General features: G+C 36.8%; 1 protein-coding gene across 6 annotated transcripts; it reads left to right on the forward strand.

The window, feature by feature from the left end:
• Positions 1-47,414: 47,414 nt before the first annotated feature.
• On the forward strand, positions 47,415-214,808 carry LOC131044252 (uncharacterized protein At4g10930). 6 transcript variants are annotated; one of them, XM_057977545.2, is made up of 15 exons: positions 47,501-47,630; positions 48,579-48,632; positions 86,617-86,719; positions 87,370-87,452; positions 117,735-117,825; positions 118,006-118,067; positions 131,775-131,844; positions 132,013-132,119; positions 132,357-132,422; positions 161,510-162,561; positions 162,686-162,785; positions 163,212-164,493; positions 164,645-164,719; positions 165,611-166,867; positions 214,249-214,808. In XM_057977545.2, exons 3-15 carry the CDS (start codon positions 86,657-86,659, stop codon positions 214,462-214,464), a joined length of 4,524 nt encoding a protein of 1,507 aa, XP_057833528.1. In that variant the 5' UTR covers positions 47,501-47,630; positions 48,579-48,632; positions 86,617-86,656; the 3' UTR covers positions 214,465-214,808. The 6 variants fall into 6 exon arrangements, with proteins under 6 accessions (XP_057833530.1, XP_057833526.1, XP_057833532.1 ...); XM_057977547.2 differs by lacking the exons at positions 48,579-48,632; positions 86,617-86,719 and adding an exon at positions 205,572-205,635 and having other exon boundaries at positions 47,415-47,630; positions 214,249-214,373; XM_057977549.2 differs by lacking the exons at positions 48,579-48,632; positions 86,617-86,719 and having other exon boundaries at positions 47,419-47,630; positions 161,510-161,853; positions 162,079-162,561.
• Positions 214,809-288,358: the final 73,550 nt, after the last annotated feature.

The raw sequence follows: 288,358 nt of genomic DNA on the forward strand, positions 1-288,358 counted from the left end.
ACTCGCACCTGAAAATTTAGCTAAAATTGTGAGATTGGGGTTCTAGTCATCCTGGTCCTAAAGTGCTCATATGTAGACAAAAATCAAGTTGTGGAATCAAAATATTGTTAGGAATATTTTCAAAAAAAGTTAGACAAAATTTCCTTGGACAAATGTGGTGGTGTCGCCACTATCCTTTAGTTTTTGCTTCTACAAAAGCCAAATTTGTTCGTTGGTGTCTCCTTAATCTAGATCTTTGTCTATAGTTTTTGAATCCATTGTTTGCACACAGAATGAGGGAAAGATATTATGGATAAGGATTTTCCTAGATCAAACCTTAGGTTTGGAATTAATCATAATTGAAATTGTAATTGAAATATTGAAGTAAATGTTGTATGATATACCTCAAATTTGCTACAATTGATAATGGTTGGTGATGCAATGCTCCTTGAATGTAATCACAAGTGTTGATCCAATAACATCATTAAATATAGAAGACTCAAATACACACACATGTGTGTGCATGAAGACTGATGTAATTTGATGCTCCATGATGTTGATATGCTTGAAGGAATGAGATTTTGCCTTGAATGCTTAATGATGCTTGATGTGGATGCACAAATTATGAATGAAATTCTATATGATTTATGGATGATGAAATAAATTTAAATAATTCTCTTGTATAGGGTTCCCAAGGTAATTTACCAATTAGGTTGACCTCCAATGATCAAATTATGGCATTGAGAACCGAAATCACCTAGTGAGAAGAGTACACTAACATATTAAAATTAGGTCATGTTTAAGGGGGACTAGGGCAACCCAATCACTCATGTCCCTATAATAGGGTGATCCAATCGCCCTTGTCTAATAGAAACACGACAAACATCAAGAAATAGATAGCATACTTCCTGAGGCCTAGATTTAGTTCTCTGTGTACAAGGATGACATCAATTTTAAGGTAAAAAGCTCAAAAAATAAAGTTGGGAGAGAGATAAAATGGGACTCAATAAAGTAGGAGCACAAAAACCGGTGTAAATTATGCAGGGTTACAATTTATGATGCTACATCTAGACCACAATTTAGCAGGAGTATGAGACTATGAACATTCTCGTGATAAAGTAACAAAAAGAGAGAGATAAATGAGTGGTTAAGAGAAAGATCACAAGGAGATAAGACATCACTAAATTCTAGGTAACAAGCTCCCAATCTTAGGATCTTAACTCACACAATTATATGAAAGGACACACAAAGCAAGACAAAGAAAAATGAAAGTTGTAGCATCCTAAATTGTACTCACCTACAATTTTATCATCACCTATGCCTCACTTTGGCATTTTGATTTTCAAGGCTTGATTGAAATGTCGATTTTTCTCACAACACTTACCTATTCTTCATTCTCATCAATTTCCTAGTTTCAACCCATTTTTGGAGTCCTAATTTCTAGGACTAGGATGTACCACACTTTGGTCCCAAATTAGGACCAGGGCACACCACGCCCTGAGCCTCTTAATTAAGCTCCAAATTGCACCCTCCTAATGGTCATCATGGATGAGCGATAAATTGGATCCTGTGTCAGCTTGTTATGAAAATTTAATTTGATTTTCGATGATCAAGTATTTTTGGGTTAAAAAAATTGTAAAATCAGCGAGGTTTACAAAATGTGGGTTTCACTACAGTATATGAGACGGTGTCTCTCAGAAGGAAAGATACGGTCCCTCCTATTTATAAGGGAAGGCTCCCCCTTTCTACTACAAACTATATTTAATACTAATCTATCTACTAACTTTACACAAATTCATGATGATATGATTACTTCACTCTATTTTTTTAGAGTAAGTTTTTCCCAATTCTCTATCCAGAATGGATTTCCTTCCTTAAAACTGAAAACAATTCTCACTTTCAGTACTACTTAAATCTATGTTAATTGAGAAGCAAAATTTCTATAAGAGTACAAAGCCTCTTGTTGCTTCTCTTTTCTGAAAATAGCTAATGGGATGGGAAAGTAACAATGAAACTCAAAGCCTTCTTTTAATGATTGTCCTATCAACCTTTTACAAATGACTCGTTTTCTAATTTTTTTTCCAAAATAACAACTAAAGCACAAAGTCTTCAGGTTGCTATTCATATACAACTTATCAATAAATAGTGTAGATAATAAATAAAATCTCAAAGTCTTCAAACTATTACCCACACCAAGTTTCTACTTTCGAATTCTCAAAGCAACACAAAGTCTACTTATACGAACTCAAACTACTCTTCAATATTTTGCACAAATAACAATGTTCAACTTAAATTTTCCAAGAATTTATAACATAAATGACATAAGAACATCTATATCATGCACAAAATTGATTCCAATACAAATTTTGGAAGCCAAACTTGTCTTCTCTTTGATTAAGTTTGTAAATTCACAATATGAACACAAAGTCTCACTTTGCTTTTCACTTTGGTAGAGTTTTCTTGCATAAAAATCTCGATACTAATTACAATGAGTATCCTCATATATATAGATGAGGTGCAATGAGAAAAAATGGGAAAGTTACAACTAATTAAGACTAAGTCAAAGAAAGAGTTTAATTTGAATTAGGACATATACACTCCTAAATGCAAAACTATTATCTAAAATGACACTTGAAGATGTCAATTGAAACTACAAAATGACACTATCTTATGAATGCATAAAATGACTAAGTAATTGCAGCTCTACTTTGTGTCTCATCATCTTTGTCTTTCTTCAAAAATTCTTCATACTTCTGTAGAGAAACTTGAATTTCAGCATCATCTGGTCCATCTTCATAGCCAAAGATAACCTATATTATGGTGAGTGAATTTTCCAATAGGGTGTATTCCTTCTTAGATCTCTTTAAAATAGAATCCAAATCATCCAAAACAATTTGAATTGTTATCAACTTGTCAAGTGAGACTATTGAGAAATATTCTTGCTCAACTTCAACTTGATGAACAAACTAAAAGCCTAAATGCATGAATTCGGGGTTAATAGATTTTTCTCTTCATCAAATATTTTACAAGGAAATTTTGTGACCTTGGCTACGATTTCTTTGATAGTTGTCCTTCTTGATATCTTCAACCAATTCCTCTAAAACCTCCATTCTATGCTTTAGAAGTTCTTTATGTAGCACATAGAATTTCCTTGAAGGAACGATATTATTATTAGCAAGAACATCCAAAGGGAAATCTCTAAATTTGAGCCAAGCTTTAAAATTATTCTCATGTGTGTCTATTCCCTGTGTTAATGTTTCCAATGTTGCATCAAATTTAGATTCAACACTCTGAATACTATAAATCAACTTGGTTGTGGAATTTAGAACATGTGCTCCTTGAGTTTGCATCCTATCCATCCATTCCCCCACTACAATACCCCTTGAGGTGAGTCTTTCAGCTTGCCTGATGGTTGTTTCACCAATTGACGAAGTCAATGACGCAACTATCTCGAATGACTTAGTAGTTTTGAATAAAATATTGATAAGCAACTCCACTTTGAAATTTGAGTTTATATTTCTTAATATTTTCCTCATCATATCTTGACAATGAGGGACTAGAAAGCCTCTTGCAGTGCATCCTGTTTGGTACCATCATGAGTTTGTTTACCAAGATCTATTATTTTCACAATACAATATTCAACTTGAAGTTCATTCATATTCTTATCCAAGGGAGGTTCTGCAATCTCAACATACTTATTCCTATCCTGGTCAATTATTACCCTTGAGATGGTTTTGGCCTTCTTGGTAATCTTTGGGTTCATAGGAACTAATTGGTGAAAATCAAATTTATCAAGAGAAAGTGCTTGTTTCTTTCTTTTGAGGGTATTTGAAAGTAACAAAGGAAGTACAGAAAAATTCTTGGAACCAGGAAAAAATGTTTAAGAAGCAACTTGTTGACTTTGAGAAACAGTAGACACTATGGGTGAAGTAGAGGTAGTAACAACCACAACTAGAGGGTTTTCAATAGATGGCTCATTAGGGTTAGAAATGGTTTCTACTAGGAATTTGTCAAAATCATCTAACATATTGGATGTCACTTCTCGTAGAGATGAGAAAACATTAACAATATTATCTTCAGGAGTTTCTAATGCAAACTCATTGGCAGGTACATGAATGACATTTCCAGGAGTGACTCCAGTAGCTATTGACTCAAAAATAGAAGTTGTGGGTGTTATAAATACTTGATTGGCTATCATTGATATCAATCTTGGTGATCAAGATTGGTTCGGATATTGCAATGTATGTCGAGTATGCAGAGTGTTGGCATTGTTAAAAAGTGGAAGATAGGTATGTATGTATGAAAGGTAGTCAATAGTGGTTGTAAGTATGTAGTTGGTATACTCTTATGGTAGTCTATTGTTTCAAATTTGTGTAGTGTCAGTTTGTACATATTTTTCTTAGTGTCTAAGTTTTGGTGTTGTTTGTGGCAATCGGTTTTATTCTCTAGATGTATATGCTTTAATGATAATATAGTTTGGAGGTATTCAGTTGACAATTCTCAAGATTGTAGTGCTTCATTTTTTTGTCTCGTTGTAGATATGATAGCACATTTTTGGTATGTTGTTGGTAATTACTTGAGATTATTGTATTCTAGTTTTGGTTCTTTGGAAGTCATGCTTTGGATGTTGTGCTCCATAGATATTCGGTTGTGCAGTGTTTGATAGTTATATGAGCTTCGGTTTCCTCTAGTTTTTGATATCTAATGATAACCCTTTGATGATCAATTATTCATGTCTTTATGCTAAGTTGGATTGTTCTTGTTATGCTTCGGAAGCGTTTCTTGTGGAGATTCGAGAATATGTTCATTTTGGGTTAGGCCGACCTTGAATGTTTTTATTGTTGTTTTTCTCTGGTGCTTGTAGCTTGTGATCTAACCATTGGAGTATCTTCTGGGAAAGTGTCTTTGAGGCCAACTTGATTTATATTCTTATATGTACATGCATACACACACACACACACATTATGTTTGCACATATAGTGAAGTATGAGTGAAAAAGAAGGTGATGAGTGATAGAGTGAGAGAGTTGATATCTGTGGGTGAAGAAGAGGAATAGATTTAGTGCGACAATGGTTAAGTTTAAATGGAGCAGGTAGATAGCGAATGAGTTGCATATTTTTTTAATTAGATCTAATGCAAGCAATTGATGTGATGTCTGAGCTTAACAGGAACTAATCCTATGCCTATGTAGATACAATATTCTCAGTTCATTCATATTTTCCTTGGAAATGGCCCTTTTGGAGTAAGCCTTTGTAATCTGGGCACTGAGCCCTCCGATAGTGAACCTTTATAATCCTATATAACTAGTTATATTATCTTGAGAGTTAACCCTCTCCATGGTTTTTCCCATTTTGGTTTTTCACGTATAAAATTTTTGGTGTCTCTCTTGTGGATGTGTATGTTTTGCATTTCATTTCTATTGCATATATCATTTTATGCTAAGGTTAATTGAAGTTTTAAAATTTGATTGTGATTTTTTTAGGGAATCCTAATTCACCCCCCCTCTCAGTATTCCGTTATGTTCAACAGTGGGTAAATATGAAACTATTGATCCAAAAGGTACAGAAGTAGGAATAGAAACTTGTGAAGATGAAATGACCATTACCAAATTAGGTGCCTAAGAAACTTGTTCTGAAATCTTCTCTGGTGCTCCATCCTTTTAAGTCTCTGGAAAAGTTTCTTCGTCAAATTTTTCTTCCAATTCTTCAATATGCTCTTCTTCTGTAGGTTGATTTTCAATTTGATCTTCAACATCTAAATCTGGATGTTCATAGTCTAGGTGCTCACCTAAAACTTATAATTCCTTTTCTTCTTGTCTACTAAGAGCATATGTTTCATCTTTCTCCTTACCTTTACCTTTACCCCCTATTAATTTGAATCTAGGAGCAACAGTTGGGGCATTGGGATCTTGTTTGTTCTTTGCTCTCAATTTTGACTTCTTCCCAATTGGTTCCGCAATATCTTCTTCTAAACCTGTATTAAAAACTTTAAGATGAATTTCCTTTGACACAAGCCACATATTTGTGTTTGAAAGGATCTTTTTTAAATGATCTTTTATAGGCACAACTTTCTTTTGTGACCATTGGATCAAAGGAAGAGGAGAATTTTTAGTTTTCTTAACTTCGTATACAGGCTCAAGGACATTACCATCATCTTCAATGTATTTTGGTATATCATACAAATTGAAATTGATTATTTGATCTTTGGTAAGATGACAATAATCAAGTTTCCTAATCTCTTTTTTTGTTCTATGATCTACACATTCATCTTCAATTTTATGGACATGAGTATAAGACCTTTTCAATTTCTTCTTCATACTCCTATAATCAAAATCTTTTCAAGCTCTAAAGAACCTCATTGTAACTCTTATCATTTCCTCATTCATGGCTCTAGCCTTAAAAACTAAATTGATTGAATATCTTCTAGTGGATAAAGAGAATTTGAAACCTGGCCTATGTGAACTTGACTGCCTCTCATGAACATAAACCATTTGTTGTACCAATTCCATCAAGACAATTTTATCGGATGGGTACCTGGGAAGCATGAATGGTTGGTCCATAAAACAACCAACTCTTAGGTAAGTGAAGGTAGGAAATTGGAAGAACATGCATCCATACTTATTCACCATTTCCCAAGCTTTATCTAAAACTCTTTTATATTCAAGACTCTTATCAAACAAATAAAAGAAATGGCCAAAGAATGCATCATTGATTCTTCTAAAATGATATTGACTTTGCTTCAAAGTCAATTGTGGATAGTTTTTCCAAATAGGGAAAAATCTTCTATCACCTTTTGTAGATAAACCTAGAAAGTTCCTCATAGTTTTTGTTGCATATACCAAATATGAAGTCATATAAAACTTCAAGGTAGTAAGAACCTTGGTGAGTTGATCATAGAGTGCATCGCTAATTTTCCTACCCCAATATTTTTTTTTATTGTTCTATCTTATGACTTGAATGTACAAATACATCCATACATAATATGTATCTAAAGTGGGTTAAATTTTAATCCTTCTTAGGATAGTGATTAGATCATTCACCTCCTCTATGAAACCACTCCTATTAATTGTATTGGGCCACTTGCAATGGTAGGCCTAGGAGTTTTCAACCTGTTGTCATCAATATTATTTCTATGCCTATCTAAATTCTTCTCATAATATACTTCAGCTGATTCCATATCCAGGTTGGCAAAAGAATCAATGTCTGGACACTTGAACAATGATCAAAGAGATCTTCATCCAAGACCAACACTTTATTTCCATCAACATCCTTAACACTTTTTCTCATAGGATCAAACCAATTCGCCACTGCAAGGACGAACTCAAGATTATGCATAGGAAAAGTTGCAACTTGATGTATACCACTATTTATAGTAGAACCATCAAATAGTAATTTGGAGGATTCTCCACTCTTTTGAGAAACTCTTCTAAGTCAACATGACCTATCTCTGTATCTCAAATATGTTTAATATTAGGGGTCACTGAAGATTGTGGAAAGGTAGGATGTGGGTCTTGCTAATTAAATTTTATCTTCTTCTGACTTGGAGAAGGTGAAGTCATCTGATATTTGTGACTACAATATGTTTGAGAAAATGTCTTCAAATTAGCCCAAACATTCTCAAGAAAATACTAAGAAAATATTGTCTTTAAAGGTCCTTCATAGATGAAACTTTCACATTCATACTTAGAAAATTCTAAGTAATCCATTTATGTCACATATTTACACTTAGAAAAATTTCTAAGTGTTGGTGTCAATCAGGCCTATAGACCCGATTTACAACTAGGGTAGAACATGGCTTTGGTGTGAATTAGGTCTATAGACCCGATTAGCACCCAAAAAGGGTAAACCAACATGTGTGTGTATTGGGTTTATAGACCCAACATACACTAGGACATATAACAAATGAGAGGTGATGTTCAGCTTCACAAGCCCGAGAAACACCATCTCTTGGTGTTGTCCACATCTATGGACCCGCATGAGACCAACCTGAAACAATAAAGCAGCCATATCATTCAGGCACAAGGGCCCGAATAATACCAATTCCTTAGTGTTGCTCAGGTCTTTGGTCCCACATGGCACCAAGAAACAATGTAAAGAATAGGCAAAGGTTTCAAACACTGTTGATGGTATTCAGGTTGCTTGGTCCGTGTAGTGTCCTAAATTGTACTCCCTTACAATTTGGTCCACATTTGGGCCCTCATCTCAATGTTCATGTCCCAAAGCCAGACTGGGACCTAATTCTACTCATACCATTCGAATCCAGCCTCCTATTCTCTTTGCACATCACATGGCCTCTTTGTTATGACCCTTAAATGGGATAAGACTAGAGCATGGTGTCACGGTCCTCTTAATTGGGACCTTAATTTGGCCCCTCTTAACAGTCACAATAAGCTAGCAGGAATGTGATCTCCATGTCGACCTATGTCAGAAAATTAAGATGTTTTTTGACAGGCAAGTATAAAAGGAGGTCCATCCCTGGGTGAACTCACAATAATGGTTCCCACGTTTTTGCCACTTTTGACACTGAGATGAACATTTATAAAATAATCTTCAACTTCCGACAACTATAAATTTTAAACTATTAAGAATTTGAAGATGATGTAAATTAATGATTTGTAGCATTTTGTTTGTAGATTCTATATATATTTTTCAAATTTTTTTAAAGATTGTTTTTAAAAAATTTCCATCTCCCTCAAAAAGTAGTTTTTTACAACAAACTACATTTTTTAAGAGTGATGTGCCTCCTGAAATGCATAACTTTTTTTCTATAAATGATAAAAACTCAGTTCTTTTGAATTTTAGTTTGTAACATCAATATCCAAGGCTTGCAGTTGGTTTAATAGTGATATGTTGAATATTGTTCATTTTATTAAGTTTTGAAGTCTGACTAATTATATTTTAGAGATAGGTGTACGTTTGAACACATAACTTGTTCTATATATATTTAAATTCAATTTATTTATTTTTGTTAGAAAGAAGACATCAATAGCTAGGGTATAGATATTTTTCAGAATTTTTTTGAATTAGTTTACTATTTTTCCCAATGTGTTGAACAGAGAAATTCATGTTCGATGAAAAACATATGTTTGGTAAAAAAAAATTTAAAAAAAGGTTCATAATAAACTCAATATGTAATAAAATTATAATCATTGGAAATCTTTCATCGAGGACTACCATACTAAATTTTGGGTTGTCAAGATCGTTCCATTTGAGCCTTCAACTTGATGTTTGAAAGCCAAAAATCTACAAAAAATTATAGAAAGTCTCAGAGAAGTGTAAAAAAGGGGTTCGAACGAAGGGGGGTTCAAGTGAACCTCCCCTTTTTAGGGGGGTTTGAATGAAAGGGGATTCGAGTGAACCCCCCCAATATAATTAAAAAGTGACATAAATAAGCGTTAAAGGCGGTTCACTTGAAAGAGGGGGTTCGAGCGAAGTGGGGCGTTCGAGCGAACCCCAAAGGGTAGTTCATTCGAACACCCCCACTTTGCTGGAACCCCCTCCAAAAAAATTTCCTACCATCACGTTTTTCCTTCGTGGGTGAAAGTAGGAACCATTATTGTGAACTCACCCACCTCCCATTTCATGATCATAGGAGAATCAAAAGATGTCCAATCAATCCATATTCAAGCAATCTATCATTCAAGCATTGAAGCATTCATCATCAAGCATTTATAGAGATCTTCAAGGATGCATATTCTTCATTTATCCACTGTGGAGCAACATTACATAATTCATATACAAGCATTAGGCTTTTGTCATGTTCATGCCATTTCATATAACATATGTGGTTCATTCAAGAAGCAAAGTATCATTATCAGTCATTGCAGATCAGAGGTATATCTTTCCATTATTTATTTTAGTATTTACAAAATTTCATTCAAGGTTAATTCCTAAACCGGGGTTTTCCTAACCTATTTCCCCTTCTTTTTGTGTGTAGGGTACAGGTACAGAGCTGTGATCTTTAGAATAAGAATTATTTACAGTGACAAATCGCTCCCTCATTGGAGTGCAAAATTTTTGGAGGACTAGGGCGACCAGCAACATGGTCCCGACATTTTGGGAACTCTTTTGGGGAGCGGGTCTAAATCTTCTTACATTGCTCAGATCTAGGTTCATGGCTCAATCCCACAACTGTAGCTTACTATTACCGCATTTTCACCTTCATTTTAGCATATTTGCCCTAATTCCAACAATTCAATTTACAAAAGAGGTTAAATCATCAAAACCCCCAATCCAATCAGAATTCACAGTCCTAATCCTTGTTGGTTTGTGACTATATCTATTGGATTGGAACCCTCTTTTGAATGTATTGGTCCCCAAGTCATAAAATTAGTGGTTTTCATACATCTAATGGTGGAAACCCTAATTTTTCACCATTACATTTTAGTGAACCCAACATCTTAAACCTTTATTTCTAATATATGTTCTTAGATCTGAGTGTTTATGCAGTTTAAAATTCAAATTTACATTTACAAGTTTAATTTCCAATTGAATTTAAAAAATTTAGAGGTTAATTTCACAAAAACCCTAATTTTTAATTCTAAAATTGAGCTTGTGGATTGTTTCAATTGGATTAATTGTCTCAAATCTGACTTAGAAACATCTCAAAATCCAAATTCAAATTCATGGATCTCATTTTAATCAAGTTACATAAATTTAGAGGTTTAATTAATAAAAACCCTAATTTATTTTGGTTAATTTGATTTGAGAGTTGCTTCATTCTTCACATCAATTTTTCAGATCTAATTTTAAACATTCATAATGAGACAAATAATAGATCTGATTTATTTTCTATTTCACATATGATTACCTTTCTTTTCACTTATATTTATCAAAATCATGTTGTGGATAATGGCTTCTTTCATTTCACATTGCTTCTTTTCATTCATAGCACTTTGGCATATTGTGTTTTTAGAGTTTCAAAAATCCTTCCTTTCAATCAATTTGATCTCAAAGCTTTCATTTATAGTTAATTTTGTTTTATGAACATGTTTTGGGGAAAATTCATTTCATATGTAGATCACCTCAAAGCTTTTGTAGATCCCAATTCTAGAGATGCTAATGAAAAACCTAATACTTGTACCTCTCCTAGGATATCTAATGTGAATAAAGAAAGAGCTAATACTCCTATCAATGATCTCTCTAATGGAGATAAATCATTGAAGAGAAACATGATTTCATCTTCTTCTCATACACATACCCTAGCGCAGGGGGGGCAAGATCAAAATATTGGTGTTTTCATCTCTCTAGATCCTCCTTATTCTCCTAGACCCTATCTTAGTTATCAAAACTGATGAATAATGATGAACAATAACTATACAATAGGTATTGAGAGGGAAGGCTGAATCAGTACAGACAAAAACTTTCTCCTCAACTCAAACAACAGAGACTGCACTAACTGGTAAACAACATTACCGATCTAAGTCAGGGTACTATCGGTAAAGCATAGTGAGACTGTGTAAAACTCAAACTAGTAACACCTAGATCAATTCAAGACCTAATACCTTATCACAACTTCACCCAAAAGCTTAAGCAAGTAATACATCAGAAATACTTATGATCATTGAATCAACTTGCATTACCACTTAACATAAAACACTAAACCATCACATGAAAAGCATCACACATGACACACTGATTTTTCACATGGAAACCCAACTGGGAAAAACCACGGTGGGGATGAATACCCACAAGCTATTATTTGAACTCTTCTGAAGTCTGCTCTAATAGGAGCCTAGTTTGGTTAAAGACTTTTACAATAGGTTCTGCTAGGAACCAATCCTGCTAGGGATTACCAGGTTAAGGGATGGCTAAATACACGGTTAAAGTTTAGAACCCTGTTAAAGGTTACCTCATTGAAGAACTCATTGAATTGAGTCATCTTGTTAAAGTATTTACACAAAAGCTTGTTAAAGCTACCTGGTTAAGGGATTTTCCAACTGCTGGAATGATTAGAAGTCAACAGGTAATACATTGATCTGATAACAGCACACAATGCCAAGGCAGATCCACTTTAGCTCCTTTACTTCTACAATAACACTTTGTAGGTAACAACACACTTCTCCGGTCTGGCAAGAATCAAGTATCTCTTTACTGGGATACACACATAACATTTGCCTACAACTTCACAATGCAAATCATCATCGACCTTATAGGAAACAGATAGGTCAGTAGCATAAACCCTAAACCCTAAACATTTAGGTTATCAATACAATCGGTCCAATCCTGACCGTTCAAGCACTTTGCATAGTGTAAAATAATCTTGAACACATCTCAAGATGTTCTCCATCATTCATTCTTTGTCTCTTCAGGAAGTTGATAACCCATCATGCGCTCTCCACCGTTTACAGAGACTTCGCACATTCCTGAGGTAGATAGGATCAATCTCCATGCAATATCGTCAAGGAAATCCTTCGCGTGCACAAGGCTGATGTGGCAACATGATCTGATTTTCATCTTAATGCTAACCCATCATAGGATGTCATCGGTCGAATCACACAGACTTGAAATGCATCAACCGGAAACCCTAAGGCTGAGACTACCAACCGGTATTCATACCAAATGAAACACCGATACAAAACTTCCACATACCGGTTCTCATTCCAACATACCACTTCACTTGAACAAACATATACCGATTCACAACATCATACTAGTTCTCTTGCCAGTTTGCTTACTTCAATATTCTAGTTCACTCTTCAGCATATTGACATCAATGACAACATACAATATCATCATGTCATCAAGCTCTGCACAAATGCCAAAAAAAACATTTGTAGAGAAAATGATGTTATGCATTCTATTCATGATCTATCTCCCAACATAACATTAATCAAAGATGAGGCCTTAGATGCTAAGGATCTTCCTTCTCAATCTACCAAAGAGGATATGCATGATGAAAGAAAGGAAAACCCTCCTCCACAAGATATTCCTTCTTCATCTACTAATCCCTTTGTTCCTTATAAACACACTTACACTACAAACTTCAAAGAAAATTATTGTAATTTTCCTCCCCCTTTTCAATTAAAAGATTATTATACGAGTGGCTTTAACATAATATCAAAACAAGGTTTTTGAGGATGAGGACTCAAAAATTTTGAACAAGGAATTTGAGTCACTATAAACTCTCCTACACAAGCTAGCATAGAAGGCCTAGGAAATGACAACAAATCTCCTATGGATGACCTCCTTAGGATTCAATATTTCAAAGACCATCTTGCAAGACAACAAGATTATCATTTAGCTAAAAGTGCTTCTTCTTCAAAACCTCTTTTTTGTTCATATCACCAAACTAATGATCACACTACCAATGATTGTCCTCATTTTTATATTGGAATGAAAGAACTTATTGATAGAGGCATAGTTAAAATTATAGATGACAATCCTTCTTCTTCTAGCAACCCTTGTCCTACGTCACAAGAGATAAGGTCTAACTATATTGATGATTAAGAAAGGTTAGCAACTAGAATCTTTTGGAAAATTAAAGTATGACAAGAATGTTGTTTTTCCTTTTGTAAAATATACCAAGAAGCATAAAGAAGGTGATGAGAATTTCTTTTTTTATCGTAGTTATTTTCATTCTCTTGGAAAATGTAAAGCATTTAAATAATTTGTTCAAGAAGAATTCGATAAAGCTCAAATAAATCTCTCCACTCATATTGCTCTCTTTCTTGGTGAGAAACTAGTGCCTTAACACTCTTCTCACCATCCATGTTACTGCTCACCCTATGACACAAGTAGTTAACTTAATTGGGGGCTCTTTGTCATTAGAGGTGATGCTTTTTCCAATTTCAAACATCTTGGGACAGCAACATGGTCCATTCTTGCCTCTATACTTTGGGGGCAAGAACCTTATTCTTTTCTTTGTCTATCTAAAGTATCAGTATTCCCTTTAGGGGTGCATTTTTCATACTTTGATATCATTTCTTGCATGAAATTATATTTCTCTTATGGCTGATTCCTCCTTAGGAGAATCTGTGATCTTTCCTTCTTTTCTCTTTTTTTTTCTCTCTCTTTAAAGATTACCTCTTCTTTAGAGTTGCATTTTACATATCTTAATGTCTTTTCTTGAATTGGATATTTATTCATGTGGGTACAATGTGCATTTTCTTATGTTTAATCTACCCTTATAAATTGTATAATTCCTCTCATTGTTCTTACACTTGGGGGGAAATGATATCTTCCTCATATCCTCTCTAAGGATCCACTTTACTTTTGTCGAGTGGTGTTTGTTTATGATTTGATGTTATTACTTGTGTGAAGTTGTTGTTTACACAAGGATTATCTCTTATGCAAGAGGTGTAAGTCCTTGTCTACAAACTCTTCTTCACTTGGAAATATATATCTATTATAAACTTACCCCTTCACATTGGGTCAAAAGTGTGTCATCCTTCATCAAGAATCTCTTTCACCTAGCAATAGGAGGAAGGTATGTAATCTTTTTCTCCTTCCTTTCTTTTGGTAGAAGATGTTATATTTATTCAAGAACTCCTCTTGGAGGTAGATATCTTTCGAGAAAATATCTTTTCACCTCCAAGGATCCTCTTTACACTTGTTGCAAGATATCTCTTTTTCAACTATCTTATCCTTGCTTGAAGAGTTTTACCTCTTTAGCTTGAATTTACGACATTGTTGCCTAAAGAATATCTCCTTGGTGTTGAAGTTTGGTATCCTTGTTATTAGCTTCCTTTAGACATTAACATAGGGCTATGTTGACATCTTAAGGATGAGGGGGGGATACCTATATTTCCCTCTTTGTACTATATTGTACCATTATTTTGCATGTCTTAAATGAGGCATTCATTCTTGAAACTAGAGGAAACAAACTCTTATACAAAATGCTTCATGCTCGAAACCAAATACAACATTTGATATATGTCTTAGATGGGGTATACATTCTCAAAACCAAATAAAACAAACTCTTACACAAGATGTCCTTGAAACCAAGCATGTATCTGTTATTTGTGAGGAACCAGTTTATTACTGAGAGGGGGGTGAATCATTTATAACAATAAACTTATAAACTTTAACAACCACCACAAACTTCTTTTAAAACAACTCGTAAACAATACCGGTAATAACTAAAATTATACTGCTAATCTAATTCATTAAATTGTTTATCCAAGTGTTCATCAGCATGCATGCAATAGAAAGATATCAACTCAACACATAAGAAATCAAGGAACACATGAACACTAATATTTTCACATGGAAACCTAAATGGGAAAAACCATGGTGGGAATTGATACCCACAAGATTTTTGCACTTTTTCGGAATGCGCCCTGTTAGGAGCCTAGCCCGGTTAGGAGATTACAAATATGCTTAGTTAGGAGCAAACCCTGTTAGGAGTCCCCTAGTTAAGGGATTTACCTTAGCCCTGTTAGGAGCTTTACTATGTTAGGAGTAACCTTGTGAAAGTATTTACAACCCAAGCTAACGAGTCACTTGGTTAAGGGATTTATACAATCAGTCCTGTCAAGACCTACCCAGTTAAGGGATTTTGAGTCTGTTGCAACTGTTAGGGAATAATAGATGAATGATTTGAAAATATCACTCTTTCTTGTACAGATCCTTTTCTATTCCAATATGCTTCTCTCCTGCAGACACACACTAGTTCGGCCACACACTCTTCTTTTGATCACCGACACAGTAAATCATCACAAACTTACCCTAAATAGACTTTACAACTTAGTCGGTTACAAAACCCTAAGATTTACATCATAGATTATCACAGATCTTTACAACTCATTACAGATCATCATATGGATCATTACAATCAATTACAAATCAATTACAATCATTGAATGATCACCGTACCTCAATTTGATACACTTTCAAACCCTTAGCTCATTCTACTAAGCACTTCGCTCATAATACCAGTTCTTAAACCCTACTAAAACCCTATAGAAAATACATCAGTCAATCACAAACATGACATGGTTCCGGTCATAACCTTATTGCAATGTTAGCAACACAAATTCCAAACCGCAACACCAAATTTTTCATCAATCTCAAGATCCAATTACTTAAGCATAACACAGTTTCACATTTACCGATTAAAATCCTATTTGTCAGTTAACTATCAAATCCATTCCATAGCTTTCCGGTCAATCATAGACGACTTAGATAACATGATAAAACAATGTAACCATAGTTACCATCAACGACAACACAAACTGATCATCAAGTCATCAAACAACATCTCAACTAAATCATCACCAACAGTCCTTGTACCGGTTCATCAATATCATCACATTATTAGTTATGCCAATATGTCAATAAACTCCCCCTTTGGCATTGATGCAAACACTAAAAAACCTCATCATGTTGAACTGAACTGATATGTTATGTACTTGCTCATCCTTCTCAACATCTCCTTTGTATTTCTTCTGTCAGTTATCTAGTTCTTCTTCTCATGGCTGATCTTCAACTAATTCTTCTCCCCCTTTGACAACAATGCCAAATGTGCAAATACCTCTGATGTCTTCATCTTTGTTGCTGCCATATCTGTTTATCTCATCGTAGCTACTCTCCCTGAGGAGTATCCCACTTTACATCAATCCAAAACTCAAAAATATTCAATGGATTCACCGGATTAATGCATCACCAGCATCTTAGTTGATCTTGTGCTGGGGTACAACCCCTAATCTACCTCTGAGATTTTCAAAGGTTGTCTTAGGCAAAGGTTTACTGAATATATTGGCTAACTGATCCTTGCTAGACACATACTCCATTTTTACTTTCTTCTCCTATACTCTTTCCCTCAGAAAGTGATACTTCAACTCAATGTGATTTGTTCTTGTGTGTAACACAATATTTTTTGAAATATTAATAGCACTAGTGTTATCACAATGAATAGTCACCGATTCAGATATGTATTCCTTAAAACCTTCTAAAATATGTCTCATCCATATAGCCTAAGTACAATTCATTGATGTTGCCACATATTCTGCTTCAGTTGTAGATTGTGAAATACAAGACTATTTCTTTATTATCCAGGACACCAATCTTTCTCCTAAAAATAAATCTCTATTGGTTGTGCTTTTCCGGTCATCAACATTTCCAGCCTAGTTTGCATCTGTGAAAACTTTTAAAGAAAAATTATCATTGTATGGATACCACAAACCATAATCAATTGTTCCTTTCAAATACTTGAATATCCTTTTTACCGCTATCATGTGTGTCTCCTTAGGATCTTTCTAAAATCTTGCAACCAATCTAACAACATGTGCAATATTTGGTCTACTGTGAACAACATAATGCAACTTTCCAATCATAGACTTGTATTCTTTCTCATCCATAGACTGTGAATCATCTTGTTTTGACAATTTACAACCTGTCACCATCAGAGTACCAACCAGTTTACAATCTTCCATGCCAAAAGTCTTCAAGACTTATTTTACATACTTAGTCTGACAAATAAATATTCCATTCTCTAGTTGTTGAATCTGTAAACCAATAAATAATTTTATCTCACAGAGACATCTCAAATTCTTTCTTCATTTCATCTGCAAAAGACATGTACACATGTCATCATTTTCACCAAATATTATATCATCAACAAAAACTTCAGCAAGTTACATTTTATCTCCATCAGTCTTCAAATATATGTTATTGTCTTCACTGGTTCTCCGGAATCCTATCTTGATCAAATGTGGATGCAATCTTTCAAACCATTATCTAGGAGCTTGTTTCAATCCATATAGTGCCTTGTGTAGTTTGCAAACCATATTTTCATCTTCACTCAATGCAAAACCATCGGGTTTTTTTTATATATGCTTCTTCTTCCAAGATACCATTCAGAAAAGTTGATCTAAGGTTCATCTGATATACCTTAAATCCTTTAAAATCAAGAAAGACAAGCAAAATTCTAGCACCTTCAAGTCTTGTCACTAGTGCAAAGTTTTCACCATAGTCTTCACCTTCTTCTTGTGCATACCCTTTGCAAACCAACCTCGCCTTGTTTCTTACAACTTCTCCATCCTCATTAAGTTTGTTTCTAAATACCCATTTTGTCCCAATAACATTTTTGTCTTCTGGTCTAGGAACAAGAGACCATGTATTATTCTTCTCAATCTGGTCAAGTTCTTCATTCATTGCATTCAACCAGTCTTCATCTTTCAAGGCTTCTCTAACATTCTTCGGCTCAATAGTTGAAATCAGACATGAATTCTCTCTGATTTTTCTTCTTGTCTGCACACCAGCATTCTTTTCACCTATAATCTAGTCTTCTAAATGATTTAGCCTTACATGTCTTGGGATTACCATTTCCAATGAAATTCTTTCTGCTTTATTTTCATCATCTTCTTCATCACTTACTGGTTGAGCTCCTATTTATGCATTGTTCTAAACATCTTCCTTCTGCACTTCCGGTTCAATATACACAAGTTTTTCTTTATCATCAACAGGCTCAGATCTGCTGGACTCATCAAGTTTGTTAAAAAATTCGTCAATTTTAACATTAACACTCTCAACAATTTTCTGTTTTATTTTATTATAACACTTGAATGCTTTACTCTTGGTAGAATATCCAAGAAATATCCCTTCATCACTCTTCGCATCAAACTTTCCAGTAAAATCAACTCTCTTAATAAAACATCTACTACCAAAAACTTTAAAGTAGCTAACAGTAGGAATCTTACCATGCCAAAGTTCATAAGGTGTTTTATCATTACCTTTCTTCAGAAGAACCCAGTTCAAAGTATAAACAAAAGTGCTAACTTCTTCTCTCCAAAACATTTTTGGAACATCTCCTTATATCAACATTGTTCTAGCAGCTTCCACTATTATTTGTTTCTTCTCTCTGCAATGCCATTCTGTTGTGGAGTCCTAGGTGCTGACATCTATCTCTTTATTCCATGTTCTTCACAATACCTAGTAAACTCATCAGAAGTAAATTCTCCACCCCAGTCAAATATTAAGCACTTCAGATTCTTGTCGGTTTCCTTTTCAACTAGGGCTTTAAAGATCATGAATTTTCTGAAAGCCTCTAATTTCTCCTTCAAGAAAGTTACCCACATCATCCTTGAAAAATCATCAGTGAAAATCATAAAATACCTATCACCATAATAACTTCTAGTCCTCATAGGACCACATAGATCAGTATGCACTAAATCAAGAATATGTTCTGAAGAAAAAGATTTACTTTTAAAATATATCGAAGTCATCCTACCCATCTAACAATATTTGCATAACACATTATCTGGTTTGACAAGTTGGGGCATGCTATTCACCATACTTGATTTGCTGACCTTTATCAAATTGTCAAAGTTGACATGACATAACCTTTTGTGCCACAACCAACTATCTTCAATTTTAGCCACCAAACAACTATTCACATTAGCATTCAAATGAAAAAGATTACCTCTAGTCTGTTTACCAATAGCAATCAAATCTCCATTGCATCCCATGATCCTACACACTCCTTTTTTAAACTCAAGGTGATATCCTTTATCATTTAGTTGTCCAACACTCAAGAAGTTATGTTTTAAGCCTTCAACCAAATAAACATCATCTTCTTTACTCTTACCATTCAGTGAAATAGATCCTTTACTTTTTACCATGTAGGGTGAGTTGTTACCAAATCTTACCACATCGCCATCAAACTCTTCAAGGGATGAATTTGTTCTTATCACCGGTCATGTGAAGTGAAAAACCACTATCTATTATCCACTTATCACTAGAGTCAAACTGAGATACCAAATCCTTTTCATCAATCAGATCTTCCTTCACAGCAACAAAGACAATCTCCTCATTGTCATTTTCTTCAAATTCCTCATCTGTCACACCTTCATCAACTGCAAGATAGTATTGTTTCTTCCATTTTCCTTTATATTTCCTAAACTTCTCCTTACTATCACTATTGGGGCAATTTGCAGCACTATGTCCAATCTTATTGCAAGAGAAACACTTAAGAGGTAGTTTACCTTTATATTTACCAGTGCCTCTTGGAAGTCTCTTAGTCAGAAGAGCTTCAAACTCCATCACATAGTCTTCATCGTCATTGTCTCCTTTGCTACCGTCACGACTAGATCTGCAATCATAATTGTGACATACATCTTTCCCTTTTCTCATGGGTGTACCAGTTATAGATGCATTAAAAGTTGATTTAGATGTCCTAGAAATGTTGTTATCAAAACTATTTAATTCAGATGTAGTCAGTTTACCAATAAGATAATCAATCGTGACTTTATCACTACTTACTGACCTTAACTCTTGAATATCAGAAACCCTTATAGAATAGGTAGGTAAAAGAGTTCTTAACATCTTACTTACAACAGTGTCATCTTCAATCTTTTCTCCAACACTATTAATACCACTGACAACCTCTTTGATCCTTTATCCATATTGAGCTATATTCTCACCTTCTACCATTCTCATGTCATCAAATTTGCCTCTAAGACTCTCTTCCTTATCTTTTTGAACATGTTTGTCAACGCCATAGATTAGTTCTAATTTCTCCCAAACTTCAAATGTAGTTTCTAATCCATGTACATCAATGTATTCAGTATTAGACAATGCACTTACAATGGCTTCCAGTGCTTTATTAGTTTCCTGTTGCTCCTTAATCTAATTAGGAGTTAGAGGACCAGTAGGGGGTACATATTCAGTAGTAACATGTTGCCAAAACTGAGAACCCATACCTTTGATATAAATCTTCATTCTATCTTTCCATATTGTGTAGTTGTCCTTAGTAAACTTTGGACCCTCCTTCTTCATCATTTTCCTCTAGATCTTTTCCTCAAGCGGTTAAGCTTCTGCACACAGAGGACCAATGCTCTGATACCAATTGTTATTTGTGAGGAAGCAGTTTATTACTGAGAGGGGGGATGAATCAGTAATAATAGTAAACTTAAAAACTTTAACAACCACCACAAACTTCTTTCAAAACAACTCTTAAATAGTACCGATAATAACTGAAATCATACTCCTAATCTGATTCATCAAACTGTTTATCTAAGTGTTCATCAATATGCATGCAATAAAAAGATATCAACTGAACACATAAGAAATCAAGCAACACGTGAACACCAAGATTTTCACATGGAAACCCAAATGGGAAAAACCACGGTGGGAAATGGTACCCACAAGATTTTCGCACTCTTTTGGAATGTGCCCTGTTAGGAGCCTAGCCCGGTTAGGAGCTTACAAATATGCCCGGTTAGGAGCAAACCATGTTAGGAGTCCCCCGGCTAAGGGATTTACCTCAACCCTGTTAGGAGCTTTACTCTGTTAGGAGTAACCCTATGAAAGGATTTAGAACTTAAGCTAATGAGTCACCCGGTTAAGGATTTATACAATCGGGCCTGTCAGGACCTAACTGGTTAAGGGATTTTGAGTCTGTTGCAACTGTTAGGGAACAATAGATGAATGGTTTGAAATTAGCACTCTTGCTTGTACAAATCCTTTTCTATTCCAATCTGCTTCTCTATTGCACACACAGTGGTTCGGCCACACACTCTTCTTTTGATCATTGACACAGTAAATCATCATAGACTTACCCTACATAGACTTTACAGCTTAGTTAGTTACAAAACCCTAAGTTTACATCATAGATGATCACAAATCTTTACAACTCATTACAAATCATCATATGGATCATTACAATCAATTAAAAATCAATTATAGTCGTTGAATGATCACCACACCTCGATCTGATACACTTTCAAACCCTTAGCTCATTCTACTAAGCACTTCGCTCATTCCCAAGAAATTTGCTCTTTGATCGTACCAAAACATTATTCAAACACTTCACACAATTTCAACCACATCATCACCAACTTACAAACATAATGTAATACACTGTCAAACTCAAAATCATTATCAGTTATAAGATTTGAATACCGGTTCTTAAACCCTACTAAAACCATATAGAAAATACATTTGTCAATCACAAACATGACTTCTAATAGCCAAAACATGATGTGGTTCCAATCATAACCTCATTACAATGTTACCAACAGAAGTTCCAAACCGCAACACCAAATTCTTCATCAATCTCAAGATCCAATTACTTAAGCGTAACACAGTTTCACATTTACCAGTTAAAGTCTTATTTTTTAGTTAACTGTCAAATCCATTCCATAGCTTTTGGGTCAATCATAGACGACTTAGATAACATGATAAAACAATGTAACCATAGTTTCCATCAATGACAACACAAACTTATCATCAAGTCATAAAACAACATCTCAACTAAATCATCACCAACAGTCCTTGTACCGGTTCATCAATATCATCACATTATCAGTTATGCCAATATGCCAATGGTATCTATCTTAAACGAGGTTACACATTCTCGAAACTAGAGAAAATAAACTCTTACACAAAATGTTCCCAAAATCAGGCATTTGGCCCTTGGCATTTGTATTTGCATTATATGTCTTAAACAAGTTGAAGCATGCTCGAAACCAGAGGAAACAAACTCTTATATAGGGTGCTTTACACTTGATACCAGACATCACTTGCGCACACACATGAGGATGAGTGGAACTAGCAGAACATGGCTAGACTATTCCTACTCTCCTCCCCAACATGGATCGCCTAGAAAAGCATATCTAGGGGCTAGTATCCATGTCTTTTCTCATCATTCTTCTCATGGATCACCTAGAAAACACATATGTCATGTATTTATGTTCTCTCTTTCCTTCTTTACATGAAATCATATCTTTTCTATTGATGGTTCATGGATGATTCATAATTTATTAATTAATGTGATCTCTCATGTTCTTGAGATGACAATTTTCAAGAATGATACTAGTGATTGAGACATTTTGATATTGAGGTCTCTTCGCCTAGTTGGCTTGAGATCTTGTCTTTGGTCTTTAGCTTTTCTAGTTGTGTGTCTTTTTCCTTTTTGTCTTTGTTTGTCTTTGTTGACCTTTTTGTTTACCTTTTTATTTTTGTCTTGTTTTGTGTGCCCTTGCATATGTTTGAGTGAGTTAAGATCCTAAGATTGGGGGCTTGGACCCTCAAAATTAGTGATGTCTTATACTCCTTGTGATTATGCTCCTCATTGATCCTCTTCTTCATCTCTCTTTCATCTACTTTATCATGAGTATTTGCATAGGCTCATACTCCCACTAAAGTGGGGGCTAAATGTAGCATACTAAATTGTAATCCCTTACAATTTGGTCCATATTTGGACCCTCATCTCAACATTCATGTCCCAAAGCTAGACTAGGACCTAATTCTACTCATACCATTCAAATCCAACCTCTTTTTATCTTTGAACATCACATGGCCTCTTTGTTCCAGCCCTTAAATGGGGTAGAACCAGGGCGTGGTTCCATGTTCCTCAATGGGAGTAGGGCATGGCGCCTTGGTCCTCTCAATTGGGACCTTAATTTGGCCCCTCTTAACAGTCACAATAAGCTAGGTATAATGTGATCTCCATATTGGCCTATGTTAGAAAATTAAGTTATTTTTCGACAGGCAAGTATAAAAGGAGGTCCATCCCTCTCTTTTCGTGATCATAGAAGAATCATAAGGCATACAATAAATCCATATTCAAGCAATCTATCATTCAAGAATTTATCATCGAGCATTTCTAGAGATATTCAAGGCTACATATTCTTCATTTATCCATTATGGAGCAACATTACATTATTCATATACAAGAATTAGGGTTTTGACATGTTCATGCCATTTCATATAACATATGTGGTTACATTCAAGAAGCAAAGCATCATTATCAGTTATTGCAGATTTGAGGTGTATCTTTCAATTATTTATTTCAGTATTTGAAATATTTCGTTCAAGGTTAATTCCTAAACCGAGGTTTGATTTAGGCAAACCCTTATTCCCAACCTATTTCCCCTTCTTTTTGTGTGTAGGAAATAGGTACAAAGTTGCGATCGTAATAAGGATTATTTATATTGATGAATTGATCCCCCATTAGAGTGTGAAAATTTCAGAGGACTAGGGCGACTGACACCACGGTCCCAACATTTTGGGAGCTCTTTCAGGGAGTAGATTCGAATTTTCTTACATTGCTCAGATCCAGGTTTGTGGCTCAATCCCACAATTGTAGCTTACTGTTTCCATATTTTCACCTTCATTTCAACACATTTACCGTAATTTCAACAATTTAATTTATAAAAGAGGTTAAATCATCAAAACCCCCAATCCAATCATAATTCATAGTCCTAATCATTATTGGTTTGTGACTAGATCTATTGGATTGGAACCCTCTTTTGAATGTAATGGTCTTTAAGTCATAAATTAGTGGTTTCTCCCTTCTATGGTGGAAATCCTAATTTTTCATCATTACAACCCAAACACACTAGATACTACAAACACAATGATGTTCGGGTCAATCAACCTGAACAACACCAATGGAAAAGGCTAAGCACTAAACACAAACATTAACAATGGTTTTTGATGTTGCTAGGACCAAGAGACATGGATGACACCAACAGACACTCTTAATATTATATCAAAACTAAAAATGAAAGGAAAGAAAAAAAAATATCATACCTAAAACCAGTGACAAAGAAGTCACCAAGATGAAAGATCACTTCTTGGCTAATGCACACCAGTAAAAGACAAAAAGAAATGAGGGTAAAAACAAACAAAAAGGTAGAAATTTATTTTGAAGAGTTTGATTTTAAAAAGAGCTCTAACTCAATTAATGAGGGTCATGAGAAATAAATTATGTAAATTGAGTCCATAGACCCCATTTGCATCAAATAGGTGTTTTTGGCTCTATGGACCCGATTTACACCATACACGAAAGGGAAAGACAAAATCGGGCCTAGAACCCGATTTGACACTAAGAGAAAAAAATAAAATCAAAGCAAAAAAGAGACACAAACGACATAAATGGAACCAAAAAAAACAAAAAATTAATAGGAAATTTTGGACAAAAATTACTCATATTAATGAAACTTAAAGTGCAAAATCCACAATTGGCTAAAAATTGTGGGGTTATCATAATTTTTTAGATTTGATGGCCAAATCTAAAAAGCATGATAATAAGTAAAAAAGGAGGTATACCCCTCTAATTTTAAACCTAATGAATTGAAATCAAGATGTACACTCTATCAAATTCAAGTGTGTAAGCAATCAATCATTCATCAAGCATTGGAGCAAAAGTGAAGTCAAGTTCAAGCATTGAAGATGGCATTCATGATCAATGTTTTATGAAGACATCCTACATGAAACCCTAAAATCTTTGTGTGAAGACAACCAAAACTTTATCAAGGAAAACATTGTGGTTTCAAGCATTACATTTTAGATTCAATCTTATTCTCAAAAGGAAAGTACTTTATTTCAATCTTTCATTACATTTGTCAATTCAATTTCATGGTTAATTCCTAACCATTGTTTGACCTAAGGCAAACTCCTATTCCCAAAACATTTCTCTTTCTTTCTATGTGTAGGAAACAAGTGTGGATTTGTACTCAAAAAATCCAGCAAAGTCGACAATGACAAATTGGTTCACCTTACGACGATAGAAAATTCAGAGGACCGGGGCAGATCTATGCTACTTAGTCCTAAAAATTTAGGTCAAACTTTTGGGAATAGGTTCGAGACATTTTATTTTGCCCAGATCCGGGTTTGTGGCTCAGTGAGATATATGTAGCTTACTGTTTATGTTAGATTGCTTCAATAATTCATTGTTTTGACCTAATTTTTCAATCAATCAAATTCAACTTATGGAAGAGGCTAAATCATAATTTCCCATGAGGATTGAGATGATTGAGTTTTGACCTATTTTAATGTATGTAGGTTAATTAGGATAGTTAGTAGTTTTATTATCTTAAACCCTAATTCTCAACTTTCACAACATTACAAAATTCAAAGACAAAAGACACAAAAGGGGTTAAAATAAAAAATAAAAGCTCCAAGTCAACTAGTTGAAGGGACCTTGTTAGTCAAAATGTCTCAACCACTAATATCATTCTTGAAATGCTATAATAAGAACATGAGTGGTCACATGGAAAGAGCAATATCATGCATCGAATGATGTACTATGATCCAGAAACTAACAAAGCTATGGGCTCGTGGGGAGGAGAAGAAGAAAGCATGGATTCCATAGGCTAGCAAGTTGTGTTATGCTAGGTGATTCATGAGAGGAAAAAGTAAGAGGGAACACAGATTCCACAAGTTATCAAGTTGTGTTATGCTAGTTGATCCATGAAAACACAGATTCTCACAGGACAATAGGTTGTGTTGTGTTGTGTCATGTGGTCCATGTAGGAAAGTAGAGTCAAAGTAACAAGCTATGTTATGCTAGTTCTACTCATCCTAAAAATGTAGCACAATGAGGGTTGAAATGTCTAGAAAGTTGTCTTATTCTAGTAAACCTACTTTAAAGAAGTGTAAAAATAATAATTGAAAGGTCTAGCGAGTTGTGTTATGCTAGTCAACTCATCCTGCTAAAATGTTGTTTGGTTTCAGGATTTAAGAATCTTGTTTAAGAATTTGGCTTGGTTTCAAGCATGCAACAACTTGTATAAGATATATAATATGGATAACCAAATAAAATATGATGTTCATAAGAAAATCCATAAAATTAAATTGAAAAAGAATAACCAAGAAAGGCATCACATAAGGAAATCTACAACTTGAGTTGAACATATACTACAAGAAGGTCGTGATGTATGCTCCCCCTTAAGATGCCAACATAGCCCTATGTTGGTGTCTTAAGGAAAAGATAGAAACAATGATACACACCTTCATCACCAAGGAGATATCCTCTAGGCAACAATACACATAACTCCAAGATAAAGAGGCATAACTCTTATGAGTAAAGAAAGGGTAGCTATAAAATAGATATCTTGCAACAAGTGTAAATGGATCCTTTTGAGGGATGCATAGAGGAAGAGATATTTACATAAAAATATCTACATTAAAAAACAGAGGAGATATTTAATAAGGATAACATCTTTGGAAGGAGAAGGAGACTAAGAATTCTCACCTTCTCCATTACTAGGAAAAAGTAGATTCTTAGTAAAAGATTGCACACATTCACTAAGGAGAGATTATTTATAAGAATATTTACCATATCAAAAAAAGAACAATTCCAACCAAGGGACATAAAAATATCTGCTTAGAGGACAAATCTATGCAAGAAAGGACATCCAATTATAAAAGATACAAGTCAACAAAGGAAAAAGTGAATCCTTAGATAGAAAATAATTCTTGCCCCCAAGAATGAAGACACGAATAAATATGCTATTATGTTTCTCACCAAGTATGATTGAACCTAAAATTGTACCACCATGAATGGCAATGAATCGGGGGCCCAATAAACAAGCTAGCAATGTCACATGGCAAGGTGCAACATGATAGGAACTTAGTTATTTAGAATGACGATGACAAAGATGCCACTCATTGTCACCTTTTACTTGAATGATGCCAAAATTGATGAATTGTTTAATTTTATTAATTGAAAATTTGGTATTCATGAGTGGAATGGATAATAAATTGATAATACACATAAAAAGTAGGATTTTCAAGGTCTTGTCTACCTTTTCTCCTTCATTTGGACCAAATAAGGGTAATCATTTTGGCTTGAAGAAGACTGGACAAAACGTTACCTTGTTGTAATGAAATATAAGAAGACATGGATGCACTAAACGATGGGGGAGAGGATATTGACAAAGGAAGAGGTTGTAAACCTAAATATTCATTGAAAAAGTGTGATTTATTATGATCTTAATATAAACATTGTTACACACGTCCTAAAACATGTCCATTGTATCCATGTGTGGAATTAGATCTAGGTGTTGAAATGTCTAGAGAAGAGGGTTCATTATTAGTTAAAGAGTTTAAAGAGCCCCAATCATGATCAAGACATGTGTTGGAAGAAGAGGTTTGAATAGAAGAATATTGGATAATTGGAACACAAGGCTCATTTAAGGTGTCACATTTAGATTGAGGGACTTTATATCCCCCTTATTTTTTAATGAAGCATCATTGATTGGAGATTGTTTTGTTGAAGAAATCATAGTATTAAAGGGAGCTATTCATCCTACTTCATCTTGAACCATATCACAAGGAGTAGGATCAACATTAACTGTGTGGATTTTATTGTTATAAATGAATTTAATTGTGTGGTGAAGAGTAGAAAAGATTGAATTCATATCATGAATCTACGGTCTTCCTAGAAGAAGGTTATAACTAAGATTGTTGGGAATGACACTAACAAGAGTGGGTAACTTCACAAGTCCTACTTTGATAGGTAAGATGACTATACCAAGTAATTCTCTAAGAATATTATCAAAGACACAAACACAAGACAATTAGGTTGAATAGAAGAATAATCCCAATTTATCTTATCTAATAAGTCAACACAAAAAATGTTAAGTGTCAACCCTTTATCAATTAAGGTACCTCTTATTATTTGCTCGTAAATTAAAGGAGTGATCATAAGGTGATCATATATATTTTTAACCTCTATAGAAGCCAACTCATCTTATGAGAATGCAATATCATTTGGTTTAGAAGAAGGAGTGGAAACAACCTTTTTTAGTGCTTCTTGGATCAATTCAAGGTATGAAGGTTAAGTTTAAATCATCCCAAAGGGAGATCTTAGCTAGGTTTCATGAAGCTTCTCCATAAGGTTAGGTTCCCCATGATCATTTTGCTTAAGATGGTGGGGGAGGAAGGAAAGTAAGAAGAATGTTGGGATCTTGTTTATTGTTTCTATTGTCATATGGGATATTAAAATATAGCCAGGAGGTCTCTTTGGTTTGTTAGCATTAATCATGGGTTGGTTTTGAGGTTGAGTGGCATGTTGATGAAATATAGGCTTCTCATAACTAGAAACACAAATAGTATTGACCTAATTAAGCTCCTTGTTCTGTAAGGATTCATATCTAGTAGGGAGAGTATCAAGGAAAGCACTAATGATTTCATCCTCTTGCTCCAAGGTATCTTTATGGGTAGAATGAAGTTTGGGAGAATGATAAACAATATTCATCAATGCTTCATCTCTAGGAGGAATTCCATATTGCATGGAAGGTAAAGTGACATTAAGAAAGGTGTTTATGATATCATCCTCCTCATCTAGGATATCCTTATGAGAGAGACATATTTTAGGAGAAATATTAACAACATTCTTCCAAACTTCCTCCTTAGGAGGGAGAGTTTTAAAGGGAGTGTTAATAATCTTTTCTTGTGCCAAAGTGTACCCATGGGTGGGATCAAACTTGGGAGACGATAAATAATAGCTATGGATGAAAGTAATAGTTAGGTTGTCATCATATGCATGAGAGGAAACATCATGAATATCTTGAATATAACTTTAACTTGAACTTGCAAAAGAAGACACCAAATCCATTTAATCAAATGATCAAGCAAGATGCTCATATGCTATAATAATCAATAAAGATGTAGCCAAAGAAATATTTACTCAATTCATGCAATGAAATTATGTAAAATCAAACTTATAATTAGAAGATATGCAAGTGTCAGAAGAGTTGGGTTCACCAAAATGTATTGGATAAAAAATTAGGGTTTCACAAGTTAAGCCTTGTAAACTAGGAAAATGGCCTAACTTTCCAAATAAAATATTAAAACAAGGAATAATATAAATGATCCAATGCAAAAGGATTGAATGTAGATCAAGTTCCTTTTCCTTTACTTAGTTGAAATTGATTAAAATGTATTAGAATGCTAGGTGATGGAAAATGAATGTAAATTAGAATAAATAGTATATTGCAAATGCGATACAAAGACAAAGCTAGATCTAAGCAGAGTAAACAAAGGAGGATTCACACCTAAAAATCCAGCTCAGAAATGAAAGACTGGGGTAATGGTCACCTTGGTCCCAAAGTTCTTAGATGCAAATAGAAATTAGGTTGCAGAATTAGAATGTCATTAAGAATATTTTTCCAAAAGTTCAACAAAATTTCCTAGGACTGATGCAGTGTTGTCACCCCTATCCTTCAATTTTCACTTCTACAAAAGCTAGATCTATTTGTCATTGTCTCCTTAATCTTTATCTCTATCTATAGCTTATAATTTTGTTGTCTATACACAAAAAGAGGGAAAGATGGATAGGGGTTTGCCTAGGTCAAACCCTAGGTTTGGAAATAACCCTAATTCAATTGAAATTGTAATTGGAATATTACAGTAAATGTTGTATGAAATAACTCAGATTTGCTGCAAGTATTAATGGTTGATAATGCAATTATCTTTGAATGTAATCACAAGTGTTGATGCAGTAACATGAAAAATATAGAAGACTCAAATACAAACACACATGCTTGCATGAAGATTGATTTAATTTGATGCCCCATGATGTTTAGATGCTCGAAGGTTATGGTGGGATGAAATTCTCCCTTGAATGCTTGAAGATGTTTGATGTTGCTTAATGTGGATGCACAAATTATGAATGAAATTCTACATGATTGATGAATGATGAAATGAATTAAAAGGATGCTCTTATATAGGGTTACTAAGGTAATTTACCAATTAGGCCAACCTCCAATGGTCAAATTGTAATGTCAAGATTTGAAATCATTGGATTGGAAGAGTGCACCAACATATTGAAATTATGTCTAGTCTAAGAGGGACTAGAGCAACCCAATTGCCCTTGTCTCTGGACCAGGGTGAACCAATCACCCTTGTCCTTCAAAAATAGGGAAAAATACTAGGAAATTGATAGTACACTGCACGAGGCCTGGGTTTAGTTCTTCGTGTAGAAGGATAACATCAATTTTGAGGTAAAAAGCTCAGAAATGAACCTAGGAGAGAGCTCGAATGGGACTCACTAAAGTAGGAGCACAAAAAGTGGTGTAAATTATGCAAGGTTACAATTTACAATACTACACAAATGCATCAAGTTATCCTAAATAAATAACTAATACACGTGTCTTTGGTATCCTTGTTGTGTGACATAGAGCTCTAACCACTAATACTCTCGAAGACACCTATATTGCAATATTATAAAAATGTCAGTATTAAAGAAAGAATGCTGACTAAAATTAATTGAATATTGAAAGTAACATGAAGTCCTAATGAACCTAGGAGAACCCTAATGAAAATAGAACAACCCTAATGAACCATATAGATTTTATTATTAATGACACATTGTACCTTCCATTCCTTAAAGTCTATAACCAAAAGCACAACTTCACTTCTTTGATTTGGTAGTTGAATCAAAATTTCCCATGATTTTCCTAACTTTTATATTCCCAAGCCATAACAAAAACTTAGTTTCTTAACCAAAAATCATTAAATTGCATTAAATTAATATAATCTTCTTAAGCTTTACAATTCACAAAAATGAAAATCTCTACACAAACATAATGGACCTAATGAACCTAGGACAACCATTGTAACCTCATGTCCTACTCCAAGCTTGTATAGAGCAGTGTCTGCATATAAATCATGACCCACATTTGTTAAGAGATGGAATGTAAGATAATAAATCAAGAGTTGGGAGTCTATCAAGAAGATCCCTTTGTATGAATTACATCAAAGGTACTCGCAATGTTCAAGCAAAATGTTGACGAAATAGTATTATCCATCAAAAAGACCTACATTTGTTAAGAATTGTTAAGAAACACAAACAATGTGAAAAACAAAGTTTTATGATCATTCTTTGAAATGAAATGCACAATAATAAATCAAGAGTTAGAAGTATAGCACAAAGATACCTCCTTATGAACAACATCGAATGTACCCACAAAGTTCAAGAAAAATGTTGACGCAATAGTGTTGTCCACCAAAAAGACCTACATTTGTTAAGAATTATTAATGGAAATATAAAATCTTACATATGTTTTACTCAACAATGGTTAAAATTAAACATCAATATGAATAATACATAAATATTATCATAGTTGCCCCATTTTGTATGAGCTAGATATGCTAGTCAAGTGTGCATGAAGGGTAATCTCTTAGCTTTAGAGTGTCTAGTATTTCTTCATGATTGACACAACTAACTGCCCATAGTTCTTTTTTCCTTGGTTTGGTTTGATGCTTCAATAACTTAACATTTTATGATAATGATTTTTTGTTTCTCATAGTCATCAAATATGTTTGCAACCAAGTTCCAACAACAACAACTAAACATGTAGGATACATGAAATCCATCATCATCTATCATCCATTACATTAGCTTTTTCTTTCTCTATACACATCATGACATCTGGTAGTTTGTTCTCTCTTCATTCCCCTATGGTGCAACAACTCCATAAACATGTCCTAATTATAGAAGATTCAAAAGATGGTCATAGTTAAGAGAACTTTCCATGTTATCATGTAAAGAGGATAATTTTTGGAATAAAGAATTTAGATACTATGGAATTCATGTATCTACCCACTCACTTGACTCGCATTGATCCTAGTTACTTTGGATACAATTTTGACAAAAATAAGCCAACTCTCATGTCCAAATGGCCCATGTCCTTGCATCTAAGCTTAAAAATGAATGCATATTTGATTTTTTTTCTTGTCTAACAATTCAATCTATCTCCTACTGCACCTTCATCAACCAACCAAAAGAACACGTACACTTCTAAAGCAAGTGTCCCTACTTGTGACAATATTGAACTACACCAATCAACAATTAAATGTGCATCACTAAATTTAGCACCTGGCACCTGAAATCCTCAATTTTTCCTTAAGTAGATCTCTCTTCACACATGCACCTGCTCCATCATGCTCCCCTTTACCTTGCTTGACTTCAAAAAAACTCCAAATATGAGGTACACTCCTCTTCACATGCATTTTACTCAACTAATAAAACATACGAGCATTCTTGAATTGACCTATGTAGTTATCTAACCAAATGAGATGTTGACCCAATGCTATATCTTTTTCCTACAATAACTCAAAAAAAATCTCAAAATAATGTTGCACATACCGTGACGAGTGAGATCTATCATCACTCATATAAAAATGACACTCCCAGATTATCTTCTTGTCCTCTTTTGTACTATTAGGGGCATGTCTATATGTGATATAGACAACACTAGCAATTTGAATGAAATTGTAATATTGAGATTGTACCTCATTTTGTGGTTGCAATATGTAGTTTTATGCAAAATCAACCACTAATATAATAGTGTCAATTGGTAAAGAGTTCTTACACATCCTAAATTTTTGATCCAACTACTAAGACCTATGACTATGCTTTGCATACTTGTAGAAAATATTTTCCTTCAAGTCTGAAATAAAATCAACAACACTGACTTCTCTTGTAACCAACTTGCATCTATAACCTTCACCTTCATTCTTTAAACTATATTTCACCATCTCATATCTCTTTTTCTCAACAATTTTTATTCTAAATTCATGCCCGCTACCCTCATGAAAACGTGAAACAAACTTAGACAAGAAACCACATTGTGAACACTTCTCATGTAAACAATCATTTCTATACAAAAAGCAACCATCGTCACTAACACATAAAAATATATCTAACAAGTCCCTAGATGAATTTGGAAGTTGCATTGCATCACACTCTGCAACATTTTGTTAGTATATAAATTAGAATGAATATAACATAATCATTCATGATACATTGAAAACTCCACATAATATTTACAATAACAAGTATTACAAATTTTAAGACTTGCACACAATAAAATGGCTTACAAGATTAAAAAGCCCTTTGTGAGATTTGCAAAGTAGGATGTGTTTCACAATTTTTTTTGTACAACATTGTTTGGCTTGATTCCAAGAAATGTTTAGGATGTGGTATGTGGTTTTGATTGTCGATTCTTAACTTTAAAGCATCCTTTACATTGGATGATACTATAAAGTTAGAGTGCCAAAATTATTTAATTTCATCCCTTATGTTGTTGATTAGCTTTTTATCAACATGTGGAAACCTCCCAAAAAAAGCTCATGTATCATTTGAAGAGGATTATTGAGTCTTTCTCTTCTTGCAAGTGCTCTATACAATATTTTATAATTTATGTTGAATTCATTACAATTTTGTCTCATTAAATGAGCCTTTCTCAAGTGATGGCTTGCTAATGAGGTTATGATCACTCTACACGTAGCTCTCTTATCTTTTTCCTTGTTAGTCTTATCAATAAAATTGAGAGCATTATAAAGATTTTTGACAATAATAAATTTTTCTTTTGTCTTTTTTTTTCACATGAATCTTCAATTTGGCTAGCAAAGGTCTCATTTTGTGTATCTTTAGCAATTGTACAAAAGTTGGCATTTCTTGGTTAATGTCTTATTGCTAAAATATTCATTAAAATTTTATATAGCTCACAATTGAATGGTTTGTGTTGACCTCTTTCCTTCAAAATTTTCTATAATGCTCTTATTAATTTCAAGTAACCTTTTTGGGGTTCTTGAGGGTCTTGGATTTGGAATTTGTCTTTCTTTCACACAAATGTCTTAATTTCTCATGTAATTTGGTGACACATAACATTTAATTGTTTCATATTTTTCAATGTTACTAATGTTATCAACATTTTAATTTTCAATATCAATTCCAGCATTTTCATTTTCAATGTCAACATTTTCATATTCAATTTGATGTTCAAAATTTTCAATATCGATTTCAACATTTTCATTTTCAATTTCAATATCATGTTCAACATTTTAATATTTAATTTCATCTTCACTTGAAATAAAATTTATAGGTGGAGAAGAGGCCTCACCTTGACCAATATTCAACATACCTTGTCTTCTCTTCCTATGACTTTCTCTATCATTTTCTCTATTGTGAGTTTTCTCTTTCCTTTTTGTTTACAATGATTGCTCCTCCCCATTATACCTACAAAAAAATGCACAGAAATGATTGATAAAGTGAAGTTTGCATGAAAGAGTGCACAAAAAGCTGAAATTTGTTTGTGTCAGGCAGTAAACCCATGCTTTCCGTCTACAAAAGGAATGTGTGAACCATTGAAATGCTCAAAATATCCCACTGTCCTTTTCTATATGGCTTACTAAATATATATCAGAACTATAATTGGATATCTAATCCTATTTCTGATATCCATCCAATTTTACAAAAAGATTGCCAAAGGAATATCTTTAGAGCTCTTTTTATTTTTTACATGACAAAGGTAACTAATATCCCATCTAAGAATAGATATTAGTTACCATCTGATATATGTTCAATGTCTTAATATATATTTATATGTAATATATAGTATATATATAGTGAGGAGAAAGAGAGAGAGGGGGGGGGGGGAAGCATGAGAGACAAGGATGGAGAAGTAGATAGTTGGAGAGGGAGGGAATAGGAGAATATAGGTATACATGGGGGAGAGAGTGTAATTATCAGGGAGGGGTAGAGAGCATGGTAGGGAGAGGGAGAAGAGAGAATGGGAATGAGAAGAAGGATAATTAAGGGGAAGGAGAAAAGGTGGGAGAGGGAAGAACATCAACAAAGGGAGAGGAGGAGAGAATTGTGTGTGTGAGAGAGAGGGGGAGGGGGGAAAAAGTGTGAGAGACAAGGATGGAGAGGTGCGAAGGTCGAGAGGGAGGGAGTGAGACTGGTATAGATGGGAGAGAGAGTGTAATTAGTGGGGAGAAGGAGAAAGCAAGGTAGGGAGAGGTGGAAAAGAGAATGAGAATGAGATAACAAGTAATTAGTAGTGAGGGGAGAGAGGTGTGAGATAGAAAGGGTAATTATGGGGGAAGAGATGGAGAGAGAGATAGAGGGAGAAATGGAGAGGTTTCTCAAAATCACATTCTAGACACCATCAATGTAGTAGAGGAGGTTTTTTAGTAGTTCCACCTCTATGGTGACCTAACTTGCCTAGCTGATGTCCCAAACCTTTTCCTCCTTTATCCTTGATGTCTTCTTGGTTGATATTGCCTAAAAGAGTCTTTAATTGGAATAAATTGAAAGGAAACTCTCATATTCTTTAAAAATTAGGATTTTTTATGTTGGATATATCATTGAATACATTAGTATCAAATACTAAGATGCATCCAAGCTTTAACGTTCACATAAACCTGCAACAAGATTTGGATGTTCTAATAATATACAACTACAAAGAGTTTAGTGACTTCATAAGCTAGAGACTCCAAAAGAGCTCTCACAATTTAATGCCTTCTATCTGTTGACAATACGAAGGATGGCTATGTAAGATATCCAATGAAAACTATATACAATCCTTTCTTGAACAGACCCTCTTATGCTCGAAGCTTGTGTAAATAGTTGTCACTTGAAATATACAACTCCTTTTTCTTTTCTCCTTCTGATAGTTTTCGAGCTCTAAGAGACTCATACATTAAGAACAACAAGTCCAACGGTATTCTAGGATCTGAAGGGTTAGGATGCCAAGAAAAAATGACTTTTGTAGAAGCTTTTTTGAATAACTCTTTCAATGAAAGGTCATTAGAAATAAAGGTTTCATTAGGCAAACATAATTGTATACTTCCACTATTTGTGTGAGTTAGAAAATTTAGACCTTGGATACCTTTTTGAGATCTTCAACATTTGTCTTATCAATCCACTTTGGAACTATAAACCCAATTTTGATCCCTATGGCTTCAATGGAGAGAGAGAGAGCAGGGGGTACACAGGGGAGAGAGTGTAATTAGTAGGGAGGGGGAGAGAGCATGGTAGGGAGAGGGGGAAGAGAGAATGAGAATGAGAGAAAGGATAATTAGGGGGAGAGGAAAGTACATCAACTAAGGGAGAGGGAAAGATAGGTGTGTGTGTGTGTGTGTGTGTGTGTGTGTGTGTGTGTGTGTGTGTGTGTGAGAGAGAGAGAGAGAGAGAGAGAGAGAGAGAGAGAGAGAGAGAGAGAGAGAGAGAGGAGAGCTGGATACAAACAGGTGTAAGGTGGGAGGGATAGCAAGAGAGGTAGACCTATATACAGAGGGAGAGTGTCCAATATGAAGAGTATAAGAGGGATAGAGTGAAACATAAATTATTTAATATAAAATGTTATATCAAGCATATGTATAATATTTTAATATATTATAGATCAATATAATTAATTATATCAAATTATATATATATTTAATATATTTATATAAGAGTATAATATATTATACATTAGAGACTAACAATTTAATTATCAAAATATATAGTTCAAATAACAAACTATTTATAATAAATAAACTAACCAACAATTTAAAAAACACATAAAAGTAATGGTTGTCAATTAGCATCGAATATCCAATTCTAACTGATATCCATTATTAATCAATATTCGTTGGTAACAAATATCAGTTTTAGAAGTCAATATTCATTTCCTCTAACAAAAACTTGTAGCCTTGGGATTTGTCTTGGATATGCCAAACCTAGAAAGTCAACACAAAAACATGTTTAGAAGTTTTCTTTGATTTTTCAGACTTCGTCCATGTGTCCAACAACCTTCATTTACCTGAAATTGATAAAACAAAAAGGGTTTATTAAGAAAATTATCAAATTTCCACCAATATAAATAATACTTCATTTTGATAAATTAATAAATAATTATTATTGATTTTTTATATGCATTAAGACTAAAACCTTGGTTGACATGTATAACTTTCAAACAATTTCACATTTTTTGAATTTGAAAGATGCACCGCATTCTATGCTTTATATACTATAGGATAAAAAAAATGAATTTCATAAAGTTTTGACCAAGTTATGGTGGTTAGACATACAAGTTTTTTTATTTTTAAAAAGTTCTATTAAAAAAAAACACAATTAATTATTTACTTGGGAAAAAATTCAAAAAAAATGTGGCACATCCAAATATGTGTCCTCTACTTATATTTAAAATTTCATAAAAAAATATTATGTTTTGCTTGTACTTAGGTTTGTTAGACATACACTTATTTTTTACCCCTTTTTTGAAAATTTAGTACTAATGCATTGAAATTTCAATTTTTCACCAAATAGATTTATTTTTTTCAAAAAATAACTAGTATCTTAGAAACTAATTTCAATTCGCTACGAATTCTATTTTTACACATTTTAAAATTATTTGATAAGCCTATTCGAAATTTTATTTCAAGGTGTCTAACTCTATTTTTTTTGAGTTTTCATTACCACTTAAGAACCTAGTTTGGCTCAACATCATCCTGCACATACTCTAAATAAAAATAAAAGTAAATTAATTCTAATGTAAATAAAATAAATTTTTTAATGTTATTGCCAACTTCAATACCTACAAAAGAATGAAAATTCACGATCTAAAATCTTTTGTTGGAACAAATATGTTCTCCCGAAGGTGGGAGCTTTCACATGACAATGTTACACAAGGGGATCTTGATAGGAAATCATTTGCCCACTATTAAAATTTTGGCCCAAGTAGATGTCCTATGTACAAACATAATGAAGAAACAACAAATCACTTACTACTAAATTACCAATTTACCTTGAGTTTAATGAAGAAAAACTTAACTAGGGGAAAGGACCCAGTAGTTGTGCACCCTAATTTCATGCTTCTCAAAATCCTACTTGGAAATTTCAAATCACTCTGATTTTTTTATAGCAGCTTACTTGGCAAGTCCCCTGCTTATAACTAAGGTTTCAGGGCCACATCATCAAATATGATGCCACATCAGCATGCTTTTTGCCAAGGTGTCCAAAACAACCCCCCCAAAAAGTGAGGCCAATAGACGTGCAAAAGAGACCCCAATAGTTGTGTAGCTGACATGGCATCACCTGATTGGTTACGTTTTACAATATTAGTACATTTATTAATGACTATTGGTACATTTCCTAACAACTGTTGGTACATTTCCTAACAAACATTGATATTTTTTGTTTCAAACAATAGGTTTTATTTATTCAATTTTTGGAACAAAAGGTATCAACAACCCTTACAACAATCGGTACATGCTCAACTATTGGGTCCTTTCCCCTAGATGGGCTCGATACGAGAAGACATCACAGTGTATATAATATGCTAGTCCTATTTGAACATAAATGCTTTATAGATAAGTGTGTGGAAAATATGCCCATCAATTATTTTGTGGTAGATATGGAAGGAGTATAATAGGCATAGTTTCAATGAGATCGAAAGTACAATCAACGAGGTTATTCAAAGAGTAGAAAAATGAATCAATGAAGTACTAAATACCAAAGTCAAAGAGGGGAAAGATGTTGGATTCGCAAATTAGGACAATGAGGTAATGAAGAAATAGGGAGACCTCAAACTTCCCTCGCTATCAAATCAAAAAATGATTAGTGCCTCCAAGAGAAGAATGATGAAATGAATTATCCCACCCTAGGGAAGGATTAATTTAAATTTTTATGGTGCCTCAAAGGGAAACTCGACCTTGGTTGTGGTGGGGTGTATAATAAGAGATGAAGATGACAAGTTGATACGGCCTCTATCTAAAAATATAGGGATCATAACAAACAATAAAGCTAAGATGGAGACATAAGCATGTGAGCTTTAGATATGAATGAGGAAAGATCAATTATGCAAATATATATAGAAGGGTATTCTTTGGTTATTGTGTTACATAGTTAGGTGGAGACCCCCCCACCTAACCCTTTGTGGATAAAATATGAGAGAATTTGGAAAAGCTAGAAGGCTTCTTAATTAAACATGTGTATAGAGAAGCCAACAAGGTGACAAATTTACTTATTTACTTTCTTTTAATGTAGTTGTGGTGAATAATAACCCGACCTTGTGGGACAAATTAAAGCAAATATTTATAAGTAATGGGGTCATGAGTAGATAATAACAAATGTATGTGTATAAGCATGGCATATATAATGGCTATGGAAGCCTTGCAAAATTGTGCTCTCTTTTAACTATTGCATCTTTATTTTAGAAGTTAATATATTGGGAGTTGCCCCGTGAATGCTTACAAAATAATATTTTTATTTATTTTAAAAATTACTTTGTTTAATTCAATTTCTATTTTTAAATGTAAAAAAAATTAAATATATATTTTTTAAGTATATAAATATCAAATAAAATAACAAGTAAATTTGAGATTTAAGTTGAAATGATATCTAAAATTTTAAATTTTATTTTGTTTATGTCAAAATAATTTAATAATGTTATTTTTTTTATCGACTATAAGATTTTTTGAACACCTTAACCACTAACATGAAGACCACAACGGTTTATACTCAATGCAACAAAAATTTGGGGGATCCCACATACAGGTTGACAACAAATTGGACTTAGCTGATTTCATCAATGGTCAAGGTCTAGTTGACTTGGATTTATCTGGAGCTTCTTTCACTTGGTCCAATCGTCATGTTGGTACTAACCTGATTCAAGTTAGGCTTGATAGGACCTTGATTTCTATTGAGTGGATCCAACATTATATATGTTCTCTGAATTCTATAGTTAGAATTGGATATGACCACTTTCGTATATGTCTAATGGCTGAGCCTAAAAATGGTCCGCGAAGGAGGTTTCCATTTAGATTTGAGAAAATGTGGCTATCCCATCCAGTAGCGTGAAGGATTGGTGGAATGTTCAAGTGGATGGTTTTTCTATGTTCCGGGTTGCTAAAAAGTTAAGGCATGTCAAGGAGAGGGTTAAAAAGTGGAATAGAGAAGTCTTTAGGGACATCTTTGTTAAGAAATTTTCTATTTAGGAGGAGTTGGTCCTGATCTAGGATAGAGTCCAAAATGAAGGATATGTGAATGATAATTTTGCTAAGGAAAGTGAGGTTCTGTCCAAATACCACAATATTATAGCTTAGGAAGAGACCTTTGGAGGCAGAGATCTCGAGCCTTATGGCTCAAGGATGGTGATAAAAACACCAGATTCTTCCACATCTCTACCCTTAAAAATAGGGTTGCAAATAGAATCGGCCACCCGATGAAGAATGGGAGAAGAATTGATAATGAGGATGAAATAAGTGGAGTTGTTGTTGATTTTTTTGTTGATCCTCTGAAGAAAGATACGTTGTTGGAACCGAAGGATTAGAATATGTTGGTTGATACTATACCTAAAATCCTTTCTAAGAGACAAAGCCATAATCTTGCTGCCATTCCTTCTAAGGAGGAGATTAGGAGTGTTGTCTTTTCTTTTGATGACAGTAAAGCTCTAGGCCCCGATGGCTTTCCTATGTTTTTCTTTCAACACTTTTGGGATGTGGTAGGGGAAGATGTGTCCAATGCTGTTAAAGAATTTTTTGGAGCTAGATCTCTGCTAAAGGAATTGAATGCTACCTTCATTGTCCTCATTCCTAAGAAGCAAGGGGTTGATTCTTTGGATGCTTTTAGGCCTATTAGCTTGTGCAACTCCTTCTACAAAATTATTTCCAAGGTCCTTACATCGAGGTTGCTGGGTGTTCTTCCTCTTTTGATCTCCCCTCAACAAAATGACTTTGTGCCAAGAAGACATATTCTTGACTCCATCATCATAGTTCATGAAAAGATTCATTCACTTTTGGAGGCGAAGTCTCAAGGCTTTCTTTTGAAATTGGACATTGCTAAAGTTTATGATAGGGTGGATTGGGGCTTCTTAAAAAAAGTTCTTTAGGCTTTTGGTTTCTCTGGCAAGGTTATTAGTTCGATTTGGCAGCTCATTTCCACCGCCTCTTCTGTTGTTATTGTCAATGGATCCTCCTCCCACTTCTTTAGAACCTCGAGGGGTCTTAGGCAAGGTGATCCCATATCGCCTATTCTTTTCACTATAATGATGGAAAGTTTGGGAAGATACATTCATAAAACAATTGTGGAAGGATCCCTAAAAGGTCTCAAGCCGTCCTCTGCCAATTTGATTTGCTTTCATCAACAATTTGTTGATGACACCATTTTAATGGGTAGCTCTTTTTTTGGAGAAGCCAGAGTCATCAAATCGATTCTCAACATCAATGAAAAAGCCTTTGGACAGATGGTTAATAGAACTAAAAGTTTTATCTATTTTATCAACACCCCTAAGCAACGCCAAATGAAGATTGCTAACATTCTCGGTTGCCTCGTTGGTAAGCTCCCCTCTACTTACTTGGGCCTCCCTCTGGGATCTAAACCTTCTGAGTCCTTCTAGCAATCTTTAATTGATCAATTTAATAGGAAGTTGGTTGTGTGGAAAGGTACCCTTTTGAGTCAGGCTGGTAAAATTTAGCTGTTGAAAGCTACTCTTCAAAACCTCCCAATGTATGCTCTCAGTTTGTTCAAAATTCCCTCTAAATTTGCTGAAATTATTGACAAAATTCAAAAAAGATTCCTTTGGTCAGGGGTTGAGGAAAAGAGAAGAATCCCTCTGGTTTCCTGGGAGAATGTCTGCAAGCCAAGGACATTTGGTGGATTGAGAATTATAAGCATCAAAACCTTTAATAATGCTCTTATGGCTAAACAGGTCTGAAGGTCTTATGACTGTAGAAGGGAATGGAACACCTTATGGCATAATAAATATCTCTCTAATGTTCATTCTTTGTAGGATTTTTTGAGTTATTCTCATATCCTCGCTGGATCTCATCTTTGGAACAATATCCTCAAGGCTAGGGATGTGGCTAGCTGGGGAGCCTATTGGAAGCTGGGGCATGGAAGAAAAATCCGGTTTTGGGATGATTGTTGGATCGGGAATCACTCACTTGCTTCTGATCCTACTTTGGGATCTTTAAGCGATCTTTGTGTGGCTTCTCTTGGTACTATGGTGGCTGACTATTGGAAGGAGGGTAAGTGGGTTAATCTTCTTGTTATTAATCCTTCTTTCACCAAGTTGCAAATTTCCCTAAATTCTTTTGGTTTGGAGGAAAGTGTGGAAGATGAACTAATTTAGAAATTCAATCCCAATGGGAAGTTTTCTGTGGCTTTTGTGGATGTCTGTAATGAACCCCATGTGTCCTAGTGTTCTAAAGTTTGGATTAAGGAGCTTTCTCCTAAGGTCAATATGTTTTTTTGGCTCCTCTTTCTTAATAAAATCTTAACTACTGACAATCTTGTTAAGAGGGGCTTTTCTATCCCGAATAGATGCTACTTGTGCTTGAAGGTGGCTGAATCTATGGACCATCTATTTTTATATTGCTCTTACACCTCTGAGATTTGGAGTCTGGTGCTTCAGAAATGGGATCTTTGCTGAACTTTACTGAGAGTTGTTAAGGAGTTTGTCCACCAATGGAACCTGCACTCAAGAAGTCCCTTCATAAAGAAGCTTTGGTTTTTTGTGTTTCCTCACATGGCATGGGGTTTATGGAAAGAACATAATAATCGTATCTTCAGGGATATCCATCTCCCTTCTGATATTGTCTTCAAGAAAATTTCTAGAGCCATCTCTGATAACCTTTCGGTTGTTAGCCCCAATGTCCTCTCTCACAGTGGTATCCTTAAGGAGTATGAAGCCAATATTGTCAAGGACTGGGATTTTGGTCATCATATGGTTACACCTAAGGTCAGCCCCAGGGACAACATTAGTTGGAACTTCCGACCCCAAGGTTGGGTTAAAATCAATTTCGATGGCGCGACTAGAAGGAACCATGGTCAAGCTGGTTGTGGTGGGGTGATATGGGATCACTACGACAACTTCATTTCTGCTATTGCTCTCCCTCTTGGTAAATAGACTAATAATGTTGTTGAAGCCATAGGAGCTTATACAATTTAAAACTTGCAAAACAAAACAATTGTAAGCTTGTTTGGGTCGAGGGGGACTCAAAGAACATTATCAACTACCTAAAGAGCAATTCAACTCCGGCTTGGAATGTTGATATTTGGATTAAAAAAGCTAAAGATATTATTAAAACCTTTGATAAATGCATGTTCGTCCATGTTTATAGATAAGCCAATGTGATTGCTGACTTCCTTGCCAACAGGGGAGTGACGTGTAAAGCCCAACTTTGTTGGACTCATGGTGACACGTTGGACTTGGAACTTGCGATGCATCTGCTCCATGAGCGAAGTCAGGGGAGTAAATTTAATGATTACTAGTGCTATAATGACTTTGAGTGTTTCTAGAACTGCTAATACCTTTCATTCTGAGATAGGTAGCCAGAGAGGACATAAGAATCGATGCGAATTTAGTTCGCATGCTTTGTGGGCAATTTCATACATTTTCTAGAGTTTTGCTTTAACTCTAGAAATTCATCACAAAGAGCTCGATAAAATGGGTGGTGTGAGAAAAAGAATTGAGTCGCCTAGCTGTGTGCAACTTAAGAATGAAAAGAAGCTATGGCACATTTTGAAGAAAGGTGGGTTCACTACATACATTGAGAGGCTTCAAGGGCAAAATCAAGATGTTACAAGATATTTTGCTAAAAACTAGAAGGATGGAATGATTGTTCTTCATGGTCAGAGGGTCCTGGTTGATGAAGCCCTTATTGCATAGGTCACTGGGTTATCTATGGATGGCATGAAGTATTATAGAGATAGGGTGCACATGGAGCAAGCTGTGCAGAATTTCCCCAAGGAGGAGGAGGAGCGGGCTAAAATTGTTAAGAAGATGACCAACTACTATGATATTGTGGTCATCAAGTCTTTCAGGCAGAAGCTTCTCAAGGTAATTATGAATTACCTTACTTTGGATGGTCGGTATACTAGGGTGCATGGCCACCACTTTGTTATTCTAAATCATTTTCGCCATGGTGTGAAAATGTCTTTCCCTTTCTACCTCATGTCTGCTCTTAGGGCTAATTTCAATGACTGCCGTAAGAACCCTGCTAAGTTTCCCATTGTGCATGAAGGCTTGTTGGTCCTTATTGATGCCCATTTTCATGCTCTTCCTCCCCCTGACGATTTTATCCATATTTCTTCTGAGAATGATGAGACTAGTGCAGGAGAGTCTGATAATGATGCCTCTGGGTTTGGGTTTGATGAGACTCCCCCTCCCCTAAAAAAAACTAAAATGGAAATTCCTTCGAGCTCTAAACCCAAGATGAGGAAGGGTTCCAAAGGTCATAAGAACATTGTTATGTCCTACTCCTCTACTTCGGCCGAGATTGGCTCCCCCTCTTCTAGTGAGAAGGCAAATGATGTTAAGAACCCTGATAACCCTAATGTCTTGGCCTCTCCTCTATTCTATAAGGAGACTGGTAATGTGGGTGTGGCTGGTATTGTAGACCTTCATCCTAAAAGTGATGAGCTAAATGATAAGAGGGATGATTATGAAAATGCGCTGGGGATGGCTCGTGATCATGCAATTGACACCTTTAGTTTGTTTAAGTGGTTGTTTCATGAACTTAAAGAGATCCAGATTAACCAAAGAGCTTTGGGAAGCAAAATGGATTCTCTCCCTGCTGGTTCTTCTCTTGGTAATCTGAATAATAAAGGGAATTAGACTGAGGCTGAGAAGAATTTGGCCATGGACTGTATTAAGAAAACAGGGGAAGGGGTTGATTAGCTGAAGAAAAGGTTGGAGGAACGCATCACTCGGGTTGAGGAAGGCTACAAAAAGATCCAAGACATCCTCAAGACCATTATGGTTAGCAGTCACAAAATTGTTAAATCATTTGCAATGGTTATGAATACCATGGTGAATAGTCTGGAACAACCAGATAAGGTTGTTGTTATTATTGGCGATGAAGCTGAGGCGGATCAAAGTGGTGAAGGACCCTGCAAAAGAACTCGAGGGAACATGAAGAAAAAGGCGACCTTTCAGAATTTGGATCATAAAGCTATGTAGGCTGCTGCTGATACCATGAATGCCCTTGAGGCTGAGGTCGCTGAGACCCTTAGAAGCCTAATGTAATTGGGTTGTTTTTTGTTGCTGGTTCTTTCTATGTTTGGGTTTGGTCTTTCTGCTATCTTTTTGTGCCCGACCGGGCTTTTTCTATCTCTTTGACTGTTGCTTTTTATGCCTATCCTTGCCACCCGTTTTGTTTTGGATGTCGCTTTCTAATTCTATACCTCTTAGAATCATTTTGTAAAGGGTTTCGGGGCCCCTTCAAAACCTGTTTTTGCCTTAATCCAAAACAATACTACAACTTAACCATCACGCTCCATAATGAATGCAATAATGTTATTTCTTTATAAGATTGATATGATTCTAATTATAATATATCATTGTAAAATACTTCTTAAAAATTCTTTACAAATTGAAAACAAATACCAACCATTATATAACACCTATTTTATTTTAAAATACTATTTAATATTTGATTTCATATACTTCAATTTCATTAATGCCGATAGGTATTCTACAATGGGAGCTAGGGGTGGATGGAGTGTAATGATGCTTTTACCTTGTACCTTAAATTTGACAATCATTCACATGTCAAAAATCTTAAAAATAATTATAAAATTAATATTTTTAAACTAAAAACCATATAAAACAAAATATACCATCATCAAAATTATAAGTTTTAGATAGATATATAAATATAAAATAAAAATAAAAATTATACCTGTTTTGATAAGCATAAGTATGGACGTCGGATGGCTCTCCATTTTCAAACTGTTGAGGACGGCCAGGTTGCGAAATTATAAGCCTACGTGCAATATTAACTATCCCAGGTATCAGGGGTTGGTCTCTTTGTTTATTTCCACCGGTTCAACTGAACCGGTAGTAGGGACATTTTGTTATCCAGCTGGGTTGAACCGGTAATGGAGGCTCCTTTTGAACCAGTTAATACGACAAGCATTCCGGTATTAAAGTTCTGGTATGATACATCCGACAACCGGTTGTGGCAGCTTTACTTGATCTCTTCCTTTATTTCCACCAGTACAACAAAACCGATAGTAGAGACATTTTGTTAACCAACTGGGTAGTACCGGTAATGGAGGCTCTTTAAACCAGTTAATACGAAAAGAATACCAGTATTAAAAAGTTCTGAAAAAAATCGGCAACCGGTTGTGGTAGCTTTACTATGTTCTGGTAATCGGAATCCTGCTCCCCAAGTTTTCATGATATCCGGTTGTGGGGGTAGTTTTTAAGGTTTCTTCTAGATTTGTCTTGTCCCGGTACTCTCAACTTTGGCCTCTATGGTACTATGGGCAGGCCCTTTTCCCTTTGAATCTTTGGGGGGTCCCTTCTTATAGCCTCGATATCTCTTTTCATTGTATCTGAGCAAGGACATAGGGTTTTCTTTCTGATTCTTTCCCTATTGAGCTCTTGAATCAGTTATCTTATATATATCAGTGGCTTGCCACTCTTGCAAAAAAAAAAAAAAAAAAAAAAAAAAACCTACAATTTCATCATTACAATATTTTTAAATTTTTTATTTTTAATTATGTTTTTGAATACTGATAAGAAATTTAAAACTTAAATATAAAATATTATATGTCAACGATGGAATAAAAAAATTGCATTAGAAAAAAAATAAACAATATATATACAATGCAATTTAAATGTTTTTATATGTAATAAATATAATTTAAAGTAAAATAAAATAATTTTAAAGTAAATAAAATAGTTACAAGTGATATGTATGAACATTTATAGATGTATTTAAGATATTTATGCTAATTTATTACTTTATATATCTAAAATTTCATTTAAAATTTATTAACCAATGTAAATGTGAGGTTTTAAAATTGAGGCCATAAGACTTAAATAGACAAATAACAAAATAGAATTGCATAAATTGGCTCAAATTTACTTAATTAAAAAGACATAGTCTTTGGGACGGTGTACATGCATTCCAAGCTCTCTGGAATGAATCTGCAAGTTACAGATTTGTTGTTCTTATTAAGCGAAGGCCTATTTTTCTTTTCCCAAAAAATATTACGCGGAATAGACCCGAACTGAAAAAATTAAAAAGGGCAAGGAGTCGTTCGCGCGACTAATTTTTTAGGGGTCTGTGTCGAGTATTTGTATCGTACACTGAATATATATGGAGAGAAGCATCCTCAACTTCATTGCCGGACAACGAAGAACAAATTTAAGACAGAGGAGATTAATAGGGATGTTGAGTAATCCAAAGGTATGAAATTTGATTCTTGCAATACTTAACACCAACGCAATGAATGCACCAACTGCTAAACTATAAGTATTGGTATGTTGAATGGATTGAACAATCTATTTAGGGCAGGCTGTTGGCCCAATACGTTTACGTACCTAAAATTTCCTCCAAATGAGATAATTCTCATGATTCATTTTTTAAAAAATTGGAAAAAATTGGCGAGTTGCCCTTGAAGCTTCTACCTCTGCCTTAGATGCCACAATTGAAGGGTATTTCTTTCTTCCATCTTTGACTTGCACTCTGTCATTCACTATAAAGATCAACACAAAATGATTAAACAGATTTTATAGGATCTAGGTAGATGAGGACTAAGGGGTATATGGCATATGCACATTTTTGGTCCTTTTTTCAACATTAGATTAGTCTGTCTGTTCCTGGTTCGAATTTGAACTTTAGCCTTCATTGTGGTAATTGCTCTGCCTTGCTATTCAGTTAAACCCTTTAGATAATTGAACTGTGCTATGTTTGATTATATTTGTTCTGCGTCACAACTCAGTTGCGCTCGCCTACCAGATTCAATTATGTGTGCTTCATGTTACCACTTAGTCACACCCACCAGGCAATTAATCAATATCATACTCAACTATATTTTGGTTTTAAACAAAAGGCAATTGCCAATCAACGATATCCCACAGTATACATTCATTAGATGTAAAACCGGCATTTCCTCAACTGGCTAATAAATCAGTAACATAATGATCACTTCTCTTCTTCTCTTGTAATGGCTAATTACCATGAACAGTTTATACTGTTCAATAGGCATAGTCAGCGTCTTATTGTAAAAAATATCTGGGAAAATAAGTAGGATCCGTATTGGATGCTAGTTCATTATCATCTGTTATTGCGCCCCTTGGGATGCACTGCATCTGTGGTATATTTCTGAATTTGAATGCTTTATCGTATCCCCAGGAAATAGAAGCTGGAGTTCCAGATATGAAAACCACAATGCTTTTACCATTTGAGGTGATCCTTGTCGACAAATAGTTCTCAATGTTTAATTTCACGCGTCTTGTATATTCTTTAATTCTGCTGAAGCTTTCTAATTCACTGACCAGCCTCATCTTTATGGGACACGTTTCCTCTTCTTTATGGGACATGTTTTAGGCCCTTCATTAGCAAACTATTTGGAATTCTCAAATTCTAAGATACTTAATTCTTAGTATCATGTCGGTAACAATGCCATTGTTCTTGTTTTTCCCTCATGCACATCTTTAGCTTTGATGATTTAAATTTTGGAATACCAAATTAACATCTATGCATAGGCTTGTTGCGTTGCCTTTTGAGGTTATAATAATATTGTAATCTCTTCCACTATTGCTTTCCAGTTTCCCATTGTTGTGAAGTTGCCTGATATATGCTGATGGGGTTTTAGAGGAAACTGCTACTTTTCAATTTGGTTGTAACTTTCTGGCATTGTGCTAAATTTGAAATTCGATAGAAGCTACATAGCCTTAAAGAGTTGAATTGCTGTTCTCTTTTTTCTTTTAACTGTGCATACCAATTTTCATAATCAAATAGGGCTACATGAAATCATTCTGGGTGAAAAATAGAAACTCATTAGACCATTTAATCTGTTCACATATGGTGATTGAATTTCCACTTGGGAATTATATTGTGTCTCTTAAGACTGTTGCATTATTTAGTCTTGGAATCCTTGGTTTCACAATAAAGGTAATTATTTGCTTTAAAAGCATTCAACATTCTTCCCAAAAATTATTCAAGGTTAATGCTAACCATATTGTACAGGGTTTCTATTGGAAAATAACAATGCCAAAACATTCATATTGGAAATCTAATTCAGATCACAATGAAAGATACAATTTACTTATCAATTCTTATCAATACCAAGGTCTAAATGAATGGAAGCAAAGCAAACAACAAGTGATTACCTACTACTCTACATCTATCGTAACCATAGTTACAAGAATCAGACTTGGCATGCTGATTTTTTGATTTGGCACCCAGACTCAGCAAATTGTGCTTGTATTTTGAAGTTCGCATGGTTGGCTCAAGACATGAATTTCAATCCTCTGAAGATTTGACACATTAACACCAGACCTTTCCAATCATGCATCTAAAATGAGGGAAAAAAGTTAAAACTCAATTTGTCCAACTTTGAGTTTCAAGCTCAACATTAATGTAAAAAAAGATATATTTTTTTTGTTTTAATTTTTAAACTTAAATTATGCTCTCAATAGATTTAGTTAGCTGCAATCTTGTTTGACTTGTTTTGCATGTGTCTCGTGCAAAGAGGACTCCTTGTGTAAGTCTATAGATCTCAATCTTAGATATTATCTTTACTCTAAGTTGAGGATCAGGTACCATCCTATCTATGGTTGTGTGGAGCCCACATAGAACCTCCTCATTAGCCTTGAAATCTGGACAAAATTGGAATGCCAGATTTGGGAAATAGGTAGCTACGTGGAAGGGCTTATGAAGTTGAAGGTGCCATCGTCGATTGATGATGTCTCATATGGAATGATACTTATCCTCAACCTCAACATAAATGGATCTAATGGTCTCCTTGGCCCTATCCATAGTTTCACATATATAGTCTATTTTGGGCTTCTCCCTATCAGCAACTCAAAGGTGAACAACTAAATGCTCTGTGAACTGCAATCATTATTAAACGATAATATAAATAAATATGAACAAAAAAACAAATAGAATGGTAATACTAACAAAAAAAAAAAACAGAAATATCAAATATAAACTAGCCTCTACAATCTCCTTCATCAAAAGGCAAAAGCTATGCCCATAAAAAATCCAATCAGCCATGTCAACCTTTAGATTGGTTCTAGCATATCATGATTTAATGTCCCCTTAAGTTGTGACTTATGAAATAGGAACATTTAACTTATAAGAATCAATTGCAAGTGACTTCTTTCCTTAATTTCACTATTAATACTTATAAATAATGATAATTCATGCGAAAATGATTTGATACACATTGATTTCCACTTGTAATCTGATGCTATGAAGTTAATATCACTACTATCTCTGATTTGACAGTTAGGTGTATGCAAAATGATTTTGATATATATATATATATATATATATATATATGTATGTATATATATATATATATATATATATATATATATATATGTATGTATATATATATATATATATATATATATATATATATGTATGTATATATCTATATCTATATACAGACGCACAGAGAGAGAGAGATATATATATACACTAGGTGCAATGCAATCGATGTTGTGTGTGGATGGATTATCTCTGGCTTTTCCTGATATATTTGGTGATGTTTATACAAGGATGATCTCTGATCTGCAACTCCGCTATATCTGATGTAACAGCGAGAATATGCTGTAAGTTAGATGTTTCAATCTGCAAAATTGAATAGAGAATGCTGCTCTTTCCAATGTGTTACTGTGTAATGTATGCTTCAGATCTCCTTCCTTAGTTTATAGTGATAATGCTATGCAAGCTGTGTTTGCGTTGGGCAATGATCTTATGCAATGTCTTGGTGCTAGCTGATTGTTATCTTTTGCAATTCCCTCTTCCACGTCTTGTTTCCTTTCAAGGATTTATAGTGCAAGTTTCGATCAGATTGTGTTTTATATTATTTCCTTTATATTTTCTTATTACCTCCTGCCTTTCCTTGACCAATGAGGGCTGGCATAATATACCTTTGCCCCTCGATGGAATGGCTGCATGAGAGGGGTCATATCTCTTCCGATATCAATCGCACCTCCTTGACAAATATTTCCTTTGCAAGTAAAATAAACTTTACCTATAAACAAATTGCTGTTCTATCAAGTCGCTGTGATTCTTATTATCAAATCGTTGCTTATATATGGATCTAATGCTAAGTCCACCATATTATATGGATTTGAACTTTGTCTTGGGGTTATTGCTTCAATCTGCAATCTGTATCATTCCACATTGCTACGATTCTGCAAGGTCCCCATACGTGGGCTCATCCTGTATCATCGTAGAAATCGACTTTTGTTTTCCTTTGATGACGACTCTCCCATCATACACTTAACCTCTCACAATTATTTCATCATTCTTATCGATCAGTTGGTATGATAATTTTTTTGTTTATAGATTTAAGCCTGAACATAAATGTACGATTGTAATAGATCATTCACCTCTTTGCCTACTTCCTTTAATGACCCTTTTTGATTCACTTTGCAATTTTGTCTCTTTTAGAGACTTCGCAAAATTGAAGAACTTGGTGGCCATGGTGTAAAGGATGGGGACATCACAGATACTTATCCTCAACCTCAACATAAATCGATCTAATGGCCTCCTTGGTCCTATCCATAGCTTCATATATATAGTCTATTTTGGGCTTCTCCCTATCAACAACTCAAAGGTGAACAACTAAATGCTCTGTGAACTGCAATCATTATTAAACAATAATATATTAATTATGAACAAAAAACAAATAGAATGGTAACACTAACAAAAAAAATAACAAAATTATCAAATATAAATTAGCCTCTACAATCTCCTTCATCAAAAGGCAAAAGCTATGCCCATAAAAAATCCAATCAGCCATGTCAACCTTTAGATTGGTTTTAGCATATCATGATGTATGCTTCTCTTCACTAACTAACATGTGCTTCAAGGCAACCTTTCATGGAAGTAAATATTGCAATGTGATAAAGTTTTTTGCAAAGTGGGTAATTCTAGGATGAGCCAACTCTTTCTTGTTTGTATATTTTCTCTTTATATTGAGGATCCAAGCATGGTTGTATATGTATTTACAAATAATTTTACCATGCTCCATAAATGATTTGATTCACAGGATTTTGTCAAGATTATATAATATGAGGTAAAGGCAACGAGCAACATGAAAGGATGAGCAAGATTTGAGGTCTAAGAAAAAATGGCTATGGCTGTGAAAGGATATGTCTAAGAGCTTAAGCAAGGGAAAAACAATGGGGATGACAATGGAGAACGGAATGGAGGCTATAAACTATAAGGACTCTCTGCTTTCAATGTCATTGGTGGCCTCTAATGCTTTAGATCTTTTTCTCTCGCTTGCCGCCTTTGTCCTAATGCCTTCCTTGCATGTTACCTGTGTTGGAGTAGTGGAGTGTTTACCAAGTTTTCTCAATGATGCCTTATTACCTAATGAGTGTAATGGAGGGAAAAATAACTTTTATATGGGCAACACCAGGAAAAACAACCTATATATGGGCAATACTACATTTTAGGGTATTTTGTGAGTAAGCACATAAAAAGAATTAGGGCATATTGACAATTAGACTAAAATTCAACTCACTAGGAGATAAGGACTCTAATGTTACTTGGTTTGGTTGCTCCCATGAGGGTGCTATATTGAATATTCTAAAATAGATATAGTTCCCCAAATTTTAGAGGTGGTTTGGGGATAGTTTCATAAGGCTTAGGGTGCTCATAATATCCTTTTGTGATCAAGGGAAAATGATAGAAACATGATGAAATGGTCCTACAACATACAACAGGAAATGAACATTAAAATGGTTGTAGGAGGAAGTTGCAAAGAAGACCTCACTGACCAAAGTAGACATAATGTTAGCCTTTGTCATGCGAATCTATAATAAATCTTCGAATGGCTTTCCAATTCGAGAAGAATCTCCAAAAGTCATTGTGGGCATTTGTGTGGCATGGATAAGGGACTTTGTCTTCGATTGGGGGTTACCACCAATTGATCCACTTGAGGTCGTTCTAGTATCATGTGGCACTTGTTCCTTAGGAATGCTCTTTAGGATATGTGTAGAGGTCGCAGCTGGGTCCTTAAAAGGTTGTGCAAGTCTTTGTGGTGTGGTAGGCGGCGTGGGTTTAAGTTGCACAACTGTTGTGTGTGTTGTTGTTGGTGTAGTTGCAGCTGAAGTTGTCCTTTGTGCCTGCACTTGTCATGAGGAATCTTGGTGACAACACCTTCTGCAATCTTTCTATCATGGATAGGCACAAAGTGGTCCATTTTTCCAATCTGGAATGTACCTTGGTAACCATAGTCTTCTATTACAGAAGCCTTGCTTGAAACATGTATGAGTTTATGGAGTTTGTACATCTATTATCAACTACAAGGACTTTGGGTGCTCTTCTTGTTGGCGAATATCATCTTGGATAGGATCAACATTCTTGTCACTTCCATGCTCTACACTTCATGTTGCCTAGTGGGGTGCCATGTGAATTATATGCTTCCTCTGCTAAGGTGCCTATGATAGCCAAGAATATAAGCGTTTTGGAGCTAAATTTTGACAAAATCCATCTTGCAAATAGATTGAACATAAGTTTGATGATCAAAATGACAATGTTATGTAGGCCACCCATGCATTTACTTGCCATTTTAAATGCAAATCTGCTCCATAACCATGACATCTCTTGAAAAGCCACATCAAATTCTCTTGATCAAATGGTAAGTTCATTTTGCATGCTTGAAAAATCATCAATTGACCTCTTTTTGTTTACGAGTTGTCAACTCATCATATCAAACACCAATCACTTTTACAGGTACATCTTTTGACATGCTAGTTTGCCTCAATCTGCTAGTGACAGCAAAGTTTAACCCTCCTAAACTGTTTAAGAGTTACAATTTCTTTCTGTGCGATTACTGTACTAAAACAAATCAGATTTTGCTTTAATTTTAGAAAACGTAAAACATTTCAGATTTGATCTAATATGGTAAAACATAGAGCTGGGAATGAAAATTATAATGATTTATGCTACAAAAACAGTCTGCAAAAAGGAGGAGAAAGACATGTTGAAGCAGTGAACAACCATGAGAACTGGACTCAGGAAGGCTGCAGGGTCATCTTCGGTGATTTTCAGCAAATTCTAACAACTTTGAATTTTTAGGTGCCTATGTTTTAGAGTCTGGCACTCATGTCCCTGCATCTAGCGCTCTTGTTTGGGTATTGGGAGCTCTCCTTAGGCACTCGTGTCCTTAGCTTAGAATTTGCTACAAATTTAGGAATTGTTTGTCTCAAAGATGAAAAAATATTAATCAGCAATAAATCTTTTGGCCGAAATTTTAAAAAAAATCGGGAATTGGCAAAAAATTGGGAAAAAATCGGGCAATAAATCAGCTAATTTATTGAACATTTGATAGACTAAATTTATAGAGCACAATAACATATTTTTGGTTTCCATCATATATAAATCATATATGAAATTATTGGGGTGGGCAGCAATATGTAGTTCTACTGGTTATATAAAATGTTATAATTTAGCACTACTGGTGTATGAGATTTTTGTTTTTCAGAATCATGTTATAAAAATGTGCTCTTAAAATTTATTTCATGTAATTTATATATAATTATAAAAAAATGTAGCACCCATATTGTATGTAATATATATAATTATATATATTGAAAAAATTAATGAGCAAGCATTCGAATGAGAGGAGGAAGAAAAAACCCTGTTAAAAATTGTTGAATGGCGTCGGATGTATGAAATTAAAATCGCACGGAGGAATCCTAAATCGCTAGCGTCGAGCATTGGGCGTCGGGGAGCACAGTTGCGCAATGAAAAAATCGCTTTGTTTTTTCGGTCTGCGTTTTGGTTATTTGTTTTTAGTTTTTAGTATTTTACTTTTTACTTTTTAGTTTTTTAGAAATTAGAGTTTCGTTTTTTAAGACGCAATATTTCAAATTTTAATTGCAATTTTATCCCGATTTTTTCTGCTGGAAACTCGCGATTTTCCTGGAAAAATCGGTCACAATTTTATGGCTGATTAAATCGGCTGGCTATTTGCCTCGCGATAAATCGTGATTTAGCCGATTTTCCAGTGATATTTTCATCTATGGTTTGTCTTATTTTTTTGATCCTTTTTGCTTTTGCAAATTCTTTACATGAGTCTCCAATAATGAGATATTTGCAGCTAGATATTTGGGGAGAGGAAAATTGATTTGTGCTATTGGGAAACTCCTTTAGTTAGTCCCATATTAGGTTTGTTTTAGCTTCCATGGTATCACATTAAAATTGGGATGTATGATACCTAAGTTTGGGTGTATGTGGTGTGTGCAAGGTTTTGTAGCTACCAAATCACCTAGGAGGATGTCTAGCTATAGTGGTGCATGCAACTTGATGGAGGAAAGGCAGGAGATGGATATGGCCCAAGATGCGCAAAGGGGAATGTTAGGGATAAGACTAAAAGCTTTAGATTTGAAATGAGGGGATGGAGAAAGGATTTTGAAACAAGAAGAGCTAGAGTGTCAATGGAAGATAAAACAAATGGAGGAATACAATGTAAATGATGAGGAGAGAGTAAGCTATGGAGGACGAAAGGGGAGAATTCCAAAGGTAATGTGGTGTGGATATGAGGCCAAGGAAAGCTTCAAAATCTGATCTGCAATGGTGAAGCTTGCTATCCTACAACATTGGAGTAAATTGGAAAACTTAGTAAGATTGCGTGTCAAGAGTGTAAGTGCAAAAAGATAGGGCAAATGAGATTCACAACTAGGTTTAAAGGTGGGCCTTAACCAAAGATCTATTTGAAAATGTAGCATGGATTAGGGTTCCAATAGCCATTGGAACCCAAATTTGGAACCCAAATTTGAATTTTGAAGATGGACATGAGGGGCATTGGTGTCTTGAGAATCAAGTTTCTAGTTTACAAGGTTTGGCAGAGGATAAGATCCTAAGGTTTTTTGTCCTATTTTGGCATATTTGTGTGAATTATTTTTTGGCTAGGAAATGGGTTGAATGATGCCAAAACATGAGTTAAGGAATGGTTGCCAAAATGAGTGTAGAATGTAAGATGATATTTCTAAAGTAGACAATTTTTCAATCATACAACTAGTCACATTATTCCCTTTTCCAACTATCACTACAATGAGTGTCCCCGTGCACTAAACAATTGACACAATGAAATGTTGTATACATGACATCACTTACCAATTTTACTTACAAATATTATTCATGTATATATGTGTGTTCAATTGCCATGTGCATCTTTACATGCATATTGCCTCCTTTTACTCTGTATTTTGACAAACCCTAGTATTACAATTGTGGTCTTGACCAATGTGCAATATTTTTATTTTACACTCATATCTCCAATATAGAATAAAGAGGGGTATCACCATAGACAAGTTAATCAATGCCTAATGGACATATGCAACATAACAAACATGCACTCCTATCATATCATTATCGGAATGGGTGCATGACCATAAACATATCTTGGTCCTCATTTTGCAACCTCAACCTTCATTGTACACTTTCTTCATTCATTCCATTGTCATGCACACACATTTCTATCTTGTGTATGTCTACCAAATTCCACACAACACTTATCCATTCACTTGCTGGGACTAGCATACCCTATCTCTTTATTAAGGGCATTAAACTTTGATTGAATTACATTGTTTTGGAATTGTATATTTGTACAAGAAGATATGATGAATCTTGTGCAACTACAAGCTCAACAAATTACTAACAAACTAAACAAATATGCTATGTTTACAAACAAATAATAAGAACCATAAAACAAACAACAAATAGGGCAAATCATATAGGTAATGATGGAATATCCAACATTGCCCCTTATTACATCATTTTTTTAACGTATTGATTAGAGAATCATGAAAAGTCTCAAACTTCACATGTCAAGAGGCTTGGTGAAGACATTAGCACATTATTCTTGAGTAGAGAAGAAGCGAAGCTGAATATTTTTTTGTTGAACTTGTTCTCATATGAAGTTGCAATCTACTTCAATATTCTTGGTTTGTTCATGAAACATTGGATTAAGAACAAGCTCGAGAACACTTTGATAGTCACAATAAAGGATTGCTGGTTGATTTTGAGGCTCTCCCAATCCTTCTAATATGCGATGTAGCCAAACTGCTTCACAAATTGTTGCACTTGTTGCACGATATTCAGCTTTTGTTGAGGAATGAGCAACTATGGCTTGCTTCTTACTTCCCCAAGAAATATGACTTGAACCTAAGAAGAAAATAAATCTAGATGTATATTTCCTATCATCAATAGAACCTACATAATCTACATCTTTGTATCCGGTCAAGAAGAATATGATCATTCCTTTTATATTCTAAATCATGATTCATTGTACGATGTATAGACCTTAGGACTCGTTTTGCTTCTTTCCAATGACACATCTTTGGTTCTTGCATTAATTGCGAAGGATAATTAACGATAAAATTGATATCTGGTCTAGTGTAAGTTAGATAAATCAAATCTTGAATCATCTGTCAATAGAGAGTTGCATTTACCTTAGGAGATGGATCAATAACATATAATTTCAATTTTGATTCCATAGGTGTAGGCATGGGTTTGGAATCCATCATTTTGAATTTCTCAAGCGCTGGCTTGGCATATTTTGTTTGCGATACAAAAATGTGGTGATTAGTTTGCCATACCTCTAAGCCAATACAATAGTGTAGTAGGTCGAGATTTGTCATATCAAATGCTTTCTTGAGATCATTTTTGGTTGTCTCAACCATTGTCTCTGAGCCGCCTGTGATAACTAGGTTATCAACATATACATTAGTAATCACAATATCTCCCCTTTGTTCCTTAAGGTAGAGATTTGGATCATATTGATTATTGAGACATGGACCAGCTAGGACTCGAACCTAGGACCTTCCATACGCTGTTGGAGTGCTCTACCACTGAGCTACTGGCCCCTCTTGGACCATTCCATCGTCGGTCCGGGTGTGGCTTATTTCCAACACCAACACCCCCCCTTAAGCCACACCTCTCGTGTGCTTGGGGCTCCTAGCCTGGACCTGGCTCTGATACCATTTAGAGACATGGACCAGCTAGGACTCGAACCTAGGACCTTCCATATGATGCTGGAGTGCTCTACCATTGAGCTACTGGCCCCTCTTGGACCAGTCCATTGTCGGTCGGGGTGTTGCTTATTTCCAACACCAACATTGATGCCTACTAAATCCATGTTTTAGCAAATGTTAATCAATTTTAATATACCAAGCTCTAGGAGCTTGTTTGAGATCGTAGAAAGACTTAATAAGTTTGTATACCTTTTCTTCTTTACCAGGTGAAATGTATCCCTTTGGTTGGGTCATATAGATCTCCTTCATAAGGTCTCCATTGAGAGTGCACTTTTTACATCCATTTGATATGATTTCCATCGAAATTGTGCAACTAAAGCAAAAATCATTCAATTGTTTTGATATGAAAATGTTTCTTCATAATCAATCCCTACTTTTTGGGTATATCCCTTAGCTGCTTGTCTAGCCTCATATTTATCTATACTACCATCTGCCTTATACTTAGTCTTGAATATCCATTTACATCCAATTGCTTTCTTACTAGGTGGTAGATCAACAAGATCCTAAGGCTTGTTTTTCATTAGAGATTGATACTTTGTGTCCATAGCCTTTTTCCAAGGTTGTAATTCTAGTACTTCCTAAACATTAGATGGCTCAAGGTTATCAACAAGTGAACTCATTAGTGCTAGATTTACCTCATTGCGAGCCATATTGTGAGTCCTTGGTCTTGAAGTTGAAGCATCTGGGACTCCATCTAGCTTTGCATCACAAATGGTACTAGTATACCACTTGGGCATAGGTCTCGTGACATTTGTTGGTGTTGAATTTGTTTGACCATCAACATCCCCATTACTTTTCCCATCCATGTTGAATATAGGAGCATTATCTTGACCAAATGATGATGTGGGAGAAGAACTTAACTCACTCTTCTCATAAAAAATGACATTTTTGCTAATATATATCTTCTTGGTGGTAGGACCCATAAGATGATAGGCCTTAGAGTCACTACTAACCAAGAAGAATACATCGAATGGATTTTTCATCAAGCTTCTTTCTTTGTTGCTTATGAATGTGCATGTATGTTCTGCAACCAAATACACAAAGATGAGAGATAGATGGCTCTACCCTTGTCCAGGCTTCTTTTGGTGTGATGCCATTAAGTGCTTTGGTAGGTGCACGATTCAGAACATAAACTATTTTATGCACAACTTCAATCCAATATGCATGTCCCAAGTGATAATCCTTCAACATGCTATGTACCATTTCCAGGATGATGCGGTTATGCCATTCAACAATTCCATTTTGCTGAGGTGTGTCAGCTGTAGTTAGTTGATGCTGAATGACATGTTCCTTCAAATAGGTGGAGAATTCTATGTTGGTGTATTCCATCCCCCGTTTTGAGTGAAGGACATGAACACGATGATTCCTATCTTTCTCCACAAGAGTGCAAAATTTTTTGAAGTAGGAAAAGGCTTCATCTTTACTTTGCAAGCAATATGCACACATTTTCCTTGTGTGGTCATAAAAAAAAGATGAAATTACCTGAATCCATTGTGATTAAGTGCCATGGGTGTGTACATATTGGTATGCACTAGCTGCAAAGGTTGGCTTGCATGATGCTCCCCAAGATAGAAGGGTGCTCAATGTTGTTTTGTAGCAATACAACTAGAACAAACAACACTTGACTTGTCAAGTGAGGGAAGCCCATTGGCCATTCCTTTCTTGACCATCCTTAGTCACTAAGACTTGATCAATTGTATCAAGCGTAAACATTTTACTATTTTCAAAGGCTCTTGCAAGTTGCAACAATTTTTGAATGTTTAGACTTATCATGAATTATGCATACCTTTTTATCATCATTTTTATCAAATTCAACCCTTAAGTTGTGGTCAAGGAATTGATTGACAGAAAGAAGATTCTTGGTAAGTCCAAGCACATAGAAGACTTCAGTGAGCCTACACCTATGTATGCCAAACTGCAAAGAGATTTTGTCAATACCTTCAATGCTGTAGGTGGTGTCATCTCCAAGAGAAACTTTACCATGATTGAGTTTCAATGTGTGAAACCACTCCTTCTGTCCAGTCATTTGCTTGGTAGCACTTGAGTCCACATACCAAATAGAATTCAATCGTGAATTATCTTCACAAGTGTGGGCAGAAAACACATATTTTTCTTCTAGAGAGTCTTCTTCAACAACATTTCCATGTTGTTTCTGTTTGTTCTTTTGCTCTCATCATGTATTGCCACTTGAAATGAGTTATTTGGATGTGATTTGTTGTACGATCCATGGGCCAATAAGTTGTAGAAACAATTTTTCACATCATGTCCAATCCTTTCACATATTGGACACTTCTTCTAAGATCTGGATGAATTACTAGTTTTGGGAGGTTCACTAAACTACTTTTTTAGGCTTCTTGCCCTTATGGTGTATGGTCATTGCATGATCCCCCTCACCATTTTCTTGGCTTAGAGACTCTTCTTTCTATTCTGTTTTGTGACATTCAAAGTTTTCACAAACACTTTGTATTTGGAAGGCAATGCTTGCAAGACAATGGGCACTAGGATAGCATCTTCAATTGTTTCTCCCAATGCTTGTAGCAAAGCTCTCAACTAAGCAATCCTTCTGAGAAAGGATTCTGTCTGTTCTGCATTCTTCATCTTTGGGATATTTAGCCGACTCTAAAAAATTGTTACTGATTTTGATTCTTTGCCTCATACACTGTCTTGAGCTTGTCCCATGCATCTTTGGTTGTGGACGTGTCTTGGATAAAAAGCTGAACTTCATTAGACATGTTGAACATGATTGATTTGGCCTTTTTGTCGGCTTGATCAACTTTCTTTTGCTCATCAACAATAGTCTTATGTTGTGTAGTGGTAACATTGACCACATGCCAAACTTCTTCATACTCGAGTTGAGTTTTAAGGTTGGTCTCCCATGCAGAATAATTAATCCCACACAATACTTGGGAATTAGGAAGAAGAAATTTTGGAGAACTTCCTACTATTGTGTTAGCCAAATATAGATGCTATTTTGTCCTATTTCTTGTCACTCATATTAACGATTTGCTGTAGAGGAGAGGATAATATAGGAAGAAAAATAACATCTTCAAAAAATATAAAATAAATTGAGAGCCATATACATTGTCTTCAATAAACAAGAGTTCGTTTTTGAATTTTCCTCATGCCAAAATCATACAATATTTCAAAGAAGAGATGCAATTATACTAGTTTGGTAGCATGCACACATGGTACAATGAAAAAACCCCAAATCATACTTTTGACATGATTCTGTTCATCTCTGAGCCAATAATTATGACAAGATACTTCAGCAATCCAGAAGCTAATGGTTTTGTTGTGGACAAAAATGGCTGGCTATGTACTCAAACTAAAATTTGTATCGAGAATCAGGGTCATTGAATTTGTACTAGTGGTTCACTCCTTTGGTTTATAGATGCTCAGTCCTTATCGGCTAGATTGTGTACTTCTCTAAGAATTCGTGTTTGAAAGCCTTTAAATCTTCACAAGATGTACAAACTACAAACTATCTAATTTGATTGAAATATTCTGTTCATGGCAATTATGCTAATAAACTGTGCTATGCTTATATTATTGACTAAAATATTCAAAACCACAATATACAAATTATAAATTGCTTCAAATTCAAATGTTGAACCTTCTATTTTTGCTCAGCCTCCACTATGTCACTCCTTGAGAGCAACTTCTTTGAAGGCTCTGCTAACTTCATCACTCATTCGATGATCAAAAATTAAAATTAGTGAAGCCACTAGTGCCTCGTTTGGAATGACACTCGAATATTGCAAGCAATATTGATATCTGTGGCCTAAGAAATGGATTGCGGCCCAGCCTATGACATGAATCAAATGTGTTTTAAAGGTAGGAAGGCAACTGTCCTTTAATGGGGCTTCATCAATGTAAGTCAGATTGCCTTCTTTGTATCTGCTTTGCATGAATGGCAAGACATCACTTTCAACAAACATCTCTCAGTTTGAGAGTTTCAAATATCACAGCCTACAAGCAATGAGACGTCCATGTCATCATCCACAAATTTTTGATTGGAGTGAACAGAGGTTTCTTTAAAGATTCAATCAAATTGGACTTTGCAAAATACTCCTTAAGCAGGGATGATGTCTAGACAAAGGCTCATGACCAGCTGACCAAAAGAAAGCAAGGTTGCATGAGCTTTGTCCAAGCTTCACACATTGCAGTTGTGTTCATGTCTTGCCATAAATATCAGAGATAACCTAAGACTATCAGTAAAAATAAGGCCCAATCTGTAATTTGGATCTCCACACAACTGGCTTGATGCCTCCTCGTCATGTCTGTTCAAAGCTGCCTTAGTAGTACAACAACAAAAATATCGTCACCACCTATACACTGAGACTCAATGGATCGTTTTTGATAGCAGCGACCTTTTCAAGAATCTTGCCCCATTTTGGATGATTTTACACAATCTTCAAGGATCCTACGATCTCTTCAATAGTTCCTGCTCTGATATTATATTAAGTGCATCAAACTCTGATTGAATTACATTGCATTGGATCATATATTTATACAAGATATGATGAATCTTGTGCAACCACAGGTTCAACAAATTACTAACAAACTAACCAAATATGCCAAGTTTACAAACAAATAATGATAGCCATAAAACAAACAACAAATAGGGCAAACCATATGGGTAATGATGGAATATTCAACACCCTTTGTTTGATATCCTTGCAATCTGCTATCACTGTCCATGTGCACCCTGATAACTCAAGCTTCTTTGTCTGTTTTGCACCATACTTTAATTTGTGGTGCACTAGCATGAATTGAAAACATTGCTAAATCTAACTTACTACTGAAACTTCATTACCGACACTTGACTCAAAGCAACACAAGACCCAAAATCATGGTAGGGAAGTGAAGCTTGATCTTGCATATAATTGGCTGCAAGGTGTATGATGCTAGATCTAAAACAAAATGCAAAATAGATTTAAACAATATTAAATCTTCATTCTAAATCAAGTAAAATACCTTCAAATTGAGCATAAAGAAGACCAAACCAAATAATTCTTACCTTCGCTTGCCAAGCAAGAGATTTCCTTTGTTGAATGGATTTTCTTATGGATGTGATAGATGTAATTGCTTTTGGAGTCTTCAAGATCTTATTAGCATGGGCCTTGCCAATAGATGTGTCATTGAGAGTTCATTTTTGTCTCTTTGTATATGGAGGATGAGGGCTCGATATACAAGTGTTTGATTAGGGATGTGAATAGTTGAAATTTAACGATGGATGGATGGTGGAGATGCACTTAGAGTGTTGGATCATGTGAAAGGGAAGCTTTAATTTAAATTTTGGAGGGATAACTTCATTTAAATTTTATTTATTTATTTTAAGTGGGTGAAAAGAGATTAATTTTTTTTAATTTAGTAATGGGGTGTAAATGAATTAAGTTAATTTATTTTAATAATGAGATGGAAATAGATATATATATATTAATAATTAGTGATTATTTAGTGAGGTGAATAGAGGGGTTTGTGGAAGATAATTAATTATGTGATGTTTAGACATTATTTTAGATGTGGTCAATTTGAGTGTCTACATTTGTCCTTGTGGAATAGTGTTGTGACAAGAAGCAATAACTTATAAAAAAAAAATGTCCCAAGTGCTAATATTAGACTAGGAGTGGATTAGAGATGCTCCTATCAAGAGAGCTCTTGAAATGTGAACATGTGATTTGGAATATCGCTTGTGACGCTTTGTATGTTTTTGATGATGGGTATATGCTAGTAATCTTGTAGGAGTAACAAATGATTGAACAACTTGGTGTTTGCTTTAGCATAGGACAAGATGCACCATGATATGGAAAAACCATGATGATGTTGTACCATATGTGCGAACAATTGACTTTTAAATATAAATAGTAAGATGCCCTAGGACACATCATGATATGATAGACCATGATAACCATGGTGGAATATGTTGTAGGATGAAAAACTTGTATGTTTAATAGCAATACACAATCAAACAAATAAGCAAATGAATGAGAAAGACACGAGGATTTACTTCTTGCCAAAGTGAAAACCAAGTTGTTGAGTGCTGTGATAGTGATAGTGATGCTTGTGGTAACAATATATTTCTACAAAATGGTCTTAGATTGGGAACAATGTATCCCAATGGATGATATAATGATCAGTTATCTCTAAACAAGACCCTTGCCTTAGCTAAGGGCAAAACCTATGTGAGGTGATTGGTTATGTTTGTAATGCTTGATTGTTTGTCCAAGTTTGAGACGCATTTGTGTGTAAAATTTGGATGCAATGATGTTTCCAAGTTGTTTTCTTGTTTGCATATTATTGAAGGGTAGTGCTTGTAATAGTACGTGTTTTTGAATTCTAGGAATTATGCTGTAGAAGAGTGTACATCGCGAGGCCAATAGTGTGCAATAGAGAGACTCAAGGTGTTTTCAAAAGCATGAATCAATATTTTGTCCAAGTCCTTAGCAAGGTCAAAAAAGAGATGTTGGTGGATGAATGCAATATGATTATGATAGGCTATGGGAAGGAAACAATATGTATCGAATGGAATAGATGGATCAAACTTATTCCTAAGTGTAGAGGGTACTTGTAGACTTTGGATAATTGGTGCTACACATGATGCTTGCAAGTAAGTTCTCATCACGGTACTTGCCTGTTGCACCATAGAAGTGGTTTTCACTAGAGAGTGATTTTTCTTTTTACTATTTTGATTTTTTTCCTTTTATTTTATTGATGTTTTTTCAAGTATGAAAATTTGAGGCTCATGGTGTTCAATGGTTCTTCCAGTTCTTGAATACTTGGTGTAACCAACTTGTATGCATTTGAGCCAAATTTAGCAATGATGATGTAGGGGCCTAGCCAATTAGGCTCAAATTTTCGTTTCGTTTCTTTTTCTTGATTGGTGCTTTTTTGATTCTCCTTTAGAATGAGATTGCCAATTTTAAACTCTTTAGATCTTGTAAATTTAGTGTATTTGCGATGCAGTCGGTTGTGGTATGCTTCGAGTGATTAAGTGTATAGAGCTGTCGTTCCTCAAGGAGTTCTAATTCATGGAAATGTGCAACCACATATTCTTCATCATCATTTATGTCTTGCAAAGAATTGTGCAATGATGGTAACTCAATCATAATTGGTAAAGTTGCTTCAGCTCGAAAAATTGGAGAATAGACGGTTGCTTTAGTAGGGGTCTAGATACTAGTGTGGTAAGTCCACAAGTGGGGTAGGTTTGAAGGTGCTAATCACAACCAACCCACAATTTGATGATGCCAATCATGACCATCATCATTGATGATCGTTTTAGAGTATCTTGATAAGAGTCTTGTTGGATGCTTCAACTTGGCCATTAACTTGGGCATAGTATAGTGTGGACCATTTGTGCTTGACATGGAACTTGTTGCAAAAGGTTCAGATTTCATGGCTCTTGAAGGACTCACCATTATTCTTAATGATTGAAGTAGGGATATCATGCCGATAGATGATGTGGCTGCGAATAAATTTAGAAATTTGCTTGCTGGTCACATAGGTGAGAGGAATTGATTTTGCCCACTTAGTGAAGTATTTTGTTGTGGTAGTGATATGCTTATGGTCATTAGAGAAAGAAGGGTTGATTTTGCCAATGAGACCAAGGCCCCATGTGGAAAAAGGCCATGGAGGCATGATTGGTTGCAAGATTTGAGATGGTGCATAAATTATGCCCCCATGTTTTTGACATGCCACACACTTTTTGACATATTGATAGGTGTCGTGTTCTGTGGTGGGCCAATAGTATCCTACTCTTAAGAGCTTTTTTACAAGGACTATGCTGCTTGTGTGTATTTTGCAAATACCATTATGAACTTCTTTGATTGCTAGGTTTGTTTCATCTGAATTTAAACATCTTAACAAAATGCCATTATAATTCCTATGGTAGAGTGTGCTGCAAAGGAGGGTGAAACAAGATGTGTATTGGATAAAAGATTTGTGTTGGTTGGGTGAGAGGTTGGTGGAAGGATTTGGTCATGGAGGTAGTTGTAAATGTCATTATATCCACGGGAATTAGGACCAACAAGTTCACATGCCATTTTTGTTTCTAGGATGTTGTATGTAAGAAGTGGAAGTTAAACCAAAATTTGATATTGTTCAGTATCTTTCTATATCATGAGGAGAGAACCAACTATTGCCATGGAATCAACAATTTTGTTGTTCATTTGAGAGATTTTCTTGAATTGGATGTGTATAATCTAATGCTTAAAATTGTTAACCATCCTTTTATATGGAATGAACTTCATCCTTTGTATGGTATTAATCATTGACTTGCTTGATAACTAATCAAGAATCATCAAAGATTGATAAATGTTGTATGTTCCATTGAATTATTAGTTTCAAACCTGAAGTTAGTGGTTCATATTTAGCAGTGTTATTTATACAAGGAAAACCAATCTTGAATGCTTTAGGTGTAAAATCTCTTTGTAGTGTAAGGAATAAGATGCCTGCCCCCAAGCCACAAGTGGTGAAAGATCCATTGAAATGAAGTTTCCATTTAGGTGATTCTTCAAGAGTTAAGATAGATTCATTTGGAAAGTCAAATGGTGTTTTTGTCAATTGATTTGCTTCTACCTATCCTTCGATTTCCTCTTGATCTACAAATGTATTTGAAAATTCGTTGTGTATGTTAGTGAAAGTTCCTTTTCTTTAGGATTCAAAGTTGCTACAATTTGAATGATCTTATGATTCTCTTGCTTTCCAAGATTAACATTCAAGGCCTCTTCAACCATTGATGTAGAACTATATTTTGTAGTTGAATTGGTTCCAAGAGAAGGTTGACTTTCTAATCCATGGGTGCCCTCAAGGGGTTTTCAGCAATGGACACATCTTTATTTTCTTAATTTTTTTTCTTCGTCTGATAGCACCTCAGACAGGTTTTCACTAGTGGACCCTGATTTTTAACTTTTTGATTCTTTCAAATTTTTTGGTTTCTTTTTGAGTAAAAAACTATTCCCTTTCCCCAAAGTATCCGAATGTATCAAGGCAAACTTCTATTTTTTTGTGATTTTATGGAATTCAATCTCGAAGTCCCATAAATTTGGCAAGCGCTTCATCGTTTTGAAATGTATCTAATGATATATGATCTTGTTGGTCTCAACTATTAAGCTCATGGTATTTAAGGTCAATGTCAATGGTGCAGATTGTGGTTTCATAGAAAAGTTTATTTGTGGCAAGATCTTTGTAAGGGCCATGAATGGGCTCTATCTTAATGTTTTCAATATTGAAAGAAGCATTCCAAGTGATCTTGGAAATATATATCTTAATCAAAAGACCTATATCTTAATCCCCAAGTTGCTACATTCTCATATATATGTATAGGTTCAATGATTCCTTGTTCATTAAGGTACAGGCCTTTTCCTTTATATTTCATGCTATTACATATTTTGTTGGCTATGGGATACTCATTGTTTTTGAAGCAAGGTGCTAGCTTTTAATTGTCATAGAGCCAAGAATATTAATCACCTTTGATCTTTTCATTGATGAGGAAACCATGTTGAATGAAATTAGTTTATCGATACTGTACTGAGGCTTTTGCTTTCTGTTGATGTATGTTGGGCTTACCATGAGATCAAGGAGAAAGAGGAAACTCACCTATGTGAAAGGCATCTTGGATTTTGTACTCCCCACAACCTTTGCCAATGATCTTGATGTGAGTTTTAGGTTGTGGATGCAAGGTCATTAGGATCTATGTAGGATTATGATTTTTTTGCTTCAAGTATTGAAGATGCTTCAATGATGGGCCAATGATTGATGACTTTTTGGAGGTGAACCTCCAACATTTTACAATATTGAAGAGGATGGGGATCAGCAAGAACGATTATTTCTATTCTTGAATGAGGGAATTGGATGCATTGATAGAAAGTGGAATGAATGAATTGCATTGCATAGATCCAAGGGTTGCTGAGGACACAATTATACTAAGAGGGGGTGGGGGTGGATCAGTATAATGCAACTTTTACCTTTAAAACTTTATCAGTCACAATAACATCATTTACTCAACATTGATAGTCATGCACTTGAGAAGAACACAATAACACACAATATTTACATGGAAACCCTTATGGCCTTATAGGAGAAAATTATGACACAGTAATGCTTTAATTAATCTTCTTTTTACAAATTTTGTAGGCACCAACCTACTAGAGGCATGAACCATTAATTTGATTTGTGAGCACCAACACACTAGAAGCACCAACTCCCACTTTTGAATTCGTAGGCACTAACCTACTAGAGGCACCAACCCCTCATTCAATTTGTGAGCACCAACTTCCACTTCTGAATTTGTAGGCACCAACCTACTAAAGAGACACCAATATCTCTTTTAGGAAGCACCAACGTTTAAAGGAAAGTACCACCTATGTTTCTCCTTCAACGGATGATGGACAACTTGATCTCTTTTATATATCTCACATAAATCTCATTCATAGTCTGCTCTTAGATCTTCAGCACATTGATTTCTTTAAATGTCTATGTACTTTTCTTCACAAAAAATATGCTTCAAAACTCTTTTCAATTCTGCCTTGAAATCTCTCATTTATTCTCTCCACCATGCATCATTTCTGTATATACTCTTCTAATAATTTTCTCTTCATTTGCTGGTCTATTTGGTATGCCTTTTTGTTCTCCTCACACCTATTTCATCACTTATCAAATGCCTTTTATACATGATCTCATGAATGGAGATGTCTTTTGCCAAGAGAGAAAACTCCTACTAAATAACACACCACTTCATACTCATTTCGTACACCCTTTTATATCGTCGTATTCAACGCTTTTTACTCCACACATTACTCATATGCCTTATATAACTGCTTCTTTTTAATCCTCTAATCTGCTGTGTATATATTATAAGCTCATTTGTTCTACACACTTCTCAAACTCTCGCACAATGATTATTTTATATCTACATATCTTAATTGAAAGGTTGTGTCTTCTCTTAAGAGAGATACCATTTCTTAATAGACAAACCGTTTCACAAAAGACAAATGTTTGAGTTATTGTCCTTTTAAATAATCATAATATGTCTATTAATTTCTGACTTAAACAGATCGCACCCTTTGTAAATAAGAATACTTTTTGCCTTTACTAAACGTTGCTCTTTTCTCTAGTATTAATTGTTGCCAATGAAAATAAAGTCATCAAACTATAATAGCTGCCTTATGATTTTTTGTCTTGTTCACTATTTTGTCTTTATGTACTATTTTGTCCTTTTGTGCTATTTTGTCTTTTCTGGATTTTGTCTTGTATATTTTTTTAAAATTTTTTTTGTGCTGAATGATTTCTGTGTATTACTTGAGAAATTTGATCAGATTGCTGCTGTGTACATGTATCGCTGTCTATATTAGCATAGACCCCATATGCACTGCTGTGTGTTTTCCTGTAATAGTTCGCTGTATTTGATACTAATCATAGCCTTCACTAATGAAATTGCTGCACATAAATCTCTCCTTTGATATTAATTTAATTGCTGTTATTTGTCTTCACTGTTAGCCAACATTTTTTTCTCTTATTGATTCAAAGTGTTCCCATCCCGAGCTTTTATTATTGGGACAAGCAATTCATATAAAAGTTCAAAGCAATCCTTTGTTGGGGTGGCCACATCCATAATGCATTAAAGACACCTCAACTTAGTGTATGAGTTTGATAATCCACAACTCTATTAGTAACCATTTTCATGTTCCATGCAAACTGAAAATACTAAGTCATATGCTAAGGTTTCTTTAACAGGACTACACTTTCATATGCTCCTTGTAACAAGTGAATTTCCTCGCTATTCTTTGCTTCAATCAGGAAAGCATGCTGGTATGTGCACATCTTATGATCTCTATTTCAACTTGTTCAATGTCCTTATCCTTTATGATCTTTATCCTTCATAAGAGTATTCTACTAGCAACACCTTCCAAAATTTCTTTAGTGAAAGAGGTGGGGGCTGGATCCATGACACAAGCCTCATTCGGTGCTCAGTTTACAACACATTTCTTGATCTTGCCATCCTTGTTGATGAGGATCACCATGAGGCTTACCCATTTAGATTTGTCTATTGGAAAAATCACCATTGCCTCCAACATCTTATCAATCTCTTCCTTTACTTTGATGTGTAGATTGGGATTAGCTTGTATATGCACTTTTTCATTGCTAGATATCATCTAGGGAATAGATCCTCATATTCATGCAATAATTCAATTATCTTCCCATATGGTTGCCATCTCAAGTGCGTCTTTTGCCCCATTGTTGTCTTGGATTATTTACAACAGCTCATATGATAGGCATAATTTGCTTCTTTACTCTCTTCCACTTGACAGTCTGCTTATATGGTTTGAACTTGAATGTTTTATAGCACATCCATTTTTGCATCTCTCTCCTATTGTGCATTGTTCTCTTTTAGAGTTCCCTTTCGCATGCTCACGCTATCATCTCTCCAGGTGCAATTATTGGACTTGTCCTTGAAGTCATGCTCATCAAACATGCACCAAAGCACAACAACAATCTTGGGTTGATTCTTCAAACATGCACCAAGCCACAACAAGAATCTTGGGTCGATCAATGAATAGAGCTGTTTTGAGGGCCCAATCGATTGTTGGCATTGTGTGTCATAGAACTTGAACATGTGTTAGAAATTTGAAGAGTCAATTTCCAATTAGAGATATTTATGCGTGCCTCTTTTTGTATATACCAGACTTGCATGAAATCCATCAAGGTCTATGCAAACTTGTGTACTGAAAGTGTAGGATCACAATTCTCCATAAGAGGTTTCAATATTCCTTGGCATTTAAGAACATGCTGGTGCAGGAGCACCTAGCACAAGATGGCCGCCATGAGGCCAAATTGATGTCAAGTTGAAGTTTTTGAGTTTTTGTGGTGAATAAGGTCCTGGAAGACCATATTTGATGTAATAAGGGTCATTATGGCCATTAGGTTGTGTGTTGAGTCTTTGAGGAGTCATGTTGACAAATATTGTCAAAATTGTCATTATGTGGAAAATGTGTATCAATGGGTCCAATATGGTGATAAAGGATGTGTCAAGGTCTTATAGACCTATTTGAACCTATTTGTATCATTTTTGAGTCATATTGGTCTTAGGTTGAGTTAATGACCTATTTTAGGCAAAATTGTCAATATTGTCAAAAATTGCTAAAGCAACTTTTTGCATTATATGAGTAATTAGGTGTTAGTTGGTAATGCAAGTTCAAATGTTGGTTATAACCGTTGGAGAGGGCTCAAAGAACATTTAAAATAAGCCTGTCCTCGGTCAGTGTGAAGGTTGATATGCTTTTGAAATGAAATTCAATAAAAATCTTGAAGTTCCCTGCACATTTCTTGTAATTTTCAGACGTAACAGTCTGTACTTTGGTTTTTTTCTCTATGATATCTCATTCATCTGCTTTGCAAACTCACTGGGAATGAAGAGGAATTGAATCTACTTTAATTTGATCTTTGTTTCATTCATTTTTTATTACGTTTTGACTGAGATATCAAAGTTTTTGTGTAAACTGTCAAAACCCTCCCTAGGGTTAACAGTGAGCATGTAATAATGTAAATCTCCATTTCTAGCCATTGGAAACCCACAAAATGGGTGGGAACTTGTATAATTTCATGCTCTTCCATATTTTTGTGTTTGCAGGGTCTCATGAGCATTTTGGCATGTGCTAATGTATTGGAAAGCACCGATTTCTGTGTCTCAGTCTGAGAACACAGTGGTTTCATGAAGTTTTGGGTGGTGAAGGTGTATCATTGGTCCTTGGGAGATCTTGTGAAGGGAGAGAGGGATGTGTGAGGGACCCCTTGGTGTGATCCAAAGGTTATTAAGTTGAAGAACCACAGCAAACAAACAAATTTTTGACTGTCCACACAAAAGCCTTAAGACTGTCACAGTTTGACAGTGAGTTGTATCACTGCTCTTTGCAAACTTAGAAGTGAGTTTGATGATTGGGTTGGATGTCAGGGGTGAAGTGGAAGAGTCCTCCAACATAATTACTCGTGTTTGAAGTTCCATGGGTAAGGAATGGTCCAAGTTCATTGACTGTCCAATACAAATTAAGACTGTCACAGTAGGACAGTGCTGCAAGAGTGGGTTTCTTTATGTCTATTAGGGTGGAAGGGGGGTTGTAGGTTGGTGTGTGGACTAAGAAGAGAAGAGTCCTCAAGGGTGTTATGAAGTTCTTAGGGATGGTTATCAAAAGAGTGTTGGTGGTGAGTGAGTGTTGGAAAGTTTGGATTGGGGTTTGATCATGTTGTTTTGCCCTAGTTGAGTGTATGTCAAGGGTTGGAGATGTGTCGAGAAGCATGGGTGTGTTGTTGGGGTATGGAAGCCTTGTAAGCGCTCAATAACCTTGTGAGGGGTTTTGTGAGTAAGTGAAGAGTTATCACCTAATTGGATAGGTGAGTTGGGAGAAAGATCTCCCTTAGTTGGTTGAGTGTGTGGATGCTCTGTATCACTTTCATGTGTGCAAAAGCCTCACCCGAGTACTGTAATGCTTTGGGTGTATTAGGTTCTACAAATCTATGTAGAAAGATCTACTTGAATGCATTCCAATCTATTAAAGTTATTGATGGGCCATCCATCACTACATTTTAGCTCTTTCAAGTGCATAACTAATGAAATTCATGTGTTCCTTCTCAACTAGAAATGCTGCCTCTATAATTGCACAATGTCTTTGAGGACTAGAGTCCCCTCCAAAAATAAGGTGTTGCTTTAAAATCTTGAAAAAGTGGCACACCTTTGATGTCTGGGGGATTGGAGCCCACTTTTGGACAATTCTATTGAGTTTGCTCAGGAAAAAACCTTAGGAAAAATCGTGCAAAACTTGAGAAGAATTGTGCAAAACCTCAGAGCTGTTGTGGAAAACCCTCCAGATCGCACAAAAAATTGACAAAAACTAGGATTTGCAAATGAATCCCGTCGCGAGTAGAAACACACGCAAAAAAACTTAGTAAAAGAACCTTTTGTCACATGGGAAAAGGATCTGAAACCCTCACGCGAAAGATAACAAAGCTAGAAACCCTCAATTTTTGATATTTTGGCAGAATTGCTATTTTTCAAGAATTAATATTCGTGAATTTGAGAGAAAAAACCGACACAATTTTCTACAATAGATTACCCTTGATTTAAAAAAAAAAATCAAGCCTATGATTTTTAGTAGACGAAACCTTCAAATTCTAGGAACCCTTGATTTTATTTGAAAAATTGATCAAAAAATTTTGTTAATCAAAAAGCCTCAATTATACAGACAAAACCCATGATTTTGTTTTTTAAAAAATTAGGCAAAAAACTTCTAGAAATTTCCTTGAAATTTTCAGGTAAAGACCACAATTTTTTATTTTAAATTCGCCAAAAAAGAGTCTATGCTTTGACACCATGAATTAATAATTGATTGTTATATTGACAGATGAGATGAATACTCCTTATATAAGCAACTGCAGAAGACTTTTCCATAACGGAAACGATTGAGAACTAAAGATAGAATAGGAAGATTCTAAATACTAACCGACTTACAAAAAAGAAAGTTACTAACTAAATGACTTAAATGCCCATTATAAGTTAAATATCACGATATTACTTTAATAAGAAACTTATGCACAACCTCATCCATAGGATTACATGTCAAGGCAACAAATTGTATGATATGGATGTTGATGGTGTGCTTGATAAAGGTGTCGATGGTACACATCCACTCCGTGTTAGGTTGTCAAAATCATGCAACATTCTTTTCTATCTACTCGACTATCCTTGGTGTTCAAATCTATGTTGCTTCATCCACACTTCCAAGCAAACCAATAAATGTTCTAATAGCTACACCTAGAACTCTTAGTATATTGAATTGAATAGCTCAACTAGACACCACTTTCTTAGGTGTGCGCTATGTTGTGACGTTTGCACACATCACCCCATTGCAAATGGGACCCCCTTTGTCTTCGCTTTCTTGAGTCGCTTTACTTTAGGGTTTTAGGGTTTTTCTTAGGGTTTGGTATGTTTGGCAAGAGTATGAGCATCAAGGCTATGATTTAAAGGTGAAATGCACAATATTGACAATTTTGTAAAATGTCGTCAATAGTGTCGAAAGGTTGTCAGGTGCAGCAATAAAGTTGTTGAAATGCAAAATGTTGTCAAGAAGTGAGAAAGTTGCAAAAGTTTTTAATGCAAAGTTTATGTGAAGGCTTAAGTGAGGAAGTATGATTGTTATATGCAGCTACATCTAATTTTTGACCTTGTATTAGTCATTTTATGCATGCACTATGAGAATTTCCGCTTTGAACCCTTGGTTGATGCGTGCAAAAGATGAATTTCTTATTTCTGCCATGCATTGCTTAATTTACCTCTAAATTCTGCCTTGCTTCACTTGGTTTATGCATGCATAAGGTGAATTTCTGCCATGTATAAGCCCTTTTATGCATGCACAATGTGAATCTCCGCTTTGGTTTATACATGAGAACCCCATATCTCCGCCAAGTATTACATGATGACCCTTAAACTCTGCCTTGCATTACATGGCTGGATCTAATCTCCGCCAACGTATACATATACACTTGAAAACTCTGCCATGTATTGCATGCATTGGGTGCATCTCTGCAAGGTTGTGCAAGACAAGCCTCAAGTTCTGTTAGGCACTACATAAGCTCATTAAATCTCCCATCTCTAATACATGAATGCATGAGAAGTCCGATTTGTAATGCACATGCCATGAGGTTCGCTTCAGCTTGAAATTCTAAGGATATGGTTGGATTTCACTTGAAAATACAGACTAGGGATCAAAGTCCTCTTAAAAAAAAGACAATGTCAAGATCCTTGTGATATCCAATTGAAAATATTGCAATCCTTGTAAACTCTGCCCAAAGGATGCAATAATAGGACCAAGTTTGCTTGACAATGCAAGGCAAGAGGTGATTTCTACTCATCAATGCATGCAAAAGATGGATTTCCGCCATGCATTGGACAAGATCCCCTAACTTCCGCTAGGCATTGCATATGCACTCCTAATCTCCGCCTTGTTTAATGCATGTACTAGGTGAAAACCTGCCACCTCTTGCATTGAATCAAATGTGTAATTACCTCAACTAGGCCAACTTTGATGAAGGTTATCAAAACGTGTAGGTGAAGAGCTTAAGTGGTGGAGGTCGACTTAAGGGATGAGCCATGAATTAAAAAAACAATAGTAAGGCGGCTCTATAAGGGTAAAAGAAAACAATTCAAATTTCAATTAGGCCAACCTCATTAGGAATCCAGGTGACGCCTATATATGAGGGTCAAGGAATTCCATTTCAAACATCAATTCATTCAAAACATTCCTAACAAACTATAAGCAGACCTGGAGGAAGCAATTTACAGCAGACTTGAAGTGAATTTCATCAGATTTTCAAGCAATCATCTTGCAACATAAGGTGGATTTCTGAATTGGACATTAGAGCGAAGTTGTGACGCCTGAATCGATCGAACTTGGGAGACATTTTTACTAGTTTTAAGTGCGAATTCTGCAGACCTCATTCAACATTTAAAATCAGACCTAATCAGAGGTTAATTTCCAGCCAAGAGGAGGGCGAATTTCCCAGCAAGTTGCAGCAAACCTGAGGCGAATTTTCAAGTAATCACCTTGCACATTGAAGCGAATTTGTAGATCAGACTTAGAGTGTGAATTGTAGCAGGCATTGGAAGCGATTTTTTCCCAGCATTCATGTGTGAGTTGCAGCAGGAGTTGGACAATTTTCACCATCAGAAATCAGAGTTGCAAAACAAATTCCAGACTTGACCTAATTGAAGCAAATTTTCCAGCCAAGGGAAAAGAGAGACATACTAATTCTGATCAGATTTATGACCTACATTATTTTCAAGGGAAATCTGAATTTTGGAATAGGAAAAGGTGCCCATTTGAGAAGAGTAAAAGCGCATTGAGCCTTATTCAAGTCCAGATTTTAAAGAAAATCAGAATTTAAACCAAGACTTTCATACATTTCAGGCTTCAAATAAGGGAATTGGAGTGAATTCAATTGATAGACATTATGTGAAAATTCTTCTTCATAAAACTTCCATTATGTTATCATAGCTACTTCTTGCATTTTATTTGAAATGTCTTGAAACCGATTTTGCATTCCTTCGCTTTCCTTCGCTTTGTAACTTAAGGTGTTTTGTTTTTATAAATATATGTCAGCTGCTAGGACCGGAGAAATGTCAAGGGAAACTCAAATCAAGAACGATGCTAAGGGAGTACTTCTAGAGTCAAGGATCATCTCATGATGGAAGAAAGTTGGAGATACCAACTTAGGACACAAGAACATGGAGAAGTTCAAAGGGTGATGTATAGGTGTGACCCATCGAAGATTGCTAAAAGGATGATATGTAATGGAATTGTGCAAGTTGCTAGTTTCCCTCTTGCAATATAGTGTAACGAGTTGATAGTGGAATGTGCCAAGCATTATTATCCCAAGGAAAGGCGCATGGTAGCTCCTGATGGCAAAGTATTAGCTTACCTTATGGAGGAGGCTATTTTAGAGACATTCGATATTCCCATATATAATTCCACAATTGACATGACAAAGGAGGAGGCTTTGAAGATATATGAGGATGGATCTGATTCTTGTGCAAAAATCATCAATAACTCTTGGTTGTTGAAACCAAGACCTCATCATTCTAAGATGCCCAAGAAGCTTCATAGGTCATATTTTAATGAGTATAGAGATCTTGTCACATTGTTGAATAGAGTCATGGGATGCCTTGAAGCTTTTAATTTTGAACCATGGATGTTTTATTTCATTGAGGAAATTTTATCAAGAGTAAAGATGATCAATTGGGCCTAGATTAGTAGTAAAAATTTAGATGATCAACTGAGGAAGTTGGAGCGCTCCCAATATTTCTATATGAGTTCATACCTTGTCTAGCTCTTGGCAAGAACATATAGGTATAAAGGATTAACATATAGAGGAACAGTTGGGGACGATGAAGGACACATCAAAGTATATGATTGTTACTCTTAGTTGCACTTGCATAATATTGTTCATTTTAGAACAGTGAATGATGCCTTTTCAATGTATATTGTGAGAATTGCACTCATATGAGATTGTCACAAGAGGTTAGGGATTTGGTGAAGAAGAATGGTTCGTGGTTCATTCAGTCTCCTAAGTTCACTTACATCCAATTGCAGGGATTCTCATCCTCTCCTTACAAGCTACCGAGGTTCCCAACAAATAAGATGGAATTGTTGGAGGTTACAAGAGAACTATCCATGTATGATAAGATTCAAGAAAATAAATACAAGGTTGGGGTAACATTTCCAATTATTATAGGAAATTCAATTGATGTATGTCCTTCAATCCAAGCAGTCGAGAAGTCCGAGGAGGAGTTACAATTCTACCCTCTTGTAGCTTACCTATACGGAGTGAATTTTGATCCTTATAATAGTAAAGGGAGAGCTTATGGAAGGAAATACCCGCACAAAATGCATCTTGAGGATTATTGGGCAAATGTAGTGGATGATTTTGGGATCCGAAAGAGAATGAATTCTCGGCTACCGGTACAAATGATTAGAATTTGATAGTTATTTTGTGTTGGATCAAGTGAAAGATGATGGAAATTATGTCCAACATCAGTTTGAGCAAGAAAGGAATGAACCTCTTCCTCCTCTAAGTTGGTCAAAAGTTGAAATAGTGGGGACTTAGATGAGTTGATGAGACCAGTTATGGCATAAACAAGAAAATGGATGGATCAATAGATTGCAAAGTTGAAAGCACAAGCTATCCCTTTAATGTATGCTTTGATGGGAGATATGGAGTCACATTCTTCTAATGATGAAATGATGGAAAGTCAACAAGAAATCAGTATTGAGCATGAAAGTAGGCAAGAGGATGAATCTCACAAGAAAAAGAAAGATGTAGCTGAAACTTAACAATCCAAGAATGCGAAAAGGAAGGAGGTTCCTAGTGAGGAGCCAAAGCAGAAAAGGCAAAAGACATGTATGATTCGCTCATCAAATAGTAATTCTTCAGTACATGAGGTTGTTGTTTCCGTAGACAAGAATGGGACATCTATTGTTGAGAACGAGCCATCAAAGGAAAATGAATCAAAGCCAAGAGTTTGAGATGATCAAGGTATAAATGAGTCTATGGACTTTACTTTGCAAAAAAAATAAAGAAGAAAATCCTTTTCATGTCATGGAAATTGATGATGATCAATCAATGGAACGGATTCCACTTGAGGAAGTCTTAAAGGAAAACTTGAGCTTTTGGGATGAGGAGCTCAATGAGGGGATGATATCGACATTGCAAGAAGTTCAAGAACAAGAAGAGCTAGATGAGGATGAGGAATAGTTGACAATTCCTGAATGGTTGAGGGAGCGAATGAAGAGGAAATCTGTGATAGAATATAATCCAGTTAATAACTTGGAATATTTTCTAAAAAGGATTGGTAACACTGTGGAGAAGAAGAGAGCTAAGAAGTACTCCAAGATTACACATGAGAGTTTAGGATCTCACACCTTGCATGTTGTAGTTCCAAAGGTAGACAAAGAAAAGGAAGACATCATTCTAGAAGAGTATGAGATCACAAGAATTGATTTGGGACCAACAACAAAGGAACAATTAATTGAGGATTTTGACGAGTCCGCAAAAATGTTTAAGGAAAGATGGAGGAAAGTAGAAGAAAGGAAGAATCAACTTAAAGCTGAGAACCAACAATTGAAAGACTGCATAAGGCGCTTGATGAATCCCGTTCGACAAGAAGATGAGACATTTGTACCACTTGTAGTTCTTCAAGGGAATTAGTTGAGAATTTGAAGAAATGAAAAGGACGGCTCAAGAGTCAAAGGAATGGATTGAGAATACTTTCAATAAAGTAAATGAATTCATGGAAGATCTGGTACAAGTATATGGGAATTTTGCAGCTATCTTGGATAGAATTCAAATCATAGTTGAATTATGGGAGGAATTTTATGATCATCAAGATAAAACTATTCCATGTTTCCATTTGCTAAAGGATATTCTTAAGCAAACTTTGGTAGAAGGAAAGGTGATGGAAGTGAATCAAGCATATGATTTTCATAGTTGGTATTGTGTATTGATCTTTAAAAAGGAAGTCCTTGAGAAAGCAAATTATGATTGCATTCGATTGAGGAAAACGGTCAAGGAAATTTAGGATAGAACCCTCGTTTCAATGGAGGCAATACTTTCGAAGGAGGTGAATGATAATGAAGATGTGAATGTAAATAACTCGAAGGATAAAATGAAAAGTGTCTTCTTCAAAGCTACAGGTTCTATTTTGGGGAGTCATTTGGATGATGCTGCTTCATTCCTAAGTTTTATGTATGCAATTCAAAAGCAAAGGACAAAATGGGAAAAGATTTTTGTTAAGTGTAATGAGGACTTGGCAGCCATTGAATTCAAGAGAGAGGCTACGCCAAGTGTATCAATGAATGAGATCGAACTTGTCATGTCCAGGTTCATTGAATTTGCAAACAAGGAAAGAGATAAGGGGCACATAGTTCTAGAGGATGAGTTGTTATGCTTCTTGGTGGCATGGAATTTTCCTATTTGCTTCAACTCACATTTTGTGCCTAGGAGGGTACTCTATTTTTCATTGGTCATTATGTAATAAAGTTAGTGGGTTAGTAATTGTAGCTAACCCTAATTAGGGTTTTGTTGTCTTAATCTTGGCTATTGATTTTAAATCAATCTGAGCCCTTGGTTGTAATTGGGAGCTCTTTATAAAGCTTGCCCATTTCATTTGTAAAGAGAGACTTTTGTGGAATTGTTGCTAAGATATTGCCAAAATAAATAGAAACTCATTGAAGCTTGGTGAGCCTATGTGTTGTTTTGTATGTTAGCATGGTTTTCTATTTCTCAAGTTAATTTTAAGATTAGTTTTAATGGAGTTCTTTTGTTGAATGGAAGACATTTGTTGATTTATGGCGAAACCTCTTATATTCATACCATCTATGGTTTGTTGATTACAAATTGCAGTGCTTGGTTAGTCAGAACTTATTTCAAAGCTCAACTTCGATTGCTTTATGCTCATTGTTCATATTGTTGATGTGTAAAAGTGTTTTGAAAATCATTGATATACCTTAGAAGATTGCATCATCTTTGTGTAGTTGTTATCTCATGGCAAAGCAAAGTATGGTTTAGTTTCACTAAGTCAATAGTAATTGCTTGCATTGTTAGGAATAGAATAGATTTTTAAACCCTCATCCTTTTGCCTTTTATTTCAAAGCATTCATTAGGATTGATTTCAAGAGTGTTATTGCAAAATCATAAGTCATTCAAGTTTTAGAGCTTGGAATTGCTAGAGTTTTCCTTTTGAAAAAATTAATCAAGCATAGAACAATTGTGTAAGTCCCTTTGTGATTCCAGCATATCACATCATTTCAACTGAGACTATCTGATTGCACTGTCAAGACCTGACTAAAGAAACCTTGGGGTGGCCTTGTTTGATCACATAATTTATCATATAAGGTTTCCTTGTTCTAGAGAGGATAGAATACTTAAGTATTTTCTTTTGTGTTCAACGTGTCATAAAAAACACATCAACACGTTGCAGGGTGCTTCCTAGTGAATAAAATCCTCAACCTTTATTGCAAACCACTTATAAATATCCATGCATGCAACCTACCAAGACATCTTGGCATCATAGAGTGCAAGTTCTAAGAGGATCTTGACAATGGAATTGATAAATTAGTCATCTTCATACATGCATGCAATGGCCCATGGTTAACACTTCTTTAACTCCTACATACTAGCATCTGGATCTCTAGTCTCACCCAAAGTATGCTTGGGTCCTTTACCCTTGATGGGACCAATATAATGTGGCAAGATGCAAGCATAACCATGAAAGGTATTGACACAAATGTATTGAAAACACAAATTGATGTTACTTTGTTGTTGCTTCTATTCATTCATTGAACAAATTATGTTGATATTACATCTTTGATTGATCGCTATTACATGATGGGGGTTTATATGGAATTCCTCAAATACAAAATATAGTAAGTTTTTCTATTAAGTTTTCAATTTCGTTGCAATCATTAATGCCTTTACATTTCCTAGGGGAAACAAATAAATGATTTCGAATTTTCTCCTAGGTAATTGCTCCAAGTTCCTATCTATGTGCATGTGATGTGCTTGGACAAATACAATATTTAATGATACAAAATATGGTGCCAACAACCAACCATTAAAATAAACAAAAAACAAACATAAAAATGCAAATATTAATATGTCAAATATTGCTTAGAAAGGACAAAAAGGATGTGTTATTAGAGATAGAGACTATTCGGTGTTAATAAAATGGACGGAGGTAGAGCTGGTAACTTCATATATAAGATATCTCTGCTAGTTTTAGATGCACCTTATCCATAACAAGTGAGCAAAGCATGCCATTTGTTAATGAATTATTAATACATTACTTTCAAACTTTTTAGCATGGTGGCTATTAAGAAAATTCTAGTAATAAGGCTTTTAGAATTTTGCATTGTTGAACAAGTTATCTGGGATGACAAAATATTCTATAGGATTTGAAATTTCTTTCATGAGAGCTATTACTTATACTTCATTCTAGCATTTGTATAAGATGGAATGGTTGTTCAATTGGAATTTATTGTTGGAATTGATAGTGTACCCAACAGCTCCCAAAAATCACTTGCAATCAAAACACTTATCACATTTGAAGAGAAAATGCCATGATTGAGCTATGCAACCTTGAGAGAGATAAATCCAAGAAAGCATGATTAATATGCTTGTATTGATTGATTGAATAACCTTGGATTACATTGGATTATATTGGATGATTACAATGATTACAAATGACTATTTACAAAGCATAAAGATAAAAGTCTAGATGAAACCCTAGGTGAGGATTAAATTAGATCATGACAAGTGTCCTCATCTTATAACTTGAGACAACATGACCTATAATTAGCTCAATTTAAATATAGAAACACTCTTGAGTTTAGCTTTGGTGTAATAAAGTAATAGGAGACCAAAGTAATTAATGATTGATCAATTAATTACTAAGGTGATTGCCTAATTACGCCAACACTCCCCTTAAGATCAACTTAGGGAGAAGCTAAAAAATTAATGATGAATGCAATGAGAAATACATGGATGGGTCCCAACTACAAGGCTTGATGAGGGGCCCATGTATAAACAAATGAAATCCCTCATAACTGGAGAAAAGGAGAAAACCATGTGGGAAAAACTTCTTTCCAAAAGAGAGAAAATGAAATAAATGCACTAGTGAAAGAAGGATAGGAGAACTCGATTTGATCTCCCAAGGGTTGCTTCTATAACACAAGTACAATAGATGCCCCCCCATAGGAGAAAAAAAATGAGGATAGGAACCCCATCCATATAGAAGTAGTTCCTGTGCCAATCATGAAAGCTTGAAGGTAGAACACTATCCACTATTTGCAAACAACATTTCTCCTCTTAGGAAGAAATAAATCCATTGGTGATTGGAGAAGCCATTGCCATAAACTGGATGAATTAGGAATTCCAAATTCAGATGATGTGTGCCTTTGAAAACTACTCAAATGTCCTTATATCGGATGAGATGATGTCAATCTAGAAACCTGTGAAGACTGATGTAGAACACGCTACAAAGATGATGAAGATGGTGAGCTAACAATGTTGACGTGGCTGTCAACAAAGAGGAGATGAATGTCCTCAAGATAATCCTCCAAATCTATAATATGAGGCTCCACAAACAAGGATGATATGTCTACAAGATACGAATCCCAAGTAGTTATGTATGGAAGATGATGGCTTATTTGCTGCATTAAATCAATGGGGGCCAAAGATGTGGCAATACCAAGCTGATTAAGAACAACAAAAGATGGAGATTGGATCTCAATGTGAGGAGAAGGAATTGGGAGACAAGTCTCTGATCTATTGTAACATGCAAGACTTGTAATATACTCAAGCTCCTTTAAAGTATCATCATTAAAGGTTATGCAATCTGCATTTGCAAAGGGAATGCGGCAATGTGCAGTAGGATCCTTTGGGATGGAGAGATATGAGGGTCTCCATGGATCTCTAAAGGCGACTCCAAAGTGTGTGGGAATAGTCAATGTTTGATACAACACACATAGTGTCGAGATCAACCTTAGAATACATCACTCCTACAATGTGGTCAATGATGTTACCCCAAGCTAATCTACCCCCTGGTGTGGCTGGTTCAGGTACAAGTCTATTCGAATAAGGCAAAAGAGATCAAGCCACCTGAGATGTGTTAGGATGCCATTTTGCCGAGACTCATAATTACTCTTTGCTAGGATGACAATAGAAGGATGAATAGAAAAAATCAAGATGTGAAATAAGATTGAATAGTATTTACTGCCAAGTTAAAAACTAAATAAGGACAAGAGGATGTAGATAAACGTTGCTTTTAAAAATGATGGAAAAAAGTCAATGTATTATGTTGACCTCAATGGTTGTAATTTTTACACTCTTGCAAGGAAGAAGAGGATAGTTGAGAAACCAATCCACTACCATATGGCTCCATATAATGCCCCCTTTTTTGGTCCATTCCAACATTCTTGGAGAGTGCCAGCTTTCTCATAAAGGTTTTTTGATAGCAGCAGAGAATTCTTGGAATCAAGGTGGGTATAATTATCCAATTTCCATGCGATTCCAACCTTCTTGGAGCACTCCAAACTTCTTGGAGAAATCCACCATCTTTGGAGAACGCCAACTTTTTTACGAAGGGAAGAGCTATGCACTTAATGTGCGGGTGGAGTTAATTGGGGAAGCATAATTGGCCCACTTTAATATTTTCCGGAGATTTTAATTGATGCATGTAAAAGAATTGAATAATTAAGCTATCAAAAATTCGTTTTATAAGATAACTTATGTCTATTTATTTTAAAATGTTGGCCAACGTATAAAGTGCTTTAAAAAAAGAATGCCAAAATGTGTTATATAATTAAGAGATTTTAAATGTCACTTTTAGAGGGGATAATAATATTTTATTATTTCTGAAAATTGTGTAAAAGGGAGATTTGAGGAGAGAAAACTCATTTTGTACATTTTTGTGAGGTCCTAGCTTGTGAAGATTGAAATTTGTTCATTTATTCTGCCCTAGTATCGAAACCCTTTGGCAAAGAATGCTTTTGAGGACGAAAACCCTCCTAGCCATTTCAGTGAATTCGTTCAAGGTTCACCAATGCGTTGAATGTTTGTAGGAGATTTTATTGTGTTGGAATAATTCAGTTTGGGTGTCATTTGCTTGCAAATCATATTGGGATTCAAAGAGAAGATTGAGTACTGGCGTCATTGGTATAGAGTTTTTTTAATTAGTTTTTGTAGGCCGTACCACTTCATAGTTTTAAATCAAATCTTTATTGTTACTCATAAGATTGTCATATAGCAAAGAGAGGGTGCATGAGGTTTATGAAGGGAGGCAGAACACTTAAGAATCTGATTTTGGATTTCATATACATTTCTAGCCACATCACTCCCATAGGCCACCATATTCTAGTAAAATTCTAGTGATAAAGGCAGCCATTAACAACGTTGTACTAGTCCAAGTTTTGCTATATCAGAATGAGAATGACTTCAAACTTCATCTAGAGTAGTAGTGCACCAGTTTCAGATCAATACATCAGTCATTCTACAACATTGGGCAGCGTCGATATCATCCTTTTGCTGCAGCTCCAGGTATCATTTTATCTTGTACTCAGTTTACATGACAACTGTTTGATGGAATGTTTCTTTCTCAATTCTTGGCCAGAGGTTAAATGTAATAGTAATTGTTGTATTGGACTTGTAAATCGTTTACGGAATACATATATGAAAGTAAATCAACAATTAATGTATTAGATGTCAGCAATGGTGTATGCTTGCAAATTATTTGTTAAAATGCCTTTGTATTGTTCACTGCATGCCAATTGTTTGCAAGTTTTTCTATGATTATGAAAGATAGTTGCTGCTGTTCCTAAGAATAAAACTCAGGAATCTGAATGGTTTAACGTTTGCCAACTATTTGACAAATTGTCTGTGAGTGTGAAATCAGTAATTTTGCCAGTTGGTTGAAATATTTTCGTAGGGACAGTACATTCCAGCTCAAATAACTCTATCAGTAAAGAACTTGTGAAATGAATACTTGAAGGCTGAAGCACTCTCAAGTGAATTAACACCATTCCACATCTGGATTACAAAATCTGAAACAATAGAGGGACAAAATCTGAAACACTAGAGGGAGGACATTTTGAAAAATTAAGAGGATATCGGGCATTTATAAATCAAAAAATTTCAGAAAGAACCATGGAACATTTTCTTAATGAAAATATTTTGCAAAGAAGTACTATAATAATCCATTGAGAAAATAAAATCGTAATTTGCATGTCTAAAGATCAAGAAGTCTCATGACACCTGTCAAATTTTTCTCGTAATTGCTTGCTATAAATTATGAAAGTTCATTGTTGCTTGTTCCATTTTATGCTGAAATGTACATTAAGAGATGGTGATTTGTCTCTCCTAGCATTTTTTTAACATTCAACGTTAGAAAGTGTTCTAAAATCATTGAAACTGAGCTACTCCACTCTCTTTAGATCATAGCAATCAGGTTCGAAATGTTCAGTTTGTCTTTGGAGAGGGGAAAAAATATATGGAACTAAAAGTCATTTAAAATTTTATGCATCCTCGAAATATGCAGAATGCATTATATCAAATGCATAAACAGATTCACAAGCACATGTAAAAATATGCACGAGTCTCAACTAAATTTTTGTTTTTATTTTTATGCTTTCTTTCTTACATGTTTTTAGTTTAACTCAAGGTATTGTTAGTTTTGCTATATTTCTTTGATAGATGTTTTTAGAAAAAATAGGCCTAGGTTGAATTGAACTGGTATGACAGTTGGGTCCAGGTTTGACTGAGTCTAGTAAATATGCATTTATAACAAAAAGTTGACTCGTACTTGAATGCCATATTTCACTTTTGTGGTGTGTTCGGTTGTTGGAATCATAAAGATCTGTAAGGGACCGGTATACTGATTTTCTGTGTACAATAAGTTTTCTATCTCACCATGCTCTGCAATTACATAGATTTTTCATGTTCAAGGGCACTAAGCAATAGGGGATTTAGAGGGCATGCCTTGGTAAAACTAATTTCAGCTTAAGTCGATTTTTTTCTTTTTGGTGATTTTCTCTAAGATTGGTTTTCTTTTCTTTTGATTACAGGGACAAGCATTATAGTTTGCATGATTCTGGTAGAAGCATTATGGATGAAATATTTGTTGCAGGCTCACCTGTGCAGACTGAGTGCGATAGTTTCGAGGATTCTGTAATTCCAAATCTAAACTTTCATAGCTAATCAAATTTTTTAAAATTAACTTTTGTGTTATGTCTGTAACGATCAAGTTTTTATTTGATGGTGTTGATTCATTGTTTATATATTTGGGTGTGATGTACAAAGACTTATTTCCTTCATGTGCAGTACTATTTGCTGTCAGTTATGGCCTTATCCTTTTTGTCCAAGTCATGGTAAAGAATTTTTTAGATTTTGAGGTTTTGTATAATGAAACAGCCATTGTGAATGTTATGCTTTTGCAGTCCAATGAGTGTAGGATTAGGACAGTATATTTGAGGTCATTTGTTTAAAGGATCCTGGACAGTTTAAAGTGAAGATTTTGTTAGTATGGACAAATCTTTATTTTTTGGTTTGTATTTTCATCCTGATGTTGCTATAGAGGTGCTTTCTCGCTTAAATGGATATATTAGTGAAATGAAGTAATGCATACATGAGAAAATGATGAAATTTCATTTTAACTGAAACCAATTTTATTTATTGCTTGTCAAGAATCCAAAATACTTGTTAAGTATTTGAAGTCTGCTTGTAAAGTGCTTAGTGAGAATATTTAACAAAAACTCATTGGAAATAAAAAATAACCTTCTCCTGTTGTTTAACCGTTCTTATGGGTTGTTTCATTGGAGGCGGTTGGCACTGAAACTGGAAGATGTGGTATTTGTATGGAAGAGGTCATTGACCGCGGGCTCCTGGACTGCTGCAATCATTGGTAAAATGTTCAAAACATTGAATTGATTTTATTAGATTGAATTGTTTATAATGTTTTTTGCAATAGCACTGACATGGAGTTGAGGTCAAGGATCAGTTAATTTGTAAATGATTCCAAGTTGAAGGTATGAATTCTGAATATTGTATATCACAGGACTAAATTTTGTTATCTTAGCTTTTAGGTGATTGTCTAATATAAAATTTTGTTATAGTCAAGTGTATAGAAATTGTATGCATGGCAGTACAAGACAGTACAAGCAATTATGAGTGCTTGTAGAAGCATCCGTTTCCTTTCCCAAACATAATTTGAAACATCATACCTGCGTTAAGGGGAGGGTGAGCATTCACAGATATGCTAGCTACACTTACAAATCATTCAAGTGACAAAATTAAGGATGGCAAATGTGATATAAATAAATAAAGAAGTGACCTGAATATTGCAAATGACCGTAGTAGGTCAGTGGAACTTGAATGTACAGCCAACAATGATAGTAAATGAATGGAATACCTAAATCATCTCCCACTATCAAAAGCTTTAAATTTAATCAATATCCAAATACTCTTCCCACACACAAAACACTATCAAGTAGTCTTCAGTAAAGGTAGGTAATAACAACCATATGAGCGAGGATATGATTATAACCTTGCTTCTGGAAAATATTTTTTAAGAGTATATTAGAATGCAAGTAGATTCTACAAAAAGGTGATTGAAATGGCAAGTGAACTAAAAAATAATGAGATCCAAAGGATAATTGGAATTAGCCAATATGAGATCTGAGGGCCATGTATTGCTCAAAACAATTGTTGATTTCATTTTTAATACTTACAATTGGAAATTGCAAAAGTACTTGAAAAAAGACTTTTCCTAGCTTTGCCAACTCTTTGAAGCATTTGTTATGATTCAAAGAAATAAACTGTAAAATGGAGGCATCTAGGCCTTTCAAACTTTGTAGAGATTGTATGAAAAATTGGTGCTCAAGATGAAGTATATCTCTATGATTGTACTTTTCAAGTCACATTGACGACCATATATCCGCCTGTGGATATTAATACCATTTCTTTCTTTCTTGCCTTTTTTTCATTGTTCAACGGGGAGGTGTCCCCCTAAAAAAAATCCACATCCCCTGTATGGGGACGTTTTTGAGACTTGGTGACTTGGGGGAAATGTCTCCTAACAACCACCACCTCCGCGAACTGTGTTGGGTCGCTTGCTATATGGCATTGTGATTTCCCTTCTCGCCTAGCTTAGCAATAAATGAAAATAAATAATTATGCTAGCCTATTTTATCCCCATAGGCTAAAGCATATAATAAATAATGTGATAAAGCAATAAATGATCATGGTGGGACATCGAGCTTCTCGAAGTTGCAAGGAAATAAGGAGAAAATTGAATAAATGGAGCAAAAAGCTAAAGTAACAATTCATTTATATTTAATCATTAAAAGGGGGCCAATTCAAGTGAAGACGTAATTATTTCCTAGGACGATTTATCATGGTAGACAAATTAATTATCTATGAGCCTAAGTCCAAGAACAATACTTAGGACGATTTGTGATTATGGATCGGCCAGCATTCATGAATGAAATAATATTAATGAGAGAGGGAAATTGATGGCTTTTTGGTGAAGGATATTTATATAAGGCATCAATTGGGTTTGAGGATTCATTCTTGACCATTATTGTTTATTGATTCTTCTTGAAAAGAAATTTTCTTTGTGCATCTGTTCAAGATGAAAGCCCTGAAAGTGATATCCCTTCTGGATGAAACCCCAGAGGGCCTGCGATGAATTCAGCTCAGCATATATCATGAAGGTGCTTCTTTAATATATTGGGAATCGAGTAATAGCTGTGCAAACCCGTGAAGAAAGGCAGTGCTGCCCATATTCATCCCTGCAGTACGCATTCATTCAGCCCTGCAGTTCGTAATCATCAGCCATTCAAATTGCAGCCTTGAGACTTAATATTGCAGCCTGTTAGAGGGGTCTATCTGGATATAAGGAGATTGCAAATATTGAAGGATTTACATCAGCTTTTCAGAGGTTTACATCAGTTGGGTGATCATAACAGCAGCCTCTTCTCTTACCCCACCATCTCATGCAATTATTGAGCACTTCTCATCATAGATTGAGTCTTTGCATTTCGGATATTTTGTATAAGCTTTTGATCATCATAATATACATTTGTAAGGAGTTTACAAGGGCTGTTACAGTTTGAATATTTCATATAAGACCTATTCAATTTGTACGTCAGTAATCTTTACTTTGGAAATAAGTGTATTTGGAGTTGTCTTTTGGGCATTTATGTTTGCAACTTTATTGCCTACATTTCTATGCATTCTGTTGATGTTTATACATTGAAAATTTAATCAAACAACAATCAAAACCAAGTGCCACATTCAGAAATCAGAATACAGAGACATTGCATGACAAGTGTTTGACGAAATGTCAATACACTAAACTGAAAAATCAGGACAGCAGTTATCAGGGATACTTCAGGCACATGCCATTACATACTGATTGCAACCTTCAACTTTGTGAAAACTAGTTTGCCTTTCATCATTCTGTGCACTCTCAGATCTTGCCCACTCTGTTTGATCCGGCGGTCATTTCCTTTTTGCTTTTTGAGCAGGTGATTAGTAATATTGGTCTGGCTTACATCAAGTCCTACGCATTGAGGTGAGATCTTATTGGTCTGAGCAAATATCAATCTAGGGCTACAGCGATATATCCTTGCACTGATTGGAAGCCTTTATAATCAGTGGCATAAATCCTTGCATTGATCCATGTCCATCTTCTTTAGCCGGCTGCAGTGATTGATTTCATATCTATCACATTTTCATTAGGAGGGTTTTTCAAAGTATTGTGGCCAGCCAATATTCCTCCAGCATTTTTTTGGCTTGGGTTGTGTTGACGTGTATTTTGTACACAATCATACACAGAATAAAATACTGACAGGCATCTTATCCTCTCTTGAGAAAATAGTCTCTAACTGCTGAAGATCTGCAAAAAGGATCAGTTAGATGGACTCCAAGGTTCTTTTAGTGGGGTCTCCACGTGTGGACAAGCTTTTTAGTGGTATGATGTGATTTGCTGTTTCCTTCAAGGCGTCTTACGGATTCAAAGCTCGAAGATTTTACTAAACTAAAAGGAACTTTCAAAAAAATGGAAAAAGGACAGGGTTTAAGGAAGTCTAATCTAGCCTAACCCTATGAACGACTTAGCATGAATGAGATTTGGCAAGACTCAACCAACTTCAATTTTGCCATAAGATAACAACTCAATTGAAATTAGTGCGATCTTCTAAGGTAATAATGGTACTCAATGCATCAAAGACCAAGGACACTACTACGAAGGTACATATCCTAGATACGAAAATGCTTGAAGGTTAAGGACTCAAAATGTTTTCCAGTCGACCACGCAAGGCGTTCCTACAATCAGCAAGAAGCTAGTGGTTTGGATAGCGAATCCTACCAAATATCAAACCTCACACTTAGTCTTTCAAATTAACAAACTACCTTGATTGAGCGTGATTCAAGTACATCCAACAACCATGAAGATAACTTAAGAAATTTGCAACAAAACACCATAACTTCAATATTTTATTGATTTCCAAGTCATCATATACAACAATTGCTTGAATTTCTCTCTTCAAGACTCAATCTTGCTACAAAATAAAAATTGCTTCTAACTCTAATCTCTCTATTACATCAACTATTATCTCTCACACTATTCACTATTTTTCTATTCTTAAATGAAATGGAAAATGGGGGTATAAATAGCATCCCCAGTTACAATGAAAGGTCCAGATTGAAAGTAAATCAATGGACAAGATCATGACACCTAAACCCTAATTAGGGTTTGTTACAAATGACCTCCTTTTTACTGAACAACATTAAATACATAGCCAAATATTAAATTTGGCACAAAAATCTAGGAGGTATCAACCAATGAGAAATAAGATGTCATGTCATCTGTAACAACCTTTCATCTAGAATCTTATTCCCTTTCCAATTCTCTTTCTTAGCATATGCAATGAATTTTGTCACGATTCCTTCGATTTCTGTGCTTGGAATCTCGGGAAGATTCTTGATACTCTCTTCTAAGTGGATGACCTGATCGAATGCATCTAGAAGAGCTGCGTCCCAAGTAGGTTCAAGTTCCTTCGTTCTATCAATCAGGAGCATGGTGGCATACATCTGATCATACTGCTCATCTGTAACATCTGCGTCCTTGCGAAAGATGATCTTGATTCTATCCTCAAATTCTTGTAAATCCACATCTGTCTCGACCTCGATCCTTCTGCCAAGAATGGTACGAAGTACCTCAAATACTCTGTCCTAGATCGGATTGATCACCTCCTCAACTTGACCACATCTAACACTGATGTCCTCAAAGAGAACACTCTTTATATGGAGTAAGGTTGACCACTGAAACAAACTGTGAGAATCACCTTCTAAGATCTTCTCTTGTGCTAAAATTCTTCTGGATGTGTGTCTTATAACTTTCAAGACAGGGATGACAACGTCCTTGGTATGGGCAAATGCAGCTACTGTTGCCATCAATCTGTGAATAATCTCAAGAACTTGGATAGCCTGATGGGTGATCTTAGACATCCTTGTAACAAACTCAATGGCCACCGTGTGAGATCTATCCATCCAACCACATGTACGCTGGACCAGGTTCCTGAATCTTTCTGCTTCATTGATTGATTGAAGGGGCAATGCCTGCACTGGTGATCTAACTGGATCCTGACGTCCCAAAGGTTCATTGATGTGACTGAAATACGTCCTCCATGCACCGACCTCTCTCTCAAGCTTTCTATTCTTTTCCACTTCTTCTCTAAGCTTGTCCTTCAATGCCTCAAATGTGTCGGTGGCATCATCTAAAGTCTGCTCTGCTGTGGAAGGTCCTAACTCAATAGTCTGTATATGGTAGTCTTCTGCTAGGATCTCACCCTCATATTTGTCTGCTGCCGGTGTAGCTATCTGCAGTTTTCTAGATCCAGTCTCATCTCGAATCATCTTGGACATCTTTGTAGCCTTCTTCTTCTCTGTTGTCATATGTGAACGTCCAACGAGGCTCTCTAAATCAATTGCACTGTCCTCGTCCTCAATTACGATCACCTTAGTCAATCTTTCCTTCAACCAATCTGGGATATTTGATCTTGTCTCTTGAACTTGAATTTCTTTGTGTACTATTTCTTCTTGTCTGGGAGGAGATGTTACTTCATTATCATTATCCAAATCATAGTCTTGGAGAGATCCATCGGATGAAACATGCTGTGCCTGTCCTTCTTCCTGTCTATCATTTTGTACCATCGACTCCATGGACTCTTCCACTCGAACTGTTCTATTTTCCGGTCTGGAAGAAGTACTTGGTGTTTGATCTTTGTTAGCACCTTGCTTTTTCTTGGAAGACTCTTTCTTTTCTGATCTTTCCTTTCTCTTTGAACCTCTCGAATGGAGATTGCCCTCACTGGCACATCGAAGGTTACCTTCACCTGAATTCCTAGGATTAGGATTGCCTTCACTAACACTGGCTCCACCTTCGGCTGGCTTTTCTTCCAAAGTAAAAGACATGGCTATGCCCTGTTCTCTCAATTTCTGATGCTGAACGTCTACCCATCTGCGAGTACAAGACAAGACTGGTGCCATCAAATCATCTAAATCCACGGCCTCGGGCTCATTCCAATTCAAACTTATTGTCTTGCTTTCTCTATCATATGAAGATTGGATGTGCCTGCCGTTGTCCTGAGCTTGGTCGGCTACTCTGTAAATCTTACATTTCCTGATGAAATCCAAAGGCAATCTAGAATGTATCTTTCGTTTCACTTCGAGATCATCTAGGAGATTCATCATAAAATCTTCAATTTGGTACTCATGTCTAAATCTTCTACCGACCGTCTCCTCTAAATGTCCATGGGGATCAAAACTATTCCTCCAAGCAAAAGATGAAAAAGGATACAAGGCTAACTCCTTCTCTGCGTCATCCATGGCTAAGACACTAGGACATACCTCAACTGAATTACCCAAAATAATAGGTACCTGAACTCCATTCTGATGTCTGTGTCTGAATGCCTTCACATATGCTGCCAACTGCCTTGTTACTTCAAGTAACACAATTCTATCTGTCGGGTACCTCGGCAACATGTATGGAGGTAAAGGACATCCATACACTCTAATGTAAGTGAACTTGGGAAACTGAATGAACCAAGCACCATACCTCTTGATGAACTCCTGGGCATCCTGAGATAATCTGTTGTGAATCCCTCCTTGCAACGTCCTTGTGATGTTCATCGTGAAAGTATCATTGACTAACTTGTAGTTCTTCCCTGGCGGATGATGCAAGTAGGTATAGGATTCACAAGCTCTGACCTCGCCGGGTCCTCTTCCAATCACTCCTCTGTGAGGTAGTCCTGCGTACTCAACGCTCTTGATTAAGGCATAGATGACGTATGAACTCATGTGGAAGGACTTAGTAGCCCTGAGTCTTCTCAACTGTACGTCTAAGCAATGGCTAATTATCCTAGCCCAATGTATTGTACCCTTTCCTTGAACAATCACCTGGATGAAGTAAAACATCCACTTCTCAAAATAGAAGGCATGAGGTGCTCCTGTAACTCTGTTGAGCATGGTAATCAAATCTCTGTACTCCTCCTGGAAATCAATCCTGTGTGGTGTGTTCGGTACTTTGCTAAGACGGGGACGACTCTTGAGTAGCCAGTTCTTGTTGATTATGCTTAGGCAAGCATCTGGATCATCATTGTACACTGATCTGGCTCCTTCAATGCTCTTGTATATCATGTCCCTGTGCTCTGGAAGATGGAAGGCTTCACTTATGGCTTCCTCTGAAAGGTACGCCAAAGTGTTTCCCTCATTGGACACAATTGTCCTGGACTGTGGATTGTAGTGACGGGCACACTCGATCATCAACTCGTGGCACTGAATGGCTGGAGGAAAACCGGCCGCCTTAATGATGCCACTCTCTATTATTCTCCGGGCGACAGGTGATGGCTTGCCGATGTAAGGGACCTCTCGGAACTTCTTCGTGCTAAAGTTCCCCAAGTTTGTATCTCCAATGTTGCTCCACTTGGACACGATCTTGGTCTCCACTTCTTCGGTCTTCTGATCTTCTTTCGTGAGAGCCAAGCGACTGGTGGATGCTCCCGCCTTTGGGGTCGCCATACCTACACAACATTTCATTATAAGAAATAGATTTTGCAATAAATAACGTAAATAAGAGAGATAAATTTTAGGAAACCTCATGATAAGTCTCTAGAGTTATCATTTCCTAAAATACAACGATTGAGCCAAGAGATTTAAAATTCAAAATTTCAAAATTTGAAATATGACGATGAATGAATAAAACAATAACAATTAAATCGCCATACCTCGATAGAGAGCTAACTCTAGAATGCAAAAACAAAATTTGCCTAGGCAAAATTGAGGTATAAGATAATCTTCAATGTGATCTCCTCAAAATTGACTTCGCCACCTCTGGAGAGAATGTGATCTTCAATTATCGCCTTGGATGTGGTTTCAAATGGATCTTCAAATTCGCCTTGGTGTGGTCTTCAAATTCGCACCACCCTTGGTCTTCAACGTAATTCGCACTCTATATTAGCGCCACCTTTGGTTTGAAATCGCACCACCTTTAGATAACTTAGCGCGCCACCCTTGGTTGAATGAAACTCGCACCACCTTGGATAATATTCGCACTATCTTTGAACACACTTAACACTTTCCTTCGTCTTCCTTAATTCGCATGTAGAGAGGTAAAATAATGATGTAGAAATGATAGTTTTTACCCCCCTTATATAGCGCTTGCAATCGATTTATCCCTTAGGCCGACTTGATAAAATAAAACCATTTTTTAAATGATTTGCAATGAAATGACAAGGCCGACCTCCTTAAATGAGCGCTTGAAATCGATTTTTTTTTTATTAATTAAATAATTAACTATTAATGCCTTGCGTTTTTTTTAATTTGCAAATTTCGATTAAAGGCAAAATAATTAATAAATGTTTAACGCCATATTAAATGCCAATTTAAATAGGATTTTCAATTTTTAAATCGATTTAGCATTTAAGGAAATTTGAATTGTTCAATTTGGCGCCAAAAATATGAAAATAAAGGGACGTACTTCATCGCTCTGGTCCCTTGGAGAGGGACAGGAGCGATTCACCATCTTTGGCATGATTCTTGCGTTTTCAACGTTCAACTCTTTCATTTCCACGTCCCAAATCGATCATCTGGTGGTCCTTCGAATTTGAATTTCTTTCTTGTGCGCATAAGTGTATCTTATGACCATTATCGCCCTGGTCCCTTGGAGAGGGACAAGAGCGATCCTAAGTTTTTTGCTTGAAATTCTCCATTTTGGTACGATCCTCTCCTTGTATCATCTTCCAAATGCCATTTAAAACCTTGTGCGTCCTTGTCTTAACGTGATTTTCAAAGAATATCATGTGTTTTGCCTAACATCGCCCTTGTCCCTTGGAGAGGGACAGGAGCGATCTCCATGTCTTCGCGTTCATCTTGTATCTTTTGACCCTCGAACCTTCATTGTAAGGCGAACAACGCCTATGCTCATTCCTTTCGCGCTTATTCCATTTGCTTTTGCAAGGTACCTTTGATATTATAAGGATCATTGCCCTTGTCCCTTGGAGAGGGACAGGAGCGATCTATTATTTCTCCTTGATCTTGGCGACTTTTAAACTTCGATCTCCTTTGCAATGTCCTTCAAATGTCGTCCTTCGCACTTCCTAACCTTGCTTCGCCTTGATCTTTGAAGGAACGTGAGTGTTTTGATAGTATCGCCTTGGTCCTTGTCCAAAGGACAGGAGCGATATGGGGCTTTTACACTATTTGGCGATGTTTGGACGTTCAACACTCTTGCAAATTATCTTCAAACGATGTCTTGGAGCATATGTTATCTTAGGGCGTCTTGACTTAGCTTGATCCTGAAGCAAAACAAGGAATCCAAAGCAAATCGCCCTGGTCCCTTGGAGAGGGACAGGAGCGATCTAGTCTCCATGCTCAAAATGATGATCATTTCACGTTCAAAACTCTTGTTTATCATCTTGTTGTCATACCATGGACCCTCCAGAACATTGCAACATATTGTCCTTACGTAAATTTTGCATGAATTGATCAATACATCTAATATCGCTCTGGTCCCTTGGAGAGGGACAGGAGCGAAGTTCATCATTGCGAGCTTGTTCTTGTTTTTACCAACTTGCAATTATCTTCATTGCGTGAAATGACGTCCTTTAAGTCCTCTTGGTAACTTAATATTTGCTTGTCCTTTGAAATCGATGCCTTAATGGAAATATCGCTCTGGTCCCTTGGAGAGGGACAGGAGCGATATGGGTCTTAGAGTGCACATTCCTTCCATGTGATGACCTTTACAACCTTGCGCTTGATGGAAATGCCCTAAAATGTCTTCGCCACCCTTCGTCTTGACTTGGATCGGTTTAAACATGAACAAGAAGCAATACAATCATTGTATCGCCCTGGTCCCTTGGAGAGGGACAGGAGCGATCTTCCCTTTGTGGCCTTCATCTCACTTTGCCAGGTTCCAAGTTTATATTCAACGGACTCGTCCTTCTTCACTCTATCCGTCCCTGCCTCGACATCATTTGTAACTTTGCAAGAAAAGCAATTATATCAAAAATCGCTCTGGTCCCTTCCTGAGGGACAGGAGCGAACTAGGCATTTAACACTGTTATGGACGTCCCAAAAATCTTCAATTTATATTCAACGCGTTCATCTCATGTTCTCCTTTGTTTTTGAACGTAAACTTGCCTTGACCCTTGTCTGGATTTTGCAAAATGAAGGAAATCGCTCTGGTCCCTGGGAGAGGGACGAGAGCTACAAGGTACCTCGCCTTGGTCCCTTGGAGAGGGACAGGAGCGATTTAGTCAATATAGGTCATTTTCCTTCGTTTTTGCATATCAAATTATATTCATTTGGCAAAGGATCCTCCCTTGGACGTCCTCAAATCATTAAGCTCTCGAAATCTTGCAAGGACAAGGCGAAACTTGAATTGTAGCTCCGGTCCTTCACTGAGGGACAGGAGCGATTTTCCTCCTGGAGGCATTTCTGTGCTCGTAAAAATCTTCAATTTATATTCAATGGGAAGATCTCGTCGTTCTCCATCACTTCAAACGTAAAATTTGTCTGGACTCTGCAGGGATGATGAGATATTTGAAAATGAGCTCCCGTCCTTCGCTGAGGGACAGGAGCGATTTTGCTCCTACAGGCCAAAATAACAAGATTTTTCACATTTTAACACTTCACGAGGCGAAAACAAATCAATTCCAATGCCCAGGATCAAAATTCAAAAAAGTCAAAATTTGGTCAAAAATATTCAATTGGACAAAAATTCACATTTCATCTTCAACACTTAGACAAATTTAAGCTCTGCATGAACATTCCAATTGAAAATTAGACCATTTTGGCGAAATCATTGCATTCAAAATTTGCATTCCAGAAAAGGAAGCTCAAAAGCTCTCAAAAAACGACTGGATTTTGGCTTGAAAAGGCAAAATTTAAAACCCTAAGGCTTGGCCCTAAATCCAGACAACCAACTGACTAACAAAACCCTAAAAACGAAAGCGAAAACAAGCGAAAAACAAGCAAAAAGAGGGGGTCCCCATTTGCGATGGGGCGATGTGTGAAATGGTCACAACAGGTTGTTGAAACTATTTGTGGCACGATCTCATCAACCTTGGCTGCAGATCGGCATCACATATTTCAGAGGTTCGATTTATAATTTGTAGTGCAACCTGTATTAGCCGCACATCAGGCATTTTTACTTGCTGTGTTCATTTTGCAGTGCTGTGATTCTCCTATTTGGCTTTGCACTTCCTTAGTGCATTCGGTGTTGCAACACGCATGACATTGTGCGATTGACATCGTGGTGCCATGCATCTATCTCAGTGCATTTTGGCAATTTGAAGCATTGTATCATTGAAGTGTTTTTTTTGCAAAGGAGTTTACAAAGTTTCATGCAAATATTTTTCTAGGTTTCAACCTATTTGCCATGAAGAGCGTTGGTTGGCCTGATCATAGTTGGCGTTGAGGAAAGCTTTGGACATTTAATCCCATATGCCTTGTGTTTGTGGTGTTTTGGTGTAATGACCCCTAATTGGGTAATGCCCTAAGTTTGCCCTAATTGTTGATTTCCAAATGAATAAGTGGATTTTGAGAATACCTTATACCTGACTGAAGCTCTGCAAGCATATTAGAAAATCTCTTACAACAATAATCCCAGTAAACAGATTAGTGAGTTCATATCAGAACAGTAGTCAGATTAGTGAATCCATATCATAATCAGTAGCAGAAATATCGATTCAATTATTGAACATTCTAAATGTCTTGGAGGGATCAACCATAGAGCATGGGAGAATGCAACTTCAATGTGGTGTCTTAGACCCTCTACCCTAGGCCCAAGAGTGGATATACCATCCCTCTTGGCCTCATGTGGCCCATGCCATCCAGATGAGGTGATTACCCAGTGAGTTGTCCCCTTTCCGTTATCCCTTCATCTTGCCAACCTTCTCCTTCTCTCTATGATTGGTTTCCTTGTATTTATGCATTGTGAGTGATAGGAGAAAGAGGTTGCAACAAGGTGACCTGGAAACCATCTCCTTTAGGCCCAAGGGCAGTACCCTTTGTACCCCCTTGGCCTCATGGAGCTATCTAGTCCCCTTATAGAGGTGGTGTACCATAGAGGAGTGTTCCATCACCGTTCCCCTCTTGCAATCCTTATTTCCCTGGTTACAATGATCAGTCAGAGTATTTATATATGAAGCATCCTATATTATGTCACATATCCTATATCAAACAGCCTTAAGCAATAACATAATATGAATCGGGAATGAACAGATTAGAAACAACATGTGTTATTCTATATTAAATAATCATGACAGCAATATGTTATCAGTCAGTAGTATGCAGAATCGTAGATTTCAATAGTATTCTTTTATGCCATATATGGGAACTCATATCACAACCAAAGTATAGATTTGAACTTTTGTATGTTAAATCTCCTATAATTGCCAAATCTGATCTTACCCCTTCCTCTCTTCTTGGATGTTGGAATGATCTTTTATATTCCTCCAAGGGTGAGAGGTCTTGATCTTGCCCCATGGGTGTGATAATTGTAGGAGAGGAACCTCTTTGTTGCTACCTCTTCGCACTGGTTTTTTGTCTTGGGATGCCTTTTTTCTCCTTAATGAACCATTCTATCTCTAATAATAATTTCCAAATATAACTAAATACCAGTTATGAATTAAATCACATCGCTGACATTGAATGAGGGTGGAGCGATTCATAAGAGTATTATATTCTTCAACCACGAGCTTTGTTGTCCTTTATAGTAAGTCAATCCTTCTCATTGTTAAGGTTTGAATTGTGAGAAAATCGTGAAGTCTCATAAATGAGATGATTTTCTGGTTGTATTTTTGTTCCCTTTCTCCTTGTTTGAAGACAATTAAGGGTAATTAATAGGCGGGACATGACATTTGGCCTTTAAATAGACTATTGATCACTTGTTACATCGTGAGCATAGCTCACAAGCTTGTCTTGGCTTCTCTTTCAATGCGCTTGTGCTTGGTTGTTGACTTCAAGACTTGACATTGTCGCGACTTGCTTGGTGCGCTTGTGAAGTTGATTTGGCTCTTGGTGTGTTGGCTTCTTGGTGCGGGCACCTGCCAATATATCGACTTTTGTCATGTTGGCCCCACCATTTTGTTGCAATCAGGTTTTTTAGCCTTATAAGTTATTCCTTTTTTGGAGGTTTCTTTATTAGTGATGACGTTATCTTTGTGTATTTGAAGAATTTTCATAGTCAATTATGGATTTTTCTTTGGAGAGGGGGAATTATAGGCTTGTGGAACGATTTTATAATCACTTATCTTAGTGAGCTTTAGTTATTGCCGTATTTGTATAATGATGTTCCTATTCCTGGCACACCTTGGGAGAATTGTATTTGGAAAGGTTGTAGGGCTCGAGTATTTTAGAGTTATTTCTGAAAATGTAGATGATGACATCTGAAGTCACTTATTCACTTTGAGTGACCTCAAGCTCTTTGGACTGACATTCAGGAGTTATATGGCGATCATGATACCCTACCATCTCTCGATGATCTTCTTTTTGATTCTGGTGTGCCTCTTCATTCTTTAGAGCAGATAACCCATGTTTGTGATCCTTTGGAGGTTTTTGAGACTTCAGATGAGGTTGTAGTTGCTTTAGAGGTTCTTGATTCTTTGTTAGAGGTAGTTGATCTGCCTTCACTAGAGACTTCCATCAGTCTTGATTGATAGGATTATCATTGCGTTCCTAATTGGGATTTCTATTTGCCTGACATTGGTTGATTGTTTGTGGAGTCTCACATTTCAAATTTGGGAGACACAATTGAGGGTTTATCTCTCCTATTTGGTGATAGTTGTGATGTGCCTATTGTCACATCTTTGTCTTTGAAGCTTGTTCAAAACCAGTTTCCATTGGTTCCTTGTTTGTCACCTTCTCTTATGATTGGGCATGCACCTGATTGGTTTGTGGCATCTTCATCCAAGGTCTCGGTGACCATAAGCAAATTTTAGAGACATCATCATCTTTGATTCCTTCCTTGCCTTAGAAATTTTATCTTCAATTCATCCTTGGGGGTGATTTCTTCCTTGCTTGGAATTCCGTCTTGAAGGAAGGAATTTCCAACACTTTGTCAATTTTTCACCTTTCTTGGAATTCTGTCTTGAAGGAAGGAATTTCCAACACTTGCCGAATTTTCACCTTTTCCAAGAATTCTGTCACGGAGGAAGGAATTTCCAACACTTAGCCAATTTTTCACCTTTTCCAAGAATTTCTTCTTCTTGGGAGCAATCCTTCCCCAAGGAAGGAATTTTTTGAATTTTGAACCTTTCTTCTTGAACCTTGATTTTTACGTCCTGCTTCCAAACTTAGGCACATTTCGGAATTGGAGAAGAAATTTTGGAAATTTATTCCTTGAGGAAGGAATTTTTGTGTTTTTTGAGTTCATCTTGTTCCAAGGAAGCTTTTCCATCAATTTTCCACAATTCCTATTTTTAAGAAATTTTCCTAAAATTTAGGACCTGGGTCCAGGAGAGAGAGAATTCTCTCACGAGTCCAAATCTGCAAAACATATGCAATTCTGATGAGATTTGGTGTCTAAAAATGGATTTTCTAAAAATTTCCCAAGGGGATTTTTTGCTTTTTCATTCTATTCCCTACCCTTTGATTTTCATGTCTTAGACAAATTTCCTTAGTTTTCCGGCTTGAGCATGGAATTCATTTTGCATGGTGGAATTCATCATTTCATCCTTGGTCTCCGATATTTTTTGAGCGTGGAATCATCTTGGAGTAGAAATTTCATCATCATTTAAACCTTCCTTTCCTGTCTTTGAACTTGGGCGCTGAATTGGCTTGATGAAGGAATTCTTCCTTTACACATTTTCCAAAGCCTAGGCATTTTGGCACCCTTTCATGTAGATGGGCAGGATTTCACACTGAAGGAGGAATTCATGCTTTGTTTGAGTTGTCCATCATCCCTTGGATTTGGCACCCTATGACCTTCTTGGGCGGATTTTTGATCTTGTCATGGAATTCTCTATTTGTCCTTCTTTCCATGACCTCTCCTATTTAGCGCTCTCCTGAGGAGTTGGGCGGAGTTAGACTAAGGTCAAGGAATTCACAAATTTTTTCCATTCTCCTTGTTGACCATGCTTTGGCGCCCTTTAACTTTCCTGGGTGGGATTTTGAGTTGTCCAAGGAATTCATACATTTTACTATCTTCCATGACTTCTTTACTTTGGCCCCTCCTGAGGAGTAGGGCAGCATTTTGCTAGGAGGAAGGAACTTTGACGTTTTTATGAATTCCATGACAGAGTAGTTTTGGCGCCCTTGTCCAATCTTAGGTGTTGAATTGACCTGGGAAAGGATTTTCATGATTTTTTCCTCATACCTTCATCAGAATGTATACATGAAATATAACATTTCAGTATAAGTGTACTTTAAGTTATATTTCATGTATATATTGGCAAGATGTTTGAGAGTGCTTTCAGATCTCTAGGAATTCTAATGCAAATTCTAGGTTTTAGAAGATCTTTAAAATTTTTCAGACTTTTGTCAAATTTCAGGCCATTTCCGGATTAGGATGACATTTGTGGATTGATGTGAATTTCCAGACTTAGATGATTTTGTATGCTTTCCACTTTTGGAATAAGAGTTCCATACTTAATCATTTTTTTTTTGATCCAACTTGTTTGCCTTCCGATTCTTCCGGATTTAGAAATGATCTTCGAGAACATTTAGTCTTCAGTGTCTTTAGGGATGAACCTGCCAAAATAGATTTTCCCAAATAGTAAGTGTTTCAAAATGTTAGGGTTTGGACAAAAAAGGTCAGGAAAGCACTTACTAAAAATAGAAACTTACTAAAAATAGAAATTACTAAAAATAGTAAGTTTGATTTTTGGCAAAATTAGACCAATCCAGGAGGCAGTGAAACTTACTAAAAAAATAGTAAGTTCTCAGAATTCGCTCAAATTTCATTGGGAAGCTCTTTGAAGGGTCCCGACTCCAGTTCTACGTTCAGTTTTTCCAAAACCCTAAAAGAAATCCCTAAAATCTAGGACTGAAGGCAAAAACCCCAAAATTAACAAAACGAGTCCTAGACTTAACCAAATTCGCTCAAACAAAAAGGCTTGATCAAAATGACCCCCAAACACTTGCAAAGCAGAGGGATTGGAGAGATTGCTGTGAAAAGACCCAGGACAAAGCCAAAAGACCAAGAGGGCCTAAAAAGTAGGGGGTCCCCATTTGCAATGGGGCGATGTCTGTAAACGTCACAACACTCCGCTTGTGAGAGATTGCATTGCATTGCATTTGCTTGGTACATGGGCACCTAAAATGGTTTTGTAGCTAGGGCCCATCTTGCATATTGCATCTGGCTTTCATATTACATAATAATCTTCTCTCTAATTTGCACTTAAAGGGGGGGCGGGGGGGGAGTTGGAGTAAATATAATTTACTCACAAGCTTATGCTTACTTAGACATATCATATTCCTAGGTTGTAGGTAAATTTTATTAATATTCTATTGTTTACTTACATTGTTACTTGTAGTAGGGTAGTTGGTTATACCCACTCTTTAACTACTCGCACACCTCATTGGTGCTTTCATAACTGCTCTTGCCTTTATAAGCAAGGCATTTGTACATTATTATTCATCTCATAATATATCATCTCATTTGATGAAATTTTTGTTTGTCTTTGTCTCTTTGTGAAAGTTATTGCAGGTTGGGATTCTAGCTTGAGAGCTCCTCTCTAACAATTGCAAGATGCTTGATTCTAGGTGATGGTAAGAAAAGTAGATGTTGTTTTGGTATTCAAGATTTTGTGATTTAATGTGGTATGGTGCTTTGGGTTCTAAAGAAGTTGGAGGTCTCATGTGGGATGAGACACAATAAATTTCTTAGGTAAGGCAATTGTACATCATTTTGGATGAACAAGAGATATGCAAAAACTTCTATATCATGGGTCTTGAAGGGATCATAAAATCATCGAGCTCGCATTGGATGCATTCTATGGGAGAATTCACTATCAAGTTGGAATCCAAGGGATAGGAGGTAGAACTTTAAGGGATTGAAGGAAATCCAAGAGTTGCAATGGTTATGTGCTAACTTATGTGAATGGAAGACCATTGGGTGACCATCACATCTTTTTCAAAGATGAGATGTTTTATCAAAATGGTGTCTGATCTAGTTTGGATGTGTTCAACATTACACTCCTAAGAAGGCCACCAAAAGGAATAATTGTAAAATGGAACTTTCTTGTTGAGAATCACCAACTTGAGATAATGGGGATGATCATTGGCTACAATAGACACGAGCCAAGGGTAATTTTGAGTATGGTTCCTGTTGTGAGGTATTCACACATCGCCCCATCGCAAATGGGGACCCCCACTTTTTTTGCTTTCTAGGATAGTGTTAGAGTCCTTAGCTATTAGCCTTTGCATTAGAGGCGTATAGGTGGTCAAAAAACCAGGAGTCAGGTGGATAGCCTTGTGTGAGGTGTGAAATGAGTAAGTTAGAACCTTCACCTCATGTGCATACACTCAGGAGCATACTTCATGAGCATCACCCTTGGAGCGAATTCCCTTAAAAAGCCTTATTTGAGTGTGAATTAGAGCATTTGAATGAAGATAGTGAGCATGGTTTTGATTTGAGATCACCCCTTCTTTGGAGCAAAGTTTACTTCATGAGCTCCTTGATAGGAACGAATTTTGCATTTTAGGCCTTCATAGGGAAAGTTTGAAATGGTATTGTGAATGAAAGCTTGAGAAACCTAAGGTAATGAAGAAAGGGTTCATTTTGGTTTTCACTTCACCTTCAAGCCTATATGAGCAAAATTCACCTTCATGAACTGCGGTACAAGAGCGAACTTCGTGTTTGGAGGGAGAAGAGCGAACTTCACGAATTGGAGGAGAAGAGCAAACTTCATGAATTGGAGGAGATGAGCGAACTTCACAAGTTGGAGGAGATGAGAAAAATTCACAACTTGAGGAAGATGAGTGAATTTCACCTTGAGCAACATAGAAGCGAGCTTCACAAATTGATGAAAGAGTGGTTTTAAGAGCAAGATCAAAAGCGAAGTTCAAGAGTTGCTTCATGTGATGGATGATAGGATCTAACTTCATGTGCTTGGTGAGAGAAGCGAACCTCACAAATGAAGCTACATGAGCGAACTTCATGTTTGGAGCTACATGAGTGTACTTCAAGATTCAAGGCATATGAACGAACTTCAAGAATGAAGGTAGATGAGCAAACTTCATGTTTTCAACAAGATGAGCGAATTTCATGAACTTAAGAGGATGAGCGAACTTCAAGAATTAAACCACGAGCGAAATCATAAATTGGAGTGTAAGAGTGAACTTCGAAAATGAAGACACATGAGCGAATTTCATATTTTGAGGATAAGTGAACTTCATGTTTGAAGGTATATGAGCGAACTTCAAGGATTAAGCCCCATGAGCGAACTTCAAGATTCAAGGGAGATGAGCGAACTTCAAGATTCAAGGGAGATGAGCGAACTTCAAGATTCAAGGGAGATGAGCAAACTTCATAAATTGAGCTACATGAGCGAACTTCAAGAATTAAGGGAGGTGAGCGAATCTCAAGGATCAAGCTATATGAGCGAACTTTACAAATTAGCCTACGTGAGCGAACTTCACAAATCAGCCTACATGAGCGAACTTCAGGAATTAGCCTACATGAGGGACCTTCAGGAATCAAGGTACATGAGCGAACCTCAAGAATGAAGGCACATGAGTGAACTTCAAGAATCAGCCTATATGAGCGAACTTCACAAATTAGCCTACATGAGCGAACTTCAGGAATCAAGGTACATGAGTGAACTTCACAAATTGAAGTACATGAGCGAACTTCTTGTTTGGAGGTATATGAGCGAATTTCATACCTTGTAGATGTGATAGCGAACTTCATGATAACGAGTTTGAGAGAGAATTTCATGTGATGATCTCCAAGAGTTTACTTCACATGCAAAGAAATAGTGATTTTGAGTTGAAAGCGAACTTTATAAACTAAGGTAGAGGAGTGAACTTCATAAATCCAAGGAGGGGAGCGAACTTAATGTCTGGAGGTAAGAGGAGCGAATTTCTTCTAGTAGCCTTCCTTGACGAGAGTTCGTCATGTTTACATCAATAAATGGTGGAAAGGCTCAATGTTGGAACCCATAAAATGAAGATAAATGATTGAAAGTGAGTTCAAAGGCAAGCTAAGGGTAACTTCATGAACATCAATGTTGGAGCGAATTTCAAGTGTTCCTCTCTAGGATCGAAAAACAACTTCAAGTGCTCCTTCATGAAGGCGAATTCTCTCTTAATCATCTTATCAAACCTGCAAAACACATAAAATCAAGGGATATATCAAGTTAGAAGAACTATCAAGGTTATATATTATGTATTTGATATCATGTTTGTTTTTTATTGTAGATGAGAGAGGATGGTAATCGCAAAGTAAAAGGAGAAAGATTGTAAGATCTACATCACCATGCAAGAAAGGAAACTTCATTTACAAGCAGAGAATGCCCAAGAGGAATCTCAACTCTCACAACACCAAGGAGTCACAGAGAAGAAATTCCAAAGAAAAGAGGCAATGGTGACATCAAGAGTTCGTTCTAAGGCACATTAATACTTCAAAACCAAGATCTATAACTTGCACCTTCATGATTGAACATTCAAGTGGATAGTTTCAGAAGAGTTAATCAAAGTTAGAAGATCATCATCATCACCGTTGAAGCTGGATAATGTTGGGTATCAAGAAATATTCCTTCATGATGATCTACCAAGTACAAGTACAAGTTGAGGTTGAATCCTAGTCGTCATCCCAGTCATTAGTCGCCAATCAGAGAGGTTCCACAACATCATGTTTAGATTCAATGTACTTTACTCATTCATGATGGCACAAACTTCGAGGCACCTACCCTTATTATCTATTGGTCATGCCAAAGTGTTATAATTATTTCATTGGCCCAAATTGAGTTTGTTGTAACAAACCCTGATTAGGGTTTTCATTGTAAAATCTTGGCCGTTGATGGAGAATCAATCCTGGCCATTCATTGTAATGAGCTCTCAATATAAAAAGCTCAAGCTCCTCATTTTGTAAAGGTTAATAGTAATAGCACTAGTGATAGAACAATAGTTAGTGAATAAAATAGTGGATTAGAATAGAAGTTAGATTAGATGAAGGCAAAGATTGTGCCAAACCTTGTTGTAAAGAACAATTGTTTTATTTCAAGTTATGGTGAATTCGATTTGTTACTTCAACAACTTGCATGGTCTTTATTTCTCAATTTACTTTCAACGTTGATTAGATTAAATGGAAGGATTTGTTGAATGCATTTGTGTGGAATCCGTTTCGTCCATACCACTAGCCTCTTGCTGATTGTAAGTGCGCCTTGTGTGGTCAACTGGAATGATATGAGCTTAACTTCAAATTGTTATGCGTCCATTGTTTATGCATTAACTTGAATGGTGAGCAATGTTTGATGGTAATGATTTGAACATCTTTGAAATGTCCGTAGAAGATTGCATTGAGCTTGTGTCAAATTGTTCAAGTTGATGGTGAGACCTCGCCTAGTAGGATTCCATCTAATCATTCATCTATCTTCTTACATTCTAGGTCTTAGAATAGACTCTCTCAACCCTTAATCTTTTGCCATTTTTTCAAACTCAAGTTAGTTTAGGATAGAAAAGCATCAGAAGATTGCAACATCAGATGATCAAGTTCCAGCAATTCAAGCATTCTACACTTTAACGTAAGTCCCTTTGTGATACCAGCAATCACATCAACCAACTGTGCTTATCCACAAGAACCATGGAGTTGTCTCAAGTGATCCTTAAGCCAATCTTCAGCATTTGAGAAGCTTTGTTCAAGAGAGGATAAGATACTTTTGGGTATTTTATTCTGTGTTCGCATGTGCGTAAAAAACACATCAACAGTTCCCACTTCCAGATCTGCTGCCTTTAATATTCCTAGTCCTTCCCACACTATCCTTGCAGCTAAAGAAGAGTTTCCAGTCACATTGTGGAGGAGTTTCAAGCCCACTATCATTATTAAGTTATTTGCAATTGGTACATGGTGGGGTTCCCACCATGACATTTCTGATTCTGAGCAAATGAATGCAGTGTTACAGCCATGAAATGATGTTTCTATTTATCACTTTGATAATTTCATGCTTTAAAATGATGTTATCTTCATGAGAAAGTATAGACATGCGTATTTTGGGAATATCTCCATGCTTCATGTGGTGTGGAGGTCTCAGCTATTGGGGTTACTAAGTGATATATGATTGTTGCAGGCACAGCCACTTTACGATACACATACAATCTGATCCATGCCATCATCTGAAAGGTACAACTGGTGGTGTCATGGTAAGATCCATTGTAACACAAGGAAATTATTGTGTCATGCATTGGTCACTTTTATTTGGGAAGCTTATTATAGAGATGAAATCTAAGGGGAAGGAGGTAGTGTTTCAAGGCATCATGGATGGGGTTCCAAAAATTGTCAAGACTAAGTGGCATGCACATCTCAAGATTTCATCTTTAGGGGAGTCATCAATTAAGGAGTTATCTTTCATATGAGGGAAGCTACTGGCACAATACAAAGGTAAATAAAGGATGTCTGTAAGATTAGTGGAAGAAGCCCAAATTCCAATTTGATTGTACAAAACTACAAACCAGGTATAATGGGAGGAAGCGATGTGCACCTCAATGAAGTTGCGAAGGAAATATGGTAAAAACTGAAGTCCACATGATTTTCAGTTTTGGTATTGCTATTATCATCATTTCCAGCTGTTTCACGGCAATATTTGCTGCCATATGGGCATTATCAGTTGTAGGATTGAGTGATTTTCAGTTTGGTGTGGTTATTGGACTGTTACCAATATTTGTATGGGTGCTTCAAGCCTCAATATTTATGGTTTTTATGGGGTATGGTAACTGTTGTACGATTCTTCTATTTGGTATAGTATGGAGTTGTTCACATGAAAGCTAAGGTAGCACCACATGAGTATTGGGATTTTTGTGCAAATATCACCATCAGGGCTGGATAGGAATGAGTGGTGATAAAGGGTTATCTTCATATGATAGTGGAAGCATTTGCAGGACAACCATGGATCTACTTTCCTGCTCTAACACTGTTGTCATCTTTGTTATCAACCACTCCATTAAGCACACAAGTTTTGCAAGGATTCCCAGCCATGGGAAGGAGTACTTGGTGCAGGAGCACCTAATAGGTCCTCATGGTACAATGAGGTCAAGTTGATACAAGGTCAAGTCTTTTGAGTTCTTTTCATGTAATAAGGTCAAAAATGCCCATTTATGATGTAATAAGTGTCTACGAGTCCCTTTGTTAAGGTTTTGAGTCCTAAAGTTGTAATGTTGACAAAATTGTCTTAAGTTGTCAATATGGTGCAAATATGTGAAAATGAGTCATGCAAGAGAATTTGCGATGTAAAAGGGTTTATTTGATGTATTTGGACCTATTTGAATCTTTATTTGGTCATGGAAGTCATAGATAGGGTCTATGTTCAATTTGGAGCAAAAATTGTCAAAGTTGACAAAAGTGGTGAAGCAACTTTTGAGTTTGTAAGGGATAATTAGACATGGTTGTCCAAAATAGGTTATGAGGGTGGTTGTAACCGTATAAAAGATTGAAAGGCATTATAAAAGCCTTGTACGCGTTTGGAGGTGGTTGTTGTTCCATGTATTGAAGGAGAATATCGATAAATTTGTGATTTCCTGCACTTTCTTGTGTTTTTCAGACGTAGCAGTCTGATATCAGTAGTTTTTATTATTGAAAACTTATTCTTTTGCATCAAGAAGCAATTGGGAATGATAGAGGGGTGAACCCCCAACAGTTTGGTCTTTATTTCATTCTTTTTCATTAAGTTTGGAGGGAGATCTACTAATTTTTGTAAAACAGTGTCAAAACCCTACTAGGGTAAACAGTGAAGTTGTAAAATGTATTACACCTGCATTCCACGTTGATCAAGGGTCAAATCTTGGTGGAATGGAGGGTACATGTATATATTTTGTTTTTACTTTCCTTGCAGGGATCCATGAATGGTTGGCACGTGCAAACAAGTTGTAGAGTGACTGAAATTGTGTCTCAGTCAGAGTATAACAGCAAGAGAAGGGTGTAGATGATGAACCACATGAAAAAGGGATCATTGGGTGAGTGAGGGAAGGAAGTAAGGAGTGTGTGAAGAGGTTATTGAAGTGTGTCAAGTGGTTGCAAGCCAAGGAAACAACCCAAAAGTAAAAACACGTTGACTGTTCCAGAATAACAGTGAGTACATTAGTTTGTCAATGCAACAAGAACTCAAGTGTTTGCATGAATGAATGTTGTTTGGGTTTGTGGTCAGGGTTTGGAGGAGTGTAGGAAGGCCCTATTGAGTACCTAATAACCTTTGAAGGCATTGAGAAGTGAGATGGAAGACAAAGTCTATGACTGTCCCTGCACTTAGTTGACTGTCTTAATTTGACAGTGATAAAACATCTCCATTTTTTGTATAAGATTGAGTGAGTGTTGATGAGAGTTAGAGAGGGGAGTACTCTTGAAGGTCTAGGAGGTTCTTTGAAGCCCTGTGTAGTGTTTGGAAGCCCTTGAGTGAGGAATGATTTATGTCAACATGACTGTCCTAAAAAGAGTTGTGGCTGTCCTAAAACAGTGATTATAACAGCAGGGTATATTGTGTGTTCTTGGGAGGTTGGGAGGGTAAAGAAAGGCCTTTGTGACATGTTTGAGAGCCTTGAAGGATTGACAAAGGTTGTGTGTGTGTTTGAGAGAAGTCGTACACATTGTGAGTTGTTGTTTGAGGAAGAAAAGGAGTCTTACTTGAGGGTTGTCCTAATTTGAGTAACCCTAAGAGGTTAGTGAGTGTTGAGTATTTGAGTGTCATGAAGCATGGTTATGAGTTCAAGATGATTGGACAGGTGTGGGAGAATGTGTGTGAGAGGGTGATTGAGGGTTTGAGAGGGTCGGATATGACTTGGGCTATTGGAGCCTACTAAGTAGCATTGTGGAGTTATTGAAGGATTTCACCTATTGGATAGGTGACTTGGGAGAAATATCCCTAATTGGTTGAAGTCATTGGATGCTCTCCATCAGTACTTTCTATTTGGTGATGGCTTATGGTGAGTTTTAAATCCTTGTATTGCTACCCATTGCTTTGACACTGATCACATTGCTGAATTTTGCATGGGTTTGTCATAATTGTAGCTGTTACATCATTTCTATATTGCTGGTCTTAGTGTTCTCAGTCAGGGACAGCTGTATATTTGTGCAACTTGAGAGGGTTTCCTTGCATGGTAATGTTAGTGGATGGCTTCCATTATAGAAGAGAACCTTCCCAACAATTCAAGTGCTGATTTGGATGGAATTCTTAGTGACTTGTGGCCATTATGAATTATTTCCAGCTTATGTGCAAGGTGATTTGTGTCACACTTTGGAGGGACCAGCCCATAGTGACATAATGGGACTCATTGGAGCCCAAGGATATAATCATGGAGCAAGTATTTGAGATACTTCACTGCATGAGATGATCCCATGGGTAGAACAGGGACAATGTGATGAGTTCTTAGGGTAGTCCTTGGCCTTAAAGAATTATATTTGCATGCTTTGGGTAGGAGGCTTCATCTAGGGGGAGTTTGTAGGTGTGAGAGTTGGATGGGGTAGACTCAATGCTGATTCATGGTAGGGTTTGTTCCACTTGAGGAATGTTGGGTTTGGATGTTATGAGCAATGTGGCATGATTCCTCTTAGTGATTCAATAGTATTGATGCATCTGTGCATGCATGACTTCTTTGGTGGAAGTTGTTTTAGGATTCATGTATAAAGAAGCTATGAGGCTCATATGTTGACATGAAGCAGATGGAGCTCCTTGATTTATCATTGCTTAAGGGCAAGCAATTTGGGAAAGGGAGGACTATCATGTCCCCTTTTTCCAGCGGCCTCTAATATTATTGTTACTAGTTAAAAGTGTTTTTTAACATTGACCTAAATAATAAATAATATAATAACTAAAAATAAAATAAAAGATAAAAATAAATTTCAAATTTTAAATTTGGGCACCCCCCCACATTGCAGGTAAGCTCTGGGAAAGGATTCATTTGAGGTTATGCATGAAATTTCTTTTTCTTTGTTGGAAATGGAGCTTACAGCTAAAGTTTCATCAAGGATGGAATCCCTTGGTTGCAACCTGGGATTTAGGATGATGAAACCTCTCTTAAATTGCCTGATCAAGAGGTTGAGATGACATCTCTTACCTCTTCATTGACAATTCTTGACCAAAATTGCAAGTGGGACTAATTGGCATTTTGCATCCAATTTTCAAGTTTTCTAGGCATCGGATCCAGTCTATATAATCTACCCTCTTGAAGCTACATACATCCATTTGCCACTCTTTTGAATAGCTCATTGGATGAGTTGTTTGCACTGGAATCGGGCCTAGATAGCTATTGTGCGTGGCACTTCACACCCCTTCTGTTAGACAGGGAATCCCCCTTTGTCTCTGTCCCCGTGTGACAGAGGAATCCAATGTGCAAAATGTAAACCCTACCCAAACTTTGCGGATAATGAAATGCGGATTAAGTTCAGGCATTCTTTTTATCAATGCAAATGAAGTCATGTTTTATGGCATCGCAATATCCTCATTTCGCCTTGCAATTGCCGAAGAAACCCCGAAAAGATCACGTGTATCACATAGAGAGGAGGGAGCGAAGTCTGGGTTTCATCTTGAGCTCCTGCATAAGCCGAAAATAGCCCCACGACTCCTCTCAAACCCTCTGCATTCGTCGAAGATATCCCAAACAGAATGCCTTCCAATTGCCAATAAAAGACCCTTCAAAATATTAGCAAAATACCAAAAGTTGCCAGGCAGTATGGGTGAATCAAAATGGTCAAAAGAAAATTGCACCTTCATACCTCGAAAATGTGTTGAAGTCTCCAAATCGCAAACTAAGTGATATAAACAATGGACACAAAAATGAAGTCGCCACGACTCTTCATTTTGCCGAAAAATCCCCCTAAAAGTGTTGGCAAAAATATCGGCTATTTGAGTTTTTTTTAAAAAGGTCGATAAAATTAAACTTGACTTTGAATGATATTGTGGCCAATAAAAGACCCTTCAAATTGCCTAACTTTTCCCTTGATTTGGCGAAATAATAAGTTAAGGGGCGACAAAGGAGAGATAGGTTCTATGAATAGCATTATAAGGCTTTATTTTACACTTAAGCTTTACAAAAGCTGAAGTTTCCCCTTAAAAAGAACCAATCAACATAATAAAAGGGGTAAGGAGGATCACTTTAGTGCATTTTGCACTTTTTCCTTGCAATACCGAGTTTTTCCCTTACAAGCGTTAAGTAAAGTTTTAAAAAGGAAAAGAAGGGGGAGAACTTAGGTAAAATGGCATCAAAGCGTTAGGGGACTTTTTGGCACTTTTGTTTCTAAATGCCTAAGTTATCCCTAAAAAGGAAAACATTAAGTGAAAATATAAAGGGAACTTTTTGGCACTTTTACTTCTAAATGCCTAAGTTTTCCCTTTAAAGTGGCGCAATCTTAAGTCCAAAATAGAATGAAGTAAGGGAGGTTCGAATTGTTTTAAAAGTGAACATCTTCCATTTTCTCCTCTTATGTGCCGAAACGAAGCCCAACGTTGCCTTGATAACATTTAATATTTGTTAAAATTACTTTAAATTTTCAAGGTAATTGATTCCGGTTGAACTCGTTTTCTTTTGCAGATTGACGCCACTGGAAGGAGCACAAGATCAAAGCAGTTATCACGGAGTGCTGCCAATGAAGAGCGCATTGCAGAGATGGAGACAAAGCATGGAGATACGCACCATCAACGGACAGCAAGGTGAAGTCCATCAGCAAGGTTGAAGACAAAAGAACACTCAGAATGCTACCCAGGAAGTATGCAGACTCAGAAAATGCAAAGCAAGAAATTCCAGGAAGTCAGTTTTTAAAAACTAAATTGTTTTATTGTAAAATAGCTACTTGTGGGTCCACATTAATGTATTTAAAACAAGGGGACACAGGTCAGTTATTCCTCAACTACTTGATCGACCAAATTGATGTAGAACAGTGGCCAGTAGTTGAGGAAGTGGTTGAAGGTGGCAACTAAGAAGTTACAAAGAGTTACTAGGCATGGGCTAAAGCTACCAGGCTTTTAGAAGGCAGATTGCAGCCCTTGGATGCAATCAATCTTGGCCCTTGATCTGAAATGTAAAATTTATAAAAGCAAGGCCTCTCTCATTGTAAAGGGTTAGACTTTAGTAGTTAGATTCTAGATTTTTAGAAGTTAGCAGTTAGTAGTTAGCAGATTAGAAATAGCTGTAGGTAGAATAGGACTACTATAAGAAATTGTTGTAATGGTAGTTGAAATCAATATATGAACATTGAAGTATGGTGTTTGTTATTTTTGTTTTCTTCTGTTTGCATGGTTTCCCATCAATTGGTTAAGTAGAGTTCAGTGGTTTTAATGGTGAAATGGGAAGGTATTTGATGAGGTTTCCGGTTCATACAATTGGGTACTTGTTGATTGTAGGTCACCGTGTATGGTTAGTCTTAACCTTACTATTGTGCTTAGTTCAACTGCACTTGTTTGTCTTAGGTTGCGCCAAAATTGGGTGCCTAAATGAGTTCCTCCAGTATGAAAATCCTTTTATCCCTTGGAGCTTGCACTATCCTTGTGAAGTTGTGAGTATATCTCTGGCGAAGCAGGGGTTAGTTTATGGAAATCTGTCTACCTGCAACACCAACCATTTCTATCATTGTACTTAGGATCTATAAACCCTTCTCTTTTGCATTTATTTTCTATAGTTTGAGAATCGTAGCATTGTTGGATGCAGGCCAGCTTGTTGTAAATGTAAGCCTCCTTGTGTTACCAGCAAAACACATCATCGCTGAGTTATCCCTTAGTCAAGACCTGACATTGGAACCTTGAGGTTGTCCCCTTTGATCATCTAGAACAACATTAGGGATTTCCTTATTCAAGAGAGGATAGGATACTCAACATTCTATTTTGTGTTGACTGGAGAGAGTCAAAGCACAACTTTCGCCATATCAACAATAGCTTTATTAGAGAGGCAAAGATAATTTTGGATGCCAAATACACTACTCACAGTGGTAGGGTTTTATGGTTACTGTCTTTCCAATAGCCAATAGAGAAGATTTATGCACTATGGATAGAGAAAATATAATGAATAGTACATATTTGCATTTTAATTGGTTATCAGGCTTCAAGGTAGGCATCCCACTTAGCAGATGACAATGTGATGCAATACCGGGAGGGAGAATTGTTGAAACGTGGCTAAAACCCTAGTTACCCCTGGCTAACCTGGTCACCGTATGAAAGATTGCTAAACTCCTTCACAACGAATTCGAAACTCAAATCACCGGCGACTGGAAGGTAATTCAATGGTTAACCATACATATAACTGACCAATCAATTTGAAGTCATACACTGACATGTAAGTATAGGAAAACAAATTAATTATAGAAAAAGTGAAATGAACTACTAATACGATGCCAATGATTTCAGAATTTTGAAACTATGTTACAGAATCAGATTTCAGAAATTCAAATTTTTAAAATTCATCTTCTAGCCTCTATTTCCATCCGTTGCTATACAATTTATACCAAATTTTGAACTTTCCCACGGTGACCTTTGGACTGCATGACTGTTTCGATTCCAAATTTGATAGGTCACTGTTGGACACAGATATTGGAATAGCAACTCCGATCATGCCTTCTTGATTACTCATCGGGATTACTCCTTAAGGCGGAGTAACCACTTTATGCAAACCTGATAGAGAAAACTATCCTGGTGACACTTTATCGGAATAGTTATCCCGATGACACTTTATCGGAATAACTATCCGGATGACAAACTTTATCGGAATAACTATCCCGATGACAAACTTTGACACTTGTTACAACAAAGACACCTTATTGGGATAACTATCCCGATGACAACATGGACAACTTTTTACAGCAATAGCACTTCATCGGGATAACTATCTTGATGACAACAGAATGACAATTTTGAACAACTTTACAAACTTGCAAAATATAACCCCAAATTTGACATACACACCTAAAACATGAAATAACATTACAAATGGTCTCAACAGACCTTATTACACACAAAATCGACTCAAATGCCTAAACTAGACCCCCTTAACTGCAAAAGGTGACCTTGGTGTTCCCGCACCATAGTGCAAGTGACAAATTTTAGAATCATCAATGATTTTGCAGCAGTGTAGCTTTTTTTGGGTCAACTTTTAGCCTATATTCAAGCTACATACATCCATCTGCTACATTGAAGAATAGGTTGGCACTGGTCAATATTGATTCCTATGCAAGGAGAGGAACCTTATTGCGTGGTTTGGGCTAAGTATCCATCATCAAACTCATTCCAGGTCAGCATGGAAAGATTATAGCGAGACACCTAAGCTGGGAAAGTCCTTGTGTAAATTCTGCTCAGAATAATTCTATCCGTACAAGTGGTTGCAATCCCTAGCAAGGAGTAGGCGCACATCATTTCACAATGCAGGAGGGAGGTCACAGATCTGGCTGGGTGCACCTGTGGATGGTTACTGAGTAATAAGATCACTTTTTAGGCCTCATGGATTGGAGTCACTCACCTAGTCACTAAGGAGGTGAAATCTGGAACTGCAGATGCAAAGAAAGTGATCCTCCCACCCTCCATATTACCTAGAGAGACACTGATCTTTGTGTTAGCTGATCACTTAACCCCAAATCTGGTTCGCTTTGGTGCAATGGAACAATCTGCTATGTTAACAAGTAAAATTAGACTGTTTATTTCATCATTTCTGTGTACTGGAGCTGACATTATAAGTAATTTTCATTAAATTCCTCATTGTAATCCGATTTCAGTGCAATGTGGGATCGTAAACCATCATATTTCTGTTTTTGTTCAAGTGTTGTTAGAAGTGAATTTATTGCAGCTTAGGGCATCCAGCAAATAAAAAAATCACACATATATCAGATCCCTTACTTGGGGCATCTTGAAATCTAGGGCAATCAAGAGATAAATAATTCACACATATTCCAGGCTCCTTATAGATAATGCCCTGGATTAACTGGCAAAGGCTTGCATATGCTGGGAGTGAGCAGGGTACTTCCTAGGACCTCTCCCAACACCCAAGACTGACGAATTTAGAAAGAGAGAAACTGGTCATACATGCATGTTCCCCTGCTCTGTGTTGGTCATTTTCTAAACTCTAAAACCTTAAGCCATGTCTATAAGCTTATTGGTGCTTCATTTGAATCTAGTAATGACACGAGGTGAAAATGACAGAAGTAAATAAATGTATTTATTATGAACAGTTAATTTTTTCTTGCATTCAGATAACTGAAGTTGAAGTATTTGATTCTTCTAATATTTGCCTCTGGTATAATCCTATGTATAATAATCATACTTTTAAGCTTTAATGTATCCTTAAGTAGCAGGTAAATCTTTTCTAGATGCATTATATATTTGCTCCTATTTTCTATAGCCATTTAATTGATTAAATAGAAAGCTATTTTTTCTTGTTTATTAAAAGGAGTAAAATTTTCTGCATCTTTATTTGAAGAAGAAAGATGTCTATTAAACACTTCACTAGGTTCATCTGGCAGAGATCTAACAAATTTGTTATAATTTGGAAATTTCAGGTTTTGTTTTAAATGCATAGACAACTGGGCAGTTATCACCAATCTATGTCCCCTCTGTAAGGCCCAGTTTGAGATCATCACATGTGTTCCTGTAAGTGTTTGTTAATCTTTTCATACTTTTAAGATACTAATTCAGGGTTACCGATGAACTGCCATGTGTTTTTTGAATGTCGTATTTCATGAAACTGATATTATTGGTATTAATATCTGATTTCGTTGGTGGCATTCCCTTGGCAGTTTGGTACTATTTTACTGATTTTGACATATGCAGGTCCATGACACAATTGGTGGCAGTAGTGAGTGGAACAATTCTACTCCAGAAGGAACAGAGAGGTACTGCCATTTTATACTTTGTCTTCTTTCCTTAATTGCACTAGAATTCTTTGCCAGTAATCTTAGAATCCTGGTTGTTGATCATGGTGCCTTGGTTTTCTGTTGGGTACTTTCTTAATAAATGGATTATAATGATCTAATACAACATCATTTGATCACAAAAAATCCATATGTTTATATTGAATTTATGATAAACGTGAACTTAACAATTGGGACTGTTTAGAAGGAATTTTAGGCCATAGTTTTTCAAGACATAGTAATGAACTTGGAAAGGCATTCTTTTTTGTCATGGCTACACATACAGAGAATATTCTGCTGTTATGACAACTATTTTTTATGGATCTAGGGGCACACAGCATCAATGTGAGACATTATTTTAAATTGTTGCAGGTGTATGATTTACATAGTGTTTAAGCATCTAAAATTCTTACTGATCTTACAAGCATTGTTTTTCATCTCTGCAATCCATGTCATGGAACCTGAAATAACGAGTAATGCAAAATCAACTGACAACTAAGGGAAGTTTGGTGCCCATATGTTGAAAAATGTAAACATAGAGTAAGGCCTGGGTAAATTTGTTTGAGATTTTCTATGTTATTCTCTTGTAGTTTTACTTTATAGGTGCACAATATTTTTTGTTTAAGGACATCTAAGGCAACATGGAGGCATTTCTGATGGAAAACATCTATGTCAACACCCCCTGACCTCATGGAGAAAAAAAATCAAAGGACTCCTAGTATTTTAGATTAGGTTATAAATCCTGATTTTCAGTTCTCCCAATATATGATCACGACAAGTATCATTAGTTATAAGTTAAGCTGGGAATCTCACTTCTCAATTAACTTGCTCCAAAACAGGATTGACACAGACTAGAATCTACAGCATCATTTCCAGATTTGAGCATTATAGAGACCATTTGAGAAAAAGGACTTTTTTGAAGAAACTGATGCATGTAAAGAAAAATTTGAGCCAACTCATGTTGTACAAGAAGCAGCTTCTTCAAACAGTTATTATTGAAGATTATGAGAATAGAGAAGCAGATTATTTGGATGAATTAGTGGATGATTTAGAGGAAGATTTACCAGCTATGATGATTCACAGAACATGGAAAGACAGAGGAAGAGCAAGGGGAAGATATTTAGATAGAGGAAGAGGTAGATTCAAATCTCCCTTTTCTTACCATTTTTCTAATCCTCAGTTTTCTCCATATATTTCTTAGTTTAATCAGACTCCACTGCTGTTTTCTCACTGCAGTTTACCTGTGTGACCTCTCGATATTGTGTGTTACTAGAGGTTGGAAGTCATAAGCTATTGTAAGAAGACTAGGCCTCTGTTAATCTTGACTTAGGGAATTGCTGAGAACCATTGGTTCTGTGGGGAGTCTCATGACAAGCCCATAGTCTGGAATGGCTGAATTGTAGAGGTCAAGAGCTACAAATGGTGTTAAAATTGTATAATGCCACTAATTCTACACTTAAAGAAATTTGATAACTATCTATATTAAGATAAAATGATCTGAGCATTTCAAAATAAAACATAACTATTTCAGCTGAAAATGAAAACCAACTATCTGCTCTTCAGCATAATAAGATTCTAACTGATTCAACTGAATGTAAGATAATCTTCTAAGGAGCTTAAACAAGGAACATAATCTTTAAGAGTAAGTAATTAACATGATCATTTCATTTTTCAAAAGAAAGAGAATAAAGTTCAGAGTTTACAAAACATTAAGCTTCCCAACTAGAGTTTTTTGTAACAAGCCTTGGCATAGTCTGAAAGTGGGAGAGCATCATCGAAGGTTTATCCACCCAACCAGAGACCTGATGATTCCCCGCTCATCTTCCAAATGGAAGAGGCCCCACCCTTTACGAGGGTGCAGACTAAGGGCTAGATCTAGTTGTCATCTTGCAATCTGAGCCTAGTGTTTAGAACCTACACGAACCTAGTCGGTCACACAGTATGGGTACCCCTTACCATCTGAGTAGTAGGTGTATTTGGTTCATGTGAACTGACGGTCGCATGCATAGAGCAGCACCACCTTGGCCAAGGTTTTAACATTGCAAGCACGTTTAACTTGCTGTCAGTATTCACCACCCTTGCTCGGCTTGTACATACTAGAGTTCAACTGACTCACTGGATACATAACATTTAGGTATAGCTGATCCCCTGGTTCTTTAATCATTTAGTTACAAAATTTGTCTCATGTCTACTGACATTAATGGTCTACAACGATCCTTCATGGAATTCTGACATATTCAGACCAGCCAACTGCTGTAGCTACTAAATTTAACAGACTCAATTTTCAACATGGGTTTCCATATATCTATTACTCCAGTTCTCTTGTTCAGCTGAACAAAATATCAAATTGAGATTCAACAGATAAATATAGCTCAGACATATTTCTATGGCTTGATTGCAAATTCAGTTCTATTATAACTCAATAAACATTTATTAGATGCATGCCGGATGAAAGATAATTAATAGATATGGTTGATTCTTCTATCTGGTCATTCTATACCCAGAGTATAATGATAAGCATTGATTAAGTGGGATCCATGACTCGGATCAGTATTGTAAATGAAATACTCAGGCTGATAGCCTTTACAAGTTTATTTTTCTTTTTCAGCTTATTGATGAACCAACTTTTGTCCCACTCTGAGATTTCTTCTCACAAACATTAAATCGGATTCATAATATGTATATGCACTCAAGTGAGATGACCCATATTGTGGGTTCTTAATGCCCAATATTTATTGATCACAAAAGGATTGAAATCTTTATGTCATCATAATGACTACTACAATGAAATAGTTTCTTACTGGTAAATATTCAATTTCTTAACATATAATAGCAAGCAATCCATTGCATGATGCTAAGGAATATATTATGACAGTATTGGCATTGGTATAAACATATACAGAAGAAAATAAACATGCACAGACAGAGAACCATCTTTCTGGTTTAAATTTCATTTTATTTAGTCATTAATGATCAATTCTTGCAGACAAATTCCAAGTTCGTAATATGAATAAGTACTCAAGCAAAATGACTCATAATTGGATAATTATGCACATTTTAATTGCTTATTATTGAACTGGTAACATTGCCTCATATCATTAATTTTAATGCAACTGATGCATGCTATCTTTCAATTCTTTTCTTAGCAACTACAACGATGTATTTATTTACGCAATGCTATTGAACATGATATGGCTTTATAGCCTCACCTATTAACAGTTAACAGAATGAAAATTGTGCTTGAAAGACAGCGAAGCCGATGTTGGCAACCTTCACTTAATGCACAAGCACTCCTTCACACCTCGCAGACTATCCGGCAAGCAATACAAGCAGACTACTTTAATAATGCAGACCGAAAACAAACATATTCCTGTGATTATTGACTGAATGCAAATGATAAATTTTTTGCAGAGTGAGTATTGCATTTAGAGAGTAATGTCTCTCAATCCGAGCAAGCAAGAATGTTTTCTCGAAAGAGAAGACTCCAAATAACATTACGATGGAACAAGAAAGGCGATTTGAAACCATGATGCATGCAAAGAAACAACTCGAGGTGGTAGAGGAAAGAGTAACACCCTATTAATGCAAGGTTTTGGCTTCTCTAGCCATGACTTAATTTAAGGCATTAAATGCTTACAATATATATATATATATATATATATATACATATATACATATATATGTATACATATATGTATATATGTATACATATATGTACACCGTTCATTAATAATTCTGAATGCACATATACATATACGTATGTGTAGATATATATATGCCATATACCTCATATATGAGTATATATATTCATATAATTTAAATGAGATTAACTGATAGAAGATTGAATTAATTATGATCCAATTTTTTTATTAAAATTATTACATCAAGGAAAAAAACATACACAACTCCAAAAGACGATTGAAGGAATAGACCAAGGATGAGACAACCACCCAAGGTACCAAGGTGACGACCAATTTCTAAGACAATTTATCTGAAGACTCAAGGCTTGATGGCAAGTTTGATCTCTTCCGAAGTCTGCATTCCTCTCCTTGATGATACTCTCCCTGCCTTTGGAGGTGTTGTTAATCCTACACCCACTTGGTTACTTGAAAATGGTTAGACTAATCTTATCTTCTCTTTATTCAAAAACATATGAAATAAACATTGTCAATATTAATCATTCATGTCCATATATTGGCTCATTAAAGATTACATATCCACATATGCAAATAATTAATCATTGATGATATACAAATCACAATTGCATTAACCATTTAAAAACCTTTATAGGAAAGAGGGATGTAACAAAAATGATCAATGAAGCTGCCGTCGAAGGATTTCTCGAGATCCCTTAAGTGAAACCTAGGGAGAACAAGATTACAGGTTGAAAGGCACAAGATATTCAAGTAATTGATGAAGCAATTACAAGTGCAATCTATACAGATCGTCCTTCTAATCTGAAAGCTCAAATTTTTTATAAGAAGTTTTCTTTAAAATCCAGTGCAATCTATACAGATCGTCCTTCTAATCTGAAAGCTCAAATTTTTTATAAGAAGTTTTCTTTAAAATCCAATTTAGTTAAGAGTATAATTTCTCACTCTACTTTCAAGCAGTTTGTAAAGCTTAGAATAAAGGTTGAAGAGTTAATTCTGCTAAAACTTTTCAGACGAAGTTATTACCTGTTTTCCCAAAATTTGAGATTGATTACATTAGGAGTCATAAGGAAGTAAATTTTGTACATTTTAGAGCTATTTTAGTCTATATTAGCACTTGTGCACCTAAAAATATTAAACTTGTCTTTATGTCTGTGTGGGATGGAAGGAAAATACAATATGAACATGCTTGTCAGTTATCATCCTTGTCTAGGTTAAATGAAAATATAGTTTGTTTTAAGTTATATCCAAATTCGATTGTCTATGCCAGAGGGTGTGATGAAGTTAAACATGGATCTTTAGATTGTTGGGGTTTATATTCTTCAGTATATTGATTAGAAATGTCTGGGAGATTCAAATATGTAGGTGTTTAAATCCAATTCCTCTATAGTATGACCGACACGAATCATCCTATAATTTTGGAAAATCTTGTTCCAAGAGATTAAATGGGAGTGTTTAGTTGCAAAAAGGACGTATTTACACTGTAGAGCTTCCAACAACATGGAAGCTTGACTGGATGAAGAATGTTGCTCCCAAATTGTTTGAAGCAAAACATCCAGTTCATAAAGTAAAAGGCAATTCTATCCATGTTTTACTCAGAAGTCTTAGTTACTCCAATTGTGCCTCACCAAGTCCTAGTTTTGTGTCGGCAAGATCTTTTACAAGACCAAAAATCAGTGAAAATAGTCGATCTAGAAAAACCCAACTATTTGTGAAAGTAGAAGAGGAATCGTTTAATCAAGATTTTGAACCAGACTAGAAAAAAAGGCAAGTGTCACAGAAGAAAACATGCCTATCACAAATATGAGTATAAGAACAAAAATTACCTAGCCAGATTTTCAAGTCATGTTCAGGAAAATTTGGATGATTTGTGTAAGGATAATTTGTATATAAGAAGTGTTGTAGATAGAATTAATTCTAAATGTGATAAGAATCTCCAGTTTTCCTATGAAAATAGTACCTATGTGCAGCAGATTAGAAAAGATTGTTCTGATAATAAAATTTTCTCTAAACAATCTTTGAATAATCTATCTTTATGAGATGGTACATAGAAAATTGATGAAAGGTTTGATAAGGTAGATCATAAGCTAAAAGAATTAGAAGATAGCCTAGAATGGCTTGAGAGAGAAGAAAAGGAGCCAGGAAAGAAAAAAGAAAAAGAGGTATTCCCTGTTACCACATCATCAGACATGTTTGCAAGAGTGAGGCGATAGCCTTTTTCGCAATCTTTGAATAATCTATCTTTATGAGATGGTACATAGAAAATTGATGAAAGGTTTGATAAGGTAGATCATAAGCTAAAAGAATTAGAAGATAGCCTAGAATGGCTTGAGAGAGAAGAAAAGGAGCCAGGAAAGAAAAAAGATAAAGAGGTATTCCCTGTTACCACATCATCAGACATGTTTGCAAGAGTGAGGCGATAGCCTTTTTCGCAATCTTTGAATAATCTATCTTTATGAGATGGTACATAGAAAATTGATGAAAGGTTTGATAAGGTAGATCATAAGCTAAAAGAATTAGAAGATAGCCTAGAATGGCTTGAGAGAGAAGAAAAGGAGCCAGGAAAGAAAAAAGAAAAAGAGGTATTCCCTGTTACCACATCATCAGACATGTTTGCAAGAGTGAGGCGATAGCCTTTTTCTTGCAAAAAATAGATTAAGAAAAGCAACTCAGATCATCCTCTGACAATGATGATGGGATCCTATATTCCAGTCATTCCATGTTACTTAAATATTAACCATGATTTAATTCCTATTGAGATAATTAAAGCACGTTTTAGCACTTTTGGAACAATCCAAGCTATGACTCAAATATCTGGTGATGTTGCTGCCACATCATCTGCTTAGTATCTATGGGGAATTACTGGAAAATGGTGGGGTACAAAGGATCTTAACATAAAATATATTAGGTTTTTAGCCAGATCTTATCTACGCTCTCACCCACTTGCTTATCCAAGAGTTTAGCCCTCCTTTTGTCACTAAATTTGAGACTAAGTTCAAGCCATGTATAATATGAAGCTATGTGATCTTAGCGATTTGAAGGATTATTTTATACAATTCAGAGAGCTTGCTTATGAAACAAATTCTTTTGATAAAGCTCTACTATATAGAAGGTTTCCCATATGGGGTATATGATAAAGTCAAGTGGTACCTAGAGTCCAAAGGTCTATTTGTTGCCAATGCTTCTACAGCAGACTTGATAGAATTATCCAGGGAACAATATATCTAGTTTATTAATGATTTCTAATACCAAGAAAAATTGAGCAAGCACCAAGCTCAATGCCTTGCACTTGAATTCCTCAAAACTTTGCCATATGGCTATAACCCATTCACTAAGTCTGCGTGAAAACATTCCAAGCATAAGAACAAGCCTCATAAAGTTTGTTTTTGTTGCTACTCTTTCCGTCAGTATTGTCGTTATTCATCCAAACATTCTGACCATATTGCCCCAAAATGCTCTTGCAAAAATAAAGCAGTCAAAGCAGTCTATTCTACCAGCGTAGCTGCATAGTGGGATGTTTTTGAGAAAGACGGAGACTTATATATGCAAGATGATATTTATGAGCCAGTTTTAGAATAATCTCACATTGTAGAAATCAAGGAAGAATTCTTGCAGAACAAGTTTCAAACCCAACAAGATGCAAATTAGTAATGTCAAGCCTTCCACCACCTTAACCAAAGGCCTTAACCAAAGGCCAAACTAGAATACATAATTGCTCACTTTTATGGAAGGTATGTATAGTTTGTTTCTGTTGAAGTAAATGGAAAAATGTATGATGCATAGATTGATATTGGAGCATCACTTTCATTCTGCAAGTTTCCTATTTAAAAAAATTGGGAACTGCTGCCAGAAAATAGCAAGTATAAAAGTAAGGATGTGCAAGGAGGTACTTTTAATTGTGGCAAATACAAGCACCGAGAAACCATAAGGATTGAAGGTTGAAAATTTAAGTGCGACTTCTTTGAACTTAACAAGAGGCTTGTAGACATTCTTATAGGAGGCAATTTCATAGATACCTACTCTTCATATGGAAGCACAAATAAGCATGTGTTATTTGCATTAAATGGAGAAAGGATAAAAGCCCCTAGACTGATTTATACATACGAAAACATCCCCTCTACTATGATTATCCAATCAAACAATGAAATTCCAATTTTGGAGCTTAAGCAACAAATAGAAGAAGAAATATCTTTAGAAGATCCATAGAAATTTTGGAATAAGAGAATGCCAACCGTGGAAACAATATTGCAAAAGGATAAGTGAATTAAGGTAGGAAAGAAAATTTCTAAATTTGCAGACGATTACCTAGAGATGGAGAAAGAAATTAGAGAGCTTGAGGAAGGAAAATTTATCAAGCCATCAAAGTCTCTATTTTGTTTTTATGTTTTCACGGTTAACAAACATTCTGAATAGAAAAGAGGAAAGCAAAGAATTGTGATATATTATATGCCATTAAATGCAATCATTGAACTATTTCCTTATCCCATTCTTGATAAATCATATTTATTACAAAAAGTTGTTAATGCTCTTTATTATTCTCAGTTTGATTGTAAATCAGGTTTCTAACAAATAATAGAAAAAGAAAAAGAACTAATACTAGACCTCAATAATAGAAAAAGAAAAAGAACTAATACTAGACCTCTTAGCTGCTCATTTGGACATTTTGAGTGGACCATTACACCTTTTGTCCTAATGATTGTGCCTGCCTATTTTCAAGAACACATGGACAGAATTTTTATGTATTTATGTTGATGACATTCTTATTTTGTGTCAAGCATTAGATGATCATTATAGTCATCTCTAAGATTTGTATTCAAAAGCAAAAGACTCAGGTATTCTGTTATTTGTTAATAAATTTCAGTGGTGTAGTAATAGTTATATGTTTTTATCAATAATAATATCCTTGAGGTCAAACCTCACATAAAGGATGAGGTCTTAGGGTTTAATTGTCCGTTTGATAAGAAGCTACAAGCTTTTCTGGGTATGTTAAACCAAAGTTTGAAAACTTGGACTTGCCGCAGACTCGGCAGCCCAAAATAGGCCTTGGACTCGGGACTAGGCAAAAAACATGGCTAGGACTTGGCAAAAAGGAAAACCGTAGTTTGACAAAAAAACAAAAACAAATTAATGCATTTAGAGAACATAAGAGGCATAATTCAAACATTACACATGTCATATGATTTTCGAACACTCAAAATTTGAAATTTCATCATTTATGAATCATAATCAATGATCATACTCATAGTTTCAAGTTTCAAGTTTCAAAATTTGAAATGTATAATATAATAACAGCATCATAACTATAAGTTTATAAATTTTTACATAAATAAATGTCAAAATAAATGTTTACATCCTTCTCTTTCCTCTCCTAATGTAACTTCACAATTCAGACCTGTTTTGCACACCAAGGAGCAGAAAGAAATGAAAAAAGTCATTAACTTTATGTTTTTTAATCTTGCTGGGCATTTTTACTCTGCCGTGAGAGTCCTGGCTCAGGAGTCACGAGTCCCGACCTAGGACTCACGCGAGTCACACACTAAAACTTGGGAGTCCTGGGAGGAGACTCGCTGGGACACGGTTCGTGAGTCTGTGGCGAGTCGACTTGATGTGCCGTCGGATTTGTGAGTCTCAGCCGAGTTTTCCATCTTTGTGTTAAACTATGTCATTAGTTTCTATGGTTAGTATATGATCAAGAGCTGGTTCAACAACTATTAAGAAGAACAATTTTTTACTGTCGTCGTCAATAAGATCAAAGAATGGATAAGTAAACTGCTAGTTCATGTGTATATCACTTCAAAATATGTTTTGTACAGTGGCATATATAACTATGCTTAGGGTGGTGTTGCATGTTTTGTGAAGAATAACCAATAATAACCAATAACTAAAACTAGTGGAGTCTTTGCTTATGATGCTCCAAAAATGGAGCTCATCAGACAGAGATTTATGGTGTAAAGAAATGCCTTGAAAAGTTTGCTTTAAAACTAATCTGTTTAAACTTCAAGTATTTCTCAATTCGAATTGACTGCACAAGATTCTTGACTTTCAGAGAAAACGACCATGGTAGAAAGGATGACAGATGGAAATATGTAAGTTGGAAAGATTACTTCAACTAGTTCAAATATACTATTGAACATATCGTAGGAATAGATAATATTGTTGTTGATTGGCTAAGTCGAGATTTTCCATGCACCATGATGAATGCTCCTAGGTCTTCAAGGTTGAATCAAGGATTTAAGTGCCAAAGGATAATTGATATAAATTTTGGTTCAATCAATGTCTTCATTCAAAGGAAAATTGCTGCAAGGTATATCTCCCAGAAATATCTAAAACTTGAAGTCAGCAGCAAAATCCTTAGAACATCTTAGATGTATCACACCTCCAAATTATTTTGAAGATAACGGGAGAATTCACTATTTTGAGAATATAGGCTCAAATGTCTTATCTTTGGATGATAGACTTAGTTCGTAGACCTCATTTTGAATGAAGAATTAGTGTCCGTGCAAATACCACTCGTGAACTTCAAGACTTTATTAAGCATGTTGGACCAACTTGCGTAAATCTTGATTTTCAGTTCTCCCAAGGTACGATCACAGACTGGAATCTACAACATCATTTCCAGATTTGGGTATTATGAAGGCCTTTGAAGAAAATGACATTTTTGAAGAAATTGATGCATGTAAAGAAATATTTGAGCTAATGTTGTACAATAGGCATCTTCTTTAGATAGTTGTTAGAGGATTGTTGTGGATCCTTGTTTGCTACTTTGAATAAAGTTGTTTGTCTTTAATAAAAGCAAGGATTGACACTGTCGATAATTTTGGCTCAATATTCCTCCTTAGCTTTAGATAAAGTAGAACAGGTGTCACTTTGGTATGGTTGAATTTCAAAGCTTGATCTATAGCTTTGAGGTTAAAGCACACATCCAGGGCTATATAATCCTGCATATGCCTCATTGTAAGACTTTGGGTTTTAGAGTCCACACATTAGTATGCTTTTCTCTTGTGCTTTGCGTGATCTTCAGAATCAGAAAACTGCTTGTTGTATGTAAAGAAGCCCTGGAATCTATTTTGTTAATTAATATCAAAAGTCATATCTATTCGATTATCAGCTTTCACTGTTGTTTGCTCACTGGTATTTAGCTGCGTGACCGCTAGATATTGTGTGGTTATCTTGCACTAATATCAACAAGTTTCATGGCCCTAGTGGAAGGATTTTTAGGAAATCTTTCAAAGTTTCAAGCATAGTCTGATTTGGAGGGAAATTTGGCCTTTAACAGGAAACATAAAATGTCAACCTAAAGTCAATTTCTGTATCACCATGGAAGGTTTTTTTTGCTACTATGCAAGTGCCTTGATGAAGTTCAAAGTTCTTTTGACTGCTTCTGATATTTTCAAAATGGTATTATTTTTTGGTATGATATCCTTCTCTTGCATGGCCATACATCTAGAACATTCATCCTCTATTTATTCATTAATCTATTTACAGCTATATATTCTGTGAGCATTTATTGTCATTTATGCATATAATCAAAATATTCAACATCTTGTCATGTTACTTTATCTTATTACCATGTCTGGAGTTTAGTCTGAGGTTAAGATTTCATGTTTGCGTTGCACTTGTATGAGGAATAATTATAGACTTTATCACCATTCAAGCCATGCATCTATATTGTCGGGCAAATAATCTCCATACCATAAAAACTATGGTACAACTGATAGTTGTTTCTCTCAAGGTTTAACATCTAAAGGTTAATTCTCATACTATATCAATGACAAGTGATATATTTATTTGTATTTGGAAAAGCATAATTAAGAAAGCTGCAATTTTATCTTTTACTTACTGGTCTAGCTTCTCTTCTTTATTGTAACAATTCTTGATCTATTCGCTATATGACTTGGCATATTTGGATCTGTAACCATTCTTATCTGCCAATCTGTAATCTGCTAATTAATCTAGGCCCTGGTAATGACTTTTGAGGAGGTGCAGCCAACATCGAGTCATGCCAAAGAAAAATGTTTAAATTGTCATTAGTCCTAAGCATATTCAAATTTGATGAAATCCTTGGTGGGCTGGGGGAATCCCCTATACTTCATTGAAGACTGTTGGAACAAATTTGTGAGGTTTTTTGTCCCCCATTATGCTTCATCAAATCTGTAGCAATGACAGCTGGAGAGGAAAGAGGCCCTTTATATTTGACTGCAAATGGACCCTGGAAATGAAAAGAAAGATAGTAGAAGGATGACCTAAACTTACACTTGCATTCAAGACTAGATCTAGGGATTACTATGGATGGCCTTTTGATCATTTTACCCATCTCAGAGGATTTCGTTTGACAGTGTTTATTCTCAATAAAATGAACACTTTAAAAAAGAGCACAAATGGAGGGAATTTACTCTCTGAACACTATCCAAATATAGTCTATGAATGGATCCCTATGTTCTGATAAACTAGTAGAACTTACAAAATTAAATGTGGTGGTGATCGCCCTCCCCCATGAGACTTCACATGATCTGAAACTGCTTCTGCCTGGAAGATTGTAGAAGAGGTCATAAAATCAGGAATGACAAGCTGTTTGGAATTATTTCATTTTGTGCAACTTTTTTATTTCATGTTAAATGCCAAAAACTCTTGCATTTTGTTCAACTTGGATGAGGAGGTCTGAAGATGGTCCTTATATATAATCTTTTGATATCTTTTTAACTCTTCATTGCAAAGCTCTCATAATAGATAAGTATTTTAACTAAAGCGCTATCTTCTATTTTATGTTACTAATTTCTCAGAAAGGCCCCAGGATTTGGGTTCGCTTCATTCCTGGTCCAGATTTGTGGTTCAGTATGCAGTGGGTCAGTGCAGTGACAGAGAGAACCCTCTATGAACTGCTGCAGCACTTTTTTAGTTTTTCTTTTTTTCTTTTTCGTTTGCTGCATTGACTCTGTGGGGCTAGCACAGCCCTTGGAGGGTTGACATAGGGCCTTTAGTTTTATTTTAAAATTCATAAAAAAATTAAATTATGTATTAAAATTTATTTCTACTGTTTTAGCTTTAGGCTTTAAATCAACAAAGTTATAAAATATATAATATTTATAAACTATTATTAATTATATTACGGTTAAATTTAAATTTTAATATCTGCAAACTTATTTAATTTTAAATATTTTAAATTAAATTAATTTTAATATTTTAAATTGGTTTAATTTTAATTTTTAAATTGATTTAATTTTAATATTATAAATTTATTTAACTCTTAGTATTTTAGGATTCATTTATATTTATATTCTAAATTTATTTAAATTTAAATTTTAGTATAATATATTAAAATTAAAATAATTTACAGTTTCATATTATCTGAATTTAATTGACTTTTTTTCTGCATTTTATCAGTCAATCAATTTGTTCTGTTTTTTTTACCTCGCCAAACTTGAACATGAACACAAACCTTGTGACTTGTGAGATAGGCTTTAAGTGCCCATCACATTTGTATTGTGGGTTTCATTTTTTCTGCTTTTGCAGTTCTCTAGATTTTATTCTAGATGCTCCCATGGCTCAACCAAGAGCGAGATGAAACAAAGGTCTTGGTAAGGTCCAGAGAAAAAGAGGTTATAGGTTTTAATATTCAGGTACATATGATCCTATAAGTTTTTTATGGTAATTTGTTTATTACGATCTTATGTATTATTTGAACTTAAACTCCCGTTTTTAGGCTAAAATGCACCCAACCCCGATTGTTTTGGTCATAGCAGTGTATCTGAACTCAAAACTGAACTGGTAATTTAGTCTATTTAATATGAATGTAAATTGCATTTGTTAATGTTGCACTAATGAGTATGTTCTCTTTGTATTCTATTCATATTTTTTAGTTATTGTCAATGTACAAAAATCACATGTTAATTGACACAATATCATAAATAGGAGAAGCTTAATTTGAGGATTATGCTACCAAAAGAATTTTCATCATTGAATTATTCAACACAGGCCTAATGGATAGAAGCTGCTATGTTCTATTGTCCTCACTCTCTTGTTTCATATTTTGTGCCAGGGATGAAGGCTGGTGTATCTATGGGGATAACAGGGCACTCTCCTTTCCGTCCTATTATATTGATGAAGATGTACACATGTCCTTTGACCTATCTCCAAATTCTTTCCGCTTCTATAATTTCCTTAATGATTTGATGCTGTATGGCACTGAAATAACTATGTTCATTTCTTTCCATGCAAGTATTATACAGAATTCAAGCATATAATTCAGTGGGTACTTATCTAGTATTTAACTGTAGGCAATTGTTTGTTTGGACGGGGATGGCTGCAAAATACGATCTGGAGTTACAACAGAGGAGTCATCATCGCTTGATACTTCTGTTGCATGTGACTCCTGTGATATCTGGTTTTGAACTAATTCTTGTTCCTTAGTTCACAATTTTGAAAGTTACTTCTATAGAGTAGATTGTGAATACTATGTTTTAGCTCTTCCTTAGCCAATCTGTATTGGTTTGCCAACATCTAAAATATGATATGTGTTTAGGGAAATCAGACAATTTTTGATCTTTTAGTTTCTTATGTGATTACTAACTAAAGTATTTGAAATAAATAATAATCCTTAACAGTGTATTGATTTGTGCAGGTATCATGCTCTATGTGTTGGATTTGACCCGGAATTTACAATTGAAGGTACCTGGCTTTGCCCAAGGTAAAATAAGTAGAAGAAAATATTGGTGCACTTTTCTAAATTTTTGTTTTTTTTGGTGTCTGAACTTTTTTTTATGGAATCTAACTGATATTTGTTGAATGAGTTGCACATAAAGAATGATTGTCAGCTGTTTGACATTTTTACATAATTTTTCCCGCAACACAGTTATTTTGAAGTAATTTTTATTTTATGAATGAGATTTTAAACATCAACTTTATAATCAAAGTCAAGTGACTCATTTGGGATTGACTTGGCAAAGATAAAGAGTAAAAGTAGAGCTCATAGATGACAAATACTTGGGAGAAACTTGATAGCTATTCAACAAAGAAAAATATAGAGAAAATATAAAAAAAAGAATATCTTTTGAAAGATGCCAGCAGAACACTTTCCATTGGAAATAAGTGTTGTAATTTGTACTAGTTGGTGATTTCCCATGTTTACTGGTAAGTTTTAACTATCGTGGTCAAGTATGTGTCCGGTCTTGGTTTCGCTAATGAGTAAAATTTTCAGATTATATTGTTACGTTGTACATTTGTCATCAACCCAAATCAAGTACAATGGACTTACATACATGTTTTAAACTTATTTCAAAACCCAACTTGTTGCCTCTGAATATTTTAGCCTTTCAAAACCCATTTCCTTCACTTTTGCTATTGTTCCTTCTTAATTTTCTTCCCTATGGCTGAGTTGAGGTCAAAAGAGACTAAATAGGAGACTGACTGAGGTAGTCTTCCATATAGCTAAACCCTTCTTGTCTTCTAGCTTGAAGCTTGCACATTAGGAGAGGGAACATCCATCAGAAGTTTTGAAAGCCCAAGAGACAGGACTTTGGCACCCAACTGTATTTTGTCCTGACAATTTGTAGATTGCAGAAAGTCTTGACTGTAACAATCTGTTCTGGCACGAGAGCCTACAAAACTTCTTAGAGGGTCTCTAATGCTCTGTTTTGGCACCCAAGTTTGCTTTGTTGCCCTCCTCTAGCGCTAAAGTCCTGCCAAGCAGGTTTCCTGTGGGGCCCTAGTGCCTAACTCCATCAGCATAGCAGAGAGAACATCCATCAGAAGTTTCGAAAGCTCAAGAGACAGGACTTTGGCACCCAACTGTATTTTGTCCTGACAATTTGTAGATTGCAAAAAGGCTTGACTGTAACAATCTGTGCTAGCACTAGAGCCTACAAAACTTCTTAGAGGGTCTCTAATGCTCTGTTTTGGCACCCAATTTTGCTTTGGTGCCCTCCTCTAGTGCTAAAGTCCTGCCAAGCAGTTTTTCTGTGGGGCCCTAGTGCCCAACTCCAACTCTAGAGTCTACTCCAGTGCCCTATTGCAGTCCAGTCTACTCTAGTGCCTAGGGTCCTATAATTTGTCTTGTGTTGATCACATTAAGATGAAATTTTGCAGATCTGCTTCGCTTCTTATAATCTTCTAACCCAGCTAGTCATCATCTGTTTTCCGCATTTCCAAGGACTCCAATTCTTCTCCCCGTCCTTTGTCTCTACACTTAATCTATTCCCAGCTCAGTGTCAAATCTGATTTAATTGATAATCTGAAAGTAAAGTATTGTATATTAGTTAAATCAAGTTGAAATATTGAAAGAAAGGAATCTAGGTTAGCATAAACACACTAAATATCCAACATTTAAACCTGGTGCTTCTAATTTTCTATATTTTATTTGGTGAGCCTTACTCTGTGAGCTTTCCTTGGTCTTATCCAATTTGATCCAGCATTCAAGCACTCCAGGGAAGCATATTTTTAATCCCTTGCTACTTCCCTTACACATTTACATTTCCCATCTCATGCACTTAATCTATTTGGATGTAAATGTGATATTTAGTAGATCTCTGTTATATTTATTGTCGTAGATCAGTTTGTAATCAGATTTCAAGTTGTTTTTGATATTAAAAGCAGCCAAAACTAGGGGGTTGACCCAGATACAGTCACATTAACAGCAGAAGAACAACTGTTAGCAGAAAAACGGCAAAGTCACAGCCTCCTAAAACTTTCCTCTATCAAAAACCTTAAACATACTAACCATATTAACAGAGTTTAACAAAGTCATAGTAAACAATAATATATGCCACGCAGGGCTAAAGATAACCAAGTCCGAGATTAACCAACAAAGATTATAATCATAACTAAAAATACTAAGGCCACCGAGGCCATCCAAAAACTCAAAAAACCACCAAGTAGCAAACATCCCTATTTCTTTTTGCCATGACTAATCTTGGGTAGGAGCCTCCTAGCCCATTCTTTGGTGAGAAATTTAAAGAGGTCTTTATAGTCCTCTTCCTCCTTCCGTTTTCCTTTTTGGGTATTCTCCTGCAAAAGACAAAGGGTGGTTGCAGAGAGTTGTGCATGAATTTCAGTGCGAACTTGGTGACCTCATGGAGCCTTTTTTCAGTGAAATCCGCTTTGCTGAAAATTCCCTACATTTTCTCATTCAGGGTGTCCACTTTCTTTTCCAATTCCAGTAGCTTGCCGTTCGCTTCCGCCTTGATACTGCTAGCTTCCTCCACAATAACCATTTTCTCGATCCTAAGGGTAGGGGACAAAGAATTGGCTCGGGACTTGGGGTCAATAGTCGGGTTCACAAAGTTGTTAGGGATTTCAGAGACATGGGTGGAGCTTTCAGGATGAGGGGCTGAGGTGGAGTGTGACAGGGCCACTTGGCCAAAGGGGTTGGTATCATCACCCGCATTCTCAAAATCACGCGTGTCATGGGATGATGAGGGGTCCTTTAAGGGTTTATCTTTTTCACGGGGTTTGGATGCCAGTCTCACAGAGCGACGGGGAGTGTTAGCTTCATCAGTGATCTCCACATCAGAGTCAATTTGCTGAATTTTCACCTTCTTGGGCTCAAAGGGTTTTGAGCAAAGAAATGGGACTCAGGCTTGGCTCGGACTCGGCAAGGCCAACTCGGACTCGGACTCGGGACTCGGTGTTAGACTCGGCTGGACTCGGGAAAGTGAAAAACTCAAGAAATTTAGAGATTTTTAAAGATTTAAAACTTGTTTCAAACAACCTTTATTGAATACACCTTAAAGACACAAAAACATCATCAAACTCGGCTCATTTGATTACATACACAAGTATACATCAATCACATAAGCATAAACGCAAATTGTAGCTGAAGAAAATAACAAACATAGATATATAAATATTGTCAAATGTATACAATATTACAAAACTCATGGAATAAAAAATCCATGTCATCATATGATCATCATCAAATGTTTCAGCAGCCATAGTCGCTCCCCGTGACACCATGCCATGCTCACCAACATCAGGAACAGCTGTGTCATGCTCACCAACATCAGGAACAACTGTGTCACTTTGAGTCTTAGTATTTCCTGTCTTTGCTCGTGCTCTCTGCTCCACCTCTGCCATGGCTACAGCCTCAGCCTCTATATCTACTTGGTCGATCCAGTCAATGTCATCATCACTAAAGACAGCTATAGGAGTCCCAGGAGCTGTCTGATTCTCATTGGCCCACTCTGCTTCAAGATCAACCTCATCTAGAATGATAGGAGAGATGTCAACTAATGCATTCTTTCTCATTCTCAAGCGGAGGTTGTAGTGAACAAAGACGAAATCATTCATCTTCTCCATAGATAATCTATTGCGCCTCTTGGAGTGTATGTGCTCAAACATACTCCAATTGCGCTCACAACCTGATGCGTTGCATGGTTGGCTCAAGATGCGAATGGCCAACTTTTGAATATTTAGTGTCTCTGGGCCAAAAAAGCTCCACCAATGATCTGAGTTTGAAATGAGAAAAATAAATAAAATTAGTCTCACTCATGAACTCATTTAACAAGTTACAATATAGTATTGAATAAAACTAAAATTAAGCCTTACAATTTATTTTTACCTGGCATCATAGTTGTCCTACCGTCTTTGGCGACAGGACGAGAGAAGGTCTCCCCTTGTGCACCTGAGAACAACTGTAGCTCTCGAAAAAGGTCTATCTGAGAAGTACCAGTAGGTCCCATCTTCTCCATGATTGCGTATAGCCCATTAAGGACCTCCACATCAGCCTTGAAAGAAGGGATAAAACGAAATGCCGGATTCAGATAATAGGCTGCCGCATGGATGGGCCTATGAAGCTGATGATGCCATCTCCTATCAATGATCTCCCAAATGGGACCATACTTGCTCTCATCTCCTCGATAGACGAATCTGATGGTCTCCTTTGCCCTATCCATGCCCTTATATATATAGCCCATTGCGGGCTTATCTCCATCCGTAACTCGCAACAAAACCACCAAGGGCTTAACAAACTGCAAAATTTAAAATATTGTGTAATTTAGAAAAATGAGCAAATAAGAGAATACATATAATAAGTTATAAAACATGAAGTTAAATTGTAGAATTTATAAAAAATTACCTTCACTATCTCATCACAAGGGACCCAAAAGCCTTGCTCATAAAAAATGCAGAGCGCCATATCTTTCCCTACAGGGGTGGTAGCATAGGATGAGGAAGACCACTCCTCACCAACAATCATATGTTTCAAGGCAGACTTAGACCTAAGCATGGACTGCAATGTGAGGAAGTTTGTGGCAAATCTTGTGATTCCTGGACGAGCTAACTCCTTCTGCTCTGTGTATTCTCTCATAAGAGCCAACACCCATGAATGATTATATACAAATTTGCAAACATTTCTCGCCCTTTCTACGCATCTCTTGACCCATGGTATTTTTCCAATATCCTCCAACATGAGGTCAATGCAATGAGCAGGACATGGAGTCCAAACTATAGATGGGTGCCTCTCCATCAATAGTCTACCTGCAGCAACATAATTTGTTGCATTGTAAATTGTAATTAATGGAGGTACAAACTACAAGATAGTAATTAATTTGCAAACAAAATTAGTTTGTAATCAAAAGTTTACCCACAACAACATAATTTGCTGCATTGTTGGTCACCACCTATACCACGTTCTCCTCACCCACATCTTCAATCACCTCCTCTATCTGCTCACATAGGTAGGTGGCATTCTTGCAATGGGCGGAGGCATCAATGGACTTGATGAAAACGGTGCCCCTTGAAATAAAAAAATAAAGCTAGGTCAATGATCATTCAATAAACCATTAAATAAAAAATAAAAAATTAAAGAGTATATGAAACTAAAATTAATCAATCACCTGCGAAAGAAACAAGAAAATTAAGGAGAGTTCTATTTCTCCTATCCGTCCAACCATCAGTCATGATGGTGCAACCTTTAGTGCTCCATATCTGGCGTTGTTCCTCTAAATCCTTCTTCACATCATCCACTGTTTGAGACAAAATGGGTCCCCTCAAATCACTCTCACTAGGGGCTTTGAACCCCGCCCCGCATATGGTAATGGCATCAACCATTTCTTGCCAATAAGGAGACCTGTCGCAAAGAAACTCAATGAGATAAGTTAAGTATAAAAATTAAAACAATCAAAGTTATCAAACATAAAAGTTAGTAAAACATTCACCTGGCTACAAAGAATGGAATACAGTTGTAGCTCCAAAACCTACCAACTGCCATTTTAGCAGCATCATGGACCTCCTTGTTCCAACCCATGCCCTCAAGCGACGGTTGGGACCCAGGAGTAGTGCGAGACACAAAGAAGGAATCCAACCTAGATTTACGAATCCTAGGTCCAATGCTAACACTCCCACTACAACTACTAGTGCTAGGAGCATGAGAAGTGGCGGTGGCACTGCCACTTATAGAAGCAGAGGCACCAGCAGTAGCAAACTGAGTGGGATGATATGGAGGTAAGGAAGAAGGGCCTCCAACACAACCTAACTGTGTCCCTCTTCCTAAAAATGTCTCTCCCAATGGCCGCTCGATCCTCCTTTTGTTTCTTTTTCCTTTCAATTTCCTCAACCATTACATAACATTCATGTACGGCCTCAGGGACTGCTTTTAGGCATGGTTCGACATCATGTCCACGCACACCAGCAATATGGTATTCCAGCCTATATATACCTCCATGGAATATTGTTTTGCAAAACATACATTTTATTTGCCCCTTTCCTTGCCCTGGAAAATCCTCATGATATTTCCAAGCAGGGTCCTTTCTAATGGGGGGTCTAGAAGCTGAAGTAGACATTTTAGGATAGTTTTGTGAAACTTGAAGTTGAGGCAAATAATAAAGTGAAGTTTGCTGCAATAAAACATTACAAATACAAAATAAGATTTATACATATTACATACATTCAAAAAAATTAAAGTAGGGTTTGTCAAACCCTACTTTAAAAAAAAAGAAATTTACAAACCCTACATAGTACAACACTACAACTACATACTACATGCTACATACAAACATACAAAAGATTTTGAAAGAAAATGTAAAACTTTCAAAATAAATGAATAGAAAATGGAATTTTTGCATACAAGAAACAAACTAATCTTAAAAAAAACAATCTTACCTCTTACAACAAGCTTGAAATGAGCTGCAAAGTCTTCCTATCCAACTCTTGATGCACCAAATCCAAACACAATGCAGCTCCAATGTGACAAATTGAAAAAAACTTGAGCTTTCTTCTATGCACCCTTGTTTTTCTTCCCAACTCACTTTACTCCTCCTTTTTTTGCAAGTGAATGAAATGAAAGTCACTTTTAGGGATAGAAGATAATTAACCCAAAAAAATGGAATTAAAAAAACATTGCAAAGTAATTTTTTTTTTTGTGTTTTACTTTTGGCCCATGCCGGCCAAGTCTGGGGCTCGGGACTCGCCGAGTTTGGCGAGTTTGAGCCAAACTCGCCAACTCGGACGAGTTCGAGTCCGAGTCCCTAGGACTCGCTGGGCATGACTCGTACTCGGACTCGCCGAGTCCGGGCAAGTCTCGTTTCTATGGTTTTGAGTCCTGCGAGTGGCAGACACGTTTTTTGCTTTTCATGTTAGAGGAGTCAGGTGCGAGAAAAAGAGTAAAAGAGTAGGGTTTTTTTCAGGATTTGCAGTGGCCATGGGCAGGGACTGGCTTTCAGGCATATTTTGGACAATAATCGTGCGGGGAGGGCAAAGAGCCAGGTGGAAATTATGCAGGCGAAGGATAAGGCCTTGATGGAGAATAGTATAATCCTTGTTTTTCTTCTTTGCTTCAGCAACATCTTTCACATTAGCAACCATAGAATGCAATATAAAAAACAGAATAGAAATAAGATCCCTATTCTTGAGACGATTGAGAAAAGGGAGATGGTAGTAATAGAAAACCCCATACTGCCCTTCGAGGGTAAAATATTTCATAGTGATGTAGCACACCTCGTCCCACAGCGGCAGAAGCTCCTCACGATTGAACCCACCAGCTCGCTTCACAGGGTTCTCACCATCACGGAAGTATTGATTCAGACTAGTGGTGTCTGAGATACAGCTTTGCTTTTTCCATTTTTGACCCTCCATGGAAAGGCCTGTCGCTTGAGCTATAACCTCCTCATTCACTTCAAATGAAATGCCACCCATAGTGACCCTTCTATCCTCCCAGGAAGCCACAAACTGTTTAGACAGTCTCTCGTCATTGCCTTTCATACTCTCCATGAACTTACCTATCCCTCCTTTCGTGCACACAAACCAAACCGCGGGCCTGGATTTGAAATCATCTGTTTTATCCGGTTCAAGTCTCAGTTTGTCACCCCCCACATCCACTTCCTCCAGCTTAACGGTAGTAGTGAGACGCAGGGAAACGAAAATACAGAGTTGCTCAAGAGCCAAAGAAGAGTCCAGAAACAGACCCAACAAATTCCGAAAGAAGGCAGTGCAATAATTGCAAGTCGTGTTTAAACAAATCTCCCAAGCCCGAGATCTATTCCACTCGTGTGAACCATCAATCTGCCCAATGTTACTTAGACGAAACAGGTTGTTGCCTTCATCACCACCAATGTCATTTATCCGGTTGTTTAAAAAAATACCGCCTTTCTCGATATCGGTACTCCGCAAGGAAATAAAATCATTATCCAACCCCCTTAATTTATTTTAGGAATGATGACTAGGCCATATGTCGCCACGTGGCATATCCACCCCGCAATTGGCGGGCTCCGACTTCAAATTCAAAATTTGATAATTTATAATCCTCATCAGATTACAAATGATTAAGAGGTAAAGCAGAGGGGGCAAAAACATTTTTAGCGCTTAATCTTTCTCTCTCAAGGATCTCCTTGGTGGTCACTAGCAGCGGATCAACATTCCTCCAACACCGTAAGTCTTCTTGCAGCATGCCGACAGCAGCCATGGAGTCAGCAGCCGCATTTCCTTCTCTGTAAATATGGCGGATAGTGAAATTGTCAAGGTTAGCTAAGAGCATTCTGACATCCCTCAATATTGCTTCCGCTTTCAAACCCGCCACACTTCTTCCACTGACAGCCTCCACAATTATTTTTGAATCACCTTCAATTTCAAGTTATTTGATACCTATATCAATGGCGAACTTCATTCCCCATAAAAGGGCCATTCCCTCGGCTTGGTTGACAGTATGGTTCCTCAAGCTTCTAGCGAAGGCGGTGATAAGACCACCCTGATGATCTCTTATAACACCACCTCCGACTTGCCAATTATTGTGGGCTGTCCCATCAAAGTTTAATTTGTGCCATGAGAGACTTGGGGCTTCCCATTTGTTCATTTTTTTGTTGATCTTTTTAGTGTTGTTGAACAACTTGAACTCTGGGGGGAGTTTCCAATGTTCAACAATCCTCCAGTCAGTCGGGTTAGGGGGGTTGGAGGGGGTTTTCCATCCAGTCACCGAGATATTGTCCATGATCATCTTGAAGCAGCTATTAAAAACATTGTCTGGGGAGTTTTCAGCATCTTTGAAGATTCTGTTATTTCTTTCTTTCCAAACACTCCAGCATATATGAGGAGGGATCTGCTTCCACAGCTGTATAACCAGGGGGTGGTGAGAAGGTGATGACCATCCATTCACAAACTGGTGTATGTCACCATGGAAAACCCATTGGAGGCCACATTTTTCAAGGATAATGGTCCACAAGTGTCTAACAAAGGGGCAGTGGATAAAAAGATGGTTGATAGATTCCTCGTCAGATTTACAGAGGATACACCTGTTAGGTAATTGGAAGCCCCTTCTTAAGTTATCTTGAGTCAACGCTTTTCCATGCATGCGAGTCCACCAGAAAAAATTAATCTTTGGTATAAGTTGCGGGTTCCAAATCTTTTTCCAGCATTCCATATCCCCATTGAATCTCAAAAGTTGTCTGTAAGCAGACCTGACCGAGAAATCCCCAGACTGAGTCCCCTTCCAGATGAATTTATCCTCATTGAAAGACAGAGGTATCTGCGACATGTGCATGAGGGCCTGAAGTTCCAGAGCGGTAAGAGGTCAGGCCAATCAATGAAGATTAGAGAAATGTTTTTCCACTTTCCTCTTCTCGGCACAATGTAGTTAGCAATATAATCACCAAATTGGTCCTTTAGGATGTACATTAATTGGCAGAAATGGGTTTCAGCCAAAGGTTTATCTTCCAGCCACGTATCCTCCCAAAATCTGATCTTTCTTCCATTTCCAATCTGCTACTTCAGTCCCTCTCTGATAATAGGTCTAAGCTTGAGTATGTTGTTCCATAATGTAGGCCCAGGAGGTAAGCCAATGGAATCCAAGTTGAAACAGAACTGCTCCCTTTCCAAGTACTTAGCCCTAATAATGTTACACCAATCTGCCTCCCCTTTAGCTAAATTCCAGCCCACTTTGGCAATTAAGGCCTTGTTCAAGATATTTATCTTTCTGATACCTAGACCACCCATAGTTTTAGGCAAGCAAACAATATCCCAATTAACCAATGAGAGGCGTTTCTTTTTTTCCATACCAGCCTAGAGGAAGGTTCCTTGAATCTTCTCAAGCTTCTCCCCCATAGAGTCCGAAATTTTGAATAGGGAAAGGAAATAAACAGGGATACCCTGGAGGGAGGTAGCAAGAAGCTGGAGCTTGCCCGCACTACTAAGGAATTTACCCTTCCAACTCGCGAGTTTCTTCTCTATTCTTTCAATTATAGTATTCCAGAATGCCGGAGCCATCTCTTTGACAGTAAGAGGGAGACCTAGGTAAGTCCCAGGTAAATTGGCAGAATGACACCCAAGAATATTAAGAATTTTAGTCCGCAAGTCAATAGGGGTGTTGAAAAAGTAAAGATTACTTTTATTGTAGTTAATACATTGACATGAAGCAGAGGCATATTCAGAAAGCAGGTTCTTCCAGTGTTTAGCTTCTATCACAGAGGATTTACCAAATAGGAAGGTGTCATCCACAAATTGCTGGATTACAGAAGGGGGGATAGTAGAAGCAGCTTTGATTCCGTGTATTCTCCCATTGATCACCATATTCAGGAAATTTTTGCCCAAAACCTCTGCAATCATAATAAAAAGATAGGGGGACAGGGGGTCCCCTTGTCTGATACCTTTTTCAGCTTTGAAGCAACCCCTAGAAATCCCATTGACCAAAACAGAGAATTGAACCGTAGACACACTCCTAGATCATATCAACAATTTTTGGATTAAAGCCAAGTTTTGAGAGAGTTTTAAATAGGAAACACCAGTTGACTTTATCATAGGCTTTTGAGATGTCCAGTTTAAAGGCTATACCTGGGGATCTGCTCTTGTCCATGGAATGAATAATTTCGTGAGTAGCAATGGCCACATCCAAAATTTGACGACTTGGGACGAAGCCTTTTTGAGAAGGGCTGATAAACTTGGGAAGAAGCTGTTTGATTCTGTTCACTAAGACCTTAGAGATGATCTTATAAATAGTGTTGCAAAGACTTATAGGCCAAAAATCCATCATGCATTTAGGGTCCTGAGACTTGAGAACCAGAACAATGTAGGTGCTGTTCAACTTTTTCAACAATTTACCAATCCTAAAGAAATCCTTCAAAGCTCTAGTGACATCAAAGTTGACAATGTCCTAGAATTCTTGGAAAAAGGCGGGGGGGAAGCCATCCGGACCCGAGGTCTTGTAGGCACCCATAGCAAAGACTGCAATACGAACCTCCTCCAAAGGCCAGTAGGTAGTTTACTCAAAAGCCTGTCCTGAAGAGCATCACTTCCTCCCCCAATCTCAGTATACATACGGATGAAGAAGTCAGTAGCAGTTTGACCAATTTGGACTTCAGTCGTGATCTCCTGTCCATTGTTATCCTTTATACTTTTGATTGTGTTTCTCTTTTTGTGAATACTAGCTGAGCAATGGAAGAAGGCAGAGTTCCTGTCTCCCTCCTTCAACCATTGGATTCTAGATCTTTGCTTCCAATAGATCTCCTCCTTAGATAGAATGTCATTCCATTTCTTTTTGCAATCCTCTTCTTTGTGAAGGAGGGAGTAGGGAAGATCACCAGAAGCCATAATGCTTTGAATCTGCTCCAGTCTGGAGCACAAATCCTTCTTCTTCTTGAATATGTCACCAAAATTTGCTTTATTCTGGCCTTTCACTTCCCACTGGATGAGGTTGAGCTTCTTAGATATCCTGAACATAGCTGTCCCTTAGACAATGGAGGCCCACCACATCCTAACCAGTTCTCTAAAATTCGGGTGGGAGGCCCACATAATCTCGTATCGGAAAGGAGGGGGTCCCAAGGGGGGTCTGTCAGCCTAGTGGAGGAGGAGAGGGCTATGATCAGAGGCAATCCTTGGGAGGGTCCTTAGAGAGGAGTTGTGACCAATATCCCATTTAGTAGAGACTAAAAATTTGTCCAGTTTGACTTGGATTAGGTGGTTCCTATTGTCGTTTTATGACACCCTTGGTCCATCAGTGAGAACTGAATAGAGATATGTTCCATGGACTAGAGCGGCCCCAGTTGATCAAGGAGAGAAGAATCATGAAGTGTGAAGTGTCTCCTTGTCCGGAGGAAGTTCCTCCCTTGGCCTTTTCTTTTTCCCCTGAACTCCGGAACCCCGAGGTTTCGAAGTTCTTTGCCTTAGCCGCTTTTCTTCCTTCTTCGGAACTTCGGAACCCCGAGGTTCCGAAGTTCCTTGTCCCTTTTCTCCTTCCCTCTTCGGAACTCCGGAACCCCGAGGTTTCGAAGTTCGTAGCCTTCCTTTACTTCACGTCTTCTCTTAAGCATCTCCTTTGCTCGGAACTCCGAGGTTTCGAAGTTCCCTTCTCTCTTTAGCCCTTTCCCTTTTCCAAACTCAGGGACCTCGGAACCCCGAGGTTTCGAAGTTCCTTTGTGTAGTTCCCCGGAACCTCGGAACCTTGGAACCTCGAGGTTCCGAAGTTCCCTTCCCTTGCCTTTCCCGGAACCCCAGAACCTTGAGGTTCCGAGGTTCCCTCCTCCCCCTTCTTCTTTCTTCTCCCCGGAACTCCAGAACCCTAAGGTTCCGAAGTTCCTTCCCCTTTTGCCTTCTCTCTCTAGTTCCTCCGGAACTCTGGAACCCCAAGGTTCCGAAGGCTTTTTTTTTCTCTTCTTCTCTCTATCTTGGAATTCCAGAACCCCAAGGTTCCGAAGTTCTTCCTTTGTCTTCCTCACTTCAGGAATCCGAGCTTTCGAAGTCTCCTGTCTTCCTTTCGATTGGCGACACTTCCGGATGGCGTGATCGACACTCAAGGCTTTTAATGCTCTGACAACTTGGTGACTTGTACACTTTCTTTTGTGGAGCCACAAGGGTGCATTAAGTGTTTTTGGTAGGATTTCCATCAAGGAAGGTACGGGGCCATGCTTGGTGACTTATGTCATGACTGACTTTGGAAGGTTAGTCAATCCACCTTCCTTAGAATTGCCTTTTGAGGTATGGCTAGGTTGCTTGAATGTACAAGCCAAGTGCATGCACTTCCCTGCACTTCCAGACTGACATGTAGGGGTCATGATCACCATTGTAACCCATTTCTCTATATAACGATGTTAAGGCTCATTGTAAAGGGTTCCCTCCCTGCTAGCTTGAGCTTTCTTATGCTTTTCTCTTCTCTTGAAGATTTGTAATTATTTTTTGCATTTCTGCAATTGTAAGATTGGCTTTTGGCCTTATGATTAATTGAAAATCTCCATTCTTGCCTTCCTTCAACTTATGTATGATGTGTATGTGTTCTTACCTCCATTATAAGTGTATGTTTGTGGTTTCCTTTCACATGTATGCTGTGTTAACTTGTTTTTTGAGTGTGACTTTGTGGGAATCCTTCTCCGCTCTTGACACTTAGAAAATTCTAACCTCCACGCATGCATTTGGGTCACTCATGCAATTGAAGTTTGTGCATCTCTTGGGCTTTTCATTTGTTTCCTTGTGCCATTTAGGGTGGGGAGAGGATTGAGTTGGTTCAACACCTTCACCTATTTGAAGAAGGAAGGCGACCTTCTCTGGAGATTCAACCCCTTGCGCAAGGTCCCACACTTCGGGGTTGTTTCCATGTTTCACAAGGTTGTTGAGTTGATAGCTTAGCAAGGGTGCAAGCTTTTGTGATAACAATTTTTGGCATGCCTTGTGGGACTTATTCAATTCACACGCTAAGGATTTAGTTCTATTCTTAGTGTTTTGGCCTTTAGAGGCAATCATCTCTCAAGCACTTGGCGACTCTGCTTAAGGACCAATTCGCGCTCACACAAAGTTCATAACTCTGGGACCCTGGAACCCCCAGGTTCCCAAGTCATCGTAACCACTTCACCCCGAAACCCCCAAGTTTTGAGGTGCTTAGGCCCGGAAACCCCGAACCTAACTCCCGAACATCCTTACTCCGGACTTCCGAGCTCTCGAGGTGCCGCAGTGATCATACTCCGCAACTCCAGACCTCCGAACTTCCGAGGGCGGTTGCAGATTTCATGCCCAAAATTCATTCAAGGGCGTCTTCTAGGGGCAGTTTTCAATTCATGGAACTCCCATCTGCAGGCTCTAGAAGGCGGAGAGGTAGACCGTCATTGTCACCAGTCAGGGGTGTTGAGGTTGTAAACACTCTGTCTCCTAGGTCTCGTTCTACTCATTTATTTGCAAGGCCATTGCTATCAAGGGCTCCCACCACTCATATCAATAGACCATTGTTTCACATGGCAAGAAATCAAGTCTTTGTTACCTTCAATGGGGGAAGTCCCCCTATTTTGACTCAATGGAATGACATACCAGTAGCTGCGTTGAAGAGTATACCATACTTCACTAGTGAAACAGCTACTACACCCATTGAGCACATTCAAGACATTGCAAACATCTGCTCCATCCATAACATCACTCAGGACGATGTTGCTGTCAGACTCTTAGCCACATCTTTGAAAGGCAAAGCTTTGCAGTGGTATAGAGGGTTGCCGTCTAGCTCCATTCACAATTGGGATGAATTGGGGGAGAGGTTGTGCAACCATTTCAAAGACAAAAGTGATCACCTATCACTTGTGGAGCAGTTGACTATGATCAAGAGGGCACCTCACAAATTCATGGGAGATTTCAATTTCAGATTCCATTAGACATGGAATAGGATTCCTTCTCTAGTGAAGCCATCTCCAAATCATGCATTCTTGTATTATCTTAGAGCTCTCAACAGCGATATAGCTGTCATGATCCAATCAATGGGTGGAGCCTCTCTATCGGGTGCATATGACATAGCCATAAGAGCAAAAAATTGTTTGATTCAGGCTGGGAAGATAGCTCCAAGGCCTCCAATGCCTCTCTTCCTAGAGGCTCCTACTCAACAATCCACCTTGGCTCCTATCCCCATGGCTCCTGCAGGACAATCATCCACGCCCTCTACATACTCCAATGAGCTCCATGAGGTCAAGGCTCTGTTACAATACTTTGGCAATGAATTGGTGGCACTAAAAAGACAGCAAACTCAGTATAGCAGACCTTACCAAGTACAAGGTCAGAATTACCAGCAGAATAGGCCACCCTTTCAAGGGCAAAACCAATGGAGTAATGCCAGGCCTCTGAATAGTGTGAACCCCACAACCACAAGCAGCTCAAAGGCGATAGTTTCAATGCAAAATAAGCTCACCCAAGAGCAAGATTGGTGCCAACCATGTAATCAGCCACACAACCAAGGTGTATGCCAAAATGGAGAGTTTGTCCAAACTTTAGTAGTGCAAGATGAGCCGACCACCTTTGGCCAACAATATGACCCAAATCAGCCTAGTGTTGGTCCCCAGGCTCACTTACAAGGGGATTCTACCTTTGTCAATTGGCAGGAGGCAAAATTCTGTGGTTTGAACCAAACAAATGGTGAGTCCATGCTGCAGTATACAAGGTCAATGAAGAGAGCCATGGAGGTTGCCTCACCTTCAACATCAACCCAAGCTCCAATACCCAATGTAGCTGTCCATGATACAAGCCAAAGTACCATGCAAGGGAGCAAGAGGCAAGAGGAGGCCCAAGTCGTCCAAAGAACAAAGGCAGACCTTGTAGCTTCAAAGTGGCCTCTAAAATCAGCTGGTGTCCCTTTCAACATAGTTGACCAAATGAAGAAGGCCAACCTCAATGTCACTATGTGGGAGGCCCTTTCAATCCCATCTCAAAGGGATTTGCTTAAGGAGGCACTGAAGGATGTAAATCAGTTAGGTGATGAGGCAATAGTCAGAGAAAGGGCAGCTTCCACTAGTTTGGTGCAACCCAAGGAGGAGTAAGATTCAAGCAAGATTAGCAAGCCTCCCCCTTCCTATTTCTCCTTAATCATAGGAGACAACTTGGTTCACAACTGCATGATAGATTCAGGAGCTAGTAGCTCAGTCATGCCTAAGAAGGTAGCTGATCTTCTTGGCATAGAATACGAACCTGTGACCAAAGGGGTGGTCCAGTTAGATGGCACTTCTATTAAGACGGCAGGGGTGGTCCAGTTAGATGGCACTTCTATTAAGACGGCAAGGGTGGTAAAAAAATTGAAGTTAACCTTGCATGCATGCCCTGGTTGCATTGTCTTGCAAGACATATCAATCATCGACCTCCCTGCATTCTTTGCCATCTGCCTGTCTAGAGACTTCACAACCAAGATAGGTGGGTACCTGTCTTCTGACTGGTCCCATATTCTATTTCGAACAAGGTATGGTACTGTTGTGACGTTTTCACACATCGCCCCATTGCAAATGGGGGCCCCCTCTTTTTGCTCGTTTTGCCTGTTCTTTTTCTCTGCTTTTTAGGGTTTTGGTAGTTTGTCAGTTGTCTGGATTTAGGGTCAAGCCTTAGGGTTTCTGTTTTGTCGTTTTCAGGCCAAAGTCCAGTCAATCTTGAGAAGTTTTTCGAGCTTCCTTTCGTAGGATGCAATTTTGAATAAAGTGAATTCGCCAGAGGCTAAGTGAGTTGGTCTATTTTCAATTGGAATTTTGAATGAAGAGTCTAAATTTGTCTAAGTGTGAATGATGAAATTGCGAATTTTGTCCAATTGAGTGATTTTGACCAAATTTTGGAAATTTTGATATTTGATCTCGGGCATTGGAAAGGTCTTGTTTTTGCCTTGTGAAGTGATTGTAATCTCGAAATCATGATATTTTGGCCTGTAGGAGCAAAAACGCTCCTGTCCCTTAGTGAAGGACCGGAGCTCGTTTCTCAAAATCTTACTGTCTCTGCAGGATCAAGACAAATTTTGAAGTGGAAGTGATAAAGGGAGGGATGATCTTTCCGTTGAATATAATTTGAAGAATTTCACAAGCATGGAAATGTGCCAGGAGTGAAAATCGCTCCTGTCCCTCAGTGGAGGACCGGAGCTCAAAATCAAACATTGCCTTGTCCTTGCAGGATTTGAACAATTTGACGATTTAAGGAGAACCAAGGAGATATGTTTCATCAGTTAAATGTAATTTAGAAGTGCCTTCGTGAAGGAAAATGAACCAAAATGAAAAATCGCTCCTGTCCCTCAGTCAGGGACCAGGGCGAAATTCAGTGTAGCTCCCGTCCCTCTCCCAGGGACCAGAGCGAAATTCCTCATAGGGCAAAATTTGGGTGAAGATTGAGCAAGTTTTGAGTTTGAAGCAAGAAAGGAGGGTGAAATGAACCCGTTGAAGACAAATTGAAGATTGCAAGATGCCTAATGAGACCCATATTGGCCTAGGCGCTCCTGTCCCTCAGTCAGGGACCAGAGCGATTTTTGCCTTGGGTCAATTTCTTGCCAAGTTAGAACGAATTTCATGCCAAAGGCAAGTGAAGGGGTACACAACGAGTCCGTTGAAGATAAATTTTGAAGTTAGCAAAGTGTGATGGAGCCTACAATTGCAAATTCGCTCCTGTCCCTCAGCCACGGACCAGGGCGAAATGTTAGTTAATTTGCCTTTCTTCAAAGTTTAAGATCACTCCAAGTCAAGAAGTAAGGTGGCAAGGACGTTTGGAGGTGTCTCGACAAAGAACAAAGTTACAAAGACCGCCAAAGTTGAACAATTTGCACCAAATGCCCAAATTCGCTCCTGTCCCTCAGTCAGGGACCAGAGCGAAATTTCTATGAAGGCTTGGGTTTTGAAGGTTTATCAAGTTTCAAGTGTCCAAGAGGGATCAAAGGACCTCTTTCTACATGGTGAAAGCGATTGCAAGTTGATACAAACAAGGTTGAGCCCAAGATGCCCAAATTCGCTCCTGTCCCTCAGTTAGGGACCAGGGCGATATTTACCATATTGGCCAGTTCATCCAAAAATCACACTAAGTCAAGGTTGTGCGAGGTTACAAGGTATCAAAGGTATCTTAAGAAGATGATATGCGAGAAAATCAAACGTCAAAAGATGATCAAATTCAACCAAGGAGACAAAATCGCTCCTGTCCTTCAGGCAAGGACCAGGGCGATTTTCATTAAATCACTCGTTTTCCTTCAAAATCATGACAAAGCCAGGTTACACAAGGTCGAAGATATCATTTGGAAGGCAATGAACAAGAAGCAAAGGTTGAAAGATAGCAAATGTTGGCTAGAGCATAAAGATCGCTCCTGTCCCTCACCAAGGGACCAGGGCGATAATCCTTCAAGCATCAAAATGCCTTGTTAAAGACAAGTAGAACAAGCATGGAACGAAAGGATAACGTTGTTTCTTCCTCATGATGAAATTTGGTGATCATAGAAGCTAAGATCAAGGAGAAAACACCAAGATCGCTCCTGTCCCTCACCAAGGGACCAGGGCGATGATGGTCACAAGAGGCATTCATTTACAAAATTAAGTCAATCAAGCTCAAGATCCTTGTCGAAAATGCCAGTTTCAACGTGAAGATGGAGGTTTTGAACGTAAAAAGCAAAAGAATCAAGACTAAAATGATAGTTCGCTCCTGTCCCTCTCCCAGGGACCAGAGCGATGTGGTTTGTACCCCTTACATCTTCCATGTTTGGCGCCAACATCATTTTCAAATTACATTAAATGCTAAAATCGATAAAGTTTGAAATATTCAATTAAAATTAGCATTTAAAAATAGCGCATGAAACATTTATTAATTAATTTTGCCTTTTTCAAAAAAAAAATAATCACGAAGGCATTTTAATTAATTATTAATTTTAATAAAATTGGTGCGCTTGGATTATATTTTATAAAAGTCGGCCTTGATTTTTATTAGAAATTTGTTTTAATTGCCTTATTTTTACAAAGTCGGCCTAGAGGTAAATGAGAGGGTGAGCGCCTATAAAGGAGGGGTGAGTTATTTCATTTTCAAATCATCATTCAAACTTCCTTTGCATGCGATTTGGAGAAGACAAGGAGGAAGTGCGAATTTCATTGAGGAAAAGTGCGAAATTTCCATTCAAGGGGAGTGCGAACTTAGTTTGAAGTGGAGCGAATTTGCCATCAAGACGTTGAAGACCCTCCCCCAAAGGTGGCGAAGTTGCTAGCTTGAGAGAGATCACGTTGAAGTCACCAAATTTCGATTTTTACCTAAGCGAATTCCTTTGTTTTGCATTTTTTGAGTTAGCTCTCAAGTAAGGTATGGCAAGATCCCTTGTTTTAATTTTGAATTTTGATCGTCATAGCCTTAAAGTTTGAATTTTGAAATTTTGAATTGTGATAGCTCAATCGTTTTTTAGGAAATGATAACTCAAGGACTTATCATGAAGTTTCCTAAATTTAATCTCTAATCTAGTTATTCATTGCAAAATCATGTTACTAATTTTGAAATGTTGTGTAGGCATCAAGTGGAGATCTCATCAAGGAAAATCAAGCCAGATCAAGGGCGGTCTCCACCGGGACGATCAAGCAAAGACAGGGGCGACCTCATCCAGTCTAGCATTGGCAAGGACGACCTTCTTTGGACTAACGTCATCAAGGGCGACCTCTTCCAATCCAGCGTTCGAAGGCGAGGTACATCATCATTCTGCACATCAAGGACAAAAGGAGTTAGAACAAGAGTTAATTAAAGATAGCCTCTCAACGACATCAAATTGAATATCTAGCAAGCTACAAGTGTCAGATGAGGTGGCATCCCAGTCATCACTCCTCCAGTCAGTGTGGTCCACCTCAGCATGTCCAAGATTCAATGTACCTAACTCATGGAAGGTGGCACAAACTTCGATGTACCTACCCCGGCTATTCATTGGTGGAATTTTCCAGAGAGGACATGTGTCCAAGCAATACAATTATTTCATTGGTCAAGCATTAAATGCTATGTAATGGTTGTAACAAACCCTAATTATGGGTTTCATTGTAAAATCTTGGCCATTGATCTCGAATTGATCTAAGCCATCGAATTGTATTGTGGGCACTATATAAGCCCTGGCCTTTCATTTGTAAAGGCTAATTAACAATAAGTTAGAGATAGTATGTAAATAGTTGGAAGAGTTAGAATATAGTTGATAGAATAGCTATTAGAGTAGAGTAGAGAGAGAAGGCAAAGATTGTTGCCAAGAGGTTGTTGTAAAAGACTTGTAACTTCATTGAAGAAATGGTGAAATTTATGGGTTGATTCGACAATTTGCATGGTCTTTATACTTCTCGTATTTGATTTCATGTTATTAGATGAGTGGAAGAAATGTGCTTGATTGATGGTGAAATTCGTATATCCATACTACTAGCAGTTTGTTGATTGCATACTTGCCTTGCGTAGTCAACTGGAATCATTCAGCTTAAGCTCTTCAATTGTCGCTTCTTCATCGATATGCATCAACCTGATGGTGTCTATGCCTGCAGTGATGATTTGAACATCATAAAGCTTTCCTTCGAAGATCGCACTAACCTTGTGGAGATGTTCCTATGATGTCAAAACAAGACTTAGTTAGAATTTCATCAAAGATCATTCATTGCTCTTACATTCTTAGTGTTAGGATTAGATCCTTTCCTTGCCCTCATCTTTTTTCCTTTTTTCAAATCTAAGCTAGTGAAAATCCTGTGTTCCAGCAAAGCAGATCAGAAGTTCAATCATCAAGTGTAAGTCCCCTTGTGATTCCAGCAAATCACATCATACCACTGGAGCTTATCCACACGTAGAGACCCTACTAAAAAGAACATTGGAGTCATCCTAACTGATCCTCCTTGCGAAATCTTCAGCAGTTACCGACTTTATTCAAGAGAGGATAAGATGCCTTTGGGTATTTTATTCTGTGTATGATTGTGTACAAAATACACGTCAACAGGTACCAAGGTCACCATAAAGGCAGAACCCATTGCCCAAAACCACATTGAGCCCTACACCCCTAGCCCTATAAACATGAATTGCACTTTGCATGAAGAGGGGGAATAGTGTGTTGTCTGTGAGCCTGCTAGTCTCTTGCAAGAAGTTCCTGATTGCTTGCTGGATGAATGGGCCAATGCTTTTCAGTTTGATCCATTAGCTGAGACCGAAAAGCTTGGGCTTGGCACCTATTGTATCCATGAAGAGGATACTCCTATCCCTAACCTCATCAAGACGACAAAGAGATTCAGAGGGGTTATGGAACATGTTTTTTAATGGTTCAAGAAACAAGAATGGTGCAGGTGTCGGGGTATTGCTTGTTTCTCCTGAGCAAGAGAAATATTTCTTCTCCTTTAGGCTTCAATTTGGTTGCACTTACAATGTCGCTGAGTATGAAGCCTTGATCCAAGGTCTCCAACTTGCACAAAGTAGAAGGATCAGATCTTTGCAAGTATTTGGAGACAATGAGTTGGTTGTTAATCACATCCGAGGCCAGAGCGTAGCAAAAAACAACCTACTTAAATCATACAAACACAAGGTTTGGGATTTGATTGAAGGATTCGAGGCCTTCAATATCGAGAGCATTCCTAGAAGTCAGAACAAACATGCTGATAGGCTTGTAGCGGTTGGTGCTCAATTCGACATACCAGCGCATGTTGCAAGAGAAAAGGAGCAACACATTAGGCTTGTTGTGAGGCCTGCTGTCCTAGACAATCAAGCGAATTGACAAGTGTTTGAAAGCGATCAGCAAATCATCATTTTCTTGCAAAATGAAGCAGAATTTTCTGCTAAAAATCAGTCTAGGCTGCAAGACCAGTATGGAGATCAAATCATGCAGCTCAACTCCAACAAACTGCCTAAAGGTCTAGTTACCTTGGAAGGCATTTTCAACTCCGATGATCCAGGTTGAAGAAGAAAATGAACTTGGCTGCGAAGAGGGGTGATTACAAGCCAGTTGTCGTTGCTAAGGGTAGGTCCTTGAACTTGGGCAAGGTGTGTTCCTCAACCGAGCAAGAGGCCTATGTTGAGCTTTGCCAACAATATGATGTCATAATTGCTTGGACCTATGAAGACTTGAAGGGTTTTGACCCTAGCTTAGCCCAACATACCATAGAGCTAAACCCGGATGCAAAGCTAGTTAGACAAAAGCAAAGGCCAATAAACCCCAAAATTGAGCCACTAATGAGGAAGGAGTTGACCAAGCTCATAGAAGCCAATATCATCTATCAAGCACTCTTCTACGGGTGGCCAACCTTGTCCCTGTAAGGAAGAAGAATGGGGAAATCAGGCTATGTAGACTTTAGGAATAGACTTTAGGGATCTCAATAGAGCCTCCCTCAAGGATCACTATCGCCTTCCCTCTATGGAGAAGATTCTCCAAAAGGTCAGTGGCTCGGAAAGATTTTCATTCTTGGATGGGTATTCAGGGTACAATCAGATCTTGGTCCAAGAATTAGACCAATACAAGACTACACTTACTACTAAGTGGGGTACCTATGCTTATTGTAAAATGACCTTTGAGCTAACCAATGCAGGTGCCACCTTCCAAAGAGCAATGGACATGGCCTTCAAGGGTGTATTAGCAAAGTTTGTGCTTGTATAGCTTGATGACATAATCGTTTATTCGAAGCATGCAGCTGACCATCTTGGTCATCTTGAGCAGGTGTTCATGAAATGCAGGGAGTATGGTGTGTCTTTGAAACCTAGCAAGTGCGTATTTGCTACCGATCAAGGAAGATTGCTAGGACACATCGTATCCAAGGAGGGTTTGACTATTGATCCAGAGCGAGTGGAGGCTATTCTTTCTCTTCCACTCCCCAGTCACAAGAAAGGATTGCAAAGTTTCCTTGGTAGGATCAACTTTGTGAGGAGGTTCATTCCCAACCTTGCCACCATGGTAAAATCCCTCACTTCCATGCTGAAGAAAAGCTTGGCTTTCAGTTGGACCAAGGAGGGAAGGGCCGGTTTCGAAGTGATCAAACAAGCAATTGTTAGGCCCCTACCCTTGTCAATCCTAATTATGAAAGGGATTTTATCCTCTATACCTTCGGAGGAGAATCCAGTATCTTAGCTGTCCTAACACAGCTGAATGATGACAATTTGGAGCAACCTATTGCTTTCTTTAGTGAAGGGCTAAAGGACTATGAGCTTAAGTATAGCTATGTAGAAAAGCAAGTCCTCACTGTTGTAAGGGCATTAAAAAAGTTTAGGCACATGTTGTCGAACAACATGATCCAACTCTTAGTTCCACATGCAAGTGTCAAGGATTTCCTCCTAAACAAGGACATTAGTGAGAAGAGGGCTGGGTGGATAACCAAGGTCATGGAGTATGACATCAACATCAAGATCACCAAGCTTGTAAGAGGCAGGGGCCTATGTGAACAGCTTGTCTGATCTTCTGAGACTACTTCAGAGGTTGCCCTTGTGTTACAAGAAGATCAACCAACTGACAACAACAATCAATTCGGTTGGGTGAGTGACATGACCACCTTCTTAATGGAAGGTAGATACCCCCAAGGTCTAGACCGAACCAAAAGAAGGCATTTCAGGTTGCAGTCCATTCCCTATGTCTTAGTGAATGGCACTCTTTTCTGAAAAGACTCCAATGGAGTCTTACTAAGATGCAATGAACTAAACCAAGTCAGCAGATTGTTAGGGGAATTTCATGATGGCTCTTTAGGGGGCCACTTCTCTGCAAGGACTACGGCTATCAAAATAATGAGGGTTGGTTATTACTGGCCATCCTTATTTAGTGACTCACATAGATGGGTGAAGAATTGCAAGAAATGTGCTCTCTTCTCTGGGAAGCAAAGGTTAGCTGCCCTACCTCTTCATCCCATCCAAGCAGATCAACCGTTCGCCCAATGGGGTTTAGACTTCATTGGCATGATAAATCCACCTTCCAGTGCTGGCCATAAGTGGATCTTGGTCGCAACGGATTACTTCACTAGGTGGACAGAGGCAGTTGCATTGAGGGATGCTACTGAGGCCTCAGTGTTGGAATTCCTTGAGGGAATTGTGACAAGATTTGGTGTTCCCTCCACCATCATATCAGACAATGCCATGGCATTTGTTGGAACCCAAATCAGTTCTTGGGCAGTTAAGCATGGCGTATATTTGAAGACATCATCCAACTATTACCCTCAGGGTAACGGCTTAGCTGAATCTTCCAACAAGAACCTTATCAGGATAGTTAAAAGAACAATTGAAGACAATCAGAGGGCATGGCATATTAAGTTGAAGACAACCTTATGGGTTGACAGGATCACACCCAAGAGGGCGATCGGTAACTCCCCTTTCATGCTAGTATATGGGAAGGAAGCAAGACTCCCAACTTCCCTAGAGTTACCCTCTCTTGAACTAGCACATCAGCTGGAATTGATAGAAAATGATGCCATGACAGTAAGGCTAGCAGAGTCGATGGAGCTAGGGGAGGTTAGAAGTAAGGCTATGCATACACTTGAGACTCATCATGGGCAGGTAAAGAAAGTTTTTGACAAAAAGGCGACTAATATGGTCTTCAAAGAGGGAGATCTAGTTCTCAAGTGGGATGCAGATAGAGCCAAAGCTGGGTGACACTCCAAGTTTGATGCTATTTGGAGTGGCCCATATGTCATCACTAGTTGCAAGGAGGCCAATGCATTTCATCTCTCCAAGCTTGATGGCGAAGTTTTTCCAATCCCAGTGAATGGGATTCATCTCAAGCCCTGCTTCTGAAGAGGGTGTTGATAACCTTGTAAATATTAGACTAAAGGTTGTTTTGCTTTCATAAGTGCTTATGCACATGCCGCATTCTCCTTAAGAGGGTGTGTGCTCTAGTTTCTAAGTTTCCCTCCAAGTGATGGCACACACATGTTTTGGGTCTTTTCAATGACTCAGTGCCCAATGAATGCTTAAGGCTTCTGGACTTCATGCTTAGCAGGCAAGCATCCTGCAGAAATCGCCAAAAATCTTGTCATTTTATGACACCCTTGGTCCATCAGTGAGAACCGATCAAAGATATGTTCCATGGACCAATGTGGCCTCAGTTGATCAAGGAGAGAAGAATCATGATGTGTGAAGTTCCGAAGTTCTTTGCCTTCGCCGCTTTTCTTCCTTCTCTAGAACTTCAGAACCCCGACGTTCCGAAGTTCCCTTCCTTCCCTTAGCTTTTCTCCAGTTTCTCCGAAACTCCGGAACTCCAAGGTTTCGAAGTTCTTTCCCTAGCTTAGCTTAGCCCCTCCTCTCCTTAGCCTTTCTCTCATTTTTCCCTGGAACTTCAGAACCCTGAGGTTTCGAAGTTCCTTGTCCCTTTTCTCCTTCCCTCTTCGGAACACCGGAACCTTGAGGTTCCGAAGTTCCTAGCCTTCCTTTCCTTCGCCTCTTCTCTTAAGCATCTCCTTTGCCCAGAACTCCAGAACCTCGAGGTTCCGAAGTTCCCCTTCTCTCTTTAGCCCTTTCCCTTTTTGGAACTCCGGAACCCCGAGGTTCCGAAGTTCCTTTGTGCAGTTCCCCGGAACCTCGGAACCTTGAGGTTCCAAAGTTCCCTTCCCTTGCCTTTCCCGGAACCCCGGAACCCTGAGGTTTTGAGGTTCCCTCCTCCCCCTTCTTCCTTCTTCTCCCCTGAACTCCGGAACCCCGAGGTTCCGAAGTTCCTTCCCCTTTTGCCTTCTCTCTCTAGTTCCTCTGGAACTTCGGAACCTTGGGGTTCCGAAGGCTTTTTTGTTCTCTTCTTCTCTCTATCCCGGAACTTCGGAATCCCGAGGTTCCGAAGTTCTTCCTTTGTCTTCCTCACTTTGGGAACCCGATCTTCTGAAGTCTTCGGGCTTCCTTCTGATTGGCAACACTTCCAGATGGCGTGATCAACACTCAAGGCTTTTAATGCTCCGACAGCTTGGTGACTTGTACACTTTCTTTTGTGGAGCCACAAGGGTGCATTAAGTGTTTTTGGTAGGATTTCCATCAAGGAAGGTACGGGGCCATGCTTGGTGACTTATGCCATGACTGACTTTGGAAGGTTAGTCAATCCACCTTCCTTAGAATTGCCTTTTGAGGTATGGCTAGGTTGTTTGAATGTACAAGCCAAGTGCATGCACTTCCCTGCACTTCCAGACTGACATGTAGGGGTCATGATCACCATTGTAACCCATTTCTCTATATAAGGCTGTTAAGCCTCATTGTAAAGGGTTCTCTCCCTGTTGGCTTGAGCTTTCTTATGCTCTTCTTTTGTCTTGAAGACTTGTAATTATTTTTTGCATTTCTGCAACTGTAAGATTGGCTTTTGGCCTTATGATTAATTGAAAATCTCCATTCTTGCCTTCCTTCAACTTATGTATGATGTGTATGTGTTCTTACCTCCATTATAAGTGTATGTTTGTGGTTTCCTTTCACATGTATGCTGTGCTAACTTGTTTTTTGAGTGTGACTTTGTGGGAATCCTTTTCCCCTCTTGACACTTAGAATATTCTAACCTCCACACATGTGTTTGGGTCACTCATGCAATTGAAGTTTGTGCATCTCTTAGGCTTTTTAGTTGTTTCCTTGTGCCATTTAGGGTGGGGAGAGGAACAATCTCTTCTTGGTGCATCACCTCCTTTTATTTCAAGCATTTCTTTCTTCCCTTTACCTTTGCAATTTGTTAGGATAGACTTAGGAGCTAGGTTGAAGTGTTGAGTTGGTTCAACACCTGCACCTATTTGAAGAAGGAAGCCGACCTTCTCCGGAGATTCAACCCCTTGCGCAATGTCCCACACTTCGGGGTTGTTTCCATGTTTCACAAGGTTGTTGAGTTGATAGCTTAGCAAGGGTGCAAGCTTTTGTGATAACAATTCCCTTTTTTATTATTAGACCAGGTGAAAGGGACACCTTGAAGATCTAAATTAAAAAGACTAGTAATATTTATAAGATTGGGCAGATCCCCCATACTATTAGAATAATCCATAAGATCACCACATTTCTCAGAAGGGTAGAGAGGGGTGTTGAAGTCGCCAACCAACATGTAGTGAGCATTCTGATCCTCAAGGATGCGATGCAATCAGCAATTTCCTCCCAAACCAGATGCCTTCCCATCTTAGAATTGGGGGCATATATATTGAACAAGTGCCAACAGAGTTCACCAAGTTGGAAGGTCACCGCTAGATAGTTCTGTGAGCTCACATGTAAAGTACCTTGAAGCGTGCAAGGGTTCCAAAGGGTAGCAATTCCACCAGACGCCCCCAAAGCCTCGACATATAGAAACGCAACACCCGGGCAAAGTTTGCCAATAGTCATTGCAAAAGTTTGGTAGGACATTTTGACTTCTTGCAGTAAACAGATATCAATCTTCATATCTAAGATATATTGCTTTATAGCAAATTGCTTTTGGGGGCTGTTGAGTCCCTTTATGTTCTAGGAGAGGAACTTCATTTCTTAGTTTTGTTATTTCCATCAAGGGTCATCTGTCGCCCCCTTGCAATATCCCTCGCCATAGCTTTCTGCCTAAGCACTCTCTCAGTTGGTCTTTCAACTTTGCTGTCAATGCCCACATCCGCCTTCTTAGTTCTGGTTTTTTTCTTCTGTATCAGCCATTCCTCATTTTCCGCAGAAGAAATACAGGGGGGGGGGGGAGGTCTTCACATTAGAGGTCAACAGGATCGACTTGGGCAAGTCCTCCAAGGTCACCGAATTGCTAGGGGACTGGGGTGGAGATGTGAAACTTGGCTGATTTAGTCTCCCCAGAGTAGATTTCTCATCACAGGTTTTCTGTGGGTTTTGGTGAAACATGGGGCTGGCTTCACCATTGGGACGAGGGGTATGGTGAGCATCATCCTTATCCATTGAGGGGGAGGTAGAAGGATTAGGGGATAAACGCAGGCTAATCACTGGGGGGATTTCCCCATCTTCAAGAGTAAAATTCATCCTTGGGTCATTTGTCTATGGCTAGCATACATATATGCCATTGTACTTATTGAAGTCATTGATACACCAACGCCAACCTTTGCAAATTTTGAATTTAATCTGATTTTGTATTACGGGCTTGGGATTCAGATTTGGCAGTTTGCCAATTTGTTCTCAATTCTGTATTCAATTTGAACACAGCTGATAATTGATAATGCAATGTCATTTCTCAAATCCTAAATGTTAAAGATAAATCAAAATAATTTATATCATAGTAGTATTACTTAAAATTGAGATTGACTCAGAAAACCAAAATAACAGATGGAATTCAATTAATTAGATTGTATCTAGAAAAATCTTCCATCCAATGCAGCCCAAAACATTTTTTTTAAAAACGTTTTGGATTTTTAAAACTGGAATGGGGGTCTCGGTGCAGCAGCTCCCAGTGGGGATAAGGGATAGCTGGGACCTTCATGGCACGTGCCCTTTTTTTCATAATTTTACTGTTTTTAAACAAGCGCTAAATTCTTCAAAAACTCCACTTTTATGGATTTTTTTTTTATAATTTAGTTTTTTAATAAAAAAATTATGGGTTATCCCAGGACTCACTCTGTTAGCAGCATTGGGTCTGGTTGTTCAACTAAGGTGAGATCTACCTTGGCCAACTGGCAAGGCTTGAGGCTGGACGTGAGCCAGATCTAGAAGGGTATTAAAATCTGACCTAGACAGGTTTGGGTGTGGTAAGGGTTCCTTAGACATGCCCAGGCTGAATGGCTAGGCTTGGGGTTGGAGCCAAGGCAGATCCAAATTGGTATCAGAATCTCATTGGGTTTGGCCGTTGGGTAGTGGTTCCTAGCAAACCGGGTATCATAGTTCTGATTACATTTTAATTTTTTAACCTCTAGTGTTGACACTGACAGCATATAAAGGTTTACATATCATTGCATTGCACATCTGAAGAACTTGCAAGTGATTTATCACGATCCTCTTATTGTCTAGATGAGGTCACCTAGAATAACGTAGTAAGTGTCATCATCAAAGAATATAAAGAGAATATCAGGTTTGGAATTGGATTGCAAATGAATTTGAAAATAAAAGAGCAAAACTTAATTCTCATTAACTTCAAAATATGTTCCAAGGTACATTTTATCAAACATTAATTGGCTGTTGTATGCATTACCTTGGTGAGAATGAAAGGTGCATTGGTGTATCTAAGGATTAGTGGTTACAAGAACATATTTGGATGTATCCAATTGTCATCTGGGGCTTCAGTTATAACTTATATTGAAGATTCACTTCTTGGTGCTTGACTTATCAATATGTTTAGGATTTCTAGAGTATGATAACTCTATGCTTGTTAATTAAGTTCAACTATGGGTCAAAATTAGAGGAAACACTTATTAGCTAGATGTAGCTTTAGTTAGATTTTGAAAATTGTTATTATGCACGAGTCTTTTCTTGCAAACATTCTAAATATCGAAATGATCAGAAAGTGATAACTAGACTCTAGACATCGGTATTAGCTTAGCAGTTAACAGCAACATTGATATTAGAAAAAAGATAATTGGATATCAATTTTATGATTTTGTTTTTGTGTGAAGCGTGAAACTCAAAAAGATTACAACAATTATATTTCTACTTTTGTGGGGGACCGGGGGGATTTCCAAAATTACATAAGATATTTAATGAAAGTTTTTCCTGCTTGAGTTTTCTATGTTCAATATGTTAAAGGAAAGTTTGAAAATACTTATTAAAGATAAGCTAATTAACTATATTTTGTCCTTTTCTATTTAGGTGCAAAATGAGTGGGCTGCTTGAAAATTTGAACTCCACTTTCTGTCAATCCTCACCTGACAAAGATCAGAGTCGTAAGTTCTGTGATGACATGCTATTGAACAGTAAAATGTCAGTTCATGTTGCAGATGCAGGGGAGACAGCTGTTGTTGTTTCAATGTTTGAAGGAGAAAACTGTGGTCCAGCTACAGAGGAAGAGCCTGGCAAGGTTGCATCCTTCGAAGATAAACATAATGCTAATAAAATTTCTTCGGCATTATGCACCGGTCAAAATACTGTAAATTCAAAGAAACATGGAGGAGATGAGCTACTTTCCAATTTTAAAGAGAATTTTGTCTCTAAAGGTTGTACAGCTCCATCCATTAATGATTTATCATCAGGTTCAGTTGAAGATTGTATTCAAATACCTTCTGTTGCAGTTATTAATAAAGAAATCAAACATAATTCCTTAAATATTTCAATGCTTGAAGGTGAAAAGGATGCTTCAGCTACTCAGCCAAATTCTGGAGATGTTGCACTTATGGTTGAAGAAGAGGTTACTAATAAAGTCTTTGTGCCATTATGTACAGATGTAAACATGAATTCAATAGGAAGAGAACAGCAAGATTTGCTATTCCCAGAAAATATACTCAGTGCTGATGACTGTAAAAGTTTCACAGTATTTCCACCCATGAATGATTCAAAAGAAGTGTTGGATGAAGATTGCAGTCCAATACCTACCACTATAGCACCTAGTAAGGAAATCAACCATGTAAATACAGTATCTAGAAGTGAAGTGTCTGATTCTGCTACAGAATCAAGGGATAGAGCCAGGCCTACTTCTTTGGTTGAGAATTCTCAAGCTTGTGTATGGATAACTGATAGTCAGAATATAGTAAAGCCTTCAACAGACAAAAGTAGAAAGGAGAAAAATGATGTGGTTGGAGAATTTCTTCCTCAAATTGCTAAAAGTTTCGACAAATCACATGCTAAAATAGGGGAGAAGCATTCTGGCAGTTATCTTGTTGGGATGTCTCTCAGTCAGGTTCCAACTAATGGTTCAAAATTATCAGGTACATGTTTTGATTTAACAGACTAATCCATTTCATCAAACAAGATGTGCCTAGCTTGAAGAAAGTTGGTGAAGATCATTTTATTTTATCATTATAGTTCATCTGATTTTAGATCATCTTTTAGCTGATAAGGACACAGCAAAGAGGATCAATGCAGAAGGAAGTATTCTGGATAGAGAACCACCTCAAAGCAGCACAGGGAAAAATCTGGATTCAAAATGCCGGTTAGTTCAATACTTGAGATTCTTGGAGGTGCAAGTTGACAGTAACCTTTGCTAGCTCTTCTTGTTGGACTTTTCTTTATATTAGCACATTATGCAACCTATAGTAGTAGCTCATACATGTTAAACATAAACTCTAGCTCATACATGTTAAATATAAACTTTATTGAAGTCTAGAATGTGAAGATGACATCTCAGTGACAACAGTGTCATGTGAGGGTCATAATTTATTAGCCATTTCATGAGATTCTTATTTGTGATGTGATTTTTTGCTATATGTTTCTTGTTAGTGGGTAATTACCGAAAGCTCATTTGATCAATGCAAGTGTCAATGGCTACCATTCAATTTGATAATTTCATGATACATATATGATCTGGAAGTTTTGCCATATCAAGGTTTGTTCTAAATCCAATGATATTTGTGATCAGAGATGCAGTTGATACAAGGGATTCCATGTTGGTTGACCAAGGGTGTGGAAAGATTGCAAAGCAAAAGGAAATTACTACTAAAAGAGCAAGACTGAGTGGACAGAATGAGCATATTCATCTCCTATTGCCAAAAACTCAATGTAATGCTAATCAGATGATTGCTCCTAAGGATGCTTTTGGACTTAAGAAGAAACTGAGGGCTGAAAAGTTGGAAAATCACTCTAAATGTGAAATAATCCCATCTGACCTTATGGAGATTGTAAAGGGGCAAGAGTTCAATTTTTCTGCAAAGACACAGGAGCATTGTTCTCCAAGAAAGACTGGGAGTGAAAACAATCGAGGAGGCAGTGTGAGATTAAAGAAGATAATGCCAAGACGAATGGATGAAAGTGAGGCATCACGTTTAGTCCAGGAGATGACAAAGGAACTAAGAGCAGCAGTGGGTAATGGTACCATGGAGGACCTTGGTAAGATTGATGCTTATGATGAGAGACTCTTAGAGGCATTCAAAGCTGCAATGAAAAAAACATTTAAAAGTGACAATAAAAGTAACCTGTGTCATGTAAAAGTGAACAAGCAACCTCAAAAGAGAGGGAAGATACGTGAGAACCTGACCAGAAAGATATATAGTACAGGAAGTGGAAAACGGCGCCGTGCATGGGATAGGGATTGTGAGATTGAATTTTGGAAATCTAGGTGCAACAGGGAAAAAAAAATCAGACAGATAGAGACACCTGATTTAATTAAGAATCTTTTGAAAAAGAGCCTTGATGCATGCTCTAAATCTCCTGAAATTGAAAACAAGTCCAAAATAAATGAAGTTGATCCAATATTTTCAAGGTTATATGTAGCAGACAACTCTTTATTCCCAAGGAATGATGATATTAAGCCACTTTCTGCTCTTTCAGAATCAGGAGATCTACAGGCAGGAAAATGTAATATAGGGGTCAAGGGAGAAGTAACAAGTAACAAGCTTGATATTTTGGGGTCTAATCTAAATAATATTGCTGGGAATATCCATTCAACCAAGAGGTGCTTGGATGCTGAGAACTCGAGTTCCAGTCTTAACATTGGATCCCTACAAAATACTGCGTCAAAAGAGAAAGCTGCTGATTCTGGAGATACGAATCTTGATGAAGTGGTAGAACCAAAATCTGGGAAGTCTGATGATGTGAAGCTTGACAAAAGGAAGTGGGCCCTTGAGGTACTTGCAAGGAAGACAGGTGGCAGTCAAAAGACAAATGAATTGAGCACAGGGGAAAAAGTTAGCTTCCCATTATTGGTAATTTTTCTTCAGTTATGCTTTGTAGTGTAATTTATTTTACTAATTTAGTAATTTTGTATACTTTGTTGATATTGCTTTTTGATTTCCACCTTTGAATATCATATGTGCAAGCTAATGCAAATTTTAAATTGTTTGTGGATTGAAGCAGATTCAGTTACCTATAGATATGAGGCCAACCTTGCCACATGATCGTCGCAGTAAAGTCCCAACTTCAATCAGGCAGGTATGTCATCAACCTAAAGGAAGAAAGCATGACTTGATTTGCAACTACTATTTGCACAAAGTTTGCTGCTGCCATAAATTGCACGATCTAAAAATCATTATCCAATTATATTAATATCTGATAAAACATCATCTGTTAGCTAAAATTTAGACTCATCTATTTGTTAAATTGAGTAGTATAGTCATGCCATACATCTCTAAAGATGGTTTACAGTTGAAGAAGAGATACAAACAACCATTTCATATGATATATTACCATTATAAAATTTTATATTAATGTGCAATTCTTAAGCGAAAACTGGTTCTTGTTTGAAGAGTCAAAGAAAGATGTGTTTTATCTTCCTTTTTGCATTTCTGCTATTAGGTAGGGTCATTTCAAGACTTTTCTTTCCTTTTCCATGGTTTTGGAGAGTTCTTGAGCATCTTTTTTTTCAACTGTTTGTCAAGGTCATTCTGACTTTCACCCTTTTTTTCTTGAATACATTAGTTTAGGAACTGCTTATGATGGCTTTTCTCAAGTATCTGATGCGTTATCTGTCTAGGAGATTCAAATGGTGGATATACTGAAATGTTCACCATTTTAAATTTATCCCAGTTGATTCCTTAGTATTCTATCTTCCTATGGGTGTTTTCGTTACTAGATGGGTAATTTTAAGACCTTTTTTTGGCATTTGTTAGTTTACGAACTGTTAAGGATGGTTTGTCTCAGGTAGCTGGAGAACTGGTGGATGCATAATTTAATGAACCATTTTGTTTCATTGCCTAAACATACTAAAATGTTTTTTTTGATGGTCTATCAACATATCATATGTGTCTACTATACATAACCAGGAGCTCATGTATGGTATCTGAATGCTCAAAAAATTACTGACAATCATCTTGGTTCATGCAGATGCAACTAAATCGTTTTGTGGAACTTTACTTGAAAAATGCAAACATGGAAACAATTAGGAGAACTGCAGAATCTGAGTTTGCTGTAGCGGATGCAGTTAACATGGAGAAGGAAATCTATGAAAGATCTAATAGTAAAAGTGTTTATATTAACCTTTGTGCCCAAGCTTTGTCTCAGCAATCATGTAGCTATAAAGCTGTAGAAAATGATGATGCTTACCATGAGTTAGAAACTGAGTTAGGGGATGATGTTACTGCAGCTCTTAAGGATGCAGGCCTTATATCTGACTCTCCTATTGGAAGCCCATATCGTGTAACTGAAGACAGTGGGGTTGAATCTGACACTGTAGCTGAAAACAAAGACGATGCAACTGGTTGCATAGAGAATGTCCTGGAACTGGACTGTCAACCAGATCTGGATATATATGGAGACTTTGAGTATGATTTGGAAGATGTGGAAGATCCTGCAACTTCAAGCATATTAAATAGTATAAGAATCCCAGCAATCCAGTCAAAAGATACAGCCTCAAAAGTGAAGGTGGTACTGTCAAGTGGACAATGGAGTAAGCAGTCTGCGAATGAACAAGTTGATGGAGGACATAAAAAACAAACTGTTGAGAACTCAGCTACTGGAGAACCTAAACCATTGGTAAGCACGGGAGAATTCAAATCTGAGGAAAACAATGATACATTTTTGTCTTTGGATGATACGCATGCCAGAAGTGCCACAGAAGGTTCAGAAAAATTGGCTTCAACTATGGATGAAAATCATTCTGCCATATCTTGCCCAGACGCTGGTAGAGACATAAAATTCCAAGTGCCAAATATTTCTCTGAGTGAAGATGGTCGCTCTGAGCACACAAATCTTAAAGGTCTTTCTGCCAAATCGATTGGAAATCAGGATCAATTGTCTTTCAGAAAAAATGATTTAAACCAAGTGGACTTGCAAATCAACTCGTTTCCATGTCCAGTGAAAGATAGTGTCAGTGATTCTCAGTTGGTAAGTGATCAGCTTAGTGATACTGGTGATGGTTTAGGTTTAGTAAAGTTGCCCCCTGGAGCCATCAGGGGCAATACAAAGAGAGGGAGTCCAGATTGTGAGAAGGACGTTGCACTTTTAGAGACAAATAAACAGAATGCTGAAATGAACCAAAATTTCTCTGCTTCCATCCAGCCTGGAGGTAATTGCGCAAAGAAGAATCGTGAGATAGGCCGTACTAAGCCACGAGTCGATGTTAGTCAGTCAATCTGGAAGAAGGTACGATTCTGTTCACTGCCTAGTATATATGTAATATATCTGCTGGTGTGATTCATCTGTCAGTAAAGCTAGCTTGTTTTTTGCTATTTGACATTGATATCAAAATTTATAAAAATTGAAGATTGCAAGAACTAATTGCTTTTTATCCTGAGTTGCTTTCTTTTTCATATTTATTAACTTGCGGATACTCCACCCATTGAACTGAACACACTGGAAAATAAGCTTAGTTGGTATATCCTCTTCATTTCATCTTTGAGAACAGATGAAATAAAATGTTTTCTGCACAGACATATCATCATATATTGAAATTAAGCAGTCATAGAATGCATTGAATATGAAAGTGAAACTATTTGCATTAACTGTAGTGGCCCAAGATGATAGATGCAGAGTGGCCCCTGACATGGCCATTTTCATCTGCAAACTCATAAGAAAGTATTAATCGATTACCTATCATGGTGAAAGAATATTATGTTAATTAGAAGAAACAGGAAAGTGAAACAAATGGTCATAACCTGTGGGACTGCAAGTTTTATGACCAAAGTGCCTACTCTCATGTGGAGTACAGACTCCAGAATAGCTAATCAAAATATTGATACATTTATTTATAAAATCTTATGTTCATTCCCTTACAATTAGTGTCACAGAGTTTACCCATTCTTATAGAAGAAATAATGAAATTCAGAACTCCAAGAATTTTATTTCAATGTAAAAGATTTGTTTAAAATCATCCATTAAATTTGTTGACACTGGAGACTGCTAAAGGCACTTAATCTTTTATAAACAGCAACTGCAAATTTTGTAGGTTTTTTTTTCTGTTTTCTATTTGTTTCATGGTTCATCACCCATCTTCTCATACCATGCTGCCCTTCTGTAGTGCTGCTGTTTTGTAAAAATTAAGATCGTGCCATTCTTATCCAGTTTAATTGCGTAATGTCTCTCTCATTCTGCTTGATCTGAAATATGTGCTTGACCTGGACTTTTGCAAATTTATTCTTTCTATTGATCAGTAATGGGAAGAGCCAAACAGGCACAACTAGAGGAAGTTGCTGGGGAGGAAGTGATGGACAATCTGGAATATCTGAAAGAGCACAATTTGACATTTTTTATATTTTAAAAAAAAAATAAATAAAATACATAATAATATTCTTTGAACTAAATCATGCATGTTTCCCAATTTTTATCAGCTGACAAACTTGTTCTGATTTTTTTCCTTGCCAAGCACAAATGCGAACACAAACACAAACCTTCTGGTTTAGCTTACATTGATTGATAAGTCTTTGTTGGTAACATTCTCTTTATTTGGTAGAGATAAGGTGGGGATTGTAGCTACAAGGTGAATTGTCTATCTAAACTCTCTTCTCTCTTCGAAAGGAACATTGGTACTTGTTGTGACTATTTCACACATCGCCCCATCACAAATGGGGACCCCTCTTTTGCTTTTGGTTTAGGTTTTAGATTAGATTGCTGGGTGTGTTCCTTTTGAATAAGTGAGTGTAAGGCGAGGCTTGTACTTGCATTTTGAGAGTCAATAATGCACCTTTTGATTGCTTAATTGAAATGAAGTGAAAATTCGACCAAGGCAAGGAATTTCAAGGAGCTCAATTGATAGTAGCCAAGGAAGAAAATCGGTTGCTTCCAATCAAGAGATAAATCAGCGATTTGACTTTTTTTCACTTTGATTGCATTGGAAATCCTTCCTTGTCCAAGGATATTATATCCCTGGGCCAAGGATATCATTGACTTAAGCAAATACATGCCTTCCTTGTCTAAGGATATTACATCCTTGAGCTAAGGATATCAGTGACTTAAGCAATTACAAGCCTTCCTTGTCTAAGGATATTACATCCTTGAGCTAAGGATATCAGCAACTTAAGAATTTCAAGCATCCTTGAGCTAAGGATATTAGTGACTTAAGAATTTAAAGACATCCCTAGGCTAAGGATATTAGCAACTTAAGGAATTTCATACATCCTTAGACTAAGGATATTGGCGACATAAGGTTTTGCATCCTCCTTGGGCAATGACAAAGTGAAACATAGGGATTTGAGACCTCCCTTAGCAGAGACATGGTGCATCCAAGATATTACCCCCCTCCCATGCCACTCAAGTGCGATTTGATGAAAGAAAAGGATGTGTTTGAAGCACCCCTTTAATTGGACTCCTCCACGATGCAAGTTACACGTTTTTATTTAAATTTTGAATTTAATGATTCAAGTCTGCCTTATAAGTTTTTTTGTATTAAGTATCATAGAATCACAAAGCTCAATTTTTGCTCATTCGAGCATCCACGTTACAAACTTATTACAAATACCAGCTCCTTTCGAGCAAACTTATTACAAATACTAGCTCCTTTCGAGCACCAAACTAGAAACAACAATTGGAAGACCAAGGGTCACAACTTAGAAATCCACTTTAAACAATAAGACAGATACAACCAATGGAAGACCAAGAGTCACAACTTAGAATTCTACACAAAGGCGTCCCTCATGGGAGTTGAACTTGGGTCTCCACATTAAGAACTCAATGCTTTAACCAACTAAGCTCAACCCCTTGGACTGCCTTATAAGTTTTGTTTCCAAAACATTTAATATTCGTTGCTAGTTGGCTTTATTAAAGGATGCGATTCTTCATCCAGGCAACTATAAATCATGTTTGATCATTTCATTTGATCAAACATAGAATCGATAGCAGGTATGCTTGTGTGGACAGTGATTTCAATCAGGTTTCTTTGAGGTTTTGTTATTACTTGAAGGCAAAATCATTCTCTATATATGGCGATCTTCATCGAAGCAAGAATAAGGTCAGTGGAGACATCCAATTCAATCACCATTCACAGCTAACTGATCTCTGTACAGCGAATTCCCTCCCTTGAGTGGAAGACGATTTTGATTGGAAGCAAGGGCAAGGTCATTGAAGGAGGTGAAGTTGATAATCGTATGCAGCAAATCGGTCCTTTTCACAGTGCAATCTATTCTCGGGTGCAGCGATCCAAATTTGTCATTGCAGATCATAGCAAATTCCCATACTGTGAAAAGCGATTCTGACTTAGAGACACAGCGAATTCATTAATCCTACAGCGAATTGGAGAGGACTATCGAATCTATGCCACAGTTTGACAAAATCCAGTGATTGATCAAGGGCATATTCATTTAAGAGAAGACGATTTTGTCAAAGGAGCAATCAGATTAATATAACCAGTCTGTTTTGAAACATTTACAGGCCTGAAATGGGCTTATTTGATCATTTTTACATAGAATCAGACCTTATTTTAAGACTGATCCAGCTTCTTATTTATTATCTCCATGAGGCTTTTATTTGGGAGGCTTTAATTTAACACATTTTGATCATCTTAGAGCATGTGCATAGTGCAATTCACTTGCTTAGATAGTCATATTTGTTGAAAATAATAGCTAGCTCGGATACCTGATTATTGCATTATAAATACAAATGTATTATCTCTTATGTAAATCGAATTATCTTGGGCTGGATCCAATCATGTAACGTGGAGGCAATCAATTGTAACTTTGGGCTGGACCCAAACTTGTAACGTGGAGACACTTAATTGTAGCTTTGGTTTGGACCCAAATTTGTAACGTGAAAGGCAATAAATGAAAATAAATCATAAATTAGATGCAAGCCGACTTAAGGGTTGGTGCCAAAGATGGGATATAAATATAACAGAAAACAAAGTCATTTCACAATCACATTATCTCATGCAAATGTTATCTGCTCTCCAAGCAGCGATCTCTCCTTCACTCAAGCGAATTCATACAAGTCTATTGTGCGAAATCTTCAAGGTTGATTGTGGTGAAGTAGTCAAAGACCCTCATACGAACTTGAGAAGGACTTCTATTGTGCGAATCTGACCTTATATTTGCTGCTGATCCTCCTATCCATCCACTGCTGATCTATTGAACAGCAATCTGAGATAAGTGTATTGCCTTGTAATTGCCTACATTTGAGATAATACATATTGTATTTGACATTGGGTTTTTCACCTCCAAGAGGGAGGTTTTCCCAGGGTATTGTTGTCTTTTGTCTTGTGTTTTATTGCTGTTACTGTTCATTCACAGTCTGATTATAGTCTAATTGCTTAAATCAACAACTGATTGCTTAAAATAAACAATATTCAATTAAGGATCAGATTTGCACTTGGGTTTCGACCTAGACACATAGGGTTTTAGGCGATATTGAAAGATTTTGATAGATTATCATTCTAGTGTTGGGATTCTTAGCCTAGGCGATTGATTTTCTTCTTGCAAGCATTGATATCATATCATAATACTAACTGAAACAACTCTGATAGGTAGAACATGGCAGGAGCATGACTGACCCTCATCAAGGAGGACTCAAGAGGCGATATGATGGAGTCCAAGATTACATTATTTTGGGGTAATGTAGGAGATATCAACCTTGGCCAAATCAACATGAATAAGTTTCAAGGGCCATTATACACCACCGAGCCTTTCAGATTCTCGAAGATGATGATCGAGAGTGGCATAGTGAAAGCGGCAGGCTCCCCTCTAGCAGTGCAGTGCAATGAATTGATCTTTGAATGTGCCAAACACTATGATGCAAACAAGAGGATGATAGTGGCACATGATGGCAGATAGCTTACCTACCTTTTCGAGGAAGCTATTAGTGAAGCCTTCCATATACTTGAATTCAATAACACGATCTACAAGAGCAAGGAAGCAACATAGGCTGTCTATGATGATGATCTCGAAAAATGCGTGGGCATAATCAACAAATACTGGTTATTGAAGAGCAGACCTAGCTTGTCCAAGATGCCCATTAAGCTCCACAGGATTGACTCCAAGGAGGAATTCGGGGATTTGATCACACTACTCAACCGAGTTATGGGGACTCCTCATGCCTTCTAGTTCGAGAGTTGGATGTTCTCCTTCATGGAGATCATACCAAAGGAGAAGATCAACTAGGCAAGGATTATTAGCAACAACATTGATATACAACTCAAGAGACTTATGCGAACTAGGACCTTCTACATGAGCTCATATGTTATATATTCACTTGCTAGAGCTCATGAATATGCAGGATTAACCTATAGAGGTCCAATTGGTATAGGAGCTGGAGAATATGTGAATCATACACACAACTACATTACCCTAGGAAGACACATTACAAAAGAGTGAACAATGCTTTCACCATGCACGTCACAAGAACATTGCAAGGTGGCATTCATCAAAGACTATCCCCACAGGTGAAAGAGCTAGGAGAGAAGTTTGGTGCTTGGTTCATCTAGTTTTCCAAGTTCACCTACATAAGAGTGCAAGGATGCTCTTGTCGCCTTACATGCTACCGAGATATCCTATTGATAGGCTAGTATTGCTTGAGTTGGTGAGGCAGTTGATGGCATACAACGAAGTACAAAAGAACAAACACAAGTCAATGATTCCATTTCCCATCTTAGTTGGACGATCATTGGAAGTATGCCCATCCTCGCAAGTGGCAGAGAAGGTGGATGAAGAGAAGAAGTCTCTCCTTCTAATTCCATACTTTTCTAGAGACAGTTCGATCCATACAACAACATCAAGAGATCAAGTGGAAGAAGACACAAGCATACGTTACAATTAGAGGATGATTTCATGAATGCCAAGGATGATCTGGACGTAAGGAAGAGAATGTGTTTGAGGTTATCGATTGATATTGTTAGAGTGAGCAAGGTCTTCAGCATTCCCAATCAAGCATAGGACAGCGGAAGGCATCTCCTACAAGTATATGAGCAAGAGAAAGACAAAGAAGTGAAAGTCAATGGGATTGAGGTAGAGAGCATTGACTTGAAGGATTTAATGAAGCCAGTCCTAACATACACAAGGTGATGGGTAGATGCACAAACACATGTATTGAAATTCGAAGGCACTCAGCTGACATTTGAGTTGATGGGAGAGGTAGTCTTCTGATGATGAAATGGAGAGCGAAAGCCAAAGCGGAAGTGCCACCTAGTCAGCTCATTCCAAAGGATCCAAGCGGAAGGAAATCAATAAAGAAGAGCCTCCAAAGAAGAAACATAAGTCAAGTTCAGGACACCGCCCTTCTAGGAGTACTTCATCCGTACACGAAATGGAAACAAATCAGGCAGTGGTCTTGGATGATCACCTATCCCGAGAAGGCATTGATCAGGCTATGAATGAGTCCATGGAATCTACAATTTAGAATAGCAAGACGAGCAACAGAAAACAACTAGTAGGTCAAGACAAGGCAGTCCCACCTAAGCCAATCAATGACAAGGCAGGTAGAGATGCATTTGTGAATGTTGAAGATGAAGATCAAGAAGTCACATCTCCACCCCAAGAAGATCAGCAATTGAATGAAGTGCAAGTCGGAGAGGAGAAATTGGCTATCCCTTCATGGACTAGAGAGAGGTTAACAAAAGAAGTGATGATAGAAGAAGAGGATCTTGTTGATCTAGGCAACTACTTGGATAGAAATTAGGAAACCAAAAAGAAGAAAGCAACCAAGAGGTCAAAGATGACAAGAGATGGTGAAGGATCTAGAATAATACAGATTGCCACTCCAAGAGTAGATGAGCCCAAAGATGAGATCACACCAGAAGAATATGAATTGGAGACTATTCATTTAGGTCCTCCCACCATCGATTAGGCATTGGAAGATATGGATGAAACAATAAAGATAGTTCACAATATGCTTAAGCTGGAAGTGGAGAAGAATAAGAAGTTGGAGAAGGAAAATAGTATATTGAGAAGTCATCTCCAGTAGCTCAAGATGCCGTTGAGGTAGCATGATCCCTTGGCTACGCCTCCACCATTGCCTCCTCCAGACGCAGTTGATGATTTTGAAAAGATGAAAGCCTCGGCACAGCTGATGGATGCTTGGATCAATAAGACGTATAAAAGGGCAAAGGCTTTCATAAAAGAGTTAGTGAAGATATTTGATAGAGCTATGGGTGTTCTTGAAAGAACTCAAGCACTCATGACAGTATATGACACTTTTGTCTACACCAAAGAATTCACCATACCCATATTGCAAGTAATGAAGAGCACATCAAGGCAAACACTAGTAAGCGAAGGGATATTGAAAGATGGACAATCACCCGATTTCTAGAAATGGTGTAATTTACTTTGCATGAGGAGGCTCATATTTGAAGCTATCAATGGTTGATGCACTCAAGTTGATTAGGCGATTAATTTGATACATTACAAGATCTTGGAAGTGGCTGAGATCATTCTTAAGAAGAAGAATGAAGGGATTGATATTGTACGAAGAACTAGCTGAGAGAGTGAAGACTATCTTCTTTGGAACAGATGGAGCACCTTCCAAGAAATAGTTGGATGATATCCATTCATTCACCATACATGCCAGCAAGACGAGATTTTGGGCCAGATTGGCAGACAACCTTTGTATCAAGCTTGGACGAGGTCAGTTACTTGGAAGAGCAATTGAAGAACCTGCTTGCAGTTCCAATAACTAAGATTGAGTCAATGACGTCTAGATTTGTTGAATTTGCAAAAAGAGAAAAGGATAAGGGCAACAAGGTTCTAGAAGATAGTTTGCTATGATCCTATGTGGCATCAATTTTTCCTATTGGAGGATTTTTCCTCGTATTTTGTGCCAAATGGATGTCACATTCCCATTGGCTGATATTTAATATTTTGCAATAATTAGGTATTTTGGTTGTAAACTTGTAACAAACGCTAATTAGGGTTTATGTAGCAAAATATGGGCCCTCTATTCTAATTCAATCTTGGCCTTTCATTGTAATTGAGAGCTCTATTTAATCTCAACTCATTTCATTTGTACTTAATAAGAGGATCCATTAGAAGAGTTTTGAAGAATTGTTGCTCAATGTTGCAGAAATTAATAAAATCATTGAAGTATTGATGACTTACTGAGTTTTGAAGTATTTGCTTGTTTCTTCAGCCTTTTATGAGTTCAATAATTGATAAGACAAAAAATCCAGAATAGAATTTGCTTTAAGTATTTTAGATGAGTGAAAGATGTATGTGCATGATTGAAAGTGAAGCTCATTGTTCATACTACTAGTACTCCATCAATGGTGAAGTATCTTCCGTAGTCATCTGAACCCATTTTAGCCAAAGCTTAACTTCAATTACTATTCCATCATGGATATGCTTCATCTTGAAGGTGTCTATGTTTGTGATAGTGATTTGAAAATCACCAAGCTGTCCCTAGAAGATTGCACTAGTGTTGTGGAGGTGTTTGCAACATGTCAAAGCAAAGCTTAGTTGAGCTCACTTGAAGGTGTCCATTGTCTTGCATTCCTAGTATTAGTGTAGCATCCCTAAACCTTACTCGCTTTTTTATTTTTTTATCCAAGATCAGTAGTAGTAGAAGAGAGCGATATTGCAACATCATTCGAAGAAAGTCATTCCATTGAGCTTGAAAGACCAACTACGTAAGTCCCTTCGCAGGTACAACAAAGTACATCACACCATTGAAGCAATCCAACACGTCAAGACCTGACATCGAGAACCTTGGAGTCATCTCAAGTGATCCTTTTTGCTAATCTTCAGCATTTGAGAAGTCTTTGTTCCAGAGAGGATAGAGTATGAAATACTTTATTTTGTGTTCGATTGTGCATAAAAACACCATCAACAGTACTGACCCCATGCTTTTGTTTATGTGAATGGTCTATCATCTATGCAATATACAGTGTATACTACTCATAACCATCATACTGTGTAGCATTGCAATACTTTGGAAAATTACAAACAAAAATAGTAGAAATCAGCAACTTGGGTTCTTTGTATACATCAGCTATCCATTTTACTTTCATTGTTTCACATGATTACAATTTGTCTTATTTCTTCTCATCATTGGCAGCCTTCATGTTATGCTAAGTCACCAAGTTCGGTCAAATTTCAAGTGTTATCGCATCATAGACATACTCCTCCGAGATGAACAAGTTGCGGAGTTGAGCGTCAAGTGTTTCCTCACAATTCATACATCCAATGTTGCCGAAATATGCCATAGGCGAAGACAGAATCACACTCGCTCCCACCCAGAGGTTTATGACGAACACTCAATTTTCTAGACCATGAGACCAAGCTTTGGAGAAAGCCAATTAATAGGCTCTGAGATATCTAGAAGAACCCAAATGTATCTTCACATGCCCAAAATTCCAAGATCTCGCAGATTGCACAAATCTACTATCACTTTTTTGTCGATCACAAGCAGCATGGGCCGCCGACACTGCAGGTTTTGAGAAGCCAGTCTGCTATGATTGTGCAAGTCCTCTGCCACCTACCTTATATTTGCAGGCCTAGAAGAAGGAGACATCACCCAACCCCTTCACGTTTCCTTTCCAATAAGTCTTTTTTGTTCAGTTCCGTAATCTCCATGCTCATTGATTTAGGATCCACTGACACCTCTGCCAAATCCAAATTGACATCAAGATTAGCAAAAAGATCTGCCAATCGATTACCCTCTCGATGGATATGAGATATTTCGTATGGTCTGATTGCTTGAAGTAGAGTGTGTATGCGTGGAAGCCATTTATCCAATTTCCAATTTAGAAATCTGGAGTTAGTGACACCATTTATAATTATCTGAGAGTCACCCTCAATCTGCACATTATATAAACCCTTCTGTTTGCAAAGCAGCAGACCAGCCTCAAGGGCTCTTAATTCTGCTTCATTATTTGTAGCACATCCAATATGTCCGAAGGTACCTGACAAAATACTCCCATCCTCATCCCAAATGACTGCACCATAACGGGCTTGCCTAGGATTACCTCGGCAGGCACCATCAAAGTTAAGTTTTACCCAGTTGCTATGGGGCTTAGCCCACTTGACATCTTTCCTGTTAATTTTCTTTCTTGGATAATGGAAGATAGCATTCTTAAAAGACCAATTCCTCTCCATTTCTAAGTCCCAATCATTGAATCTGAATTTCCTGACATTTCTTGACTTACCACAGATAGCTTCTTCAATAGCTCCCTTCAAGTTAGCAATGACTGCGTCAACTGATTTAGATGTTTCTTTGAATATTCGCTTGTTTCTTTCTTTCCAAATAAGCCAAACAATCATTGCAAGACCCACCAGCCACAAGGCTCCCCACTTAGATTGGCTAAACATTGGCCAGGAGACAAGGAATTCTTTTAGAGACGAGTTCCTAACTATGTGCAGGTTCACCATATTTAGAAACCACTCCCAACACCTTTGGGCAAACGTGCAGTTGAAAAGTAGATGATCCACCGATTCCTCCCCAGCGTTGCATAACACACACCAGCTTGGTCCGTGAATGCCAATGGTCTTGAGTCTGTTGCCAGTGAGGATTCGTTCATTCAGAACTATCCATAAAAAAGCCCCTGCTTTAGGCAACACCCAACTATTCCAACATAACTTGCTAGGACAATTCGGATTGATAACTCTATGCCTCTGAACTTCATAACCCAACTTAACATTGTACTCCCCTGACTTAGCAGCGCACCAAAAAATGCAATCTTCATCATTTGAGGCTAAAATCCCTTACTATTTCTCAGGATACCTTCCAGCCTTTTACACAACTCCGGGTTACCTATTGTTATCTTTTTCCAAGTTCTTATGCCATGATGGTCAACATCCTCAAAATAGTTGGCAACCTGCACACCTAAAGCAGATTCAATAGTGTTTATCCAATCCTGGTCCTCGAAGATGTCTGACAGGGGCAGTTCTCCATCCCAAGAGTCCTGCCTGAACTTTGCCCTGCACCCGTTACCAATTTTCCAGGAGATATGGTTTGTAATGATATCCCTTCTTTTCCAAAGAAAGTTCCAAGTGGGAGAGCCCTTATCTGTATCAGCGATTGTGAAAATACGATCCGGATCATCCGAGTCCAGATACTTTTTCTGAAAAATTCAGCACCAAAGCTTATTGGGATTTCTATACATTTTCCAAGACAATTTTGTGCCAAGGGCCGTGTTTTGGATATTCATTTTCCTCAACCCTGCTCCCCCATCTTCTTTCAACATGCACATGGTGTCCCAGTTTATCAATGGTATCCTTCTATGGTCCTTATCCCCATCCCAAACAAATTTCTTTAAAAGGCCATCTAATTTTGCTCCAACCAAATTTGACATTTGAAAGCATTGCATGCTATAGATTGGAACAACTGCTAACACGGATCTTATCATTAAAAGTCGACCAGCCTGGGTAAGCCATCTATTTTTCCATTGCTCTGATTTAGCCTTACATGAATTTAAAACATCTTCCCAAATTTGAGATTGTCTACTGCCCATATTAATTCTGATCCCAAGGTATTTAAGAGGAGGATCAGCAATGCTGAAGCCCAGTAGATGAGCAATGCGATTTTGAGTCAATCTGCCTGTGTTGAAGAAGTAAATGTTCGATTTGTCCTTATTCATTTCCTGACCCGACAACTGTGAGTATTCTTCAAGTACTTCCACAACACCTCTAGCTTCCCTCACCGACGCTTCTCCAAACAGAATTGTGTCGACCGCGAACTGCGAATGAGTAATGGGCTCTAACACTCTGTGCACTCGAATGCCATTCCATTGCCTGGTAGCTTGTTTTGCTTTAATTAAATTCCCAAGAACCTCTGCCATGAGGACAAAGAGAGCAGGGGATAGAGGGTCCCCTTGCCCCAGTCCATTAGTCGCCGTGAAGAAGCCACAGACTGCACCATTCACCAACAGAGAGAAAATGACTGTGGAAATACAGAAAGCTACACAATCTATCCATTCTTTTGGAAAACTGTAGCGCTTTAAAACCTCAACCAAGAATTGCCACACCACCTTGTCATATGCTTTTGCAACATCAAGTTTTATGATCATACCCTTCATTTTCTCTTTTTGTATGGAATGCATGACTTCAGACACAAGAATTATGTTGTCCACTAATTCCCTCCCAGGCGTAAAACCATTCTGATTTTTTGAGATGAGGTGAGGCAAAATCTTCTTTAGTCTGATGGCCATAGTCTTTGATATAATTTTGTATATGGTATTGCATAATGATATGGGTCTGAAATCATTCAAAGAAGTGCAATCCTGTTTTTTGGGAATTAAGGCAATGAGTGTGTTGTTCAATTCTTTTACAAACTTCCCTTTTTTCCTGAATTCTTCCACAACCAACCAGATGTCATGTCCCAAAAAATCCCAACATCTCTGGTAAAAATCAGCTGTCATTCCATCCGGAGTCGGGGCCTTATGTGGGTGCAACTCGAAAGTAGATATTCTAATTTCTTCCAAGGTATAAGGTTCACATAGCATTAACGCCTCATCCTCAGAGACCAACTTATGTAGAATTTCAGATAGCCTCCCATCTGAAGCAGTCCAAGACTGATTGCTGCTCCCAAAAATTCTCTCGAAGTGTTCAAGTGTAGCATGCTCAATATCAGCTTCTATAACTCGCAACGCCCCATTGTCATCCAAAACTGAAGTGTTTTTATTTATATTTCTCCTACCCTTTGAAGAGGCATGAAAAAATTGTGTGTTTCGATCGCCCTCTGCAATCCACAACGCCCTTGATTTATCCCTCCAATAGACATCTTCTTTGGATAGCAGCTCCGCATATTGTTCCTTAAGTAATTTTTCTTTTAGATAATCTAAAATTGTGTCTTAAGCTTTTCAACTCCACTCCCTTTGAGAGAAAATTGTTTATAGGGCTGCAACCTTAAAAACACTATATCTCCTACCTCAAAAGTCTTTTCTAAACGTTGATGATATACATACGTCTTTTGCTGATTTTGGGTTTGTTGAAGATTCTCCTGAAGTGTATTCAAAATGTCTTGACTTTGCTAAACCAAATCCTTTGCTACATGTACGCTACTATCTAAAATGATCTAATCCTCAAAAGATAATGCATCATGCCCATACGATGCTTTGAAAAGAGTCATAACAATGGACATGTGATGTGAAGAGTTGTAGCAATACTTTCAACACTAAGCCACTTAATCCATGCTATTTTCTACCTTGTAACATAGTTTCTCAAATATCCCTCAATTCATTTGTTTACAAACTTTGTTTGTCCATCTGTTTGAGGGTGATGATACCATGAGTCAACTCTCAACTTTGTGCTTGTCAACTGAAAGAGATCTTCCCAAGACAAACTCAGGAACCTGTCGTCCCTATCACTCACAATGTTTCTAAGAAAATCATGGAAGAATGGCGATAAAAGCCATGAAAATACTTTATTTCTCATTTGGAATGGGTAAGGGCTATAATAATCCTGCTAGAAATACCTATTGTATTTTGTTTTGTTGGCATGCCATATCTCCCTAATGTGATTAAGAACATCTCCCTTGAGTCCCTTTCAAGAAAATCTCTTATTTTCTTGTAGGTTTTGTAGTACCTTGGATGGTTTGCCAAAGGTGAATCATGAACAAACTCAATATCTTCTCCTTAACCTTTGACTTGAGAACAATATATATCTTATTCTTGTAAAGAGTGAGTTCATTAACCGTGTTGTATTTATCATCCTATAACTGATCCTCCAAAGTATCAGTAGAAGAAGAATTCTTGACATACTCAACAATTATATTAACTTCTAAGCTGTAAAAATATTTGGTATAGAACACACCATGGGCTTTCTAGATAATCCATCAGCCATAACATTATTCTTTCCCTTAACATTCTCATTGTCCAAATCATAAGCTTGTAACTTATCCATTTTTGCTGCCTCTCTGTGATGTCCCTTTTTCTTGGCCAATGCTGTAAATGAATAATTAATTAATTAATGTTGTCTTAAATTATTTTAAGACAATTAATATTTAATCAATTATTTAATATTAAGTGACTTTTGAAATTAATAACACTATTAAAGTCAATGGGCAAATATTAAACTACAATAATTTAATTGGGAGTGATTACCGAATAAACTAAGCTAGGTGGTGGTGGAAGGCAGGTGATTAAATACGGGAAATTGATTTGAGAAGGATACGAAGAGCTTTTGCTTTCAGAACTTGAGGATGGAAACCCTCAAGTTTCAGAGGTTGGTTGGACAAAAACCCAATCAACTGTGGGTGGATTCATTTCAGGATCTACACTTGGGCTTAATGGTGAAATTTGTAACAACTTCAATGAAGATGAATTTCAAAAAATAAATGGTGCAGCATTCAGAGGCATTTCTTATTGATGTTTAGAATATTGTGTGTAAACAGGAATCTGAATTTATTATTTAGAAAATATTATTCAATGATGGTTTGTGGAGAATAAGAGGTTTATGGGAGGTGCGTGTATGTTGGTTGAAGTCTGATAATTTAATCTGGAAAGTGATTTATTAATCTTGGTGATTTTATTATTTGTTTTGGACAGATATATCTGAACGGTAATATTAATGTTGGTTTCAATTTAAATCTTGGAAAAATATAAATAATAAATAAAGTCAAGAAAAACTATTACTGAGGTCGTAGGTTCCATTGATGTTATCATTCCATTCCAGATCGATTGTAGTTTGGTTGAGTATCATAATGGCGAGTCATAGCAGTTATGAATGACATTAATATGCTCTGGGATGAAACTTTTGATAGATTCATTTAAGGGAAAAGACTATTGATATGATCGATTCATCTCCCCCTCAGGGTATATACAGCCAAAAATAAAGATTTGGCTTATCTTGCATGATTTCTAGGCATGTTGTCAATAGCTAAGTGGGTCTCTTCATAAGCATGCCATCTACTACTTCATGATACGGTGTGAATGAGCTGGACAAGAGTATTCCATTTACTATAAAAAACGTGGAGCCTCGTTGGTGTCGTGAGCAAGGTGGTACCCTTCCCGTGCGTGATTCCATCCTTTATATTTGCATATCGAACTTTATTGAAATTGTGGTTTTCTAAAAATCCGAGAAATCATTATTCTCTGTCATTGAGGACTCCATTACAGTTGTGGATTTATGACTGATTTGTGTAACAACATTATTTAACCCACTTTGAAAGTGATGCTTCCGAGGCATGGATGATATCTCAATGTTATATCAATGGCCCCGTTCTTGCCTTGACTTATGCTGGAGTGTTCTCAGTAGAATGGAGGTCAATGGAGTGAGAAGTTACTGCTGTGGCATTGTGGGACTCTTCTTTTCATAAGTCAACAACTTTGACTTGTGCTTGTAATGGACAGCAACCTAATATATTTAAGTGCCCTTCAAAAATCATGGAAACATATTCAAAGGGCCCTTTCCATTAAAAATAACCTCTTCTCTAGTATGTTACACCTAGGGGTGAAAGGGAAAGAAATTTGGGAGTAAGTAGGGTGTGGGATTGTCATGTTTGATTGACAGATTTTAGGGGCAGCTGCACAAGGGTAAAATCTCCTTTTTTTGGGTGTTCCAGGCCATGGGTTCTAAGCTTGTCCAGAACTAAAAGATGAGGAGAGGATAGAGTGTCATATAGATTGCATATGGAGGCAGAAATGGGGAAACAAGGTGGGGCAATGATGACACCTTCTATTGCATGTTCACAAACATCTATGCCTATGACATCCACTATTGGTAGTAATAGTCAAGTTGAGACAAGAGGAAAGAGGAAGATGGGTAGTGAGAACGGAGGGTCAGTAGAAACTTTGTTTAATGCAGAAGGATGTGAAGCTACAAAGACATCCATAGGTAGATTCTTTTTTGCTAATGCTATCCCATTTCATGTGGCACGTTCCTCTTACTTCAAAGTTTCAAACAAATGGTCAAAGACATAGCCACTGTCGGCCCCACATTCACACCCCTTGGAGATCATAAGCTATGGACTACTTACCTAGACAAAGAGTATTCCAAGGTTTGGTTGCTCTATTGTGATGGATGGGTGGATTGATGTTAGACATCAACCACTCATCAATATCATTGTCACATGCCTTGCTGGTTATTATTTTGTCAAAATCGTGGATTGTTTATGGAAGCGTAAGGATGCAGAGTTCCAGTTTGGCATTTTGAGAGATGCCATGGAGGAGGTTGGGGCTGCTAATGTTGTATAGGTGATCACTGATTTAGCATGTGTGTGCAAATCAGTAGGTTTGATGGTGGAGGGTGCTTACAGGCACATCTTTTGGACCCCATGTTGTGTTCATGCATTGGAAGACATAAGTAAAATAGATTTGGTGAAGCAAGTGGTAGCAAAAGCAAGAGATTCAAATGGTCATTTGCAACCACCACTTCTCACTTGCTCCCTTCAGGTCATTTTGAAAGGAGGAGTTCCTCAAACTCGTTGACACAAGGTATGCCACTAAATTTTGTATCAAACTTCCATTTTTTTTAGTTTAATGAACATTGAATATAGGCATGCCACTTAAATTTTTTATTATTTTAATAAATATAGGTATGCCACTTCATCTTGTTGGAGAGAATTCTTGAGGTGCATGATCCTCTATAGTCGATGGTGATGAATCCTGAGTGGGCTAGATGGTGGGAATCAAACTCTATTGAAGGAAAATCTGCCAAACAAAAGATCAGCGATGACAATTGGTGGTCCATTGTGAGTTAAGACATTATTGATCTTTAAATTTTATTATTAAACTGCTGATTGTTTGAAAAATTAAATATTAGATTGCTGATTTTCATATTCTGATCTCAATATTTTGAACTTTGCACTTGCAGATATGTTTTCTCTATCATTTTACCTATTGTAGATGTCATTAGATGGTGCTAGAAGGAGGGCAATGATAAGAAATATCATTCAAGTCATATAGTTTTGGTAGAAGAAGAATTACCCTTGGGTGAACAACAAGATATCATTTCGCAGTTCAGCACTCTCGGTTGGAGAAATCAAAGCAATGCGGCCAAATTTAGACAAGCGAGGAGTGTCATTGACAAGGAAGAAGAACTAGGACAATAACCTCCAGTTGTCATTAGGAGAGCAGCTCCTCCCGCACGTCAACAGTAAAGAAATTGAAATATTAAGAATTAAAGATTACTTTCAAGATGATTTATCATGAATCACAATGGAGCTACCGCATAGAGGCCTATTTCCAGTATTACAACCAAATTTGGGATTGGACAACAATCAGGAGGATATTCTTTCAGGATTGAACGATCTTGCTTGGAAGGAAAGGATAAGTGACGACGAATATATAGTAGTGCATTTTGTCCTCGACGAAGAAGAGAAAGTTATAGAGATTGGCGTTGCCATTGAAAGAGCAGTCCTTGATCAAAGGTTCCCACTTCTTCCTGCATATCCTTGAAGAGATTCAAGACTACACATTGGAGCACATTAACTCTTTCTCACCATAGAGGTTTCAAAGAATTCTAAGGTCTACTCCAGGGGGAAGAGATTATTAGAATAATTAATTCTTATAGTCAAATATCTTTTTTAATAGTTCTATTAATAGTCATTTAGTTAGTCATTTATCTTTTTAGTTCATCATCTTAGTTGTTGACTTATTTAGCTTTTTGCTTTTTAGTTCGTTAAGTGAAACTATTGCTTCTTTTATAAGAACGCATAGTTTGCTTTTTAGATTTTAGCTTTTAGCTTTATTTTGCACTTTACGCGTTTTAGCTTCGCGTTTTAGCTTTAGATTAACGGGTCGTTCTTTTTAGAACACCGTCTTGTAATTCCTTTATATATGCTTGTATATTCGTTATTAATTCATTCAATATCATTCTATTATTGATTCAATTGTTTTTCATGGTATCAGAGCATGCATAAATTTTTTGGAGAATTTATAATTGTAGAAAAAGTTCATAGCAATTTCTTTTTTAGTGAAATTTTTCCAAAGTTTTTTCTAGGTAAATTTTTAGGGTTCGTGGTCAAGAATTTTTTACCTTGCAGGTTTGAATCACAGTTTTGGAAGCCATTTGTGTTTGGGCGCACTCGTTTGAAATTTTTTTTGTAGATCGCGATTTTTTTATTTTGGGCACCGTTTTTGGGTGCAGAAACCCGTGATTTTTTTTGGGCGATTTTTTGAGTTTGAAAAAATCGCGGTTTTTATTCGGGTTGCTAATTCTGTGATTCGCACCACTCCTGTGGTTTTTCGCGGCCACGTTTTGAAGATATCTGTGTGTGATTTTTGTTTAGTTCCCACTAAAAAATTCAGTGTGTTTTTTTGGGTCTTTTGCGATTTGCGGCACCCTTCCTTTGGTAACCCACAATTTTTTTTTTGCGATTTCTGCGATGGTCTTCTATTTTTTTTCCGACGCAGCAGCAATGTTTTTCTATGTTGTTTCGTTGCGATTTTCGTGCCTTTTCTTGGCGTCGATGGATTTTGTTCTTTTCTTGCAGATTTGTGCAGACTTTCCAGTGCACGATTTTTTTGAAATCGTGATTTTCTTTTAGCGAATTTTGCGGGTTTTAGTACCCGCGTTTTTGGTTTGCAGGGTTTTTTGTTTTTTCTGCTAGCACCTAGGGTTTTGGCAATGCCTAGGGTTTTCACTACCAGTGCCCTATTTTTTAATTTTTTTTTACAAAAATTATTTGGATTTTTTTACTTTTTTTTGAAATAAAAACATTATTTTTTGTAGTTTATTATTTTTTCTGTTTTTTTTCAGAAAAATTACAAGAAATTTTAATTTTTTGGTTTTTCAGCAAACCTCAAAATTCGTGCTTTGGGATTTGTTCCTCGAATTCTGTTCCAGGGGTTCAACTTCTTTGTATAGCCGTTTCTATTCTAATTTTTTAATCAGATTCTTCTGTCCCATTTTTCGTGCCTTCACAAGGTTGACCTTAATCAACCCTGGTTTACGTGATGGCCTCTTTGACCAACATCATGTTGGAGCACAATCAGAAGTTCAACGATCGCAACTACAACACTTGGAAACAACACATGTTGACGATATTTGAATATTGTTGCTTCGATTAGATTGTTCTAGGCAAGCTCACTCGTCCTACAATTGTAGGTAAAGATCAAGAAAAATTTGTTGAGCAAAACCGAGAGGCTGTCATGCTTATCAAATTCTCAGTCACAGATGATCAACTCCATCAGGTGTCCTCACGTAAAATAGTTAAAGAGATTTGGGATCTCTTGAAGGATCTTCATGAAACGTCCGACAAGAGCCGAGCATTCTTTTTAAAGAATATGCTATTTTCTATCATGATGGATGAGAAGTCATCTATCTAGGCACATCTTATGAAGATCAAGGACATCCATGACTAGTTTCAAGCTATTGGCCGCACCATAGCTGAAGAGGATATGGTAGTGATCATGCTGAAAAGCCTTCCCAGATCCTACGAGCATTTCATTGATACGCTCAATATCACTTCTACTAGTGTTGATTTGAAGTTTCTTGATCTCTGCAACAAGCTTCTACAATAGGATTGATGGAAGCAACAATTTGGAAGCAATGCTAGTTCGTCCACTGAACAGGCCTACACAAATGAAGTTTCAAATAAAAACAAGGGTAAAGCTCAGTCCTTCCAGCAGAATGGACAAGGTCAATCTCAACAGTCTTTGAAGAAGAAAAGCGTACAGTGTAACTATTGTCACTAGTTTGGCCATATGAAAAAAAATTGCGAAAAATTGTTGGCATCTATGCAATCTAAACTGGGAGGGTCTCAGGAATAGGAGCAGGCTCATGTTGTAGAGCGTTCTGAAGAGGAATCGACCTTCTATACTTTATGATAAGCAAATTTCCTGTTTGTGAGGGTTTTCATGATTTTTTTCTGAAAAATTGTTTGAGGGTTTTCATAGTTTTTTCCTAAAAACTTTTTTGAGGGTTTTGACGATTTTTTCCTAAAAAATTGTTCGTAGGTTTTCACCTTAGTTTCCTCAAAAATTGTTTGTTGGTTTTTTCGATTTTTTCCTCAAAAATCATCTGTAATTCGTGAACTTCGCATGGGATTTTGTGATTTGCGAAGTTTTCAGGGTTTGATGTTTTTTCCCTAAAAAATTGTGCTTTGCTGTAGTCTATTTGGGTCGCACCTAGATTTGCTAGGGTGAACATCTACAACCGTAGTATCTTGCAGTTTGTTTTGGAGTTGGTGGAGGTTGGAGCACACAGTGCTCAATACTCTTCTGCAAAAGTTTTTGTGGTTTTTATCAAATCGTGTTTGTTTCTCTTTGGAGGGTCTGCTGATTTTTCGTCAAAATCATGGTTTCAGGTTCAATAATTTGCATGTGACAATTCTCTAATTCGCGTGTGAGGGGTACATCAGTCATTTGGAATCAACTATTCTCGGTCATTACCACTTTGCAGATCCTGGGAGGGTCTCTGCGCAACAGAGTGTTCTTGTGTTTGTGATTAAAATACTTGCAGTGTCTTCTGTCGGGTACTTAGTTGATACAATGACCATTAAGGGAGGGTATTAGAATAATTAATTCTTTTAGTCAGATAGCTTTTTAATGGTCATTTAGTTAGTCATTTAGCTTTTTAGTTCATCATCTTAGTTGGTGACCTATTTAGCTTTTTGCTTTTTAGTTCGTTAAGTGAAACTATTGCTTCTTTTATAAGAACACAGTTTTCTTTTCAGATTTTACCTTTTAGCTTTATTTTGCACTTTATGCGTTTTAGCCTCATGTTGAAGCTTTAGAGTAATGGTTCGTTCTTTTCAGAACATCATCTTGTAATTCCTTTATATACGCTTGTATATGCGTTATTAATTCATTCAATATCATTTGATTATTGATTCAATTATTTTTCAGAGATTATCAGGAATTGAGATGCACTCCCAAGCCTAGGCATGGAAAGAAAACTACTTCATCCAATCGGGACACACCTAGCGGCGAAGACATCCTTGGCCTATTTACAACTCCACCCCATCAATACCAAGATCAAGACTAAGGATTAGATCAAGGTCCAAGATCAAGACTAAGGATTAGATCAAGGTCAAGGAGCTAGCCAACCTAACTTAGTTCGACTGATTGTGCAAACTGCTAGTTAGTCAAGAACCCTATCAAGTTCTCTACCAAGTGGAAGCACAATGGCTCACAACAACCCTCCTCCAAATGGTGCGACCTAGATGGTCACCAATCCATATCCGCTGCAATTTGCTAATTACAATGATATGTTGAAGAATCCAAAGAGCTTCTGCTGAAAGTACCATATCAATGATCCAAACCACATAGTGGAGGATCATATCAAACTATTTGAAGATCACTTGAGAAATAGACCAATCCGATATGGAGAAGTAGCGTGTAGACTCTTTCCCTATTCTTTCGGAGATGAGGCACTTTCTTGGTTCATCCATCTACCTATAGGCTCAATCACCTCATGGGAACTACTAAAGGACACATTTCTTGGCAAATATGGCCTCCTAGTCATGCGTGCAAAGTTGTATAGATAGTTTATTGAATGCAGGAGGGTGGAACGTGAACCAATCAACTCATTTAATAATAGGTACCATAAGGCATATGCAAAGTTGAAGACTCCTTACCTTGTGGCAGATGCAAAGGAAATATACTTTCTTGCTCTAGATCCTCTCACAACAATGTTTGTGAAATCTCACCCATCCCCGACAGACTTAAATGCAACATACACCAAGGTTGTGGAAGTGAGCAAAGGCTTAGGCTAGAACATAGTAGGACCTTTACTTCATATGGGATCACCAGCCGCGACAAACCAGATCCAAGGAATAAACCAAGCTTTGATCCATTAGATGCCAGTATTAAATCTAGTTCCAATATTTGCATATCTAGCTACACAGCCGTCCGACCAATTGGTGTTACAAACAGGAGATCTAGCTCCACAAGCTTCCCAAATGCACCCAGTATACCTACAAGACGCATCGGCATCCACAATGACGCCTTGAAGAAAAGGAGAAAATCAAAGAATTGATCGAACAAGTAAAGAAGTTGTCATCCGATGTCACACATCTACGGAACCAGAATAACCAATTACAAAGCATGCAAAGGAACTTCCAAAACTATCGAGGCAATTATCAGAATGATTTTCATATCATAATTGACAATGAAACTATATGGCAGCAGTGTAGCCTTTGGGCATTTTGTATATTATTTCTTTAATATCACATGCATGTTGACAATGAATTTTGAATTTTGAATGCATATTGAGTATTAACAATGAATTTTGAATTTTGAATGCATATTGAGTATTAACAATGAATTTTGAAAACAAATGTTCTATGTTCTAACTTTATGTTCTAAAATGTTTTCATAGTATCATATGCATGCTATATCCATGTTTTCATATGAACGTAATGTATATATGCATGCTTTATCCATGTTTTCATATGAACATTTGAAATTTCCTTATTAATTTTAAATTTTGTCTATATTTTATATAGCCGTCACCCCCCTCATCCCCAAATTTGGCAAAAAAATTCGCTGTCCCGGAAACTTGTCCTGCCGTCCCCATCCCATAAACTCGGGATAACATAGGTACTATTATTCCAGGTCAGAAATAAATCTCTCATTTTGCATTTCCTGTGATTAACAATGACCCAGATTAATTGTAGTACACTGGATCATGTCTGTTATGCATCATACTGAAATACGTCCATCAGTAGTTTTAATCATACTCAGACCTGAAACTTGTAACCAAACTGTTTGACAAAATACTCAATGATGAGTTAGAGCAGATTTTGTCAATGCTTATTGATTTGTACACTATTATTGTATCAGAGTAATGGTTTGGTTTGGTGTAGAGTTAATGAGATAAGCTCTACTTTTGGGATATAATCTGATTCCTGTACATATCTGTTATCTGAAACTAAGTTCAGAATATCAGTTTGAATTTAAGTTCTCAATAGCATACAACTGTTTGTTGAATTTCTTTGAGAGTATTCTTGCATTTTGCTTGAGAAATAATCAGGGTTCTTACACCCTCGTAGGATCCTTTTTGTGGAAGAAGAATCTCAAGCTATTATGATCCATCTTCACCACAATTTTTTCACAAACCAAATATTGTTTGAACTTCACCAAGGCATGCATGAATAGCCGACATCTCCTTGTCATAAATAGAAAATCCATTTTCTGATTCCTTGAGCTTCGTACTCTCAAATGCTATGGAATCCTTGTTTTGCATCAGCACAACTCCAGTCCCTTCCTTTGAAGGCTAAACCATCGCACTCTAAAAAAAGGGAACTGAAAAATGAGGAATAGCAAAAATAGGACATGAGCTCATTACCTTGTTGAGCTTATCAAAAATTGCTGTGCTAAATCTGACCAAGCAAAGTTTCCGTTGTTTGTCAAATTTGTCAATGGTGCAGCCAACTATGAGAAGCCCTTGACGAAGCTCCTATAACAGATACAAAGCCTTAAGAACCCTTTCAACTGTGTTATAGTCTTAGGACGTGGTCAATGTCGTATTTCTTTAATCTTTTCTTGATCTACTTGGATTCCTTGGGCACTAATGATATGCCCCAAATACAAAATCCCTATCATCCCAAAATCACACTTACATGCCTTTGAAAAGAATGATTGTTGCTCTTAAATACCAAATGCCTTATCTATATATCTCAAGTGATCCTCCCATGTTTTTCTATAAATAAGTATATTATAAAAAAGAATGAGTACAAGCTTCGTCCTTAGCTTAATGAATACCTAATTTATGTTAACTTGGAAAGTGGACAGTGCATTAGTCAAATTAAATGTCATGGCATGAAACTCATAATCCCCATAATGACATTTGAAAGCTGTCTTATGCACATTCTCATCTCTCACCCTTATTTGATGATACTTCGATCAAAGATCAATCCTAGAGAAGTACACTGCTTGATGAAGCTCATCAATCAACACATCAATCTTGAGAATAGGGTAAAGGTTCATGATGTCTTCTTGTGAAGAGTCCTATAACCAATGCATTTTTAAATTTTGTATGCATTATTTATTGCAGTAAAATGTATTTTTTATTTTATGTTATGAATGTCAAGGCTGACCTTAGCATATACAAGAAATGAAAGCTAATATCCTAAAGGAAAGGATGTTTCTTGGAGGCATGGTGTACTAAGATTGACATAGGATTGCTTTTTACAACTATTGCAAATTGCAGATAATGGAGGTATCAATTGCCTCAAGCACCACCTAACATGTATTGTTGGTTGCAATATAAATTGTTTCTCAATATTGAGGCAAAGGGAGAATGAGATGAGAGTGACCCTTGCATTAATAGACCAAAATAAATTAAAGATGAAAACAAATGCAGCCATAGAAACAACCATGAGTCTAACTTGGTGTAGGAAACAAAGTTTGATATAATAGAGATTGTAGGCGCTACTTAGGGTCCACAGATTCACGACACTTCCACTTGATGTAGCTCAAATAGAGTCCAGTCCCATGGCTTTCTTGTTCCTTGAAACACGCCTGAATCATAATCTTCACTTGAAGTACACCATGGAACAAGGACAAACAGAAGAAAACAAACATGACTTGCACTAATTTTGGGTTCTAAAACAACTTTCATTTTAATGTGGTGAAAGGCCTATATTGGGAGAATTTGTTCACAAAATTGATAGTAATGAAAAAAGGATACAAGGCACTCACATGATATGATATAAGTTGGTCGTTGTTCCAAAAGGTAGTCACAAATGTAAAAATTAAATTAAAGGAGCAATAGAGGCAATGGTGCAACTATAGATGCTCCATACTTTTGGATGGCTAGATAGATGGAAGGAACCACATTCTCATCAACTTTCTAGCAGCTTTGAATGGCGAGATGGTTTTTTGAGGTCTATAGATGTCTCGACCAAGGTAAGGAATGTAGAGAACTTGACTATATTGTTGGAGGAGATTGTGTTAGAGGCAGACATTAAAAATATGTAGGTCTTAACTAATAATTCAACGACATATGTGATAGTAGGGAGACTACTTCAGGAGAGGCACCCCACACTTTTTGGACCCCATATGTTGTTCATTGCTTTGACCTCATCTTAGAGGATATACACTAAATTGATTGGACGAGATTAGTAGTGAAAGAAACCAAGAACATCATCATATATATCAAGGATCATCCATGGGTTCCCAGCTTGATGTGAGATCACACCAAGGGGAAAGACCTTGTGTGAGAAAGTGTGACATGGTTTGCAACCAACTTCCTCCTTTTGCAAAGCATGTTTTTTTTTGTTGAAATATTATGGTCTCATATTAAGATGAACCTGCCAAACTTTTTCCTAACATTTTCCACCACTTCTAGATCTAAGAAGATTCTTCAAAATGCCAACTTGTACACATTAGCAACTTCTTACTATCTCTATATAGTGCAATTCTCTCTAACAAAGAAAGTATCTTTGTGCTATAATATTTGGAAGATAGTGCATATGCAAGGAGATGCAATGGTGTTTTCATCTTGTTCTAGTAGTGATGGATGATTTTTTCCACACTTCAATAATATGTTATGTTTCTTTGGGGTCATTCTCTTTTTGTGCTACTATGACCTTTATTTTTTCTATCATGGAGTCAATGCCATCATAGATTTCCATCAAACATGGCCGATCTATATCAACAAATTTGATCATAGTCATGATAGGCTCGATGAAACTCAAGACAATGTCCATGCAAGGCCATCAATAATCATCTATGATAAATGGCTTAACCTTTTGGGCCCTCTTTGAATTTCATTGCTTCCAAATATTCCATCAGTGGCTAGTGACCATGGCACCCAATGCCTCTCACACCTTTACAAGTCGTCTCTAAACGACCATGTGTGATGTGAATCGGGTCTAAGAAACCTAATGTTGTATAAAAAATAAGTTAATAACATGTTAAAATGTAAGAAAACATGGCATAGATTAAATTCAAGAACTAAAATAAATTAACTTTACCTTCAGCAATTCTGAATTCAAAAAAGTCCTCAAAATGCCTTGTGACATATGATGGTTTGTCACAAACATTTGGATTTCCTCATCCTCAATGTATATAGCTTTCACCCACTCTATTTGAGTGCCAATTGCATACATTACCAAGTTAAGGGAGTGTATAGTACATGGTGTCCAAAAATGTGCCCATACCTTTCCTCAACCAAAGAACTTGCTGCTATGCAATTTTTTGCATTGTCCATAATTACTTGGGCAACATTCTCAAGACCCGGCTATCTGTATGGACTCAATGAGGATTTTGGAAATGAATTCTGCATCCTCGACTTGCTCCTCATTATCAACTGCCTTAAGAAACATTGCCTATTTGGGGGGCACTATAATATTTGTTAAAGGTTGGCTTTTGCAATTTTCTCACCCATTCGGAATAATAGACACTCTCATACTAATTGAAGAATCCCTAATTGGTTTGATTGATGTATCTACATTTTTTTTTTCTTTCTTTTCTAGTAAGGTGGTGCACACATTTTCATACCCAAGACTTGTGTAACAAGAAGTGCATTACTGATTGCTGTCACCATTTTCCACCAATATTGTGATCTCGCCAAGTTGAAAGGAAGACCATTGGCATAATTGTAATATGCGGCCTGTTTGCTATAAATTTTTACCTTTTCCACTCAAATGTTATTTTGTCAAACAAACTGCTGATCTGATCTAAATAATATTTTCAATGATTTAATACTTGGTCTCAACTTTCTCCTTTACAATTTCACTATAACTAACCTTTCTTACCATTCAATAGATAGGAGTTTTGGGCATTGTTGTGTTTTGTTTCTTATTTGCAGGTTTGGTTTTTTCAAAGATATGAATAGTGTAATTTGCTAAATTTCAAGTTCATTAATGAAATGATAATTCGATGTTGTAATTAATTAAGGAGAGGAATACTCCTTATATAGAAAATTACAAGACAATCTTTCCATAACGGAAACGATTGAGAATAGAAACACGAAAGATAGAAAGGAAACTTCCTAAAACTAACTAAAGACGAAAGACATAAACAAAAATTTCTTTTTAAATACTATTAAATGACTAAGATGACCATTGTATGAATATTACAATATTATTTTAATAGCCTTCCTTAATGGTCATTCTACTAACTACACTACAAAAGATGTGACATAATTTGTAGGTCATTTGGCCACAAATGCATAGAAGGCTGTCCCCTTCTCCTCAGAACGTTCTGCGACATGAGCCTGCTGCTAAGACCCTCCCTAGTTCTGCAAAACTTCTAGATATGACCAAGTTTACCATAATCTTTCTACCACAATCCCTTCCAACATGATGCTGGGTAACAAAGCCATCTCTCCCTTTATCTAGAGACATCGAGATCAGCTTCTCAAAACCCACGATTTTTTCATAAAAAACTCATCATTATTTTTTTTTGGAAAAAACTCAAAAAACCCCCAAAAAGAACACCTTTCATGTTTTTTTGTGGAAAAAATCAGAAAACCCTCTAGTAGAGAAAGAACCCACAATTTGTGTGAAAAAATCGTGCAAAAACTGAATGGAGAAACCACAATTTTTGAAGAGAAAATCGTGCAAAACCCTCCATGATTTTTTGTGCAGAAAAATTAGAAAGCCCATCCACGATTTTTGAGGAGAAAACCATACAAAATTCCCTATTTTATTCAAAAACTTTACTTGTGGCCATCACGTGTAGTAAACAAAAACAAAACTCCATGATTTTTGTGGAAAAAATCGAGCAAAACTTTTCCATTGATTTTGTGGAAAAAAAATCTAGGAAAACCCATGGAATTGTTTAGAAAAAAAAATTCGCCAAAAAAGAACCTAATGTCTTGGCCATTCATCCAAAAATGGATGAATGGCCAAGATTTAATGAAGAAGGAGACCTTGCGCTGGGCTCTGGCAATTAACCATTCTTGAGGTACTGTCTGGGTTGATGATATGGTTAAGTTTGCATTCTGTTCTTTGATGTTTTCAGTTGACTCATCGCAAATTCACAGCTGTTCCGTTACTGGAGGGGTGGAGGAGGTGCCGAGTTCCTTGCTTGCAGCTGAATTTTCTCCCACTTCATTGAACAATTGTTTGGTGCCTTCACGTGATGGTTGCTCTTCAGTCTTTTCGAGCTCGCGGGTCTCCTCTGTCCTTTGCTCTCCTTCAACGGTAGAGTCATCTTTGGTTGTATTGTGGAGCAGCAATTCATGGTGGCTCTGTTGCGTGGGTTCATGCACTTCGATTCCTTGAATGGATGGAATTTCTCCTTCCTCAACTTGGTTACCCGGCTCGGCTAATTCAGTAGCTCTCAGCTCGGTGTCTAGCGTGTCGGGTGCGGGAGGATCATCAACTCCAAATGCATCAATGTCACTCTGGGAAGGCGGAGCGGGTATATAGTCTAGTTCTACTACATCGTCGGACGAACTGGGGTCCTTTGACGATGAAGTGACCTCTGGTCTCCTTATAGGAATCTTTTCCCTTCTTGTTCTCTTGGACGTCCGAGTTCCTCTACAAGCCTTAGCTTTCTTCCTCTTCTCAGGTTTCTCAATTTCTTCTCTGGGTGCACTGGAAGTTCCCTCATCTTCGGAAGACTGAGAATCGAGGCTACCCATTAGGTGGTAGGTGAACTGGACTCCTTCATGAATTAGTCGCTCAATTTGCTGATGCAACCATTGGTCTGTGGGCTGCCATGACTGCCTCAAAATCAGTGATAGGGTCCTGTGACCAATCGACACTTGGCAAAAGATGCCTTACTGCCTCAAATTCCCGAACTTGCAGACAATTCCCTGAATCTATGAGTTGATCTGGGACCCGATGATATTCATAGAGTCTCATCTACTGCACACTCAGCCTTGAATATTCATGCCTCCGGACCTCATAGTCATTAGAGCAGTTCTTCCAATAATTCTCAATTGACTCCTTTTCTCTATATCGCCTGCCATAGGCCCTCTTTGCTAGATTGTCATGATCGAAGCATTTCCTTGGAGAATGCTCCTGTAGGCCATAGGAGGCCAGCTCTTCTAAGGATTCCTTCGCCTGGGATGGGTTCTTTAGATGGACATCCTGGTTGCCTATAATCATGGAGAATGCGAATCCAGCCTGCTTGCTGTCTTTGAGTAAGATGCCAGCTGGACGTGATTGCCTTGCGACCTCCATAAGAACTATCTTGTCGGTTGGGTACCGTGGAAGTCGGAGAGGGGCACCCTCAAAGCCAGCTATCCGGATATAGGAGAACCTTGGGAATTGGACGAACCAGGCCCCGTATCTCTGTACTAGAATAGTAGCTTGCTCCGAGAGCCTTATGTGTAATCCTCCCTGCATTAGCCTGACCAGGCGCATTGTGAAGGCGTCATTGACGCACTCATACTGGCCAACTGCATAAGCCGGGCTGTTCTTCTCCCTCTAAGCTATATCCTGATAGTGAAGCTATGGGTAACAATTGTATACCTTTACTTGATCGGGCCCATTCCCAATTTCACCTTTCATTATCAAACCTGGCAGTGGCTGGTTCTTGGCGAACATGTAGACCAAGTAGGAGGTCATAGTGAAGTACTTTTTGCCCTCGAGTTCAATTAGCTGAGTGTGGATGTTGTCGCTTATAATCTGGGCTAAGTCAAACTTAGACTTCCCAGCGAAGACTTGCTCTGTGAAATAAAACATCCACTCTTCAAAGTAGTTGGATTTAGGAAGTCCCATAACCCTGTTGAGCAATGTGACCATATCCCCATGCTCATTGTGAAAGTCACTTCTTGGGGTCTTTTTCCCAATTCTGATGTTTGGAGGTCTTCTCTTCTTGTACCACTCTTCGTTGATCAGTGTTTTGCATCTGGCAGGATTCATATCATACGCCCCTCGTGCTTCGTCTATAGTTGTGGCCGTGGGATTGTTTGGGAAGGGAATGTCGAATGCGTCGCCAATGGCCTCAGGAGTGAAGTTAGCGAGGGTCATGTTCTCAAGGAGCACCAATCTGGAACTTGGTTGGTAATGTCAGGCAGCCTCTACCACTAACTCATAGTTTTGCACTGCTGGAGGAAATCCCGCCGCTTGGGCGATGCCACTTTCCATCATCTGCCTAGGCCTGCCGTAGGCATTAGGGGAGAAGACTCGGCTCTTGAAATCTTGGATATCGATATGGCCTAGGTCAGTATCATCAACATTGTCTCAGACACTCTGAACTTTTGACTCCCTCAATCCCCCTCTTTGATATTGATATTTCATCTTGTCAACTTTGCGTGGGATATCTGATTTGGATGCTCGTGATGTCTCGGCTATAGTGGGCGTCTTTGATGATTCTACCACCGATTTAGGCATTTATCTTGCACAACCGGACGTGGATTACGAGGCGATAAAAGGGAAGCAAAGTGGGTTAGATAAAGAATATGCCAGCATTCAAGGATTAATTCAAAATTTGGATTGGAAACAACGTGATATTGCTAGCTGAGAGATTGATTGATTTAAAGCAAAATATTTATGAAGCTTTGATCGCGAATTTGTACTTAAGCATTTTTGGGATTAATTTTCAAAATGGACAGAGCTAGAGAAACTTCCCTAAGTTTTGAAAATACATTTTCTAGCTGATCCTTGGGAGTAAGTTCTGATTTCAACTGCTTCGCATGATGCCTTACAAGCGGAAAAAGATGCGAATTTCGAAGATTTAAGTATTTTAATCAATTTTCGCACAGACATCCATCCAATTTGTAAATGTTTTAGATGACCGAAAGAGAGACAAAGCATACTTACCTGGTGAAAATGGACGGCGAGAAACTGCCCGATTTGCTGTGCAAGAATGAATGGATAGTTCTGCAAATTTTGAATTGGGGGGGGGGGGTCTGCAATTTTGAATTCCAACGGTTATCTCTCTAATTCAAATTTTCCTGGCTGCGATTAGAAAGGAATTTGTCATTTTGAGTTTTAGACTAAACGATTTTTTTTTTTTTTTTACCTTGGGCGAAATGGCAATTTGAACTTGGATTCTTGGAAGGGTTTATGTCAGCGTTTTACTTTGGATGCAAATTATGCTTTCTAGATCCTCTCTCATGCGAACTTCGGTGGTATGGGGGGGGTTTTGCAGACTTTTAAACTTCACATCTCTCTCCTAAATCACGAACTTCGCGTGCTTTCACGTTTTATCGCCTATTCCACTTTCTGTGTTGTGATTTTCGGAGAAATGGGAGACTTTGCCAATTTTGAATCCCTTATACTTGCCCTATGCGTTGCGATTTTGCCCTAGATGGCGAATTTTGGACCTTTAGAAGCTTTTGCGAGCAATGCGAACTTCGGATGCCTGGATCTTTTTCGGACTTTTGAACGCTTTGGCAATTTTAAACAAACTTCGGACCATTTGGCACTTTTGCCAATTTCGAATTTCGGACTTTTGAACGCTTTTGTCAACTTAAGGCATTTTCGGACCTTCGAACGTTTTTGTCAACTTTAGCAAATTTCAGACCTTTGAACGTTTTTGTCAACTTAAGGCATTTTCGGACCTTTGAACGTTTTTGTCAACTTAAGGCATTTTCGGACCTTTGAATGTTTTTGTCAACTTTTCACTAAATTCTCTCATTTTGCCCTTAAGGTCCGAAATTCGGCCCATAAGGCATTTTTGGCGACTTTTTAAATTTTTTGAAATTTCGGCCCCAGGGTCCGAAATTCGGCCCTCTGGGCTATTTTGCCAATTTTTTAACCTTTTGAAATTTTAATGCCAGGGTCCGAAATTTGGCCCTCTGGGCGATTTTGGCAACTTTTGCGAATTTTTCGAACTTTTCTTAAAGAGTTTTTTGCGAATTTTAAGTGAATTTCGGACCTCTGGCTCTTTTTGCCAACTTTTGCAATTTTCGGATCTTTAGCCGATTTTGCCAACATTTGCAATTTTCGGACCTTTAGCCGATTTTGCCAACTTTTGCAATTTTCGGACCTTTAGCCGATTTTGCCAACTTTAGCAAATTTCGGACCTTTAGAAGCTTTTGTCAATGTTTAACTTTTCTCTCATTTTGGCTTGAAAGTCCGAAATTCGCCCTTCCTGGGCATTTTGGCGATTTTTAACTTTTTCCTCAAGAAGTGCGAGCTTGGGCACTTGGGCGAGTTTGTCAACCTTGGCATTTTGCAAAGAAATTCACTCCTTTTTCTCCAGCTGGCGAAAATCGTCATTCGTTCAAATCTTGTAAACTCCGTAAAAACAAAACCCTATGTAATCTATCTCATCGCTGTCACGCGAAAAACGGGAACTTTGGGTCCTCATGCGACTTCAGGACGCACTATCCTTTGCTTGGCGGGCCTCAGATGCTTCACCATCACACGCCTATTAAAGGCGACTTCACAAGTTTGAACAATCCTTTGGAATTCGTGCCTGAGGGCTAGACTAGCCTAATGGAATCACTGGCCTCTTTTGCTAACAATGCTGTCTCACGGATTGAATGCGGGCCCACTCGAAAGGACGTGAGAGGCTTTGTGCGAAACTCAATAGGGCGAAGACGGAAAGGCTCAAAAAAGGGAAGGGGGACCCTGTCGGCGACAGGGAGCATGTGCAACGCACAACAGGTACCACATGGGTTGGGGAGAGACTAGACCTTGTGACCTCGTGCTTCACCACTAGAAGCTCTCGCCAATCGAGCGAGGCCCCCAGCCCCATCAATATTATGATATTATTTTAATAATTAATGTGCAATTAACTGCATACAAATCTGAATCAGAATTACTATTTTAATCCTATACAAGCACTTCAATAAAAAAAATTAATCATTAGAGACATACTTGCATACCACATCTTGATTATCATCCAAATTCTTGCTCATAAAAGGATGTAATGTCCCCATTTTGAAATAGGATTTAATAATAAATACTGATAATAAAATTAAAATATAAAAGAATAAAAATTAAAATATAAAAATAAAATAATTAAAATTTAGTTAAGTTTAATGAATGGTTAAAAGGTATGAAATGAAAAGTTGCGACTCCCTCACACATGAGATATAAAAGGGAGAAGAGAACCTCATTTGAGAGGGGAATATAGGAATCAGAAGTGCAGATCTGATTTAAATAAGAAGTGCAGATTTGATTATGAAAGTTTGGTCCCTTTCGAAGGGCAGAAATGATGAAGAGTTGCACTTCTTCAAAGGGTGCTAATTGTGAAAGGGTTTGTCTCTTGCCAAAGGGCATACATGATGAAGAGGTGTGGCCTCTCCCTCACATTGAGAGATATGAAGGAAAAGGAATCAAAGCATCAAGTGAGATCACCATCAATCAGATCAGAACAGAATTGTTATTAATTTATAGGCAGTAACATCCTTGTTCTTGATGGTATGCATAGGAACTGTCATAGCCCTATCACGATAGACTGTAGCTAGTTTATCAATTAGATCACAACCTTTATCTCAGACAGACTGTCATGCCCCATTCCGAACCTTCATATTTCCTTTGAATAATATATACTTGACACTACAGTATTAATAATATGCCTTATTAATAATCATGATTGAACTAGAATGTAGAAACATCCGATCAATACTGAAATAAATGTATTTTAATAGGAAATCAATTATGGATATATCCATGATTACCCAGCCACAATAGAAATCACATAATAATCAATGGTGAAAGGAAAATAATGATAAACAAATGAAATATAGTTAATCAATGAAACTGATAAGTAGTCATTAATATTAGTTAAGTGAAAGAGGTACGAATGAGGAGTTATGGGGAAGGGTCATGTAAAGAGACATCTCCTTTCACCGCATACCTCCTCACATCCTATTTAAAGGTGGATACATATTCTGTCAAGAGCATTGAACGGTCTTTGAAAAAGAAAATAAGGAAAGACAAAAGGGACGTTAGCAGTCACATTGCCTGGGAAATACGTATGGGTATGAATGAGGATATAAGATTGCTAACAATATCGTATGATGCTGTTAATACAATTTAGTATTGTTAATACAATTCAATGCTGTTAATGCAATTGAATACAGTTAATATAACATAAGAGGGAAATGTTATCATAATAGTACTGTTAATATAATGTAACATAATAGTGTCAATAAAACATAATGTTATTAATATAATCAGAGGCTAATGCAGTTAATACAATCTGATATAATATTGCCAACAAAGTACAATACTGTCAACATAATGTAATGCTGTTAATATAGCACAATATAATAATATTAATACATTACATAATGCTGCTAATACCAACCTGTTAATTGGGTTCAACAATAACTAGTTATTGTTATAATGAATATATGTATTGGTTCTTCATTACTTATAATACATCCAAAACATGGTGAAGGAGGGTGTGAGATTATTACAAGAGGGGTACAGTGTATGAGCATTCTTCTAGATACGCCACCTTAAAGTGGGACAGGATGAGCCCATAGAGGCCAAAGGAGTACAATGGGTACGGTCTTTGGGTCTAGGAGATGTGGTTTTTGGGTCACTCTCTGTAATCTTTTCCCTCTCCTCCACCATTGCTCATCAATGTAAGAGGATCGATCATAAAGAAACTAGGATGATGACAAGATGAGAGGAAACGGTTGGAGGACATGTCACTAGGTAGGCCACCCCATATTTATGGCATGGACCACATGGGGCCAAGAGGGATGGTATATCCGCTTTTGGGCCTAGGATAGGGTCTTCAAGGACAACCCATCGAGGTCACTCACTCACACAATCTCTTTATGGTTGAGTCTTCCTATTTGAATACCTTATTGTTAAGTAGATAATTCAGTTTTGGAATTTCTTAATGGTTTAATTGTTTACTTAATGCAGTATGGTTATGATTGCCTTTCAAATTTATGCGTAGGGGCTTAATTAAGACAAGGTACTCTTTTGACCTAATTTACTATTTGGAATTAAGATTTTTGATAGCTTTAGTACATCTCTAATTTGGGTACATTACAAAGGATTTGTTATAGTAACTAATGTTAAGCCTTTTCTAATATGCTCATCTTTCTTGTATAAAGAAACATACCAAAATTCTTATTCCATTAACTTTACAAACAATTTTTCATTTTTGAAATAAAATTGAAGGCCTTCAGGAAAGACTTTGTATGTTGTAGGCTTCCATTATTATAACTCATGCATTGACGTGTTACAGGGTTACCCTAGCCTTTTATACTTTTAAAAATTCTTCAATAAGTTTCATTGCTTGAGATAAATGTCTGAATTTGCAAGGGAACATTACATAATTCAACCCCTCTAGGGCTGCATACTTAGTAATTTGATCTAAATTCATCTTTGTGTCCCAATAAAAATTATTTACCCATATTCCAAAAAACCCTATTAATTGCACATTTTGCCATGCCATGGATTAAAAAAGACCTCATTTTACATATATTCACATAGATTCCCATTCCTTTTCACAAACATTTACAAGCCACTCATCAGAAAGCCTAGGACAAGGCAACTCTTTAGTATCCTAGAAAACAAAAAAGACTATGTTACTGGGTTTGCATCTTTGCCTTGACGCACCCGCATCGAGTTTGGCCGGGTATGGGTTTACCTAGGCATAGTGCACTCGGGGCACCTAAGGCATACCTTGGGTGCACCCAAGTGTACACAGGGCAGACCCATAAGGAACCCGTTGTGACGTTTTCAGACATCGCCCCATTGCAAATGGGGACCCCCTACTTTTTAGGCCCTCCCGGTCTTTTGGCTTGCATTGTTGGGGTCTTTTCGCAGCAGTCTCAACAGTCTCTCTTCTTTGCAAGTGTTTGGGGGTCATATTGATTAAGTCTGTTTTTCGTTTGAGCAAATTTGGTTAAGTCTAGGACTCGTTTTGTTAATTTTAGGGTTTCTGCCTTCAGTCCTAGATTTTAGGGGTCTCTTTTAGGGTTTTGAAAAAAAATGAACTTAGAATTGGAATTGGGACCCTTCAAGGAACCTCCCAGTAAAATTTGAGCGAATTCTGAGCACTTACTATTTTTAGTAAGTTTCACTGCCTCTCGGATTGGTCTAATTTTGCCAAAAATTAAACTTACTATTTTTAGTAATTTCTATTTTTAGTGAGTGCTTTCTTCACCTATTTTGCCCAAACCTTGACATTTTGAAACACTTACTATTTGGGAAAATCTATTTTTGGCAGGTTCTTTAAAGGAAAACACTGAAAACTGAACATCCCTGAAGATGCTGAAGATTGAATGCTCCTGAAGATCATTTCTAAATCCGGAAGAGTCAGAGGGCAGACAAGTTGGATCAAAAAAATGGATAAGTTTGGAACTCATATTCCAGAAGAGGAAAGCATGCAAAATCATCCAAGTCTGGAAATTCACATCAATCCACCAATGTCATCCTGATCCGAAAATGGCCTGAAATTTGACAAAGTCTGAAAATTTGAAAGATCTTCCAAAATCCAGAATTTGCGTTATGATTCCTAGGGACCTGAAACCACTCTCAAACATCTTGACAATATATATGAAATATAACTTAAAGTATAAGTGGCATCTTCAATATATTGAAGATGCCACTTATACTTAAATGTTATATTTCATATATATACATGTCCTAAATTGGTAGAAAACATCAAATTCCTCCTTCATGGCCAAAATCCGTCCAAGCACTCAGCAGGGCGCCAAAATGGAGGGGTCATGGAGGATTCAACATTTGATGAAATTCCTCCTCCACAGTGAAATTCCCCCTGAGCACTCAGCAGGGTGCCAAAATGGAGGGGTCGTGGAGGATTCAACATTTGATGAAATTCCTCCTCCACAGTGAAATTCCGCCCAAGGCATGGTGAAGGCGCCAAAACAAGGAAGTGATGGAAGATTCCAAACAAAGTTTGAATTCCTCTGCACATGGAAATAGCGCCCTAGACTAATGGAAAGCGCCAAATTGAGGGGCGCTTGGGGGCATGGAAAATGATCAAATTCCAAGACATGGTGAATTCCATGCTTAAGCTTGAAAATTGAAAATTTGTCTAAGGCATGAAAGTCAAAGGGTCAAGGAGGAATGAAAAGCAAAAAAATCCCCTCGAGAATTTTTTTGAAATTTTCATTTTTAGACACCGAATTTTATCGGAATCTGGAAAGTTTTACAGATTTGGACTTGTGAGATAGTTCTCTATCTGTTGGACCCGGGTCCTAAATTTTAGGAAATTCCTAAAAATAGAAAAGGTGGCAAATTGGTCAAAAAGCTCCCTGCAAATGTGATGAATTCAAAGAGCACAAAAAAAATTCCTTCCTCGAGAAAGAATTGCACCCTAGAAGAAGAAATTCTGAAAAAAAAAATTGACTAGAAGAAGAAATTCTGAAAAAAAAAATTGACTAAGTGATGGAAATTCCTTCCTTCACGACATAGTTCTTGGAAATCATGAAAATTGGCTAAGGCATGAAGAATTTCCTTCCTCAGGGGTAAGGAACAAATTTATTTTCAAAGGAGAATTCCTTCAGAACATGAATTCCATGTCGGGATGAATTGAAGGTGGAAAAACAATTTCTTGGCAAGGGAGGAATCAGGGATGAACTGAACAAGAAATTTCCCCCAAGAAAAGTTTTTAAAAATCCATTCTCGGGCATCAAATCACATCCAAATTTCAAAACTTTTACAGATTTGGATTCGTAGGAGAATTTTCTCTTTCCTGGACCGTGGAACCCTAATTTGGAAATTTTCCTTAAAAAATAGGAAATGTGCATAATTGATGAAAAACCTTCTTCAAGCAAGGAAGGTTGAAGAGACTTCAAGAATCAAATTTTCTCTCTCCAACAATTTGAGATGTGCAAGAGCGGATATACGACGACAGGGTCCACTTGCATGGCGAGGATCTATTGAATGCATGGCAGTATGGTGGGGCATTCATTGCCGAAATATTTGACCAAATGGCGACCCGGTCATTGCATGTTGAATTTATGGCAGATTCTTTTTGCATGTAGCCGCCGCATGTGGAAATGATGGAGCATTTATGACATAATGGGGTGATTTTTGCATGGATGAATATTCAACGCATGTTGGGCGAATTTGAAAGAGGTGGTGCATTTAATGCGCAATGGATGCTATTTTGGGTACTTTTGAATTAATTTTATGTGGGCATGATGGGTTATTAATTGGAGATTCCCACCTTGTTGCATCTTGAGTGGAGAATCTTTTAGGGAAAACCCTAATTAGGGTTTGCATGTAGCCAAGGCCAGAAGCCTATATAAGGGGTGACCCCCCTCATTTGTAGAAGGGGGGAGATTTGTATGAAATTGTTGCGATAGGTTTTGAGATAACAACAGTGAAACATTGTTCTCTGATGGTGTCCACTTAAGTTATTTTTTCAAGACTTGCGTGCTTTCATCTTCCTCACTTAGAGTAGAAATAGTAAAGTGATTTGATTTCAATGGAGAATGTAATGGTGTTTGATGAATTTCCATGGTTCATACTTTTTGCATCTTGCTGATTGTAAGTTGCAGTGTAAAGTAAGTTTGAGCCCCCTAAATTTGTGCTAAGTTTGATTGTGGATAGTTGTTTGGATTGCGTCGTTTTTGAGTATTCAAATATACTTTCTCGAATTTGAAAATCCTCTAGCATCCCTAGAAGATTGCACCGCTTCTTGCGGAGTTGTAATTGATCTTGGCGAAGAAGAACTTGGTTTATTTGGAATTTGTCCACCAAAGCACTATTCATTGTTATCACTGCCCTTAGGAGTAGATTTAGATCCTACCAAACCCTTTCCCGTTTACCTTCAGTTCATTTTAGTCCATTCAAAGCAGAAGCATCGTAGAATTGCCATATCTGATGATGGAGTTCCAACCAAAACAAAGAAGTGAAAGAATGATGCAAACATAAGGCCCCTTGGATTACTAGCAAGCACATCAGCCAATTGAGTCATGTTCGTAGCATAAAGGAACCTTGGAGTCGATTGTTTGAACTTTCTGCAATCTTAGCGTGCAATCGTACTTTTATCAAGAGAGAGTGAAGTGACCATTAGGCAACTTTATTCTGTGTTCGACGCTGTCATAAAAAACACGTCAACAGATCCCATGGGTCCCTTAAACAAAAAATGCCCAAAAACTTTCAAAAAATCCCAAAAAACATGATTATTTTTTTACTTAACCCTAATTCACCCCTTAAGCCATCATTTCACTTTAGACAAAGTACATTTTGTCTGTTCACTCTTGCTTTTCTCATTTTGGCATTTTGAAGGGCAACTTGTTTTTTTCGAAAGGGATTGATCGAGGAGTGCCAAAGGAGGGAAGATAGCTTGCACAAAGGAGATTTAATTATCTAAGGTAAGCATTTAACCCTATTCTCTAGTCTTTTAACAATTTTTTTCAAGATTTGGATGAGTTTTTTCAAGTTTTTAAAATTTAATTTTGTTCGAAAAAAAGAAACAAGATTCACTATTTCTTATAATGTTTTTTGATCTTCATTTTGAATGTTCGTTACTTTGTAAAAATTGTAGGCTTGCATTTTTTTTTTCTAATTTAAAATTGTGTAATTTCTTGTAATAGCAAAATTAGATTGCAAGAATGGGTAGTAGTTCAAGTTCAGTTTGTGTGGGTGCGAACCAAAAATAGAAAATTGATAAATAGATTCCTTTATGGAGACGTACTACAATGCTTGAACAACTTGCAGGAGGTGGGGGATATCTTTGGAATTGTAATGAGTGTAGAACCAACTTTAAGAACTTGTATTATCAAGTGAGACTTCACTTCTGTGGCCCTCTTGGGAAAGGGATTAGAATGTGCGAAGGGTTAGATAAGAAGGGGCTGTCTGCCAAAAAAATAGTGGCATTCATTAGAGAACAAGAAGCTGATGTTATGGTTGAAAGAGCAAAACTAAGATTTCATCCTTCAACAAATAAAAAAAGTGACTTTACCTATAGATTCTCAACCAGTAATGGCCTCCCAACATCCTTTCTTGAAGACACCCTCTATGCAAGTAGAAGATCCCAATCTCTCTTGCAAAAATAGGCCCATTGGACAAGGCATTTATAATGGAAGGAAGAGATGTTGCAAAGGAAAAAATTGCACGTTGCATCTATGCCAATGGTCGTCCTTTCAACTTGGTGAGATAACCATATTGGCAGGAAATGGTGGCAGCAATCAATAATGTACCTCTTGGTTTCACAAGTCTCGGGTATGAAAAGGTGCACACCACTTTATTGGGAAGAGAGAAGAATTTTGTAGGGACATCTCTCAAACCAATTAGAGATTCTTGTGTGGAATTGTAAGTTTCTATTGCTTTTGATGGATGGAATGATTGCAAACACTGTCCTATAATAAATGTTATTAAAGTGTCCCCTAAAGGGGCAATGTTGTTTAGGGCAGTTGATTTTGAAGGGAAAATCAAAGATGCAGAGTTCATTTTTAAAAATTCTCATTGAGTCCTTAGGGATAGTGGGTCATCAAAATATTGTCCAAATCATTATAGACTGCAAAAAATTGTAGGGCTGCAAGTGCTTTGGTTTAGCAAAGATATGAGCACATATTTTTGGACACCATGCATCGTAAACTCCCTTAGCTTGGTAATGCAAGCAAATAGAGTGGGTGAAAGAAATAGACCAAAAGGGTGAGGAGATCCGAATGTTTGTGACAAACCACCATATGTCACAAGGCATTTGGAGGACTTTCTCGAGGTTGGAATTGTTGAGGGTACATTTAATTTATTTATTTAATTTAATTTTTGCCATGTTTAATATGTATATAATATTTTTTGTGCTATTAACATATTTTTTAGATGATCCTAGGTTGCTGAGACTCGATTTGCATCACATACAATCATTTTGAGATGACTTTTGAAGGTGCGAGAGGCATTGGATGCCATGGTTATTAGTAACTAATGGAGTGTTTGGAAGCAGGGAAATTTAGAGGGGGCCTAGAAGGTCAAGTCATTGATCGTGGATAAGGATTGGTGGGCTCGTGTGGAATATGTCTTGAATTTCACCAAGCCTATCATGAGTATGATCAGGTTTGCTGATACATATACATTTTGTTTGGGGGAAATCTATGATGGCATGGACTCCATGATAGAAAAAATAAAGGTCATAATAGCAGAAAAAGAGAATGACCTTGAAGAAACATTTTTCAAAAGGGTGGAAAAAATCATTCATCATCATTGGGACAAGATGAAAATGCCATTGGATCTCTTTGCATATGCATTGTCTCCCAAATACCATAGCACTATGATATTTGCTTTGCCAGGGAGAATCCCACCGTATAGAGATAATGAAGTTGCTATTGGGTACAAGTGGGCATTTGCTAGACTCTTCTCAGATTCGGAAGTGGTGCAACATGTTAGGAGAGAGTTTGGCATGCTCATCTTAGGAAAAGATCATATTTCTTTTTCTATTAATGACTAATCCAAATTAGATGCTCGTACATGCTGGTACCTCCATGGTCAAGATTATTTGTTCCACCAACCTCTTGCAATCAAGATTTTATCACAAGTAATTTTTTTTTTAATCACATTTGTATTGTAGACTTTAGCACTTAACTTTCTTTAACTTATTTCACATTTTCTATTTTTAAGTTGTGTTGGTTTTCTCTCCAATTTCAATAGGTTGCAAGTTCTTCCGCTGAACGGAATTGGAGTACATACTCCTTTATCCACTCAATGAAGTGTAACTGGTTGGCTGCAAAAAAAAAGACCTGGTTTATGTTCATTCCAATTTGCATCTTCTATCACATAAGGAACACCACTAGTAGGATGGATCGACGAAGTATTGGGATGTAACCCCTAAGTGTACCAACTTGGATGCATCTATTCAAGAGCTTGCTAGTGTCACTATGGATGATGATGATGATGATGATGATGACATACTTACACATGATGCATCTAGAGGGAGTGGTACTACTTTGGGTTCAATTGATGTTGAACTTGAAGAAAACGATGATGATATTGATCTAAATCTTTTTGATGATTGATGAAAATAGAAGACAACTATTATTTTTGATGGTCAATTTTGTAATTGTAATGATTTTCATTTGAATTGTGAACCTAGACATATATGATATATATTATATGGCATATGACATAATATTGAAATTTTGAACTATCAATTGGTATTTAATATTTATCTTTATCATTTGGCATTTGGCATTTGGCATTGATCAATGATGAAGTATAATATATCAAATGTATTTAGTTTTACAATTTTGTATATTTCTTTAAGTTTTTTTTCTTTTTGTGTGTGTGTGTGTGTGTTTTGTATCCCCATGCCTGGTTATCGTACTCGTACCCATATCGACAACTTAGCAAAAAGACACAAATTTGTTTCTTTGATATCTAATCCTCTCAACATTCAACTGTTTGAACTGAGCAAGAGAAGGTTAGAAGACCTACCATTCCCTCTAGCTACTACTATGGCTTGGTTATCTCCATTCTCTTTTTCCTCACTATTTGCAAAATTTTTGAATGATTCTCCTTTGCACAATTTGCTCTCGTTGAACGACTCTTCTTCTTTGCATGCTTTCTCTTCTTCCTTTCTCTTGCTGATAGATAGGTAATGGCGATCTTCAGATTAAGGTGGAGGATCTCCTAAGTCCTTACATATTTCAATATGATCCTTAAACCCATTTTCCGCTACCCTGTCTACCATAGCATCTAAAGCCATCCATCCAGCACTCATGAAATTTTAGAGTGAAAGTTTGATCAAATCTTTATCTAGCTTATGCACCCTTGTTTACACTTAGACGGACTCAAAGTCTAGCAACTTTTTATCTCTATTTATTGATTAATCCAACAATTAATCACTATTTTTTTTATCAAAAAGGCTTTGCACAAAATGAAGACCAGCCACAACCAAATAGGGCACAAAAAAAAATCAAATAGAAAAATCTTGAGACCCTTGAGGAGATTGCAATTGAGGTTGTCTCATTTTCTGTTGGACTTTTCTGTAATGACCAAAATATGGATGGATCAACCTTGCATGGATTAATATGTTAGATCCCCAAGATCCTTATAAATGTTGACAGTGAAGATTTACTAAAGCCTTTCTCCATGGAGAGGAGGTTAGGGCCTTTGTTTTTGGTCTTAAAGGGAATTGATCTCATGTTCCAAATGATTTGCATGTTGCCCTCTTTCAATCCTTTTGGGGCGCTATGGACCATGAATTAGTGAAGGTGGTTAATGATTCCTTGAAGTTTGGCAAAGTGCTTAAACACTGCAAATGTACTTTTCTAGCATTGATTCCTAAAACAAATACCTCCTTCCTAGATTTTGGACATGTAGCTTTCCGAAACACCACGAACAAAATCATCTCAAAAGTGATTGCATAGTGCTTAAAACTCCTCCCTAGGATCATCTTTGAAGAACAAGAAAATTTTATGGAGGGACATCAAATTCTAGATGTTGACATTATCTCACATGAGATCTTTATCGCATCACTAGAGATATAATGAAGGGGATTATTAAGTTTGTATTGCTACAGCATTTGATAGGGTTTGATGGCTCTTCCAAGAAGATGTGTTGGTTGCTTTTGTTTCTCAACTAAATGGGTGAGATGGATCCTCAACATGGTAACTAGAGCATGGTTCTACATCTTCATTAATTTCAGTTCAACAAAGTTCTTTCAACATTCTTGAGGTATTAGATAGGGGGATCCTCCCTTTCCTAATCTCTATATCTTAATGGCAGACTCTAGGGAGGCTTATTCATAAATTTTAGTTGGAAGGAAGACTTGTGGGTTAAAAGCCTCTCCACTTTGGACTTGGTGACTCATCGTTAGTTTGTGGATGATACTATCTTCTTTGGAGGTGCTATGGCTGCATAGGTGTGTGTTTGGAAGAATACTTTGGAGTGTTATGGAGTAGCTTTGGGACAACTTATTAATGAAGCTAAGTCAAAAAACCTTTTTAATGCAAATCATTGTTTATAGTTGAGCTTAGTGTTTCTTTTGGGTTTTTGAGTGGCTTCAGTCCCATGCAAGTACTTAGGTATGCCACTCTTTATAGGATTTAGAAAATCCAAATGGGAGTAGGTGATGACAAAGATTCAGGATGACTTAACGGATTGGAATGGAGAGGTCACTTAGCTTGGTGGGGCAAGTGATTGAAATTTAAGCTATTATTCAAGCTATCCCCCTCTATCTCTTGTTGGTGCTTTAGATTCCTAAGGCCTCAAAATAATAATAATAATAGCATATTAAGGAATTTAATTTTGGCAAGGAACTAGTAATGAAAAAATTCCCATTTCTTAAGCAGGAAAAATTTTGTAGTAAAAAATCTCAAGGGAGCAAACTCTAGGTGTGAGTGTTCATAATGGTGGCCTGATGGGCACCATGTGCTTGTTTTGCTTTGCCATGATGCATAGCTAGAAACTCTAAAGCCGTGGGACCCATATATTTGAGGATGTTTCTCAAGCAAATGATTAGGTTTAATTTTTAGTTTTTCAAGAGTTGGTGGATTGGTGACTTTGGGTTGGGTTTTATTCGTCCTTGCTCCGAGGCTTCAATCAAGAAAGATTTTGTTTTGAAATTAGTGCCAGGAGCAGTTCGTTGAGTTTGGTTGTTGCATCTTTTGCTCCTCAAGCAATATGGGGATTCCAAAAATTTGTGTGTTGTCTTGGAAAATTTTGAGGGATAGCAAAGCAGTTCCATTGAGAGCTCCTCAAGCTGCCATTATTGAGCTCAACATGGAGTAGGTGCCTGTCTACCAAGTGCCAAGAGAGTTGGAGTACTTTGTAGACTTGGGATAAGATTTTGGACCATTTGATGGTTACACACAATAGGGGGCATTTGGAGGCTTCCAATGCATTCTTAGTCTTGTTTCTTGACACAGGCAAGCTGGCTAGGGTGAAGAAAAACTTGGAGTTATTTACCTGGATTAAATTCCCGTTTTTGGATGTGTTGGCTTTGGGTTCGTTGTCTTTAGTTTTGAGACTTGGAATGAATTTTGTAATAATTCAAGATTTGACAGACAAGGACTTCAATGCAGTTGGTGGTTTTTGTGGTTGGAGAGTCCATTAGACTCCATGATTTTCTTTTTTACTTGGAATTTTGTATGATGGCTTGTTGCGTTTTTGGTTGGTTGGTGGTTGCACAACTCCCCCGCCACCCCCTTCTATAGAAACCCTCACTATTTAATAAAAAATAAAAAGAAACAAATAGGAAAAGATCAGCAACAATAAATATTAGCATCTAACACTATTATCAATGCAACATTGATATGAGAAGCTCTGGTGGAGAAGATTACTTTTCGTCTTCCCTCACACGCAAATCTCTTCACTCAACTTAAATTCAAAGTTGCATGGACACAAATACGGATATAAATATGGGTACGGTATCAAATACGGATATAAATATGGGTACGGTATCAAATACGGATAGGGCCATTTTTCACAACCCCTAATATAAATACATTTGGATACGTCATTCATAAAAAACACATACACATATATTTAACACAATTTTCTAAGTTATTAGAGGAGATTTTCATTACTTCAAAAACAATATAGACACATAAATTATTGTAAGTTGATTTAACAATTTACAATATGCAAAAATAGTAGAGTTCAATTGGAAGATCACCCAAAAAATGGGTCACTGAAATAGAAAAACATTTCATTTGTCTTTCTCATTTGGTGTAGGTTTTGTTTATACCATTTTTTTTTCTTTTATGCATGAATGAAGTTTTTTTAATTAAATTTAGGAAGATTTAAGTCATTTTAAAAAAAAAAAATCAAATTACACGGCATCCAGCACGGTTAGAAATTCAAGGTTTTTTGGGCACGCGTGGGTACAGTTTCTGAGCTGTATTGGATACGTATCCATTTTGGAATGGATATGGGGATACGGGCGCCCAAGAAGGGACAAAGGAGTTTCTGGCTACTCTGCTTAAATTGCCTTGGTCTCATTTGACTCGAAATGTGTAATCAGCTTTTCTATAAATGAGAGTACATATTTACAGATGTGCTTTTCTAGTGACCCAGCAAGCCATAGCATGAGCAAGATTGCCAATGAATGTAAAATCCTGTCTATAGCCGTGGTTTCATGATGCTCATCAACCATTCGGAGCATACATATTTTTGTTGCTTATGAATGTTCCTTGTTATCCTTGTATCTTAGTATTTTGTTTGCACAGATATGGGTAGGTGCGGAGTTACTTTTCCAGAGCTTAATCATGTTTTAATGTTCTCAATCATTTTCTTCATTAATTTTATCTTTAAATTTTATTTTAACCAGTGAGGATGAATTTTCTGGGAATAAGGCATTGATTGCATTCTCTTCTTCTAGCTTGCTGATAACCCGGGGTTTGAATTCATGAAAAAAAATCATCTAGATTGTGTATCTATATAAACTTTCAACACTGTTCTTGAGGTAGTATTCCAAGCATTAATTGTGTGTATAACTATAATTAGTTCTTAATAGCGTATGTCTTTGGTTCCATCTAGCTTCCTACTTTCACAAGCCACTAATTTACTACTATGTTCTGTGGCATGACACTATATGTGTGGACAGTAGACACTAAAAGACTAAGCCTGTAACTTTTTCAGCGGATGGAGTTCCTGTTACAACTTCTTAAGGATATTAAAAGCATTTATATTGTCTTGGTATTTCTTAAAATTGTATGTGTTAACCTATCCTAGAGAAAGTATTTAAGAATCTTCATAAAATCTCACAACTCTTAAATATATTAAATTGCATGTGGACTGGCCACTTTTATCTACTCATGAATAACAGAACCTTTTTGGATTGACTACTTTCCTTGCTTAGATACCATATTTCTTTAATCTTATTTTTGTTAAAAATAATTGAATATGGATAATCGGCAGATAGTTTATGTTGCCCAAGGAGTTTGTTTTAATCTCAACGTTCTTCATGTTCTTTTAATTCTAGCTAAAATTAATACATCTAGGAATGTGGCGATAAACTTTCATAGCTAAGGTCGAGCACTGTTTTTGATCATGCTCACGAAGGTTGTTGGGACATTAACAAGTCTGAAAAGCATTTCTAAGAACATCTAGTGTCAATTTGTCTGTTGTAAAAGCTACTCAAGGTAAATCCATTTTCTTGGTTTATACTTAATGTTCTTCATTTCTCAGGTTTGTGTCAGAGAATACTGTAAATGCAGTTTTGCAATTTTATTTTTATTGCAAATACAGGAGAAATAATTACTTTTCTTTAGATACTTGGTCTTACCTTATATAATATTCTGAAAGGAGATTATGAATACTATGGAACACAACATATTACAACATTATAAAATCAAAGCCCTCATTGGGACTCAGAGCAACTCATCACCATTGGCCATCCTCAAATAAATAATAACAGGATTAAAAATTGGGCATCACTTGATGTTAGGCATAGATATATGAATTGCTTGAATGCTTAGTTGTAAAGAATGAAGTGCTTATAATGTTCACATAAAAGATCAAGCACTTGAAGCATACTTGTAAAGAAAATAGTCTGAAGGTTTATACTGCAAATAACCAGATGCCTGAACAACTACGATGACAGAAGGATGCCCTAGTGAAGGTCATATACAAGTAATTTGATAATGAATTTATTGTAACTTGGGATTGGAGTTTACTTGGTACTATCATCTACAAGTTTAAAACATGGAAGAAAATTATAGAGTTTCAGTGTTTTTATCCGTACAACCTTTTAAATGAGTTTTGATTAAGTATTGGAACTGAAAAAATTAAAATCCTACCTACTTTTATATTTTATTATTCTGGTATTTTGTGCTTTCAAAAGCAATCTAGTCAACTATAAGTACTCGAGTTTCTTATATACTGTTGGCATTATTTTTCCTCTATAGACTCTGGTCATTGATTACTCATCCATTTTGCATTTTAGTCGTGGATGTTAACATTTTCTTAGAATTGATCTTGCCTGTTTCTTTTTTTCTCTTTTCAGTAGTTTTTCCCTAATTTGTATGTTTTGTTGATGGCATATCTAGGTGGAGTCATACATTAAAGAGCACATAAGGCCTCTCTGTAAAAGTGGAGTAGTTACTGTAGAGCAATATCGTTGGGCTGTTGGTAAGACAGTAGAGAAAGTTATGAAATACCACTCTGATGCAAAAAATGCAGATTTTCTGATCTCAGAAGGAAATAAAGTTAAAAAACTTGCTGAACAATATTTGCAAACATTCAAGAAAAAGGAAACTTGTTGATATGCACATATGTATATTCCATTTGCCCTGAGTAGTCAGTTGAAAGTGCTCTTGAAATATGTGGGTGCTTTTTCATTTCCCTAGTCTTAACTAGATAGTCATTTTGTATGCATCCTAGTCAAATGATAATTTGAAATTGAGATTATTCAAGTTCAAGGATTTGAACATCCTTGTTTAGCTAACAAATTGGGTATTAATGCACATTGTCACACATCTCAAAATCAAAATCATAGCATTAGTATGCCCCTTCACCAACCTTAATAGTCTTTTCTCGTAAACTAAAATATGTAATAATATGGTTTGCCCTCCAATAATCAAGCATGACTATCTTATTTCTTCTTCAAGCATCATGTATATTGCTTGCCAAAGCATCTGACTTGAGGCTGTATTGTATTTGGTATTGGATAATTAATTTAGAACTAGCTGGTGATTTGTAGCATTTGTGCACAATCGTTTTGCTTATTGTGAATGCTTTATTCCAAAATGGTGATGTGATGATTATCATATCTTGCGTTTGATTAGAAATCATTCTCTTAAGATATAATCATCAACAAGACACTTGTCATTGAAGAGAAACAACAATTTTTTTCATTTAGTTAATAAATAAATTATAGTAATCGTATTCACAATAAATTTTTAGATGCTGTAATATAATCTAGCAAAATATAGAGTGCTTCAGAAATTGTTTCTGTAGTTTTCTCATAAAAATATCTTCCATCTTATTGTGCAAAATTATAACATTCTAAAGTTAAAAAATAAAGAATCATTCTAATTGAATTGATCTTGAAGTGTTTGGGCTCTACTAGGGTTTTGAATTTCCTTGCGTATGTCATACTATAGAGCCAAGTTGATTTTTGTGGGATAGTTCATCTATGTATTATTTGCGCATTTATTTATGAACAATCCCTTTCTATGCACTTTAGATGGCTTTTTGTTTCTTTCTTAAACGATCACTTTGACACGGTATGTCTTCTTTGATGCTATTGCAATTGGAGTTGGTGGAGACAAGGAAGTGGCTATCCAGCCCTTAGGATGCATCGATGAATAAGTTACCTTCATACACCATAATTTATGCATTACTTAACCATTGGTGCATGCTAAGGGCTGGTAGCCGTTTCCGTGGAGATAATGGCTTCAATTAATCTCGAATGTGTTTCATTAAGTAAGACCTCTTCTTTTGAAGAATCCTTACAAGGGTTTTTTTTGGATGTTCCCAAATTTGATAATGTTTGTGGTTGGTTTGAATAATACATCTTAATTATGTGCTTTTTATGACATATTCCCTCAAAGATTATGCTATAAGGCTAGACTTAGTCCAATTGGTAGCCTCATTTAGTTAAGTTTGAGGTGGGCTGGTATAGGACCAGGAGTTTTTTTTCTCATTTAGGTTTTTTAATGTTGAGTATTGTTCTTCCATTGTCAAACGTGGGCCTAGTTTATCTATAACAACTTAGTGGTCATTTCCCAAGATAAAGGATTACTTAAAATCTTAACTTGGATTGGGTTTCTGGCCTATCTTTGTCTCTTTGGTGTTTTGTGGATTGCATCATCATGCCCCTAGATTGTTTTATTTGCCACGAGAATAATAAGTTCTATTTGTGCTTGCCAAATAGGGGCCATGTTGAAGTTGAAGTCGTAGAAATATAGATAGGTAAAAGTTTGTAGAATATAAAGAGACATGATCTCTCGCTTATGGAAAATTGTCAACCAATTACCAAGCCTTTGTTGATAGTGGAAAAGTAGCCATGGACATTTTAGATGGTTGGACCGTAGTTAGTAACAAGAAAACTAACCAACAGATTTAAGGTACTACTAAAGGCAAGTGGACCAACACCCAAGGTCATTAGGGGCCTTTTTATGTGACCAAAATGTGTTGGACATCTTCTAGCTCTCAAGGGATGCCTTAGTATCCAACACAACTTAGGTGACCAATTTCTATTATAGCTCTTAGGAAATGATAATGTCTTCTCATTTCTCAATCTTCATAATTTCTTCATTCGAGGCCTTTCCATAATTAAAATATTATCAACACCTTCTAGCACTCAAGGGACACCTCTAATATCCAATTTTTCTTATAGCTCCTAGGAATTGTTAGTGGCTTCTTAGACTTTGCAACTTCTTATAAAGGTGATAGAAATGGGGACCTCAATTTGGTCCCTAATTTTTTCTTACAAGATAATAATTCATGTTTCATGTAGTCTTTTGTCACATCTAGAGGAAGAGGAGTATGTGTAGAACAATCATTTATCGACTAGATGGGAGATCTTGCATGTAATAACCAAAGGAAAAATTTGACCAACATTTATGTGGTCCTAGATTAGTTGGACGGGAACAACATGCACCTTGATGTTTTTCCATGATCATATATTCTTGGAATGTTCATGGTCTCATTGACTTGAATTGCAAGTACATGGTTAGGGCTAATTGCCACTTATTTTTACATACTAAAATATTTTTTTTGCAAGATATTGATTTTATAAAATGATAGATGTCAATCAGTACATTTTGTTGGTTGCTTTTTTTATCACGTCTAAGCATCAAGCCAAATGTAGGGATGTGATGACCTTTTTTTAATCCAACTTTTAACTTTATCACTTGGGGTTGTGATTCTTTTGATCAAATCATTTGGATGGTTGTTGATTAGGATAAATATATTTTTGGCAGTGCCAACATTGCCTCCATTGATGCTATCATAAGAGACCTTTGTCTATCTAGGCATCAGAAATGAAAATCTTACCAAGAAGAGTTGAAAAAAAATTAAGTCCCTCCTTGGTAAGATTTTCATTTCTGATGCCTAGATAGACGTTTCCTCATAAGAGCAACATTTTGGCAGTAGTTGACAAACCTTCATGCAAATGTGCATTGGGTTCTTTGCAAAGATTTAAACATAATGTCTTTATAAGACAAACAAGGGCTTCTCCTTATGCATTAATGCACTAGAGAATGCAAAGTATAGTTTTATGCTAAGTCACCAAGTTCGAATTTGAATTCGAAGTTCGACAACTTTGAAATTCGAATGAAGTTCGATGAGGAAAAAATTCGAAATGTATAAAATTTGAATTAAATTAGCCATATGTAATTTTAAATTTTTTTTAATATATATATGTAATATATCTATAAAATTGCTTAAATAGTTTAACATTGATAAATAGATTTGAAATCATTACAAAAAGATGACACATTTATAAAATATAAACCATAGGAAACATATGCTTTCACGATTGCAAAGATGTTCTTTTGTAAAAAAGGTACAATAACAATCAAAGACTTTAGAACTTTAAAATAACTCTAAGTCATCAAGAGCACTTGGTTGGGATGCCAAATCATCATTATCTGTATCACTACTCAGTTCATCATCTGCAAAGTTAGGCTCATCTGCATCTGACATTGCTATGCCTTCAAGAGTTTGTTCTAAAGAAGTGGTCTTTGCTGATTTGTTCATCAACAATTTCAAATTGCTGCGAACATAGACAAGATCTCCCAACTTTCCAGTCAACAATTTGTTCCTCTTTTTGGAATGGATGTGGTCAAAGCAACTCCAGTTCCTCTCACAAGTTGATGAACTTGCTCCCTGACTCAAAATTTGAATAGCCAACTCTTGTAGTTCAGGCGCTGATGATCCATAAGTGATCCACCATCTATATCCAGGTATACGTGGCGAGTCATATTTGGCTTCTGCCCCTCCAAACATCCCTTCTCCTTTCTTGTATTGCCAACTTTGATCTCTGATTAGTGCTACAATTTCTGGATCTGGTGCATACCTGCTAATGGCTTGGTAAAGCCTTGCCATGATTTCATTATCACCCCCTCTATCAATAGCAAACAACCTAGGCTCCAAAAAGCAAGTTGTCGCATGTAAAGGTGTGTGCATCATTTTCCATCTACAATCAATTGTCTCCCATATCTGCATATATTCTGCTTCTTCATTATTTAATGCTTTTTGAATAGATTCCTTACACTGGTCCATGCTTTCATAAAGCATGCCAAGGCAAGGAGTGTCACCATCAACCATACGAAGCACATCAACAATTGGTTCACATACAAGCAAAACTTTTGCTGCACTTTCCCATAAATTGCTGTTTAGGATGATTTGCTCTATGTTCTTTCCTTTAGGGCCTTTAGAAAGCATTGAACTTTCCCACTGATTGGAACAAATAACAGATCTCAAAGCTGCTTTTTCTTCAACCACTCTTTTCAAAGTGATATAATATGAAGCAAATCTTGTTTCACAAGGCCTCAACAATTCCTTTGATGCATGGTGCCTATAAATACTCAATATGAGACGATGACTCCGTATGAAATTTGCAATTGCTCTCCCTCTATGAATAGCTTCATTTACCCATGAGAATTTAGCCAAGTCATGAAGCAACAAATCGAGACAATGGGCTGCACATGGGCTCCAATATATCTGTGGGTACTTCTATACAATCAGCCTCCCAACTCCCACACAATTTGCTGCACTATCAGTTACCACTTGAACCACATTTTTTACCCCTACTTCAAGAATGGCTTCCTCTAATATTTGAAAAATATACTCCGAAGTTTTCTTGTGGTTCATGGTGTCAATGACTTCAAAAAACACAACACCTTCAGGACAAGACACCAAAAAATTAATCAATAGCCTTTGACACATATCTGACCATCCATCACTCAATATAGTGCAACCTATTTCCTTCCAAGTGGCTTTGACATCAGCTATTTTTTCCGTCACTCTATCTTTTGACCTCTGCAAAAGAATTGTCCTGATAGCCTCTGAACCTGGGGGTGTGTACCCTTTGCCAAACTCTACAATTTTCTAAATTGCATTACGGAAATGAGGATTTCTTGCAACATTGAATGGAATAGCACTTGTCCAAAACAAATCAGCAACCGCATCATCCAACTGTTGTTTCTCTATTGGTTTCCAAAAGTTGTTCAGTGTTATACTTTGTTTTGATACACTCACTGGTTTGGATTGCACAAAAGTGGAAGACATGACATATGTGAATCTAGATATATCTCCTTCAATTCTTTGTTTCTTTTGTGCCTTCTTCATTTTGCCTACCGTTGAAGCAGCCAACTCTTTCTCTAGAATAGCTTTAAGTTTTGGAGTCGCACCTATACATGGTTGAACACCTCCACCTGGACCCCTTGTATTAGCAAGGAAGTGGTCCCTAAGCCTTGTTAAAGTTCCAATTATAGTTCCCTCACATAGGTTACATTTGATGTGAGTTCCATTTCGGGTCACATGCTTCCATGCCTCAGAAGTTGATTTAGGAGGAACCATTAAATGAAAATCTGCATGTTTGGAAAGAAAAATTAAAAAACACACTACATTTATTTCAACCTTTCAAAATAGAAATACTTTTAAGTTTTAACAATTTTACAAATGACCTCTTAAAAATATATAATATTAAACAATATAATAAAAAAATATTAATATAAAATTATAAATTATATAATAATAATATTGAACAACATTATAAAATATAAACATTATAAATTTATAAATAAACATTATAAAGTATAAACTATTGATTTATTAAACATTATAAATAAATAAATGTGTATTATGTGTATTTTGTAATATTATACTGTATAATATAATAATAATATTAATATATTATTAAACCTAATTTTTTTTTTAAAATATAAAAATATATAATATAAAATTAAAAACTATTAATATAAAATTATAAATTATATAATAATAATAATATTCAACAACATTATAAACATTATAAATAAATATTATAAATAAATAAATGTGTATTTGTGTATATTTTATAATATTATATAATATAATAAATATAATAGTAAACCTAAAAAAATTTAATTATAATGTTGTTTAATATTATTTAATTATTAAACTTAATTTAAAAAAAAAAAATAATAGGAGGACTCGGGAGAGGCTGTGCAGGTCGAGGCTCGGGAGACGTCCGTCTGCAATGGTGGCAGTCTGGTGGGCGACGTCAGGTAGCAACCATGGGCGACATCGGGTAGCAATGGCCGTGGCGGTCGGCAACGTCGGGTAGCAATGGCCGTGGCGGGTAGCAATGGCGACTGGAACTAGTGCGTGACGCATCCGTGATTGCAACTCTGTCTGTGGCCCATATTTATTAACAAAACTCAACAAAACCCTAAAACGCACAAGGGAAAAAAATGTTTCTCGACAAACATGTCATCCCTAAATTTTTATTTGAATTTAATCGAATTTTTTAGGGTTTTTATAAAATGTTTCAAGTTCGGCGAATTTCGAACTTCAAGGTTGAAATTCGGCCGAACCTGATGACTTAGGTTTTATGTACACAAGTTGTGCACTTATTATTCCAACCATTAGCATAGCTCAATTCACTTGGTCCAAGTTAAGACAAGATAATGATCAAGTCAAATAGTTTGATGGAGCCTTGATGGTTGAACAAGATAATTCTTTTTCTTAGTTGGCTGACCATACAATTGGCCCAAAAATTGTCTATTCTTTCCCTATGTTCACAAATATTTCTCAAACTTTCAGTAGTAGACTAGGGATTAAATATAAGCTTGGCCTCATACAATTCAAATTAATCTAGGCTAATTCTACCTTTGCATTCTTGGCTGCTTGACTAATTAAACATGAATATTTTTTTATTACAATAGGTAAATCCAACACCCTTTACTCTTTTCTCGAAATATATTTTATGGACTTATGCTAACTTACTGTAGAGTTCCAACAAAGCCATTTTATCACATACATATTGAGGAAGCATATATAGAGACTTGTCACATCCTCCCACTGTAATATACATGAAGGTGGAGAATTGAATGTACCAACTATTGAATCAGTATATTTCATTTTGGGCTTCTACTAACAACCGCTTCACAAGATCTCCTTCTAATAATCCAATTATGTAGAAGACAAAGGCGCCATTTACCATTGCAAAATTCCGGTCTTCTGTCTCTAATTCCAATTGAGGGTAATGTTCATATAGTTTTTGTTGTCCTAATCCCATTGCTCTGATTGTGTGTAAGCCAAAAAAAACAACTATCTTCTCACTTAGACATATACAAGATAGGAAGTATTGTAAAATTTCATTGCTGTCAATACCCCAAAAGTCATTTAGTGCATAGCTGATTTGTGGTTGACTAGTCAATGGATTTCTTACTTGTCAACATCTTTGAGATAATTCGGTACATCTAGGGCTGAAATTCCTCACACACTTCTTGCCTAGTGACCCTACTTATTAATGTAATGCAATCATTTATCTCTTCAACAAAATTACTCTTGAATAATTTACTGGCAGTTTCGTCACTGCAACCTGTCTTTTGAAGCCATTTCTTATTTATCTTTTGCATACAATAATTTATATTCTTATTGTAATAAGCATGAGCTAAATCCACAAAGATTTATATATTAATGTAGTAGGATTATATAAGCAAGATGAAATTTCCACTAATGTCTTTGATCTCTCTGACTGGAATTATAGTGTTGTGCATGTGTGAGGACTGAATGCACTGACTGCACTGAGATGGGAAAGCCTGTTGTTTATAACAATCCACCAGCTTTGATATTATGCTTTTAGGTAGATTTGTTGCATCAACTACAAAGATAAGAAAGAAATTCACCCAAGCCCAAATGTTCCAAATCTGTGTCTGATAACTTACCCAAGTTTGAGTGTAATCTAGAAGAAAGAGTGCCTTAGATTCATGCTTCATTTTGGCTAGGGATGTCGTAATTCTTTAAATAAAACATTTAAAAATTTGATCCAAATTAAGATTATACAATTTTATAGTATATTAATATATTAACTTATTAAACTTAATTTGGAATTGATAATATTCAATCATAACATTTACAAGATTCTTTGTATTTAAAAATTATAAATTTTCCATTCCAAGATATCAAAATCATTATTTTGAGCATTCTATCATTTTGTTGCAAATGGATTTTTGTTGTTGATTTGCACTACAACAAGCCAAAAAAAACGAACTGCATAATCTTTTGATATTCTTGACTACATTTCAACTTGTGGGTTTGGGTTGCAATTTACAAATTTTGCAAAATAAAGTTACTTGTATATTGACTTGCAAGGCCAACTTGTCTTTTGCATAACTTAATTTTGTTTTCTCTATATTATTTGTTTGCTTGTTCCACTTGCATGTCGACACTTGGTGTCATCTGCAATATGCAAGTCGTATGTTCGGGCAATTAGTGTTGCCATGCCCATTGCAAAGGTTAAAATTTATTTTGTATTATTTGGCTACCCCCAACTTTGACATGCGGTGTTGGTTTGCAACCTGTATTTTGGGTGATTGGTGCCAACATGCCATTTAGAACAAGCTCTAATTTTATTTTTAATGTTTGGTTAACTATTTCTTCTCCCTCACTTGCGAGTTAGCATGTGGGGTTGGTTTACATTTTGTAAGTTTTACTGAAAAGGATTTTTTTAAAATTTTAATGGATCTTAAAGGTGCAACTTATGATTTCATGGGGTTGCAAAAGTGTTTGAAGGTAAAGATTCTATTGATTTTTTTGAACACAGAGAATTTTAGGTGTGATCTTTTGAAAAAAATGAACCCCTCAAAAGTTTGAATATCTGATTTAACTATTTGTCCTACAATCTAAATATAAATGATCCCTAAACACCTTGATTTACTTGATCAAAACAAAAATTTAGAAGAAAAGATCAAATTAAACAAAGGAATATCAAATTTTTTAGCTATGTAATAACCCTAAGTTTCTCAAAAGAAAAGCGACAATCAAATTTGAGAAAATTTGGAATCTACAAAGAAAGCTAGTCAAATAGTTTGGAATCATGAAGAGAATGAAGTCGTTGGCGACCTAGAGTGAATTGTAAAGTGAAACATTGAGAAATGATGAATGATATGGGTTAGTTTAGGTTTGAAAATTGGTTCACAATCATTTTGGAGAATTGTTAGTGTTTGTATATCACTATTCTAGACTTCATAGAATCATTGCAATTTGCAAAAGGACTCCAAAGAATATAAAATGTTTACAATTACCAAAATCAAACCTAATAAAATTAACAAAATGAAAATAAAAGGACCACATAGGTCTCTCAAGCATTTGTGTTTGATAATTCACTTTAAAATAAATAAATAAAAATGAAATGTAAAGTGAAAACTCTAGATTCTATTAAAGTAATGAACTCCTACAACAATGCTAGGGTCCCCAAAATTTTGAATTTTAGGGACATGTTGTAAAGGGTCATGATAGGTTCCTTTGGTGGTCTTCCTCAAATGCATCTAGCTAGTTTTGTATAGACTTCAACATTTTATACATCTCCATTCTACCATCACCATTAATAATACCTTGCCCTTTGTTCAACATCATGTTGACTTGGTGAAAACCACTTTAGGTCAATAATCTACCCATAATCCTTCTTACAAACTGCCTATAATCTACACTTTGTTTATGAGCCTCTTGTGGACTACCACAACTTAGTGATCTACTTATAACTGGTAAGCTTCCAAGAATTTTATACTCAACACTCTTGCTAGAAGATGCCTTATTTAATTCCTATAAATCATGGAAGCATAGTTTACTCCGTTTTTTAACAATCTACCATCATGGCTTATGTACCAACTTCATTTTAAAATGCTTCTCCAATTAGCTCTCCCTCTTAGGATTCAAACTTACTCTTTGATACTAGTCATTGCAGTCATGATTAGAGGGTCCAATGAACTATCTAGCCATGTAGCCTAACATTAAAAACACACACAAAACAAAGATATCACAAAAAACAATAACACTTTCTCATTTATTAAAGCTTGCATGATAACAAATTCAATTATGCTACAATATAACTTAATAATTACAAAATACTCTAATGATATTTGTCGTTCCTGTGAAGTGTGATATCCGCAGTTGCAACACAAACACTCAATAGATTATTACAAGCATGGTTAGCAAATTAAAATCAAATAAAGATGAACCATGACAAAGCAACCTATCGCCTCCTAAGAGATACAAGTATGGATTTGCTCTCAGATCTGGATAAGCAATCCCAATGACTTGACTACACCTAGATGGAGGATTTAAAAAGACAATGATATGCAAAGATGAGATTGATTATGCTAGAGTGATCCAAGAGACTAATTAAGCTAATGATATGCATGATTAAGCTACGATGATGACGCAATTAAGCTATAAAAAAGATTGATTAAGCTACATGATTCAACAATTATGGTAGAAAATGATCAAATTAAACTAAATCTAAGATGCAATTGCCTATAACAATAATGCTCAAATGATATGCCTATAGTAACAATGCCTAAATTGATAATGGGATGAGATCCTTTGTGCTTCGAAATAGTGCTTATATTGGAAAACTCTTACAATCTTCGTAGGCACCAACCTCCCAATCTCTTGGAATAGCAGACACCAACCTTATAAACACATTATAACAATTGTTTGTGACTTCGGTAATACCGCTTCCCTAATCAGACTCTTTTTGACACGTAGTTGACCATGGTTGACTTTTTCAGTGGCTTACGTAGATGGTTGATACATTATGATTGTGATGTTTTTATCCAGGTCTTATGCTTTGGAGTGTGATTTGGTGAATATGATTATGCATTATTGCTTATTGAGTAGATGTTCATTAGGAACTATTTCTTATGAATGCTTAGATGTTAATTCTGCTTATGCATTGTATTTCATAGATGATGAAATGTAATTTTATTTATATGTTATTGACCATAGACTAACACATTTACTTTATATACGAGTTGCACTATGTATCTGTCTTCATGTTTGTGTGGAGTTTGTATGGGGTGCGAGGAGATGATTTTCCGTCACTCACTTCAGTGAGACACGAAAAGTCATGATTCCCCTTCACCGGTGTGATTATTGTGTTTGTAGATATATATGTGTATGCGTGGTTCGATGATGTAGGAATTTCAAGTACAAGGTACTGACTCCACCTGGCTCCACACATCTGAGCGTACCTAATTAACCGAATGGAAGTGGAGGAGATAGCCTTAAGGCCCTAATGTCATCCCTAGCCTTGCTCGATGGTGAGTGTTGTCATTCATTTGTCAACCCTGTCGGATCGCCAAGTAGGTCACCTTTCCGACGTTGGTATGTGAGTCATGTCTTTATTTTGTTTAGTTGAGTTTTGTGTGTTATGCATTTTGTGACTTTTTTAATTCTCTTCTAGTGTTAGTTAATGTGAAATTAATTATTAATACCTTATGGTTATTAATAATTAATGTATATTGCTTTTATAATTAAATTAAGAATAAAGTATTATAGGCATCTTTTTATGGTTAAACAAATAAATCAATCATTCTTAGTTGTTTAGTTAAATTGATTGTTTTATTTATTTTATTAGTGGAACTTTAATTGTGCCTTGTCCATTTGAGAAAAAGTTATTTTTTAACTTGAAAAAAATTAAAAATCGTGATGGCTTTTTATGTGATTAATTTTTTTAAATTTAAAAATTTGAAGATTTTAAATTTGAGAAAGAAAGTTAATTTGAATTTTATTGAAAGTAAAATTTTTCATAAATAAAGTATTGTGACCTAAAAGATATTTTTGGGGGTGAAAATTCCTTTATTTTTGGGAAAATTTTCCAAAAGGGAGTTCTTTTTCATTCTGGAAAAAAATTTCCTCTCTCTCTGATGGAATGGGGGTTTTGTTGGAAGTTCTTGGGTGCTCTCCTCCAATTTTTCTTCGAGGAAAGCAATGTAAGGTTGGATTATTAAAATTTTGTTTGGTTCATTCTGTTTTCATATCTGAGAATGTGTGTGACTAACTGAAATTGTTTCTTCTTTTCGTGTCATGTTGAAAGAATTCTTAGTTTGAGAAATTGGGTTATGGGGGTTATTCCAGAATTTTTCCCCAATTTTTGGAAGCAAGGGAATGGGCTGTGAAACATGGATGAATAGAAAATCTCTTTGGAATTTGTTTTTGAATCATTGTTTTCAAATTCTGGGATGCATATTATTGAATTATTCAAATTCAATTAATTTTCAAAATTATTTACCCTAGGTAGTGATTTTATCTAGCTATTTTATTTCTTTATCTAGACAGAGGGTTTTAGTTGCTGTTTAGATTTCATTATATAAATTATCTATTAAATTATTGTTTTTTTTTGTTCTTATACATCAGATTTCATTATATAAATTATCTATTAAATAATTGATTTTTTCTGTTCTTATACAACTCTAATTGCTTGGGTTTATTTGTATTTCCCTGTTTTGAATTTATGACAGTTTGGTCATTTAAATACCTTTCATTTGACGTTTAAAAAATAAAATTAATTGTCAAAAAAAGTATCCCCGAATTTTTCCAACCATTTTATTAAAAAAATAAAAATTACTTGTACTTTTTCCTAATTTACTATATAAATTTCTAAATTCACACTCAAAAATCTTTGTTTACGATTATATCATATTTTTAAAAGATTCTAAAGGTGATAATCAATTAATAATTACTAATTTATTGATCCTAAGTAATTACTAATTTTTATTTGTACTTTTTCCTAATTTACGATTATATCATATTTTTAAAAGATTCTAAAGCTGATAATCAATTAATAATTACTAATTTATTGATCCTAATTAATTACTAATTTTTACTTGTACTTTTTCCTAATTTATTATATAAATTTCTAAATTCACACTAAAAAATCTTTGTTTACGATTGTATTATATTTTAAAAAGATTCTAAAGATGATAATCAATTAATAATTACTAATTTATTATAAACACATGTCAATATCTTAAATATCATATAAATATATACTATAACAAGTTTCTAAATTTATATTTAAGACAACCTTATAAAAAATAAAATTGATTAAGAAAATAGAAACTATTTTAAAAATTAGAAACAATTATATTATATCATTTCAATTATGAGACGTTTCAATTTAACACAATCTTATGAAGAATATCTTAAAAAAGAAATTGATTAAGTTTCTAAAAAATAGAAACTATTATATTCTATTATTTTAAAATATTCTAAATAAATTTGTATTTTTATAATAAACATTCTAATATATATATATATATATTATGAATTCAAATATTATATAATATATATTATCTATTATAATTTATTACGGTTTAGTAACTTGGACGCATCTTGTAGGTTCTCTCAAACTAGTTTACAATATCTTGTTGAGCCAATCTCCTCAATATTTAACATGAAATCCATTAACAACTATTTTAGCCACTCTCAAATCATGTACGTTAATTCCCAACTCCAATGAAAGGTAACTTTCTTTGCAATAGACTAGTAACCACAAGCATAATAAACAAACAAACAAATAACTAAAATAAACTTCAAAATTCACTTTTCCAAAATGACAAAATTTCTAAATTGCCCAAGGATGGTATCTAATCAATATTACATCTTATATATTGCTTTTCATTTACACTACATTAAATTTCTTGGGTGGGATTGTAGGGATCACCTACAGTCAATGCATGCAAGTTGCAAGTACAACCATCTATAGAATAAATATCTTGCCAATTTATTGAGTACCTCAAGAAAAATAAAATATCATATCCATGCTCAAACAAGACACCAAGTACCCATTTTTTGACTTGTGAAGACATTCCATAGCCACATTCAATTCATCCATGCCCATTTCGTTAGGAATACATGGCCTTGCATATAAATCCACATCCTTTCTTAGGGTCCAAGAGTACCTAGATTAATATCGAAATTCACCTATATCACATTCATTTTAGGTCATTAATGACATATTGGGATGTGGAATATATATTGGGAAGGGAGTATATGAGAAGCCATGTTCAAATTTTAGAACTATGAGGTAGAATATCAATTAGGGTATGTAAATTACATAGGACATTGAGAAGTGCATATTGTAAACTGGCAAAAGTAGAAACTTGGCATGCAATGTTTACTTTTGGGAATGAGTAAAATACCATGGGGACTTTTCATTTTAGAATGACTAAGGAATGAAGTAAGGATGTATTTCACTGGAAGGGATGAAAAGTCTACCGAGACTAGCTCTCAAAAAAGTTAAAGTTGGGAAGATATTTCCAAGAGTTAGAATATTGCACGGAGAGCCTACATTTTCACAAGGGGGTAAGCAGTAGATGTTGGCAAGTAAGTTGCAAGAGTTACAAAGTTACACGTGAGATATAAACATTCATAGGAGGGTAGAAAGTACAAGTTATAATGTAATTTACAAAAAATGCAAAGTTGCAGGGAAATTTCGTACCTCTTCCAAAAGAGGAAAATTAAGAAAAAGCCTCCTCAAAAATTGAAGTTTTCAAAATATCAATACAACACAAAGATTCAAATGGGTGTAAATCATAACATTAAACATGACTTTACTAAGGTGGCCTAGTTATGATTTCTTGTTTGTTCATTAATTGACCAAAAACCATAGGGGCTTCACTAGTTAGGTAATATTATATCACGTGCATTCATATTAGGGGGTTTAATATCCCAAAATTCTTTAACAATATATTGCCTACCTGGTGAAAATAGGGGGTTTTTAATTTAAGCTATGAAAAACTACAATTTTTGGTGAAAAAAGGGGGTTTTAATCCGAGCTGTGTATTGGGAGGGGGTGACAAAAAAGGTATTTAGGGCAACATTTTTTGAAATAGGGGGATTCTTTAGTATTTCATGAACACACGTGCTATAACCCAGGTTTACTAAGTGAAGCCCCCGTACCAAAAACAATGACCTAAGGCAACACTTGCAAGCATGAAATGTAAAATTTGGGAGGGTTTCCAACAACGCCATTAAAGAAGAAGTGGCCCGCTATATTGATGACTAATGGTTCACTATAAATATTGAAGGCGATCCATTATTTTCATAAAAATAATTTATCCCCCTTTGAAGAAAAAAAAAAGGTGTATACAAGATAAATTTTCATTTTTCTAAAGGAATGTGATCGAATAAAGCTCAACATGTTTGAAGCTACTTAGATGTCACTATTCTAGTGCTAAAAGTAGCCACAATCAAACCAAGAGTCCTAGCCTAAATAAACAAAGTGACAATCTAGAACCATGCAGAAGGTAATGTAGAATAGAAATCAAAGACAAATAGGTAAATACTGTAATGAAATTATCATCCAAGAGGGTATAAATTTTCTCAATCATGTCCTTAAAATATAGAAGAAGGGACTAATGAAACAAAGTTGATGGATCGATAAAATACTCATCCCAAGGAGTTGTATTCAGAAGACTATGATGCCCTATTGAACAAAATCATTGGAAGTTGTGAATGAATCAACTGAAGAATCACACACACACTTATATTGAGATAGGGGGTTAATCAATATAAGATCATCATTTATAATTTATAAAATTTAACAATCACAAAATAATAACCAAAAGACAAGATGCACATACAATTTACATGGAAAACCTTGTAGGAGAAAACCATGTGGCAAAATAGTTCTTATATTGGAAAACTCTTACAATCTTCATAGGCACCAACCTCCCAATCTCTTAGAATAGAAGACACCAACCTTATAAATAATTATAACAATTGTTTGTGACTTCTGTAATACCCCTTCCCTAATTAGACTCTTTTTGACGTAGTTGACCATGATTGACTTTTTCAGTGGCTTACGTAGATGGTTGATACATTATGATTGTGATGTTTTTATCCATGTATTATGCTTTGGAGTGTGATTTGGTGAATATGATTATGCATTATTGCTTATTGAGAAGTAGATGTTCATTAGGCACTATTTCTTATGAATGCTTAGATGTTAATTCTGCTTATGCATTGTATTTCATAGATGATGAAATGTAATTTTATTTATATGTTACTGACCATGAACTAACACATTTACTTTATGTATGAGTTGCACTATGTATCTGTCTTCATGTTTATGTGGAGTTTGTATGGGGTGCGAGGAGATGATTTTCCATCACTCACTTCGGTGAGACACAAAAAGTCATGATTCCCCTTCACTGGCATGATTATCGTGTTTGTAGATATATATATGTGTACGCGTGGTTCGGTGATGCGAGAATTGTAGGTACAAGCTAGGTACCAACTTCACCTGGCTCCACAGGTCTGAGCATACCTTCTTCCCATTCTTCTTCCCATTTTCAATCATGGGAGCAGGTCTTACCTTCTTTTGATGATGGGTCTTTTCGTTTCCAGGCTTTGCATCACAACCAGAAGTAGTGCTATAGTAGCAAACAACATCCATCCCAACTTCATGATTGGGGAATCTCTTAACATACTGGTTTGACCATCTTCTTTTGGTCATGTTGCTATGGCTGGTAATCAAAGCTGGTGAGTCTCTTGATCCCGTAGGGACATTTCTCATTTGGTTCCATGTAGGTCTCAGTCTTCCATACGCTATGTATCCATTTCTATGTTGAGTATAGTTTCTATACCGACCTCCATATGTCTGCAAGTTCCTCTTCCTGCATTCAAACTCTCTATGGCCAATTCCATTGCAATTATCACAAACATTATTTGCATAATTGGGAGAGGGGATATGCATGTATCTGCTCCTGGATACATTTTTCTCATATGCATGATATCTATGAGATCCTAGCTTATTCCTTCTAGATCTCTTTCTACATTCTTCTGCTCTGTGGCCATGACCATTACATGCAAAGCAATAACTAGTAAAGGATGGCATATGAATTACAAATTTATTCTGCCATGCATGAGGACATCTTACTGGTCTGACATCTCTATTTCTGCTTCTCTTAGGATGGATCCTGGGTTGTCCATACTTTGTGTTTCCTCCATCTGGTCCTTTCATATTCCACACCTATCTTGACATGTGGGTGGTAGAATTTATTTGTCCTCTACTAGTAGGAGATCCTCTTTGTTGTCTTCTCATTTTTTTGCTTCCGATGAAGTTGTCTTCTCCCATCTTCCCTTTTCCTTTGGGATCAACATTATTCCTCCTTCTTGTATCATCGGTCTTCATTCTTGTCTTCAAGTCTTCACCGGTTGTGGTTAGGTCAACCTTCTTTTTGGGAACATTTCTAACTGTGAAGGTTTGTCCCTTGTTTTCTCCATTTGAGGAGACAAACAAAATGTCATTGTGGGGGACATTCTCGCTGGTGGAGCATTCACTGGCACCACTTCCTAAAACTTTAGTAACCATGGCATGCTTTTTCTTTTTCAACATTTTATCCAAGGCATCACTGCTGCTATCAAACCAGATTCTTACCTTGATCTCACCCTGGCATTTCTCAAGGTCATTTCGAAGAACCTCCATTTCTCCAAGCAACTGTTGATATTCTTTATATGTTACCTCTAGCTCAGATGCTAGATCTTTACACCGACACTCCTTGGTGTCTTCTTCTTGAGTCTTCAACTCTGAGATACATTTCTCTGATTCTTCAAGGCATTTCATCAACCCGTTCTGCTCCACTATAGTAGCATTCTTGAAAAGCTTGTATTCCTTTCTTACTCTACAGAGTTATTCAAGTGCACTTACAAGCTCTCCTTCAAGATCATCTTTTGCTTCCTCTTCTTCTTCACCTTCAATATCACTACCAAACACATCTTGCTGGTAGGAGTGATCTGCATGATCATTCTCAGATGTGTGCCTCTCATCTTCTGATTCTTGAGCCATGAAGAGGTGGGTTACTTCATCATCATTGCTGCAACTACTAGCAAATCCGCCTTCATCATCTGCAGATACATGGGATGCATTTCTCATTCTATCTTCACAAGATGGTTCTGTAGTAGTAGTTTCATTTCCATAGATATTTTTCAATCTATCCCATAAGATTTTTGCAGATCTGCATCTGTCCACCTGACATGAGACATCATCTATTATCCCACAGAGTATAGCCTTCATTGCATTGGTTTCTTCTTTCTGCATCTGAATCGGTGGTAGGACTGACTTTACTAGGGTAGCCATTTACAACAGACATCCAAACATCATACCCTAGAGAGGATAAGTGAACTTCCACTCTACAACTCCAAATGGAATAGTTACAACCATCCAAAATTGGAGTAGGGATTGATACTAAACAAACCATTGTGTCCTTAAGCTAGAATCTACCCAAGATGGAGAAATATCGTTTGACTGTGAACCTAGGGCTCTGATACCAATTGTTAGACACAATGCACCACTGAGAGGGGGGCGAATTAGTGGTTCTCAAACTTTTCCCTTTAACTAACCTATGTGTGTATACCTGTTATCAGATCTAACTCAATGCAGACTTATTGGTTAGAGGGGAGATCAACACAAACACAATCACACACAAAGGAGACATCACATAACAACAACATATACGAGGAAAACCCAAGATGGGAAAAACCTCGATGATAAATGTTGTTGGAGACTACTGCTCCAATCCAGCCTCACAATGAATCCCTGGTTACAATGTTTAGGACACCAACCAAAGGAGCACCAACCCCTGATTTAGGGAACCAACGCAAGGAGCATCAACCTATAATTTTAGGGAACCAACCTAAGGAGCTACAACCCCTGCACCAAGCTACAACTCAGTGAATACAAAACATAATCATTTACAAATTAATAACCTTGTTACAAATGAATTTTGTAACACTTCTGCAAATCTCTTTGCTAGATCTTCTATCCAGTTCACTGCCAGCTCTCTGTCTGTCAGTTCTACTCTCTATTGGTTCTCTCTTCTCTCAACTACTCTGTTTCTCTCCACTGGTACTATCTTATGTCGGTTCTCTACTTGCCTACTTTGCACTCTTCACTGCTAGTTTGGTCACCATCGATATACTTCTCTTACAGACTCATTTGCAGACTATTAGTTGCCTCATTATTTCTGGTTGATCCTTTTAGCCTGATACTCTCTCACACTCAATCTCTCCTTTGATTCTTGATGAGCACTTGACTAATTTTCTCTCTTCTATAGCAAGAACACTCTCTCATTTAGTAGCCCAACCAATATCTTTGGCTCGCATACATATAGCTAGATTTTCCTGCCAAGACATGAGTTTGAACTTGACACCATTAGGGTTTCATCCACTGATCGCAAGGCATATCAGATCTGATATGATCTCATCCTACATGAAGATAGACAGCCTACAAGAAATTACGCATTACCTACAATATCTTCCTCCTTCCAAGGCACATTTGCTAAAATTAGCAAACACGAACAGTCATTCAGTGAGACACAAGATCAATCACCATAAATGGTTCTGCACGTAGCATCGCCAACCTCAAACTTCACATGGACACTCTACATTGATCGATGCATCCCATCGATCACCTCTGTTCGACCTTCCTCTAGTCGCGCACCTCTGCAACGTCCCATGATTTACGGGGTCTAAAATTAATATCGACCAACTCTACAACAACCTTGTTGGTGTACACTCCATCTACCGCTGCATGCATGTCTTCCACCTTGACTCCACATGACATCTTTGTTGACATCCACCTTATCTTGGACCTCTGTGTCAGTTTCAGATAGGATCATTGACCAAACACTCAACCAATCCTTCTTTTCTACCAATTCACTAACCCTGCCAATATGTCACACTTTAGTGGTTAACCATCATGTCTGCACTTTTTTGATCTGTTAGTGTCATACTCAACTGGTTAGTACTCTTGATAACCTACCTTATGCACACCATCATCAGATGGGAGTCTTCTGCATCTGCACATTGTTGTATTACCTGTGAACATACTTACTAGTAAATACCTTGATAACACCATGTCATCACCCTTCAACTGACTTTATGTTTAATCTAGCCTATGTCCTCTGTCTGTAGCTTCTCAGCCTTGCCTTCTTCCTCACCAGTTTAGATCATATCTCAACTGGTTTGTCAAAGTGACAAACCCATCACTCATCACTTGGTGATTGGATCTCTTATCTAGTGGGAGTCCTATTTTTTTGCATCCACACAACATACTGGTAACCTATACATCCTTCTTCTACACTTGTCATAAGCTTTCTGGTTGACAACCACTCACTTGGTTGATTTTTCTTCTTCATGTCAACACATCACTTACCAATTGACATATTCTCTTTATCGATGACAAACTGTACCGGTAACCTGCCCATCTCTTCCACACAAGCCAAACACTGACTTGTATACTGTTGACTCCAAAGGTGATTCTACTGAATGAATTTCTCTCCCTTACCTTACCAGTGCACTACAACACAAGGTGATATCAAAGATATCTCATTCTCTATGTATTCATGAGAGTGCAACACATACATCTCTTATATCGGTATCTTGCCTATATCGGTTGACATCAATGACAACACAATGCCAACATATTGTTATGATGTATGTGATTCGTGTTTATGTTTTGATCCAAGGGGTCGATTAAATGCTTAAGAAAAATTGTAGAGTAGTAGGGCTTGTGCGAGGATTTTGATAAGTAGTTTTTGGCTTGGGTCATAGTCGAGATGTATTATAAGGCAATATTATCTTAGATCAAAATTCTATCAGAATATTTCTGTTGTAATTCATCTTATATTTCATGAATTTGACTCACCAATGGATAAGGCACCGTGCATTAGATTGTTTGAGTCTTTACAATCAGTTTTGTGCTCCATTCATCTATCCTTGCTATAAATTGGTTGATTATCAAAATATTTTTCATTTTATGTCTATTATTGTGTGTTCTACCTGTCTCATTGCTCCAAGTGGTTGAGGATCACTGAGGAATAACCATCCTTTAACATTCTCCCTCTTTGTTGAGCCTCGTATTTGAGATCATCTGCTTTGTTTTAGTGAATCTTTGAGTGTGTTGCAGAGATCATGAAATTCACTAAAGAGACCACCATCTTGAGTTTTACAAAGCCCAAAGCATAGAAGGATTTGCAGAATCCTTGTCAGTTGATCCAAGTTTGTGAGGGTCTTAATAGGTTGGAGTTGGCTTTTCCATAGTTATTTGAAGAATCAACTTGGTTTCTGCCTTGTTGCAGTGTAAACCCATTTATGGGAACCAACAAAATGACGACTCTGCTTGGGATATTGCATAAAAGTTTTGCATGTCTTTTTGTGATTTGATGGTTGAGCTTTTCTCCCACATCATAGGACCCAAATATTTTACCTTATAAATTCATGAGCTTGTTAAATCTGCCGCTTGTCAGTTTGAGTCAATTCTCATGAATGTTGCCTGAGAATCTGTTGTATTTTGTCTTTCAATGTATTTTTTGCCTAGATTTTCTCCGTATTTCACTATTATTTCAATACCTCACAAGTTGTGAGTGTGACTCTGAGATCCATGTACCAGTGTGCATTATTTGAGGAAGGACTAAAGAAGAATTTGAGAATTTGCAGAAGAGATGAAGCAGATTTGAGCTCTCGTGATGAAGTACCCTAACAAGGTGAGGATGGAGTTCATATGATGCCATATGATGATAAGGAGGTGTTGCAGTGCTGGTTTTTGAACAAATTTGACCTATGAAGAAATTCCAGTTGTTCAATTATGTGTTCTCTACAAACAGGAGGTGACTCTACAAAAGAACCTAATTAAAACATGAAGATAGTTTTAGATCTATCATTGTTGCAAGACAGAAGGTTAATTTCCAGTCATTACAACATTTGCGGGTATTTTGATTTTCAATAAGTCAAATTTGTTTTCATGAAAATCATGGTAGAAAATGTTTCCTGATTAAGTGAGTAAAGCACTAAGAAAGGGAATAGTAGTGACTATTTTACATACTTCTGTGGATACAATTTTCAGATTCTGTATTGAGTTAGATGAAGTATGTTTTGAGATATGCATTGTAATATTTTAAGATTGTGATAAAGGAAATAAGTAGGGAAGTGAGTGATAAGATGTATTGTTATCCTATACATCCCTATGAAATATCAAATGTAAGTATGCAACCTTTGTCAAATCACAACAGACTTTTCTCTATGGAAAGATATAAGCCATTTAGTTTTAATGATATTCAAGGTTTCCAAAACCCCGTTCCTACTAAGGTTAGGAAATATTTACTAGAGTTCACTGGGAAAGGATCATAATCAGCACGTCAACATTTGCAAGATTTTTCTGATTTGATGGGAGATTTTGAGACGAGTCAAGAAGATATTCTCATGAAGTTTTTTGTTTAATCTTTGAAAGAGGATGCCAGAGATTTTTCTGATAAGATTGGTTCTAACATTACATAAATGAGTATCCAATACAACAATGAATATACCATAATTCTACTACTACATCAAGTCTCTTTTTCAATTACATCAACAATCATTAGAGGATACACAATCCCCTTTAAAAATATAAAGCATCATGATATAATGTCTTCTTTTCCATGTACATATAAATCAGCTCCAAAGAATAATCACATGAAGCCAAGAATCTAATCCACACATGCTAACATCCAAGAAGAATATCCCAATGGTAGAAGGCATCGAACCACCCGACCACGTGGAACCAAGTAGGAACCACCCTCCGTGCTAGGAGATGACATAAGGTTCCTACTCACACTCCGTACATATAAATCAGCTCCAAATACAAATATAAAGCATCATGATATAATGTCTTCTTTTCCATGTACATATAAATTAGCTCCAAAGAATAATCACATGAAGCCAAGAATCTAATCCGCACATGCTAACATCCAAGAAGAATATCCCAATGGTAGAAGGCATCAAACCACCCGACCATGTGGAACCAAGTAGGAACCACCCTCTGTGCTAGGAGATGACATAAGGTTCCTACTCACACTCAAGACCTAAGTTGACACCTAACAACCAAAGGATACAACATGACACCATAGTCTCCAACATAGGAATACAACATCAAAATACATCACACAGCTAAATCAAAGCAATCAACCTCCAGAGACATAATTCAAAAAATCAAGGCTTATAAATAATGGACACATGTGGGGTAGAGTGTCATCACATGCTAACCTCATGTGGAATCTATCTCCACCTTGGAGTCACTCAAGGGAGATCGGGTATACCACTCCAACGGTCTTCCCAATATAGTATCCCAAAACCATCTCCATGGGTCCGTCCAATTGAGGCATACAACATCATATTCTTAATCTTAATTAGGTGAATTCCTAATTACCCAACCCACTAATCAGTTATTAATAATGTTATCACTTGCAAATTAAACAATAAACTCTTCATGTGGTTCCATAGGTCTAGACCCTCTTCCTAGAGATCTAGTGCTCATAACCTAGGTCCAACACATGCAAGAGACCACTCTCCCAAACACGGAATTCAAGAACATTGAGAGGGGAGGTGAATCAGTGCTCTACGGGAATGGATAATTTTAACCTTATTAATACAACAACTCAACAATCGGTAAACATAAAAGCATATAATAATAAGCAACAATGCAACCACAAAGATAAACACCATAACACCATAGATTTATAAATGGAAAACCTCAAAGAGGAAAAATCACGGTGGGATTGGAGACCCACAATATCTATCCATTGATCAGATGAATGAATATTACAATAAGGGGCCTGCACATGCAGGAAGTCCAACAACCTAGAGCACACCGCTCATCACAAAAGTACTCCCACTGACTACATAAAACATCATACAACAATCCAGAATGAAGATTGAACTACAAGTATAACATCTCCCATGCCCGAGTACAGTTCTGATTAAGCTCAATACCAGAGGCCTAAAACCTCTTCCACAAATCCAACTCGATCACCTATGATTGACCAAGTTTTCTGCATGAATGATTATTACATTATTCTCTCCTATACATCCTTTTCGTCTTCACATATGATCTACAATGAGATCTTATATCATATTTATGCAAACCCGAGACCTAAACAATTATGTCGGCCACCTAAAAGATAATAAAATAAATTCATAACTTAAACCCTATTGGGTGAATATTTTGTCACTAGCGTACCAATGACAAAATATATGATTCACACACAGCTATATTGAGAAATTAATTTCTCCTCTCCTCAAGGGGAGGTTTCCTTTGAAATTTCTTCTCTAATTAATAAGAAATTAAAATTTGTGGGTTAGTGTTGGGCATATAACTCTCTTTTTTCAAAGTTAATGTATTCTCCCTCCACTTTGTTGCAATTTCCCTGTCACTTTGATACTTAAGGAAATGAATAAATTAATCCAACAAACTATACCAAGATTTTATAAGCAAGAAGCACAGAGTCTTTCTTGAATATAACACTAACTTAACTAATTATCACAATGGTAAGGAATTCAATCTTGCAGCTCAAAGTCTTCAAATATAATTCCTTAATCCTTAAAACTACAAGAAATAGTAGCAATACAAAGCCTACTACTAATCACTTAACAATAGAAAATTTCCCAAATATTCAAGGAGCACAAAGTCTACTTTCACAATTCAAGAGCTCTTTTACCCACTTAACAATACCTCCTATATCAAGAAATTCAAGAACATATATAAGTCATGAATGTAAGAACGTCAACTCATATAAACAATTTTTGACACAACACAAAGTTTGGGATCAAATAAAATTGCTTTCTTTATTTGCTTGATCAAATTTTCACAACAAAAGCTCAAAGTCTTAGTTGAGACAAAAATTCAGTAGAGTTTTGCTTAGCATAATAAAAGATAAAATATACAATTGAGGGTCCTCCTCATATAAAAGAAGAGTGGAGAAAAATGTGGGCACAATTGACTAATTTGACTGCACAATCCCACTTGACTACAACTACAACAGAAAGAAAACATGCAACTGCGAGAAAACTTGCACCATCTAACAATGCAACTACATGAAAAGAAAGTGTCAAAGAGGGACACTTGATTCATCTTTCTCCTCCTCGTTTAGTTTGTGGAATTCTTCGAACTTAGTCAAGATGGCCTCCATCTTTGCTTGGTTCGACATTGGGGTAGAATCTGTGATAACACGAACATGAGAAATCATATCGTCAACCTTTACATATTTCTTTTTTTTGTCCTTCAACATCCCTAACCTGTCTTCTATTCAGATCAAAGTGATCAACTACTGCAAGTACAAAATCCAGATCATGAGCTGCAATTGGGAAGGAAGCATATTTATGCAACTTAGATTTGATCAAGTTTGTTAGGCGGGAAGGAGCTTTCTCAACTCGATCAATAAACTCCTGCATACTGACATGACAAATTTTTGTATCTTTGATCTCCTTGATGTTTGAATCTATTGAACTTTCCAGGTACAAATTCAAGTACTTATCATACTTGTACTTCATCTTCTTTGCTGATGTTTTACCTGATGAAGATTCCAACCGACTTGAAGAAGGCTCTAATTTTTCATGAGAGGGCCTTGAAATTTGCAAATGATTGCATTCAACACTGAGGATTAGCTTCTTTGACAATTATCATCATCAATAAAACAAAATTTTATCAATCGGATCGAAAAATTGAACTTAGAACAAAACTGTCAAATTTTAAAGTCCGATGTGCAAGGATAAAACATCTTTACTTGCATATCAGACTTTAAAGTCCGATGTGCAAGTTGGGGAAAGTCATCAGCACATCGGACTTTAAAGTCTGATGCGCAAGTTAGGAAAAATCATTAGCACATCGGACATTAAAGTCAGATGTGCAGATGTAAATCATTCGAAGGACCAACACATCGGACTTTAAAGTCAGATGTGCTGGGGAAGGGCAACCAATTGACATGTCAGATTTTAAAGCCTGACATGTTAATCAGACAATCTCCTCTCACATATCGGACTTTAAAGTCCGATATGCAGAGAGATCTCCATATATTAGCCTGCATGTTGGGTTTTAAAACCTGACGTACATGCGAGGGAAGAGGAAAAACAAAAAGGGTTTGAGGGTCATCGGACATTAAAGTTCGATGTGCCCTCGGACCTTGAGAAGAAGATTGCAGGAGCAATCCGATTTTAAATGTCCGATGCACTCCTAATTGACTGAAAACCCAAAATGGCAGACAAGGAAAGATGGAAGAAAAAAAATAAACAAAACCAATAAAAACCCTACCTCAATCCACGCGACCGAACAGAAATCAAGTAACTCACAAGGTGATCAAGGTCGAAAACACAATGAGAGGAGCAAGAGGGAACGCGTAGAGGAGAAATCACCGAACGGAAATTAAGAAATGATCCTTGAGAATTAATAAATAAACCCCAAAATTAGCAATAAATGCGATCATTAATGGTTAATTATGTGGTGCATGATTGATAGTTCTGATACTAATTGTAAAGTATTGATGCCAATAGCTAACAAGATGAGAGGGTGGGGGGGGTGAATCATACAAACTTAAACTTCCATGAAATCAACAGATTCAACCTCAGTAACATATACTTCAGCAATATAACCAAAAACTGCTAAACATGCAAACTCATAAACACATAATCATCACAACACATATAACACCAGATTTAACGTGGAAACCCAAATAGGGAAAAACCACTGTGGGATTTTGGACCCACTAGGAAATATACTCTTCTAGAGTATGCTCGGTTAAAAGCAAATCTTGTTAAAGATTACAAACACATTACTAGATGTGACCCGGTTAAGGGATTTCACTCAGATCTGTTAGGATCTTCACTTTGTTAGAAGTGGCCTTGTTAAAGGATTTCAAACACTCATTTAGAATGTTACCTTGCTAGAGGGTTTACAAATAAAACTGTTAAGTCTACTCGGTTAAGAGATTTCTCTGTTATTCAGAATAAACAATAGTAGTAAATATATCTGCAACTTCACATCTAAAATGCTAAAGTAGATTCTTATTTTCTCAAAACAATCTAGTCATAAGACTTATCTTGCCCTTCTGCTAGGCTTCCTACTCTATTATTTAAATAGGTCTTCAAGCTTCTATGGTCGGTAATCACTATGTAGCATCCTTGTGCTTACACTTGCCCGCATACATTGTTTACCAACAATTCTAACCGCTGAATCTCTTTGATCACATTTCCCATGATTAATCTTAGCCATCAGATCTTCAAACTTGACTAGGTTCAATGCATCTTTCGATCTAAAAATGTTTTACCTTGCCTCGGGACTTGCAATCCTTTCTTGGAACTTGTGCAAGATTATTGCGGTTCAATCTGTGCTGTAGATCTTACTGCCGATTTTTCATTGCCATAGATCCTTAACAAACTTCATGCGCGACATTCCAATCATTTATACATCTCCAGCTCATCATTGTCCTTCATTAAATAATGCTTGTATTCATCCAATGTGCTCTGTCATAACTTGGTTGCAACTCGGTAAATACTAAACTTTACTCGGTAGACATTCCACCTTCATTAACCAATATCGATAACCTTAGGGTTTACCGACTAGGTTCCTTAGGGTTTACCGACTAGGTTCTTTGCTCGGTGACATAGTATAGTATTAACCTTACAATCAACAACATATGTAGGAAATCAAAACAATCTAAACATCATGATATCATCATTGTCTAACTTGGTAATAGTTGCCCATTGAATAACTTATTTCTCCCCTTTCTTATCACATTCTTTCTATGTCTTTTACTGACATCTTAATTTTCTTCAAATCAATCTCCTCAAGATATGGCAACATCATACTGAATCAGAAAATCAATTTCTTGACATCAATGACAAAATAATGTTATAAAGATAGTTATCATCCTTCTTCAGTTATATCAAATAGTCTTCAACAACCTTCTCAATATCCTTAATGAATATCAACAATCTTCTTTCTACTGAAAATGCCAACAATCTCCCCCTTTGGCATTGATGACAAAACCAACAATTAAATGGTAATACCAACAAGATATTCAAATTGATTCGGATTCAGATTGCTGTTAGACTTCTCCTGTTATCCTTGAGCTGTAGACTTCTTCTGAAAGTCTTCTCCCCCTTTGGCATTGGTCTTCTATTATCTTCTCCATTAAGAATTTTTACCATTTAGTCTTCTCCCCCTTTGACAACAATGCCAAAAAGTAAAAGAATTAAATCATGATTTCTTCCTCTGTGAAGTGATTTGCCTTGTTGTGTATTATCTCAGTCTCGGTCAGAGCAACTTGTCTCTATTCACTATTCCCTGCACAACTTTAGGTGACCTCCCTAAGTGTAAATCAACATCAATCCACACATAATATTCTGTAGATTCATCGAATTTATGCTTTCACCGAACTTGGTCAGTGAGTAGAAGATAGGGGTAGGACCCCTAACTTGCTTCTAAGATACTCAAAAGTGTCCCTTGGCAGTGGCTTTGTGAAGATGTCTGTTAATTGCTCCTTTGAACTGATATATTCCAGCACAACTTTCTTCTCTTGGACTTCTTCTCTGAGATAATGATACTTTATAGATATATGCTTTGCCTTAGAGTGCATTACCGGGTTCTTTGAAATGTTAATGACACTAGTATTATCACAGAATATAGTTATTGGCTTGGTAAGTTTTTCATTTATACCTTCCAACAGTTGTTTGATCCATGCTATGTTGGTACAATTCAATGCTGCAACAACATATTCAGCTTCTACTTTTGACTGTGAAATACATCCTTGTTTCTTGCTAAGCCAACTTACTAGTCTTTCTCCTAAAAAGAAAGCTCCACCACTTGTTCTTTTCCTGTCATCAATGTTGCCTGCCCAATCAGCATCAGTATAAAATTTTAAATCAAAATCATTTCTCTTTTCATATACTAAGCCATAATCTTCAGTGCCTCTCAGGTATCTGAAAAATTCTCTTGATTGTTGTCATATGGGTTTCCTTGGGATCTGCAGAGAATCTTGCTACAATACCTACTGCATGTGCTATATCTGGTCTACTATGCACAACATATTGCAACTTCCCAATCATAGATCGGTAAAGTGTCTCATCAAGAGATGCAGATTCATCATTCTTTGATAATTTATAGTTAGTAGTCATAGGAGTACTTACTTGTTTAGAATCCTCCATTCCAAATTTCTTTAAGATTTCCTTTAAGTACTTGGATTGAGTAATGAAAATCTCATCTTTCATTTGTAGTATCTGTAAACCTATAAAATACTTTATCTCACCAATTAATGACATCTCAAATTCTTTGGTCATTTCATTTCCAAAGTTCTTGCATAAGGAGTCATTACCACAAAAAATGATATCATCAACAAATATGGTTGAGATCAGTATTCCATTATTCTCATCATTATTCATGTACATGTTGTTGTTTTCACTAGTCCTTATAAAACCAATCTTGATCAAATAAGAGTGCAATCTCTTATACCATGCTCTAGGTGCTTGCTTCAAACCATATAAAGCTTTGTTTAATTTACATACCTGATCTTTACTATTGTCTTCAACAAATCCTTAAGGTTGTTCAATGTAAACTTCTTCTTCTAGTATACCATTCAAAAATGCAAATTTAACATCCATTTGTTATACCTTGAAATTTTTGAAAGCAACATATGCCAACAATGTTCTTACTCCCTCAAGTCTAGCCATAGGTGCAAAAGTCTCACCATAATCTATTCCTTCTTCTTGAGCATAACCTTTGCAAACTAGTTTTGCTTTGTTGCGAATGACCTCACCTTTTTCATTTAGCTTGTTTCTGAAAATCCACTTTGTATCGATTACATTTTTGTCCTTCGGTCTTGGGATCAGTGTCCATGTGTCATTCTTCTTGATTTGATCAATCTCTTCTATCATAGCATTTACCCAATCTTCACTATTAAATGCCTCTTTTACTATTCTCGGTTCAAATTCAGAAATCAGACATGTGTTCTGTCTCAGTTTGTTCCTTGTCATCACTAGATCATCCTTGTCTCATATACTCTGACTTGATGGATGATGTCTTCTGACATATTTGGCTAATATAGGCTCGGTAGACTCTGTATGATCTTCTTCATCACTCGATAGCTGGACATTATCTTCATTTTCTTTAGCAACTTTCTCGGTAGGACTTCTCAGTTGAACATAAACAAATTCTTCACAATCTTCTGGTTCTTTGGAATTTCCTTCATCATTTCTTTATGCAAATTCATCAATTTTTACATTTGCACTTTCTTCTATTTTGTTAGTGTAAAGCGGAAAAATCGAACCCTAGTCGTTCTCCCCTCCCCAACTCCAAGGAGATAGAAGGGAGATTCACTAGGGTTGATGGTTTTCACTTAGGAGGGACTTTACATTCAAAAGAGGGGTTGAAACCCACAAGATCCAATCCCACGCAATGCAAGATTGGATTCTATATGAGTTTCAAGGATTGTGATAGCAAGGATACCCTCTTTTGTAAAGAATGTAGATAGGATGATTAAGCTAAGAAGGCATAGAAAAGTGAGAAAGATTCACTTATAAACTGAGATAGGGATATGATATGAAGCTGTGGACCTGGAATTAGCAGTAAAATGTCGAGACGGCGCTGTCCTGCAAATTTGAACAAAAGTTGACGGGATGATGGCGCCCGACGTGCACACGATCCTCCAAAAAATCCGTGAAATGAAGGGGGATCTGTTCGTCTCTGCACAAGGATTCCAGATCTTCAATTTCAGCCACGTACCTGCAACCTACACACAGAAAAGCGAAGACAATTGGGGGGTTAGGGATTAGGGGTTTGCCCTTAGGTCAAACCCCGGTTTTGGAATTAACCAAGAAATGAGAAATGCTGTAAATGTAATGTAAAACAAGTACTAATACCTTGTTGTAAGGATGTTTGTATCCTTATATGCGAAGGTATAGATGTTGTTGTATGTTGTATGTTGTATGTTGTAGTATGTGATCTCCTCTTCAATGGTAGAATCCTTGTCTTGAATGCAACACCTAGCCTTGAATGGAGACTTAGAATGATCAATTGCTTGAAGGAATGCTTGAATGCTTGAATGTTTGAGTATTGTTTCCACGCCTTTTTCCCTCATACCAAAATGAGAGAGGAAAAGTAGTTTATATACTTGCCAATTAGGGTTGATAGACTGATTTTCCCGACCTTAGGCCGACCAGGAAATGTTATTTTCCAATTTGCAAACTTAAAGACCCGAAGTCCCATAGGAAACCGGGCCCAAAATAGGGCCAGGGACCAGGGCGCTGGGCGCCATGGTCCTGGGGGACCAAGGCGCTAGGCGCCCTAGTCCTAAAGGACCAGGGCGCTGGGCGCCATGGTCCCACCTCCTGTGACAGCAGGGTGCAAGGAGGGTCAGGCCAAGGTGCTGGAAAAATGCAGTTTTTGATGTCATAAACAGGTTTCGGGGTCTCCATTCAGGTTCAGTGTTGCGTCGCCATTGTGAAGACCCAAATGCGGTCGAAATTGCAAGTGTCACAATTTTAGGACGCTACATTTAGCCCCCACTTTAGCGGGAGTATAAGCGTACGCTCATACTTCCGGTAAAGTACAAGGAAACAACATTGAAAAACTTTCACCACATCAAGGAGGCAAGATACACCAAGCCCCCAGTGGACTAAGGATCTTACGAATTCGATTGACAAAGTAAAAGGGAAGATCACGAGGGAGAACCATGACTGTCAGTAGTAAGGTTCCCTCACTATGAGTCATGCAAGAAAGATATCAAAAATTTTCAAGGCAAAGCTAAATTTGCCAAGAAATTTTCAAGTATCTTAAAAAGATATGAACAGGATGTATGCCCCCCTACGTTAAAGCGATCGCACACGCCTCACCGGGGGTGATTGCTTTAAGGTAGTGATACATATAAGAAATGAGAAAGGAGCACGTTATCACAAGGATTTAGCCCCCAAGTGTGAGATAAGCCCAAGGATAATAGACACAAAACACAAAGCACAAGGTGACTTCGCTTTCCTCGGGGTCAGTATGCTGTATGATAATTCATGTATATCATATGTATGTATGCATAATTGTTCTTCATTCCCCAATCAAGGAAGGTCACCTAGAAGAAGGAACACATGTATCTTTTGAGTCAACATGAGAGAGACCAAAGAGATCTCAATGCTTTGCATCGTCCTCAAGTAGACAACACTAAGGACAACAAATAGAAGAATGAGAATAACATATAGAAGAAGTAACAAAAGAAAGAGAGGAGGAGAGAATATGCTATGCTAATGAACTAGTCTAGCACGTCATCTACCCCCCGATCTTGCTGATCAACATTTCGGGAAGGCAGGGAACATGCTAGAGGAGGAACATTCAACACAGCAGATGGAGCTATCACAAGATCCAAACAAGGGCTATGTTCATGTTCCAAGCCACATTGTTCTTGTCTAGGAGCTAGGATAAGTGCTTTAGAAAATTCATTAGATAAATGGTTATCAATATCAACAAGTTCATATTCACTATCAGAAGCAAGAGAAGTAACATTTTCATCTATATCATCATCAAGATTTATAAAAATAGGGTCTTTAACTTGCACAGGATCAAGACCATCATGCATCTTATGTTTAGGAGATTTTGGCTCAATTTCCGGCTGAGGAGAAAATGGAATAATATTAGTTGAAGGTGTTTTTGGGGATTGCAAAGTTTGAGCTCTAAGACGACGCTTTCGTCGGCGTTCACGTGCAGAACGATTTCGTCTAGTCTTAGTAGGAAGTTGAGAAGATTGAGGAGGAGGAATGTTCTCATCCTTATCACTTGGGTGTTTAGGTTGTGGTCTCTTAGGCTGAAAAATAGGAGAAAAGGAAGGTCTCTTCTCTCCATAAGAGGAAGGAGGAGGAACTGCTCCATATAAGGGAGGAATATTTGGTTTAGGAAGGAGACCAAGTCCATCATGACGAGGAGGGATAGGTCTACTTTTAGGAAGTTTATTAGATATAGGCATAGTCACATCCATAGGGATGGGTTGGGAATCTTCTTGAGGAAAGGCATTAGTTTTATCTTTCAAAGGAAGAACTTCCTTCTCAAGAATGATAGGAACGTCAAGTTTGGGTGTTCTAGGTTCACTTAGAGATAGGATCATATCTTTTTTCCACTTTTGATAAGATTTGAAAAGATGATCACTTCGCGGAGGAAGAGATTGGAATTGTTTAGGCCAAAAATAATCAATAGGAACACTAGAAGTTCTTTCAGCTGGTTTAAAGAGACTATGATTGACAGTAACAACTTCACCATTATGGGGAAATTTCAAACACTTGTGAATAGGAGAAGCAATAGCTTTCATGGAAGATAGCCAAGGATAGCCTAGCTTCACACGAAATTGTTCGGATGATGGAATAATAGCAAAGTCCACATCAAGGGATTTGTTATGGACCTCAATAGGTAATGTAATAGAACCAATTGCAGGAGAAGAAAATGCATCAAATAGTTTCACAACCACATTTGTTTCGTCATAGATCACTTGATTCAATTGCAAAGTAAAAAGAAATTCTTCAGTAATGACATTAACCATGCAAGAAGGATCAATAAGCACTCCATGGCAAGGTGTATTTTTGACTTTTGCAACTATATATAAAGGACCATCAGGTGCCCTGATAGTTTCGCTAGAATCAAAGGTGATGGAAAGTTCTTTAGGGATTTTCTGCTGCTCCACAAAGTTAATCACATTCGGAGTCATGGACACAAGATCATCAGGCGAGACAGAGGAATCAGTAGAATCAATCGCATTAGAGGTATGAGAAGGTAATGGATCAGTAAAAATCTAAAGATTTTGGTTAGGAGGAGCTACAGATGTGTTGCCTTTATCATTCACACCAGAAACAGAAATAGTATTATTATCAATCAAATCTTGAATTTTACCCTTTAAAGCAAAACATTTTTCAGTATCATGCCTAGGTTGACGATGAAATTGACAAAAAGATTTGTTATCAAAATAGGGTGAATTAATCTTTGCAGGATCTATTTGCCTTATAGGAGGAAGAGTAAGCACATTTTGTTCCAATAACTTATTCATAATACTATGCAATGATTCATTCAAAGGAGTAAACTTTCTTTCTTTCTTGAAAAACTTAGAAATAGGAGGCACACCTGATGCTGCATTCACATTGTTGTTGATGATGTTTTCATTGAATTTAATGGACTCTCTGTTTGGTTTAAACTTCCCAAATGGTTGTTGACTACTATCACCCTTATCACTCGGAGCCATAGGATGTGATTGTTCCATTTGACTCACAGTCAGTTGATAATTGTGAAGAGTTGCGCACAACTGTTGGAAAGAAGTAAACTCAGAAAATAGGAGTTTGTCTCGAATATCTTTTTGTAAATTAGAAATAAATATTCTTTGAATATCATTGTCAAGCACTGGAAAAGAAATTTGAGCATACAAATGCTTATATCTACCAATGAAATCAGTCACTTTTTCTTTAACACCTTGTTTACAATGCATTAAATCAATCAAAGTAACTTTAGGACTTATATTGTTTTGAAATTGTTGAATGAAAGCATTTGCAAGTTGTTCGAAAGAAGTAATAGAATAGGAAGGCAACGAGCAATACCATTGTAGGGCTTTGTCTCTTAATGTTCTAGTAAACAGTTTTGCAAGCAACCTTTGGTCATAAGCAAAATCAGTACATATTGTTTGAAAGGTCTTAACATGTGTTAGAGGATCACCCTTACCATTATAAAGCTCCAAATGCGGAATTTCAACATGTTTAGGGGGAATAGCTCGAACAATGTCAAGAGAAAGTGGGCTCGCAACATCAAATGTGGGCACACTAAACTTAGATTGATTCATAGAGGCAATTTGTTGCTGTAAAGAAGAGACAGTTTGTGCAAGATTGTTAATGGTCGCTTTAGTCGAAGAGTTCATATTAGACGTGTTAGATTGTGATGGAGGTGTTATGTTATTGAAAGAAGGTAGAGAGTAAGGTGGTGGGACACTATGATAGTTAGTCATAGGAGATGATTGGAAAGGAGGAACACTACAAGGAGGAATGGAATGGTTAAATGAATTGCCCCCTTGCGTCATGTTCATTTGTGGAGATACAATAGGAACACTTATTGAAGGAATGAATGAAGAAGTTGGATTGAATGAAGGAAGAGGGTTGATTGAAGAAGAGGGATTGCCCCCATCACTAGTGATCATAGGAGGGATGTCTTGTATTGAAGTAGTCATTATGTTTGATGTAAAAGTAGGTATACTAGCAATAGAAGTCGTCAAAGGAATAGAATGATTGTCTTGAGTAGGAGGTTGTGTATAACCTAAGGTTTCGGCACAACTTTTCATAGGCATCACATTTGAATCCACAATGTGTGCAATACCACGCAAAATATCAATTCCATTCTTATCACTTTGAAGCATACGTTTTAGACCCTCAATTAAAGGAAGAGCTTGACTATCAGGGTATTCTTGAGACATCCATTGTCGAACATCGTCAAATTGGTTATCCAATTTTGAAAGTTGTTCTACAAAAACCTCATGGAGAGCTTCTTCATCATTAAGAGGATTAGAGGAATTACCCATGTCCTCGTTAAAAAGGCCATTCAAATTAGGTTCCATCTCCTCAGTAATTAAACCTTGGAAGGACTTAATTCTAAGGCTTTGTCTAACGGGAATAGTGTAAGTTAGGACTTATTGTTGTAAAACTCATGCACTAAAGAAAGAGAGAAGATTTTGAATTTTAGAGGTAGCAAATTTCAGTAAAATCAGCCAATCTTCTAGATTTAAGCTGTTAAATACAATCAGGACAATCTCCCTAAATTTTGGAAAAAATGTCTGGGACCGTGGCGCTCGGGGTGCACACGGTCCTCGCAACTTTTTTCGAAATTTGCAGGGATGAAAGTTATGATGATTTTACAGCTAACCTGAAAAAATTGAGTGATTTTACGATCTGTAGATAGGCCAAATTAAAGTTGCAATCTCAAAATTGAACCCTACCAAGATTGTCGAAAAATGCAAAATTTGAATTTTGAAAAAGAGAGGGAAACTGAAATTTTGAATTTTATGATTTTAGAGGGAATGTTAAGAGCAATGCAAGTTTTGAAATTTGAAAATTGACTCAATTTCACGCAAAATTCAATTTTGAAAGCGGAAATCAAAGTTGTTGTAATTAAGCACTTAATTTCAAAAGTCACAAATTGCAAGAATTTGAATAAAGCACTGAAATTTTGAATGAATGATAACACACTTTTCAGATTTAGGACTGTAAGAAACACAATTTTGACACAAATTTCAATTTCAACAATTTTTGAATGATTAGAAGCCTCAATCCAAGCAATCGCTAGACCAACTTTGACTGTAATTTTGAAGGTGTTAAAATTGATAAAATGAGCCAAAATTCTGGATTTTAGTAGAAAAATACAGTAAGATCTAGCTCCCGAAATTTCGGAAAAAATGTCGGGGACGATGGTGCTCGGAGTGCACACGGTCCTCGCAACTTTTTTCCAAATTTTCAGGGATGAAAGATATTGTGATTTTATTGCGGAATCCAAAGTTACAGCCGATTTGGAGGTGTTTTGATCAGTGAAATTGTCAGACAAAGGTTGAATCAAGAGGGTTTCAAAAATTAGGGTTTTGACACTTAACCACTTAATTTTCAAAATTAAAGCACAAATATGAATTGATAATTTGTAATAGAAGGGCAGATCTGAAACAAGCATTAACAATTAAACATTTCACAAGCTCAATTACTAAAAAGAAAATTTAGGGTTTTTATGCAATTAACCTCTAAAATTTTGCAAAAGATCAAACATGGAAATGTAATCAAGGAATCCAATTTTTAGATCTAACCATGAATAATCAGAATGAGGATGTTCACGTCAGGTTCACCAAAATGTAAAGCGGAAAAATCGAACCCTAGTCATTCTCCCCTCCCCAACTCCAAGGAGATAGAAGGGAGATTCACTAGGGTTGATGGTTTTCACTTAGGAGGTACTTTACATTCAAAAGAGGGGTTGAAACCCACAAGATCCAATCCCATAATGCAAGATTGGATTCTATATGAGTTTCAAGGGTTGTGATAGCAAGGATACCCTCTTTTGTAAAGAATGTAGATAGAATGATTAAGCTAAGAAGGCATAGAAAAGTGAGAAAGATTCACTTATAAACTGAGATAGGGATATGATATGAAGCTGCGGACCTGGAATTAGCAGTAAAATGTCGAGACGGCGCTGTCCTGCAAATTTGAGCAAAAGTTGACGGGACGATGGTGCCCGACGTGCACACGGTCCTCCGAAAAATCCGCGAAACGAAGGGGGATCTGTTCGTCTCTGCACAAGGATTCCAGATCTTCAATTTCAGCCGCGTACCTGCAACCTACACATAGAAAAGCAAAGACGATTGGGGGGTTAGGGATTAGGGGTTTGCCCTTAGGTCAAACCCCGGTTTTGGAATTAACCAGGAAATGAGAAATGCTGTAAATGTAATGTAAAACAAGTACTAATACCTTGTTGTAAGGATGTTTGTATCCTTATTTGCGAAGGTATAGATGTTGTTGTATGTTGTATGTTGTATGTTGTATGTTGTAGTATGTGATCTCCTCTTCAATGGTTGAATCCTTGTCTTGAATGCAACACCTAGCCTTGAATGGAGACTTAGAATGATCAATTGCTTGAAGGAATGCTTGAATGCTTGAATGTTTGAGTATCATTTCCATGCCTTTTTCCCTCATACCAAAATGAGAGAGGAAAAGTAGTTTATATACTTGCCAATTAGGGTTGATAGACTGATTTTCTCGACCTTAGGCCGACCAGGAAATGTTATTTTCCAATTTGCAAACTTAAAGACCCGAAGTCCCATAGGAGACTGGGCCCAAAATAGGGTCAGGGACCAGGGTGCTGGGCGCCATGGTCCTGGGGGACCAAGGTGCTGGGCGCCCTAGTCCTGAAGGACCAGGGCGCTGGGCGCCATGGTCCCACCTCCCGGGACAACAGGGTGCAAGGAGGGTCAGGCCAAGGTGCTGGAAAAATGCAGTTTTTGATGTCATAAACAGGTTTCGGGGTCTCCATTCAGGTTCAGTGTTGCGTCGCCATCATGAAGACCCAAATGCGGTCGAAATTGCAAGTATCACAATTTTAGGATGCTACAATTAGATGATTTGATCAGACATTTAAATGCTTTACTTCTAGAAGAATAACCTAGAAATGTTCCTTCTTCACTTTTCTGATCAAACTTTTCATTTCTGTCATCTTTGTGAACATAGCATCTACTTCCAAAGATTTTAAAATAACTTACATTAGGTTTCTTGTCATACCAGATCTCATATGGAGTCTTCATAGTTCCTTTCTTCAGTTGAACTCGGTTCAGGCTGTAAACTGCAGTGCTGATTGCTTCTCTCCAAAATGTTTGAGGTACCCTCTTTTCAATCATCAGGGTTCTGACACAATCCACAATTGATCCGTTTCTTCTCTCGGCTATCCCATTTTGCTGAGGTGTTCTTGGTGCAGACACTTGCCTTTTTATACCATGATCATTGCAGAATAAGTTAAATTCATCAAAAGTGAACTCTCCTCCTCTATCAGATCTAATACATTTCAGTTGTCTCCCTGTTTCATTTTCAACTCTTGCCTTGTACCATTTGAACATTTGAAAAGCTTCTGATTTTTCTTTTAAAAACATGACTGACATCATCCTTGAGTAATCATCCACAAATAATATGAAATATTTATCACCATAATAACTTTGAACTTTCATAGGGCCACACAGATCAATGTGTACTAGATCTAAAATTCCTTTAGAAGTGTAGGACTTACTTGTAAAGCTTGATCTTGTCATCTTACCCATCTGGCATCCTTGGCATATAGCATTCTCAGGTTTTTCCAGACTTGGTAGACCTCTTACTCGGTGCTTCTTACTTATTTTGATCGAATTATCAAAATTTACATGACAAAACCTTTTGTGCCATAACCAGGTATCATCTATCTTTGCATAAAGACACTTGTTCTGAGTTGAGCCAAGATGAAATGTATTACCTTTTGTTTGTGTCCCAATAGCAGCTAACTTTCCATGCTTGTCATGAACTTTGACAATTCCTTTCTGAAATTCTATTTGGTATCCTGTATTATTTAGGTGTGCTACACTCAACAAACTGTATTTGAATCCTTCAACCCAGTATACATCATCACATTTAGCATTGTCAAGAAGTGTTATAGATCCTTTACCTTTCACTGGACATGGTGCATCATGACCAAATCTTACATAGCCTCCATCATAGTCTTCTAATTTAACAAACTTGTGTTTATCACCTGCCATGTGATGTGAGCATCCACTGTCTATGATCCAAGAATCATTATTATTTATGTGAGATACTAGGGCTTTCTCTTCATACGTTTCTTCATTAGATCCATCTTTAATAGCCACATAAACAACTTCCTCAGTATCAGTTTCATCAGATTTTTCATCGTTGGATTCCTCATCAGCAACTAGGCATGTCTTTCTATCTCTCCTTCTGAAGTCTCGGTGTCCTCTGTATTGGTTGTCTTTCTGCCTATCTTCTCGGTAATCTCTCTTTTCACTAGATTCTCTGTTAGGACAGTTAGAAGCCATATGTCCTATTTTATCACCATTGAAACATTTCAAAGGTAGCTTTCCTTTATAGTTACATTTTCCTCTTGGTAACCTTCTAGCTAATAATGCTTCAAACTCTTCTTGCTTCTTGATTTCCTCATACAGTTTGTGCACTTTTTCCATATTCTTGTGAAATCTTTCACTTGCTCCACTGTGATCCCCTTTAGAGTACTTACTCATTCTATCATTGTAATCATTAGATTCACCAAGATGAAAAGAACTGAATGCAGATTCCATTTTATTTACCGAAGACCCATTGTTATCAAAATTACTTAACTCAAATGCATGTAGCTTACCAATAGTAGCATCCAAAGAAACTGGCATGTTAGGTACATACCTAAATTCATTGATTGCAGAGACTCGAATGGCATAAGCAGGTAGAAGGGTTCTCAACAACTTACTTGTTATATCCTTTTCTTCAATAGTTCTTCCTGCTCCTTTAATTTGATTTACAGTCTCCTTTAACCTTGTACTATATTGGGTTATGTTCTCACCTTCATTCACTCTCATGGATTCAAGTTGTCCTCTTAGACTATCTACTTTTGCTCTTTTAACATGTTCATCACCGCCATACACTGATATGAGCTTAGTCCACATTGCTTTTGCATCATTACAACCTTCTAGATCATTAAACTCTGAGTCGGTCAATGCCGATGTTATTTCAATCATAGCTTGAATGTGTTCTTGCTTTGCCTTTATCTCTTCCAAGGTCATTGGGTTGGTGCTCAGTGCAATGTAATCATTCTCTAGATAATATGTTGCATATTGTCTAATTCCTGATAAATGCAGCTTCATCCTTTTCTGCCATGTGGAGAAACTTGACTTGTTCAGCTTTGGTGCATCCCTTTTATACATCTTCGGATCTTTGCCTCAAGTACCTTTAAACTTTTTCTTCCAGAATCCAAAGCTCTGATACCAATTGATAGTTCTAATACTAATTGTAAAGTATTGATGCCAATAGCTAACAAGATGAGAGGGGGGGGGGGTGAATCATACAAACTTAAACTTCCATGAAATCAACAGATTCAACCTCGGTAACATATTCTTCAGCAATATAACCAAAAATTGCTAAACATGCAAACTCATAAACACATAATCATCACAACAGATATAACACCAATTTTAACGTGGAAACCCAAATAGGGAAAAACCACTGTGGGATTTCAGACCCACTAAGAAATATACTCTTCTAGAGTATGCTCGGTTAAAAGCAAATCTTGTTAAAGATTACAAACACATTGCTAGATGTGACCCGGTTAAGGGATTTCCCTTAGATCTATTAGGATCTTCACTTTGTTAGAAGTGACCTTGTTAAAGGATTTCAAACACTCATTTAGAATGTTACCTTGCTAGAGGGTTTACAAATAAGACTGTTAAGTCCACTCGGTTAAGAGATTTCTCTGTTATTTAGAATAAACAACAGTAGTAAATATAACTGCAACTTCACATCTAAAATGCTAAAGTAGATTCTTATTTGCTCAAAACAATCTAGTCATAAGATTTATCTTGTCCTTCTGTTGGGCTTCCTACTCTGTTATTCAAACAGGTCTTCAAGCTTCTGTGCTCAGTAATCACTATGTAGCATCCCTGTGCTTACACTTGCCTGCATACATTGTTTACCAACAATTTCTTATTTATAAACAATTCTAACTACTGAATCTCCTTGATCACATTTCCCATGATCAATCTTAGCCATCAAATCTTCAAAATTGACTAGGTTCAATGCATATTTCAATCTGAAAACGTTTTACCTTGCCTCGGGACTTGCAGTGCTTTCTTGGAACTTGTGCAAGATTATTGCGGTTCAATCTGCATTGTAGATCTTCTTGCCGATTTTTCATTGCCATAGATCCTTAACAAACTTCATGCGTGGCATTCCAATCATTTATACATCTCCATCTCATCATTGTCCTTCATTAAATAATGCTTGTATTCATCCAATGCGCTCTGTCATAACTCGGTTGCAACTCGGTAAATACTAAACTTTACTCAGTAGACATTCTGCCTTCATTAATCGATATCGATAACCTTAGGGTTTACCGACTAGGTTCTTTGCTTGGTGACATAGTATAGTATTAAGCTTACAATCAACAACATATGTAGGATATCAAAACAATCTAAACATCATGAACTCATCATTGTCTAACTCGGTAATAGTTGCCCATTGAATAACTTATTTCTCCCCTTTCTTATCACATTCTTTCTGTGTCTTTTACCGACATCTTAATTTTCTTCAAATCAATCTCCTCAAGATATGGCAACATCATACTGAATCAGAAAATCAATTTCTTGACATCAATGACAAAATAATGTTATAAAGATAGTTATCATCCTTCTTCAATTATATCAAATAGTCTTCAACAACCTTCTCAATATCCTTAATGAATATCAACAGTCTTCTTTCTACTGAAAATGCCAACATGTCGGACTTTAAAGTCCGACATGCATGACTAACCTCTTGCAAGTCAGACTTTAAAGTTCAACATGCATGCCATGAAAAATAATCCTCAGGTTGGACTTTAAAGTCCAATCTGTAGGGGAAAACCAAACCTTTGCACATCTAACATTAAAGTCCGATGTGAAATTCCCTTTGAAAAGAAGGAACCCAAAGTCCGACTTGCAGGAAAAACTGCAAATCTTAAAAACTTAAAAACAATAAAAATGAAAAGAGAAAAGCTAAATGAGATAATTGATGGATTCGATCAAGCTCTCCCGGAGGTCGTAAGGTACAAAACAAACCAGTTTCGTAGGGTTGCCTCATGATTTTTCCCGTGCTGAAATTGTGGACAAGTAAAGTCTGACCTGCAGGAAAAACTGCAAATCTCTAAAACTTAAAAACAATAAAAATGAAAAGCGAAAAGCTAAATGAGCTAACCAACATAGTCGATCAAGCTCTCCTGGAGGTTGTAAGGTACTAAACATACTAGTTTCATAGGGTTGCCTCACGAATTTGGTCATGCTAAAATCAAGGACAACAGTTAGCTCTGATTGGGGAACAAGCTGCACCACTTGAAGCTTGTAGAATCTAGAACTCTGAGTGCCTGTATCCATTGGGCTATAGAGTCAGGCAATGAAAAGACTTAAAAGAAAAAACTATACAAATTTTAAAATAAGTCCAATTTCCTTTACATTGCTCTTCATTGAGTAAAGAGCTTCAAATGTTCTCCACTGTGAGGTAGTGAGAATGGGGTACCATTTATTCATAACTTAAACCCAAAACCTAAACAATTAGGTCGGCCACCTAAAAGATAATAAAATAAATTTATAACTTAAACCCATAATAAAATGATCAACCAAGTCAACTTAGGCCGAAAACAATGTAAACCAATCCTTAAATCCCACTGGTGATGCATCAAGAACATCCTCCAACACGTTACAGAAACCGGTCCATAACCTAGATAGCACAGGACCTAATTTAGGTCCACACACGCTAAAGAAATGATCCCAATCAACCAAGTCTTGAACACGATCACCATCAACATCCTAAATCTCTACTAGAAGCCGCACCAACACCACTTATGCATAACATCAAAGATCTTCATCAAAGCTCTATCAGTGAAACCCTCACCGGATCAACAAACCAAGTTTACCAGCATACATGATAACATCCGATCACCAAATCAAAACCAATTGACTAAACATGAATATGAGTAGCATGAATAAGCCAATTCCATAAGCCAAAACATATCAGAGCATACCAGATCATCATGATCTAATCAGCCAAAAGCCACACAACCTACCGAGACCAACCAGATACTGATAAACAACCAATGCAGCTAGTGTAGCTTGTGTTGCCATCAATGACAAACATCAATGAAACACATAATCAATTCCTCCAAATTTCCAACAAACTCAACATGGGAAGCATCCAAAAGTCATTACAAAACTAATACAACTGAATCACAAAGATAGCCATTAACACACAACCAAGAGCCACTTAACAAGGATCAAGCCATAAGCTCATAATACCAAAATGAAGTAATAAAGAGAGCCTCAAGAATGTAAAATATACATAAATAGGAGAAATACATGAATCCAATAACATAGAATGAACCTTCACAACAAGGCACAACATAACCTCTCGTTGGAGCTACAATTAACCATCCTCAACAGCAAGGAATCCCTCAACTTGCTGGAGCAACATATCAAAACCTCAATGGACAAGCACAAAACCACTTGCCAGAGTCCAAATGGATTCACCCATATCACAAACAAATGGCATAGTGCCCCAAAACCATCAAACATAACAAAACAAGCCTCTGGAATAAATATCAAGCAAAGAAATCAGCTGAGGGACTAAAAAAACCAACCTAGAAATATGTTGACACTACTTTGGTGCTATTGAAGCCCATAGTAGTGCTATTGTAACTGTTGATGACCGCTTTGACACACCCGCCAACAGTCAGGTAGCCAATGTAAACACTCACCACCTCTCCTAAAAAGTAATAAGCTTTGGAAGACTCACTACTCTAAGGTCTCTATAGTCAGGTCATGATGGTGATGGGAAGCCCAATGGTTGATGTAGCTATACGTCTTAAGGGGCCTGCTGGTTAAAACTAATCCTGTTGGTTATTAATGGTCAAACTTCCTTTTTTTGTATTTTAAAATTTAGGATTCTCTAGAAAATAAACTACAAAAGATAGATCAGGGAAACGAGAAAACAATAAAGAAATTAATTCAATAACAACTTAACAAACTACTCCGCTAGCTCCCTATAATCCAAGAAATTATCAAATATTATTCAAATTAGCATTCAACAACATACCTCCAGTAAACCTGCAAAATCATCAATTTCATAGACTTGTGAAAATAAAATCATCAACAATATCACCTACCACAATAATTCTCATACACCACTCATGTGTGCAATATGATTCATAAAGCAATAAACAGAAGATCAAACCACGTTGCTAATTCCAAATAATAGACATTACCAGATTACATAGAACACATTCTGTAGAATATAGACTTCAATATTCTCAATAAATGTGTAACAAAAATAACTCAACTTCTTAACAATCTGCAAAATACTTTAAGAATCTCTAAGTGGGCCACAAATCATCAATTTGGGGACCCTTACAAATGAATCCAAATTCTCAATTTATAGAAGTTTTCTGCCCTATTTTCTAGGAAATAAATCTAACCTAAATTAAGAACTCAAACTAGGAGTCGTAGTTAACTTGCAAGTTTATGCCTTGATACTCCAATTAACTACTACGAAATGGAGGTTGCATGAGAACTATGAAGATCATGCTGGGTGAGCCAAGCTTTCACAGTCATGCAAAATTTCACTCAAAACTAGAACTCAAGTTGTAGCTGTAGCTTAAAATATAAAATTGGGAGTCATGCAAAAAGCCTACTATCTTTAGCAATTATGCGTTCATCTTTCACTTTTTAATAAGAGCTCTATAATTATCCATAATGCATGCAACTTCTTGAATAGGAGGATCAACTACATGTTTAATTCTGAATTTGTATTTCCTCAAAACTTCCTTTGCATGCTTCTTTCCTTTCTCTAACTCCCCTACTATGTCTGCCACCTCTTGACACTGGGTGATCAAGTATGTGTACCTATCCATGAGGGCAACATCGAATTGGGCCGAAGGTCCTAAATGTTGGGCCTCACATGCATCCCACTGATTCAAAACTTGTTGTTGCTCCATTATTCTGATATTAGTTAATCCTAAAACGAAGGCTTCAAGTATGTTTTACAAAATTATCATATTTCAAAATTTCTCTGAGGAGAGCAACCTGAATCACCGCCATATCCTTCATATAATGTTGAAACATTTCAATGTTCAGCTCCAAAATGTACAAATAGGACTGCAAGTTTTCACAACTGTCTCCTCCTAAGAGGTCCTCCTCCATTATTGTCCATTCCCCTAGATGCACAAGTATATTCAAAATTTGAAACTGCTTATTAAAAATGCTTAGCTTTCATTCCCATTTCGTAGAACAAGAAGCGAAAGCACCACCTTCCTATACTGCCTCTCTATATATCCCCATGGTATCCTACAAAAACAATCTAATCTTTCCTGCATTTATTTAGGCCCATGATTTAGCTACAACGGCCACCCGTCTCACCTCTACTAGTGCCTTCACTTCTCCCTCTGGCAGTGATGAGGTTGAAGGTAAGTTGTCAGCCCTACAAGAGTCTAGAAGTTTACTCATCTCAATTGTATTTGCTTGTATTTTCCTAGTTGCGCTTTGAGCTCCATGTTTGAAGTATGTTCTTTCTCTACATGCCCCCTGACAACACTTGTGTCTAATTCTAGAGTATCCAGTTCTCCCCACTTTGTTTTCTTACCCAAATTCACTTGGGATACTTGATATTTAGGGGAAGCTTGACCTTCAGCCTAGAGTGGAACTACCACATCAGTAACCACTTCATTGTAACCTATTCTAGATAAGTGATGTACAATTTTTGGATTTATAATCTTTGGGGGCTCCTTCGTGATTACCTGTTAAAATGTGACTTTAGAGAACTTTGATTTTCTCTTCTTCTTCTTGAAAGTGAACTCGAGCCATTGTAGTATATCTTGATCTTTGTCACCTTCATGTGACACTATATATGCAGTTATAACAGGAACCTCTGCCTTTGTTTGCGCAGGATGTTGAGGTGAGATTACTTAGTGGGCTAGATTGTCTTGGAGAGCTTGCTACTTGTGTAATTCTCCTAACTTATTGTTGATCAATTCATTTAATGTTATCTTCTCCTTATCTGCTTCTTCCTCTATTCCACCTTGCCCTGCAACTATATCTTTAAAGAGGTCTTCTTGGTCTTAAGGAGTTAAGACCAATCTATCATTCAATAGATCTTCTGCTTCCTCTCATTCTTTCTCCCCTCCTAGTGGCTGATGTTTATTAGGCTCCTCCTCCTGATTGGAATTAGATTCAATGTTTCTAATAGTTATTCCTTCAGTGTTAGAATGGAAACCTTTATCCTCGGTTGCCCTATGGGTATGTTAACTGGTGGTGGTATAGGGGTGTTGATAACAAGAACCTGTACCACAGCTGTTGAAGGTGGTTGAGTAGGTATATCTTCATTAATTTATATTTCTTCCTCCTACTTCTATGTACCCTCTCCTGTAGTCTTCCCTATAGTTGTCCTTGGTGGATGGACTTTGGCTAGTGGTCCTGCTCCTAATCCATTTGTCACTCTGAGGTTTGTCACCTTTTTTAACAACTCAAAATCCCTCATCTTCTCAGTAAGCTTTCTCATTAAGTCCTCATTGCTATCTTGGGGCCCCACTTCTTCATCGGCGTTAGTAGATGTATTCTTTCTTGAGTTTGATCTCGTCTTTCAAGCATACTCCTTATAATCCCTTGATTGAGGTACCCCTAAGGTAGACTCCTTTCGTTTTCCCTTTGAGGCACTTGGCCTAACCCTTTGGCTTAGCCATTGCTTGGTCCTATTGATGACCACTTGAGAAATATTTTCTATATTCACGTCCTCATTCATGGACCACCTTATTGGGGAGAGGGGATTCTTATCAATTTTTAATCCTTTATAAGCTGCATCGAGTAGGTCTTCATCATCCCTGAGGTCTTTAGGGAGATTGGAATCAATTTTAAAATCTCTTATCTATGGCATAGATAACCTATTATAGTTTCTTTCTCTAACCTAAAAAATGTCCTGGAGGTTGGCCCAAAAATCCTCCAATCTTGACCTGTGTCCCTCATATGCCTTTGGCATAACTTTGTTTGAGCTTCCTATAGGGATAATAAAATTAATTCCCTAGCATAATCACATTCTTTCAAGTTCAAATCTTGAAGCTCTGGCTCTGCTAGCTTTGCAACCTATATTTTTGACCATGAAAGGTATCCAATAGATACTGAAAAATCAATGCCTATTTTATGCTTTGATGATAAGAGAGATTGGAGGCCCAAAAGTTGCCTTACATATTCCAACAAAATTACTCTATCATTGCAGTATCTGGGAAGCAACAGTGGGTTCCATGTGAATCCGCTGACCCTAATGTAAGTAGAGTGTGGGTTTTGGATAAACCAACATGACCACTCTCGGATAATAGCCATGCCCTCTTGGGTAATCCGGTATCCTGTGTCTCTTGTTAATTTAATTATTATCAAAAAATGAAGGCATCATTAATTCTTTTGAAATGAGCCTTTGCATTGACTAGGGGGTGTTGGGAATAATATTCCCATACCTTCTTCTATCCTTCCTCATCTCCTAACTGACCCTCTACTTGTAGTCCCAGAAACTTTCCAGCTCTGGCAGCCACCCACATAACATAAGATGTGAAAAAGAATTTTTTGGGTCTGGTGGACTTGCTTCATTTGTTTGCAGATGTTGTTAGAGAGGATCTGTGGCCAATCAAAATATTGTTTTCCTATTAGGATAGTGGTCATAAACTGGAACATCCATGGATGGAAATGTTTACAATCAGGCTTGCCAAAGGCCCTTCTCAACATAATAATCAAGTCTCTTTGGGGCTCCTTAAAGTCTGCCCTCAAGATCTATGTTGCCTTGAGACTTGTTTTTCTCACTTCCTCCGACCAGTTTTCATTCATGTGCCTTTTGTTTGCTGCAACTTTATGATTCCATACCTTTAAGGCCTCCTCTTTAGTTGAGAGGAATATCTCATCTCTGGTTGGGATACTGAACACGAATTCGAGCATGTCAGGAGACAAGTCTATAACTGTCTTTCCCTATGCATCAATGCACTTTCTAGTATCTAGGTCGTAGAACTGAGCAATTGTCATTATAAATTTTGGTTCTTACACTGATTATGGAAAGATAGTTGTCTCCACTAGGTCTAATCTTTTAATTCTCCTGTGTAGGGCCTCCAATCTTGGTTTATCTAGCTGGGTTCTGATATCTTCAATTTTGATATGGACAATTTCCATGTCAATGACCCATTTGACTTGATCACCCAACTTTGAGGAGTAGACTTGTCCTTGATAGTGGTATTTCATGGTAGCTGGAAGTTTGTCACTATCTTTTCTTCTTTTGCTAGAAGATGAGTCCATCTAACTACCTAAACCTGTAAGAAGAAGACAAGGATCAGTTCCTTATCAAAAACATAAAAAGTTCATTCACTTCGAGACTTCAGGGTTCCACAATCCTGAGGTAGGGAGTTTTTCTTTTTAAAATAGGGTTCGGAACTCCGGGGTTCTAGGGTTCCGGGATAGGTACTCATGGATAAAGTCCGAAACTCAAGGGTTTCGGTGTTTCGGGCTAGGTAGATAAAAAATGATCTCGAAACTCTGAGGTTTCAGGGTTCCTGGGTAGGTAACTTAGGCTCATCTCAAGATCCCATGATCTCAAGACAAATAAAAGATAGCCAATAGGACTTTTAGCAAGAGGACTTATAAAAGGTAGAGCTCAGAACTCTGGGTTTTTGGGGTTCTGGGCTAGGTGATAGCACTTTCTCGCAAAAAGAAATATTCGGGAACTTCTAGGTTCCGGAGTTCCGGGGTCATCAAAGGCAAGCTCAATAAAATCTCAGAACCCCAAAACCAAATAACCTAGAACTCCGAGGGTCTAGGGTAGGAACTAGGGCATGCAAGGACATGCAAGAAAACAAAAAAAAAACCCGTGACAAAGAGAAAAAAAAAGATCTAATCTAGAAACGACCAAAAGAGCCAAAAAAAAACCACCTACCTGGTGAATCAAAATGCCCAAGAATGCAAAAGGAAGCTCGACAATTCAGAGGCTCATGGTCAAGAGGCAAGGAAGCAAGAGCTCTGAATGCACAAATGAACTTTAAAAGTTCATTATTCATATTTATACCCCCTCCTGAACCTGTCTGTACGAGCGCTTTAAACAGGACATCGAGACTCCAGGGTCCCGAGGTTTCGAGCTCTGGCAGCCAGACACAAGACAAAACACTCCACCTTAAGACTCTGGAGTTCTGGGGTTCCAAGGTAGAAAAGAAAGAAAGCAAGGATCCACCTTGGGACTCTAGGGTTCCGAGGTAGAAAAGCAAGCAAGAAAGGATCCACCTCAGGACTCTGAGGTTCCGAGGTGGATCAGACACAATGCACCTCAGGACTCCGGGACTCCGAGACTCCAGAGTTCCAAGGTAAAGAACTCAAAAACACACCTCAGGACTCTAGGACTCCAGAGTTCCAAGGTAAAGAACACAAATCAAAAGACAAAGAAACTGACCTCAGGACTCTGGAGGTCTGGGGTTCCGAGGTGGCCAAAGCAAAGAAACAAGGAAAAAGAGACCTCGAGACTCTAGGACTCTGTAGTGCTGAGGTGAAAGAAACATAAACCAAAAGAATAAAAGCAACACAAGGCAAAAACAGGGCACCCATATTTCAAGACAAGAAAACTAATGGGTAATAGATATCCAGGGCATAACAAATGACAACTATTTAGGAAAAATGACTCTAGGTAATTTATAACTTCAAAATTTCTGGTTAACCCAACGTCTAAGGCTATTATCATTCAAAAGGATGTATAAGAGAAAAAGGAGAGTAAACCAATGAACAAACAAACAAGTCCAAAACTGAACATGATTAACTCTTAAGTGCGTGCGTATGATTTATTATTCTATCATTTTCAATAATGCAGATAATTAGAGAAAACTGGGAGCAAGCTATGTAGGTGAAGTCAACTAATGTGTTGCGTGCAAGGTCCTCCTGGGCATAACTCTACTGCCAGTCAGGCACCTATAGCCCCGATAGTGATACCTCTAGTTCCCATTAAGAAGTGCTCCACTGCTAGCCAGGCGTCCATAGCCTTGATGGAGGTTACTTGAAACACCCATTTTAGTTTCTTTAAGAGGATCATTTCTTTTCTCTATTTTTTTTTTTTTGAAAATCTTATAGAACATAGAATGACTTCTTTCCTTAATAACCTTTTAAGCAACTTTTTCAGACATTGAAGTCCAATTACTGGGTTGGGAACCACGGTGGATAACGTGAAACATCCCGACTTTGGATTTTTAACTTGAAAACCAGTTTATCCGATATCTTACAAAACTTTTTGATGTATCCTAATGTGATGGTAGTGCTGAGTTTATCAAGATAGCCTTTTCCACTTGAAATTCAAAAACTCAAATCATATTTAAACCATTATATACCACCTTGAACGAGTATAGACAAAGGTTTCAAAATTAACCAAATGACAATGAAGTCGTAAATAACAAAGAGTCGAAGTCTCTCAGAATTTGGCAACATGTTATGCAAAGGACACCTTCCTTTTAGAATCTTTGAGAACAAAATATGTATATCTTGACACAATGAAAAGGAAATGAACGAAACAAAACAAACATAAAAGGGAAACAAGCATTCAACAAAGCAAAAACAAAACAAAACATGCAAGAACCAAACAAGAAACAAACAAATAAAACAAAACAAAAACAAACTAAACTAACAAAGACAACAAATAAATTATATACAATAGGTCAAGCTTCACTAGGATCTAAGCGAAGTAATGTTTGAGGAACTGCCCATTTACGGGCAATGGTACAAGTTCTCCAATCAAAGAGCTTAACCTAAAGGTGTTCTCCCCTAAAATTTTGGCTATTTGGTAAGGACCTAACCACAACCTTTCAAACTTGTGGTGATCACCTTTCTTCTCCTTGGCCTTGTCCCATAACAGGACTAGGTCAGAGATCCAAAAATCTTTCACTTTAGCCCTCTTATCAAACCATCGCTTAACAACATCTTGGTGCTTGGCAAAGTGTTGTAGAGTATTAATCCTTTTTTCGTCAAATCTTAGTAAATTTAAGAGGCGAACTTCTACCTGATCCTCAATGTCAAGTTCTTTCATTAATTGGAGGATGGGTATTTGTAAGTTGATTGGGAAGACAGGGGTCTGCCCATAAACAAGGTACTACAGAGAAGTTCCCAGGGAAGCTTTTACTCTGGTGCGATCAACCCATAAGGCGTATCTCAACTAACTATGCCAATCCCTGGGATTTTTCTCAAGTAGCTTCTGATGACATCTAGGATGTTCTTGTTTGTAGATTTAGCTACTTCGTTCCCTTGTGGATAGTAACTGGATGAGAACTTCAATATTACCTTATACTCATATGACCATTTGCATTAACTGTGCAAAAGTAAAAGAAGGGCCATTGTCACATACTAGATTGAAGGGCATGCCAAACCTGGTGATGATGTACTCTTCAATGAATTTCAAAACTACCTTCATCGTAGCATTTTGACATGGAATGACTCCCATCCATTGGGTGCAATAATCCATCGTGGTAAGAATGAACTTATGTCCTACAGACAAGTTAGGATTAATGACACCCACAAAATCCAATGCCCATTGGGTGAAAGGTCTTACCTCGAACAATGGTTGGAGAGGCATGACGAGATTTCTCTCTCTAGAAGTTGTGGTTTGGCACGTATGACAGTGACAAACATGCTCATGAGTATCCTTAAATATGCTAGGCCAGTAATATCCAGCCTTCAATATTTGATGTGCAGTGACATTCACCGACCCATAAATTGTACTCATATTTCTCGTGAAATTTTGCAATCATGTTACAGACTTCTTGATGATCAAGACACCGAAGGTAAATACCTTCATAATTCTTTCTATAAAGTTTTGAATTATTGATCATATAATTGGCACTTTTGAGCTTTAATGCTCATCTTTGCATGGTTGTCAACCCCTCAGGACACCTATTATTCAACAATATAAATACCAAATTTGTGTACCATAGGTCCTGAGTGAATGACTCCAACGTATATTGTTGGCACTGGATTTGAGGGATGTCAGTCGTCATGGCCTGAGACAATCCTTGGCCTCAGACCAACTTCATTGGATGCATCTTGAGATCAAATTATTGTAATACTTCCATCCATTTCCCTTGACGTTCTCCCAGCGTGGATTGCATGAGTAGTGACTTCACCGCTTGATTAGGGACAATCGCATAGATTTTACTCCTCAGGATATAATGCCTAAATTTCTTGACTACTCTCACTAATGCAAAAGCTCATTTTTCAAGAGCAAGGTATCTAACATCAACACTTTTGAAGGGAAAGCTCATAAATGCAATAGGTTTCTCATCCCCCACTTGCCTCTGCATCAAAACAGCTGCCCCAAAGTGTAACGAAGCAAAATAATATATGTAAAACAACAGAGTGTAGTTAGGGCTAGTTAACACGAGAGCTTCGGCGATGGATTTCTTGATCAGGGTGAAAGCCTCTTTTGCTTCAGTTGTCCACTTGACCTTAGCATCTTTCTTCATCATTTCATTCAAATGCTTGACTATCTCTGCAAACCTAGTGATAAACTTTTTGACAAAATTGATCTTCCCAAAGAAATATCTTATCTCCTTTTTACTGCCAGGCATTTGTAACTTCAACAATGCTTCTACCCGATCTAGGTCTATAGATATCCCCCTCTCAAAGATTATGTGGTGAAGTATCTTTCCTTCAGCCACTCCAAATACATATTTCTTGGGGTTAAGTTAAATCCCATATCTTCGACATCTTTCCAATACTTTTTGGAGATGGTGTGGCTGATCTTCTCTGACCTTGGAAAATATAGTCAGGTTATCCATGTATATAATAATACACTTGCCAATCAGATATTTTAAGGCCATATCCATTTCTCTTTGGAAGGTCGCCCCGACATTGATCAATGCGAATGGCATCCCTTGGTATGCGTATGTTCCCCACTTTGTCATAAACGCCATTTTCATACGGTCCTCATAATTCACTAAGACTTGGTTATATCTCAAGTAACCATCTAAGAACAACATCATTTGTGAACCATTGAGGATTTGCAGTACCTCATCCAAAGAAGGCAGTGGGTAATTATCCTTTTCAGATGCCTTGTTGAGATTGCGAAAGTCTACACATAGCCTAATTTCCCCACTCTTTTTCCTTATTGGTACCAAATTGGCCACCCAAGTGGAATGACGTATCGAAAAAATAATTTTAGCAGAGAGCAACTTTTGTACTTCCTTAAAAATCAAGGGTTCAATCAACGAATTAACAGGTCATTGCTTTTGCCTGAATGACTTTATGTTAGGTTTTAGGAGGATAACATGGGTGATGATCGATGTATCAAATGTCTTTAAATCTTCATACCCCCATGCTATTACATCAATAAACTCTTTCATTTTGAGTGCAAATCTTCCCAATATAGACAATCTTCTCTTGTCCTTCTGGACCAATATTATGTGGCTCGTACTTCCCGGCATTTGAATCTGTTGTTAATCTCTCCTTTACTCTAGGTTTAGAATAAAAAATTCTCTCTAAGGTGACCATACCTTTAGGAATAACGTTAGTTGGTAAATCCATAATATCAACATCACTTTCGACATCAAGATCATCCGATTTATCTTTCTCATCAATGATTTGCTCTTCAAAAGCCCCTGAATTCGCAAGAAAGGCTAGAATGTGGGCATCATTCCAGAAAACTTGGAAGTGTTTGATATTATGAGGTACAACAGGTGTGGAGATTAACTCTATGGAAAACTTCTTCAAAGGGATTGGCTCACTGGTTCTAATGTACTGGTAATGCATCAAGTATTCCGTTTACTTTCCTAGGTACCAGCTAAATGTCAAAAGCATCAAAATCCTCAATCAAATCCCATACTCTATTCCTATACGCTTCTAACCTTTTATCGTGACATGCATATTGGCTTCACACTTGTTTGACCACCAACTCAGAATCCCCTTGCACTTTCAAGCATTTAGCTCCTTTCTTATGAGCGAAAAGTAATCCTCTAACTAGGGCCTCGTACTCCATCATATTATTAGTACAAGGGAATTGGAGTTGGTAAGAGGATAAAAGGGTTTTCCCTTTTGGGTTTGTTAACTCTACGCCTACTCCACTGCCTTGCTTGGATCTTGACCCATCAAACTTTAAAAACCATATTTTATCTTTTGGTCTTTACATTTTTCACCTTAGGGTCAATGATCAGGTTAGCTTCCGGAGGGGAATGTGGTCTCTTGGTTTCTAGGTCTTGCATTACCCAAGGTTGTTCAATTACTAGTTTCAAAAAAACTTCAGGGGTGTTAGGAGTGATTGGTCCCACCTGAGACCACACTTTAGATTGTGTTTCTTCATTTCTATTCTCAAGTGGGATATCCTCCTTCTCTTGTTTGACAATCTCAACTACGAAGATCTCCTTGTTGCATTCTCTTGGTTGGGAAGTTTTACTCATGAGATCCATTATCTGGGGCACTACTCCCTCGCAACTTGGAATTTGAATTTCTTCCATGTTGATGATATGATCAACATCCTCATATGGAACCGGGCTCATCAACTTTGTAATCTCATTTTGACATGGGATACATGGCATCTCTGAGTGCTCCTCATGATGTACCCGACACCATTTCGGAAGCAACAAATCTTGTATCTTCATAGTATCCCTCAACAAACATTCTTTATTTTACTGCTGTAGCGAAGCCTTTGACCTGCCCTCTATATGCAATCATGTCTTCTTGAAATAACTGGAGAGGAGCCGGTGCAAAGAAAGTGAGGATTTCATTGACTTTGTAGACTCCCAGACTGACTTCAGCAAATACCACCTCATTGGGAGAACCATAATCTGTCACTAACTTCTTCAACTTAGGTTCACTATTGATTCATATCTGGTTGCTTACTCCCTTCCATGGAAGCCATAGGTATGTAAAACAAGTTGAGAAATATCCTCCCAAAGTCTTTGATCAATCCCTACTAAGGAACATCCCATATACTTCCAGAATATCCACTACTTGAATGCCAATGTAATGAGATATCCGGGGATCAACACCTAATTGGATGTATACATCTTTCAATTATCCGATTATGTTTACCTTAGTTTTGTCTAGCTATACCACCTTACTATTTGCTGGTACTGGTTTGAGTTCGAGCTTTTGACATATAGAGTAGCGTATTACATTTCTTGAAGCCCCTGAATCTACCAAATAGTTGTGTAAATTCTTTCCACATATCCTCAAACTAAGTAAAAATGGTGGATTCTCTATCATATCACTGTTGATGTTAGCATTGACTTCATTAAGGTCTTCCATCTTAACCTCATTGCTCTATAACTCTAACAATTCCAACTTCCTAAGGAAAGCCCTCTTTTGTTCAGGGCAATATCTCAGTACTTCCATCAAGGACATAGTGGTGGAAGTCCTCTCCATCTCCTTGGTAACATCAAATGATCCTTTTAGAACATATTCTTACCCTGAAGCTTGTCTAGGGCGTGCTCCTTTAAAATCCTAAGGAGGGTGAGGATTGTTGATGGCATTCACATCAAGAGGTACAAATCCACCCTTCAGGGGAGGTGGCTCTATTAATGGAGCTTTGCCTTGACTCCTAAGATTGTAGTTATTTCTGGTCTGAAAGACCTGAGCATCGTAGACACATGGTTCACCTTTAGTTTCAGCCTGAAATTATTTGCATAGGAAGGTGTCAACCAGCATTGCGGTATTAACCTTATCGGGTTCATCATTAGAGCAATCTTTTGGCTGAGAATTAGCTTAAGCAATTCTTATGATCTTCTCGGACTGAGCATAATTAACCTTAGAATGCGCAGCTGTATCATGCAACCTATACCAATTTGTTACCAAATTCATATCCGTAAGGTTAACACTTTGTGTGTGGTTTGGGTTATCTCATATGTCAGGGTGATCATGGTTCACCCCATCGTTATTTGGACCTGTGTTCCACTACCTATTGTAAGGTTTGTTGTTATACCTTTGATTTTGGTTCTGGTTATTGTAGTTTTGCTGATTATTATATGGTTGGGATTGGTTATACCCTCTTGGTTGATTCATCTTTAGCTAGCTAAAGTCTGAAGTAACTTGTGTGATCATTTTCTTTAAGGCTTCTACTTCAGCAGATATATGAGATCCTTGATTCTCAGGTATCGTAGTTGGAGGTTGGTTTGTTGTGTTAGTATTACCAAACTATTGATTTCCCCCTTGCATTTGACCAGCATATTGTGTTTTAGTGGAGGTGGTATTGGTATTATTTTGCCAAGTCAAAGCTTGGGCAGAAAACTGTTGATTCGCCTGAGGCTGGGGTGCATAGATTGGCACTAGGTTCATTATTGGGGCACCTACAAGTAGAGGTGAGGGTATGCCAAGGAGTTGGTTGTAGTTCCCTTGATTCACCCCTATAGGTAGATTGTATCCTATCCCTCCTGGGGTTTGATTCAACTCATGGTTCATACTAATTGCTAGTGTGAAGAATTTTTCCAAAGTGTCCCTTTGATCTTGGGGAAGACTCTTCTTAATAAACATAGTAGTCCAAGGGTCAATAGCTCTTAGATATGAGTCGATTGCTACATTGGGTGATACATGTTAAGGAGCTTGTAGCCTCCTGAATTCCCTTTGGAAGCTTGTATTAGAAGTTGTTAACGACTCATTTGGTGACTTCTTAAGAGAAGTGAACTGATGGTATAGTGTTCCGAGATCTACATACACTCGGAATTGATCGATGAAAGCCTTCTCCAAGACATCCCAACCTGTGATAGAATTTGCTGGTAAGGTTAAATACCAATTGTATTCATTCTCCCCAAGTGAATATGGGAAGAGTCTACCTACTACATCATGGTGCTCAATATGGTTACGAACAACTGCATCTTTGAATGCTTTAATATTTTCATCAGCCAGTTGTCCCCTCAAATAATAAAATTTGCAGCAAAATTTGTCCAGGTTTCTAGGTAGTTCATGTATACCCCTGGTATGGTTCCTAGTGGTGTGGTGTCTTGGTTAAAGTAGGCCATTGAAGGTGGTGACAGTGGATGTTGAGTCACAAAAGGTGCAGTGATAGGCTGAGGACTAGGAATCGTTGATCTTCTACGTTGAGTATGGATGACTGTACTGGTGAGGCTGTTGAGGTTTGTTTCTTAGCTTTGTTCCTCTTTCTCCTAGTCACATGTCCTAACTCTACTAAGTCGGATGGTGAAGAATTACTCCAAAGGACTCGATGGAATCTCTCGGGAGAGAAAGATGATATATGATCCAGCTTAGTACCTCAATTCTCTAGTTGAGGAGGTGGTTGTGGATTTTCTTGTGGATTCTCTTGAGGATTAAGTTTTCTTTGTGCCTCTGCTTCTATATGTATAGCCTTTTGTCTTTCATTGTCCAAGACTTGTCGTGCTTGTAACCAATCGTTATAATCTCTTGTAGTGTCCCAAACAAAATCATATAGTTGGGTAAGAATGTTATCTTCCTCGAAGTTGAGGTTAGGTTGGGTAAAGGGCATCAATCTGTCTCTTGGAAGTAACATATGTGGTTAACCAGTGAGGGGAATAGTCTAGGCCCTACTTCTAGCACCAATTTCTGTTGACGACGACTTTGACACACCCGCCAACAATCAAGTAGCTAATGTAAACACTCACCACCTCTCTTAAAAAGTAATAAGCTTTGGAAGACTCACTAACCAAGGTCTCTATAGTCAGGTCACGACGGTGATGGGCAACCCAATGGTTGATGTAGCTATATGTCTTAAGGGGCATGCTGGTTAAAACTAATCCCATTGGTTATTAATGGTCAAACTTCCTTTTTTTGTATTTTAAAATTTAGGACTCTCTGGAAAATAAACTGCAAAAGATAGATAATGGAAACAAGAAAACAATAATGAAATTAATTCAATAACAACTTAACAAACTACTCCGCTAGCTCCCTACAATCCACGAAATTATCAAATATTATTCAAATTAGCATTCAACAACGAACCTCTAGTAAACCTGCAAAATCATCAATTTCACAGACTTATGGAAATAAAATCATCAACAATATCACCTACCACAATAATTTTCATACACCACTCACGTGCGCAATATGATTCATAAAGAAATAAATAGAAGATCAAACCACATTGCTAATTCCAAATAATAGACATTACCAGATTACATAGAATAAATTTCGTAGAATATAGTCGTAGATCAGACAATCTATAAGCTGCTTCTTATATTAATCTCAATAAATGTGTAGCAAAAATAACTCAACTTCTTAACAATCTGCAAAATACTCTAAAAATCTCTAAGTGGGCCACAAATCATCAATTTGGGGACCCTTACAAATGAATCCAAATTCTCAATTTATAGAAGTTTTCTGCCCTATTATCTAGGAAATAAATCTAACTTGAATTAAGAACTCAAACTAGGAGTCACAGTTAACTTGCAATTTTATGCCTTGATACTCCAATTAACTACTACAAAATGGAGGTTGCATGAGCACTACCAAGACCATGATGGGTGAGCCAAGCTTTTGTAGTCATGCGGAATATTGCTCAAAACTGGAACTCAAGTTGTAGCTGTAGTTGAAAATATAAAATTGGGAGTCATGCAAAAAGACTACTATCTTTAGCAACCACGTGTTCATCTTTCACTTTGTAATAAAATCTCTATAATTATCCATAATGCATGCAACTGCTTGAACAAGAGGATCATCTACATGTTTAATACAGAATTTGTATTTCCTCAAAACTTCCTTTGCATGCTTCATTCCTTTCTCTAACTCCCCTACTGTCTCTGCCACCTCTTGACACTGGGTGATCAAGTATATGTACCTGTCCATAAGGGTGACATCGAACTGAGCCAAAGGTCCTAAATGTTGGGCCTCGTATGCATCCCATTGATTCAAAACTTGTTGTTGCTCCATTATTTTGGTATCAGTTAATCCTAAATAAAGGCTCCAAGCATATGTTTTACAAAATTATCATATTTCAAAATTTCTCTAAGGAGAGGAACCCGAATCCCTGCCATATCCTTCATATACTGCTGAAACATTGCAATCTTCAGCTCCAAAATATAAACATAGGACTGCAAGTTTTCACAACTATCTCCTTCTAAGAGGTCCTCCTCCATGATTGTCTCTTCCCCTAGATGCATAACTTTATTCAAAATTCAAAACTGCTTATTAAAAATGCTTAGCTTCCATTCCCATTGCATAGAACAATAAGATAAAGCAATGCCTGCCTATACTGCCTCTTGGTATATCCCCATAGTGTCTTGCAAAAATAATCTAATCTTTGCTACATTTATTTGGGCCCATGATTTAGCTACAATGGCCACCCATCTCACCTCCACTGGTGCCTTCACTTCTCCATTTGGCAGTGATGAGGTCAAAGGTAAGTTGTCAGCCCTACAGGAGTCTAGAGGTTTTCTCATCTCAATCAATAGCTTCTTGTATTTTCCTAGTTGCGCTTTGAGCTCCATGTTTGAAGTATGTTCTTTCTCTACATGCCCCCTGACAACACTTGTGTCTAATTCCAGAGTATCCAGTTCTCCCCACTTTGTTTGCTTACCCAAATTCACTTGGGATACTTGATATTTAGGAGAAGCTTGACTTCAGCCTAGAGTTGAACTGCCACATCAACAACCACTTCATCGTAACCTGTTCTAGATAAGTGATGTACAATTTTTGGATTTATAATCTTTGGGGTCTCCTTCGTGATTACCTGTTCAAGTGTGACTTTAGGGAGCTTTGATTTTCTCTTCTTCTTCTCGAAAGTGAACTCGAGCCATTGCGGTATATCTTGATCTTTGTCACCTTGATGTGAAACTATATCTGCAGTTATAACATGAACCTCTGCCTGCTTCTTTGCTTCATCTCTTTCCTCTGCCTCTGTTTGCCTAGGATCTTGAGGTGAGATAACTTGTCAGGCTAGATTGGCTTGGACAACTTGCTGCTTGTGTAATTCTCCCAACTTATCGTTGACCATTTCATTGAATGTTATCTCCTCCTTATCTGCTTCTGCCTCTACTCCACCTTGCTCTACAACTATATCTTTAAAGAGGTCTTCTTGGTCTTGAGGAGTTAAGACAAATATCTCATTCAACAGGTCTTTTGCTTCCTATCATTCTTTCTCCCCTCCTAGCGGCTGATGTTGCTCAGGCTTCTCCTCCTGATCAGAATCAGATTCAATGTTTCTAACAGTTATTCCTTCAGTGTTAGGCTTGAAACCTTGTATCCCCGATTTCCCTATAGGTATGTTGACTGGTGGTGGTACAGGGGTGTTGATAACTGGAACCTGCACCATAGCTATTGAAGGTCATTGAGTAGGTATATCTTCAATAATTTCTATTTCTTCCTCCTGCTCCTTGGTACCCTCTCCTATAGTCTTCCCTGTAGTTGTCCTTGGTGGAAGGACTTTGGCTAGTGGTACTGCTCCTAATCCATCTGTCACTCTAACGTCTGCCACCTTCTGTAACAACTCATACTCCCTCATCTTGTCACTAAGCTTTCTCATTAAGTCCTCATTGCTATCTTGGGGCCCCACTTCTTCATCAAGGTCAGTAGATGTATTCTTTCTTGAGTTTGATCTCATCTTTTGTGCATAGTCCTTATAACCCCTTGACTGAGGTACCCCTGAGGTAGACTCCTTTTGCTTTCCCTTTGAGGCACTCGACCTGACCCTTTGGTTTAGCCATTGCTTGGTCTTATTGATGACCACTTGAGAAATCATTTCTATATTCACGTCCTCATTTGCAGACCACCTTATTGGGGAGAGGATATTCTTATCAATTTTTAATCCTTTATAAGCCACATCGAGTAGGTCTCCATCATCCCTGAGGTCTTTAGGGGGATTGGTCTTAATTTCAAAATATCTTATCTGTGGCACAAATAACCTATTATAGTTTTTCTCTCTGACCTCAAAACTATCTTGGAGGTTGGCCCAAAAATCCTCCAGTCTCGGCTTGTGTCCCTGATATGCCTTGGGCATAGCTTGTTTGAGCTTCCCATAGGGATCATAAAATTCCCTAGCATAATCATATTCTTTCAATTTCAAATCTTGATGCTCTGGCTCTGATAGCTTTGCAACATGTATCATTGAGCATGAGAAGTATCCAATAGATACTAAAAAATCAATGCTTGTTTTATGCTTTGATGATAAGAGAGATTGGAGGCCCAAAAGTTGCCTTACATATTCCAACAAAATTACTCTATCATTGTAGTATCTGGGAAGGAACATTGGGTTCCCTATGAATCCATTGACCCTAATATAAGTAGAGTGTGGGTTTTGGATAAACCAACATGCCCACTCTCGGATAATAGCCATGGCCTCCGGGCTAATCTGGTATCCTATGTCTCCTATTAATTTAATTATTATCGTAAAAATTAAGGAATCATTAATTATTTTGAAATGAGCCTTTGCATTGATTAGGGGCAATTGGGAATAATATTCCCATACCTTCTTCTATCCTTCCTCATCCCCTAATTGAACCTCTACTTGTAGTCTCGGAAACTTTCCAGCTCTGGTAGCCACCCAGATGACATAAGATGTGAAAAAGAATTTTTGGGTCTGGTGGACTTCCTTCATTTGTTTGCAGATGTTGTCAGAGAGAATCTCTAGCCAATGAAAATATTATTTTTCTATTAGGATAGTGGTCACAAACTGTAACATCCATGAATGGAAATGTTTACAATCAGGCTTGCCAAAGGCCCTACTCAGCATAATAATCAAGTCTCTTTGGGGCTCCTTGAAGTCTGCCCTCAGGATCTTTGTTGTCTTGAGACCTGTTTTTCTCTCTTCCTCCAACCAATTTTCATTCATGTGCCTTTTTTTTGTTGCAACTTTGTCATTCCATACCTTTAAGGCCTCCTCTTCAATTGAGAGGAATATCTCATCTCTAGCTGGGATACCGAACACGAATCCCAACATGTCATGAGACAAGTTTATAATTGTCTTCCCTGTGTGTCAGTGCACTTTCTAGTATCCGGGTCGTAGAACTAGGCAATTATCATTATAAATTCTAGTGCTTGCATTGATTGCGGAAAGATAGTTGTCTCCACTAGGCCTGATATTTTAATTCTCCTATGTAGGGCCTCCAATCTTGGCTTATCTAGATGGGTTCTGATATCTTCAATTTCGATATGGCCAATTTCCATGTCAGTGACCCATTTGACTTGATCATCCAACTTTGAGGAGTAGACTTGTCCTTGATAGTGGTATTTCATAGTAGTTGGAAGTTTGTCAATATCTTTCTTTCTTTTGCTAGAAGATGAGTCCATCTAGCTACCTGAACCTGTAAGAAGAAAATGAGGATCGGTTTCTTGTCAAAAACATAAAAAGTTCATTCACTTCGAGACTTCGAGGTTCTGGAGTCCCGAGGTAGGCATTTTTTTTTTTTAAAACAGGGTCCAGAACTCCAGGTTTCTGGGATAGGTACTCATGGATGAAGTCCGGAACTCCAGGGTTCTGGGCTAGATAGATAACAAATGATTCCATAACTTTGTGGTTACGGGGTAGGTAATTTAGGCTCATCTTGGGATCCCACGGTCCTAAGCCAAATAAAAGATAGCCAATAGGACTTTTAGGAAGAGGACTTATAAAAGGTAGAGCTCGGAGCTCTATTTATAGGAAAAATAGGGAGATGAAGGGTCAAGATTGGATGATCCTATCAAGGGTCAGGATTGAAAGTTATCAATCCATGTTTACAATTCTTACCAATGAAATGGTGACAATTGTTAACATAAGACTTCTTGAGAGGAGATTCAAGAAGCATTAAATGCTTGAGAAGACCTCATGGTTACCTTAGAAGGTAAGGGTTAAGGTTAAGTTAAGATTACCCATTGGATAAAGCTTTTACCCAAAGGATAAACTCTTGTGCAAGGGTTAAAGGGATAACCATTGTCAAAGCAATGAATGCTTGATGCGACCCTAGGGTTAGATGAGGGTTGAGTTAGGCAAAAAGTCTCCAACCATTTAAGAAGGTTGAGTTGACCATTAATGATTATATAAGAGCCTTAAATGGTTAAGTTATTGAGGACATAAAGCCTTTAATGGTTATTGAAGACTTTAAGGGTTTCAGAAGTGACTTCCCTTTGCTTAGGATTGTTATAATATTTAGTAGATGATTTAGGCTAATTTAGAAGGGATTATAAGAATTTAGAAGGGGTTTAGAGAGACAAGTGGGAGATGCAGGAGAATGCAAGTGGATGGAGAGTAATTTTAATTAATAAAATTGCTTTATTTCAACAAAATAGATGCAAGTGGGGGATTTAAATTAATTAGATTTATTTATTTGAAGTGAACAATTTAATTAAATGTAAATTTAATTAAAAAGAGTAGAAGGGGTATTTAATTAAATAAAGTGATTTAATCAATTAAATGATATGAAAGACCTAGACGAATTTAATTAAATAAATTGAATAACTTATTTAATCAAATAGATGAATGTGGATGATTTAATTAAATTAGATTTAATTAAATAAAGGAATGAGAATAAAATGAACATTAACTATTCATTTAGGAAAGTGATCATTTTTATACGTCTACAACTTGCACATAAATGATTACAGACATAGCCACTCCAGATCTAATCAAACCAAATGGACACAAGATAGGGTATACAATAACAAATAAACCTTACAAAACCAATCGTTACTGTAGACACCTAAAATTGTCCTATCTAATTAAATAAATATTTTTATTTATTTAATTATTTTATCCTAACTCTTCTATTAATTAAATAAATCTTTATTTATTTAATTAATTCATTTATCCTCTTCTAGCCTTATTTTTCATTTAAATAAATACATTTATTTATTTAAATTATCCTTTTCCTAAATTAAATAAATATTTTATTTATTTAATTGATCCTTCCTCTATTAATTAAATGAATATTTATTTATTTAATTAATTCATTGACCTTTTCCACCTATGACACATGTCATTCATCTCTTAATTCCTACACTACCTAACCACTTATTATTATTTTATTTCTTTTACCTACCCTCTAATCTTAGCCGACCATTTATCTTTTAAACCTCTCAATCTTATCCCTCCATTTCTTATAGTGTCTTCTATATGAGAGGATACTCTCTTTCATTATCAATCCTATTCAATTCGACTACTGGCACTCCCAACTACGCTTTCAAATTTTCAAATACGATCAAGCCTACTTGCAACCACATTTCCATTCTTTATTGAACTCTTGTGCACACATAAAATCTGAGAGCAAATATATCAAGCAAGATCAATGGAGATAGGAAGAATGGAGATTCAAACCCTATTGAACATGTGATGGTATAATCTTTGTGATTTTGTTAATTTGCATTGTCTTAAGTAATCTTCATATTTTATGGTGGATCTTTGTTGTTGTTAGGCTAGGGTTTTGTGGTTGAATTTATTTAGTCTTTCAATATTGTTGTTTCCATTTTTACCATAAACAGTTACCACAATGCATTCACAGGCAAATTATAATCAACATATTAACATACACAAATGCCCTTTTTCGGCAATACAACACACACATATTCATAATATATATAAATCTTTTTCCCCAATTATTACTCCCAATTACTGATAATACAATAATCATTCATTCCCAAATCTCCCCAAACAATGTTTTAGCAATCACGAAGAAAACAACTCTTTTCAAAAATTAAAATGCAAGAATGGAAAAAGATCTCTAACTTGGAAGTAGAGTGATGGTAATGCATTTGTAGAAGAGAAAAAATCCAAACCAAAAAGCTTTCCAAAATTCAATTCAACCAAGCAATTCTCCCTCCAAGCAATTCTAAAATCCAAAAGTCGCAGAAAGCTATCCAGAAGCACACCCACAAAAATGCTCACAAAGCCAATAAATAGAATCTCATTCAAAACTACAGAAGAATATCTACCAATCAAAATATTCCAATAAAATATATTATATACCAACCCCCCTTCTACAAATCGAGTTAAGAATATAAAATAATATTATTTACTTACCCTCAAATCTCAACCAATTAAATAATAGGGTAGGTATAACATAATATTTAATTACTCAATTAGTAACAAGAGAATGTAATAATAATAATATAGTAAACAATAATAATAAATTAAAGCCCAATAAAATAAATCAAAGGCAATATAAACAAATGCTCCAATTAAATATAAAACCACAAATAATATAAATAATATTATCCTCACAATCACAACTCCCAAGAGGGCCAATCATAACAAGGGGTAGGTACATGAATAATAGCAAATAAATAAAACAACAATGCAAATAAATAAATAAATAAATAAATAATCAAAACAATAAATAATTAGATAAACAATAAATAATCATTAAAGAAGATAAATGTACAGACAGACACAAGTACCCATCTAGTAATTAAACAATAAATAAATAAATAATCCAATAAATCAAAATCAATATAAATAAATAATAAGTAACCAATAAATAGATGAGCCAAAAATAAATAAATAGATAAACAATAAACAAATAATTAAATGTACATATACATATAAATGCTCTAGCCAAGATAAGTTAAACTCAATACTATAAATATCTCCCACATACATATAAAATAATCAAATAAATAAATGAATGTACTGATAAGCATAAATACTCAACTAATGTAATTGCACCAATTAATTATTAATTAATTATAAACTCCCATAAAATAAATATATATAAATATATTGTATTTGTACTAACCATTATTTAATGATTTACGCCAATGGCTGCATGTAGTAATGGATTAATTAATTTCCACAATTCCAAATAACTAATAAAATATAAATCCATAAAATAAACATTAATGAGTAATAATTTTTTAATAATAACAATAATCACACATTAATATTAAATATTAATGTCATCTATTGATTTAATTTAATATTTATAAACTATATAAACCGATTAATTATTAATTAATAAATAATCACAAACTCACAAGGCAACTTGACATAAGGTTGAACAACATACCACATGATGCAGACCAACGACTCAAGCCAAGACACTAATTGACAAGGGTGTCAACTTAAGCCTAGAGTATGAGAGGGAAACACATTTTGTCTCCAACAACTTGCCATTGGGATAAAGACACGCTCATACTTGTGAAACCAAGTGGAGTCGATGTCTGGTACCTGCAATCCTGCCTCCACCACTAAACGTAATACAACATATATACAATACATATACATCATAAATGATCAAGCAAGTGATAGAGAATCACAATGTCATATCGTGCTCAGAATGAGTGGTATGACATCGTCTGTAATCACGAAGACACTAGAAGACAATCACAAACATCGTAGCATCAACATAGCCATCATAATCATAGAGTAGGGTTAGCGTAATCATAATGTCACCAAAATCTCATAAGCAATATGATCCATCATGAATAATGATCAAATATAGATCCATCATCATATCCAATACAATCATGAAATAGGGTTAGTACATAACATGATACCATTAAATCATCATAAAGTAGACTAAGCTAGATTAATATATTCCTTTGATGTACAAAAGACAACATAAATCAGGGAGGGGCACTACAAATGTCAAGGAATCTACATCCTTGTTGATCACACTAACCATGTTATGACTCATGTTTCAAACAAAAATGTGAATGGAGAGAACTTGTCCTGGACAGTGGTTATTCCTCATGTTAATGAAGAAAAGGTTAGTGAGAAATTATGTGACACAACTGATAGGGAGATGGAGATAATTTTAGTTACTCCACCATATAGTAGCGACAATACTTGTTCCAGCAAGGAGATCCCACCAGAGGTTCATCTACAGTCTTATGGTTCAAATGAATCTAATAACTTGTATGAGGAAGAATTGGAAAGTTATACACCCGATGAAGACAACACTAGTGTGCAATATTTTGATGACATTGAATCATTCTCACATGAATCAGTTATATGTAATGTTGAGAACTTGGATGATGAGGTAACACCGTTCTTAGTTGATGATACTATTGAGATAGAAATATTCATGGTGTGTTCAAATGAAGAGGGTATGCTTCACCTTGTTCCTATGCCTCATGAATTTATTCAATGTAATATGTATGAAGAGTTAGTTAAGATATGTATACCTAAAATTCATGTAACAAGTAGCTGTGTACCAGTTGTCCCATTACAAACAACTTCATGAAATGGATCAAATTGTTTTTCAATGTTCTTTTCAACAAAATGTCCTTGAATTGGCCTATATGGTTGAGAAGTATGAATTCCAAAAGGGTCAGAATAGTCATGATAATTTTTCTGAAGTTTATGAGGATCATGACATTGAGTATTGTGAGTACTATAATGTTGAATGTTGTTCTAATTCAGATTGTGATTCTTTTGTTCCTGATGAAAATGAATGTGAAATTGAGATGGGTAGTGGTTTTAGTGAAAGATTTAATGCATTGTTTGATGAGGATGTAGACATGGATCAATTAGTTCTTTGTCATAATGTTTTTGAGAAGGGCTTTCATATGGTTATTAACCCTTTGTATGAAGAGATAATTGAGAGTTTGGACATCTTGAATGTTGCATCGATTTATGAAATAAATAATTGCGATGATTGGGATGTGATACCTGAGTTGATGTTGATTTATGAGGACGAGTTTTCTTCTATTGCTGATATCAATGACATCACATGGGATTCAGAGAAAGAGGTTGAATTTTTTCTTTAGTTTGATGATTTGCAGTTACGTGAAAGGATCAATTGTGATCTTATTCCCCCTTTTGATAAAAAATTGCTTATTGTGTACAGTAGGATAGTGGATTCTTTTGAGAGTTCCTGATCCGATGAGTAGACAAATGTTTTGAATCAAGCCTATATTCTCAGCTATGTGCCAGAATATGAGTTTTTCTTTTCTCAGCTAAATGATGTTGTTACAGAGTGTGATATTGGTTTTAGTCAAGGTATATGTTGTGTTCAGCACAACACATATATGTCATACAATGACGAATATTTTTAATCATTTCATAAGTTTCAGAGGTTCAACAACGAATGCAATGATAATTCTAAGCATGGTAGTTGGATAAAAAATGCTAGTAGGTTTGATCAATGACATTCTAGCTATGTTATTAGATTTTTTTTAGTGTAGTCAAAGTGAAACCATGTTTATGACAGAGGAAAGCACTAGTTGATCTTGTTAGATGGCTTTGGTCCGTCACATGTGGTTTGACCTTCAAGCCACAGGCAACTTGGGGTAGAGTAAGCCTTTTTGACTCTATGCCCAATGAAGTAGTTATCATTTTCCTCTTGAATTGCCTGTTCATGGACAATTCTTGAAGCTCTACTTTTCTTAAAGTAGTTATTTTTCTTGAGAATTAGTTTAGGTTTTGTATATAAATAGTGTAGTTTCCTTTCTATTGAAGTTGCCCTATCCAGGTAACTTCTTTTTGGTCTGCTCTACAATTCGGTCTGCTTCACCAAAGATTCTAGATCCTCACTTCATTTCTATGAAATGAGAATCCCCAACTAGAGCCACTGATAATCCTAAAAATGACTGTGCAAAAAATCTCCATGCTTTAGTCAAAATATTGGTCATTATGGAGTAATTTTGTCTTCTTTCCTAGATTTGGAGTTGAGAATTTTAGGGTTTTATGAATTTTGATAAAAAAAATAAAAAAACCCTAGGCCTATTATAATTCGATGTTCCATTTTTCCACTTAAAGCCAAGGGTCAGTTACTATTGGCGGGGCCATTATTTTCCTAGGCATTAAGTTGTGTTCAGTTGGTCCCTTTATTGTTTTTCCTAAGTTGCACGTAGAACTACCCTAGGTGGATCTTGTTTAATATTTTCTGCTAGAGCCTAAATTTTCCTAAGTCTAAAGTCTTATGTATTTCGTCGGTGACTTTATGTTAAATCGTGAGCAGATCCTACAATTCACTCAACCCTGTGGTTGAAAGTGCAAGGAAGATATGGACTGCAACATCATGAGATGTTGCCACGTGTCCTCGATGAAGAAGGTTAAACCGATGGTTTGATTTTTCAAACCTTTGATGTTACCAGTTCCCAGCAGGTAAAATTCGAGATACTAATGGCTTCATCAATTTGTACGCGTTTCAATGGATGACGATGTTATAATCTGGGAAAAAAAGGTGCTCGACATTTAATTTGCAAAGGTTGACATGCATTGTGGCCGCAGGGTAAAGTGCAAATGGATCTAATGGCCCTCATAACCCCGTGAAGGAATATGCAAGAAGTTTATGGACCACAACATCATGAGATGATGCCATGTGTCCCAAGCTAACCAAAAAGACCGATGGTGGGGCCATTGACAGAGTTAGGTTAGGAGATGAAGTGGCGTTGCTATGTCACATGTTTGATGGGTCCACAAATCACGATGGAAGGTCAATGCTAGATTGACCAGTAATGATCGTTTGATTCACCAAGCTCAGTAGGATCTACAACAGAGTTTCAAACTAATTTTTAAAAGGTAATCAAAGGTATTTTTTGTCACCCACGTGGGAAAGTTAGAACAAACAAAGTGCAAGCTTGTCGACATGCAACAAGATAGCAACAAGTTGGGACACTTGGATGTTGACTCATTCCCGAGGGACTAGTTTGAAGGTTTCTATTGAGTTGAGGTTGATTAGACAAGCAAGGATGATGGTTTTAGAGGCATAAAAGGATTGGATAACTTTTGAGCTAGAGATGGGAGATCACAAATTTCTCTCAGAAATCAGGGGTTGCTTGTTGTCAGGGATTCTAAAGCAAAATTTGTACAATCAATGAATAATAAGATCAATACAAAATTCCACATAAGAGTAGCCTTAACAGGAGGCAAAAAATTTGATAGGCATGACTTCTAGAGTCCATAGCTGGCAGGGTGAGTTGAAGGAACCAAAATGATGATTTTTCACGTGAATGAGCATCACCAGATGAAGTGTTTTTTTATTATAAATACAATGGGGTGGTACTTAATTGGTAGAAGAGAAAAGAAACCTTTTCATTTTCTGAGAGCAATTATTTTTCCTTAGCAAGAAAGATGATGTTTGAGCAGGATCGTGCATGGAGTTGTGTGCTTTGTGATACCGGATGGGTATCTTTTCTCCTGTGTGAGTTTGTTTATTGTTAGAGGGGTTGTGAAAGTGAGAAGGATTGCTAGAGGGGGTGTGATAGCCTTTTCTTATCAATAAATTTCATGCATGGCACATCCTCTACTTCTACTCTGCCATTGGCTGACAAGGGGTTCGAAGAAGGAGCTCACAAAGGAATGAAATAAGGATTTGTTTGGGTGGGGGGTGGAAGCCAATCATCTCTGTGACGACATGGAAGTTGCGACCCCTCCCCAACATATTATGTTTTCCCTTAAGCTCCTCCTTCCACTTTCTCTGATCCTGGGCATGAAGGCTGAAGCTCCTCCTCTAGTTTAGGGGTGACTTTACTTCTTGCCAGGACCTAGTATCACTTCCGAGAAAGGAAACACTCTATTGGACAGAACATAGCATCTCACACTCCATCTGAAGGCATCATGGTGATAATGGCACAACTCAAGTACTTTTGTTTCTACCAATTTTTTAGTTAAAATTTTTGAGTCTACTTCATCATCGGTGCCGGCGCATGGATAAAGAATATTTTTACAATAGAATCGCATATGGCCTTTTAGGCCCAATTATTGAGAGTAAATATTATGTTGACATTTGTCTTTTGGATTGAAGCTTGTTGCTCCCTTTTCTTCTATAAAAAAGGGAAATCAAGGCCATTAGAAGGGTTCCTTTTTGGGGGTCCTTTGAGGTTTTCAAATTTTTGGTTTGTTTAGCAGGTTTTAGATGCAAATGAGCAAAGCGTAGTCTTTTGCAAAGCAAAATAGAAACGTGTCTTAGTTTTTTATAGGTTTTGAAAGACTGAATTGTATACTTTGTTATTGCAGATATAGTATTTGAATAAATGAAATCAAATTCAAACTTATTTTCTCTCCAATGTACGGTTTTGCTATCTTTTGAATGAAATAGATCAAGGGTTTATTTCTTTCAGTGCATTGTTATGATGTATGTGATTCATGTCTATGCTTTGATCCAAGGGGTCGATTAAATTATTAAGCAAAATTGCAGAGTAGTAGGGCTTGTGCAAGGACTTTGATAAGTAGTTTTGGGCTTGGGTCATAGTTTAGATGTATTGTAAGGCAACATTATCTTAGATCAAAATGCTATCAGATTATTTATACTATAATTCATCTTATATTTCATGAATTTGACTCCCCAATGGATAAGGCACTGGTCATTAGCTTGCTTGAGTCTTTACAGTCAGTTTTGTGCGTCGTTCATCTATCCTTGCTATAAATTGGTTGATTATAAGAATATTTTTCATTTTATGTCTGTTAATGTGTGTTCTACCCATCTCATTGCTCTGAGTGGTTGAGGATTACTAGGGAATAGCCATCCTTTAGCATTCTCCCTCTTTGTTGAGCCTTGTATTTGAGATCATCTGCTTTGTTTTAGTGAATCTTTGAGTGTGGTGCAGAGATCATAAAATTCACTAAAGGGACCACCCTCCCAGGTCTTGTAGAGCCCAAAGCGTAGAAGGATTTACAGAATCCTTGTCAGTTGGTCCAAGTTTGTGAGGATTTAATAGGTTTTAGTTGGCTTCTCCATAGTTATTTGAAGAATCAACTTGGTTTCTGCCTTGTTGCAGTGTAAACCTATTTCTGGGAACCAAAAATCCTAATACAAACTTAGAGCTAGTTGATGTACAAGATCCTATTGCAAAATTAGAATTGCCATCCTTTCAAAAATAAACATGAGAAACCAATATCAATAGTAAAAACATCCAACTATGCAAGTGGACATCCAATATTAGTCTCAGAAACCCCAAGCTTATCAAAATATTGGACCAACACATGAAATGACAGAACAACATCCCACTATCCAATGATATCAATTAGACCCACAATTTCAACAAGTACAACAAAAATATGTGCCGCAGTATTAACGCTAGATGCCACAAGTTCCTCAATTCCAATAGAAAATGACTCAACCAAGGGCACAAAAACAAATATCAATAACACCATTGCAATATGGACAACAACAACATCATCCTTTACCAACAATGCAAGTCCAAGAATTGATCTGACAAACCACACAACCCTCAATAACAAAAGTAATTGTACAAACAAGCCAACCATTTCCAAGGTCAAATACAATTACACAATTAATTTTTCCTTCAGTCACATCACATGTTAGTGAATAAATATCCTCCTATGTCTTCAAATACACCACCAAGGGTGTCCTAAGAATGCAAGTGTAATTACAAGCACGTGACCCTTCATACATCAATCAAACATGGTCAATGTGTTACCTATCATGAAAAAAGTTCAATCAACAACTACGTTGTAACATGTAAATGTTGGAACAATGTCAAAAATATGATCACCCAAATAGTGAAAATGCTAACTTGAATTTCTTGATACTTTGCTTCAACAAATAGCTTGGACACAAGAGACTATTTCAGAACATGATCATCTACCCATGTCTAGCAATGGCTCTTCCCATCAAGAATTTACACCTCAAGTAGCCTCCATATCTCCCACCATTTCCTCATCCCCTGAAGTTTCACAAGAGATCCACACTATCTCTATCTAATGACACAACCTCCCAAGGGCTATCCACAATAGGTTTCCAAGATAATCCAATTCATGATGCTAGTGCCTTCCATGCTTCAGAAATCCAAGACCCAATCACACCATATGCTCCTATTCCAGAGAGTCCCCTGAAAAGTCCATCACCCTTGTGTCAAAACATTGATTCCTTCCTAGAATCCCCCAAACATTTGCAAATTTCAATCCCATGTCAAGAGGATGATCCAAAGAATAAAGAAATAAGTCCTGAAATTGATCAAGATCAAGATCTTACATCTTTCGCATTGCATCCCAAATTTGACCAAGATCTCATTTCCTTTGATGATACCAATGTTCTTTCCCATCCTATCCAAGGTGATTCCTTTCCGCCTCAAAAACATCTTATCCTTCCAAGTCTTATTGACACTCTTCTTCCTAAGAAAGTTCATGATGTCCCTTCCATCCTTCTTAATGATTCCATTCAAATTTAAGAGGAAAATACCCTTACAACGAAGCCCAATGATCCCTTTCAAAAACAAGATCAACGTATCCCTTTACCTTCATGTCCTAAACAAGATCCCATTATTCCTTGACATCCTTATCAAGATCCCTCCATCCCTTCATCTCCATGTCATAATCATCCATTTCACTCACAAGATTTCATCTCACCAGATGAACCTATCATTTATCCTAGTCCCCCTCATGATCGCAATGCCTCTACAAAAGTTGTTCATGAACCCCTTACATATGAAATGGGTTGCTCCACCTTTATTCGATTTGGTTTACTCCATGAGTCTGCCATTTCTTCCACACTAAATCCTCCTCAAAATGGACTTGCATCTTGTTTCAAAAATAAAAAGTACCCCATTGGTAAAATGATTTTTCAAAGCATGCATTATCAAGGAAAAATGTTAGGCCTACATGTACAAGGCATATTGGAACCCCTCTATATCAAAGAAAATCTTGATGGTCATGGCCTTGGCTAAATATCTCACTCTCAAGACATTGATACCCCTGTTAAATCCCACATCAATCTATCTAAGTCCAAACATGCATATTCCTCATCCTTCAAATCCATTTTGGGTCTTAATATCCAAAAATCAAAGCCTTCATCCCTTCCATCTATCTTAGGTCCATACATTCTTCCATCCACTAGCTCTCCATCCACATATCCTACCATAGATCTGTAGCATCGTAAATTGTACACCTTTGCTACTGTGGTATAATTCTACACTTAGTTTAGCACTGTCCTTGGTGTGTTTGCATCTTGCATTGTAATTTCCCTTTAAGCATTTAATTAATTAATTTAATTAAATCTAAAATTATATTTCATCACTCCCCACATCATAAAATTGGGCCCTGTACCCTAAGTGTGCCCCTTTTTATTGTATTCCTCCAACAAATCATTAAATCATAAACCCTAATTATGTCTTATTTTGACCTTTGAGGCCCAATTTAAAATATCAAAACATCTCAAAATCAACTGTAACTTTGGGATTCACTCTCATATCATCATATCTAATGGCTTTGAAAATTTGGTGAAAAGTTGGTCGGACCGTATGTAAGTTATGCATAGTCCCTAACATTTTTCCTAAAATTTTGGGAGCATAGTTCTATGATATTATAATG

The sequence above is a fragment of the Cryptomeria japonica genome, chromosome 3 (genome assembly GCF_030272615.1).
Source record: "Cryptomeria japonica chromosome 3, Sugi_1.0, whole genome shotgun sequence".
NCBI classification, from domain to species: domain Eukaryota; kingdom Viridiplantae; phylum Streptophyta; class Pinopsida; order Cupressales; family Cupressaceae; genus Cryptomeria; species Cryptomeria japonica.

What these genes read in the sequence shown, in the direction of transcription:
- LOC131044252 (XM_057977543.2), top strand. Translation starts at nt 47,541, where the DNA reads ATGGAGAGAAGCATCCTCAACTTCATTGCCGGACAACGAAGAACAAAT. An exon ending in CTGGACTGCTGCAATCATTG is followed by an intron (nt 87,453 to 117,734) that starts GTAAAATGTTCA and finishes TGGAAATTTCAG; the next exon opens with GTTTTGTTTTAAATGCATAG. An exon ending in CCTATTATATTGATGAAGAT is followed by an intron (nt 131,845 to 132,012) that starts GTACACATGTCC and finishes ATTTAACTGTAG; the next exon opens with GCAATTGTTTGTTTGGACGG.